Source organism: Eulemur rufifrons, chromosome 3 (genome assembly GCF_041146395.1).
Source record: "Eulemur rufifrons isolate Redbay chromosome 3, OSU_ERuf_1, whole genome shotgun sequence".
Taxonomy (NCBI): Eukaryota; Metazoa; Chordata; class Mammalia; order Primates; family Lemuridae; genus Eulemur; species Eulemur rufifrons.
The window spans coordinates 24,255,145-24,527,726 of record NC_090985.1 but is presented as its reverse complement, the minus strand read 5'-3'; the positions used below and the strand labels follow the sequence as shown (position 1 = coordinate 24,527,726).

The following is a 272,582-nucleotide window of genomic DNA, read 5'->3' as shown; positions in this document are numbered from 1 at the left end:
ATAAATCAATGTACGACAATCAATTTTTTTTAATTTAAAAAATTAAAAAAAAAATCAATGTGGAAACTGCCACTTCTAGCCACAATGGACTAACAGTGAACCAGGATTTATACTCACTCTCCCCACTGCAAACAACTAAAAAATCTTTATGAAACAAGACTTTTCAAAATTTGTATTTTTATTTGTTTATTTATTTTTCTTCAAAAATTGTAAAACAGCACAGGACTGTGACCCCCAAAGATGGGAGAGTTGTGATCACCCTGGATTTCTGCCTAGAGGCACATTTCAGGCCACAGGACCAAAAAGGGGTCCCAAGCAAAGCACTGACATCTCCTTGAGCTAAGGAGACAAAAAGGTCAGAGAAGCTGAAAAAACTGGACAGAGTTCTGGAAAGAATGGAACTATACATTAGAAAGAGCTATAGAAATCTGCATAGGGTCCCCCTTAAGTCTTTGCTGAATACTAAGCCATGCATGCAAAGGGGAAAACTCCTCAGCTAAATAATTCCCAGAACTCATGCAGGCCTAGGAGGCATTCATGTTTCAACCAGTCATGACCAGAAGGTCATGCCTTAGAGGTGGGGCTGAACTATCCTGAAAATAAAGATTACTCTAGAGGTGCCCCTACGAAGCTTAAAGACAAGACTCAAATGGGTCAAACTCAAATGCAAGTACTTTAAATGCCTGCCAGAACAAAGCTCAACACTCTTAACAAAATACAGACACTCAATAATGTAAAACTCATGTCAAGTATCCAATAAAAAATTACCAGATAAGCTAAGAAGTAGAAAATGTGTACTATAACAAGAAGTATCAGTCAATAGAAACAGACTGACCCCAAAATGACAAAGATGATGGAATTGGCAGATAAAGACATTAAACTAAGTCCAAGCGTTTAAAGGAAAGCATGGCCAAAATGAGAGAAAGATATAAAAATAGCCAAATGGGGCTTCTTGTAATGAAAAATATAGTATCTAAAATGAAAAATTCACTGGATGAGATTAACAGCAGATTAGATGTTCCAGAAGAAAAGATCAATGAACTTGAAGATATAACAATAGAAATTATCTAAAATGGAGCACCCAGAGACAAAAGCTGAAAAGAAAATGAACAGAGGCCGGGCGCGGTGGCTCACGCCTGTAATCCTAGCACTCTGGGAGGCCGAGGCGGGTGGATCGCTCGAGGTCAGGAGTTCGAGACCAGCCTGAGGAGGAGCGAGACCCCCGTCTCTACTGAAAATAGAAAGAAATTATCTGGCCAACTAAAAACTATATATAGGAAAAAAAATTAGCCGGGCATGGTGGCGCGTGCCTGTAGTCCTAGCTACTCGGGAGGCTGAGGCAGTAGGATCGCTTAAGCCCAGGAGTTTGAGGTTGCTGTGAGCTAAGCTGACGCCATGGCACTCACTCTAGCCCAGGCAACAGAGCGAGACTCTGTCTCAAAAAAAAAAAAAAAAAAAAGAAAAGAAAATGAACAGAGCACCAGTGGGATAATATTAAAGTGACCTATCATGTGTGTAGAGTCCCATAAGGAAATAGCAGGCAGGACATAAAAAAATATAATCGTGCATTGCTAAACAACAGGGATATGTTCTAAGAAATGTGTTGTTAGGCAATTTTGTCATGCGAACATCAGAGTGTACTTCACAAACCTAGATAGTATAGCTTACTACACACCTACACTGTTACTCATAGGCTACAAACCTATACAGCATGTTACTGTACTGAATACTGTAGGCAACTGTAACACAATGGTAAGTATTTGTGTATCTAAACATAGAAAAGGTACAGTGAAAATACGGTATAAAAGATAAAAATTGGCACACCTGTACAGGGCACTTACCATGAATGGCCCTTGTAGTCCGGCAAGTTGCTCTGGGTGAGTCAGTGAGTGAGTGGTGATTGAACATAGAGGCCTAGGACATTAGTGTACACTACTGCAGACTTTATAAACACTGTACACTTAGGCTATACTAAATTTATTAAAAAATAAAGTAATTGTACTCTGACATTATGATGGCTACAATATCACTAGGCAATAGAAATTTTTTCAGCTCCTTTATAATCTTATGGGGCTGTCATCATATGTGCAGTCCATCAATGACTGAAACATCATTATGTGGTGCATGACTGTACTTGCAAAAATAAAAATAAAAAATCCCTTTTGTGATCAAAACTGTAATTGCACAGATCAAGAAATTCAATGAACCCCAAACATGATAAACACAAAGAAAACCACATCAAGGTGTATTATAACCAAACTGCTGAAAACCAGTGATAAACAGAAAATCTTAAAAGCAGCTATACCATGAATAATACACAATTTTGTCAATTTTTAAAAAAGTAAAATTAATCACAAAAATCAATATTTGAGGTAAAACATATGTTAATTAGCTTGATTTAGCCATTCTACAATGTATATACATCAAATCCTCATTTTGTACACCATAAATATATACAATTTTTGTCAATTAAAAGCAGCCAGGGAGGAGGGAAACATATTACATACAGAGAAATAAAGGTAAGATTTACCATAGGTTTCGTTTCGTTTCGTTTCGTTTCTTTTCTTTCCTTTTCTTTTCTTTTCTTTTCTCTTTCTTTCTTTCTTTCTTCTTTCTTTCTTTCCTTTTCTTTCTTTCTTTCTTTCTTTCTTTCGACAGAGTCTCACTCTGTTGCCCTGAGTAGAGTGCCGTGGCATCAGCCTACCTCACAGCAACCTCAAACTCCTGGGCTCAAGCGACCCTCCTGCCTCAGCCTCCCAAGTAGCTGGGACTATAGGCACACACCACAACACCCAGCTAATTTTCCTATTTTTAGTAGAGACGAGGTCTCATTCTTGCTCAGGCTAGTCACCAGTGTAAAATCATCCAAAAGCTAAAGGTCAAAGGTCAGACACCATAATGGCTCAAGAGATAAAACAAAGTAACAAAGTTTTACTCAACAGGATCAACAGAAATCTACCCCACTTATCAATTCTTTCAATAAATGTGAATGGCGTGAACTGCCCACTGAAGAGACATAGACTGGCTGAATGGATAAATATACACAAGCCAAGTATCCTCCAGGAAACACATCTAACCCACAAGGACGCATCCAGACTCAAGGTGAAGGGATGGAAAAAAATATTCCACACAAATGAAAACCAAAAGAAAGTTGGTGTAGCAGTTCTCCTATCAGATAACTTAGTCCTTTTTTTTTTTTTTTTTTTTTGAGACAGAGTCTCACTCTGTTGCTCAGGCTAGAGTGAGTGCCGTGGCGTCAGCCTAGCTCACAGCAACCTCAAACTCCTAAGCTCAAGGGATCCTCCTGTCTCAGCCTCCCGAGTAGCTGGGACTACAGGCATGTACCACCATGCCCGGCTAATTTTTTCTATATATATTTTTAGCTGTCCATATAATTTCTTTCTATTTTTAGTAGAGATGGGGTCTCGCTCTTGCTCAGGCTGGTCTCGAACTCCTGAGCTCAAACGATCCGCCCACCTCGGCCTCCCAGAGTGCTAGGATTACAGGCGTGAGCCACCACGCCTGGCCAGATAACTTAGTCTTTAAATCAACAAAAGTAATGAAAGACAAAGATGGTCATTATATAATGGTAAAGGGAAAAATTCAATAAGAAGACATAACAATTCTAAATATTTATGCACCCAACACAGATGTGCCCAGATTCATAAAGCAAATCCTACTTGATCTAAACAAAATGATAAACAGCAGCACTGTAATAGCCAGGGACTTCAAAAGCCCTTTGATAGAACAGAACAGATCTTCCAAACAGAAAATAAACAAAGGAACAATGGACTTAAATAGAACTCTAGAACAAATGGGCCTAACAGACATTTACAGAACATTCTACCCAAAAACCACTGAATATACATTCTTCTCATCAGCTCATGGGACATTCTCTAAGACTGACCATTTCCTAGGCCACAAAACATGTCTCAACAAATTTTAAAAAATAGAAATTATACCATGCATCTTCTCAGATCACAGTGGAATAAAATTAGAAATCAACTCCAACAGAAACACTCGTCTCTACACAAAGTCATGGAAACTAAAGAACCTACTGCTGAATGATATTAAGGTCAAGGAAGAAATTAAGAAAGAAATCAAAACAGTCTTTGAACTAAATGATAAAAGGGATACAAGCTATCAAAATCTCTGGGACACAGCTAAAGCAGTCCTGTGAGGAAAATTCATAGCCATAAATGCCTACATCCAAAAGACAGAAAGGCCACAAACCAACAATCTAATGAATCAACACAAAGAACTGGAAAAGGAAAAGGAAACCAACCCCAAACCCAGCAGAAGAAAAGAAATAACCAAGATCAGAACAGAACTAAATGAAATCGATAACAAAAGAAATATACAGAAGATTAATGAAACAAAAAGTTGGTTCTTTGAAAAGATAAACAAAACTGACACATCTCTCACTAGATTAACCAGAAGCAGAAAATAAGGACTCTAATAAGCTCAATCAGAAATGAAAATGGAGAAATTACAACTGATAGCATGGAAATACAAAATATCATCTCTGAATACTATAAAAATTTCTATGCACATAAACTTGAAAACGTAGAGGAAATGGACAAATTCTTAGAAATACACAGCCTCCCTAGGCTAAATCAGGAAGAAACAGAATTCCTGAACAGACCAATATCAAGTACCAAAATTGAAAGAGAAATAAAAAACCTTCCTAAGAAAAGTCCCAGACCAGATGGTTTCACACCTGAATTTTACCAGACCTACAAAGAAGAACTGGTGCCTATCCTGCAGAAATTATTCCACAACATTGTAAAGGAAGGAATTCTCCCCAACATGTTTTATGAAGCCAACATCACCCTGATACCAAAGCCAGGAAAGGACTCAACAAAAAAAGAAATCTACTGAACAGTATTGCTTACGCATATAAATGCAAAAATTCTCAATAAAATCCTAGCAAATCGAATTCAGCTGCTCATCAAAAAAAATAATCCATCACAACCAAGTAGGCTTCGTCCCAGAGATGCAGGGATGGTTCAACATATGCAAATCTATAAATGTAATTCACCATATAAACAGAAGTAAAAACAAAGACCACATGATCCTCCCAATAGACGCAGAATAAGCATTCAACAAAATTCAGCACCCTCTTATGATAAGGATGCTTTTTTTCCCCTCTTTTAAAGAATTTATTTTACACCTGTTATACCGCACAGCATGTTTTAAACACTGACATACAACTCCCGAATAAGATAAAGCAAAGACAAAAAAAGTTTACCTTATTAGAAACAAGATACACCATCACTTATAGTCTTCAAACATTATTGCACTTTTAACTTCATAATTTGACAAAACATTCATGAAACAATCCGCAGACTAGTTTAAAAGACAAATAACACCTTTAAGCAGACATGACCATCCTAAATTGTTTATTAGGTATGAATTTTACAAACATTATATTAGCGGTAATGGTGGAGCTGGAGAGTATTGTGCCTTCTCCAAGCTGCAAGGCGAGAACCACCAATAGTATGGTGGAACTTATGGCCCTTTCCAAGGCCACGGCTCTTGCGGCTTGCAGATGTCAGCCCACGCATCTCCCTGTGCTTGTGGACTGGTTTGGTGATTCACTGGATGTCAGGATTTCTTCTGATAGCTTTATGGAATGGATCAATGAGGATAACCTCAAAAAATTTGTACGTGGAATCTTCACCAACCCAGTAAGAATTCAGGACTCTTAGAGCCCCACAGTGGCATCCAGCTCGCTCCTCTGCAACAGACTGAAGGCTTCGAGCAAACTTTAGCTGGTTAACACCATGATGGACAGGCTTGCCATAGGTTGCCCACTTAGGAACTGGGTGTTTGTGGCCACCACGGCGCACATGAATCCTATATATGACATAATCTTGCTTGGCCTTGTATCCCAGTCTGTGTGCTTTATCCGGTCGGGTGGGGCAGGGAGCCCTGTGGAGCGCAGAGAGCTGGCATATTGCCAGCAGTGGACCCTCAGAAGAAAGCGCATTACATCGGACTGCTTCTTCCTCCATACCTCCTGGATATACTTGTATGCACCCATCTTGGCTTACATGATGGCCGCCGCCAGAAAGAAAGGGCAAAAAGGATGCTTAACAAGATAGGCATAGACAGGACTTACTTCAAAATGATGAAAGCCATATACAACAAATCCTTAGCCAACATCATACTGAACGGGGAAAAATTGAAAGCATTCCCGCTTAGAACTGGAGCCAGAAAAGGTTGCCTTTTATCACCACTTCTATTCACCATAGTGCTGGAAGTCCTAGCCAGAGCAATCAGACAAGAGAAGGAAATCAAGGGCATCCAAATGGGAGCAGAAGAGGTCAAACTATGAGTCTTTGCTGTTGATATGATCTTATATGTAGAAAACCCCAAAGTTTCTGCCAATACACTACTGGAATTGATAAATAAGTTCAGCAAAGTCTCAGGTTACAAAATCAATGTACACAAATCAGTAACATTCATATACAACCAACAGCAGTCAATCTGAGAACCAAATCAAAGACTCAATACTTTTCACAATAGCAACAAAGAAAATAAAATACTTAGGAATATATTTAACTAAGGAAGTGAAAGACCTCTACAGGGAGAACTATGAAACACTGAGGAAGGAAATAGCAGAGGACATAAACAGATGGAAAACCATACCATACTCATGGATCAGCAGAATCACGTTGTTAAAATGTCTATACTACCCAAGATGATCTACAGAGTCAATGTAATTTCTATTAAAATACCAACATCATTTTTCACAGCTCTAGAAAAAATAATTCCACACTTCATATGGAACCAGAGAAGACCCCATTACAGCTCAAGCAAACTTAAGCAAAAAGAACAAATTGGGAGGCATCAATTTACCAGACTTCAAGCTATACTACAAGGCTATAGTAACCCAAACAGCATAGTATTGGCACAAGAACAGAGGTATAGACCTATGGAACAGGACTGAGAACCCAGATTTATAACCATCCTCATATAGCCATCTGATCTTTGACAAAGCAGACAGAAACATACACGGGGGAAAAGAATCCCTATTCAATAAATGGTTTTGGCAAAATTGGATAGCCTTGTGCAGAAGACTGAAACAGGATCTGCACCTCTCACCTCTCACAAAAATCAACTCACAATGGATAACAGATTTAAACCTAAGGCATGAAACTATAAGAATTCTAGATGAAAATTTTGGAAAACTCTTATAGACATTGGCCTAGGCAAAGAATTTATGAAAAAGGTCCCAAAAGCGGCCGGGCGCGGTGGCTCACGCCTGTAATCCTAGCACTCTGGAAGGCCGAGGTGGGCGGATCGTTTGAGCTCAGGAGTTCGAGACCAGCCTGAGCAAGAGCGAGACCCCATCTCTACTAAAAATAGAAAGAAATTATATAGACAGCTAAATATATATATAGAAAAAATTAGCCGGGCATGGTGGCACATGCCTTTAGTCCCAGCTACTCGGGAGGCTGAGGTAGGAGGATTGCTTGAGCCCAGGAGTTTGAGGTTGCTGTGAGCTAGGCTGACGCCATGGCACTCACTCTAGCCTGGGCAACAGAGTGAGACTCTGTCTCAAAAAAAAAAAAAAAAGTCCCAAAAGCAATCACAGCAACAACAAAAATAAATAAATGGACCAGATCAAATTAAAAAGCTTCTGCAAAGCCAAAGAAACTATCACTAGGGCAAATAGACAACCTACAGAATGGGAGAAAATATTTGCATGCTATACATCTGATAAAGGGCTGATAACTAGAATCTATATAGAACTCAGGAAAAGCAGCAAGAAAAAAAATCAAACAACCCTATTAAAAAGTGGGCAAAGGACACGAACAGAAACTTTTCAAAAGAAGATAGGCTAATGGCCAAGAAACATTTGAGAAAATGCTCAACATTACTAATCATTAGCGAAATGCAAATCAAAACCACAATGGGAAATCACTTAACTCCAGTGAGAATGGCTTTTATCAAAAAGTCCTAAAACAACACATGTTGGCATGGCTGCGGAGAGATAGGAACACTCATACGCTGCTGGTGGGACTGTAACCCAGTACAACTTCTGTGGAAAGTAGTATGGACATACCTCAAAGAACTAAAAGAGGAACTACCATTTAATCCAGCAATCCCACTACTGGGTATCTACCCAAAGGATAAAAGACATTCTACCAAAAAGACATCTTCACTTGAATGTTTATAGCAGCACAATTCACAATTGCAAAGATGTGGAAACAACCCAAGTGCCCATCAATCCACGAGTGGATTAACAAAATGTGGTATATGTATACCATGGAGTACTACTCAGCCATAAAAAAAAAATGATGAACTACCTATTGTATTATCCTGGATGGAGCTGGAGCCCATTCTTCTAAGTGAAGTATCACAAGAATGGAAAAACAAACACTACATGTACTCACCATTAAATTGGTACTAATTGATCAACACTAATGTGCACATATAAGAAGTAACATTTACAGGGTGTTAGGTAGGTGAGAGAGGGGATGGATAAATCTACACCTAACGGATGTGGTACATGCTGTCCGGGGGATGGGCACACTTGTCAGGTGGTGCAAAGGCAATTTATATAACCAAAGCACTTGTACCTGCGTAATACTCTGAAATAAAAAATTAAAATTAAAAACAAAATAAAACAAACAAAAAAGAAAACATGAAGTTGTTCCTTTTGCCACATTCATGCAATTCTATAAGAAAGATGATATTTGACCAGGCATGGTGGCTCATGCCTGTAATCCTAGCACTCGGGAGGTGGAGGCGGGACGATTGCTTGAAGTCAGGAGTTCGAGACCAGCCTTAGCAAGACCAAGACCCCATTTCTACTAAAAATAGAAAGAAACTAGCCCGGCGTGGTGATGCATGCCTGTAGTTCCAGCAACTGGGGAGGCTGAGGCAGGAGGATCACTTGGGCCTGGGAGTTTGAGGTTGCTGTGAGATAGGCTGATGCCACTGCACTCTAGCTGAGGCAACAGAGCGTGACTCTGTTGAAGGGGAGGGGAGGGGTGGGGAGGGAAGAGGAGGGAAGGAAGAAAGAAAGATGATATCATAGACATCAAGGGAATGGGTGCTGTTCAAAAAGGCATGCCCCACAAATGATAGCATGGCATAACTGGAGGAGTTTACAGAATTCCCCAGCATGCTGTTGGCATTGTTGCAAACAAACAAGTTAAGGGCAAGATTCTTGCCAAAAGAATTAATGTGTATATTGAGCATATTAAGCACTCTGAGAGCCAAGATAGCTTCCTGAAACATATGAAGAAAATGATCAGAAAAAGAAAGAAGCCAAGAGAAAGGTACGTGGGTTCAGCTGAAGCACCCCCTGCTCCACCCAGAGAAGCACACAGTGAGAACCAATGGAAAGGAGCCTGGGCTGCCAGAACCTGTTCCTGTGAATTCATGGCATAATTGGAATAAAAAATAAAAGACCTCTGGACTGTAAAAATGTTTCTCTTCATTGAGTGGAAGTGTGGTATCCCTTTCCTCGAAGAAATATTTAAAGCAAATTTTAATCTTGTCCTAAAGAAAGAAAAGAAAGGAAAGAAAAAAATCAATAAGCTGGTTCTCTGAAGTATCAATACAGTTGATAAACCTTTAGCTGGACCTATCAGTAAAAGAAGAGAGAAAACAAAGTTTACCAGTATCAGGAATGAAAGAGGATCCATCACTACAGATCTAGAGACATTAAAAGGATAATACGGGAATATTATGAACCTTATGCCAATAAATTGGACAACTTAGATAAAATCGATAAATTCTCTGAAAAACACAAGTTGTCAAAAATGACTCAAGAAGAAATAGTAAATTCTGAAGAACCTTATATTTATTAAACTTATAATTTAAAACTTTCCCATAAAGAAAGCTCCAGACCCAGATGTTTTCGCTGATAAATTCTAATATTTAAGGAAGAAATAATACCAATCCTACACACTTCTTTCAGAAAATAACAAGCTGATAGAACACTTCTCAACTTGTTTTATGAAGCCAGCATTACCTCAATACCAAAATGAGACAAAGACATTAAAAGAAATAATAGAGGCCAATATCCCTCATGAACATAGATGTAAAAATCCTATAAAATATTAGCATATTAAATAGCAATTTTTCAAAAAAGGATAATACGCTATAACTAAGTGGAGATTATCTCATTAATGCAAAGTTGGCTTACCATTTGTATTAGTCTTCTAGGGCTGTCATAACAAAATACCATATACTGGATGCCTTAAACAACAGAAATTTATTTTCTCACAACTTTGAAGGCTAGAAGTCCAAGATCAAGGTGCCATCAGAATTGGTTTCTGGTGTGGCCTCTCTTCCTAGCTTGTAGATGGCCACCTTCTTGCTGTGCCATCTACATTACATGGCCTCTTCTCTGTGTGCATATGAAGAGAGAGAGCTCTGGTCTCTTCCTCTTCTTATAAGGACACTAGTCCTGTTGGATTAGGGTCCCACTCTTGTGATCTCATTTAACCCTAATTATCTCCTTAAATGCCCTATCTCCAAATACAGGCACATTGGGGGTTAAGGCTTCAACATATCAATTTTAGGAGGACACAATTTAGTCCATAACACCATTCAAAAATAAATCAATATAATTCACCATATTAAAATAATAAAAACAGGAAAACCAATCTCAATAGATACAGAAAAGCATTTGAAAAATTCAATACCCACTCATGATTAAAAAAGAAAAACAAACCTCAGCAAACTAGGAACAGAAGGAAGTTCCCACCTGATAAAGGTATGTATGAAAAACCTATAGCTAACATCAGTTAATGGTGAGACATAGTGCTTTCCACCTAAGATCAATAATGAGGGTAGGGATCTCCATCCTCAGCAATACAATAGGGAAGGAAAAAAAGCAACATTTGGCTGGCCAAGGTGGCTCAAACCTGTAGCCCAAGCTACTTGGGAGGCTGAAGCAGGAGGATTGCTTGAGCCCAGGAATTTGAGGTTACAGTGAGCTATGATTGTGCCACTGCACTCCAGCCTGTGCAACAGAGCGAGACCCTGTCTTTTTTTTTTTTTTTTTTTTTTTTTGAGACAGAGTCTTGCTCTATTCCCGGGGCTAGAGTGCTGTGGCATCAGCCTAGCTCATAGCAACCTCAAACTCCTGGGCTCAAGTGATCTGCCTCAGCCTCCCGAGTAGCTGGGACTACAGGCATGCGCCACCATGCCCAGCTAATTTTTTGTATATATTTTAGTTGTCCAGCTAATTTCTTTCTATTTTTAGTACAGACGGGGTCTCGCTCTTGCTCAGGCTGGTCTTGAGCTCCTGAGCTCAAAAGATCCACCCACCTCAGCCTCCCAGAGTGCTAGGATTACAGGCAGGAGCCACGGCACCCAGCCGAGACCCTGTCTCTTAAGGGAAAAAAAGGCAACAACTACATGATCACATTCATAGAAAATCCTAAGAACTCTATTTTAAAAATCTACTAGAACTAACAAATGAGTTTGATGAGGTCATAGAATACAAGGTCAACAAAAAGAAAAAGTCGCATTACAATATACTAGCACCAAACACTTTTAAGTTCAAAATTTAAAACTATATTCTATATATACATAAAATGATGGGGGGTGGGGTGAGGGGATGGGTGTATACCTACATGATGAGTGCGATGCACACTGTCTGGGAAATGGACACGCTTGAAGCTCTGACTCGGGGGAGGGGCGGGACATGGGCAATATATATAACCTGAACTTTTGTACCCCCATCATAAGCTGAAATAAATAATATATATAAAAAAAAGTTTATGGATGTGGTTGAGGGTCCTTAAGACCACCCCCAAGCTTGACGATTCACTAGGAGGACTCACACAACTCAGCATATGGTCATGCTCACAGCTCTGATTTATTACAGAGAAAGGATATAAAGCAAAATTAGCAAAGGGAAGATTCATGGTACAAAGTTGAAGGAAACCAGATGCAGACTTCCAAAACCCTTTGTTAGGTAGGGCAGGTGGTTAGACATGCAGGTAACAGGGCAGGTGATAAGTGGATGTGGTCAAGGGCTGAGGGTTAGGACCAATGAAAACAGAGAAAAGAAACCACAACAGCAAGGACTTGAGGTTGGGGACTTTTCCCCACCAGGAGCACACGCAGAAGTTAGGAGCCTATGGCCAAAGGTAACCTTTCTCTCATTAACGTATATTAACATGGTAAAAAGCACACCCCCAGCACCATGACAATTCCGGAGCCAGCCATACAAGGACAGAAAGTGGGAGGGCACCATTCTAGGAATTCTCCACCCCTTTCTCAGAGAAATCATGAATATTCCACCCCCAGTTTAGCATAGAATTAGGGAACCAACATAAAAGGGGAAATCTTGTTAAACTCAGTCCTCTCCACTCACAGAGACAGACCCATTCCTCTTTCCAGAACGTATTCTTGCTTTACTTTCATTTTGTAAGCTTCCTGTTTCCTGCAGTGAAGCTGCTTGTGTGAGTTGCTTGTGTCTGTCATCACTCTGTCACACTGGCCTGGCTTGTGATTCTTCCAAGCCAGGAGCCAAAGAACTAGGACAGCTGTCCCAAAAACCAACCCTGACATTCTTCTCCCAGTAGAGTCACATAAGATGCACTTAATTTCTTGAGCAATGAGTTGTGACAACCTATGTGAAATGTTGTCTATCAAGGTAGCTTATTAGAGATCCAGTGTCCAGCGTTTTTATTGGAGGGCTGATCCTCTGCCCAGCATGTACCAAAATTCCCGACTTTCAGAAGGAAATCAGAAGCGTGGCATAAACTATGTTGTTTTAACAAAGTGTTTAGACACAATGAACCACTCTTTTCAATACTGGGAATGGTGAGAATTCTCCTGAAATTCCCAGATATTCTCAAGTTCCCAGATGACAGCCAAGGACCAAACTTGCAAGCAGACATTTCTAAGGATAGCAGTCTCGGGCCTGCTGTGTTAACTCTTTTATGCACAATGACAAATTTAACAACACATATGGAATGCCTACATACTGAAAACTATAAAACACTGCTAAGAGATATTTTAAAAGACCTAAATAGAGATACACCATGTTTATGGATCAGAAGATGCATTGATAAGAAGTCAAGTCTCTCCAGTTATCTAGATATTCTAAATAATCCCAGTCAAAATCCTAGCTGGCAAATTGACAAACACCCTAAAATTTATATGGAAATGCAAAAGTCTTAGAAAAGCCAAAACAATTTTGAAAAAGAGGATCAAATTTGGAGCACCTATACTAGCTGATTTCATGATTTACTATAAAACTACAATAATCAAGACAGTGCCATGCCTGTCACTTCTTCAAAATTAGCATAGTCATTAGAACCACTGCTAGATCTTATTATTTAATGTGTGAATAAAGAAGTACAGGCCGGGCGCAGTGGCTCACGCCTGTAATCCTAGCACTCTGGGAGGCCGAGCCGGGTGGATCATTTGAGCTCAGGAGTTCAAGACCAGCCTGAGCAAGAGTGAGACCCTGTCTGTACTAAAAATAGAAAGAAATTAGCTGGACAACTAAAATATATACAAAAAATTAGCTGGGCATTGTGGCGCATGCCTGTAGTCCCAGCTACTCGGGAGGCTGAGGCAGAAGGATTGCTTGAGCCTAGGAGTTTGAGGTTGCTGTGAGCTAGGCTGATGCCACGGCACTCTAGCCCAGGCAACAGAGCAAGACTCTGTCTCAAAAAAAAAAAAAAAAAAAAGAAGTACATTACTACTACAGCCAAAATATGTTTAATATTTTAATAAATGTTAAATATATTAATAAAAAAATAATCAAGACAGTGCATAAGGAGGGACATAGAGATCAGTGGAACAGAATAGAGAATCCAGAAATAGACCTATGCATATTTCTTTAAACAAATGGAGGTAGAAAAATTGGATATCCATATTTGTCTTAAAAAGAACCTCAGCTCTTATCTCACATTATATATAAAAATTAACTTGAAATGTAATGTAAATCTAATGTACTCTAAATGTAAAACTATGAATTATAAAAACTTCTACATGAAAACTTAGGAGAATATCTTCATGACCCTAGATTAGTCATATTTCTTAGGTAGGACACAAAAAGCATGGACCATTAAAAAAATCTTTGATAAACTGAACTTGATCAAAATTAAAAGCTTCTGCTCATCAAAAGACACTGTTAAGGAAATGAAAAGATAAACCATAACTGAGAGAAAATATTTGTAATACATATATTTAACAAAGGATTTGTGTCCAGACTGTATAAGTATTTTTACAACTTCATAATTAGATACTCAATCTAATTTTTTTAAATGGGCAAAAGTTTGAAAAGGAATTTCACAGAAGATATACAAATGGCCAATGGCACATACAAATATTTTCAATGTCACTAGTCATCAGAGAAATGCAAATTAAAACTGCTATGAGATGCCAGTAGATTCACTAGAGTAGCTAAAGACTTACAATACCAAATTATGACAAAGATGTAGAGCAGCTGGAACGCTCATTTACTGCTGGTGGAAATGTAAAATGGTACAACCACTTTGGAAACAATTTGGCAATTTCTTATAACATTAAACATATATTTAGCATATGATATAGCAATTCCACTCCTAGATCTTTATTCAAAGACTTATACATAAATGTTCTTAGCTGTTTTATTCATAATAGCCAAAAATGGAAATAACATATCAATCAACGGGTAAATAGGTAAACAAATTGAGGTATAGTCATATGATGGAATACTACTTAGTCATTAAAAGGACCTAATTAATAATACACATAACCACATGGATGAATTTCAAAAACACTATGCTGAAAAAAGAGCCAGACACAAAGGAAGATATACTGTATGACTAAAAAAACTCTAGAAAAGACTGATCTATTACTGCAGGGGTAGGGGGTGAGAATTGACTAGGAAAAGGCCCAAGGGAACTTTCTAGGGTAATAGAAGTATTCTTTTTTTTTTTCTTGAGACAGAGTCTCACTCTGTTGCCCAGGCTAGAGTGAGTGCCGTGGCGTCAGCCTAGCTCACAGCAATCTCAAACTCCTGGGCTCAAGCAATCCTCCTGTCTCAGCCTCCCAAGTAGCTGGGACTACAGGCATGCGCCACCATGCCCGGCTAATTTTTTCTATATATATTTTTAGCTGTCCATATAATTTCTTTCTATTTTTAGTAGAGGTGGGGTCTCGCTCTTGCTCAGGCTGGTCTCGAACTCCTGAGCTCAAACGATCCGCCCACCTCGGCCTCCCAGAGTGCTAGGATTACAGGCGTGAGCCACCGCGCCCGGCCAATAGAAGTATTCTGTACCTTGCTGTAATGGTGGTTACATGGTATATACATTTGTCAAAACTCATCAAATTGTTCCCTTAAAATAAGTGCATTTTTTGCACAACAATTACACCTCAATAAAGTTGATTTTTAAAAAATGGATGTGGGCAAAGGATAAACAAAATTCATTTCTCTTCTGCTTGAGAATCTGACTTTTGGTTAACTCTCTAGCTATGTTCCCCTGGTAACCAGATAAAGGTAGAATGTCAAGTATGTGACTAGGCAACACAGCTTATGGTAAAAATTTCCCCTATTGGTAAGTTGCATGTGGACAAGGAGGAACCATAGATGAACTGTGAATGCCTGACGGGAAGCCATAACTGTGGGCTTCCTGGAGGACAGTGACTCTTGAAATGGGGCATGTCTCTCATGAAAACCCTGAAAGCTACACCTCTGGAACTGTCGTAAAATACAATAGCTCCTGTGAAGCATAAGGTTTGGAAGCCAAGATGACTCCTGACCCACCTGATATGGATCTCATCTCCTTGCATGTGAGCTGTCACCTAGAGTTCCAAAGATGTAGCCTTCATGGCTACATAAACTACTGCATGGATTCCTGCAGAAAAAGAAGGTATAACTCTGCGGCTGGCCAACTATATTTCCTAGCCTACACTATTCTGAGCAGATGGGTGCCAAGGGTGGCCTGTGGTTGTCTTATGGGTGGGGCTGAATATTCAGTAGACTAAGAGGGTGAACACTGCAATGGGTATTTCACAGAAGAGTAAGCACAAATGGCCATGAAACATGTGACAGTATGTTCAACCTCATAAATCATCAAGGGGATGCAAGTCTAGTCCTAATGCAGTGCCTGGCACAGAGTTAGCACTCAATAAATATTTGTTGAATGACTGAATGAAATCAAAACCACAATGAGATACTACTTGATAGGCAAAAATTAAGAAGTCTGACAATATCTAGTATTAGAAAAGATACAGAGCTATAGAATCACTTTGCACGTCACTTGATAAGCAGGTAAATTAGCAAATAAATTTGGCATTACTGGCCAGGCTCAGTGGCTCATGCTTGTAATCCTAGCACTCTGGGAGGCCAAGGCAGGAGGATCACTCTGAGCTCAGGAGTTTGAGACCAGCCTGAGCAAGAACGAGACCCAGTCTCAAAACAAACAAACAAAAATTTTGGCATTATCTTGGAAAGTTGAAAATTCACATTCCTACAACCCTGCACTCTATTCCTAGGTATATCCAAGACAGGCTTGTATACCTGGAAACATATATAGGAATGTTCACAGTGTCACTGTTCATATTAGCAAAACCTATAAACAACCCAAATGTCCAAAGGCAAGATTATGGATGTATAAACTGTGGAACATGCACAGAGTGTCCAGCAATCAAAATGAAAGAATGATAGCTCTATGGAAGAATATTTTAATGATCTTGCTTTCTGACCACAAGGTAATAAAATCAGAAATTAATAATAACATAACAAGAGAATATGAATATATTTAGAAACTAAAATACTCTTTCTTGGCTAAGCATTGAAGATGTAGTGTTTCTCAACAGGGATGCTCCTGCATTTGGGCAGACCAAACGTTGTGCTGGACCATCCTGCACAGTACAAGGGGCTTAGCATTTTTGGCACTGACACCCCACAGTCTTTGCGACAGTCCAAAGAGCCCACACACATTTCCAAATGTACAGCCCCTAGGTAAGAACCACTGCCCCACCCTCATCACCCAAAATAAAATCCAAACTCTTACACAGCCTCAAACCCTGTGTGATATGCCTCTGCCGATGTCCCCAGCCTTGCCTCTCTCGTCCTCACACTGCACACTTCCGCCACACCAACCTCCCTTGATTCTGGATCTTCAAGTGTTTACCCACCCTGACCTCACCTGACATTCCTTTAACCTGGCCATCTCCCTCTTAAGACTTAGATCTTCAGAAGTTATTCCTCTGAGACACCCCCTTGACCTCCCAGCCAGGGTTAGGTGACCTTTGCCTCAGCTTCCCCAGAAGAGCCCTTGCTCACTGTTTGGTCACTGCCCATTCACTTATCTGTGTGTGCCACTTCATTAATTCTCTGTAATGTGCCCAACGCTACCTCAATGCCCAGTATGCTGTATGGTGCAAAATTGGTGCTCAGTAAATCCAATCTTTGTTGAATTGTCTCAAAGAGTCCCTGAGTCTAATGTGGAATTAAGGGTAGGAAGGACAGAGAACCCCCAAGAGGTAGGTGAAACCCCAAAAAAAAGAATTACCCCTCCCATAGGTGACTCACTTCCTGATACCAATCTTTCAGGATCTGACTTTTAACTTGTATGAAAGAAGGTGGTGGTTTTCTTTCTGCACCCTTTCCATTCCCAACACTACTATCCTAGTTGAGGGTCACATTGCTCTGGCCACTTTGATCTAGGAGACAGTAAGCTAAGAGCAGAATATCTTATTTTGTATCTACAGCCCCTGACACAAAATAAACAGTCACTGAACTGAGAACTAAGCCTGAGAGGAGACTCGGGAGCTTCGAGAGTACTCCAGCAGCCCATGGGCACACCCTCTCCCACCTGGCCATGTTGCCATGTGGGTGGGTGAGATACTGCCCTACCTGACAAAATCCCAGTCTGATTTTCTCCTGAATTGGCCATTTCTTCCAAGTGTCTATCTCCAAGTGTCTGTCATCTATCTGCTCCCCTCTGCCCTCCCATGTGCTCCTTGGAAGATCCCACTCACCCAGTCTCCCTTCTTTTTTTCTTCATTCTCCCAGACTTTCGTGCTGACTTCAGCAGGTTTATGGCCCTCACCTTTCCTCTCCAGCTCTTCTGACTCTCTGCCCTGACACAGGCACCGCCCCACAGGGATTTCAGCCTTTCTCCAGCCGGGTGAGCTCACCTCCTCATATCCAGGCTCCCAAAGCAAGGCTGAGCTGATGCACCCTTCAACCCACCTGCTCTGGGAATGGACTGGACCAGGCTTTCATGTGGGGGTCTCGTAGTCTGGGGCACTCTCTTTTGCACAACTGGGTCAAGGCTTGGCCAGGCTCTTCTCATCCCTGCTCCTCCAGCCCCCCAGGAGGCCAGGTTCCCCTCTGGCCTCCACAGAACTGTTGAGGGACCAGCTCCCTCCGCCCTCCCCCTCTCCCTTCCCTTCCACTTCCTAGACTTTCCCTCAGGCAGAGTCTGTCCTTCCCTCCCCAAGGTGGACAGTGCCTGCTCCATATCACATGTCCCATGGCCTTCACACATCTACCAGCCTTTTCCATTTTCTGCTGGGGCAGACCAAGGCAGGGAGGACAGTCACAGGGCAGGGTGTCCCGGTGTCTTTGACATGTCTCCACTGTCCCAAATTCACAGCACCCCCTCTCTTTACCCTTGCTTTCACACAGAGTCAATCATTAGCTGAAACTTACAGAGCAGTTCCTGTGTCTTACATACCTTGTGTCACTCAGACTTCCAACCCAGCCTGCTCTGCATGCATCCTGTGTACAGGCCCCATGTGCGCTGCCCAGCCTCCCCCACTGACTGCTCCTCCTGGCCTCTTTCCCAGCTCATGCTGTCCTGCCCAACCGTCATTCGGCAGTTCTTCAACACAGCATGCTGGTTCCTGTCTCAGAACCTTTGCTGTCCGGCCTCAGCCCCAGATCTCAGCCACAAGTCCCCCCAGGACCCTTGCCCTGCTGAGCTGGCCCCTCTGTCCCATCACACTGCTCTACTGTCTTCACAGCCCTTGCACTTGGAGTAGCTTCACTGTCTTGTCCATACTGCATGCCCAGGGGATAGGGATGTGAACACATCTATACACAGCAGGGACATGTCCAGTTGTGTGCTGTCAAACAGAGAAACTAACAGAGGAGGCGGGATTATGAGCACCATTTCAAAGATGAGGAGTCTGCAGTTCAGGGAGATTAAATAACTGCAGAGAGCCATAAGGCAGGTTGAGCCAGGGTCCAACAAGCACAATAAAAACCAAAAGACTTATGAGGAAAATGGGGCTACAGGCATAACACTCAAAAACTTCATTAGTGGCCAGGTGCGGTGGCTCACGCCTGTAATCCTAGCACTCTGGGAGGCCAAGGTGGGAGGATCGCTCAAGGTCAGGAGTTCGAGACCAGCCTAAGCAAGAGCGAGACCCCCGTCTCTACTAAAAAATAGAAAGAAATTATATGTACAGCTAAAAATATATAGAGAAAAATTAGCCGGGCATGGTAGCACATGCCTGTGGTCCCAGCTACTCAGGAGGCTGAGGCAGGAGGATTGCTTCAGCCCAGGCGTTTGAGGTTGCTGTGAGCTAGGCTGACACCATGGCACTCTAGCCTGGGCAACAGAGTGAGACTCTGTCTCAAAACAAAAACAAACAAAAAAAAACTTCATTAGTAACACATTTAAAAAGGGATAGTCAGCCAGATGCAGTGGCTCACGTCTGTAATCCCAGCACTTTGGGAGGCTGAAGAAGGAGGATCTCTTGAGGTCAGGAATTCGAGATCAGTGTGGGCAACATAGTGAGATCCCTGTCTCTACAAAATATTAACAATTAAAATAAATAAATAAATTAAAAGGGATAGTCAATAGCTTAAAAGTGAGCAACCCAAGTGTCTATCAACAGATGAATAGATAAGTAAAATGTGGTATACACATACAATGGAATGTTATTCAGCCTGAAAAAGGAGGGAAATTCTGATACATACTCCAACATGGATGAACCTGGAGGACACTATGGTGAGTGAGATAAGCCAGTCACAAAAGGACAACTATATAATTCCACTTACATGACAGTACATAAAGTGGTAAAATTCAGAGAGACAGAAAGTAGAATGGTGGTTTCCAGGACTGGGGGAGGAGGGAATGGGGAGTTTGTGTTTAATGGGGACAGAGTTTTAGTTTTAGAAGATGAAAAGAGTTGAAGTGGATGGTGATGTTTGCACAACATTAAGAATGTATTTAATACTAAACTGTATACTTAAAAATAGCTATGATGGTAAATTTTATGTGTATTTCACTACAATTTTTTACATAATAAAATGTTTTAAAGTGATAGGAACCTACCAAAAATGATAGCACAGTTTTGCATATGTTAAATAATTAAGAAATACATAAATATTACAGTAAACATAGCATCTGCCATGAAAAAGACCCGAAGTTTGCTTGTGGAAGGGGGTATGGGAAGGATTATGACTTGTGGATTATTGTGGAGGGGGTCATCTGAAATCCAGTGAAAAGATGTAATACCAGGTGTCAGCAGGTGTGACTCATAGGACACACAATGACATTCGACAAACTGAGGCAACTGGTAGACCTCTGAGGTGTGTGTATTTTGTGTACTTCTATGTGGCTGTGATCCATTCAGCTAAATGCTGTTTTTGCTTTCTATTTTCACATAATGTTTCTCGTGGATAAAATCACACACAAACAAACATGAAATGTGCTTTATGCTTAAACTATTCCCATTTATAACACAATAAACTAAAAGTCCCAACTATACCACATGAGGGTATTTCTACTCATCTATATCATAAAACTACAGGCCGGGGGTGGTGGCTCACACCTGTAATCCTAGCACTCTGGGAGGCAGAGGCGGGTGGATAGCTCGAGGTCAGGAGTTTGAGACCAGCCTGAGCAAGAGCAAGACCCCCCCCTCCCCCGTCTCTACTAAAAATAGAAAGAAATTATCTGGCCAACTAAAATATATATAGAAAAAATTAGCCAGGCATGGTGGTACATGCTTGTAGTCCCAGCTACTGGGGAAGCTGAGGCAGTAGGATCGCTTAAGCCCAGGAGTTTGAGGTTGCTGTGAGCTAGGCTGATGCCACGGCACTCACTCTAGCCCGGGCAAGAGAGTGAGACTCTGTCTCAAAAAAAAAAAAAAAAAAAAAAAAACTACAGCACAATGGGCCCAAGGACCCAGACAAGCTGAAGAGAGGTTTTGTGTTCAGAAGTCTTCTCTCTGAGGGACAATGGCCTGAAGGTTAGACTTTCCTAGACCCTGCAGGGGGAACTGCCTGGGAGGGAGGATCATCCACAGGGAGTGGAGGCAAAACTGGTCAGAGCAGGGTCTAAGCATTGATTGGCCTAAGCAGGTGTCCATCATCACCACCCAGCAAAGATCTAGAAAGGTCCTATACTTAGATCTAGGAAGATCCTGTGTCAGAAACCTGAGATCCTTGGGTTTGAGAAAGTCTTTACTTTTGATCTGGCCAAAGAAGGAAGAAAAGCAGAGACACATTCCTAGGACCAGGCAGAAAAGCCTGGCCAAAAATGTCAAGGGAAGAAGTGAAGCTTTCCCAGGGAATAAGCCTGCCACTGAGCTCTGTCTGGAACCCAGCAAGGTATGAACAAGTTAGAAAAGCCAACCCCAGGTCCAGAACCCAGACCCCAACTCAAGGGCTAACTAGTACAGGTATGGGAGCCTGGGCAGCCCCTGGGCCAAGGGCAAGGAGGCCTGACTGGCTTCAGAGAGGACTGGCAGATGCCCTACAGATGCTCTAATCCTGTGCCAATCCTGACATATGAGATTCAGCTTGGTGGTCTTATCAGAATAACCTAGCAAGGTCTGTCAGTCATTAGGCCATTCCACTCTTGCACACCATTGCAGTAGTCCCTCCTCCTGCAGCCCTGGGGCTCAGGCAGGTGAAGAATCTGAGTCTCAGAAGTCTGGAATCACTGGCCTCAGCACTTACCAGACGTCGTCTGCCCCTTAAGACAAACTGAGTGCAGGTGTTATCCCCACTCCACACAGGAGGCAGCCCAGTCTGCAATGACCTTACATTCCCACCCCACACAGCCAGTGGAAGGCTGGATTTAAGTGCCGCTCCCCAGACGAGGACCTAAAATCAGGCCCGTCTGTTGCCTGCCACTTCCCTCTGTGTTCATGGAGATTCCTGATGAAAACTTTTCCAGAATCTGTTCCGATTCAGTTGAGCTGAGGGCTGGGGAGAGGGCTGGCTCACTTGTCCACTCAGGAACAGGCTATATCTAAGAGACAGTACCTCCCAGGTCTGCCCTTGGCTGCAGGGGCCAGCAAGAGTGTGACACAGGCACCAGGTCAGGCCCAGTGTTCCAGAGCAGGGTCAAGACACAAACTGGGAGAAAGGCAGGCTTATGTGGTGCCTTTGTGAGCACAGCACCCAGCTCAAAAGAGACTGGGAGAGGAGTAAGTAGAGCGTCTGCGGCTGGACCAACATCTGTAAAGGCAGAAAGTCCGAGGCAAGCTGTTGGAGGTGGGGTGGAGATACAGGAGATGGAGGAGCCAGCAGAGAGGCCTAGCCTTCACCCTGAAGCCAAAGAGCAAGAGAAGTGGGCAGGGTCAGGCAGGGTGCACATGTTTGCTCCACAAGGACTTACCAGGAACCTTTGGAAGTGCTGACAGTGGACCTCAGGGACTTGACAGAAGCTACTATCCTGCATCCCCGGGGCTCACCAATCATATAATCATGTGAACTGGTCCTTTAAAACAGGGATAGTTCTTTCAATAAGACCAGTTCATTCCTCTACTGTAAACCCTCCTAGCCTTTCCATCTCACTGGGTGTGAAATCCAAAGCCCTTATCTCAGCTGCAGACCCCATCCTGGGCTTCTCTGATTCAGTCGTCCCCTCTCCCCACATGGCTCATTCCCCTCCATCTCATAGTCCTCCTTGATGGTCTCCAAAAACACACTAAGCCTGCTCACATGCCCCAGGGCCTTTGCACTGGCTGTCCCCTCTGTTGGGAAGGCTTTGCCTTTTCTTATTCTCTACTTTCTTTCAGGTCTTCTCCCAAGCAGCCTCTTGTCAGGGAGGCCTCCCAACCACTCGCACCAGGCAGCACTCTGCCCTCTTGCCCTCACCTCCCCTGGTTCACCCTCCTCACGAGGCAAGACGTACACCCCCACATCATCATCCCTTTATATTGTTGACTGCCCATTGTCTTCTAGAATGTCAGTCTCAGGGCAGCAGGGCCTTTGGTGTACTCCCTGCACTGGTAAGAGATGGTGCTCAATGCCTGCTGTGTAGCAAAGAACCGAATGCACAGTCCTCACAATGGCCATGAGATGGCATCACCACCCCATGCTCCAGAGAAGGAAACTGAGGCATGGACAGGATCACACAGTCCCTGGTCACCTGACCATAACTACCAGAGCGAGGACCTTCACTCAGGCCTGTCAGATCCTCTGTGCCCTCCTGTCTCTCCACCCAGACTTAGTGAACACCCTCTGGGCAGGGAATGGGGCTAGGGGAGCCTGGTGCTCCCCATCCCCCTGTCAGCTTCTAGCCTGGCTATGCTGGCAGCTCCTGGCAATATAAACAGAGCCAGAGAGAGAGCAGGGACTCCCACACGTCTGGCTGTTCCTTGCTGTTTCCTCCAGGACCCACAGCATGCCTGGTGCCTGGCAGGTTTTCAAGATCCATGGGTAGATGAGAAAATGCATTTAGCTATACTCTGCTAGGCAATGCTCTCACTGCTTTACATGCACTGCCTGGTCTGGTACTCATAGCAACAGCAGGAGAAGGAAGCATTACTGTCCCCACTTGACAGATGAAGAGACAGAGACACAGAAAGTAGAGTCAGGGCCTGCCCCAAGCCCACCGTGAGGAAGCTGGGAAGTGGGGCTTCTATCTTTGCTATGCTACTGCTGAAGGGAGAGCAACCAGTCTGATGAGGACTGATAGAGACTGCGGGACCCTGAGGGGTGGCATGTGAGCTGAGCCTTGAAGGAGGAGTAGGGGTTAACTGAAGGTCAGGGCTGAGGGCAGCACAGGTCTGAGGTTGTGGCTTCAGAGTCTGCAAGGAACTGAATATTTGTGTCCCCACCCCAAATTTGTATATTGAAATCTTAACTCCCAATATGATGGTATGAGGAGGTGATTAGGTCATGAGGGTGGAGCCCTTATAAAAAGAAGCCAGATAGCTCCCTTCCTCTCTGTCTTTTTACACTCCACCATGTAAGGACACAACAAGAACGCAGACAGGAAACGAATCCTCACCCAGACACCAGAACTGCCAGCACCTTGACCTTGGACTTCCCAGCCTCTGGAACTGTGAAAAATAAATGTTTGACGTTTAAGCTGCCCTATCTATGATAATTTGTTTAACAGCCTGAACTGCCCAAGACAGAGTCTGAGGGTCTGGAACCCCAACCACACGCCTCTGGTAGGCCCTTGTGTTAGCTTGCTCTTTTCTCTTAGAGCCTACCGCTCTACCCTTCATGGTTTTCAACTCCTAATCTAAGTTCTGGTCTCCCCAGCTCTCTCTTTCCTTGCTGCCTTCCAAACAATGCTTTGTAAAAAGTAGAAAAGAACCAACAACACGGAAGCCTGACAGAGCCCTCCTTGTCTCTGCCCCTGGCCTTTAGTCCCTGAGCCCTTCCTGAGGAGTAACTGGATGACCCTGGGGTTGGTGACTAAGGTCATACCTCCAGAACTCTCTGCTTCTAGCCAAGACATCAGGAGCCTTTGTCCTGAGGCCCCTCTTCCCATTTCCTATCTGTCAGGGCCCTGGGTAAAAAAGCAGATGTCCCTGCTCTTCTGGGGGTCATCTGCCTTCCCAAGGCCCTCCAGACTCATCCAGGGGACAATGGGCTCTCTCAGAAACTCAGGTGCATGTCCTCAGACACTCAGAAGACCAGTTAGCACCTTGCCTATTTCAACTGCTAGTCAGCACAACATTTTCTCTAGCTTCATGATAAGATTCTTTTAGAAAAGAAAAAAAAGTTAAATTAAAAGTGCATTCATACATTTACTGAGCACCTACTACGTGCCAGGGCCTGTGCTGGGCTCTATGATATGGAGGAGAATATGCTGTGGCCCTTGTCCTCTCCCAGGATATCACTCTGAGTCTTCCCTCTGGGCAGAGCCTACACCCGACAGGGTATCAGAAAGATACCCCCTTCCCCCTGGAAGCTCACAGAGAGAGACTACAATGAGAGGTGAGGCTAGAAGCAAGAAGAGCAGATCAGAGGCCAGGCTGCCTGCATCAAGCCCTGACCTTAGCAGCTGGAAAAATGCTGAAAGACCCAAGGCCCTGGGGGCGGCGGGGAGAGGGGAGCCTAGGCACATGACTTGACTGTGCCTCAGTGCCCTCACCTGTTGGATGGGGTACTATCCACCTCAGGGTGTTGTTAGGACTGTCACAACAGTGCCTGGTCTACAATAAGCACTCAGTAAGTGTCATCCATGGCCCTTTCATTGTCTGAAGTATAGGAGGTGGGTAGAGAAGAGTTGCCACAGACATCCAGGAAGGTACTGGCGGTCAAAGACCAACTAAATCTGTTGTAGCGATGACTGGACAAATCTGCCCAGGAACTCCCTGTCAGCAACACAACTAACCACATGCTGGCAGACCCAGCGGTCAAAAACAACCACAGCAGGCAGGATTGAAATGATCACATGGCCAGTACTGCCAGGATGTGCACTGGCCACGTGCAGTATGTGGCCCCTTGCCAGCAGGTGCCTCTCAGCACGTCCAGCACGGGGGCGATATGTTACAGCCTGTCCTTGTGGGTGAGAGTGGAGGTAAAAGGAGGGAGAGGAGTATAGACAGAAGGCTCCAGGCTAAAGGCCCCTGTTCTTCAGCAACTTTATGCCTTGAAAAGATGGCTTTAGAAGAAAGCTTGTTAAACCTGCAAAGAATCCAAAGCCAAGAGGGGAGCAAAGATTCCTGGAGGCCTTGCCAACCTGGAATGCTGAGCTGAATCTAATGAGGCAAATGTGAATGGAGACAAACTGCACAAAAGCCACTGACCCAAACCCAAGGAGGAGATCTGATGCAGCATAAGCAAGTGGAACAACACAGAGGGTTGTTTACAGCGAGTTCCTAACAAGCCCATGAAGAATGCAAAATCTGAGTGGATGCCAGAAGGTTCCCGTCAGTCCTGCGGGTCCGACCTCCCTGCAGTCAAGAGCTGTGGCCCGTGAAGTGATGCTGTTCAGGAGCTCAAACAAGCATGACTGAAGACAGGGTAGTGAGGCCCAGTATCTCTCACTTCCCAGACTCTCACCCCAAACACATGATCCAAATTGATGTGGAGAAATTTTTGGATGAATCTCATTCTCCAAACTTGTGCTACTCTATATCCCAAACTCAAACCCAGTAGATTTGGATACCAAAGGATATTCTGTATATACAAGATAAAAATAATGATAAGAAAATTGGAATGAAGTGGAAATAAGAGTAGAGAGAGCAGATGCAGCCTGGCAGAGGTAAGTACAAGGAAAGGAGCAGGAGGCTGCAGCTTAACGTTCTGGGGAAGCCTTTGGGTATTTTGAGGACCTCTACTGCACACTGCAACTCTAAGAGAGGCTGGAGGCAGCAGAGGTACAGTGGCTGGGCAGAGAGGACCACAGTCTTCCCTGGCACCAGGCTGCAAGAGGAGGAAGGGAATAGCGCAAGAAGAATCTGCTTGCAGCTCTGCCCATACTCCTCCTCCACATGGCCCAAGGGCTGTGTGTGCCCCATCTGCACTTTACTTTCCTGCTCACTTCTCAGGCTTGTGAATCTGGAATTGGCCAAATCACTCCACCCAAACAGCCCTTGATATGTCCCTAATGACTTCCAAGTCCCTAAAGCTGATGCACACTTTTCAGTCTTTGTCTCATATGACCTCTCAGCAGCATTAAACACCAGAGCTGCTTCTCATAGCCTTGAAGTATCCTCTGACTGTGGCTTCCCCAGCCCAGCCTTCCCAGGTCTTCCACCTGTCCCTGTGGGTGCTTCTGCTCTATGTCCTCTGCAGACCTGTTCTGGCCCTGCTAGGCACAATGGGCCTAAGGCCTATTCTCTCTTGTTCACTACTAATTCCTGGGTGACCTCATCCACTAGTATGACTTCAGTTGCCATCTAGAAGCTTATGACTGCAAAGTGTATCTTTCCAGTCCACACAGCAAGTTCTCCTCTGGGACCTGGGGTGGTAACTTCCTGCCTCTTTGACATATATCCTTGACATCCTAATCTCAGCAGCACATTCAAACCTGATGTGCTCAGGATCTTTGCTATAAACTGGGTCTTCCCTATTAGGTTGGTATAATCAACTGCTCCACCATCCACACCAGAAACAGCAAGGCCGTCCCTGCTCTCGCTCTTGCCTTCATCCCCACTTACAAGCCATCCCCAAGACCAGCCCACTCAGTATCATTAAACATTTCTTAGCTCTGTACACTCTTTCCATAGCAGTACCTGCAAACCGGCCACCCTCATCACTTGTTTGGTTGACTGCAGTTGCCTCCTCACTATGCACCACTCAGCAGCTCTTTCCCCTCCGATCTGTTCCCACACCCTCTTCCTTAAAGCCCTTCAAGGGCTTCCCAAGGCCTTAGGATGAAGATCAACATCAGTCTCATAGCCATAAGCTCTGTCCTGTCCTGGGCTCTCCGTCCTTCCCCAGCACATATGTCCACTCCCCTCATACTGTTCTACCACTCTTTCCCTTCCTTTAGGGAGCACAGTCCCTAATGACGACTTCCAAGCTCTTCCCACACCTGATACTCCTCCCTCACATCATTTCGATAAGCATTTCCTCAGGGAAAGCTGCCCTGACTGACTGGATACGCCCTCTCCCAGCACCAGTGCCTTCCCTAGGCAGTGCTCATCACAGGAGATCATTCAATGCATGACTGCTCCCCACTAGACCGTAAGGCTGATAAGGCAGGGACAATGCCTGTTATGACTAGCACTGAACCCCTGATTCCTGACACAATGCCTGCCACACAATTGGTGCTGAAAAAAAATTTTTTTGGAGGAAAGAACACTGGTACAAAGCGAAATAGAGATGGTGTATCAGTCAGAGCTCTTTTATATTAATAGGTTTACTTTAAGGAATTGGTTCATACAATTGTGGGGGCCGGCAAGTCTGAAATGTGTAGGGCAGGCTGGAAACTCGGGCAGGATTTTTATGTTACAGTCTTGAGGCAGAATTCCTTCTTCCCCAGAAAATCTGAGGTCTTTTTGCTCTTAAGTTCTTCAACTGAATGGATGAGGCCCACATGCAATTGAAGGTAACCTACTTAAAGTCAACATTTTGTAAATGTTAGTCACTTCTACAAAATCCCTTCACAGCAACATCTAGACTATATTTTGATCAAACACCTGGACATCATAATCTAGTGAAATTGACACATAAAATGTAACTATCACAGATAGCATCAACCCAAGGAGAGGCCAACAGTGGGACAAGACCATGATAAGCTTATTTTTACATGTTGCAGGAAAGCCCGGCAGAGACACTCTATAGAGAGGTGACTGAAGAAACCTCAGCCCTGGTCCCTGGGCGTGCTGGTCCATGTGGCCAGAGTGACTCAGCCGGAATTACAGTCTGGGGTGGGGGGTAGGGGGGCAGGCCCCCCATTGTGAGGTCCAGGTAGAATGCTCAACTCACACTGATCACAGCTGATCTTCTGCCCCTTCCTCATCCCCAGCCTCTACCAGGAGTCTGCCCTCTGTCCTGTACCTGGACTTCACCATCCTCTCCCTACCCTGTGAAGAGGTTTGAGACCAGATGCCCACAGAGCCAGTGGAGGTTATGAGGAAAAGCCCTCTCTCAATACCCAAGGTCAGGTCCATGGAGTTCTCTGTAGATAGCTCTAAGATAAGGGAGTACCATGAGGATTCAAAGTCCCAAGTTCTTGGAACCAGATGAGGAATGTGGTCTTGGGTTCCTGAAGGACTAAAGTCAGGAAAATTCAAGGAGCTGGGGAATAGAGATCCAGGTGCAGAAGAGGCACCACTGTGGGATTTGGAATCAGGAAACCTGAGTTTCCACCAGAAATGGAAACTCCAAGTTGCAGGGAGCCAGGTGCTTAGAGGAAGAAGCTCCCAGGACAGCAGTCAGAGAAAGACTCTGAGCACCTGGGGTCAGAAGAAATCATGGGCCAGTGCCCAGGCATCCAAGACAGAGCATCCCCAGATCCTGACAGGCTAAATCCGGGCATGTCTAAGATCGCAGGAAGGGGCACCCTGGCCAGGAAGGCAGGATGGTGAGTTTTCATTTAACAAATATTCACTGGTTACCTACTTAAGCCCTTTGCTGGATGCTGGGGAGTCCAGAAGAGTGGCACAATCTCTGCCCTCCCTGTAAAGTAAGTGGACAGTGTTAAGGAGCAAACTGCATGGAACTAGGAAAGTGCTAAGACACAGGACACATCTTCTGGGGAAGCCCAGCAGGCAGCAATTAGCTTGCAGTGGGCAAGAAGAGGCTTCACAGAGGAGGCACCTTGAGAGTGAAGTTGGCCAGACAGATAAGGGGTCAGGACATTTCAGGCTGAGGCAAGGCCTGTGCACAGACCAGGAGGCATGGAGAGCTGAGCCTGTTAGAGCAGAGAGGGCAAAGAGGAGGGCCCAGCCTCTGACCTCACAATACCCAGGGCCCACTGGGCCAGCCTTGCAGGCTCTGTGCCCTCCTTCAGCCCGGGCAAGGCCCGGAGCCCTGGGCAGCCTCCAGGTGCAGTGCCCTCCCGTGGGCCGCACACTTCCCGCTGCCCCGGGGCATGTCTCTACTCACCAATTATGAGGGGCTTCGGCATCAGATAGAGAGGCTGGTGCGGGAAAATGAGGAACTAAAGAAGCTGGTGCGGCTCATTCGGGAGAATCACGAGCTCAAGTCTGCAATCAAGAATCAGGCGGGTGGCCTCGGCATCAGCGGGTTCACCAGCGGGCTTGGCGAGGTGGCAGCAGGCCCTCCTTCACACCAGACTAACTGTAAGAAGCCTAGGTCCAAGGAGAACAGGGAGGGAAGGGTGAGGCTGCACCAGAGGGGAGAGACTCTGCATGCTGGGGTCTCAGGAAGTCATACAGGGAGTGCATAGATAGTAACAAACTTGGGGGACACTGGCCCCACCAGATGAGAGTAGTGTGAGAACACAGGACCATCAGGATGAAAGGGCAAAACTATGCCCTAATCCCATTCACCTGATGGTAGGAGCCCCTGCTCACACTCCTTCCCTCACCTGAATTTCCAAGCAGCTCCAAAGACAGAATTTCCCAGCTTTGGAATCCAAATGTGCTGCCCTACTTGGTCCAGTATGTCACTAACCCTCAGCCTCTCCACCCCTGACCCCCATCCCTTACCATTAGCACCCCATCTTTCTCCACCCTTACTCTCCAGTTAGAGATGGCCAGTAGACAATTGACAACCCAAGTCTAGAAGCTGAAGAGAGAAACCAGGACTGAAGTTTGAGGTTTGGAAATTTGTTAACATGTGTCAGAAGCCCTGGGGCTGGAGAAGATTTACAGAGTAGAGTGAGACAGAAGAATGGGCAAAGAAATTGCAGGTGTTTGCAGAAAAATAGTTGAAGTGATGATCCCTGGGTTAGGCCTGGAGTATAGGGACTGAGGCTAGGAGGGTACTCAGAGGCTGGGAGGCCAGAGGCCACACAGCTGAGTGTGGTGACAGGAACAAGGGAGGTTCTGGAAGAATGGAAAGCTATACGCAGAGAGTGGTCAGCATTGAAGATGTCAGAGGGAGAAATTCTGGTGGTAGAAAGGCTCCAGGGTGTGGCCACAGGAGTCTGTGGCTGAAATGGTGTATTGGTGAAAGTTACCAAGGACAAAAGCAGGTGACGAAATGCCAGTGGTTGCTACATCCACTTCCCTCCCTACAATGTCCTTTCTGTCCCGGAGAAAGCTATGTTCCCTCCTGTCCAAGGTGAACTTCTCCATGTGTGCTCAGAACCCCCCAACCTCTGCAGCAACCTGCCCCCCGTCACAGGCCTTGCACATTGTCCTCCCTTCCTGGCCCTCTCCTCTGTCCACCATCAGTCATGAAACTTTCCTCCTTCCCTAAGATGATGACTCTGTTCTTTCTGCTCTTTGCCTATTTAAGCCTCTACAGTTTGGCAATTGACCCCATGCTGCTGTTCTAGAAAGGTCGCAGGTGGCCTCCTAGGTGCTGCATCCTTCTCCACCTCTGTATGGCATCTCAGACTGATAACCCTCCTCCATGTCCCTCTTTCTGAGTTCCCAAGCTGGCTCACCCACCCCTCTGGCTCATCTTAATCACTGCTGCTCCCAGGCTCGGAGTTCAGGTTCTGCCCCTCAACCTTCAGCCAGCCCACCCACTATGTGGCTTCAAAACTGTACTAGAAGTGAAGATCCCCTCAGAAGATCCTGAAGGCCCAAGGAGTCATTGGAACTTAGCTCACTTCAAACTAGACACGTTTCTAAGAACTTGGGCCTTTCCTGCAGGATGCTAAAGCCCCTCAGGCCTGTGTGTGTGCTCACTCCCCTGCCGTTTTACTCCCCTGCTTCCTACCCACTGGGTTCCCTGATTCCTACCCACTGAGTTCCCTGTCATCCAACCTGAAAGTGGTGTGGGGCTGGCCTTGCATTCCCCCTTATTGATCATAAGCATGCAGGCCTCCCTGGTTTTAAATGTTATACCTCTAATGACACCGAGACAACAGACAGGGTGACAAAAATAATACACATTGGGGAGATAAGACATTTAAGAAATCACACACACATAGCCGGGCATGGTGGCGCATGCCTGTAGTCCCAGCTACTCGGGAGGCTGAGGCAGGACGACTGCTTGAGCCCAGGAGTTTGAGGTTGCTGTGAGCTAGGCTGATGCCACGGCACTCTAGCCCAGGCAATAGAGTGAGACTCTGTCTCAAAAAAAAAAAAAAAAAGAAAGAAAGAAATCACACAGTTTAAGATGCTAGACTCTGATTTCCTACTCCTAGACTAACCAAGCAAACCTTATCCTCTTAAGTTTGATTCTTAAGGGAATCATTGGACCACTTCAGATCTTCCAACTCCCAAAGAGTCAAGCTTTGGGGGTTAGGAAAGGCTTTCTGGAGGAGGTGAGCCCAGCCAGCTGGTTGTGATGGAGTAAGGAGCATGCCAGGAGAAGCAGCAACTTGTATGAAGCCCTAGGGACTACAGGAATGAGAAACAGATCAGTGAGGTTAAAGCCCAGATTCTGTGTGTATGTGTGGTATGGTGTGTGGGAGTATGTGGTGTATGTGGAGTATGGGGGTATGTATGTGTGAGCATGTGTATGAATGTGGTGTGAGAGTATGTGTGGTGCATAAGTGTGTAGTGTGACATGTGTATGTGGATTGTGTGGTGTGGGTGTGTGAGTGATTCGGGTGTGCAGTCTATGTGTATATGACTGTGTATAGATATGTGTGAGTGAGCTCTGTGTGGAGTATGTGCATGGAAAATGTGCATGAGTGTGTGAGAGAATATGTGCTATGTGTGCTTTGAGAGAGCATGTGGTCTGTGAATGAATGTGTGCATATGATTGTGTTTTTGTATGTGATAGTGTATGAATGTTTTTAAGTGTGTGTATGGTATGTATGAATGTGTATGTTGTGTGGGTGTTTGAGTGTTTATGATGTATGTCTGATATTCTGACTGTGAGTGTGTTATTTATGTGAGTTTACGTGGTATGTGTGTGGTGTGTTTGCATGTATTGAGGGCCAGTAAGAGGTGAACAATGCAGCTAGGGGGTCAGCAGGGGTCAGATCACCAAGGGCTGCAAATGACATGCTAAGGAGTTTGGACTTGTGGTTTCTAACAGGAAGTAATCATGTTTTCACTTCACAAACATCATTCCAGCCACTATAGGGGAAATGGAATGGAGGGAGACAAGACTGAGGCAGGGAGATGGGTTAGACTGAGGCTGTTGCAGTCATCCAGGTAGGAGATGGCATGAACTACAGGTGGAGAGAAATCCATTCAAGTTATTTGTTAAGAAAATAGAAACCCTAACTGCTTGGATGTGAGAGATGACAAAGACAGCATCCAGAATGTGTCTGTTGTCCCAGCTGAGGAGACTAGGAGATTGCAGAACTCACCATTCCCAGGCCCAGACAAGGCAGATCCATATAGTTGCCTCAGAGGATCTTTCTTTGGCCATTTCCTCATCCTGCCTGTTCCCCCTGCCCACCCAATCCTTGTGACTGCCCTTCTTCATAGAGTCAGGCTCTTACTCTAGATTTGGGTATTATTGAGAAGTACTTGGGAGGCAGGAGCAGAGCTTGGACTCGTGGGCTAAGAATGCTCACAAGTGTTTGCATCAGGCCCCTCACAGTACAGGACCAAACCCAGATGGCAAGAAAAGAGGTGCAGAAGGAGGAGTTGGGGCCAGGGGGCCAATTCTCCCCAAGCTACCACATCCTGGCACAGAACTCCAAGGAGCACAAGAATTCTAAATTCAAATCTGACCTTCCAGGTCGTTAAAAGGGTTTATTTGTCAGAGTAAGAAAACAGAATGTGGCTGGGTGCAGTGGCTCATGCCTATAATCCTAGCATGTGGGAGGATGGCTTGAGGCCAGGAGTTCAAGACCAGCCTGGGCAACACAATAAGACCTTGTCTCTACAAAAAATACAAAACTTAGCCAGTCCTCTTGGCATGCATCTGTAGTCCCAGCTACTCCAGAGGCTGAGGCAGGGGGATCACTTAAGTTCAGGAGCTTGAGGCTGCAGTGAGCTATGATGACTGCACTCCAGTATGGGTGACAGAGTGAGATCCTGTCTCCTCTCTAACAAAAGAAAAAGAAAAGAAAATGTAATGTAACAGTTAGCTTGAGTGGTAACTTTTAACTACTCTGATATATGGTATGTGGGCCTCCATTTGTGCTCTTGCTCACAGCCCTGCAAATGTTAGAGGTGAGTCTGGGAGAAGCAAATGCAGTTTTGGAGGAACAAAATGAGTTGTATTTTGGGCAAACTGATTTTAAGATATCCACATGGAATGTCCAAGAAGCAGTGGCACTATGAGCCTGAAGCTCAGATGACAGGTCAGGGTTAGAGAGAACAGATTCAAGAGTTTTGATAATTCAAGCCCCACTGGGGGGGTTGGAGAGGTGGAGGTGGAGGTGAGACCCTCTGGGAAGACAGTGTACAGTAAGAAGAGACTGAGGGAGAAGTCCTGACTGAGGATAAGTAGAGAAGTTGGCAAAGGAGCATCCAGGGAGGAAAGGGAAACCTCAAAAGTGTAACATCAAAAAAGCCAAGAGACAGCTTAAAGGGAACAGAGAGTCAACAAGGTAAAGGCTGCCATGAAGTTAAGCAAGAAAAGTACTAAAAATGTCCACAGCCTTTAGTGAATAATGGCTTAGCATTCATGATCTTGGTTAGAAAGATTTCAACTCCACTATAAGTGGGAAAGGCTAACCAGAGTGAAGTGAAGACTGAGTGAGAAAATGGAGAAAACAGATGATGGGGACACTTAATTCAAGAAGTTTGGCTTTGGGGAAAGGAGGGTGTGTGTGGGCAAGGAGAAGACAGTAGCTCAAGAGGGGCATGGAGTCCAGAGCTTCTTTTCAAGATAACAGAGACCCGAGTTTGTTTATATGTGAAAGGAAGGGGCCAGGAAAGACTCTGAAAAGATGCAGGAGAAAAAGGGTACTTTATGGGACAGTGCCCTTGACTGAAGGAAGAACACCTTTTCCACTGTCCTGAAAGGGAAGAAGAAAGGGAAGTGTGAGTGTGAATGCCAGGTGGTGGGAAGCTGAGGGAACTCCAAACTGATGGCCTCAATTTTCTCTGTAAAAATGTCCTTCTCTGAAAGCAAGGATGGAGTGGGGAATGTGGGGAAGGTCTGAAATAGAGTGAAAATGGGGGAGGATTTGAGAGGGGAACCTGGGAGCTTTGTCTGGCTGTGTAGTGGCCAAATGGCACTAGCCATCTATGGATTTATAAAAGCAGCAGCCACCAACCTCGTGCCTTCTCCAGCAGCATTTTTCAGGCTGGGGCAGGCATGGGGGAGGCAGGCAGGCAGAGCTCTGAGGAGGGCTCAGCCAGAGTTTAAGCTCATCAAAGACTGCACTGGCTGAGGGAAGGCAAAACCAAGAAGGCTGTCAGATGGGGAGAAAATAAAGAGGCCAGTGTACTAGAGATCTGGAGAGGCTGGAAGACCAGGTGGCCAGGAGCGATCTTCTGAGCAAGCCAGAAGTACAACTGTGTGGCCAGAATGGGTAATCTGAGTGGCAGGAAATCAGAAAATGTTGGCCCTTGGCCAAATTAACTTCACTGGGAAAAAACAGGCGCCCAGAGGTTCAGACTTGGCCCTGTGCACAGGGCAGTAGCGAGAAGGCGCCAGGACGGGGCTGGGACACTCACACGGTAGCGCCTCCTGCCCCTGAGAGCTTGCTCAGAGCCACACACTGGGAAGTCCCCCACAGAAGCGGTCGGGGAGGCAGGGCTGTGGGAGTAGGGAGGAGAGAGGACATGAAGGCCCAACTGAGTGCTCAAGACCCTAAAAACAGTAACTGCACCGAGAACTGGCTCCTCCACATAGAGGTCAGGCGACAGGAGGCACAGGCCGTCGGAGTGGGACGGCGGTCAGAACAGGATAGCCGCACTCGCCGCCTGGCGCTCCTCCCTGTCCGCGGCCCTCCCCTTCGCCCAGGGCCCGTGTTCTCCTCCACTCGCCCGCTGTCCTCTCCCTCCTCTCTCTTCCCTCCTCCCTCCTCCACTCACGCCCGGCTGTCCCCTCCCTCCTCCCAGGGCTGCAGGCTGGGAGTTTCATCCGGCAGAGGGCAGCCTTTCTCCTTTCTCCAGGAGAACACGGCGTCACCTGTCTGAGGCTGGCCCCACACCCAGGCGCGTCCACGCCTGAGGACCTCCAATCTCCTCCAGGGGCCTGTTTCCCAACCCCTCCCCGCCTCGTGACCTCCCCCTCAGACCTTGACCCCTCAGGACCGGCCCCTCCCCCTCAGACCCTCCCTCTCTCAGACCCCGCCCCTCAGACCCTCCCCCCTCAGGACCCGCCCCTCAGACCCTGCCTCCTCAGGACCCTCCCCCTTCAACTCAGGACCCATCGCCATCCTCCCCACCTTGGAGCGTTGGAACCCTCCCCTAGAGCGCTAGAGCCACCTCCACTCACCAGCTCCCCTCTCAGTCCTTTCTCTGGGTCGTCAGCTTCCCGCCAAAAAGCTCTGGCCTCGCCCATGAGGGCCCCGCCCTGGCGCTCCGCCCCCCGCCCCAGGGCTGGTCCTGCCCCTACGCACAGGCCACGCCCCCAGAACGCAAGCCTATTTGCCATGGCCCCGCCCCCTCTAGGGCCCTGCCCCAGGCACAATGGCTACGCCCCATCCCTTCTGAGGCCCTGTGGGCCACTTGGTGTTCTAGTCCCCCCGGCTCCTGCCACCGGCCTCTCTGGGGAGGAAGGTCCCTGGGTCCCTGGCCAGCAGCCCCGCCTCCCTCCCCGCCAGGGGGCCCAGCGGTGGGGGCAGCTGAGCGCCGAATTGGCAGTATTTCCTGACCTACGGGGACCGGAAGCAGCAGGTCTGGGGAGGAAATTGGGAGTTCTGTTACACAGTTTAAAACATTGTAAACGGCACTTGTAAGTCTAAGACATTTGCTTTTTTAAAAAAACCTTCAGTTGTCTAATGTAACAAACAATTGAATTTTTATGGCTAAATACTGTTCCATTTTGTTCATTCCTCAGCTGATGGACATTTGGGTTGTTTCGTCCTTGGGGCTGTTAGGAATAATGCTGCTATGAACGTTTGTGTACAAATTTTGTGTAGACATATTTTCATTTCTCTTGGCTATATATGTAGGAGTGGAATTACTGGGTTGGATGGTAACTCCGTGTTTAACTGTTTGAGGACCCGCCAGATTGTTTTCCAAGGCAGCTGCACCATTTTACATTCCCACCACCAGCATATGAGGTTCCAATTTCTCCAAATCCTTGCCAACACTTGTTATCATCTGATTTCTTTTTATTAGAGTGGGTATGAAGTGGTATTACCTTGTGGTTTTGATTGGCATTTCCCTGATGACTAATGATATTAAGCCTCTTTTTATGTACTTATTGGCATATCTTATTTGAGAAATGTCTATTCAGATGCTTTGTCCATGTTAAAACTGGGCTATCATTTATTGTTGAGTTGTAAGAGGTCTTCATATATATACTGAATACAGTCCCTTATCAAATATATGACTTGTAAATATTTTCTCCTATTATCTGGGTTGTCATTTCACTTTCTTGATAGTGCTTTTTGAAATATGGAAGCTTTTTATTTTTTATGAAGTCCAAGTTATTTATTGTTTGTCGTGTTGCTCATGCTTTTAGTGTCATATCTAAGAATCCATTGCCAAATTCAAGGTCATGCAGATTCACCTCCATGTTTTCTTCTAAGAATTTTATAGTTTTAACTCTTACATAAGGTTTTTGCTCCATTTTGATTCAACTTTTGTATATGGTGTGAGGGAGAGGTCCAAATTCATTCTTTTGGACATAGATATCCAGTTGTCCCAGCACCATTGGTTGAAAAAACTATTTTTTCTCCATTGAATTGTCATGGCACCATTACCAAAAATCAGTTGACCATGAACCTATGGGTTTATTTCTGGACTCCTAATCCTATTCTATTGATCTATATGTCTGTCCTTATGCCACTGCCACTCAGATTACTGTAGCTTTTTAGTAAATTTTGAAATCCAGAAGTAAGTCCTCCAACTTTCTTCTTTTTCAATAGTGCTTTGGCCATTCAGGGTCCCTTACAATTCCATATAAATTTTAGGATCAACTTGTCAATTTCTACAAAGAAGCCATCTGGTATTCTGATACAGATTGCATTGAATCTGTAGGTCAATTTGGGAAGTATTGCTGTCTTTACAATAGTCTTCCAGTCCATAAACATGAGTTGTTTTCCCATTTATTTATATCTTTAATTTCTTTCAACAATGTTTACAGAGTATAAGTTTTGTATTTCTTTTGTTACATTTATTCCTAAATGTCTCACTCTTTTTGATGCTATTATAAATTGTTTTCTCAATTTCATGTTTAGATCGTTTATTGAAACTATATAGAAATACAGTTGATTTTTGTAGACCCTGATGAACCTGGCACTCTTTGTGTTCTGAGGGCAACATGACTTTTCTGTTAATAACATGCTATCTGACTGAATTTTTAATATCTCATATGGCTGTCGGGGTGGTCACAGTTTATAAGGTCATTCTATGAACACTTCTGTGGTCAGATTAAGCTCTTAGTGTTTGGGGGCACAACTTGAGTCAAATAGACCTCAATTCCTACCCTGACCAATTTTTTTTAGCATCAAGTTTCATCTCTGCTCATATACATACTCATTTTATTTGTATTTATTGAACACTTTCTGTGGCCCAAACACTGTTCTAGGCACTGGGAAAACAAACTGACAAATCCCTTGCCTTCATGGAGCTTCCATTCTAACGGAGGGAGATAGGACAAACCAATAAGTTAAACTAGAGTATCTTAGAGATACTGGGGAGGAAGAAGTTCAAGAGAAAGGGAAGGAACCGCTGAGGTGGAGGAAGCTGGTGATTTTAGATGGGAAGACCTTACGGAGGAGGTCACAATCGAAGGGATAGGTGGAAGTGTGGGGGGCCAGCCGCACACACTGAAATAGTGTTCTGGGAAAGGGAACTGCCAACACAAGCCCAAAGCAAGAGTGTGCCTGGAGCATTTGAGGACCATCAAGGAAACCCAAGGGGCAGAAGCAGAGGGAGTGAGGAGGAGACAAGAGGGAGGGGGCATAAGGTCAGAGAAGCTATGAGCCAGATCATGGGCGGCCTGAAATGACCTGGAACTCAGAACGAGATAGTGGACTGGTGGGGATCTTGACCAAGGACTCTGGCTGATGTTTGAGGGACAAGGCCAGCGTCAGGAGACCAGGCAGGGTGGCAGCAGTGTGGACCAGTGGGGCAGTGTTAGGCCACGTGCCTGAATTCCGGATCTGTTGGAAGGTGCTGTAGACAGATTGCATGGGAGGTGTGAGTGATGAAGAAGCATTGAGGCTAACTGCACCATTCTGGGCATGAGCTACTGAAAGGGCAGAGGTGCCTGCTGACAGGGATGGGGAGTATGCCAGGGCTACAGAGGGGTGGGAGAGCACTAAGCTACAACCTCCTCAGGATCTGGGGAAGAAGTGGGTCAGGCGATTGGGGTGTGGGTCTGGGGTCTAGGAGAGAGGTCCACTCTGGGTAGTCAGCAAGGGTGCCGGCAGCATGTGGCCCAAACCCAGTGCCTAGGCTGCATCAGCTTGCCAAGGAAAAGCAGAATCAAGGGGGAGCCTAGGACACCTCCAGGAAGGCAGATGAAGTGGCACCAGCAGGACCTGGAAATGACCAGGGACCTGGATGTCAAACCAAGAGAGGATTTCAACAAGGAGGAGCAATCCAGTGTGAATGCTACCACCAGCACGTTCAACGGATCTGAGAACTGAGTGCTGAATTAGCAGCACAGGGTCACTAGTGACCCTGCAAGAGCATCTCACTGGAAGGTGAGGGTAAAACTCTGAGTAAGTGTCTGTGCCCTGTCCCTCCCTCTGTGCATGAAGAGGACTCTTGGTTAGCCTTTGTTCAGTTAGTTTTATCAATTATGCTGATTTTTGTTAAAGTACCAAGTTTTGGTATTACTGATTTTCTCAATTTTTTTCTATCCCGTATTTTAGTTATCTCCATTCTAATCTTATTTCCTTCCTTCTGCTTACTTTGAGTTTAATTTCTTCTTCCTTTTCTAATTCCTTAAGGTGTACAGTTATGTTGTTATTTATTTATTTATTTATTTATTTTTGAGACAGAGTCTCACTCTGTTGCCCAGGCTGGAGTGTTGGAGCCACACCTGACCTTGACTGGAGATTTTAATCCATTAAAAGAGGCCAGATGAGGTGATTCACACCTGTAATCCCAGCACTATGGGAGCCTGAGGCGAGAGTGGTGCTTGAGGCCGGGAGTTCAAGATCAGCCTGAGCACAAGCAAGACCCTATCTCTACAAAAAAATATGATAAATTGCCAGGCATGGTGGTGTGCAGATATAGTCCTGGCTTCTCAGGAGGCTGAGGTGGGGAAATTGCTTGAGCCCAAGAGTTCAAGGTTGCAGTGAGCTGTGATGACACCACTGCACTCTAGCCCAGATGACAGGGAAAAACCTTGTCTCAAAAAAAAAAAGTAGAAAGAAAAGAAGTTCCTGTTAAGGAAGGACTTATTTCCGCCACTTTGCTGTTTGTCTTCTGCATGTCTTATAGTTTTGTTGTTGTTGCTTTTCCTCAATTTTTCCTTTACTGTCTTCTGTGTTTCATTAATTTTTTTTTAGTGTACAATTTTGATTCCTTCTCATGTCTTCTTCTGTATATATTTTTAGTTATTTTCTTGGTTACTTTACAACAGCCTAGTTGAGCTAAAAGCAACTTAACTTTAATAGTATGTAAAATATACACACAGCATACAAATAATATGTAGCGCCCCTTGGTGGTATTATTTTTTTTTAAGACAGGGTCTTGCTGTTATCCAGGCTAGAGTACAGTGGTGTCATCGTAGCTTACTGCAACCTCAAACTCCTGGGCTCAGGGGATCCTCCTGCCTCAGCCTCCTAAGTAGCTGAGACTACAGGTGCGCACCATGACACCCAGATAATTTTTGTACTTTTTGTAGAGATGGGGTCTCACTATGTTGCTCATCAGGCTGGTTTCGAACTCCTGGACTCAAACAATCCTCCTGCCTTGGCTTCCCAAAGTGCTGGGACTACAGGTGTGAACCACAGCCCAGCCCTTTTGGGTTCTTATTGTCCCAAGTTACATCTTTATACATTATGTGTCTACTAGCATAGATTTATAATCATTTTATATATTTGTCTTCTAAATCATATAGGAAAAATGAGAGTTACAAACCAGAAATACAATAATACTGGTTTTTACATTTGTGTATGTAGTTACTTTTACTAGTGTTCTAATTTCTTCACATGGCTTCTGGTTACTGTCTAGTTTCCTTTCATTTCAGCCTGAAGGACTCCCTTTAGCATTTTTTGTGGGAAGGTCTACTGGCAATAAATTCCCTCAGCTTTTGTTTATCTGAAAATGTCTTAATTTCTTCTTCATCTTTGAAGGATAGTTGTGTGGGATATTTAATTCTTGTTTGATAGTTTTTTTCCTTCAGCACGTCAAATATATCAAGCCACTGCCTTCTGGCCTTCATAGTTTCTGATAAAAAAAAAAAAAAACAACTTGCTGTTAATCTTATAGAGCAGTGGTCCCCAACCTTTTTGCCACCAGGGACCAGTTTCATGGAAGACAATTTTTCCACAGATGGGGGTGGGAGGTGGAGCTTAGGGCAGGAGGCAGAACTGAGGGGTAGGCAGAGGTCTGCTGCCCGGTTCCCAACAGACTACTGTACCAGTCCATGGCCTGGGGTTTGGGGACCACAGTTACAGAGGATCTCTTGTGCATCATAAGTCACTTCTCTCTTACTGCTTTCAAGATACTCTCTGTCTTTCAACAGTTTGATTACAATGTGTCTCAGTGCAGATCTGTTTGAGTTTATTCTACTTGTAGTTCATTGACTTTCTTTGTACATATGTACAATCATGTCTTTCATCAAATTTGGAAAGTTTTCAGACATTATTTCTTCAAATTTTTTTCCTGCTCTTTTCTTTCTCCTGTCCTTCTAGGATTCCTATTATGTGTACGTTGGTGTGCTTGATGGTGTCCCACAGGTCCCTTAGGATCTGTTCATAATCCTTTCTATTCTTGAGACTGGTTAATCTAAATGGCCTTAGTTTCAGGTTTGCTGATTCTTTCTTCTGTGTGCTCAAATCTCCTTTTGAATCCCTACAGTAAATTTTTTCATTTTAGTTGTATTTTTTAGCACCAGAATTTCTTTTTGGTTTCTTTTAATAATTTCTATCTCTTAATTGATATTCTCTATTTGGTGAGATATTGTTCTCCTAGTTTCCTTTAGGTCTTTGTCCATGGTTTCCTTTAGCTCTCTGAGCATATTTAAGACAGTTGTAAAGTCTTTGTCTGATAAGTCCAATATATGTGCTCCTCAGGAAGAGTATCAATTAATTTGTTTCTGTAAATGGGCCATTCTTTCTTTTTTCTTTGAATGCTTTCTAATTTTTTGAAAACTGGACACTTTAAATATTATAATGTAGTGACTCTAGAAATAAGATTCTCCCCAAGGTTTGTTGCTGCTCATTGTGGGTTGTACTTATTTGGTAGTTTAATGACTTTTCTAAACTGTTTTTTTGTTAAGATTTTATTTATTTATTTATTTATTTTTTGTCGATATTGCTCCCTCTGGCACCAGCAAGCCACACCAGGAATGCAGACCAGTGTCCCTATGGCCAACACTGATTTGAAGAGTGGGAGATAGTAAGTGTCTATGAAGATGGTGACTTCCATGTATCAGGTGTGTGGATAGGGACTTCCAGGAACACATACAACAAAGAATACAGCCTTCACAAAAGTTCAGAAAAGTCACTAAACAAAAAAGCAGCAGCAACAAACCTTTGGGAGGAGGGAGAATCTGATTTGCAGAGTTACCAAACTATAATATTTTAAATGAAGAGTTTTCAACAAAGAGCAAAAAATTATAAGGCATACAATGAAACAAGAAAAGTTAAAATACCACAGTGGTTTCTTACCAAAATTTAGCAGCGTCTTTCTTCATTAAGCATTCCCCTAGTTACTGTAAGTTTTTCATTAGATTCTAGAGATCCAAAAAAGCTTATTCTGACTGTTTTTGCCAGCTTAATCATGGCTTTGGTAGAGGGGTGGTATTTTGGAGCTTCCTATTCCTCCATTTTCAGTTATATCCTATCTGGTTAGTCTTGAGTCCAAAGAGAAAGACAGTTTCACTGCACATGGCCTCACTCCATGGGCAGTGAAAGTGGGTGTGGCTGGCCCTGCAGGCTGGTGTAGGAGATGTACACTGTCCTTGGTGACTCTAGGGTCTCTGGTGCCCCTGTCTGGGGTCTGGTTTCATGCTAATGTTGGCTTTTCTCAGTCCATAGTAAAGTAGGTTGGAAATTACCACCAGCAGAAGCACAGGGACTTGGGAGAGGTAACCACATCACTGATCAGCATTGGCAGGCTGGTCCCATTTGGAAAGGAAGGAAGGAAAAGAGGAGGAGTCCTGATGGGGAGGTGGTCCTGGGGGAGCTCTGCTCCACCTTAAAGAGCTGAGGTTGAGTTTGTGTAGACATGATGCAGTCAAGCCACTTGGACTTGAAAACCCCTTACTTTCCAGGGTCTGTTCTTTACTTCTCTTGATCTGAACATCCCCCCAACTTCCCCTGCAGCTAGACTTCTGTTTATAGGGCTCTTCCCAGTTGGCCACAAGGGCCCAGAGTCAGCCTTGGGGAGGCAGCCAGGGGAGACAGGTGGGTACCTGGGAAAGGGCATGTCGTCCAGGGCATGGTAGAGGATGGGCAGCCCAAGTGTCATAAAGAGGGCTGGGGCATGCCATGGGCCTCCCATGACATGCAACTGAAGGAGGCTCAGTTCCCTCCACATGGGTTTGGTTGTGTCTGGGGCATCCCTTCAGGTCTGAGTGCCACCGCTGACCAGTCCTGCCCTCAGGAACCTGGCTTTGTTTGCTGGGTGTGAACAGAGCTATGAGGCCCCTGCTGGTCTCAGGATGAAACCAGGTAGAAATGCATTCTCTTTTTTTTGGGAAAATACATTTTTCTTTATAAAGTTTGTTTTGGCAGGGCACGGTGGCTCACGCCTGTAATCCTAGCACTCTGGGAGGCCGAGGCGGGTGGATCGCTCGAGGTCAGGAGTTCAAGACCAGCCTGAACAAGAGTGAGACCCCGTCTCTACTAAAAATAGAAAGAAATTATATGGACAACTAAAATATATATATATACAAAAAATTAGCCGGGCATGGTGGCGCATGCCTGTAGTCCTAGCTACTCGGGAGGCTGAGGCAGTAGGATCGCTTAAGCCCAGGAGTTTGAGGTTGCTGTGAGCTAGACTGACGCCACGGCACTCACTCTAGCCCGGGCAACAGAGTGAGACTCTGTCTCAAAAAAAAAAAAAAAAAAAGTTTGTTTTTTAAAATACATACTCTATGAGGTACAGTGGCTCACACCTGTTATCCCAGCATTTTGGGAGGCTGAGGCATGCAGATCACTTTAGGCCAGGTGTTTGAGACCAGCCTGAACAACATAGCAAGACCCCAACTCTATAAAAAATAAGAAAAATTAGCTGGGCATGGTGGCACCTGCCTGTAGTCCTAGCTACTCAGGAGGCTGAGACAGGAGGATCACTTGAACTCAGGAAATCAAGGCTGCAGTGAGCTATGATCACACCACTGCACTCAAGATAACAGAGGAAAAGTGACTCCCAATGCTAGGAGCCATCTGAAATCCAAGTTGGTCCTTGGCTTCATGCAAGAAAGAATTCAGGAGCCAACAGTACAAAGTGAAAGCAAGATTTATTCAGAAACTATAGAAAGTCCACTCCACAGACAGAGAAGAGGCAGGTTCCCCCTGCAGAAGAGAACCAGCCCCCTAGTTCCTGTTTTCTTTCTATTTGAGCAACGGGCTAAACAAGGGGAGGATATTCGTATAAGGGGCAGGTGGTGTTCCTCCACCATCTTGGTTCTAACTGGTTGGAACTTGCCTTGCCTCCGTCCTGTTTTTATCAGGGCAATTTTAAACTTTGTCTTAAGACTTCCTGACTCAGGTACTGCTGCAGCAGTGACCAAAGCAATGCCCAGGGCATCCCCTGCAGCAATGCTGCACCCAAAGCAGTACCTGCCAGTTCCCTGTCTCACAGCCTGGACAATAGAGGAAGACCCTGTCTCGAAAAAAAAAAAAAATGCATACTCATATTGTGAAAATTTTGGAAAGTATATGGAAATAATAAAGAAGAAAAAAAATCAACTCTATATTCACATACAACCCTCCCCCGGAGAGGACATCACCAGACACATCAGGAGTAGTTATTCACCTATTTTCCAAACAGAATGGAGACTGTAAATCTCAGTTTTAAATTCATATTTCTGTTTAATATTATAACATTAATACTTACTATAAACATTTTCATTGTGTTTTTATATTTTCTTTGCAAACAGCACTTTAAGTGATTTCACATTAAGGTACATTTGAACATTTCATGGTTTGCTGGATGATTTTTTTGGTGGTGGGTTGTACCAGTTCTTACCATTAACAGACAAACAGGATGGATCTTTCTGAAGACTGGCATCTTCCCCCTGCCCTCCACAAGCTCTAGGGGTCTGGACACCCTCTCCTGCCCCAGGCCCACCTGTCCTCCCCCCATCAATTCTGTCTTGCTATTCCTGTCTATGATCTGAACTTGGCCTTCCCTGGAGCCCATGATCCCACTACTGGCGCCCCTCAGCCCTCACCCAAATACAGTCATTGCTGCCCACTTTCTTCTCAGGCTGCCCTCATTTCGCCAGGAACAGCATCCAGCTCACTGCAGCCCAGCCACCTGCTCCGTGTGCACAGTCAAGTTAGACATTAGCCTGACTCCGTAGTTACATCACCATATCCCTGCGCCCTGTTCCTTCTACGCTGGATCTGGGTACAGCTTCTACTCCAGCACCTCCTGGGAGTCCCTGTGTGTTTTGCTTTATATATTTTGCTTTATGTACTTCCTGTGAATTGCAACTTTTGTGGTCATAAAGTTATCTTCTTTGTCCTGTTTGATGGTTTTGCCTGGAATACAACTTGGTCAAAGCGCAAACTGAACCATGTTCTTCTGGAGAGATGGCCGAGGTTGCCCAGCACTCCTCTGCCTCACAGCCCTGATGGGCCAGTCACTCCACCACAGTTATCTTCCCAGAGCAGGCACCAAGGTGAAACCTCTGTTCTGTCTTCTTGCTTTGCCTGCTACTCCAACCAATAGGGCCACAGGTGTTCCCTGGGCTGCCCTGGCCATTCAGAGACAATGAGCAGTGACTGTCCTCTCCTGCCATCCTAAAAATGCCACCCAAGTGGTCCTTTCCACATCACCCAGACCCTAGGCTCTCCCAGAGGAAACAGAGGCCAAGAGGACAGACATCCACATGCCAATCTCCATCCTGCTCTGCAACACTCCTGTCCATCCCTCTGTCCTCCCACCAGGCTTCAGCTTCTCTCTCCACAGGCTGCCTCCCTGTGGCCCACAAGCTCTATCATCTCTTGGATACCAAAACAAAGCAAGAAATAAAAGAAAGAAGCATTGATTAGCTTATGCAATCTAATGGTTTATTTGTTTGGAAAACAAAACTTAGAACTTAAAAGGCAATTAAAGCAGCAAAACATCTTGCCACACATTGTGCAGTGTTAGCATTGGCAGAGATTGAAGTGACAAGCCCAGGGGAGTGTCAGGACACTCCTGAAGGATCCTAAAGAAGGGAGATTTGGCAGTATGCATCAAGAACCTCTAAAATGTCCATTTCCAGGAAAAAATCAATAATAAAGATTTACACAATAGGGTTGTTTGTCACTGGGAACATTGGAATCTATTTAAATGCTCAACAATTGGAATAGCTCAGTAAACAATGGTATATCCATGGACAGAAATCTCTGCAGCCGCAACAAACACTGTTTTCAAAGAATGAGGATGCTGGGTGAGGCCGTGCGTGAGTCCAATAAGAAGAGGCAAAGTACCAAAAAGACAGATCTATGTGGCCACCACCAGTTTGTGCACAGCCTGTGAATAAGGAATGAATTTTACATTTTTAAATGGTGGAAAGAAAATCAAAAGAAGAATACTGTGTTGTGACACATGAGAAGTACATGAAATTCAAAAACTCGTGTCCAGAAATAAAGTTTTATTGACACCACGTCCTCCACTCCACTCACCTCCACCTCCATTATCAGTGTCTGCCATCTTGCTACAATGCAGACTTGAGTGGCTGCGACAGAGACCACATATGGCCGGCAAAGCTGACAATATCTACCACCTGACCCTTCACAGAAGACACCTGCCAACTCCTGGTCTATATAAATATGTAGAGGAAGTCTCTAAGGCAACGGGCTTTTCAAGAGTGACTAGGCATGGGACGACTGTAGTTTTTCATCCTTTTTTACTTTTCTGTATTTCCATTCTTTCCCTATAATGAGGAGGTACTGCTTTTACAACAACGGCAACAAAAGTGGAAATTTTCAATTAAATTGCATATTCACAAAAACTGTCCCTGCACTCCCCCTTCCACCAGCAGCTGTTCCTCCAAGGGGCTTCTCCACCGAACGTGGTCACTGAAGGGAACACTCCTCCAGGACGCAGAGAACAGGCCGCCATGGCCCCAGGCAGGGCTCCAGGAGTATAAAGCATAAGTTTGGGCCTCTCCGCGTGCGTGGCTTGGTCTGACCTGCCCTCTTGCACCGGCACTTCCCCCTCTGGTGGCCACATGGAGCACTGCAGGGCAAGGACCACGCACGGGTGCTGGGTGGAGAGGGGCTCTGACTGCTGTGGCCCTGACCCCTTGAGGGGCCCCCAGCCTGGAGAGGCTTATCTGTCCCGCAAGGATGGTGGTCAGGAGGCTGGGGCCTCCTCCTTCCCACCAGAGAATAGACAGGCCAACTTGGCAACCTGGGGATCCAGCGGCTGTGAGACCCTATTCTCTTGGGTGGGGGTGAGCTGCTCGGTGCAGGGGGCACAACTGAGGGGAGAGTCGAGGAATGTCCCTGTGTGGCTCAGGGGCAGGTGGTCAGAGAGGGAAGACTGAGAGGACTGACCAGAGAGTCAGGGCCAGAGATGAGGCCTTTGGTGGGGGGCTGGGGGGAGGGTAGGAAGGCAGGCCCACATCCAGGGTCCTCTGAGCCCAGCAAATAGTGTCCTCTCCTCACCCCACAGACTGCCCTGGAGGCAGAGAGGTCACCACCCCAGCCCACCTAGGAAGTGAGAATCAGAGGTCAGGTGAGACCAGTTGCTCATCAGAGGCAGACGGACACCTTGGCCAGGCTCTGCCACCACGGGACAGCCCATGACTGTGCCCCATGGTCCTGGAGGGGCTCATCTGGGGTCTCAGTGCTTTCTCTGTGTCCCCCAGGTGTCTTCCTGCCCCCGTCCCCAGCAGCAGCAAACGAACCAGTCCTGGAAGAAGTGGGGATTGTGGCCTTGGCACCTCTGGCCGAAATGCTGAGCAACCCGCAGCCCGGCCCCACGGCAGGCTCCCTCGTGACCCCCCTGGTGGGCCCACTCAACACCCTGCTCTCCGGCCCCGTGCCCATGCCACAGAGCAGCCCCCTCACTAGCCTCCTGGCCAGCCCCCTGGCTGTGCCCACCGGGGGCACCCTGGCCAGCTCCCTGGGCCTGCCCTCAACTGGGCCCCTGAGCAGCCCCCTGACCGGCCCCCTGGCCAACTCCCTGGGCCTGCCCTCGACTGGGCCCCTGACTCCCAGCAGTGCCCTGGGAGGCCCCGTGGCCGTCTCTAAGAGCAGCCCCCTGATGGCCTCCGTGGCAGGCCCAGTGGCCGTCTCTCTGAGCAGCCCCCTGCTCAGCTCCACAGCTGCCCCTCTAGGCGTCTCACAGAACCTTATGGCCAACCCCATGAACAACCTGGTGCTGTCGGAGGCCCCGAGGGTGCGGCTGGCAGAGACACTCCGCGGGTGCCCCTCGGGGCCCCATGTAGCCTGCATGGTGCCTGCTGCCACCTCCAAAGGTAACAGGTGTGGGGAGGCGGGCACAGAGTGCCAGGGTGGTCCCCTCCCCCTTCGCTCTAATCCCCCTGGTCTCATTTCTGCCCCTCCCAATTACCAGCCCCACTCTCCACTGAGAACCCCCGGCCAGCCCAGGACCCAGAGCCCCTCAGCATGACGTTTGTGGGCACACCCCTGCAGACTTCCACCCCCGTGGGCACCATGGGCGCACCTGGCCCCCCAACGGCCTTCTCCTACAGCACTGCGGATGCCCGGGTCCATTCCAGCTACCCCCAGGGACAAATGGTCCCTGCCTCTGTCCCCACCACTACCACCTCCCCCACTGTCACCGTGCTTGCCTCAGCCCCCAACCTCCCCTCCCAAGTTGCCACCAGCTGCACCCCCTTGAGCACACCCCACATGGCCCGGACGCAGCACTCCCCCACCCAGACCCCGCCCACCCACCACTCTCCTCCACGCAACCCCGGCTCCCCGCCTCGCACCTCATCCTCCCCGGCTTCGGCTTCGGTCAACAATGCCCGGAGTCCACGCACCACAGAACCCTCTCGGAAAAGCGTCATGGAGTTGGATCGGAAGCTGACCCACCGCAAGATCAGCAAGTTCCCCGAAAGTGCCCGAGGTTAGTGACCCGCAGAGGCTCAGCAGGAGCCTGGGGACCACCCAGGCCATCTCCCCTGCCACCCCCTCCACTGGCAGCTCAGCTGAAAGACCCTTTGCTGTCCCCAGAGTCAAAGCAGCTGGCCTGGGAGAGGCTGGTAGGGGAGATCGCCTTCCAGCTGGACCGCAGGATCCTGTCCAGCATCTTCCCAGAGCGTGTGCGCCTCTACGGCTTCACCGTCTCCAACATTCCAGAGAAGATCATCCAGGTATGTGGCTGTGTGTCTCCCACACAGCGCCAGAGGGGCCTGCAGGGATGGGGGCATGCTGGCTCATGAGGGACCCTTTAGGGGCGATGGACTCCAGGCAGGCCCAACGTGCCAGAATCCAAGGGGTCAGAGGAAGCACAGTGCTCAGCGCACACAGCCAGCAAGAGCTTCAGGGAGACAGCCTCCTCAGAGCACAGCCAGGCAGCTCTCCCTCTGGGCCACCAGGGTGGCCTCCAACAATGGCTCCCAGGGGTGCTCTACCCTGTGCTGTCCGTGTTCTCCAGGGTCCCTGGGGGAGCCTCTGAGCAGTGGTATGCCTGGTTACTGGGGACCCCAAACCCCAGGCTCATTCCCACGCATTCCCAGGATGTCATCCACTCAGCCTCCTCCATGGACGGGTGTGGAGGACGACACCTCTATGAATATGTTGAAATGCGTGTCTCTGTGCCACTGTGTGTGGCAGGCTGTAGAAGACACTGAGGAGGGATCCAGGCTGGGCATTTGGGTGGTCTGCAGTGAGTGCCAGGCCCTCTCCTTCCTGGCCACCACAGGGTGGGACCACCGTATCCCTACATATTCATCACTTGGGCTTCTCTCCTTTTTTTGTTATAAATACACGTTTGGTGGGCAGGGGCAACAAAGGCAGAGAGACAGTGCTGTACACAGCTGGTATAGGTTTGGAGGCTGAATGCTGCACAGAGAGAGAGACAAACACAGACGGTCCACCCAGCAGGGCAAGCCAGGCAGCATTCTGGGGCCTATAATGCTTGTTTGGTGGGTAAGAGCCAGCAGGTCTGGTCCAGGGCTGGAGGGGCCCAGGCACCTTAGAGGCTCCCTGGTCCCAGGTTCTGGATGGTGTCGGTGGTGGCACCTGGGCTCAGCTCACATCACTGAGGGCCTTGCAGGCAAACTCGGGCAGTACAAAGGCTCCCTACATCTGTTCCACCTGCTTCCGTGTCAGCTGTTGCACAGGCTCCTGGAAGTTGATGTTCAGGTTTTTGTTGCACAGCACGAAACTGCTGGGGTAGGTGGGGATGGTGCAGGAGGAGTAGCCCACCATGGAAAAGAGCCACTTGCAGAACTGCCGCATCTCCTTAATGAGGTCGAGGAGAGCCACTGGCATGCACCCTGCCACCCTCCTTGAGGGCCGTCTTCATGAGCTGGTGATAGGATTCCTTGAAGAGGCTTTCAGTGGGGCCCATGGGGCTTGAGGAGTCAGTGCTGATAACATTGAAGGCATCCTGGTTCTGTTTCACGAACCCATGTGTAGGGGGTCAGCTTTGAGCTAGAGTAGCCACTGGGCATGCCCAGCAGGAACTTCTTAGAGGCTTGAATGACATCCTCCTCAGTTTCCCACTGGACCATGGACTCCATGGCAGGTGCTTCACCTCTCGCATAATGCCCTGTCACTGCCTGCAATAATCAGCACCTTTGTGGGCTGAGGTGGCTGCAGAAAGGCAGGTTGGCATCACCTCTGGTAGGAGAACTTGTCCTCCTCCATGCACTGGGTGACACCATCCAGCACTGGGATGTCGTAGTAGGTCTTACTACCGAAGACGGGGATATTCTAGCACCGTGAGCACTAGTGGGGGAGCAGCTGCTCTGCCTACAGCGACAAGGCCTGGCTGGGCCACAGGCTGCCAGTCTCCTCTCATCTCATTGAACTAGCCCTCTGAGGTGGGCAGGCAGGTGCAGGGCACAGATCCCCACTCCAGCTTCTCTTGGGAAAACAGCCCTACTGACTTCCCGGCTGCTTTTTCTCTCAGGCTGTCTTTGTGGATTAGAGACAGACCTTCTGTGTGGAGTCTGGGCAGGAACAACTTTGGGTTAAATGGGTTGATTTGGGGTCCAGGTTTCAGCTTGCCTTTTCCTTTGGTTAGGTTTTAATGTGGTCAAAACTATCAACCTTTTTCCTTATTGTTTGTACTTTTCATGTCTTATTTAAGAAATCTTTCCCTCTCAGAAAGTCCAGAAAGTATTCTATATTTTCCGTATTCTAAGTTATTCTATATTTTCTTCTAAGGGTTTAAAGTTTCTTTTTCACGTTTTTCTTTGACTCATGTAAATGACCACTGTGGATGGTGTAAGATGGCCTTCTCCCGAGCATGGACAGCCCCTTGCCTAGCGCCAGAGGCCCCAGAACACAGAGGGTCTGCAGGATTAGGGTGACCTTGTGGAGTTTGTTGTGATAAGTCCCCTTACAGGCCTATGTACGTGAGGGCTTCTTCACAGCCTCCCCCGACTCCATGTTTTTAGAGTTTGCCATAAGTGACTCCATTTTCATACCAGCAACTTTCACACATTTCCCCCTTTTGATCAAGATCTTTCTCTGAAAGCATTGCTGATATATTTGTTTTTCCCAGAGATAGGGTCTTTCTCTATTATTCAGGGGGTGCAGTGGCACGATCATAGCTCATTGTGTAACCTCCAACTCCTGGGCTCAAGCAATCCTCCCACCTCAGCCTCCTTCTGAGTATCTGAGACTCAGGCCTGTACCACCACGCCCAGCTAATCTTTTTATGTTTTGTAGAGACGGGGTCTCACTATGTTGCCCAGGCTGGTCTTGAACTCCTGGCCTCCCAAAGTGCTGGGATTACAGATGTGAGCCACTGTACTCAGGCTAAACAATGATTTTAAAGTCAGATTTGGTTGTCCCTCAGTGCCAAGATGGATCTGTTCTGGTTGGTCTGGTCCCATGTAGGGAGGAAATGGCTAACAATTATAGTCAATGGCAAAACCTTTTTAGCCATATTTGAGCAACAGGGGGGCCAAAGAAGCTCTCAGGCTTAGTCTGCCTAGATTTCATTGTTAAGATTAATTTTTTCTGTTTCATTGGTGTTGGCCATCATCTCACAATGCTAGGCCAGCATTACTTTGTACTTTTGCAGAAATTTGACAGGCAATGAGGACAAAGTTTTAATAGCATAACACTGAGTAAAACTAACAGTAATATGACAACCCCAGTTTGCACAATAGTTTTGAGCCATGACGGAAGGCCCAAAGGTAACCAACTAAACAAATCAAATGACCATGGGGAGCTGGGTAAGCACTGTTGTAGCCATGTGGCCTATTTTCTTATTTCATGTAAATGGTTCTCAACTTCCCTAGACAAATTCATTCAGGAACAGCATCTGGCATCAGCAATAGCACAGATACCACTTTGTTCAGCAAACAGCTAATCAGGGGCAATGGTGTTATCTAAGACTACCCTGGCAAGAGAAGTTAATGAGTGCTATTGTGTAGCAATGTCCTTTGCAGTAGAGTCTCTGAGAATTCCTAGAGTAAAGGAATTGGTGCTTAGTTTTGGGTTGAGAAAATTGTAAGACACCTTGTATCAGTCCGCATCTAAGTGTCATCCACTTTCTGAAATTACATTATTCAAAATATTTTACTTGGGGTTTTACCAGTTGTAACATTCTGAACATAAAGTTCAGAAACTATATGACCTTGGTAGCTAAAAGTTTTAATACGTGTACACTATCTTCCTGATATGCTGCCTACCAGGGAGAATGGCGGAGAAGGTCACCACACTGCAGTAGAGATGATTGCTGAGGGAAGTAAACATCCTGTACGTTGGCCTTTAGAGTTTGTGAAAAGTAAGAGGAGCTTTCAGTGAATCTTGAGCGGGACCGTCCAGGTATATTGTTGGCCTTCCCAAGAGAAGGAAAAAAGGTATGGGCTGGCTTGGTTGACCAGGATACTGAAGAACGCACTGCACAGAGCAGTAACCGGAGCACGTGCTCCTGGCTGGAATCAGGGTGAGCAAGGATGGGGCTGGGATGCCCAGTGGGGGTGCAGCAACATTGTCTGCCGTTTGAGGGCCTTAAACAAATCTCCACTCATAGGCATCAGGTTCTTCACAGGCAAGATTGGGTTGTTACAAAGGCTGGTACATGAGATAATGAGCCTTTGCCTTCTACTCTTCAATGATGGCTTTAATGCCCAATAGAGCTTGTTCTCTTAAAGAGTACTGGTTAATCCTGGGCAGAAGTTTCGATGGGTCAAACTGAATCTTAATAGGGGCTGCACTATAAATCCTACCTACATATATTGATAATTTTGTCCATTAAGATATACATATTTAGTAAGATAGAAGGAATAAGAGCTAGTGTTCAGTGGCAGGGTGACTATGGTTAACAATAATTTATTCTGCATTTTGAAATAACTAAAAGAATGGAATTGGAATGTTCCCCCACAAAGAAATGGTAAATGTTTGAGGTGATGGATATCCCAATTACCCTGATTTGACCATTATACATACTTGTATCAAAATACCATATGTACCCCATAAATATGTACAACTATTATGTATCCATAAAAATTAAAAAGAAAAATAATAAAAGAAAAATAAAGAGATAGTATTTGACCCAGTAGAAGGAAGTGAGTTAGGCATTTTTTATCTGAATGAGGAACACTATAGTAAACAAGGGGATTAGGAGAGACAGGGGCTCTGGAGTCAGCCAGTTTGACCTGATTTACCAAAGTCCAAAATATTTCTCCCTTTCAGGAGAAAGAAATTCCTACGTGATATGTTTCCAAAAAATCTTGGCCAAGAAGGTGGGTTGGGGCAGAGTTACTAAGTAAAGAGTAGTGGGTGTCCTGTAAAGGACCAAGGTGGAAAAGGATACGTAGGGACAGAAAGACATTTGGGGGCCGTGTGAGACCCCACTATTGAACTTCAGTATCACTCCAAGGCAGCTTAGGGGTTGGTGGGGTTGGCTCCAGCGTCAACGAGGACCTTATTCCCAGTCAGAAGGGTGGTTTCCCTTCCCAAGATGACTTGAGGGAAGGGTGGGGAAGTGGCCCTGTAATTCCACAGAGCCCCATCTCTGGCAAATGTGTACCTAGAGGTTCCTGAGGGAGAGGTTGGGCCTTCTTTCACTTATCACAATCTCTCTTCCATTGTCCAGGCTTTTTGCAGTAATGGCAGAGACCAGAAGGATTTTGTTTGGGGGCCTCTGTCTGTTGGAGCTAGAGATTGAGGATTTGGGTAGTTTTCTATGTATCAGTATCCTCCAGAGTACAGGCTAGCTGAGTAGCCAAATTTACTAAATCCAGAGTGGACATAGTTTCCCATTCCATGCAGCTTCTTTTAACAAGTTGGGAAAGTTCTCAAGAGAGGCCATTCACAAACATAAAATTGAAGGCTACTCAAGTAGAGTGGGCATCCACTGGAAGTCCAGGATTTTCCTGAAAGACAACCTAGAGTTGGCCGTAATAATTATGACCTGGCTCATTAGGTTCTTGGGTGCGACCTTGGATCTTGTTCCAATCTAGCCTCAGGAAAGGCTGTGGCAATGGCCTTATGAAGGAGTCTAGCTAAATTACAAGATTCTTTCCAATACTGGGGTATTTGTTTTTCTAAGTGTTGGTCAGGGTGAGTCCATTCAGTTTTGGCCATCCAGTTGGACCTGGGCTTCACTGACAATCATGTGACCCCACTAGTTTAGATCAGAGAAGTAAGGCTGATAAGACTGGATTACTATGTTGAATTCATCAGCCAATCAGGGAAGGTATTCAAGTTGCTTTTGGAAATTTCTTGGCAATGACTCAGTTCAGCCTTAGTCCAAGGAACACCAGAGACTCAGGGTTTATCTGTGTCATCAGAGGATTTTATTTAAACAGGAAGGTTTTAAGGAGTTCCAGCTGAGGAGTAGCTACCAAGGAGTCTGGGGAGAGAGGGAGCTCAGCCCGAGAAGAGTGAGAAGAAGATGGGGTGGTAGGAGGGGAGGGGAAGGCTCCAGAGGGGGAGAAGACCTTTACATCCTCTTTAAATTGTGTATGTGTTGCAGCTGCCTTTGCGATGGTATTTGCGGTGAAACAATTGTTGAGTCCTGGATGTGTTTTAAACCTCAAGTTTCCAACTGAAATATGTATCCCTTTCAGCCTGTTTAACCCTATAGCCACGCTCTTCTAGTTTAGTCCTAAGAAAACAATCTTGGAGAGTTTGATCCCCATCACGGCCACTTAACTCACCAAAATCTTTAATTGGATATGCACGTCAGCCAAAAATGAAACCAGAAAGAAACTCACCAGAAGGACTATGTCCTTCTCTAAAGGTCTTATAAAAGGAGATCCCAAATAAAGTTAGAGAACTCAACCAAAGGGAGGGAGTTCAGACCTAAGAGGTGATTTACCATCCAGGGATGATGACTTGTGGAGGTTGAGAGCATGTGGGCTCCCGTGGGTACCATCGCATGGTTCCAGGGGTTGCCAATCTGGAAAATGCTTATCTTCTTTGGGTCCTAGTTCTAACACCAGATGATGTCAATCTACAAAGAAACTCAGAAAGACAAGCTCTCCATAACACATGAGTTTATTTGGGAATAGCAGAGGATTGCAATCAGAGTATGCAGGCTACAATGGATTACAGGCATATCCAGGGGGATCGGGGCAGAGGGGAAACTTTTAAAGACAGAAAGAAGCCTATGAAAAGCTGTTTTGAAACAAAGTCACAGAGCACAGAAGCTCACTGCAGTGTGCCTAGTTTGTTGGCGGAGACAGCCATCGTTAGACGAGTGTCCTTGAGCAAGCTGTATACCTGGAACACTGCAACCTTCAGGAAGTTCTCGCGCTAAGTCCTGTTTCAGGCCTGTGTGCGTGAGGGCTTCTTCACGGCCTCCCAACTCCCTCTTACTGGTTTGACATAAGTTGACTCCTTTTTTGTAGTGGCAACTTTCACAGGGGCTTTTGGCTGTCTTTTTATTGATTTCTAACCCACTTGCCCTGTGTTCAGAGAACACTGATCTTGTGACATGTGCTGCCATTCCCTTACAGAGTGTGTGGCTGGCGTTGTAGGTGCTCCAGGGTGGAAAGTGGGATGGTGAGCACATGCGCTTGTCTTGGAAGAATGCACATGTGTGGTTACACCTTCTCTCCTCCACATCCCGTCCAACGCTAGGTCCTCCTGAGCCCCGCTAAATGTTCTTCCCATCCACTCACTTCTCTCATCCTCCACTCCTGCCTGTGGTTCACATGCCGTCCCCGCTTCCCTAGGGAAGAGCCAAGTGCACACCAGACAGGCACAGCCCCTGCCCTCGGGCAGCGCCTCCTCTGCTGGGGAGGCCTGCAATAAACCCTAGATAGAGGGGTCAGGAGGTGCTGTGTGCTGTAGGGGCAAGAGCATTTGAGGGAGAGGTGCTGAGAGACGGTGGCACAGCCTTGCAGCCTCCCCCCAGCCAGATCCTGGCTTCAAACTTCAACATCCTGGACGCCCCTGCCTTCTCTATTTCTTTAGTGGCAGCCAGAGTGATATTTCTGAAACACAATTCTGCTGCAGTATGAGGGGCCACTGACATTTCCCATGGTGGGGGTTCAGAGCCCATGTCCCCAGTGACCCAACAGGCACTGTGCTCAGTGTTCACTGGGGTCATTTCCTTTAATCCTCAAAACAACCATCAGATAGTGCTGTGATTTCCTCCACGTCACAGCAGGAAAACTGAGGCTCAGACCTCACATGGTAACACAAGCAGCCATCGAACCTGGTTGCTAGGGTGCCGCTGGCATCTCCCTGCTCAACCCTTGTGCTGGTTCTCTGCCTGGAAGACTTGGGGACACTGGCTGTCCCAGGTGCTGCCCAGCAACAAAGGCTCTGGGAGCACCTGCCAGAGGTCAGGGGTTACTCAGGCTGAGCCCAGTCCTGAGTCCAGCCTGTGCCTGGTGCTCTCTGCTCATACAAGCAGCCTGGGAGGTGTGGCCAAGGGAGTCTCCCAAGGAGGTGATGCCTGAACAGCCTGTCTGGGCCGAGTGGAGAAGAGTATTCCCAGCAGGCTGAGACTCAGCATGTCGGCACCAGAGCCAGATCGGGCTAACCCTAACCCTGCAGGTCGGCCCTGGCGCCAAGAGTGGGAGCAATGGGAAGTGCAGGAGGGGCTCAGGAGGGGAGAGCCCACCCGCCCCGACTTCAGACCATGGCCCTGTGGGTCTGTGCAGAGGGGGCACAGGGGCACCTGTAGCAGACAGGCTACAACATATTGGCAGGGCCCAGTGCAAAATGAAAACACAGGGAGCCTGTTCAAACGTATTAAGAACTTTGGGATGGGGACAGCAGAACATCAAGCTGAGCACAGGGCTTCATGTGACTGCCCAGGTGATGCGCCCAGGAGACAATAGCAGGGGGTGGTGAGGAGGGTCTGCCATCATGCGATGATCCAGGGTGCAGCCACTGCCTGGCTGGTGAGACAAGAGCAATGAGGAAGTGACTATATGCTGCTGATCCCCAGGTCCAGGCACGAGGAGGAAGAAAAGGCAGCTGCACAGGGCGTGCAGGCCAGGAGGTGCTGAGGATGGGAGGGGTCTCCAGAGGAGGTGGAGAGAGAACAGGGCAGGGAGCCAGGAGGAGGCCCAGGAAAGCCTGTGACTCCTGGCTGTAGCAGCCCTGGGGGTATTAGGAGTCCCCCAGCTGCCTCCGTCCTTCCTTCACTTCCAGACTCCCAGCCAGGCTCCCTGGCCTCAGCCCCTGGTGGCCTCAGCCCAGTCCCAAATCCCTGGTGGTGGATGGAGCAGGCGATGAGGATGGGGTGTGGTCTTCATCCCCTGTGGCTGAGGCCCCACTGGGGAGCTCTGGGGGCCACTGGCCCTGCCTGAGTCAGGCCTGGGGGACCTACCTCTCTGTCAGCTCTGCCCACTGGGCTCTCCTACCCTTGACCCTCAGGCCCCTCACAGGACCCCCTCCATGTCTACCCCTCTGAGCGTGATCCTCCCAACAACCTACCTCAGCATCATTTGTCCCTGTGCATGGGGTGTGGAGTGGAAGGGACCTGATGGCTGGTCTCCCCACAGGCCTCCCTGAACCCTAGTGACCACAAGCTGGATGAGGAGCTATGCCAGACACTCACACAGCGCTATGTGAGCATCATGAACAGGTTGCAGAGCCTGGGCTACAATGGCCGGGTGCACCCCGCACTGACCGAGCAGTTGGTGAATGCCTATGGCATCCTACGAGAGCGGCCTGAGCTGGCGGCGTCTGAGGGTGGCTCCTACACTGTGGATTTCCTGCAGCGTGTGCTGGTGGAGACTGTGCACCCCAGCATGCTCACTGATGCGCTGCTGCTGCTCTCCTGCCTCAACCAGCTGGCACACGACGACGGCAAGCCTATGTTCATCTGGTGACGCTGGCGCCCAGCGGCCCAGGCTCATTCTGCCCCGCACCCCTGTGCAGGGCCATTAAAACTTTCCATAGACGCTGGCCGCTGGGCCCGCGCCAGCACTCCTGGGTGGTACTGCCTCCCCTGGGGTGGCGCGCCAGACCCCTGCACTGGGCCCCTGCAGTCCTGCCTGCCTTGGATGTCCACACCCATCCCTGGGGCTCAGCACTGTCTGGCTGAAGGGGTTGGTCTGAAGGCCCTAGGCTCCCCTCACTTAGCAGGGAGCAGCAGGAGCTTCTGAAACTTGGAGCAGGAAGAGCAGGAATTGGGAAGGAGTGGAGAGGGCAGGGAAGGGCTGTGGCTCTGGTCAGCTGCACTTGTGAGGGACACTGAGCAGGGACCTCAGTGCAGAGCACAAGGCAGAAGTAGGAGGAAGCAAATATGTGGGTGTGGGAGTCCCTCCCTCCCTACTAGGCAGGGGCTGGGGCTGGGGCTGGGGGGTATCTTCTGGACCTTGAAGACAGAAGGGCATTAGAGGGAGTGCAGCTGCAGCTCACCCAAACCTGGGTGTGGGGCAGCTCAGGCACATGGCAGTCCTTTCCCAAGACACCCAAGGTTCAGGAAGAGATACCCACTCCACAGGGTCCTGGAGACCTGGGGTGGGGGCCTCAGAGCTGGCAAGGACAGAGCCCACCTGTCACGGGGGCTAAAGGCACAGGCAGGACGGGGGAGCAGATGAAACGGGGCAGGGAGGGATCCTGGGAGGGAACCTGTGGATGGAGATGGAAGGGCCTGTGGACAGTGCAGGAAACTGAGGGGTTCTGGCCAGGGCAGGCTGTCCCTGGGGAGGGAGTGCCTGAGGGGGAGAGACAGGCAATGTGGGACAGTCCAGAGTGGTCTCTGGCCCACAGGTAGAAATGGAGAGCCTGCCTGAGAGAAGGCAAGAAAGCACTGGCTGCAATGGGAGGACAGGGGATAAGGATCCCCCTTAGAGAGGGTCCCAGAGCACCAGTGCTTGCTAGCCAGAGAGGATGGCAGGAGGGACCAGAGGAGCCACAGGGTTTGGGTTCAAACGGGAATCTCATCAGCCAGCAGCAAGGAGTCCAAAAAGCTGGGAGCTTTGTTCCAGGGTGCCCTTCAGAATGTCCAGGCCCAGGGCTGGCTGCCTCTTTGGCCTCCCTAGGCCTCAGGGGATCCAGCCCAATAGCTCTTGGGAAGGGCAGGGAAGGACTCTTGACCCGGAGGGCGACTCTAGGGCCAGCCTGGCCATGTGGGGCCCAGAAGCCCCTCCACCTCCCTGCCAGCCAGGGGGAAGGGCAGCCCTGACCCAATCCTCCAGGACTATGTAAAAGACACTTGTACTCAGCTGAGCAACAAGGGTCAGAGCCGGTAAGGCGCTGTTTCCAGCGAGCCTGGGGGGTCAGGCAGAGGCAGAAAGGGGTGTTTCTAAAGCAAGGGTGCTTCAGAAACGTGGGAGGTAAGCAGCGCCTGGGAGCTCCAGGCACCACTGTCCTGGGAACCAACGGAACAAGTGCCAGAAGGCTCCGCGAATGGGGGAGCTGGCTTCCAGGCTGCTCGCGCGCCGGCGCAGCGGCCGCGCAGGACAGGACCAACGGTCCCTTCCCCCCGGATTTGAAGCTCTCTGGGGTAGGGTCACAGGGCCGCCGCCAATGCGGCAGCCCTTTGGAGGACTTTGCTGGGCGCTGGGCCGGAGGCTGGTTAGGCGGCTCCTAGTCCGTCCTCTTTGAACGCAGCCGCCGGGAACTGCGGAGAGACTGGGCGGGGTAGACCCTGCAGTCTGGGCAGCCGAGTGCCCGGCCCATTCCATGCTGACTTGCGGGGGGGCGGGGGGAAGGTGGAGTGGGGGTAGTGGGGAGCCGGATGCAGAGCACACTGCTCTCCCCTCGCCAGCGCTGCGCTCGTTGGTACTCTAGAAGGGTCGCCTCCACCTATGGCTGGCTGCACCCGGGATCTCTGAGGTACCCCTGCGGCCTTCAGTGGTGGATGGGGCGGGGCAAAGAGAATCTGGGTGGGGCTATGAGGTCAGGGTCCCTTTTGCTTTTTCTTTTGTTCTTCCCAAGGGCCGCCGAAATCTCGAGTGAGGAGAGGGCAACTTACCTGAAGCACCCCAATCTGCCTACGCCTGAACCCCCAGGCTGGCTGGGAACAGCGCCTTACTGGAGCTGGCCCCTGTCGCTCCCCAGCTCGCGCTGACGCGCCTGGGCGCCCGCCTCTGAGAAACCCCGTGCGCCATGCAATCCCCGCCGGACTGGCCCCCGAAGCCCGACGCCCTGCGGCCCTCGCCCTTCCCGCACCCCCTGCTACACGCCCTCCACAGCCTGGGCCGCGTGCTGCTCTTCCCTGCCTACTGGGCCCTGGACCAGCTGCTGGGCTGCTGTGCACCAGCGACACGTGCAGCCCGCCTGGGGTGGCTGAGAGCGGCGGCGGGCGGCTGGGCGGCGCTGCTGCTGCTGCTGCTGGTCGGCCTGCCCCTAGCGCTGCCGGGCCTGCTGCTCTGGCTGCCGCTGCAGGCTTGGCGCCGCCCCTTCTGCTACCGGCCGGCTCCGCCCTGTTGGGTGCCGCCTGTGCCTTGGCGCCCGCCCGCCGAGCAGGTGCGCTGCTTCGTCTTCCTCTCCGCCAATCTGTGCCTGCTCCCTGACGGGCTGGCGCGCTTCAACAACCTGTCGCACAGCCAGCGGCGGGCCGAAGCCATTGGCGCCGCTCTGCTAGCGGGCCTGCGGTCCTCGCTCCACAGAGCTACGGACTGCAGTCAGCCGTGGCCCCGGGCGCAGCGCGGGGTGGTGGTGGCCGCAGTGCCCGCGGATCTGGACTTTGTGTGCCTGCAGGAGGTGTTCGATCTGCGCGCCGCTCGTCGCTTGGTGGGCCACCTGGCGTCAAATATGGGCCCGGTGCTGTACGACGTGGGTACGCTCGGCCTGCAGCCCGGGCCGCACCTCAAGCTGCTGGGCAGCGGGCTGCTGCTGGCCTCACGCTACCCGCTGCTGCGTGCCACCTTCCATTGCTTCCCCAACGCGCGTGGCGAGGACGCGCTGGCCTCCAAGGGACTACTGTCGGCACAGGTACTAGCTCACCGGCGAAGGCACGCCCTAGTTGGGGAGGGGCCAGGGTCCTGGGTGGAACGGGTAAGGGGAGCCGGGGCTGTCTGGTGTTGCAGGCGCAGCTGGGCCACCTGGACGGGCGCCGAATAGTGGGATTCCTGCACTGCACGCACTTGCATGCACCGCCTGGTAAGCCCTGTGGGTGGTGTCCTCGGAACTTAGCCAGGCGGCCCCGCCCCTCTCTCCATGGCAGCTTTGGGTCCCTATTCTACCCGCACCTCTACTCCTCACCTCCCACTGTCTGTTCACTGGCCCAGGCACCGGAATTTCTGAGAAGTGACTGGATAGGCTCACAGATCAGGAGCGGTAGGGTGGAGGGTGTCCAGGGTGCGGATCCCCACCCTGGGCTGATTTAGACTTCACACCCCTCCCCTCCGCAGAGGACGGGCCCTTGCGCTGTAAACAGCTGACGCTGCTGCTGGACTGGGCCGAGCAGTTTGAGGCCGAGAGCGGCCAGAGTGATGAAGTCGTGGCCTTCAGCGTGCTCTTGGGCGATCTAAACTTCGACAACTCGAAATGTGAGGAGAGGCTGGGCGAACGGGGCCAGGAGGTCTGGCCCCGCCCACCGAGCATGAGCTTCTCTCTCCGCAGACCATGAACAGGAGCGGCGGCACAAGCTCTTCAGCTGCTTCCAGGACCCCTGCCGGCAGGGGACCGGCCGGGAGCAGCCCTGGGCCCTGGGTACCACGCCTGGGGGTTGGGGGGTGGTGGGGAGGGGAGAGTGGACATGCAGAAGGCCTGTGAGCCGAATCTCTAGCTGACACGGCTCTCCCCTGGCCTCCCACAGGGACGATGCTGAGCACCCGCAAGCTCCACCACTCGGTGGCCAGCTCCCCCGAGATGCTGCGCAGGTGAGAGGCGACCTGGAGGCCAGGCACCGTACGCCCTCGGCCCAAGGGGTGCCCTGCCTTGGTGACACCGCCCCTCTCCCAGGGCCCTGGAGCAGGAGAAAGGGCGCCACCTATACCTAGCAAGCCCTCCCTTCGGAAGGAGCTGGACCAAATCCTGGCGGGGCCGACGTGTGGACTACATCACGTACCGGGGAGTGCCCGGGGGCCCGCTGAATCCAGTAAGTGCCACAGTTCAGGGCTGGGCCTGCAGGCGCTGGGATGACCCCCACCGAACCTGACTCCCGCCCCCAGGAAATGGAACAGGTGACATTCAGTACGGCCCTGGCGGGGCTCACGGACCACCTGGCCGTGAGCTTGCAGCTCCGAGTTTCGGTGGCCTCCTAATGCAGGCACACGGAAGACAGGCGCAGGCCGACACAAACAGCACAACGCAGAGCTGGAACTTGGCCCGGTAGCCGCGCCCTGAGAACCAGGCGACTGAACAGATCTTTATTGTGGAGGACCTCACACAGCCTCCTGGGCCCGGCGGTAATCATAGACGCTGCCACGCTCCGGGAAGGCCAGGGGTTGCGGGGGCGACCCCGGCGGTGGGGCGGGGTCCTCTGGGTCCCCGTAACCCCCGCCACCAGGCGTGTGGAGGCAGAATACATCCTGAAGAGCGGAGGAGCAGGTTCAGCGCAGGCGTGCCCCCCCCCCCCCCCCCCCCCCCCCCCCCCCCCCCCCCCCCGTCTCTGGCTGCAGCCCTCTCCCCGTACCCCGGCCCAGAATGCGCCCCTCCCTTCCGGAGTCAAATTAACTCTGTCTCTGGTTATTTTTACAACTCTGTTTACCCTCTGTGGAATGGGGCTGACGAGGGGAGGTGGGAACAGGACAGGCTGCAACCTTACCCCGGGGTACACGGGCACCGACGTCTTCCCACCCAGATTCATCGCCCGGCCATCCTTACGGATCAGCAGGTTTAGGCCACGGGCACCAGGCTCACCCCCTGTGGGGAGAGGCCACGTGCCAGGTGTCCAGGGAGGCCAGGAAGAGAGACCCGGCTGGGAAGATAGGACATAAGGGGAGGCCTAGCAGGGCGGGGAAGGGGGCACATCAGGCCTAAAGGGGCTTAGGAGGCCACCCACCGTGGAGGCCATAGGGCCGGAAGGCGCGGCGCTCGGTCAGCACCGACAGCAGAGCCTCCTCGCGGAAAAGCAGCTCACGGATCACACCGTCACCACCCCGAAAGCGGCCTCGGCCCCCAGAGCCCGGCCTCAGCTCGAAGCGGCGCAGGATAACCGGGTACCTGGGCAGGCATGGGGTCAGCGCAGCCCCAGGCCCAGGCTCCAACTCCAGCCCGCTCCCCAGCCCCCAGCCGGCCTGCGCTGCTCACCGGCTCTCCAGGACTTCGGGGTCGGTGATGCGTGTGTTGGTCATGTGGCTGTGCACACCGCTGCGCCCGTGCCAGCCAGGGCCCGCGCCTGTGCCGCCCGCTACTGTCTCATAGTAGCCCATGTGGGCGTTGCCCAGGGTCACGTTGTTCATGCAGCCCTGTCCAGGACAAGTGGCTGCTGTGCTCCCCTCCCGCCTCCCCTCCCCGCCCAGCAGGCCCCAGAACTGCACCCACCATGCCCCGCCACACCTGGGAAGCTGCGCAGGCTCCAAAAGCCTTCAGGATAACGTCTACCACGCGCTGCGACGTGAGCACGTTGCCACCCACCACCGCCGCCTCGGCGGAGGGGTCCAGGATGGAGCCTCTGGGAATCACGACCCGAACCGGTGCCAGGCAGCCCTGTGCATGGGTGGGGGCAACTGGGGGTGGGCCTCTCAGGCTCCAGGAGAAACACACCCCCCAGCACCCCTGGGATCAGTCTGGAGTTGGGCTGACCAACTCTCAGGCACACTCAGGGTTACCTCGCACTCGGTGGGGCACCCCCTCACGCACACACCCCCACAGACCTGGTTGAGTGGGATGTCCCGGCCTACTAGGCAGCGTAGGCAGTAGATGAGGGCAGACAGCGTTATGGCCCGAGGTGCATTGAGGTTGCCAAATACTTCGGGCCCAGTGCTGCTGAAGTCAAACACGGCGCTGCCCTGCTCATCCAAGAGGAAGGAAGAGGACGTCAGCAGGTGGGCGGCCATGCCCCTCACTCCCAAGTGGATGCACTCCCCAGGCAGCCTGACCTGACTCGGGTTGATTTGCACGCGGAGGCGGATGGGAGAACCATCGTCCATGTGGTCCTCTGCAGACACCTCCAGGGGCAGGCCCCGGGCCTGCCGGGAACTTCCAAAGGTCCTCAGCATGTCACGAACTGCCAATTCAGCGTTTGCCTAGCAGGAAGGAGGTTCAGCAGCAGTCATGTCACCTTCAGGGTGGCCCAGCTGCCTAGGGGCAGGCACAGTGCTTCCCCCCAACTCATGCACCCAGGCCCACCTGAATATGGCCCATGTAAGCCTGCACCACATCCAGGCCATACTGCCCGATGAGCTCCCCCACCAACTGGATGCCCTTCTGGTTGGCTGCCACCTGGGCACGAAGATCTGACAGGTTGTCATGCAGATTCCTGGTTCCACTACAGCTAGGGATCTTGCCTGGCGCCCGCAGAGCCTCAGTAACCGCTGGATGGACAGGGTCACCACTGAGCCCCTCTCCAAGCTTGGAGGTTGCCTGGTGCCCTATTCCACACCCCCTGCACTCCCACTGGGCACTGGGGGCCCCCACGTTGGCCCTTCACTGGCTCTCTACCGCCCTTGCTGACTCCTGTAGTACCCTAAAGACCCCAGCCTCCACCCTTCTCCCACCACAGCCCAGCACCCCAGGGCACCCTAGGTTTGGGCAAGCAGCTTTGCTAATGACCTCACTGGAGCTGGAGGTGCCTGGAGTGGGGGGCAGTTTCATCCCTCAGCAAACTCTGCTCCCTCCTTCATCCCTTCCACCTTCTCTGCCCACTCCCCTTGACCCTCCCCCACTTGCCTGCCCTCAGCCCTGCCAGCTGCCCCAGCCAAGTGCCTTCAAAGAACATCAAGGTGCACCTGTCAGTGCCATCTGCACCCCTCCCCCAGGTTTCCCAGGTCTGGACAAGGTCTCCAGCCCCTGGCAAGCAGCGAGGCCTGGACCCAGAACCACTCCCCACCTTGGGAAAGCCCCTCCACCCTGGAGTCTGGGTGAGGGTCCTTTCTGAGGCACCCTAGCCCCGGCCTCTGCCATGTGTCTGCACATGTCCCTCCATGACCCTTGCCCCTGCCCCAGTTCACAATGACCAAGGGACCAGCCAGGCCTGGACATCCTACTTGTGTCCCCAGCGCCCAGAGCAGCCTGTGGCTCTGTTACCCTCACCCTGGCCACGGCTCCTCCCTTCACTCCAGATGCTTCCCTGGGCTCCCTGTCCCACCTGCCCTGTGCCAGAGCTCCACCCTCCAACTGTCCGACTCAACCTCTCCCACCTCCCCTATATTCCATCAAACACTTGCCCCCACCTCCACAACAGCCCTGCCTTCTGCCTAGCTCAAGGCTCAGCATCACTTGGGGCAATGCAGCTGCTCCTACCCCACTGACCCCGCCCCACCACGGGGCCACTCAGGACCCCCGCCCCCCGTCCTCTCTGCACCTGGGTATATAGGCAGACCAGCGTGGGCCCAGCTGAAAGCCCTTCACAGCCGCCCCAGTGACTCACACCCAGGCTCAAAAAACTCTCCAGGAGCCTGCAGCCCCTGACCCTGGCCCCGCTGTTTCTCCAAGGCCCCCACCCAGCATAGACAGCACACACCAGGAGCCACTGCCTACCTTCAAACAGTTCCTCCCCCTTCAGCAGCCTGACCCTGGGTGTCCTGGCCAACTCTCCACGCTCAAAACCACCTCCCAGGAGGCCTTCCTGGGCCCAGGCAGAATTTTTCTCAGCTCCTGCGATCATCTCAGAGAGGTGATCTGCATCCACCCCCTGGGGTCACCACCTATCTCCATCCCCTGGTCCAGCCCCTCCTGGTTGCCAGCAGTAGCCACATGTCCCAGCATGCTGAATGCCACCCCAGCCCCACTCCTACTCCCACTCACCCTCCTCCTGGAAGACACCCCCCTGGACAAGTTTGAAAGACAGGAAGACAGCCCCCTCCTGCTGCAGTGAGGTGGAGTGGGGGGGCATGGAGCCCGGGGTAATGCCCCCAATGTCTGCGTGGTGCCCTCGGCTGGCCACGTAGAACACAGGCCGTGTCTGACCTGGCCAAAACACCTGTGGGGTGGAGAACAATGATCAGCTGTACTGGCCGCCCCTGCCCCACCAAAGGTTGCCAGGCAGTACCCCTCACCGGGGTGATGACAGTCAGATCTGGAAGATGGCTGCCCCCTGCGCTGGGGTGGTTACTCAGCAATACATCACCAGGGTGGAGGTCAGCCCCCAAGTGCTGGATCTGAAACAAGGGGACAGGTGCAGAGCAGGGAAGGGGGAGTGGGGCATGGGTAGGTGGAGAGCAGGGGAGGGGCTCACCACACCTGGAACTGCACAGTCTCCTGCATGGCACCAAGGTGCACAGGGATGTGGGGAGCATTGGAGACCAGGCCCCCATCAGGCCCAAAGAGGGCACAGGAGAAGTCAAGGCGCTCCTTGATGTTGGTGGAGATGGCTGTGCGCTGCAGGATACGGCCCATCTGCTCTGGGGACACAGAGTGACCAGGCACATGCTGGCACCATCCACCCACAGCATGGTCCAAGGAAAGGGAGGAACAGGACCCACCAGGGTCAAGGCCTCCCTAGCTCAAACCCAGGACTCAGTAACTTTTCCTGTGCCCTGGGAAGACCAAGGTGGTGGTCTGCCCACCAGGGCACAGTGAGGCTATAGCCAGACCATGTCCTGGCCTGTGTGAAGGGCACCACCTTCTTCCCAGCCCTGCTTGGAGTTACCAGCAAGAACCTGGTACCTCCCCTAGACCCTGTGCTTTTTGCCGTGGGCATGCTTTCCTTCTGTACACCCCTACCAGCCACCACACATGAGAAGGCCAGTGCTGTCGGCCATGCTGCCTGTCAGCCATGCCGTCTGTGCCTACCTCTGTACCATTTGCAGAACTCCTGTACCCTACCCCACAGGGAGCCAGGGCTGTGGGGAGGATGGCAGCAGCCACTCACCAGCAATGCTCATGAAACGGTGCGAGAAGATGGACAGCTGGATGGGGTCAACCTGAGTGCCTACTGCACTGGAGGCTTCGGCCCCCACAGAGATGCGGATGTCACCTGTCTCAGTCACCTCTGCCTGACAACCTGGCTCCACCAGGATAGTGCTGGGGGCAGGGAGAACAGAGAGGCTGCAAAGTACCAGGCAGAGCCCCCCAACCAGGGGCCCCACAGCCCCAAGCCAGTGATGGGACACACAGAGTCCCTCAGACCCCTACAGCCAGAAAATCCCCTACTAGGGGCCCCAGTCCCGCCTCCATTGTAGCTAGCCTTGGCCCACCTGTTGCTGTCGATGATGAGGCAGGGCCCCTGGAGCTTGTGCCCATAGCCAAGCTCTCCCAACAGGTACACAGGGGTTTCCTGGTAGCCCCCCTCAAAGTAGCACTGGGTCATCTGTGGAGAGTGTAGGGTGAGTACAGCCTCTCAGTCCAGCACTCTCCCAAGGCTTCTCAACAGGGCACGGTCACCCCACCAATACCTATTCCCACATCCCATGGCTGTGGGAGGGCTGGCATGGCAGGACCACCAACCTTGTCTACCCGGGGAGGCCCGGTCTGGACTTTAGGGGTGTCCTCAAGGCGAAGCCTGCTGTGACCGGTGCCCCTCACCCTCACATCGTCCACCACCACCGGCCGCTCAGGGATGACAAAGCCAAACTCCCTCATGTACCTGCCACCCCCGGCACAAGGGAACCATCAGGGCAAGGTGGCCAGACTGGCTGGCCACCCACCAGGGCCCCCAGGATAAAAAGCTCATATACCTCTCCACGAAGGCTGCCCCGAAGTCGCCAGCCCGGGGTGAGCGGGCTGTGGCTGGGTGCTGGTGGGCAGATACCATCAGGGCACAATCCGTGCCCTGGTATCGCAGGTGCAGGAAGCTCTCAGTGCTGATCTGGGACCTGGGGTAGGTGGGTGGATGCGGCACTCACACAGAGCCTGCTGGCCTGTCCCCCACCCAGCCAGCACCCCACAAGGACACCTGTCCTGCCTTCTCCAGCACTTGGAGTCCAGGAGCCCCTTCTGACCATTGCCCTGAGAGCCCTGGGAGCCCACCTGGAGAAGCCCTGGGCCCGTAGGGCATCCACGCACTGCTCCTCCAGGCGGTTCAACCTCTGGTCCAGCTGCACGAAGGTCTCAGGTGTATAGGACAGGGCACAGGGCTCCTGTGCCTCGTGTACCACGTCTGCCAGGGCCAGCCCCAGCGCCGACAGCAGCCCACTATGCCTGCAGGGACAGGGGCGTGGTAATAGGGGCACTTCCCAAATCTGGCTCCCCAGCCCAGAGCACACACACACCAATGCAACACACCCAGACCTACCTGTGGATATGCACTGTGTCCATTCCCAGGGCCCGAGCAATGGCACAAGCATGCTGCCCACCAGCTCCCCCAAAGCAGGCCAGCACATGGGCTGAGGGGTCATGGCCTCGTGCCTGGGGAGCCAGAAGGGGTCAGTGGTCTCTCCTACCCTGCCCTCCTACCCTGTACCTTTCCTCGGGGCAGGAAGCAGGGCTGGAAGATGAGCAGAAGTGGACGTACCTGCGTGAGTGCACGGATGGGCCGGCACATGGCCTCGTTGGCCACACGCACAAACCCCATGGCCACCTCCTCCAGGCTCAGCGGGGAGGCCGGGCAGGGTCCGTTGGTCAGGAAGCTGTTGACCTCAGTGGCCACAGCCTCCAGGGCCTTGCGGGAGGCCTTTGGGGATAGTGGCTGGTCCTCTCCCGGCCCAAAAATGCAGGGGAAAGAGGCAGGCAGCAGGCGACCCAGGACCAGATTAGCATCCGTCACTGTCGCAGGGCCCCCTGGGAGGTGGGCATGGAGTGGGGTTTGGAGCTGGAGGCTGGGGACCAGGAGTGGGCAGCCAGGATGAGGCTGAAGGGAAGGGCTGGGGGCAGCAGGAGGAGAGAGAGGCCTGGCCGGGCAGATACTGGCTCTTACCTTTGCGATAGCAAGCAGGGCCTGGGTGAGCTCCTGCTGACTCAGGCCCAACCACAAAGAGGCCAGACCTTGAGAAAGGGAAGACTGGAATTGGAGGTGGGGAGGGAGGCAGGGCTGGGGGTCCCCACCCAAGAGGTGGTGGGGGTGGCTGACCTGAAGAAGAGACGGGACCCTCCCCCAGCTGCCACTGTGTTGATGTCCAGCTGAGGGGCCTGGAGGGTGACACCAGCTGTGCTGGCCTCAAAGACATGTTCAAATTCCCCAGCATAGCGGCTCACATCTGTGGATGTGCCTGGAGGGATGGTGCTGGGAGTCACTTGAAGATCTAGAAGCCCAGCTTTGCTCAGCCTGGCAGCTGAGCCTCCCCCAGACTGCCCCTGAACCCTCATACCTCCCATGTCAAAGCCGATGACAGGTTGGCCGCCCTCCAGCTGGTAGGTGGTGGCTGAGTAGCCAACAACACCACCAGCGGGGCCTGAGAGCACAGCACGGGAGCCACTGAAGGTGTCCATGGGCACCAGGCCGCCATCAGAGCGCATGAACAGCACCTGCACATCCTGTGAACCAGCGGCAGGTGGCAGTGAAGGGCCGGGCAGGCACAGGGCAGGGGCCAGGTATGGGCAGCCAAGGGGCCTCACCTTGAGCTGGCCCTGGAAGCCTCGGCGGAAGCCCTGCACATAGCGCTGGATGGTGGGCGTAAGGTAGGCGTCGGCACAGGCCGTATGCCCCCGAGGAACGATGCGCACCATGGGCATGGCCTCCGAGGACAGGGACACATGAGTGAAGCCCAGTTCCCGGGCCAGTGCACCCACCTGCTGCTCGTGCTGGGTCCACCTATGACGAGAACCTGTGGTGCTGCAGTGCCCACTGAGGCCCACCCCCCCCACCTGCCACCAGAGGTTCTCACTCACGTGTACGAGTGCATGAGCACCACAGCCAGGCTGCGGATGCCTCGAGATAGGAGCCCCTCCAGCTTCCCACGCAGGGCCCCCAGGTCCACTGGCCTCTGCACTTCCAGCAGGTCCCCTGTGCGGCCTGCCAGAAATCTCATCACAGCACAGTCAAAGGCCACCAGGGTCTGCCAGCCCCCACATCCTATACCTGCCACCCACACCCGCACCTTTGACGGGCGTCCCGGCGCCTGGCTCCCCTCGGTACAGCACCACGCGCTCATCTACCTCCAGCACTTCCTCATACAGCAGCTCAGGCATGGGCACGGCCTGGGGGTGGGCAGAGGCTCAAAGGAGGCCCAGGCCTGAGGGTCCTTGGTAGGATCCTGTGTGGGTGGGCAGGGCAGGCGAGGGGATGTGTCCCAGCAGGCCAGTCCACAGGCCCAGGAGACACAGTCAGACTGGGCGGTCCTGGCAAGGCCCAGCCAGCCATAGGCTCTCTGCCCCCAGGCAACTGAGTACAGCCAACTGGCCCGCCCCAACAGGGGCAGCTTCTTCCCAGAATCCAGCAGTGGGGGCAGGGCTCCTGCCTTTCCCTCAGCCTGAATAGGGCTGGCTTGGGCTGCCCCACACCAGAGTCCAGGATAGGGTATGTTGACAGGTAGGAACAGGGTATGTGTGCCCAAAGGGCTGGGAGGACTCTGCTTGTTAGTGGGTGCCCTGGGGCCACCACTAACGCTTCCAACTGCCTACCCCATGGGGTCACGGCTCCCCTGGAGATGTGTGAGCCATACAACCTGGCCCCCTGCTGGCATGGAGGAGCTCACCAGGTCAAAGAGGTCTTCACGGGCCTGGGTGCCAATATGCAGCAGGTCTCGGAAGCCGCGTGTCACCAGCAGTGCCACCCGTTCCCCCCGCCGCTCCAGCAGTGCATTGGTGGCCACTGTAGTCCCCATGCGGATGCTAGCAATGCGGCTGGTGTCCAGTGGCCGGTCCCGGGGCAGCGGCATGCCCCCCTCCTGGGGACCGCATGGTCAGTGTCAGGCTTCTGGCCATGGGTCCCTCCCCACTCCACCCACTCTGCCCCAGCCCACCTGCTCCAGGATGCGGCGGATGCCCTCAGTAGGTGCATCTGCATAGTTAGCAGGGTCCTCTGAGAGCAGTTTCAGGACCCGCACGTGCCCACCGGGGCACTGAGCAAAGACGTCTGTGAAGGTGCCTCCACGGTCGATGGCAAAGTGGAAGCGCCCCTCTGGGCTGCCCATGATGGTGGGGCCGGTGCCCAGTAGTGGCTCTTCAGCTGGTAGCCCTGGGAGAACTGGACAGAGGTGGGGGTCAGCCTGGAGGCACTGGCAGTGGGGCTGATCCCTGAACAGGGTGAGATCAGGGAAGGGGGCTTCCCAGTCCAGGAGGGGTCCTGGAGGAGAGACCCACGGGCACGACTCTGGGCAGAGCCAGAGCTGCAGGACTGATTGAGAGGGTGGCCTGAGTCAGAGCCAGAGCTAGAGAGGCCGTTCAGCCCGCCGGTCCCCCCAACCCCTTACCCACTTCTCAGTGTTCTTGGGCTGCGGAAGAAACCTGGGAGCAGGCGCTTCGGAGGCGGAGGCGCCGCTGGACTCTAGAGCCGGCTGGCGGTCCCGGCTCCTCGAGCACGAAGAGGAGCACGAAGAGGGTCGGGGTTGGCAGGCAAGGGAGCCGCACTTCCCGCTTGGCTAGACCTTGGGACGGCCCCCGTTGGCCAAAGGATGAGGCGGAGCCTGTGCCACAACGGGACGGGGCGTGTGGCCGGGGCGGAGAGGGGGCGGTGGCGCAGGGAGGGAAAGGCAGGGGAGGGGAAGGCGGCGCAGGCAAGGGAGGGGCGGACACCCGGCGAGGCGCCCACCTGACCCGCGGGCTGGGCTCCAGGCAGCTCCCGGGCTCTTGCAGCTCCCGGCCCTTCCTACCTGCGCCGGCGCGCCTTGGGGAGGGGCCTGTAGGCCCGCCCGGCACAACCCGGCCCTGCCCTCGCGGTTGCGTCAGTCCTGGGCCGCCCCGAACGGTGCAAGCCCGGCGGCCCGCGGCCCGGCTCAAGGGCACCTTGGCGCTGCTGGCCGCGGCCCGAGCTGGCCGAGCATGGGCGTCCTCAAAGGCTGCCCTGGCTGGTGTCCTCCGTGCGACGGGGGAGTAAGGGCGGAAGGGAGACGAAAGGAGACGTCGTTAGAAGGAACTGGCCCACAGCACACGGACACAGGAGATCTGGTTGATTCAGGGCAATCCAGGCTCCGAGGCATCCGCCTTATGCCCTCTGATCTTCTCCCCGGCCCCTCCACCAGCCCAGGCTCTCGGCCTCCTCCGTGGGCTGCCCCTGTGTGGCCCCTCCCTGGGCCTCTGTTCCTCCAGCCTTTCTAGGGCCAAGGGCAGGGACTCCAGCTCCCCAGTAGACAGGATCTGGCCCAGGATCAGGCACATGGGACCCACTGCCCCAGGAATAGGCTGCTGCCATGTCTGTGTGACTAGCCGCTGAATGGCAGGTGCCCTCCATTGTGCTGCCCCCAGACGCCTGATCCGTGGATCTCCCTTCTACCTCTATGCCTACACCCGGCCAGGGCCTAGACCATCACACCACTGCCCGACTGCAGGAGCCCCACCCCAACTGCTCTGCTCACAACCCCATTCAATTCAGGACACACACACACCCCCACAGGCCTCTGCAGCCTCCCAATGGGGCCAGCCCACTCACACCCCCAAGCTCCTGGGTGCTGCCCCTCTCTATTCCAATCCCAATATCTTCTCTGGCCTGGCTTTTAGCCCAGGGTGCACCAGAGAGGATTTCACAACCTTCTGCACAACAGCCACCACCACCTGCTGCCCACCTCTCCTATGCCAGGGCCGCAAACCCTCTCACTGCCCATGAGCATCACCTTAGCCACCCCACTTTCCCAGCCCCCCTGCCCCTGCCAGCTCCTTGTCTTCATCTGTCCCTGAATGTCAGCGCCCCAGCTGTTCCAGTATGTCTGCCCTGGGGTAATGTCTGTCTCTGGCAGGGACCAGGCCTGTGAGAATCGCCCACCTCCTGTCTCTCCCTGCATCCAGACACTTCCCCAAGCAAGGGGCCCATTGCATCAAGATCCAGGTCACCTCCCAGCATGCCTGTTCCAGGGGCAGCTCCCCCTCCAGCACTCAGGTCAAACCCTTTGAGCTGCCCTCAAGACCCTCTCTCTCACACCCCATGCCCAATCTGCCACAAGTCCTGTTACTTTCACCTTCAAAATATATATCCATCTCTGCATGTCAAGGTGTCATTTTAGAAAAAAGACGAAATATATATCCAGAGCCCGATATTTTTCATACTTCCACCCTGACCAGGCTTCTGTCCCTTCTCTCCAGGAGTGGGACTGTCCCCATTCCTCCCCACCACCCCTATATCAGTCCAGGGAGCCCAGAGAGCACAGGGCCAGGGGACAGAGTCTGCCCTCGGGCTCCCTCTAACTGTGAGGCCCTCCTGGTCCTTTTCTGCCCTTTATTGCAGCAGCAGCGCTGGCCTCATCACTGTGCTTCAGGCACACCCAACCTGCCGCCACCTCAGGGTCTTTGCACAGACTATTTCCTTGGCCTGCAAAGCCGCATTTCAGCCTCATGGCTCCCTCACTTGGCTCCAGCTCTGTTTAGATGTCACCTTCTCCCTGCTGTGCTTCCTAAAAGAGCCCCACCATGCCCCCTTGCCCTTTCCTTTGCTCTGAGATCCTCGAGATCGCCACAGCACTAGTCAGCACCTGGCCCGGCACAGCTCCATGGGGGCAGGGCTTCTGCCTGGCTTCTCACTGTCTTGGCACAAGCTGAATGAGTGTACCCTTATGGGCCTCTGAGAAGAGCTCCTACCACTGCTCACCTCTGTCAGCATCCTTGAATTTGATTGTTCTTCGCCTGGGCAGCCGGGGACTGGCAGTGACCTCAGCCAGGAACCCGGAGCCGCAGAAGCCCAGGCTACTGCCCCGGTTCCTGAGCACCAGCTTCAGCTCTTGGTTCTCCTGGATGAGCTGCACAAGCCGCCGCAGTTCCTCATTCTCCTGTGCCAGCCGCTGGATTTCCTGCCGCAGGCCCTCATAGCTGCTGAGGAGGGACATGCCCAGCAGCCAGGGGCAGCAGCTGGCCAGCGGCCAGCGGGCTGGCCGGGGACAGCAGATCCTGCCATTATGAGGTCAGTGGCTGCCCCTGCCCCCATGTCTTGGCCACATTCCAGGACTTCAGGATCAGTGCCCAGCTGTTCTGACCACCTATGGTGGGGCTCACCTAACCTCTGATCTCTGGCCCCTGAAGGCCAAATGACCACTAGATGCCCAGACCTGCCCCAGGCCTCTGGGTCCCTCCAGAAATCCCCTCCTGGAAGATGGAAGCTTCTTTGTCCCAGGCCCGCTCAGGTGTGTTATGAGGGGAGAGGGAGGGGATCCAGACATCCCCACCTGCCCACCTCGCTGCCACTGGCCACCAGCTGTAGCTTCCCAGTCTGCCTGTGCCAGGACATGAGTCTGGGCACCTGGGCATGATATCTGGGCAGTCACAGTTGACATGGCATCTAAGGGGTCAGGGAGGACGGGTGCATAAGCTGCCCTGCAGGAAGGGAGCATTTCTGGCCCAGCAACAGCAGGAGCTGGACAGAGGTGACCAGGGCAGGTCAGCACTGCATGGGTGTGGGTGTGCCAATGAGCACATTAGGACAGCATGGGATGGGGCTGCAGGCAAAAAGATGGACCAGGCAGTCCATCTCAAGTGCCACCTCAAGGCAGGCTGGGCTTGTTGCAGGGGTGGCAGGGCCACAGCATTGTCACTTGGAGGGTGCAGCAGGCTTGCAGGTGCCCTGGAGGAGGAACCATATAGGGGCCACAGCCTGGTGGCTAATCACCTGGGCCTAAGGATGGGATTCCCCAGGGACAGGCGAGCTACCCCCAAGGGTGACAGTGGGCTGCGTTTTAGATCATATAAAGGACTTTTTTCTTTTATCTAATTTGTGTTTTAAAGGACACTTCTCTGCAGTCAGTTTGATTTTGTGGCCTTTTTTTACAAGGCCTTTTTTTGTGAGAGAAGTTCTTACTCTGTTGCCCAGGCCAATGGACAGTGACGTCATCATGTTAATAGCTCATTGCAGCCTCAAACTCCTGAGCTCAAGTGATCCTTCTGCCTCAGCCTCCTGAGTGGCTGGGACTACAGTTGGGCACCACCACACTTGGCTCATTTTTCGATTTTTGTAGAGATGGGGTCTCGTTCTTGCTCAGGCTGGTCTCAAACCCCTGGCCTCAAGCAATATTCCTGCCTCAGCCTCCCAAAGTGCTAGGATTATAGGCGTGAGCCACTGTGCCCACCCAAAATGTCCAGTTTTCAACAAAAAATGATGAGACATACAAGGAAACAGGATAATATACCTCTTTAAAAAATTCTTTATTGATAATAATATGTATACATATTTATGAGGTACATAGGTAGGACATTTTGTTACATGGGTAGAATCTGTAATGATCAGGTCAGGGTATTTGGGGTATCCATCCCGAGCATTTATCATCCACCTTGAGCATTTATCATTTCTATGTGTTGGGAACATTTCAAGTCCTCTCTTTCAGCTATTTTAAAATATACAATACATTGTTGCTAACTATAGTCACCCTATTCCCCTATTGATATTAGAATTTATTCCTTCTGTCTACCCGTGTGTTTGTACCCATTAACCAACCTCTCTTCATCCCCACCCTTTCCAGCTCTGGTAACAATCATTCCACTCTCTATCTCCATGAGATCAACTCTTTTAGCTCCCACACATGAGTAAGAACATGCACTATTTGTCTTCCTGTGCCTGGCTTATATAACTCAACATAATGATCTCCAGTTTCATCCCTGTGGCCGCAAATGATAGGATTTCATTCTTTTTTGTGGTGGACTAGTATTCCATTGTGTAAATATACCACATTTCTTTATCCATTCATCTGTTGATGGACACTTGGGTTGATTCCATATCTTTGCTATCGTGCATAGTGCTGCAGTGAAAATGGAGGTGCAGGTGTCCCTCCGTATTGATTTCAGGAGAGTGAGCAGGCAGTGGTAACTGCCTAGAAGGGGCCAGATTCTGGACTTTGCAGGCAACGATGGCACAACTTTGCTTATACAAAGGCCTATGAACAGAGTGGCCATGGTCGCTGGGATGGTGGCTTTGTGTGGTCCACCTGCTGCTGCCAAATGCCCAATATGTAGCAGCAATGACCAGCATCCTCAGGTCCCTCTTCCCTGGAGTGGGCAGTCATTTGTTCTTCTCAGAACCGGCACCTACTCTGGACACAACTATGCCCTTCCTGCCTGTAGTTCCTCTGCCAGTACCTACCTCCCAGCCATCCCAAATGCCCTCGTTCCCACTGGGTGGCATTGCACACCAAGGACCCATCCCAGACCCTAGGACCTCTGGTAATGAGCTCACAACATTGGGACTTCCTGGTCTTCCGAAATTCCCCGTCAGCCTGAGGACAGGGTGGTGCTGTCTGTTGAAGGCCCAGCCACGCTGCCAGCTGGATGTCATCCCCTTCTGGGTGGGACACTGCTGGAATGCATCTGTGTTACCCTAAGGAGTCGGGGCTCTAGGGACAGATTCACCATGAAGCCATGAGGGTCTCCTCCAGTCCCTCACCCCAGCAATATTATTTGTGTATTTATTAAGGAAAGTTTGCAAACATAAAATATTTTAACCACAGTGAGTTAAGACTGTCTCGTCCCACTACGACCTGCTCTGCTTCGTGGAGCTGGAGAAGACATGTGGGACCCAGCTCTGAGTAGGTTGAGTTGAGGGGACATTTAGTTTGGGTTTAATTAGAATAGTCACTTCCTGATATATCTATGCTATTGCAAGTGATTCTGGGGTAGAAATGGCTTCCAGAAACACACCCACCTCCTCCGCCACATGTGATGACAGCACAAGCTAGCGAAATTGGCTAACAAGGGTCATCAGCTCAATGAGTGTCTAAGATTAGTCACAAGCAAGAAAACCCAAAAGCCCTGAAATCTTATGGCTCATATGTGGAAGAAATTTGATAGAGGTTTCCTAAAATTTAACAACAATCCTAAAAATGTACATGATATTACCCAAAGGAGCTGTTACCTGATAGCAACTTATCTAACCTATAAATAATAAAAGTAAATTTTGATAAAACATGTCAGAGGAGAGACTGAATTATTTTCTCTCTATATATAGAAGGTGGCATCATAAAGGATTGTCACCTTAAAAGGCCATTGGAATATGCATCCAAAAAATGCAGGATAAACATGTTATAGTTAATTACATGCCAGGCAGTTAATTAACATTATATTAATATTACATTGGTTTTCTGTATTTTGTGATGTTTGTATTTGTCAACCTTAAAATTTTTGTTACATGAGGTTTCTTTTCTCACTCTATTCACCTAATGTGTGACATATAATTTTGTCTTCTATTTCTTTTTTTTTTTTTTCTTTTTTTCTTTTTGAGACAGAGTCTCACTCTGTTGCCCGGGCTAGAGTGCCATGGCGTCAGCCTAGCTCACAGCAACCTCAAACTCCTGAGCTCAAGCGATCCTACTGCCTCAGCCTCCCGAGTAGCTGGGACTACAGGCATGCGCCACCATGCCTGGCTAATTTTTTCTCTATATATATTTTTTTAGCTGTACAAATCATTTCTTTCTATTTCTTTTTTTTTTTTTTAGTAGAGACAGGGTCTCGCTCTCAAACTGGTCAGGGCTGGTCTCAAACTCCTGACCTCGAGCAATCCTCCCGCCTCAGCCTCCCAGAGTGCTAGGATTACAGGTGTGAGCCACTGCACTGCGCCTGGCCTCTTCTATTTCTTTTCTTTTCTTTCTTTTTTTTTTTTTTTTTTTTTTGAGACAGAGTCTTGCTTTGTTGCCCGGGCTAGAGTGAGTGCCATGGCATCAGCCTAGCTCACAGCAACCTCAAACTCCTGGGCTTAAGTCTTCTATTTCTTAAAGAGGACCCTGGGCAGAGTAGAGTTAACACATCAGGCCTGAGACTGCTCTTCTTCAAAATGCAAACATTCTCCCTGGACTATTCATCAGAAACGAATATAAAAAATAAAAATTAAAAAAAAAAAAACGCAAGCTTGCAGAGTTGGCTGGTATCTGGGAACGCGGGTTTCAGAACAATTCCCACCATTCCCTGATAAGAGTGGCTCTCTTGGCCTAACTGTTTGTATAAACAAATATGGCTTATGCTGAACACCTGCTTTCCTCCTGGGAGTCTGGAATTTGGGTACATTCCTGGCAGAGGGTGCTTTTGTGACCAGCCCTCCCAAAAGTCCCCGGGGTTCTGAGTCTCGAAGGCAGCCTTTCATACACGTTGTCCTAATTTGTTGCTGGGGAATTAAGTGCCTGTGTGAGTCCACTGGGAGAAGACTCTGGAAGCACCTGGTTTTCTTTCGACTTTGTGCCTTTCCCTTTGCTGACTTTGATTTATGTATGTCTTCTGTGTAAAGTCCATACGCAGTGGGGCGGAGAAAGAATTCTCAGACAAAAGTTTAGGATTGACAGAAGCACAAAGTTTACTTACTCTCTCTCAAGGGCACAGTGCCAGAAAATAAAGAAAGGCGCCAGCACTGGGGCCAAATGACTCTGACTCTTTTTTTTTTTTTTCTTCTTTTTTTGAATTCTTTTTTTTTTTTTTTTAAATTCTTATTTCAGCATATTGTGGGGGCACAAAAGTTTAGGTTACGTATATTGCCCTTGCCTCCCCCACCCCCCAAGTCAGAACTTCAAACGTGTCCATCCCCTAGACAGTGCACATCGCACTCTTTATGTGTGTATACACCCATCCCCTCCCCTACCCACATCTGCCCAACACCCAATCAATGTTATTCCTAAATGTGCTCTTAGTTGATGATCAGTGAAACCAATCTGATGGTGAGTACATGTGGTGGTTATTTTTCCATTCTTGGGATACTTCACTTAGTAGAATGGGTTCCAACTCTCTCCAGGAAAATACAAGAGGTGCCATATCACCATTGTTTCTTATAGCTGAGTAGTACTCCATGGTATACATATACCACATTTTATTAATCCACTCATGTATTGATGGGCACTTGGGTTGTTTCCACATCTTCACAATTGTGAATTGTGCTGCTATAAACATTCGGGTGCAGATATCTTTGTTATAGAATGTCTTCTGTTCTTTTGGGTAGATGCCCAATAATGGGATTGCTGGATCACATGGTAGGTCTACTTGTATCTGTTTAAGGTATCTCCATATTGCTTTCCACAGAGGTTGCACTAGTTTGCAGGACTCTGACTCTTTATACAGGCAGGCTGGAAGGGAAGGGGGTTATGACTGTAGCCCAGTTAGCAGAAGACAGCTGAGAAACTGCTGTGTTGCCTTTTTCTGTTTCTCAGGTAGCAGATAACAGAAATTAGTTTCTTCTTTCCTCTTGATAGTGGGAGGCATTGGGTACTGTCTCTTCTTGAGGAAGCCGGGGAAGTTTGCACGCCTACTGTCAGCTCAGGAACTTCCTCAAGACTGTTTAAACAATACTCAAAAAACCTTTTCAAAGGCAGTGAATTTTTGATGCCAGTCCATCAGATAGTCTACCCTTTCTTTCACTCTCCTGGAGACACTTTCTCTTTTTTTCTCTTTTGGAATGTGAATCCACCAGCTCTGGTGAATGTTAATGAGGATTTAGACCTTTTGTCTTGCTCAGCTTCTTTTAATTCCTAGGCAAACATCTCTGTAGGAGAAATATTCAGGTTATACCCTTCGAGGCAGGGTTTGTGCTACTCTAAGTGGCTGCCAGTTAGGAATTTATGTTCTTGTTAGCAAGACCATTCTTTCACTCCACAAGAAATCTTAGCCAGGAGTACAACTATATACTCTTGAGTTCTCTGAGTCTCCCTAGCAAATCATTGATTCTGGGGCTGATCTTGGGGACCTTCAACACCACAGACCCCAAATTTATATAAGCATTAGACCTCTAAAACTTGGACCCACCCATGTGTGTGCCCTACAGCTAGAATACCAGGGTCAGAGAACCAAGGATAATGAAGTAGAAGTGGCCCCATATCCTAAACCTGAGATGCTGCCAGGTTAGAGGCCCCAGTTTCTGAAGGTGGGGACACTTCGGTGGGGGAGAGGCAGGCAGCTTAGGACTTCCACGTCAGTGAGAACTGTCAATAGACAACTACAACGACCCCAGCCCAATAAGAACAGGAACAGCAAGAGCTCAGACGACTGAGGGATCAAGGTCTGGGTCCCCCCACCAGTAAACAGCTCAGGCCAGTGAGGGTGGGGGAATCAAGGGTTGCCAGTGGCAGAGGATGGTGACCCATCATGGCGTTGGACCACCTGCAGCAGCAGGGCTGTGGCCTGCTCTCTAACTCTCGTGCCGTCTTTCAGATCACAACCACTTTGGAGGGAATACCGTGACTGCTGAACATGGGCCGCTGTAGCAGACTGTATCTTCCCAGCACACACAGCATTTCCAGCCCACCTGCTCTTCTTGCAGTGTAACATTGACACTCCCCCCACAGAGGAGTTGGGTCCCTGTCCCCTCCCCTTAAGCCTGGGCAGACTTTTATGACTGCCTTGACCCACAGAGTTTGGCAGGAGTCATCATGGTCATTCTGGGGCTAGGTCATGAAAGTGCCATGCACATGTTGTCCCTCTTGTTGTCTCGGGAGGCTGCCCTTGGAACCCAGCCACCATATGGTGAGGAAGCCCTGGCTGTGAGGAGAAGCCATGTGTAGGTGTGCTGCTTGACAATCCTGAGGTCCCACCAAGAGTCAGCATCAGCCACCAAAGACGTGAAGGAGAAGCCTTCAAGGTGGTGGTGGCGCCGGCCACCATCTGGCAACGACTGCAGGAAAAATCCTACGTGCAAACTGTCTGGCTGAGCCTAGGCAACCTCTAGAATTGCCAAGAGATAACAAAATAGAATAATTTTTGTTATTTGAGCCACTGAGGTTACATGGCAAGAGATAAACAGACACACAGTCTCTTTCTGGAAAGGATGAAGGAATCTGCATTCTCAGAGGCAAAAAAGAGGCCCAGTTGATTGCAGTGTAGGACTCAATGTAATGGGAGGGTACGAGAGGAACTGAGATATGCCAGGTGTGGGCCATGCTGGGACATGGGCCTGGTCCCCGCCCTAGGAGTCCTCAGTGCCTCTTCTTCTCTTGGTCAGTGTTGCAACCCACTGGAGTCATCCTTCCACTTTCAAACTTGGAGCGGGGGAATGTCACTTCCTAAAAGCTCAGAACGGGCTCAGTTATGGAACCTGGTAGCAGGGAAATGAACTCCCTGCTGGTGACCACTGGGAAACAGGTCCACGGAGCCAGAAAGTGCCTGGGGAGGAAAGTCTCCCTCACTTTTCCACTAGACTGTATAGACATAACAGGCTGGAATACACCAGGGCCAGAAAATATAAGAGGAACAACACAATGTCAGTAGCAGTGCAGGCTGGCAGTTTATTTTTAAAACCATAAGTTATTCTTGGTGAGGAAGGAAAAAGAAACTCATGTTCTTATACTTATAGCTTTCACCCAGAAACTGTATTCCTGGGGTTCCACCCCCAAATATAAGCTCATGGACACACACCAACTGTCCACTGTGGGGCAGCGGTGGAAACACATCCTGATACATCCACCCCATGGCTATTAAGCAGCCAGCAAAAAATGAGAGCTCCACAGGATTATGTGGAGGGATTTCATAAGGTATTTTTAAAGTAAAAAAACACAAATAAGTATGTATGAAACGATACCATTAAAAAAAATCAATCAGGCCAGTCATTGTGGCTCATGCCTGTAAATCCCAGCACTTTGGGAGGTCAAGGCAGGAGGACTGCTTGAAGTCAGGAGTTGGAGACCAGCCTGAGCAAGAGCAAGACCTGTCTCTACTAAAAATAGAAAAATTTGCTGGGTGTGATGGCTTGCACCTGTAGTCCCAAGTACTCGGGAGGCTGAGGCAGGAGGATCACTTGAGCCTAGGACTTCGAGGCTGCAGTGAGCTATGATGACACCACTGTACTCTAGCCTGGGCGACAGAATGAGGCCCTGTCTCAAACAGAACAAAACAAGACTCTCAGAATTCCAAAAGCCTCTGGATAGCTGTACGTGTACAATTGCATGTATTTGCGTATGATTTGTATGTAATAAGATGAATATGGAAAAAAATATTTATTAGTTTAAGGTTGACGGGGAGAGAGGTGTGGACAGAACCAAGAGAATGAGGAAAGTTAAAACTGTCCTACAAAGAATATGATCATATTCGGAAGAATCAACATTGTTAAAATGTCTATACTACCCAAAGTGATCTACAGATTCAATGCAATCCCTATTAAATTACCAACATCATTTTTCACAGATATAGAAAAAATAATTTTATGCTTTGTACGGAACCAGAGAAGACCCCATTTAGCAAAAGCAATTTTAGGCAATAAGAACCAAATGGGAGGTATTAATTTACCAGAGTTCAAACTATACTATAAGGCTGTGGTTATTAAATCAGATTGGTATTGGCACAAGAACAGAGACACAGACCAGTGGAACAGAACTGAGAATCCAGATATAAAACCATCCTCATATAGCCATCTCATCTTTGACAAAGCAGACAAAAACATACACTGGGCAAAAGATTCCTCATTCAATAAATGGTGCTGGGAAAACTGAATAGCCACATGTAGAAGACTGAAACAAGACCTGCACCTTTCACCTCTCACAAAAATCAAATCACGGTGGATAACAGACTTAAACCTAAGGTATGAAACTATTAGAATTCTAGAAGAAAATGTAGGAAAAACTCTTATAGACATTGGCGTAGTCAAAGAATTTATGAAGAAGACCGCTTCTGCACAGCCAAAGAAACTGTCATGAGAGGAAACAGACAACCTAAAGAATGGGAAAAAATTTTCGCATGCTATACATCCGATAAAGGGCTGATAACTAAAATCTATTTAGAATTCAGGAAAACCAGCAAGAAAAACTCAAACAACCCTATCAAAAAGTGGGCAAAGGACATGATTAGAAATTTTTCAAAAGAAGACAGAAATATGGCCAACAAACATATGAAAAAATGCTCAACATCTCTAATCATCAGAGAAATGCAAATCAAAACCACAATGAGATATCACTTATCTCCAATGAGAATGGCCTTTATCAAAAAGTCCCAAAACAATAAATGTTGGTGTGGATGTGGAGACATAGGAACACTCATACACTGCTGGTGAGACTGCAAACTAGTGCAACCTCTGTGGAAAGCAATATGGAGATATCCAAACAGACACAAGTAGACCTACCATTTGATCCAGCAATCCCATTATTGGGCATCTACCCAAAAGAACAGAAGACATTCTATAAAAAAGACAACTGCACTCAAATGTTTATAGCAACACAATTCATAATCGCAAAGATATGGAAACAACCCAAGTGCCCATCAATACATGAGTGGATTAATAAAATGTGGTATATGTATACCATGGAGTACTACTCAGCTATAAGAAACAATGATGCTATAGCACCTCTTGTATTTTCCTGGATAGAGCTGGAACCCATTCTACTAAGTATCCCAAGAATGGAAAAATAAGGACCACGTGTACTCACCATCAGATTGGTTTCACTGATCATCACCTAAGAGCACATTCAGGAATAACATTAATCGGGTGTTGGGCAGATGTGGGGGGAGGGGATGGGTGTATCCATACATAATGAGTAGGATGCACACCATTTAGGGGATGGGCACGCTTAAAGCTCTGATGGGGGTGGGGCAAGGGCAATATACGTAACCTAAACTTTTGTACCCCCATAATATGCTGAAATAAAAAAAAAAAAATTGCTAGATTTTTGTTCAGGTCAAAAAAAAAAAAAAAAAAAGAATATGATCATATGTATGTGTAATATAAACCCTGTCTGTGTTTTTTAGTTTTTAAAGTGTTTTAATAAATTTATTTCTATCAGATTTTCTTTTTTCTTTTTTTTTTTTTCCCTGTTCTTATTTCAGACAAGATTATTTTTTGAAAAGACAACTGTAAAAACTAAGCGGTAACAAAACAAGAAAACAGAGAACGCGTCCCAGCTGGGAGAACGAATGCATTTATGGCCGCGAAAGGACGCAGACAGAGACCTGCGCTTCCCTTCAGCAGGCGCTGCCTCGCGGCGACCCTTGGAGTAGACTCCAGGAGGCTCAAAGGGAAACAAAGGCGAGCAGACTTTCAAGGCCAGGAATGAGGCCTTTGCCTGGCCGCCCCTCCTCAGGAACGGAAGTGCGGACTGACCGCCGGAAGTGGCATCTCGCCGGGACCGGAAGTGGGCGCGAACAGACGGAAGTTGCGATCCCCGGGCCTCCTATAGCTGTAGTTCTCTGTCAGGGCAGCGAGAGGGGCTGGCCCTCGGGCGGCATGGCGGGGCTGGAGCTGTTGTCGGACCAGGGATACCGGGTAGACGGGCGGCGTGCTGGGGAGCTGCGCAAGATACAGGCGCGCATGGGCGTGTTCGCGCAGGCTGACGGCTCGGCCTACATCGAGCAGGGCAACACCAAGGCGCTGGCGGTGGTCTACGGGCCGCACGAGGCGAGTGGCCGTGCGCGAGCCGGGCAACTTGCGGGGCCGGGAGGAAGAATCGCGCTGCGGCGGGAACTGCGGCCGCCACGGGGCTGCCGGGCTGCCTGAGGCTCGGAGGCGTGGGAGGCGACGATCGGTGTGTCTCTGTTCACGCAGCAGTTGTTCAGTGCCGCATCTCACTCGGAGTCAACGCCGTAGTCCTTACAGTGTACCGCGCGGTGGTCCCCTTTTTATCGGTCCCTGTCCCTGCGCCTACCTTACTCTTTGCGGCTCCTCGCCATGCCAGGCACTCTCCCACTCGCTTCCTCTCCTCTCAGCTCTCCACTCCGACGTTAAGCTCCGTATGACGCCTCCCCAGTCCACCTTATCCACGTGGCAGATCCCCTCTCTACAATAAACATTTCCTTGCTTTTCTGCACCTACCACCTCAAACGTCAATTTTGCTTAATCCCCCCCCCCTTTGTTTCCCCCCACTGGAACATAAACGTCCCTGAGGACTGGGACTAACTGTCTGGTTTTACTGCTGTGTTTCTAGCGCGGTAACAGTGCCTGACTGGCAAAGACATTGAAAAAAATGTTTGCTTAGCGCATAAGCGTGGGAACTTTGCTTTCTAAGCTGAAAGATCCAGGAAGTGAATGCCACAGGGGTGAAAACAAGCATGGCACTGGTAGCGAGTGGGGGTAGAATTCCAAATAGGGTTGAGGGTTTCCAGGGAGGTGAGGATTCAGTGCATTGTAGATCAGGGGAAGGATTTGTGATTTTATTTCACACGTAATGGGAAGCCTTTGGAAAGTAAGTAAGATTTGTGTATAGGTGAGACAGAATCAGACATGACATTTGCAAACATAGGTTGGGAGGGAATGGGGCAAGGATGAGCACAAGGAAGCCAGTTAAAAGACTGCATGCCAGAGGTGGTTGGCAAGTGGCCCTCCCTTGGTTCTGTTTTGGAGGGTTGCTGAGACATTAGAAGTGGAGGGAGAGGAGAAAGGCTGAGCCGCAGAGAACTGGGGACTATGAGCTGGGAGCAGTGTGCCTGGCTTACATGTCCTTCCTCCTCCAGATCCGGGGCTCCCGCGCTCGAGCCCTGCCTGACCGGGCCCTGGTGAACTGTCAGTATAGTTCAGCAACTTTCAGCACAGGTGAGCGCAAGCGACGGCCACACGGGGACCGTAAATCCTGTGAGATGGGCCTGCAACTACGCCAGACGTTCGAGGCAGCCATCCTTACACAGCTGCACCCACGCTCCCAGATTGACATCTATGTGCAGGTGAGCCGGCTGTAGCCCTCAAGCCTGGTAGGGAAGGGTGTGATAGAAGAAGGTGGGGGTGGCAGTCTGATGGACTGATGCCCCTGGGCGGGTTCCTGCAGGTGCTGCAGGCAGATGGTGGAACCTACGCAGCTTGTGTGAATGCAGCCACATTGGCAGTGCTGGATGCTGGGATACCCATGAGAGACTTTGTGTGTGCGTGCTCAGCTGGCTTTGTGGATGGCACAGCCCTGGCGGACCTCAGCCATGTGGAGGAAGCAGCTGGTGGCCCTCAGCTGGCCCTGGCCTTGTTGCCAGCTGCAGGCCAGATTGCATTGCTTGAGATGGATGCCCGGCTGCATGAGGACCACCTAGAGCGGGTGCTAGAGGCCGCTGCCCAGGCTGCCCGAGATGTGCACACCTTGTTGGACCGTGTGGTCCGGCAGCATGTGCGTGAAGCCTCTATCTTGCTGGGAGACTGAGTACCCAGCCACTCATCTCCAGAATAAAGCCCTGTTCTAATGCTCATACACCCCTCACTGTGCTTTGATCTCCCTCCAGCATTTCCAGAACAGTGCAGAACCCTGCAGAGCCTGGCCTGGTGCTGGCTCCTGAGCGTGACCAGGAGCTGCCCCCCCCCTCCAGCCACATGAACTACATGCATACTCTTTGTAGCCTCAGGATTCAAACCCTGAAGAGGAAGGTGGAGTAGGGGTTTGGAGTGAGGGAGTCCCTGGGTGGAAAGAGCAGCATGTGTCAGGAAGGGCTCAAGGCCAATGAGCAGCGAGGTGGGGTCTGGCAAATTGAACCAGACTTTCAGACTGAGGAGTCTGTTATGTTCACCCCAGCGCATCCAGGGTCCTGAGCACAAGGGCTGAGGATGAACAAAGCTGGCTATGGGTACCCCCCAAAGAGATGTGGGGGGCCATGTCTCACATCCTATGCACTGTGTCTTGGAGCCCCTTGGGCCTTTCTGCCACTTACCTTGGGCTCTAAAGACGTAACAGACACTTGTTCTCACCTGGAGTTTTTCGTCACCTCAGACCCTGCCCGCGCCCCCCCCCCCACCCGCCCTACCACTGCACCGTCTTCCTTCATCCACCTCCTGCTCTCAGACCTGCTGGAGCCCTGACTTCCACCTCCTGCAGCCCAAACCCAGGGGCTACTTCTCCCCTAATGTGCCAGGGACCTCCCCTCCTCAGGGGCAGTATGCTCCCCACTTTCTACTGCACACACCCCAGCTCCACTGATGACTATTTTGGCCAGTAGTACTATCAGCATTTTCTTCCCTGCAGTCATCTTCTGATCTTGATAACCTCCAGTGGTGGGCTCACGCTGTGACTCCACTGGGACACCCATTGTCATTTTTGGTGCCTGACATCTGTAGGAATGGTTCTAAGCCTCTCAGTTCAAAGAAAGTCCCTTACTTCGCACCCGCTCCAATCATTCAGGCTTGCTTGGCATCCACGCTCTGACCACCACCCACTGTCCTGCTCATCACCTCTGACTCTTCTGCCAGCCTTGCACCTGGCGCTTTCTGGCTGCCCCAGAGCAGGCTGGCCCGGGATAGGGCATCTTCACTGCTCTCCTCTGGCTGTGAGGCCACCTCCCTGCCCCTTTCCGGCGCCGTGCGTGACGAGTCCGACCCTCCCGGAGGTGCTCCCAGCGGACTCCGAAACCCGGTCCCCAGTCTCTGGCCAGCCGGCGCACGAGCACCGTCCCCGTACGCTGCTCACGCCCGCAGCTTTCGGGCTGACCGCTGCTCTGGGCATGCGCGCTGGTGGGACAGAGGTGGGGCGCGACCTCTGTCCTGGGCATGCGCGTCGGCGCGGGGGTTCCCTGGGACCGGAAGTGTGGGTGGGCACGGGTTCCCGGGTCCGGCGGGAGCGTTGCGCGGGCTCGGCTGCCCTAGCTGGTGGTGGGAGAGAGCGCCCAGGGCCCTTCGCCCTGCCATGGGCCTCCTGTCGGACCCCGTGCGCCGGCGCGCGCTCGCCCGCCTCGTGCTGCGCCTCAACGCGCCGCTCTGGTGAGGCGGGACCCTGAGGGTCTCGGGCTCGAGCTGCCGCTGGTCGCGCGCGGGCCCCACTCACAGGGCCGGGGCCTCTCTGGCTGCCCGCGCCCGCCCCCTCCTACCGCCGGCATCACTCAGGGTGCTAGGCCTGGAGCTCAGCTCCTCCGTCCGGCATCCCGATGCTCGGACTCTGGGACTAAGTCCCTCAGACCCGCCCGTTAGACCCCTGGTGCAGAGGTTGAGGCCACGGGCCGGCGTCCCTCGTCTCTCTAATACTCCGGTGGCCCTCTCCGTTCTCTCTCTGACAGCGTGCTGAGCTATGTGGCGGGCATCGCCTGGTTCTTGGCGCTGGCTTTCCCGCCGCTGACCCAGCGCACTTACATGTCAGAGAACGCCATGGGCTCCACTATGGTGGAGGAGCAGTTTGTGGGCGGAGACCGCGCCCGGAGCTTTGCTCGGGACTTCGCTGCCTACCGCAGGAAGTCGGGGTGAGCGGCAAAGCAATGGGTATGGGGGAAGTAGTGGTGGCCAAAGCCAGGGAGCTCTGCTCAGAAGCTCTCTTTGTCTCCAGGGCTCTGCCAGTGGCCTGGCTGGAGCGGACGATGCGGTCAGTAGGGCTGGAGGTCTACACGCAGAGTTTCTCCCGGAAACTGCCCTTCCCGGATGAAACGCATGAACGCTATGTATTGGAAAGGGGGGCGGTTGTGCTTGGGGCCAAAAAGCACCTTGGAGGGGTGGTCTGGGCTTGGAATCATGTTGGAAGATGTTTTGGGGCCAGGAAGCTCGATGGGAGGGATGATCTGGGGCGAGGGAAATCCCTGGTGGGTGATGTAGGACCAGAAAAACGGGGGTGGGGATTGGGGGGCTTCAGCCCTGTGTTGTAGGGTTATGCTGAGGCTCACTCCCACCAATACTACATCCAGATGGTGTCAGGCACCAACGTGTACGGCATACTGCGGGCCCCCCGTGCTGCTAGTACTGAGTCCCTCGTGTTCACTGTGCCCTGTGGCTCCGACTCTACCAACAGCCAGGCTGTGGGGCTGCTGCTGGCACTGGCTGCCCACTTCCGGGGTGAGGCTCAGGGGCTGCTGACCAAGGAGGGTTTGGCCAGTGCCCCAGGCCCCGCTCACCCTGCTTCTGGTCTCCAGGGCAGATTTACTGGGCCAAAGATATCATCTTCCTGGTGACAGAACACGACCTTCTCGGCACTGAGGCTTGGCTTGAAGCCTACCATGATGTCAATGTCACTGGTACGTGCTCTTGTCCTGCCCTGGTTCCTCTTTCAGGGTCACTGACCTCATTAGCCCACCCATTGATGTTCATCTACTTGCCCCTACAGGCATGCAGTCATCTCCCTTGCAGGGCCGGGCTGGGGCCATCCAGGCTGCCGTGGCCCTGGAGCTGAGCAGTGATGTGGTCACCAGCCTCGACGTGGCTGTGGAGGGCCTCAACGGGCAGTTGCCCAACCTTGACCTGCTCAACCTCTTCCAGACCTTCTGCCAGAAAGGGGGGTTGCTGTGCACATTGCAGGGCAAGGTGGGACTGCCTGTCTGGGGGGCACCAGGCCTGTATGGGGGGCATTATCTGATCCTGTCCCCACCTTTAAAGCTGCAGCCCCAAGACTGGACATCACTGGATGGGCCACTGCAGGGCCTGCAGACACTGCTGCTCATGGTTCTGCAGCAGGCCTCTGGCCGTCCCCATGGTCCCCACGGCCTCTTCCTGCGCTACCGCGTGGAGGCCCTAACTCTGCGTGGCATCAATAGCTTCCGCCAGTACAAGTATGATCTCGTGGCTGTGGGCAAGTAAGTAGCCTCTGGTCTTCTCTTTCCATGCTCAGCAGTGTCCATTGTTAGTGGGGTAGAAATGACCTGGGGGGATCTGGTTGACTGTGACTCCACCCCACACCCAACAGGGCTTTGGAGGGCATGTTCCGGAAGCTCAACCACCTCCTAGAGCGCCTGCACCAGTCCTTTTTTCTCTACCTACTCCCTGCTCTATCCCGCTTCGTCTCCATCGGCCTCTACATGCCCGCCGCCGGCTTCTTGCTCCTGGTCCTTGGTTTGAAGATATCCTCCCTGGCTATCTGCTTGTGACTAGTCTTGGGTCCCTTCTAGGTTGGGAAGAGTTCTCCATCCTGCTTTGAGGGTGGGGGAGTGCGGGTAAGCCTTGGGTCCCCTACCCTGCAGACCCCATCACACCTCTTGTGGGGTCCTTGACTGGGCCACGCTTTGGAACTGTGGATGCAACTACACGAGGCCGGAGTGGGCCTTGAGGCTGGGGGAGGGCCTGGACCCAGTGCCCCCCTCCCCCCAGCACAGGTGATGGCAGCCCCTTCTGTGGTTGGGGTGGGATTCTGGGGTCCTGAATGGTGCTTAGCTTCAGCTACTGGGTGGTGGTAAGGGTCCTTGGGGGTCCCCTGGCCCCATCTCCAGGAGCCCATGTACCCTGCAGGGTGTGGGGCTGGCCTCGCTTGTGGCACCCCTGCTGGTCTCTCAGGCCATGGGACTGGCCCTCTACATCCTGCCAGTGCTGGGCCAACACGTGGCCACCCAGCACTTCCCAGTGGGCGAGGCTGAGGCTGTGGTGCTGACACTGCTGGCAATTTACGTGGCCGGCCTGGCCCTTCCCCACAATACCCACCGGTGAGAGTCTGGGCTGGGCAGGTGGGGGTGGGGGCCTGGGCATACAAGCAGTTGCCTGTGAACCCCTTGCTTTGTAGGGTGGTAAGCACACAGGCCCCAGACAGGGGCTGGATGGCACTGAAGCTGGTGGCCCTGATCTACCTAGCACTACAGCTGGGCTGCATTGCCCTTACCAACTTCTCACTGGGCTTCCTGTTGGCCGCCACTATGGTACCTGCTGCTGCACTCACCGAGCCTCATGGGCCCCGGTATGTGCGGGTCAGCCCCTATCTCCCCCACACCTGTGCCCCTTAACTCAGAGACCACCCTCATTCAGTACCCCTTCTACCCTACTTGGTGCCCATAACCCCACCGCAGAGCCTGCCCTAATGTTGCTCTCTTACCCAGGCCCCTCTATGCTGCTCTGCTGGTACTGACAGGCCCAGCAGCCACACTCTTGGGCAGCCTGTTCCTGTGGCGGGAGCTACAGGAGGCACCGCTGTCGATAGCCGAGGGCTGGCAGCTCTTCCTGGCGGCACTGGCCCAGGGTGTCCTGGAGCACTACACCTACGGTGCCCTGCTCTTCCCACTGCTGGCCCTGGGCCTCTACCCCTGCTGGCTGCTCTTCTGGAATGTGCTCTTCTGGAAGTGAGGTCTGCCTGCCTCAAGCACTCTATTCTGCCTTCTTCTGGGAAATAAACAAGTATCTGTTTCAGCTGTTGTTTGGGCTCCTGGCCCACTGTCTGTGTGGGGCCTCAGGGTGCAGGGTGAGAAGCCTCTGCCTGCAGGGCTTGGCATCCCTCATGCCTTTTCCGTGGAAGGGGCTGCTCTGGTCTAATTACTGGATAGCATCTCTCCCAGCCAGGGCACTGCTGGTATGGAGTGGGAGACCAGTTGCATCAGTGCTGAGAGAAGAGCCTTGTGTGGACACTGGGCCCAACTGGCCCCGGGCCTTGGACTCTGGGAAGAGGCAAGTGCAGACCCTGTCCTGGCTCTGAGTACATACTCTTAGCCCTGGAGAGTACCGCTTAGGCCCAGAAATTAGCCAAACAACTAAAAATAGAAAAAATTAGCCAGGCATGGTGGCGCGTGCCTGTAGTCCCAGCTACCTGGGAGGCTGAGGCAGGAGGATCTCTTGAGTCCAGGAGTTTGAGGTTGCTGTGAGCTAGGCTGATGCCACGGCATTCTAGCCCAGGCAAGAGAGTGAGACTCTGTCTCAAAAAAAAAAAAAAAAATTTATATATGCTATTTACTTTCTATACATCACACTTGCGTTGCAATTCCTTCATTATCATCTTCTTTTGTGTTAGATATTTTCTAGTGTACCATTTTAATTCCTTTGTTATTTCTTTTACTATATTTTAGAAGTTAATTTCTTAGTGATTGATTTGGGGGTTACAGTTGACTTTTTTAAAAATTTAAAACAATGGGCCAGCCATGGTGGCTCACACCTGTAGTCCTAGCTACTTAAGAGGCTGAGCCAGGAGCATTGCTTGAGCCCAGGAGTTTGAGGTTGTGGTGAGCTATGATGATGCTACTGCACTCCAGCCTGGGTGACAGAACCAGATGCTGTCTGGAAAAAAAAAAAAAAAAGACCACACCAAAACAAACAAAAAAAATCAATGGACCTTGATATAGTTAACATCTTAGTTTATAACAATCTGATTCTGATTAATACTAAATTAATTTCAGTAGTATTAAAAGATGTTACTCCTGTATAGGTATGTCTATATAACATTTCCTCCTTATTGCTGTTACTGTCACAAATTACATCTTTACATTAATACATTTTGTGCCCATGCACATAGATTTATAATTAATTGCTTTATGCAGGTGTTTTAAAATCAGGAGAAAAAAGGAGTTGCAAACAAAAATGCATTTATGTTTGTATTTATCTATGTAGTTACCTTTTCTGGTGCTTTTATTTCTTCATGTGAATTTGAGTTACTGTCTAGCATCCTTTCAGGCTAAGAACGCCCTTCTGTCTTATCTTGGAGGGCAGGCAGGGTGCTCATGACAAACCGTCTCAGTTTATCTAGGAATGTCTTTTTTTTTTTTTTTTTTTGAGATGGAGTCTTGCTCCGTCACCTGGGCTAGAGTGCCGTGGCGTCAGCCTAGCTCAAAGCAGCCTCAAACTCCTGGGCTCAAGTGATCCTCTTGCCTCAGCCTCCCCAGTAGCTGAGACTACAGGTGTGCACCACTATGCCCAGCTAATTTTTTGTACTTTTAGTCGCCCAGCTAATTTTCTACTTTTAGTGGAGATGGGCGGGGTGGGGGTGGGTGTCTCACTCTTGCTGAGGCTGGTCTCAGACTCCTGACTTCAAGTGATCCTCCGGCCTCGGCCTCCCAGAGTGCTGGGATGACAGATGTGAGCCACCATGCCCGGCCTAGGAATGTCTTAATTTCTCTTTATTTTTTATTTACTTATTTTTTTGAGACAGGGTCTGGCTCTGTCACCCTGGGCTCTGTAGAGTGCAGTGGTGTCATCGTAACTCCCTGCATCCTCAAACTCCTGGGCTCCAGAGATCCTCCCGCTCAGCCTCTCGTTGAGTAGCTGGGACTACAGGGGTGTGCTACGAGGCCCAGCTAATTTTTTTCTATTTTTAGTAGAGACAGAGTCTCGCTCTTGCTCAGGCTGGTCTTGAACTCCTGGCCTCAAGCAATGCTCCCGCCTCAGCCTCCCAGAGTGCTGGGATTAGAGGCGTGAGCCACCCTGCCCAGCCTGCTTTAGCCTTTACTTTCCTCTGCACAGAGCCTCAAGGTCAGTCAGAGGTAAGAGCTTAGGGTTTTTTCAGGCCTCTCCTGAGTATACCCACATCCCTACTTATGTATGTGACCTATATTCCCAGAAATATATCCGGTGTCAAAGTCCCTGTGGACATGTCATTCCCTTGCTGTTCCTTTTAAGCTTTTTGTTTAGTCTATTGTTTGCCAGGACTGTTATACCATCACCTCAGGCAGCTGTGAAGTTATGACACTTGCCTGTAATTGCCTTTCACAAACAGCCTCAGGAAAAGGATGTTGGCACTAGGCAAGCTCTGAGTGGGTCTTGTACTCGAGGTCTTCCAGGCAGACATCATACAAGTTAAAAAAACGACAGTTTTTTGTGAATGAGGACATTCTGTGCTACCTTCAGTACCAGGAACGTAGGCTGTTATTTTCAAGATTACCACTGACCTGGGGAGCAGGGTTGGACCAGGGAAAGTTAAAACACCACAAATTTCGCTGTTCTTACTGATATTCATGTTTTCTTAGATACTCCCTGGGATGCTGAGAGCCTTTGATTAATTTCTGTAGTTCGGGGAGAGTTGATTCTGACAATTTTGGTTGGTTATTTCTTGCTTTTATTGGGCAGAGGGGTGGACAAATTTTCAGAGGTCCTTTTTGGCTGATGACCGGCAGTAGTTTCTTGAGGGACTTTGGCTGTCCTGCTCATGGCTCCTGCACCTGTTTCTGGGCATAATTTGTGCCTAATAAATCCTTGTCGAATGAATGACGGAGAGCACAGGGCCAGGCCCAGCGGAGCGGGCAGGACAAGTGGGCGCTGCAACCCCGCCTGCCCGCCCTTGCCCGGAGCCGGCCCTGCCTGTGGCCGGCGCAATAGCCCCGGGAGAGCCGCCCTTCGCGGCCCAGGGCCTGTCCACGGCCATAGACACAGCCAAACTGGCATGCCCGGAGGGAAACCCGTTGTCACGGCAACAGCGACGCGACGGGGCCCGGCCAACTGTCAGTTTCCATGATAACCAAAAGAGCGCAGCGAGGCGGTGCCGGGAGCCTGACGGACGGGTCCCGGCAGGCCCGGTCTACTCCGCGCTCTCCGGCTCTCGCGAGTTTTGGGTTCGAGTGGAGCCCCAGGGGCTGACGGGAGAGGCGGCTCGCAAAAGAGGGGCAAGATGGCGGCGGCAGCGGCTTCGCTTCGCTGGGCGGTGCTGGGCCCCCGGGGCTCGGGACTCCCGGGCGCACGTGCCCCGGGTCTACTGTGCGGCGCGAGGCCCGGGCAGCTCCCGCTGCGGACTCCTCAGGTGAGCGCTGTCCCGAGCCCCGGCCTCCGCGCGGCCCCGCAGCCCTGTGAAGGTCATGGCGGGGAGGCTTTGGGCGCGGGCCGGGGCAGCCGGGACGCGGTCTCAGCCACCTGGTGCCCCGGGTCTCCTCTGCCTGCCGACCTTTGGCGCCCAGGAGCAGGGCCAAGCGTACATTCCTCCGAACCGTAGGGCGCTTTGTCCCTAGCATGAGGGGCGGCGGAGCGGGTTCGCTGCTGGGTCCGGGCTGGGGGCTTTCCCCGGAGAGTGCCCCCAGGACGGCTCTTGCCGCCGGCTGTCCAGACTGGCTCGCGTCCTGAAGTGACCCCAGCCTGACCTCGGCCAGCTGCTTGTGACCTTGACCTTCCCCCGCATCCCTTGACTACTTCGTCCTGACGCTGGCTCAGAATCCAAGACCACTTCTCACACCCCCTCCTCAGAGCCGAGTCACGGTCTAGGGGTCAGCAGCGGAAAGGACTGGGGTGGGCAGTGGGGCAGGGTGTGCTTCTGGCAGTCTGCCGAAGGTGGCCAGTGCTGGGTGGAGAGGTGGGCGTTGAGAGGCAGATCCCCAGGTAGGGTTGGGTGGTGTCCTGGCAGGCGCTGAACGGAGATCTTGCAGGCAGTATCCTTGTCGTCGAAGTCTGGCCTTTCCCGCGGCCGGAAGGTGATGCTGTCAGCGCTGGGCATGCTGGCGGCAGGGGGTGCAGGGTTGGCCATGGCTCTGCATTCTGCTGTGAGTGCCAGTGACCTGGAGCTGCACCCCCCCAGCTTTCCGTGGTCTCACCGTGGCCTCCTTTCTTCCTTGGACCACACCAGGTGTGCGGTTGGTTGGGTGGGGAAGTTTCTGAGTGGAGTGGGTGGGGTGGGATCTTGGGTGCCCCTAATTCTTTCTCTCTCTTTAGCATCCGGAGGGGTTTCCAGGTATATAAGCAGGTGTGCTCCTCCTGCCACAGCATGGACTACGTTGCGTACCGCCACCTGGTGGGCGTGTGCTACACGGAGGACGAAGCTAAGGCGCTGGCTGAAGAGGTGTGTGTGGGGCATGTGCTGTGGAGGACTTAGGGCTGGGGGCTCCCACCGAGGTGGGATGGCAGGGTTGTGAGGAGGCTCTTGGTGGCAGGTGGAGGTTCAAGATGGCCCCAATGAGGATGGGGAGATGTTCATGCGTCCAGGGAAGCTGTCCGACTACTTCCCCAAACCATACCCCAACCCTGAGGCTGCTCGAGCTGCTAACAATGGAGCATTGCCCCCTGATCTCAGCTACATCGTGCGAGCTAGGTATACGGGCTGCCCACAGGGTGGTGCTGGAGAGAGGGAGGAAGGTCTCACTTGTGCTAGGGGCTGAGGTGCCATGGATCTGGTCCTAGGCACGGTGGTGAGGACTACGTCTTCTCCCTGCTCACTGGCTACTGTGAGCCACCCACTGGGGTGTCGCTGCGAGAAGGCCTCTACTTCAACCCCTACTTCCCTGGCCAGGCCATCGGAATGGCCCCTCCCATCTACACTGATGTCTTGGAGTTTGATGATGGTGAGAGGCCCCCCCCCGCCCCGAGATTAGACCAGCTGAAGTCTTTTCCCATCCTGCCCGATGCTTTCCTTACATTCCTGGTCCCAAGAGGTCCCGCTCCCTTCTTGGCTGGGGTGTTGTCTGTGCATGTCTGAGGAGGCTTTTGGGCTCCTTCACAGTCCTTTGTGTGTCCTGGGGGTGGGTCCTAGCCCTTTGAAGCCTTGGGTAGGGGTCAGTTTCTGTTCCTAAAAGGGGGTATGCTGAGGGTATATGAGCCCCTAGCCCTTACCACTCCTCTTTGGCCCAGGCACCCCAGCTACCATGTCCCAGGTAGCCAAGGACGTGTGCACCTTCCTTCGCTGGGCATCTGAGCCAGAACACGACCATCGCAAACGCATGGGGCTTAAGGTGAAAGGGTTGGGCAAGGGCCAAAGTGGGTTTCAGGTGCTGGGAGGGTCCCTCCTACCTCCCTTCTCTGAGCCTGCCTTGTCCCCAGATGTTGATGATGATGGGCTTGCTGCTACCCCTGGTCTACGCCATGAAGCGGCATAAATGGTCAGTCCTGAAGAGTCGGAAGCTGGCATATCGGCCACCCAAGTGACCCTGTCCAATGTCTGCCTGTCATCCTGCCTGAACAGGCCCTCCAGCCCAGGAGCCATCCCGGGCCTGTTTAGGCCTCAGCTGGCCACTCAGCTAAGCTCCTCTTCATCTGGACAAGAGGGAAGGGGGTGGGAGGCCAGGCTCTAGCTCTGGATCCTCCTTCAGTCCCCACCATGGGAATAAAGTTTCTCAACATACACATTTGAGCTATTATGTGAAAGCAGTGCAGGTTTGCAGGGGACTCTGGTACCAAGACCCTTATCCTTGGAGCTCTCAGGATGCCCATGCAATATGGCCAGCACTGTCCTGCACTAACTGGTAGCTCGGACAGAGAGAGCAGAAGGTTAGAAGAAGTGGCAGCACTCATCAGGGTGCAGTGTGTACTGGCATAGGTGAAAAGGGCCTGGCCAAGCTGGACATGCTTCAGGGGCCCAGGGACCTGTGGAACAAGTAGCCAGTATTGATATTGAAACATTTGGTCTCCATCCTAATGGCAGCCAGGAGTCTCAGCAGCATTTCAACAAGGGAAAGGCCTGGTCTAGAGCAGAAGCTGTTTCTGGGCTGGGCCCAGAGGAGAGGGATGGCTCCCAGCCATGTTAAGGGATCAGGCAGGCAGAGGAGGGCACCTGGAATGTCCCACTCGTGTCCTAGCTGGATAGCTGCAGGTGCCATCCACTAAAGAGGGGCACATGGTGGGGAAGGCGTCCAGTAGGGTATCTGTCATGGAATGGCACTTCCTAGCAGTTCATGGGGCAGCTGGGTGGTGGGTCCAAGCCAAACACCTGGTACACTAGGTACATAGCAACAGCTATCTGAGGGGAGGGTAGCAGTAGTACAGGGCCCTGGTGCAGGACTCCCAGTTCCTGAGCATCCCTTGTCCCTAAGAAGGGAAGGAAAATACCATTTCCATTGTCATCTTGGCTGGAGGAATGGAGAGAATTAGGGGCCAGCCCCTACCACCGGCAAAAACTGAGTGGGAGAAAGGTGGTGCCGACAGGGCTGAAGGGAGAGGAGGAGGGGTGCAGGCCTCGGGGACCAGAGTGGACAGACAGCAGGAGACTAGTTCAGTACTGGAGGGCAGGGCTCACAGTGGCCTGGGCTCAGTATGCGGAACAACCCAGCAGCCTTACAGGCCAGCAGTCAGCAGGCAGTGGGATCCTTATAGGCCTCTGGGGTCTGCGAAGAAGAGATCCTTGTGCCATGTTCCCATGACCACTGGGACTTGGGGTCCCACTCCACTCTTCAGCCCCATCCATCTCTGCACAGAGACACCATGAAGGGGACACTCACTGGTTCATAAGTGTCTTTAATGACTCCAGCTTGTGGCCATTCCCCCCAAACCTGGTGGATCTGCCTCTGGTGAGCAGTCAGAGTGGTCCCCTGAGCAGCTCAGGAGTGAGCTGAGACCTCGGGCCTGTGAAGGAAGAGCCCTGCTTGACCTGTAATCTGCAAGGGGGAGACAGTCATTCCTGCTTGTTCTGCCTTGTCCACCCACTCACCCTTACTCCCCACCCCCGGTACCTTTGAGGGCTGCTAGGTGGAAGCTGCTGGAAGGGAGTCTCAAGTGCAGGGCCTTTGGGTGCTACACATCTCACAGCCAGGGCGGCTTGGGGTGTTGATGAAGGTGCAGGAAGGACAGGGCCAGCCAGGCTGAAGAGGTGGGGAGATAGTTGCTGCTTCCCTGTTGTCTCATGCCCATGGACACCCAGGCCCTGCCCACCCCTGCCCTACCTGGTCCCTTGCCCACCTGAGGGGGGCTGGGGAAGTTGGAGGTGATTGGCTGGGGGGCTCGAGGCAGTCCCATTGATGGGGGTAACAAGTGTTCTAGTTCCCCATCCATCTTCTCGGGGTGCTGAGGGCTGCATCCTATGGCAAGGGGTGAAGCTCAGGGCTGTCTCAGGCTGTATCCCACCTCCCTCACCCTACCCCCATCAAGGACTGACCTGGCGCTTCTCGAGGGGCTGAAAGCAAGTAGAGGAAAGCAGGGTCCCCGTCCTGCCATACCCCATAGGAGGCAAGGCTGCGCTCAGGCACACACAGGCACTGCCCGATGATCCAGCGCTGCACAGCTGGTGGGAAACCGAACTCAGAGAACACCTGGGGCCAGGGCATCAGAGCAGGCAGTGTCACCCAGGGTCCCCTGCCCTCAGCAGGGCTCCCTAGACCCTGTGCTCACCTGCTCCTGGAGGGCTGCAATGGTACAGTGGGGGTAGACTTGTAGCACAACGTGGGCAGAGGATGCGGAGGATGTAGCAGATGCAGCATCTTCAAGTGTGACCTGCAGCCTAGGGTAGAATGTGGGTAAGAGAATGGAAGGGGAACCTGGGAGGGATGGGAGGGCAGGGTGAGGAAGAAGTCCCAGGCCTTACCTGATGGGACCAGGTGGGAAGCAGGCCTCCTGGAGCTGGACACTGAGGGCCACGTGATGTTGGGCCATGATGGCTGCAGCTTGGGCTGCCCCTTTCTTGTCCCCACTTGCAATGGCCTGGGCCAGGTGCCTTGCCAGGTCATCTACAGGAAAAGGGAAGGACAGCTGTCATAGCTCGGCACTGGCTGCCTCCCCTAACCCCCCAACCTATCTGCCCTTACCTTTCTCCATCAAGTCCCCAGGGCTCTGGGGAAGGTCTGCCTCAGGTTGGGGGGCCTTGAGTGTCGGGATTTCAGGGGGACTGGGCAGAGATACGGGGCATGTTTCTGGGCCCAGGGCTGGGGTTGAGCTGCCACTGCCTAGGAGGGAAGATGTGAGATGGTCTGTAGCCTCCATTCAGGCCTCTCTGCCCTCAGGTTTCCCCCAGGACCTTTGCCTTCTGCCTCATCTGGGTCCATGCCAGGTCCCTGCTCAGGCAATACTTCAAGTCACACCTTTCCCTCCCAGCTTTGGCCCTTGCAAACCCCTCAGAGGGCCCTGCCAGACTCCTGTTGGTGTTAGACCTGCACTTGGCTTATCCTTGAGACTGGAGTCCTGAACCCTTCTGCTACTTGGTCCCATTTGTCTCTCTCCACAGAAGCCAGGCCACCTCTTCTGGCCCTTTCTGGCAGCCAGGGATGCATGCCCCCTCAGGGTGGCCTCTCCTTGGTTATACTCAGGGACCTTTCCTCTCCTAGCTCCACCATCACCTCAGAACACATGTGGGCTGCCTGCCCTGGCCATGTTTACAGAACTGGGCATGTTGCTGTCTCCATTCTTATTTTCCACTTGAGGCCTGGCCCAGTGTAATGTGGGGTCCCCACCTAATGCTGACACAGCTCCTATCATGGCCACAGGCCCTTGGTATTCTGAACTGTCTCTCCACTAAAATAAACAGGGCCCTCCAAGCATCCAGCACTGTGCCTAGCCCTGGCCCCACTGAGCCTCAAAAGTCCCTGTACCTGCACACACTTGCCTCAGGGCTTTTGTATTTGCTACTCCCTTGGCCACATGGTTCATGCCACGACCTTCAAATTTCACTCACAGGTTCCCTTCTCCATGAGGCCTTCCCTGCCACCCTATTTTAAATAGCACCCTTCCCTTCTTGCTCCTATACCATTTAACAGAAATTCAATGTACTTATATGTTGCCTTCCTTCTAGAAATACAAGCTCAAAGAGGACGGGGAAGGATTTGAGGTTTTGTTCATAAGTGCCTAGTATAAAGCAGGTGCAGAACACACAGATTCAGTGAACAATGAAAAGAGGCCCTTTATCTTTCTAAACTCTGAGGTGCCCAGGCCTTTCCTACACCCCACGGTCTGTCTTCCTACCGCTCTGGCAGCTCTTCCTCCATCTCATTTGTGAGCTGTCCTTCCTCTCCCTGGCTGGACCCTCTCTCTTCTCTTTCTCCTGGTGACCCTTGTTGACCTCTCCTCCCAATCTTCACCTCTCCAGAAACCCGGCTCCAGCTCAGATGTGTGAGAACCCAGCCACCTCCATGTCCTCCCACACAGGCCCTGTACTAGCAAGCCCCGCACTACCTGGTCCCTCCATCTTTCTCAGGCTCAACTGCTACCTTTTCCATTTAAACAGCCATGAAGCCCAGCTAACTTCATTTTCTAAGCCTCTCTGGAAACATCCTTCTCTCTAGCCCTATGGACACCAACCCACCTGACTGCAGAAGTCTCAGTTTTCAGCAGCAAATATCTGAGCCTGTCATTCTTCCACTGCTCTGGAGATAATCCACCTCCTCACTGGAGCCTCAGGCCTTGCTTGCTCTGCCTTTCCACATTTGTCTGGTATTCCAGGCTCCAGCCTCCCAACCCCTTCTCCTTTTCTCCACTTTCTCATTCATGGGAGCCTTTCCAGACCCCCAGAGTGGGAAGGTGGGCCCAGCTTTGCCACCCAGGACTGAGGGGCCAGGGCTACTCCAAATGAGTCGCCACTCCAAAGCACTGACCATTCTGTCCCTCCACGGTGGTACCTCGGACCAGGGCTGCCCAGCGCTGGGCGTCCTGAGAGTTGAGGAAGTGCAGGCTGAGGGTTCCAGGCCCTCCTGGTGGAGGCTGCAGCTCATGCTGGATGGGGCCGCGGATGGTGTAGGACACGGACTCCAAGGGCCACTCCAAACTGACCTGAGGATGGGGGGAGCCACCACACACACATGATGAGCAAAGAAATATAAGGTCACGTTTATAGGCCACGTACAAAGTCCTGAGCTCTTTACGCTTATCAAATCCTCACAATAGTCCCGTAAAGTAGGTAACGGCATTACATCCATTTTACGTACAAGAAACCAGAAGCAAAGAAAATAACTGCTGAAGAGCATCCAGCTGACAAGCAGAGGGGCCTGGCCCTCGGGCTCCGCGCCCCCCATGGGGAGATCCGACTGAGTGCGTGCCCCCTGCGCCCCAACTCACCGCCCCGGGGCCCGCGCCCAGCAACTCCAGCCGGAAGCGCCCCGGCCGCTCGGGGTCTGCGCTCAGCTGCAGCCTCCTCAGCTGCGCCTCCGCGTCCGGCCCGGAGCCCAGCGGCCTCACTGCGGCGTGCACAGCCAGGAGCACTGCGGCCGAGCTTGGGTCCGAGCCGGCCGCCGCCCCGCCCGCAGGCGGCGCCATCTCCGGTCCGGCCTGGTTCCGGCCCTCCGAGCCAGCTTCCGTGGGATCCGGCCGCTGAGCGCCTCTGCCGGCCAGAAACCGGAGTTTCGAGCTTGGGGTTCCGGGCGCAGCCAGAGCGTCGGCGCCCAGTACAGGACTCAGTGCCGCGCACCCGCCGAGCCTGACTCGTCTGCTTTGCCCAGGAATGGGCACGGCCCGCGGCGGTTGGCCGAGGCGGTCACATTTGAGTTGGTGCTCGGAGGCAAAGAATCAGGGACCGAAGCACCGGCCACAACTGGAGAATGGCCGCGACCTCTTCGCCCGAGAGGCTCGGGCAGGCGGAGGCTGCAGCCCAGCGGGTAACCACAACGCGGTACTGGAGCCACACGCCGCGCCTGCGGCAGCAGCCCCCGGCAGCCCCCGCCTCCCTGGGAAGGGGGCCAGCCCCCCCCCAGGGGGCGGGGCCAACGAGGCTGCGACCAGTGAGCGCTGGGGGGGAGGCGGGCTTGTACGGCGAGGAGAGTGACAGACAGCCTCCTGAGCCAGTGGGAGTAGAAGGCAGGACTGAGCGGCGGGTACCATCCCCAATGGCTACTCGGGTTCCCGATCCCAGAGGCTGGAGCCAGCCATTCAGAAGCGTGGGGCTGGGCCTGGCGGACGCTTGTTGTTGTCCGGCCGGGGAGGCGGAGGTCGCTCGTTCGCTCGGTCGCTCGCTGACTCGCCGGGGCGCTCTGTGGCGGTCAGCGGCAGGTCGGTCGCGAGGGCGGGCGCTGTGCAGGGGGGCGAGGCTATGTTGCGGCGGCAGCCCGGACGGGCCGGCAGGGCCGGGAGTAACGGGACGTCGCCGCGGAGCTTCTTCCCCCGGATGCAGTGCGGCCCAAGAGGAGGCCGCGGCGCCGCCCTCCGGTCCTGAGGAGCCCGCGTTACGCCGAGCCTGCCCCGCCTGCGCACCGGTATCGACGCCGAGCGATCCGGCCCGGCCCAGCCCGGCGTAGCCCGGTCAGCCTAGCCCAGGCAGGTGGGTGTCTGCCCGCTGCCCCGCGCCGTCTCGGGCGGCCGGAACTGCGGCCCCCAGCAGGCCTCGCGCGGCGCGCTGCCTCCTGGGACTTGTAGTTCCGCCACTGTTCGGCGGGCGCCCCTAACCCCGGCGCGCGGGCGCGGCCTGGCGGACTTCGCGGGGCCTCCCTTCGCTCCATAGCGTCCGGAGAAACTAAGTGCTTTTGCAGAGTAGAGCGGAGGAGCCTATGGGCTTCCACTCCCCCTTGCCAGAAAGCAGCCAGAACAGGGAAAGAGCTTGTCCAGGTGACCGCAGGTCTCAGAGCCCCAGGTGTCCTGGTTCTCAACTGGGATGCGGGTTCTTACCTAGGCTGAGGAGCCCAGTTCGGCCTGAGGGGGACTGTAGCGGGAGTCATGTCCCTCGCGGGCTCAAAATGACCCCCACGGTGGGTGGGGCTCTTTCCTCATGGGAATGGGGAACGTTGAGGAAGAGACTAAGCCCCAGGGTGAGAGGATCCAAGGGAGGCCTCTCAACCTGGTCCCAGAACTTAGCGGCTTGCAGGGGGCGTGGCTGAGCTTGAGCCTGCACTTGCCACTCTCAGGTAAGGGGATCTCATCAGTTAGCAGACCAGGAGAGGGAGAGGACCTGTGTGGAACCAGACTCGGTTTGTTTACAGCACCTCTGCTTCGGGGGTAGGAGGGCTGAAGGCAGAGCCCATGGGGCCAGATATCCATAGCCTGGCCTCCCACATCCTTAGGCAGCACTAGCCCCTCTGGAGCACAGAACCCCTTCCCCAAGGACATGAAGCTGTTGGAGAACTCGAGCTTTGAGGCCATCAATTCGCAGCTGACTGTGGAGACCGGAGATGCCCACATCATCGGCAGGTGAGGCCGGAGGTTCTGGAAGCTGGCATTTCAGAGGTCACTCTGCCCTGGCCTCTCAATCAAATCTGGGAGGCAGTGTTCCATGGTCCTGCCTGCATCCCATAGGATTGAGAGCTACTCATGTAAGATGGCAGGAGACGACAAACACATGTTCAAGCAGTTCTGCCAGGAGGGCCAGCCCCATGTGCTGGAGGCACTTTCCCCACCCCAGACTTCGGGCCTTAGCCCCAGCAGGTAAGCCAAGGTGGAGTCTGCCCCTGGGGGATTGTAGGGTGGTGGGCTGGGCTGATGCTTGTCTCTGCAGACTGAGCAAGAGCCAAGGTGGTGAGGATGAGGGCCCCCTTAGTGACAAGTGCAGCCGCAAGACCCTCTTCTACCTGATTGCCACACTCAACGAGTCCTTCAGGCCTGACTATGACTTCAGCACAGCCCGCAGCCATGAGTTCAGCCGGGAGCCCAGCCTCAGTTGGGTGAGGGTCAGGTGAAGGGAAGGGAGCCACAACCCCACAGCCATCCCACTGCCCTCCCCCATTTTTGGTCATCCCTGGGTTCCACCCAGTCCAGCTTGCTGTCCAGGGCCCTTGTCAGCCTGACTGTGACCTGCCCTAGGTGGTGAATGCAGTCAACTGCAGTCTGTTCTCAGCTGTGCGAGAGGACTTCAAGGCCCTGAAGCCGCAGCTGTGGAATGCAGTGGATGAGGAGATCTGCTTGGCAGAATGTGACATCTATAGGTGGGCTGGCATCCCTGCAGGTGGGCCCCCCAGGTGTGTGTGGCACTTGGGGCCTCATGCTACTTCTCACACCACACTTCCCAGCTATAACCCAGACTTAGACTCAGACCCCTTTGGGGAGGATGGCAGCCTTTGGTCCTTCAACTACTTCTTCTACAACAAGCGCCTCAAGCGAATTGTCTTCTTCAGCTGCCGCTCCATCAGGTGGGCACCATCTGTCTCCCTTCCCCACCCCAACTCCCTGTTAGGCCCACACAATTTCCCCAGCTGTGCCCACCTGCTCTTACTTTGTCCTCCCTGGACATCCTCTCTGGAGCAAGGCAGGCCTAGGGTAGGCGGTCCTAAGACAGGTTTCCCCTTCGCCCCCAGTGGCTCCACCTACACACCCTCAGAGGCAGGCAATGAGCTGGACATGGAACTGGGGGAGGAAGTGGAGGAAGAAGGTGGAGGCAGTGAGAGCAGGGCCGAGGACACCAGCACCAAGGAGGACAGGTATGTGACGGCGGCTGTGACCCGGGTCCTTGGAACCTGTAGTGGGTGTGACAGGGTGGCGGCCCTCTATCTGGTCTCAGTGGTAGCTCCTCAAGGCCTGCTGTATGCCAACCCTTGCCCAGGGTCCCAGTGATGTGTATGTGATGCGGAGCAGAGGCCTCAGCTTCATCCAGCTTCAGCCAATGCCTGGACCTGCCCACCTGAGAGGCCCCAGGGCCTCCCCAGCTGCTGGCCAGACCCTGGCGCTGCCACAGTCCCAGCGCTGCCCAAGGCCACACCTGCCTGGCCCTTTGGCTCCAGCCTATGGATGTCCACTCACCCCTACAGGCTGCTGCTGCCCATGCTGTGGCTGGACAAGATGGCACGGGGCCTGGGGGGAAGAGCGACTGCCTGCCTGCCCAAACGAACTGCCACAGGCAGGGACAGCTGGACCACAGAGTTTATTTTTGTATTTTGTACTGGGCCTGCACACTCCAGGCCAAAGGGCCTATGGCCTGAGGCCCCGTAAGCAGGCCCCAGCGGTCACCGGCTCTGGTCTTGGGCTGGCCCCTGGCGCCCACCTGTACCCCCCCCACCTCGCCCGTTTGACCGCGTGCACTGAGTGTCACTTTGCTGCAGCTCATTCGTTTCCAATAAAAGTTTGTGTGATTTAGTGTGGCCCTGGATGTGGCTTGGGGGTGGGGCCTGCGTCGTGGGTGTGGCCGACGTTGTCTGGTATCCTAGCAACAGCCACTGCTTCCGCTGGGACCAGGGAGCTGTTGAGTGCCAGGACCTACAGTTGCTGAAATGGAGGCAAAAGTGTTGGGTGCAAGCAGCCCCTTTTCAGAAGGCGACAACCCAATTGTGGACCCGGATCTGTATGACGCAGACACCTTTGACTTCCCAGATCCTGGGCTGCTCACGGAAAAGAATGGTGAGGGGCTTGGCCTCCTACCCCAGGTGCCGCTAGGGAGCAGGTTGCGGGCTCAGGTTCCATTCTGGGGGATGAAAATCCCTTAGGCAGTCCCCGACCAGAAAGGGCCCTCGGAAGTGGGCTTCCAGCTGCCCCAATTTGCAGGGTTGGGGGCCCCAGGCCATGGGTGACCGTTTCCAACTCCTGCTCGCAGAGTTGTCTTTCATGGAGCCATCACAGTTCCTTCCGCTGTTTACCAGCAGCCAGTGGTGGCAAACCAGGACCCCGAGCGCCCGTGCCCGCCAGCTATGGCTGCTTCTGCGCGCAGGCCTCCACGACATCGTGGAAAAGGTGCGGCTCGCCCTGGGCATCTGCCTCGAGGGCTCTTTCCAGATCTAGCCCTTCTCCCAGGGGTTCCCAGCACCGACTCCGCCCTGATAACCCCGGTCCCAACCCTTACTTGCGGGTGTGCCCATCCCGACGCAGGAGAAGAGAGCCGAGCTGCGTGTCGCGCGCTTGACGCACGGGTTGGAGCCGCTGCGCCGCCTGGAGGTGGCAGCCGGGCTGCGCTCCGTGGCGCAGGACCCGGTGGGCAGACGCTTCGTGGTGCTGGACGGCGCGGGCCTCCTGCACCTGCACAGAGAAGACGGTTGGGCACAAGAGAAGCTGCCGGCGCCTGTGGCACTTACGGGGCTGGTGGCGGTGCTGGGCCCGCTGGGCACTGTGGGCCGCTTTGTAGGCTGGGGCCCCGCGGGGCTGGCCATCCTAGGGCCCAACTTCAACTTGCTGTGGCTAAGCGAGCCGGGGGTGGGCTTGGCGCTAGGATGCGAACCCACCTGCTGCCTGCCGGTGCCCGACCAAGGGCTGCTGCTCGTGGCTCAGATGGGCGGCAGTCTGGTGCTCTGGAAATTCCGCTCAGGTGGTCGCCGCCTGGTGCTGCGTGGGTCACCCCTGCAGCCGCCGCCAAGCCCAGAGGGCGAGCTCAAGCGTCTGGCTCTGGGACCAGCACCTCCCAATGAAGCTCCGCGCTGCTTTGCCGCCTACGGCTCGGCCGTGCTCACCTTCGATCTGCAGGCCTGGGCTCTCGTAGATGTGCGCAGGGATCTGCACAAAACGTGAGGGGGGTCCACTGGCGAGAGCCGGTCACGGCAGGGGCACAGGCCGCGCATGTACAAGGCTGTGCTAAGTCTGCCGCACCCCCTCCCCCGCCCCCCATTCCCTACCCGCAGCACCATCTCCGATCTGGCTTACTGCAAGGCGGTAGAGGCCATGGTGACGGCTTCCCGGGACAGCACAGTGAAAGTGTGGGAGGCTGACTGGCAGATCCGGATGGTGTTCGTGGGCCACACAGGTGTGCTGCGCCAGGGCGGGCCTTAAAGCGCATTCTCTATCCACCCCAAGCTTGATCCTCTGCCTTAAACAGCTCTGGGCCATCCAGTATCTCCACTGGCTCTGGCCAGGCCTCTGCGCTGGCTGCAACCCGGGCTGACAGCTCTCATTCCCTCTCTCTCCTGCACTGGAGTGACTCGCGCCCCTCCCACAGGCCCGGTGACGGCACTGGCCGTGCTCCCGAACACCACCCTGGTGTTGTCGGCCTCGCACGATGGGACGCTACGCACATGGGACTTGCGGGCAGCGGCGCAAGTTGGGGAAGTGGCACTGTGCTCCTGGGGCCAGGACGCGTTGTCTGGGCGTGTGAGACACCTGCTGGCGCCCATGGGCCCGGGTTGGCCGGTGCTCTCACTGTGCACGAGCAGCGTGGAGCTGTGGCGCGTGCGCGAGCTCTATTCCCCGCTGGCGCAGCTGCCCGCACCAGTGCTCCATCTGCAGGTGGCGCCCCCGTTGCCGGCGCTCGTGTACCCGCCGCTGCCCACGCGCCTCGTGTGCGCCTGCGATGACGGTTCGGTCTACCTACTGTCCGCTGCGACTGGGCGCACTGTGAGCGCCCTGCTGCTGGAACCCGATGACTGCGCAGCTGCCGTGGCTTACTGCCTGCCGCGCGAGGCGCTGTGGCTGCTGACGCGTGCCGGGCACCTGGTGCGTGCCAACGCAGCGCACCGTCCCATGCTTGTGCTGCACCGCGTGTGCCCACTGCCGCCCCCAGCACCAAAGCCCTGCTGCCTGCACCTGTACAGCCACCTCGCAGACCCCAGCAGCGCATTCACCTCCTGGGAGATCGTGCGCCAGCACAGGGGCGAACTGCACCGCAGCACCATGGCCTGGGCCTGGAAGGACAAGAATCGGTGGGTGCTGGAGCTGGTGAGGACAGGCCAGGTGGACGTGGTGACAGGGCCTGCACCAACAGGCTCCATCACTACGCACAGGTTCCTTCCCGTGGTGGGGCACACAGACGGCGCGTTGTCGGTGCTTGAGTGGGTCTCATCAAAGACCGTCTTCCATACGGTGGCTCACAGTCCGGGCCCGGTCACCGCTATCGCATCCACCTGGAACAGCATCGTGTCTTCAGGTCGGTACCTCCCCTATCCACCTGGCTGACCTGGGAGACCCTTCCCACCCCCAAGGCCCAGCCCTGGCTCCTGCTGCCTGCAGGTGGAGACCTGACTGTGAAGATGTGGCGTGTCTTCCCATATGCGGAGGAGAGCCTGAGCTTGCTGCGCACCTTCTCTTGCTGCCACCCAGTTGTGACACTCTGTGTGCTTGGCAAACGTGTCACCGTAGGCTTTGAGGACCCAGACAGTGCCACCTACGGCCTGGTGCAATTTGGCCTGGGTGACAGCCAGCGATTTGACCACCGGCCCCAGGACGACCCCATGGACCACATCACTGGTGAGAGGCAGAGCAAAGGTGGAGTCTCGGCTAGCAGGCCAGCGAGCTGTTCTGTTCCCTGACCCTGAGCCCCGTCCCCAGGCCTGTGTTGCTGCCCCTCACTCAGGCTGTATGCCTGCTCCAGCCTGGACTGCACCATCCGCATCTGGACTGCTGAGAACCGCCTGCTGCGGTGGGCTGGGGCCCAAGGGAGGGCTGGGCTGGGGGGAAGCTGGCTGGGCTCTTCTATCTGTGCCCCCAACCAGCCCCAGTGGCTGGAGGGGGGAGAGGGCCTTGCCCCTGCCTGTTTCCCTCTGTGGAACAGGGGCTGGACTCTGGCTCTGGGCGCCCCTCCAGGCTCCTGCAGCTGAATGGTGCACCTCAGGCCTTGGCCTTCTGCAGCAACAGTGGGGACCTGGTGCTGGCACTGGGCTCTTGCCTCTGCCTGGTATCCCATAGGCTCTACCTGCCCACATCCTACCTGGTTAAGGTGCGCATTGAGGACAGGGTGGATGAGGTGGGGTTGCTGCAGGTAGACTTGGCTCCCTAGGCCAGGGATCCAGGCTCTTTTCCCCTGCCCAGAAGCTGTGCTGGAAGGCTCCTGACATGGTAGACGACCCTCCACTGCCGCTGACCAGCCAGGAGTCACTGACCTCTGCCCAGCTGCAGAGGCTTGCCAACCTACGTGGGGCAGCCAGCCTCAGGTCTAATGGCAGGCCCACTCAGCCATCGGGAGGCCCCCACCCAGCCCTGCTAGGCCAGCACCTGGCTGCATGCCCCCACCATGAGGCCCCATCCCAGCCCCAGCATCCTCATTCCTGGCTAGTCCTCAGCCCAGCCTCTGCCCTGACCCACTGATATGCCACTCAGTGTCCCACCTGTGCCTGTCCCCATCTGCAGTGCTGCCTTGTCCTTCATCCATGAGACAGCACCAACTCAGCAGCCAGTGGTGAAGGAGGTGGGTAGGTCCTCCTTGGCCCTATCCCCTGCCCAGGCTCAGGCCTGGGAGCCTCGTGGTTGCCTGGGCAGCATGTCACAAGGCTCAGAAGAATGGGTTAACCTCTGACCCCCACCTCAGGACCTGGAAGCCTTAGTAGCCCGGGATCGAGACCTTGAGCAGCTAAGGCTGGGGCTAGTGGTTCCAGCAGACCGGCCCCCACTCTCCTGGCAGCAGCGCCAGGAAGCCTTCAACAAATATCTGCACCTGATCTATGGTTCTGGCCTGCTGGTGGGTGTGGGGCCTCCCCCAGCCCCAGCCCTGACCCTGGCCCCTTCCCCCTACCCTCTAGGCCTCTGACACAGTATCTGGTCCTACCCCTCCTAGAGTGTGCAGTCTGGAAGGGAGACCTGGCAGTGGAACACCGGGACCCTCACAGTGGAGAGAGAGATCTGGGACACGTGTGCCCTGCCCAGAGCTGGCCCCTGTCTCTGGCAGGCTGGGGTCAGCACTGAAGCCCAGGCAACACCAACAGCCCTGCCTCCTCAGGACCTGGGGGTCCTGGGCCAGCGCTTTGCCCGCCCTCCCCGAATCACCTTGCCCATCCCACCCATCTATCGGAAGGTGCATAGCAGGGCATCCCAGGTGAGCCTCCTGCCCCTCCCCCTCCTCATCCCACCTCAGGCCCCTCCCCACCCATGCCCTGACCTCAGGCCCCACCCCTGCCCCTACCCTGACCTCAAGCCCAGCCCCACCCTGACCTCAGGTCCTGCCCTGCCCTGACCCTCCCTCCAGCCCCCAACCCCATAACTCCTCCCACACCTTAGCTTCTGGCCCGCTCCTCCCTGAGCGATGACCTGGGTCTCAGCCTGGATCTGCAGCTGCAGTGGGAGCAGCTCCAAGAGAGGACAACCATGGCCCTGGACCCACCGTCCTCCCACCTGCAGCACAGGGTGAGGGACCCAGGCAGGTGGGGTGCTGCCTACCCGAGGGCAGAACTGGGGGGTGCTGGGGTCTGTGCTCTGCTTTGAGCCCCTGTCCTGTCCCCAGATCCCTCTGCTGCAGAAGAGACGGCCCAAGGAGCCTCCCTCTAACCTCAGGGGATTCTTTCCTGCCACCACACAGCCCTATAAGGTGAGACCCCTCCCCCCACTGCCCCAGAGGAACCCAACTTCAGGGGTCACAATTATTGTGTACCCCATCTCCCCTTTGCTTTCAAGCCTCTGTGTCAGTTTCTGACCCAGGGGCCATATCCATCTGTAGCCCACAAGGCCAGGCTGTAGCCCTCCCCTACCCACTCTTCACCCCTGCCAGGCCCAGTTCAGGTAGACACGGGCTCCCTACTGCTCTGGGAGCTGAATGCCTCCCAGGCCTGAGCCTGGCCTAAGCCAGGGCTCCAGGTCTCCCAGAGCAGACACCAGGCAAAGCCAAAGCCCCTGCCGGCTGCTTGTGCCTGCACAGCCCTCTCCCTAGTGGACGTGCTGGGTGGGGTAGGGAGAGCCCCTTTGAGCTTCTTCTGGAAGACCAGAGTCCCTGTCCTTTAGGGGACCAAAGTACAGGGGAACTGACTATCTTCCTGCCCTTGCCCACACCAGATGTCCAGGCAGGCCTCAGCCCCTGCCCCAGCACATGCCTGGCACTGTCACCCACCAAGGTGGGCCCTGGACCCTTATGGCTTGGGAAGCACCATCAAGCCCCCCTTTGCCAAGCTCCTTCCTTCTTACCCTATCCCCTCCCATGCTTCTTATAGATGTCCCTGCTTCAGGGCTAGGGCCTGAGTCCTGTGGGGAACACATGGGCGTGCCAGGCTCCCTGGGACAGCTGATCCTCACTGACCACCCTGCCCCCTGGTGTCTCAAGGCTCTCCCTGCCCATCTGTGTGTGCCAAGCAGAGTCTGCCCGCCCAGTCTAGCTCTTGGAGGCCTGGTGGGCACAGCCGGCTGGTTATGGAGATGACGGCAGTGCCTAGGCTGGGAGAATTCAGGCTCTCAGCCCCTGCTGTGCTCCGCCTCCAGCTCTGCCCACGTCCCATCAGCTTCCCTGGCTGCGTGCCCAACTCTGTGGTGCTACAGCGGATGTGGCTGCCTGCAGAGATTGGCCACACGAGGTCCCTGGCCCAGCTCACCTCCCAGAGGAGACGAAAGGCAAGGGGGCTGGCCTGGGTGGCAGGGCAGGGCTCGGGAGGGCTCCGCTGTCCCCAGCCCACCAGATGCCACATCTTGCACTCTCCCTTCTACAGACAGGTGTGAGCCAGTATGACCTGTGGCTGCAGCGGCACAGCAAGCGGTTCCACACCCAGTGGCAAAGGAATTTCACCCAGTGGTTAGGGGAGGAAGAAGAGGAGGAGGACGAGGAGTGGGAGGAGGAGCTGGACCTGGAGGCTGACTGGGTCTCGGCTTCCCTGAGCTCTGAGACGTCACAGGCTATTCAGCAGCTGGATTCCTGCAAACAGGGTGGTGTAGAGGTGCAGGTCCACCCCCAGGCCACTTTGAGGGTGGGCTCGGCTCTGACACCCAGAGAGGCAGGGACTACAGTGGCCCCCACTCCCCCTAGACCTCTGTGGACCTGGAGCACCCCTATGAGGCCACCAGGACAAAGACTTCCCTTCATCCCGAGTACCAGCAAAGGCGATTGCCCTGGGAAGAGTGTTTTAGGCATCTGCCCAAGTTCCTGCATTTTTTCGTCTGCCAGCACTGGTTCAAAAAGCTGTTCCCCGTCTTCACCCTGGAGGTTCGGGGGTGTCTGGGAAGCACAGGCTAGGGTTGGGGCAGGGGCACACCTGGTGTGGAGTGGAGGCCAGTGCCTCAGCATGCCCACCCCGCAGGCATACCCGGAGATGGGCACAGTGGAGGGCCTGGCCTCACTGCTCATGGGCCTGCTGAAGGAGGCCACGTGGGTGGATCGCGTCCATATCCTGCGTGCACTGTTGAGGCTGCTTCCTGACGTGAGCAGCACCTTCCGAGGCCGTCTGCAAAGCACACTTGTGCAGTTGCTCAACCTGGACCAGCCCCCCAGCCTTCAGGTGCGCCCCTTGACCCGCCCCTGGCCCTCCTCCCACCACACCTACCAAGCACACTTTCCTCATTTGTGCTCAGGACTGGATTCAGAGGCAATTTGTGATGCTGGCGCTGCGGCTGCTCCTGGCCTGCTCCCTGGATTCCCAAGACGTGGTGCTGGAACTCATGTCCTACTTCCTCTACTCCCCAGCCTCCTGCCAGTGAGTGTCGCTCCCACTGGGTCCTCCTCACCAGCTGGGAGGCCTCTGGGTAAGCCACATGTGTGTGTCCCAGGCCAGAGCTCAGAAAGATGCTGGACGGGCTGGGCCTTCAGGACCCGGAGGGCTTCCTGTTCAAGGAGATGGTGACCTGGGTACCGGGCTGTGACTTCAACTCCAAAGCTGCACTGCGTAGACGCTGCTGCCAGAAGCTGGAGGACCTGATCCAGCAGCTGCAGGTCTGGCCGGCAGGGCTGGGTGGGCCACCTGCAGGAAACTCTTGCCTTCTCCGAGGCTTTCGTTGAAGTCCTGGGGGAGAGCCAGGTGAGGCCAGCAGGCTCCTTGCCTCGCCCACCTCTGGGCTTGGAGTCCTCCTGCCTGATACATTTCTGGCCTCCTTGTCAGAGGAGGGGCAGCCTCTCCCCTGGGCTGGGGCTCAGGCAGAGGGCAGTTTCAGTGTCCGTGCAGGGGCTCCAGGAGCAAGGTCACTTCCTCCCTGCAGGTGGAGACCTTGCAGCCGCCATCTGTAGCCCAATTGTCTGCAGTACTCCCCAAGGTCTCAGATGGTACCTTGAAGCTTTCCTCTCCCAAGAAGACCACATCACAGGCTTCGATGGCCTCGGTGACACCCTCGGGCACCTCCTGGCCGACCTCAAACAGGTCCAAGAGGCTCTTGCAGACCTTGGAGATGCCCTTGCTGGTGATCTCACCTACGCAGCCAGACCCGGCTGCCCTACAGCTCCAGACCGAGCGGGTGCTGGCGCAGATGCACATCCAGCACACCCAACGTGTCCTCTCGGACACGCTGCAGAGCTTCCCCTCAGTGCCTGACACCGACCTGTACTCAGTGCCCACAATGCCTGTGGGGCCACCGCCACTCGAGAAGGCAGACTGGTCAAAGTTGCAAATACTGGACCTAGGCCTCATTGACACGCTGAACTTATTCTGCAAGCAGCAGCGGGCACGGCAGCATACCTTGATCCCAGAAGCCGAACTCCCACCCCTGACAGTGCCCAACACAGTGGTGGCACCAGCCCGGGATCATTGGTGAGCTGGGCGAGGGCAGGGGCACGGACACGGGTGGCCAAGGGCCAAGTGGCCAGGCCTGGCTGAACCTGCCTCCTTACCCCCAGGCACCACTCCATCCTCCGGCTTCAGGAGGCCAACGTTCAGAAGTCTGGAATGAGATTGAGGGGTGAGTGGAGATGGGGGCAGAGACTGACCTGGCCCCACCCCCACCCACCACCTCATTGCATCGCCCACCCCAGGCCGGATGCTGTCCCGCGCTGGCCGCACCCTGGATGGCTCGATCCGGATGTTGAAGCTGCCACTGCCACGAGTGGAGGTGCAGCCTTTCCCCCCGGGCTGGCCCAGGCCTGCCCACTCACAGCCCCCGCTGCTCCTACAGCCTGCCCTACAGCGCTACTTTGTGCTAGATGACACGGACCCTGACAGCTACAGCTGAGCTTGCTGGTGGCCATGCTCTCCACCCCCACACCCTCCACCCCACTTTCCCTTCACCCCACTTTCCCTTCACCCCAAGTTGGCGAGTGGCAGCCTGCTCAGGCCTTCCATTGGCCTTTGGCCAAGGCCTGGTCTGGAATAAAGTCCAAAGACTTCAGCGAGCTCGAGGCCATTTTCTTCCCTGGAGGGCCCTGGGATGGACAGAGAGGTCTGGTGATGGCCTGAAGCTGCAGGTAGCCAGTCGCATGTGGAAGGTGGGAGCTGGGGCATGGTCAAATCCATGGTGGGTTGGCATCTGGGACTTGGTCAGCGTGTACGGAGCAGCGTTGGTGCTGGGAGGGCCTATCTAGGTACAGAGGAGACCCATAGAGTGGGCAGCACGTCCTCTCATGCACTCAGCCAAAGCTTATTGGTCAATCTCTGGGTGCTGAGATCAGAGACTGACCTTAGCAATGGTTTGCTGGCCAGCCGATGGCCAGGAGTGGAGGGGAGTAGGGAAGGGTGTGAGTGACCACAGGTATGTGTGGAGCAGGCGCCTTTGGTGTCCATCACGTGAGTACAAGCATGACCCACCACGCCTGGGTCTTACTTTCATTCTGGAGAGGAGAAGAATTGATGAAGGAACCACATGCTTTCATCTGAGAAGCAATAACGAGGCAGCATCCATTGGGCCCTTCAACCTAAATATCATGAGAGATGGACCTTATGAGTTGTGAGTCACGGAAGCCCTCGCTGTCGTGGCCTGCAGGGCACTAAGAAGACTGCCCGTCGGGTCCTTGTGCACAGTAGCTCTTTAGACTGCTTTTGGGAAGTTTCCTCAGCTTTTTAAATCCCCCTATTGGCTTGTCTAAGCAGTGATTTCTTTCCTGTAAGTATTTTCAGCTTCTTTTTTTTTCTTTCTTTTTTTTGGAGACAGAGTCTCGCTTTGTTGCCCAGGCTTGAGTGCCATGGCATCAGCCTAGCTCACAGCAACCTCAAACTCCTGGGCTTAAGCAATCCTCCTGCCTCAGCCTCCCGAGTAGCTGGGACTACAGGCATGTGCCACCATGCCCGGCTAACTTTTTATATATATATTTTTAGTTGTCCATATAATTTCTTTCTAATTTTTAGTAGAGACGGGGTCTCGCTCTTGCTCAGGCTGGTCTTGAACTCCTGACCTTGAGCGATCCTCCCACTTTGGTCTCCCAGAGTGCTAGGATTACAGGCATGAGCCACTGTGCCCAGCACATTTCATGTTTTAAATGACAAAAACAAGAAATGCTTTTTATAAGGCTGGGCAGGGTGGCTCATGCCTGTGATCCCAGTGCTTTGGGAGGCCAAGGCAGGAGGACCACTTGAGGCCAGGAGTTTGAGATCAGCCTGGGCAACATAGAGAGATACCATCTCTACAAAAAATTTTAAAAATCAGCCAGGCATGGTGGTGCACCCCTATAGTCCCAGCTACTTGGGAGGCTGAGGCAGGAGGATTGAGGCTGCTGTGAGCTATGAGTGTGCCATTGCACTCTAGCCTGGGCAACAGAGCAGGATCCTGTCTCTAAAAAGAAAGAAAGAAATAAAAATAAAAACTTGAGAAAGTACACAAAATTTAAACAGATCACAAAAAACGCTATCATAAAGGAAAATGATATATTTATTAATATGTATTAATATATATTTTAAAATTAAGATGTGTATTCATATAAATATACCATTACGAGAGTAAAAAAGTCAGGCCACAGAGTGGGAGGAGACAACTGCTATATGTGTAACTGTCAACCTAAATGACAGAAAATATTTATTTAAAAGTAAATATTATTTATCCAGAAATTGGATATTGCAAAGGGAATACACATGCATGCCATAGTAAATTATGCACATATTCAGAGGACATGGGGGACTCCATGTCTTGAAAAGAAAAAAAAAAAGGAAGATGAATATTTCTAAAGGGAAAATGAGGAGGATTACATAACTGTTTTCAGATCATTACCCTTGGCCACAAGGAACGATCGCAAGGGTAATGCCAGGCTAATCCTGGACTGGCAATTGCGGTACAGAAGTGTAAGGTTGTGCTGGTCTTTGTGCAAGGCTGCAGTTTTTGTAGAGTCTTTCATTTCATAATAGTTCTTGTTATCAGGCATTTATGCACCATAACCCTTCTCTTCGGGGCCTTCCCTGTCTATATTTGTCAGGGTTTTTTTTTTTTTTTTTTTTTTTTTGAGACAAGGTCTCATTCAATCTCAAATTCTCAAACTGCTGGGCTCAAGAAATCCTCCCGCTATGGTCCTTACATCATGGGCCAGAGTCAAGGAGTCTACCTCTGCTAGTTGCCAAGTATACCTACACCAGTCATGTATACAGGAACTAGAAAAATAACACCAGTATGGACCCATGGACCTACTGGGCCCACTGTGAGTCAGACCAGCTAAAACTCCATTTGTCAGGTAGTCACCGGTGGGCCATAGTGACAGTTTAGATTCTCAAGAATAAATGTCCCTTCAGTGCCCTCTATTGACGAAGCCTAGCATTGCACCAGCTGCCAGAAGAGTAACGTTTACAGGGCCCAGCTGCATTATCACAGAGTAGGCAATCAAGAGTGGACTGGCACTCTAGCCTGAGCAACAGAGCAAGACTGTCTCAAAAAAAAAAAAAAAAAAAAAAAAGTCGACTGAGAGCTGAAAGGCAATAAATTGATAACTGGAGCAGGCACGGTTAGCATGTAATTACCATAAGACCCAGTCACTCCCTTTCTAGGTATTTGCCCAAGGGAAACAAAAGCATATATTCACACAAAGACTTGCCCAGAATGTTCATAGCAGCTTTATTTTTAATAGTGAGAACTACAAACAACCCAAATGTCCATCAATAGCTGAATAAATAAATTGTGTTATATTCCCACGATAGAAAACTATTCAGCAGTTAAAAGAACTATTGATATATGCAACAATATGGATAAATGTCAAAGTCATTATTCTGCGTGAAAGAAGCCAGAATCAAAAGAGTACATCATTGTGTGATTCCACATATTTATAAAGAGTTTCAAAAATTCAAAATAATCTGTAGTGACAGAAAGCAGATTAGTGTTTTTTTTTTTTTTTTAGACAGAGTCTTGCTCTGTTGCCCGGGCTAGGGTGCCATGGCGTCAGCCTAGCTCACAGCAACCTCTAACTCATGGGCTCAACTGATCCTCCTGCCTCAGCCTCCCGAGTAGCTGGGACTACAGGCATGTGCCACCATGCCCGGCTAATTTTTTCTATTTTTAGTTGTCTGGCTAATTTCTTTCTATTTTTAGTAGAGACGGGGTCTCGCTCTTGCTCAGGCTGGTCTCGAACTCCTGACCTTGAGCGATCCACCCGCCTCGGCCTCCCAGAGTGCTAGGATTACAGGCGTGAGCCACCGCGCCCCGCCTAACCTGTCTTTTTGATTACAGCCATCCTAGTGGTTTTGGCACCAATAATGTCTGCTACATCCCACTTATGCAAATTCTGCAAAACCATTATGAACATGGGGACACTGTTTGCTCTTAAGGCAGCTTTGGAAAGAACCCATGCAAGAAAGGAACGCTGAAGCTTAAATTCTATTACCCTCCTCTGAGCACTGTTACCTCGAAGGAAGTGGATAGAAACTGAGCAGCCCTGCGGAGTGGAGGAGCTGAGTATCTCCTTCACCTAGTTGCCCAGAAATGACAGCTCTGACAGTTAAGTTCCCAGCCTTGTGCACAGCTGGGGAAAGAGCATTCCAGGCGGAGGAGACAGTAAGTGCAAAGACCCTAAGGCCAGAAAGACCTTGGCCTTCTGTGTCCTGAGCAACCAGCCTGGCAGATGGCAAGTGCCCCAAAAATGTTCGAGTGCCTTCATCTGCCCTCCCTTCCTTCCAAGTCCGTGTGTTCCTAGAAGGTTGCTGCTTCTTCCACAGTGATTAGGCCAGTGGAGGACACATGAAGAACTGAATGGCCGTCCTTCCCTGGGACAAACTCCGACACCAGAAGAAACTGTCTTCTGCGAGGACCATGGACCTGGGAGAGCCAGTGCCCTTCTCTGCCAGCTGCCTGCAGCAGGTGAAAACGATACGGAACCACAGAAAAGCGGGTGACGGGGGTGGAGGAGTAGGGGTTCTCAGGGTAGACAGCACAGGGCTCCAGAAGCTAGTCTCCGGACAAACTTCCAAGTTATGTGGACCCATTAACCAATTTTCTTTTCGTGCAAGTCAGTGAGATGGGTTTTTGTCACTTGCGCCTGAATAAGTCCTGACAAATGCCCCAGATCTACCCGCTGTGAGATGCCCAGAGGCCTGTCCAAGGCTGCCCCCCAGGTCTCACCCTGGGGCCCTCAGCGCCGAGCTCCTGGGTGGCTACCTTCCAGAAGGACCCTGGACCACACCTTCACACAGCTAGTCACTGACCGGGGCCTGCGGAGACCGCACGACACGCGAGGGCAGCCGGGAAGCCTAGCGAGACAGGCCTGCGCCTCGGGACTCGGCCCACACCCCCGCCCACAGTTCCCCGCGCCGGCCTGGCCCCGCCTCCGCGCATCGGTCCCTCCCCCTGTGTCGAGTCCGCAGCCCCGGATTGGCCGCCGCGGCTCTTTGTCTCTCTGGTGGGCGCGGCCGCAGCCGGATCAGCGCCGCTAGGAGCCCAGCGGAAGGCGGTGGCTTGGGGGAGACTCGCTGAGGCATGCGGGAGGCCGGGGCTGGTGGCGGCGTCGGGGAGGCCGAGGCGGGCTCGCCGGGAGGCCCGGGACCAGGCCCGGAGGTGGCGGCCGCGAAGCTGCTGCCCTTCCTGGCGCCGGGGGCGCGGGCGGACCTGCAGGCGGCGGCGGCGCGGCACGTGCTGGCGCTGACCGGTTCCGGGCCGGGCCGCGCGCTGTTGGCGGGGCAAGCGGCGCTGCTGCGGGCACTGGCCGAGCTGGCCTCGGGCCGCGACGCCGCCCTCGCGCTTGTGAACTTGGCCGCCGACTCCGGCCTTCACGAGCAGCTGCTGGCGGCCGACCCGGGGCTGCCTGCCCGCCTGCTGGGCCGCGCGTTGGACCCGCAGTGGCCGTGGGCCGAGGAGGCGGCCGCCGCACTGGCCAACCTCAGCCGCGAACCAGCGCCATGTGCCGCGCTAATGGCGGTGCTGGCGGCCGCGGAGCCGGGGAGCCCGGGCTTGGAGCAGCTGGTGCACGCGCTATGCACGCCCGGCTACAACACTCACGCATCTCTGCACTACCTGGGGCCGCTGCTGTCCAACCTCAGCCAGCGGCCTGCAGCGCGTGCCTTCCTGATGGACCCCGACAGGTGAAGCCCAGAGCACCGCGTGGGCGGGAGGTGGGGCATGGAGGTGAGCAGGCGCGGCACTGAGTGACTCCTTGCAACAGGTGCGTGGTCCAGCGGCTGCTGCCCCTTACCCAGTATCCAGGCTCCTCGGTGCGCAGGGGCGGGGTGGTGGGGACGCTGCGGAATTGCTGCTTCGAGCACCGTGAGTGGTGGTGGGGTTGGGGTGTTGCTGGGATGGGGACCAGACTGGCTCCTCTTGGCCATCACCCGGGCCACCCCCCATTCTTTTCTCCCCTGCTTCCCGCCCCCCAGGACACCACCAGTGGTTGCTCGGGCCCGAGGTAGACATTCTCCCTTTCTTGCTGCTGCCCCTGGCTGGGCCTGAGGATTTCTCCGAGGAAGAGATGGAACGTGAGTGGCACCTCAGAGTTGGCTGGACAGGAGGGAGGCTATTGGGAGGAGGAGGAGGAGGAGGTTTCCAGGTCCCAGGCCCTTTCTGAAAGCTTCCAGCAGGGAGTTTCTGAGCACAGATGGGGCTTACACAGGCAGAGCCTGGCCCAGCTGTTCAGCCCAGGGACCCAGTGGTCCTCAAACTTGCCTCTAGGTCTGCCTGTTGATCTGCAGTACCTGCCACCAGACAAGCAGCGAGAGCCTGATGCTGACATCCGCAAGATGCTCATTGAAGCCATCATGCTGGTGAGCAGGAGTTCTGCAACATTAATGCCACCCCCTGACACACACATACACAAGCTCACTGACATCTGGGTGATGATCTCTTCCATCTTCCCAGCTGACAGCCACAGCACCAGGTCGGCAGCAGATACGAGACCAGGGAGCCTACCTGATCCTTAGAGAGCTGCACAGGTGGGAGCCACAGCCTGATGTGCGAGCAACTTGTGAGAAGCTCATCCAGGTGGGTGAAGGGTAGAGAGGCTGGGAAAGGGGTGCCTGTTGCCTGTCAGCTGCTCACTGCCTCCCCTGCCAGCAGGTGCTTATTGGGGATGAGCCCGAGCGTGGCATGGAAAACCTGCTGGAGGTGCAGGTACCTGAGGATGTGGAGCAGCAACTGCAGCAGCTGGACCGCCAGGAGCAGGAGCAGCTGGAGCGAGAGCAGCAGGAGCTGGCCCCCGAGCTGTGGGCCAAGAGGGCTGCACCCACTTGAGGCCCCTGCAGCCTGATACCAGCTCCAGGCCCACCTATGCCAGGCTTCTCAGGCCAGGTCTTCCTATAGGGCCCTCTGGCTGTGCCATGTGAAGAAGCAGAGCTATACTCGGACTCCTGTCCACCTAAGAGTTCTAGGGCAAATGCTGGATGAACCTGGGAGGATTAACAGCACTCCTGCCCTATGCCATGTTGGTATTAGCAAGAATTCAGGTTGTGACTCACCTGCCCCCACATGAGGAGGAGATGGTAGGTGATGGCCAGTGGAGCCCTACTCCTGAGGGCACTGCAGGGTCTGGGTGTAGGTGAGTGCCTTTGTGTAGGCAGTGCCCCTGCTGTCAGGCCCCAACCCCTGGGCCTTCAGCTCACCCTGCCTCAGAGGGCTGACCCAGCCACACCTGGGTTCTGGGGTCTACATAGGACCGTGCCTCCTATTTCTCCATCTTGGCTTGCATTGGTTTTTCCCCAGCCCCTCTGGCTAGGCCACTTCCCTGGGCAGCTTCCTTGAGCCTTGGCTGTTCTTCCCTAGCTTTGCCTATCTCTGCAGAGAGCCTCCCAGATGTGCCTGCGGCCTAGCCCCCTGCCCCAGTGGAGCCCACTATGGGCCCTGGAGCCTATCTGCTTTTCCCCTGGGTCTGTGTGTGTGCTTCCCCCATTCTGTGGCTGGCAAGCCCCACCATGTTCCCTTCCTGAGCCTTCTGTCAGACTTCACTGCCACCTTTTGCATTGGGCTCCTTAGTGCTGGCCCCCTCTTGCCAACAGGCCCTCCCAGGCCCCTTGGACCCCAGTGAAGGAGCTCAGCTTATCTTCCTGAGACTTCACAATGCCCCATCCCATGCCCCTGCAAATTGGAGGCCCACTCCACCTGTGTTCTGTCATGGCTGGGTGCTTCACTGGGTGCCAGGCATCTCCCCTCCACTAATCTGCCCCCATTAAAGCTCTGGTCCTCTGGGTAGGCGTGATATATGGACTGGTGTTTTTCCTTGACTGAGAGTCCCATAAGGTAGTGGCAGAACCGCAGCCTGTTAAGGCCCCTGGAGGCCATCTGCCCTCTCCTGGCACTAAGACATTGCAACCTGGGCACTATAGGGTAGATGAATTATTTGGCCTTGCCCCACCCATCCTTAGTTGACCAGGGAGTGCCCAGGCATATTCCTGATGGTAGACCTGGGGCACAACGACAGTAGCTGTCTGGGTGTGCTCTGGAGCCCCAGCTCAGCAGAACCCACACCTTTTTCTGGGGTGGGCCTCCAGGGGCTTGAGCCTAGGGCCAAGGGCGTTCCTAGGGACACCTTCTGGCTGGGGGCACCGCAGCTGTAGGATGAGCCTGGGGAACTCCAAGCCTGTGCCAGGTTCTACATCCTCTGGGGATGCTGGGAGCTTGGACTCCACCCAGTTCTTTGCAGGGGATTGCAGTGGGGTCAGAGTGCAGAGGAACCACCCGTCACCCAATTGCTCACCCCATGGGCCACACCACACCCGGGAAGGCACTGAGTACTGTGTAGAAGAGTGTGTGCACTGTAGGGAGCATCTAGTGGTGCACAGCCACTTGCTGCAGGCCCAGGCGTGTGCCTGGGCGTGGCTGGAGCAGCCGCCAGATCAGGTCCTGGCACTGTGTGGGCAAGGGCTCATGACTGCAGCCCACCTTCCAGCGCCCCTGGACATTGCTGCCAACAATGCTGGCAGCTTAGAGGGTGGCTCCATTCAGGCTTCAGGACAGTCACAAATGGAGACTGAGGCACTGAAAGGCCTGGTGGCTTGCCCTGGGCTAGGCTAGCGCAGAACTCAGGTTTGGGTTGGGTGGAGCCACTGCTTTTCTTGAGCCCTTCTGAATCAAGTCTTGCCCCTGCCCCTGACTTCCTCATCACCTGTCACCATCATTGAGGTGCATGCACCAAATGTTTCCCAGCCTGGGTGGGGGAGGATACTGGGTCAGTCTCTCCACCATGCTGGATGACCTTTATTGGAGCCCAGGTCTCTCAATGCCCACTCTCCAGGCCTCTGCTGGCACTTGGGAGGGACACAGGGACAGACCTGGCTAGAAGGTGGGGCCATGGTGCATCACGTGCAGCATGCGGTGGGGCTGGCACCCCAGTCACCATGGCAGAGAGGATGATGCACTGGGGCATAGGCTCCTTAGGCTGAGGCCCCTCTCTACCCTCCCGTGTCCCCTAGGACAGCACTCACAGGCTCCACAGGTTGGCCTGCTCCCACTATACCTCTTGCTCACGAGGACCTCTGGGCCACGTAGGCCACAGAACTGCAGAAGGTGCTCAGCAGGGAGTTCTTGAGTCCTGTGCAGTTGAGGAAGCCAAAGTCTGCACAAGACATGCAGAGAGGCAGCAGTGAGTAAGAGCAGGGATCTCAGGGAAGGGGCTCAGGAGGGTGTGGGTCTGCAGGGGTGGCCGTGAGGCATTGGGGCGCTGTGTGTGGGGCTGTGGGCTCACCAGTCAGCTTTGAAAGCCTCACTCATCCAGCAGGATGTGCTCACCATTTGGGTCCCTGCGTGGGGAATGGGAGGTTGGGCTGGCCAGGGCTGGAGTGGGCCTCTTCATGCATGTGGGTGGGCCAGGTGGCACCCTCACTGGTGCACAAAGCCAGAGCTGTGGCAGTGGGCCACGACGCTGACCAGCTGCCAGAACAGCCTGCCGGTCTTCTCCAGCCCTGGGCAGCAGTGGTGGTCTCACACAGTGTTGATGTGCTCCAGTAGGTTGCCCCTGGCCACCAGTTCCAGCACAAGGTAGGAGTGCTGGCTGCTATGATAGGTCTTGGACAGCTGCACCTGCTGACCCACCCACCTACCATCACCTTGAGGAGGGTCCAAGGGTGTGCTGGGACTGCTGGGGTCTTGGCGTGGGCTTGGGCCCCAGCCTAAGGGCGAAAGAGAGGTCCCAGGTGGGAGAAGGCTAGCCTTGGGGGATAGGGAGGGGTGAGGACAGGCTGTGTTGAGGCTGCACCCTACCACATTCGGGTGCTTGCAGGTATGTTGAGTGAAGAGATCTCATGGGCAGGGACTTGCGGGAGAACTCCATGGGGGCCTTGGCTGTGGAGATGATCTTGATAGCCACCTGTGTAGGTGGAAGGTGCTAGTGTGTGCAGGCACAGCTGCCTGTCCTTTGTATTCATTGCTGAGCTCTTGGAGGGCATCCCTGATCTCCCCCACTCTCCTGTCCTGACCAATTAAGGGGTTTGGGAACTGGAAGTGGGACCAAAGAAGAAGCCTATGGTGGAGGTAGCGGGAACAGCTAGAAGGCACCTGAGTGGGTTTAGGACAAGGAGTGCCCTGTGGGGCCGGGCTGGAGGCACTGGAACCCACTAAGAGGGGGAAGGAGGCAGCTGCCTCACCATGGTGTGGCGCTTGCCCTGCAAGTCCCAGGACAGTTTGGGGTTGTGCTGCATGCACTTGTGTATGGCATAGGCCAGGTAGACCTTGGAGAAGGCCCTGGAGCTGATCTTGGAGGAGAGCAGGTAACTGTTGTCCTTGTACTCACATTCCATGAAGGTTCTCTGGTCCAACTTTGGCCTGCTGCTGCCCTTCATGGAGGGCAGGGCACCATGGAAGGGGGCTTGGTGGTCCAGCTCCAACAGTCTTGGATTGGGGGGGCATGGTTGAGGCCTGACTTGTACCAGAGGGCAGGAGCTGGGGCAGCAGGGGGCCAGGTGGGACCTGTACCCTCCTTGAGGCAGCAGCCAAGTTTCTGAAGACTGGAGTAGAGGCAGGGGAGTGACTGGATCTGAGAGCTCAGAGTGGGGGACTGACACAATTCAGGATGGGAAGCTAACACAGCTTGGGGTGGGGGCTGACACAGCCTGGACTGGGTGTTCGGGGGCAGGCACTGGGGAAAAAGAGGCAAATTCTAAAATGGAGATTCTAGAGTGGTACCTGCTTTGTGCCCTCGAAGGGGGTGTCCTCTTGTGCCCCAGGACCTGCCCACTCTGATGTCTGAGGACATCTTTCAGAACCAGCCTGTCCTGCATGGGGCCCACTCTCCATGGGATGAGAACCCCCTGCAAGGGCTGAAGCCAGGGTGAGGCCTCTGAGGACCACTCAGGATGTGGCTGGAACACAAAAGACCTTGAAAGAAACCGGGGAGGGAGCAGGGGGCAAAGGCAGGAGGCCAGCTTGCTACGCCATTAGGAAGGGGAAAAGGGATATAGTACTTGTCAGCCACCATTGCAACGGTACCCCTCATCCTCGGATAGAGTGCCCAAGCCTCTACTAGAGGCTGAGCCAGAAGGGCAGGCAGGGAGCCTCCCGCACTAGAGCCTGAAGCTTCTCCTACCCAGGTCGGGCCTGTTGCAGGGAGCCTTCCACCTAGAGTTGTCTACAGACTCCATCACACACCACAGGGCAAGCAAGGGCCCCAGGCCTGGGCCCACCTCAGATCCTACAGCTCCAAGAGACAGAAGCCAACAGTACCCCTCCCTTCTCTGGCCCTTAGAGTCCTCTGAGAACACTGTTGCTGCCAGGAGTAGGGGCTAACAGCCACTAAGCACTGGCTGTGTGCCAGGTGCCATTCTAAGCAGTCACATTAGCTACAACTCCCCCCTGTAGCAGTCCTGCCCCTGTTCATTGAATGCACTAAGGTGCCCATCCCCTATGGGGCAGTTACATCTAGGGTTTCAAGTCTGAACATGAATGAGCAATACTGTTTTACAGATGATGAAATTGAGGCCTAGTGGTGGCAGAGCCCAGGCCCAAATGTGTGGTCCCTGCTGTGAGCTGGACAGCACAGTAGCTGTGGGCCTGGAGGGTGGGACTGTCTAATGGGCAGGTGTCCTGGGAGTGTCTACAAGGGCCTGGAGCTTGGTAAAGGCCCAATGAGTGTCAGGGGACTTGGATTCTCCTCCGCTGAGATGCAGGAGCAGATGTGATGTGCTCATTATAGTGAAGGCCTCAGAATAGGATGGCTTCAACTGGCAAGACCATTTTCTCATCCCTCTTGGACTGTGGGCTTCTTGGGAGCAAGGCTTTGTTTGATATTCCCTTCTCACCCACAGCCCTTGTCTGGAAAATTGCCTGAAATATAGAAAATAAGAACAAACTGGTTTGTGGCTGACCTGGGAGTTAGGAAAAGAGAAACTGCTCCAGGTAATTCAAGCAGATGGGCGTTAACTTGGGATTAGTTCCGCAAGCATTAGAAGGGCTGGAGAAGCACAAGGCATGAGGGGAAGCCTGTTGAAGGTGGGTGGCTGCAAGGAGCTGTGTCTCTAGAGCTGGAGCCAGGTGATCTTGGCCACGGGGGCTGTGTCACTGAGGCACTGCTACCAAACCTGGGAGCCCATACCCCCAGCTGTACCCTTCTCTCCCTCCCAGCACCCACCAGGGTGAGAACCCAGCTGGAAACCAGATAGTGTTAGACTGAGTGATGACAGGTGGGGTCCAAGTGGTCATTGACTCTGTCCACCCTCCCTCTGCAGAGTCTTGATTATTCTCTTCTTTGTGGCCCCTAATTCATCCAAGGAGCTGCACTGGGCAACCACCTTGTGCCACATTTTGTGCTGAGCTCTTGGGAGCAAAACAGACCTAGGCCTTTCTCTCAGAGTTTACTGCTTTGGCAGAGAGATTGGCATTATTAATGTAATAAACGAAAAATGAAATTGTGATGTTTGTTGGGCAACTTGCATGTCTGGGGAGTGAAGAGATGGCTGCTGTGGCTAGAAGTCCAGCTGAGGCTGGGAGGACAAGGCATTGGCCCAGCGGAGCCACCGCATGAGTTGTCCAGGTGTGAGCTGGGAAGAGGCCTCTCCTGCTTCCCTGGCAACTTGCCCTGTTAGTAGCTCCTGTCTGCTGGGGCTGGGGCAACTTCCTGGCAGTGTTTCTGGGCCAGGCCCCCATCTGCAGAAAGTCCCACTCTGTGTCCTGCCCCTCTTGGGCTCCATCCCTGCCAACAGAGACAGGCTCAAGTCCCTCTCTATGGAAAATGAGCATCCTCCCCTGCACCACCCTGCTGCCCGCCCCGCTTTACCTCTATCTTCCCAGGACCCCCTGCAGCTGGATTTCCACATCTAACTGATCGACACTGCCCTGGAGGCAGCGCTGCAGACCACTTGGTTTCTGCCTCCCAGCTGGGTCCTTCCCAGCACCTCCCATGAGCTTTAATTTGTCTTAGTAGCCATTTACTTTTTACCTGCCTCGCTCCAGATTTTAAGGTCTCGGGTGCGGGGCCTGGTGGCCTGGGTGCCCGTGGTCTGTCAGTAGACTGGACGTGCACCTGCCGCACGCGTGCGTATGCCTGTGCCAAGGGGTCCGCGCCCCAGCTCTCTGGGGTGTCTGTTGGGTGTTCAGTGTGTGTGCGTGAGAGATAGGACACGACGATACGCCGGTGTGTGCCCAGGTTAGGCGCACCTGACGTGTGCCCCTGGGCAGGTATGTGTTGGCTAGTGCACCCGCTTGCTCCGTGCGCTTCGGGGCGCGACGACGCAGGAGTCAGAGTCCCCTGGGAATGGGGGCGGAGTCTGGGTGCTGGTATCGCAGGGGCGCGTGAGTCTGAAGCGGAAGCGGAGCTAGGGCACGCGCCTGCGCAGTGGCCCGCCGCGTTCGGCCCCAACAGCCCGGTGCGGTGGCCGAGTGGCGGCCGAGGGCGGGGCCAATCGTGAGACGGAGTCTGCGCACTCCTCGTGTGGGAACGGTGGGCGGGGTGGGGAGAGAGAGAGAGAGAGAGAGAGAGAGAGAGAGAGAGAGAGCGAGCGAGCGAGCGAGCGAGCGAGAGGAGCACGCCTACGACCAATGAGCGCAGAGATCGCGTGGGGGCGTGGCCTGACTGCCGCGCGAGGGGTCGCGGTAGGCCTGAGGGCAGCGGGGGCGGGCTCAGCGCACGCGGCTCCGCCCACTCCGGGCCGCGGGCGGCTGTGGCGGCTGCAGCTGTGGCTCTTCAGGTAAACGGCGGGCGGGGACGCGTTTAGGAGCGCCCTTCGGAGAAGCCTGGGCGGGAGCGCCTAGGGGCCGTCCCCTTAGCCAGGCCGCGCGGAAAGCCGAGTTAGGGGGCGCCTCCCAAGGTCGCTGGGCGAGCGCCGGGAGGGTCCTGGGTGTCGCGGGGGCCGAGGCCCGCCCCCTTCCCAGCTGAAGCTCCCTGGAGCCAGCTGCGCTGCGTCACGACCCGGAAGGGAGACCCGGAGCTTCGCGACTCTCATTCCTCCTCGGCACCAGTGCGTGTTCCCCAGGCCCGTGCGTGTCTCCTCCTTTACGGGGAGCGCGGTGGTCCCGGTCCGGTGCCTGCCTCCTCCTCCCTAGGGGGCACGGTGGTCCCGAACCCGTGACTGTCCCCTCCCCGTCAGGGGAGCGCAGCGGTCCCGGGCAGTGCCTGTCCATCCCAATCAGAGAGTGCGGTGGTCCCGGCCTGTGCCTGACCTCCCGGAGAGCGCGGTGGTTTCCCCCCCGCCCCCACCACCACCACCGGGCATCCTCTCTGGGAAGCTAAGCGTAAACCCTGAGAGTTCCAACCCGGTGTGCACCAGGGCCACTGTGTTTCTGTATTCTCTTTGACGTTTAAAGGAGGCTGTTGAGAGCAGGGAGGTGATTTGTCCAGAGTCACGCGGATTATTGATCAGAGCGTGTCATAAAGCTGGAAGGGCCTGGCAGTCCAGCCACCAGTCAAGGTGAGACTTAGGTGGCGCTCAATAGGGGCAGCCCGCTGATGTGGGTTCCAGTTTTCCTGCGGTGTTAGTGCAGCTGCAGTGCAGTGTTGGAGTCAGAGGAGGCTGCTCTGGGGACATAGGGGGTTCCTTCTACACGCTTTATAGAGGTTCCCTTTGCCGGCTCAAGTGGGGAGGGGACAGACCCATAAACTAAAGTGCAGTGAGGTAAGCACAGGGGTATGCAAGGGGGCAGGGGACCCGTGTGGGGAGCAGGAGCAGTGGCTGGGCCTGGGGAGGGGCAGCTGGTGGCTGGGTGAGGGCTGGCATTGAGGGGACAGTCCTGGAGGCAGGCACCACTGTGGAGGGGATGGTTGTAAATGAGTGGGCTGTAGCGTGTGGGAGGGAGATGCTAATTGCTGACTCAGATAGCCAAGTGCAGGTGAGGTTTGGGCTGGTGGCAGGTCAGGGGTGAAGATGGTGAGTTGAGTTTTAGGGCTGTTGGGTTAGAGTGGCAATGACTGTCTGAATGGAGATGCTGGGGAGGCCAGGGCTGGAGACACCTGTGAATCATTGTTGCGGGATATTTTATCTGTGGCATATGTTTGTGACATGGTTGCATGTACTATCCAGGCACCCTGTGGGCTTGGCGATGCTGTGTCATCAGGATCTTATTCTTAGGCCTCAGGCTGTCATGGCCCATGTAAGTAGGTGTCTCCAAGTCTCTCTGTGGTGTCAGAGTGGAATGACTCAGGGTTAAGCTGTCTTTGTTACCTTGAAACTGATGTCCAGCTGCTGTGGCTTGTTCACACCTGCATCTTGGTATTTCTCATTCCCCTAGAGCTGATTGCTGCCTGCTGAGGGACATCAGTGGGTTAGAGGTGGAACCTGTGGGGCATGTGCTTGCTCCAGTTTGTGATTGTCCCAGGTGTCAGAAAACAGATGTCTGTGCTTAGTTTTCTTTCCCAGGGTCCACAGAGGCCCCTGTGAGAAGCAAGGTTGTGCTGTCTGTGATCAGCGCCCTGCTTGAAACCCCATTTCACTGAGCTGAGTTACTCTGTGCCAGCTCACACAGCTTGATCAGATGGGAGCACCAGGAAAGGCTCTTGTGGCTTCGGCGAGCTCCTGGCCAGTGCTCAGAGAATACTGACTGCTGGACGTCACGGAAAACGTGCTTTCTTCACTGAGCTGGAGGGGCCACCTGGCTTTGGAGGTTTGCATGTGCACCCAGTGACACAGCTTGGTGAGGCTCATGTTGGGAAATCATGTTCTCAATGGACCATGAGCTGTGAGCTGTGAGCTGCAGAGCTGCCTGTCCCTGGGTCACCAGCGCAGGTTCTTGTTGGTGGCTCAGGAAGTTGATTTTGTGACTCCTGTGCTAGGAGGCAAAGTCCCTTGGACCCCGTGCATGGGTGGGGCATTCCATGACCTTCCAGTCTCCCTGCAGGCTGGCTCATCACTTCTGGGTGCCGCACGTGTGGCCAGCACGATTCCCACCGCCCATCTAACCCCCTTCAGACTCAGTGCAGGTGGCCCAGCACCTGTGTCATGCCCTAATGTGTGGCAGCTGTAATACTTGTGTGCATCTTTTTGTGGCTGGAGAGAGCCTCCAAGCCAGGGAGGGACTCTATGGGCCTAAGGCAGTGGCCAGCAGGTATTTACTAAATGTGGTTGAATGAAGAGGAAGCAGTGTTCGTTCACACAAAAACGTGTACTATGTAGGGAGAGAAAACCCCATCAGCCCTATCTGCCACCTTCTTCCGTTAGGTTTTTGTTGTTAATTTAACCAGACCCCTAACTGGCATTTGTGTTTTTTCTAACATCCACATACATAAATGTCTGTGCATTAGTGTGAGGGTGTCAGTAGACAGATATGGAAAAATGGGTGTTTGACCATTCAGGCTCGTAGTGGCCTCTCCTCAGGCTCTGCCAGCACCCACACCTGCGGCAGTCCCTGTCTTTACCTGTCTGTGCCGAGTTGGGCTGCATGTCCAGCCTTGCTCAAATGTTTCACTTGTGTTGCTTTTGTCCGATAGAGGTGCTGGTCATTGGTGATCATGACCATGTATAGATGGTGGAATGGGGCGCAGGGAGTTTCCACACCTGCTCATGGCTGCACAGTAAGCATGCACAAGGAGAAGCTGGGTGTGTGGCTCTAGCACCAGATGCTATACTGCTTTCAGCCCTGGAAGGGCAGCAGGAACCCATCCACTAATCCTAGGGTGGTCGGCATAGTCCCTACATATCTGTTACCTGTCTCTTCTGAGACGTCATCCTTTGATCTTTTTCTTATTTATCTTAGCGATGTACACAAGCCCCTTTGTATACAGTAGCCCTCCCTTATCCTTGGGGGATACTTTCCAAGATCCCTAGTGGATGCCTGAAACCACAGATGGTGCTGAACCCTATGTATACTATGTTTTTCCTTTATATACGTACCTATCATAAAGTGTAATTTATAAGTTAGGCACAGTAAGAGAGTAACAACTAATTAAAAAAGAATAACAATCATGACAATACTCAGGATGGTGTACAATTTAAAACTTCTGGATTGTTCGTTTCTAGAATTCTGCATTTAATATTTTGGACTGCAGTTGACTGAGAGTAACCAAAGCCATGGAGAGTGAAACAGAGGATGAGAGGGACCAACATATTCATATTAGGCAAATTTACTCTTATGTACTATGAATGACTTGTCCTGCCTTTCATTTTCTAAAATTATTTATTTATTAATTTTTTAATTTTTGGAGGAGACAGAGTCTCACTCTGTTGCCTGGGATAGAGTGCTGTGGGGTTAGCATAGCTCACAGCAACCTCAAACTCCTGGGCTCAAGTGATCCTCCTGTCTCAGCCTCCCAAGTAACTGGGACTACAGGCATACGCCACCATGCCCGGCTAACTTTATATATACATATATATTTTTTAGTTGTCCATATAATTTCTTTCTATTTTTAGTAGAGATGGGGTCTTGCTCTTGCTCAGGCTGGTCTCAAACTCCTCACCTCAAGCAGTCCTCCCGCCTCTGCCTCCCAGAGTGCTGGGATTACAGGCATGAGCCACTGCGCCTGGCCCCCAGCACCATTTATTGAAGAGACTCTCCTTTCCCAACGGTATGTTCTTGGCACCTTTGTCAAAAATAAGTTCACTGTAGATGTGTGGATTTATTTCTGGATTCTCTATTCTGTTCCATTGGTCCATGAGTGTGTTTTTATGCCAATACCATGCTGTTTTGTTTACTACAGTTCTGTAGTATAATTTGAAGTCAGGTAGTGTGATTCCTCCAGTTTTGTACTTTTTTTTTTTTTTGAAACAGAGTCTCACTCTGTTGCCCGGGCTAGAATGCTGTGGCATCAGCCTAGCTCACAGCAACCTCAAACTCCTGGGCTCAAGCAATCCTGCTGCCTCAGCCTCCCGATTAGCTGGGACTACAGGCATGCGCCACCATGCCCGGCTAATTTTTTCTACATATTTTTAGTTGTCCACCTATTTTCTTTCTATTTTTTTAGTAGAGACAGGATCTCGCTCTTGCTCAGGCTGGTTTCGAACTCTTGAGCTCAAACAATCCGGCCGCTGCCCCTGCTCTTGCTCAGGCTGGTTTCGAACTCTTGAGCTCAAACAATCCGCCCGCCTCGGCCTCCCAGAGTGCTAGGATTACAGGCATGAGCCACCACACCCGGCCAGTTTTGTACTTTTTGCTCAGGATGGCTTTGGCTATTCTGGGTCTTTTGCAGTTCCATATAAATTTTAGGATTATTTTTTTCTATTTCTGTGAAGAATGTCATTGTGGATTCCTTTATCTTTAAATGACAGGCAACTGCATTTGAGACAGCAGCAGACCTCAGTCTATGGTACGTTATCAAGCAATTCAACTGTTCCTTGTGATGTCACAACTTTTCTCTGCTTTTTGGGAGCATTTCCAGCATTATTGGTGGCACTTCGTATGGGTCCCATGGTGTTACTCAAAGTTTACAGTATTGCACTAAATGTGATGAGAAATACCAGACAGCCACGAATGATTGGTATTTACTGCCATACACAATTTACTGGAAAGATGAACTGCTCACTTAGAGATGATTAGCATCACATGGTGTTATAAGCAGATACTTGAAACGCCTGAGCTCACTGCAGTAGTAACTAGCTGTGCCTATGAAATTATTTTATTACAGTGTGTACTATGGTTAATTTTGTGCAATAGTGCAGTGTGTACTAGGGTTAATTTTGTACAGTTACGATTTAATACATCTGTATGTTTACATTTCTCTTGACTGCAAATGGTGTCATTTTTGATCTATAAATGTGTGCATAAATTTTTATACATTTTAACTTTTTGTAGTAGATTTGTGTATATTTTATGGCAGTAAATGCTAAAATAGACCAGTATCTACATATATTTTATACATTCATGACATACCTAACATTTTCTTAATATTTTTGATATTTGTAGGCTGCCAGTTTGCAAGTTTTTTCAAATTGTCACAGATCTCCAAAAACTTTTCCAATGTATTTATTGAAAAAACCTTTATAAGTAAACCTAGACAGTGCAGACCTCTGCTCAGGGGTCAGCAGCACAATGCTGATTGTAGATTTTCTTAGATGCTCTTTCTCGTGTCCAGGAGGTTCCCTGCTATTCCTGCTTTGCTGAGATTTTTTTTTTTTTTTTTTGAGACAGGGTCTCACTCTGTTGCCCAGGCTAGAGTGCTATGGCATCAGCCTAGCTCACAGCAACCCAAACTCCTGGGCTCAAGCAATTCTCCTGCCTCAGCCTCCCAAGTAGCAAGGACCACCTTGCCTGGCTAATTTTTTCTGTATATATTTTTAGTTGTCCATATAATTTCTTTCTATTTTTAGTAGAAACGGGGTCTTGCTCTTGCTCAGGCTGGTCTTGAACTCCTGAGCTCAAACAATCCACCCGCCTTGGCCTCCCAGAGTGCTAGGATTATAGGCCTGAGCCATCGCGCCCAGCCTGCTGAGATTTTTTTTTATCAGAAATAGATGGTGGATTGTGACAAATACTTTTTCTGCATTTACTGAGATGATCATATGGTTCTTTTTTAGTTAATTAATTTTCTTTCTTTTTCTTGTCAGTACTACGGCTGGAGTGCAAAGGTGTGATCATAGCTCACTGTAGCCTTGAACTCCTGGGCTCAGGGATCCTCCTGCTTTAGCCTCCCACAAAGCTGGGATGGCTAATTTTTTTTTGTTATTTTTTGTAGAGACAGGATCTTGCTACGTTGCCCAGGCTGGTCTCAAACTCCTGGCCTCAAGTGATCCTCCTGCCTTGCCCTCCCAGAGTGCTGCTATTACAAGCATGAGCCACTGTGCGTGGCCATTTTTAGTTTATTAATGTCATGAATTACATTGGCTGAATTTTAAGATATAAAGCCAACCTTGTGTTCATGGAATAAACTTTATTTGGTCGTGATATATTATCCTTTTTACATGTCAGTGAATATTTGATAAAATATTAAGAATTTTCATATCTGGGTCCATGAGGGATATTGGTCTGTGATTTTCTTGTAATGTCTTTGGTTTTGTTATGAGAGTAATGCTCATAGAATCAGTTGAGAAGTAGTCCCTTCTTTTCAATATTTCTGGAAGAATTTGTGTAGAGTTGATATTATTTCTTTCTTAAATGTTAGGTAGCATTCCCCAGGGAAGCCATGTAGGCTTTGTTGGAAGGCTTTTAACTATAAGTTCAATTTCTTTTTAGATATAAGACTACTTAGATTTTTTTGTTTCTTCTTGAATGAGCTTTGGTATCTCATGTCTTTTAAGGAATTTGTCTATTTCTTTTAAGTTATTGAACTTATTAGCATATAGTTCAGAATATATTCTTTTAGTATCTATAGAATCTGTAGTGATATCATTTCTCTCATTCCTGATATTGGTAATTTGTGTCATCTTTTTTCCCCTGATTGTCAGGTTAAACGTTATCAAATTTATTAATCTTCTGAAATAACTAGGCTTTGGTAGCATTTTTTTTTTTTTTTTTTTTTTTTTTTAAGAGACAGGGTCTCACTCTGTCACCCAGGCCTGAGTGCAGTGGTGTGATTATAGCTCACTGCAACCTCAAACTCCTGGGCTCAAGCAATCCTCCTGCCTCAGCCCCTGGAGTACCTGGTATAATACTGCAGGCACGTACCACCACACCCAGCTAATTTCTTTTTCTTTATTTTTTTTTAGAGACAGGGGTCTCACTATGTCACAAGTTATTATTTTTTTCTGTTCTCTGTTTTTTATTTCTTTGATTTATACACTACTTGTTTCCTTTCTTTTGCTTCATTTAGGTATCTAGTTTCTTAAGGTAGAAGTTGAAGTCATTTTTCTTTTCTAATATAGGCATTTAATGCCATAAATTATCACAAATTATTTTTTCTCTAACCACTAGACCACCACGGTCCCACAAATTTTGATATGTATTTTGTCTTTTCATTTTTATTCACTTCAACATGATTTGTAATTTTTCTTTTTTTAAAAAAATTTATTTTTTTTAGAGATAGGATCTTGCTCTGTTGCCCAGGCTGCTGGAGTGCAGTGGTGTGACCATAGCTCACTACAACTGTGAACTCCTGGGCTCAGGTGATCCCCCTGCCTCAGCCTCTTGGATCTACAGGCAAACACCACCATGTCTGGCTAATTTTTCTTATTTTTTGTAGAGATGGGATCTCGATATGTTGCCTAGGCTGATCTTGAACTCCTGGCCTCATTCAGTTCTCCCACCTTGGCTTCCCAAAGTGCTAGGATTATAGGTGTGAGCCACTGCACCTGGCTGTAATTTCACTTTTGATTCCTTTTTTGAGTCATGCATTATTTCAAAGAATATTAATTAGTTTCAAAATACTTGGAGCTTTCTCAGGTCTCTTATTTATATATTTGATTCTGTTTTTGTCAGAAAACATACTTTGTATGCCTTGAATTCTTTTATGTTTATTGAGACTTATTTTATTGCCCAAAATATGGTTAGTCTTGATAAATGTTCTCTGTGCTTTTGGAAGAATAAATATCCTGCTGTTATAGAATGGAGTATTCTGTAAATAATACTTAGGTCAAGTTGCTGACAATGTTGTTCATGTCTTCTATATTCTTAACGATTTTCTGTCAACACTTGTTTTATCAATTGTAGAGAGGGAAATGTTGAAATCTTTAATTTGGATTTGTCTGTTTTTCCTTGCATTTTTATTAGTTTTGGCTTTGTGTATTTTGAAGCTTTGTTATTAGGTATATGAATGTTTAGGATTTTTTTTTTTTTTTTTTTTTTTTGAGACAGAGTCTCACTCTGTTGCCCAGGCTATAGTGAGTGCCGTGGCGTCAGCCTAGCTCACAGCAACCTCAAACTCCTGAGCTCAAGGGATCCTCCTGTCTCAGCCTCCCGAGTAGCTGGGACTACAGGCATGTGCCACCATGCCCGGCTAATTTTTTCTATATATATTTTTAGCTGTCCATATAATTTCTTTCTATTTTTAGTAGAGATGGGGTCTCGCTCTTGCTCAGGCTGGGTTTAGGATTGTTAATGTTTCTGAAATCTACTTTGTCTAGTATAATTACTCCGGCTTTCTCATAACTTATGCTGCTGTGACAAATTACTGCAAACTTAATGACTTAACACAAATTTATTATCTTCAAGTTCTTAAAGTCAGCAGTCTGATGTGGGTCTCTCTGGCAAAAATCCAGGTGTCAGTAGTGCTGCAGTCCTTGCTGGTGGCTCTTGGCAGGATCTGTTTTCTGCTCTTTCAGGTTGTTGGCAGCATTAGGCTCTTTGCATCTGTAGAACCAAAGTCCCTGTGTTCTTGCCAGCTACAAGCTGAGGCCGTTACCAGCGTCTGGCCACCCACATTCCTTGTCTCAGAGGCTCCTTCCTCCATCGTCAGAGCTAGATGATGAGTTGGATCCTTCTCATGCTTCAGATTTCTCCTCCTCCCTCTTCTGTCTGTTCTCTCTGTCCCAGCTGGGAAGAGTTCTCTGCTTTTAAGGATTCGTGTGATTAGGTTAGTCTCACCCACATAATACAGGATAATCTCCCCATCTCAAGGTCTGTACCCTTAATCTCATCTGCTAAGTCCCTGTTGCCATGTAAGGGAACATATTGTAGATTCTGGGGATTAGGGTGTGGGCATCTTTGGGGCTATTATCCTGGTGCCCTAATGCTGGTGAGTAAAGCTGAGTGCCCCAGGCCCTCTGTAGCTCTCCAGGGTCTCTCTGGGCACCTCTCTCTCTGGCACTGGAGCCTGCAAACTCCAGCCGCCTTGGTGTCCCTCAGCACTCCCAGTTCTGTCTCTTCAACGTAGATGTATTGCTGGGCCCACGCCTGGACGTTCTCTCCAGGCCGTGAGCTGGGGCCTCATTTCCTACCATTCAAGGCTCACTGTCCTTGCCCTCGCTGTTTTTCCCTGGACGATGGAGCCAGTGGGCAGTGGTGGCCTTGCACAGGGTGGAGCTTCTGTTACCCAGAGATAGATTGTTCAGCCCCTTCTCCTCCACCTTGTAAACTCAACACAGGTCTGGGAACTCGGGGTTTTGATATTCTACCTCAGGTGTGCCCTCGCCTTGGAGGGGTGTTGTGTGGGCTCTTTCTGAAATCTGCCACCAGCGCATCCCCTGCCCCACCTGACAGCCGCTGCCCTTTTCACTCTGAACCCTTCCATGGCTTGGAGTGTTTGGCCTTCTCCTTACTTTGCCACAAATGGAATGTGTGGTTTTTTTTTCTTGTTTTTCCTCATTTTAGGTGCTTTCCAGGAAGAAAGGGGAAATGCTATGCTGACACCACCGTCTTTACACCAGAGCTCTCCATCGGCTTTCTGTCTTCCCAGGATTCCTAAAAATTTCTGGTCTGTTAATGTTATCTTTTCTTGTTTTCTAGTACTTTTATGGTTTTTGTTTTTTAAAAATCATGCATCTTTTCTGTCATTCTCTGGGGTTTTTGTGGGATGGGCGAGTGCTCTTTGCTCATGTTCAATCCCACCACCTCCCACGCTTACAGATTTCCCACTTTGGCCCCTCCCTGTGAGATGTCCTGCCTGCTTGAGGGGATCGTGGCGTCCCTCCTTTATTTTTCCCTGGAATATGTGAGGAAGGAGTGATGGGTGGGAGGTGATATAGGGAGTGAAGGGGCAGGTGGAGCCCTCATAGAGCCCGAGGACGTGAGCACTGGGAAGAAGCCAGCTGCCCCACTGAGGGCAGGCCTGGGGCCTCTCTGATCCTGCTTGGAGAGTGTGACATAGGAGTTGAGCCTGTGACCACATAGTGTGGAGGCAAAAGGAACTTGCATATTTGATGGACAAGATTCTTTGTGACCGTCTGTTGCACGTGGTGCTCCAAGAAGTGAACATTTGACAGCTGTGGCGTCCATCCTCTGCTCCTCACAGGGTGAAGAAGGAAGATGCTTTAGTGGCTACACTTGCCCTGGACTGATAGTGTGAAGTGTGGGCTGCCAGGTGTGCTCAGAGAGGGGAGCTGGAGACTGTTGAGGACAGCAGTGCCTTTTGCCCTCCCCGCATGGCTCAAAGAAAATGTGGCAGAGATGTTTCCCCAGAACAAACTCATTTAAATTGTGTGTTCTCCACAAAAATGGTAACTGCCCATAAACTTAGGTATTGTGGAGGCTTATGAATTAAATCTTGTGGTTTTTGTTATTCCAGGTTAGAGAAGCTGTCCATGTTCACATTGGTGCAGAGGAAGCCAAGACCACAGAAATGACTGAGTCCTGTGTGAAGAGTGAGTGCACGCGTGCTCGGGGTTGGGGGGCCCAGAAGCCTCTGGCCTGGGGACAGGGGCAGGCCAAGGCTGTTACAGCTCCAGTGATGCATGGAGTGGCTCTGGGCAAGGTGGGTGTAGTCTGTTAGGTGTAGACCCCATACCTGCTAGCTTTGAGTCTGGGACTCAGACAAGTATGTGGTATTCAGTAAATGTGGTTTGAAGGAATGACTGTTGAGTGAACATGCTCTCTCCAGGTTTTCATTAAAAAAAAAAAGTTCAAGCTGCTGTAACAAAATACCTTAGACTGGGTAATTCATAAATAATAGAAATTTATTTCTCATAGTTCTAGAGACTGAGAATTCTAGGATCAAGGTGCTGGCAGATTCGGTGTCTGGTGAGGGCTGCTCTCTGCTCCATAGATGGCACCTCTTGCTTTGTTCTCACACATCAGAAGGGGCAGAAGGGACTAGGGCTCTCCCTTAAGCTTTTTTATAAGGCACTAATCCCATCTGTGAGGGCAGAGCCCAAAGGCCCTACCTCTTAATACCACCACCTTGGGGGCTGAGTCTCAACATGTGAATTTTGGAGGGACACCAACATTCAGGCCAGCGCAGTAGCGACTCAGAATGGCGGGGAAGCCCTGTCCCAGGTGTCTCTGCCCTCTGGAGCTCTGTCCAAAGGGTGAGCCACACCTTGGGGCTCTGTAAGTGCCAGTCTCAGGTGCTGTGCCCTGATCTTAAGGGACACAGAGAGGCCTGGAATGGCACAGGGGGTGTCGGTGGGTGGAGATGGGGTGATGGACAAGAGTCTGTGGGTACAGGTGGGGCCTGGGGTGCCGCCCAGCAAGGGCAGGGCAAAGGAATGAAGGAGGGACAAGGGAGGAAGGAGTACAGCGTTGTCCACAGATGGCAGCTTCCACCTCTGTGAAGGCCAGTTGGGAAAGCAGACGTAGCCCTGCTTTAGAACGGGCCAAGTTGGGTTACTGGGTTGAACTTGGCCTTAGATACGATCAGATCTCATTAATTTGGATCGGCTTGATTATTTAACTATTGAACCTTGGAAATAGAGGGCTGTTAAAATTCCAGCTTCCTACTCAGGAAGGAATCCCACCTCTCAGCGGGAACTGAGGCCCGCGCTGATGCTTGTCTGCTCCTTCACCCCTAGGTGCCTCCTGGGCGTCCTTTTGGGTGGCATAGCCATGATGCTGGTGCTGATGCTGGGGAGTGGGACATCTGTGGCCCAGGCCAGAGGGTCTTGTGTGGGTGGGGCAGCCAGTACCCTGGGGTGCCTGGCCTGCCCTGTACCGAGTGAAGGGGCCAGCAGTCATGGGCCAGGTGATATCTGGCCTTGCCTAGAGAGTGCTACATTTATTCATCACTTCCTTGATTCACACTTGGTCTTGTGAGACTGAGTGCCATAGGATGGGGCAGTAGCTTTATTTCTTCACTTATTTCTCACTACTGGTGTCCCTGGTCCTCTGCTGGGTTCCTGCCTGTCCAGGCATTACATGTAGGAGATAGGGTCGTGGAGAATCCCAGCCTGTCCTTGGCATGAGCGGTGCTGCCCTGGACATGGACCCTGAGGGAACCCTCTCTAGAATCCTGGCTCGTGGGTAAGCTGATATCCTTGAGGAAGCACAAGCTAAGAGGTCATGGCCATGGGTACCTGTATGGCATGTAGGCTGTGCCCTCTGCATCTCTCAGCCCCAAGGCAGGCAGCTTCTCAATAATGGCCAGAATCTGAGGCCCCATAGCCCTGTGCCTAACCGCTCAATGCACCTGACTTCTGTGACAGCACAGGCAGGGAGGTCAGGGTGGGGTGTGGCTAGACCAGATGGAGGGAGGGGCACACCAAGAGAGGGCATCTGCAGATCAGTGTGGCCTTGAGAACAGCAGCGTGGCCATGGGGATAGCAGGCATGGCTGAGGGGATGGGAGGCGTGGCTGTTGTGCAAGGTGGACAGGCCCACTGGGCCCTGAGGCATCAGGCTGGTGGTGGTGCCAGAACATGCTATCTCCTTCCACTCTGAGTCTGTGACCCTCAGAGGCTGACAGGTGTGTGCTGCAGGCGTGGTAGTTGAGTTGTGATAGAGGAGGGTGCTCAGGCCTAAGCATGCTAACCTGGGCTTTGTCACTGCAGAGCTGTCCTGCACTCTGCTGGATGCCATTACCGACAAGGACCCCATGGTGCAGGAGCAGGTCTGCAGTGCTCTGTGCTCCCTTGGGGAGGTGCAGCCAGAGGAGATGCTCTGTGCCTGTGAGGAGTACCTGCGGCAGCATGACAAGGTATTTCTGCCCCTTAGTGACGGTGATATCGTCAGGGCCACCCTCAGTCTGAGCTGACCTGGTTTGGGAAAGATAGCCCCACCAGGAGCAGCTGGTCGGGCACTGTGCAGGGCTGGCTGCATGTCTCAGCTCTCTCAAGGCTGGGTCCTTAGAACAGATGACCTGCCTTGTCTTGTCACATGTGGGGTGTGGCTGCATCCCCTAGTGAACTCGGGGTCCTGTTGTGAGGGGACTGGGCTGTGGCCACCGCAGCATTCACCCTCGCGAAGGAGGCCGTTTGCCACACCTTAGATTCTGCACCGAGTAGAGACTGAGCAGCTCTGTGCCAGGCTCAGTGCCCAAGGGACAGACCGTGGTCCCTGCCTGAGGGAGAAAAGGTTGTTTCCAATGGTCACTTGGAGAGAGAGTCCTGAGGGGCCCTCCACTGCTGGTCGGTCACTGACCCGAGCCCGGGGCAGAAGTGGCTCAGAGCTGGTCTCACCTCATGGCATTTCTGCCCTCTCCTGGCAGTGGCTCAGCAGTTCTCTGTAACGCTGACAGTACTAGGTCTCTGTTGTCTGAAATTGTTATGCACATTTTCTTTTTTCTCAATGTGTGGTTTAGGCCGTTCTTGGAAGGGGAAGAGACTTTTGCAATCTCAAAAGACCGTTATTCTTTGAGTTTGATTTAATGTTTTGATATGTAAGAGTATTTCTCTCTCATCTTTCATGGAACCGGGGACTAGCCCGGTTCCATGAAAACATCCACTGACTGTGCTGTGGCCTTGTAACACGTCCCAGGGGATGGTCTCTCCTTTCAGCCCCCTCAGCTGTCTTAGCTATTTTATTTTTAGAAATCTGTTTTTATTTATTTATTTTTTTAGAGACAGGGTCTCACTCTGTTGCTCAGGCTGGAGTACAGTGATGTCATCATAGCTCACTGCAGCCTCAAACTCTTGGGCTGAAGTGATTGGTCCCCTGCCTCAGCCTCCCTAGTAACTGGAACCACCACGCCTGGCTAATTTTCTATTTTTCATAGAGACCGGCTCTCACTATGTTGCTCAGGCTGGTCTCGAACTCTTATGCTCAAGTGATCCTCCCGGTTTGGCCTACTAAAGTGTGCCCCTGCTCCTGCGTTTGAGGCAGAGAGGCCTGATTGGTGCGGGTTCGTCCCTGTAGAGGAGATGACGGGCGTGCAGAGTGCCTGGGTGCTGGGCTCACCTCCCGGCTTCTCTCCTCAGCTGGCACATCCATACCGGGCGATGGTACTGAGGACTATGGAGATGGTCCTGCGCAACCACACCAGCGAGCTGGACAAGGACACGGCTAACATCATCATCCTTCTGGCCTCTAGTGAGATGACCAGGACGAAGGTACGTGGGCAGGTCTTATGGCCGTGGAAACTCAGTCCTAGCTTAGGTAGGAAGCTTCTTTTTCTTGGCTTTTCTTCCCAAGAGCATTAAGAGTGTGGGTTAGTGTCTGGCCGCCTTGGGCTGACAGAGGCCCCATGGTCCTGTGGACTACCCTGCTAGGCCAGGGACGGTCACCCCACAATCTTCAGAGGCAGAAACCAAAGCAGAGAGCAAAGCATCCAAACTCTTATAGCAGATATAGGGGCGCTGGCACCTGTGCGGCCTGGGCCAGGGCTGTGGCTCTGTGCTGGGCGTGGCCCTCTTGGGGTGCTGGCCCCTCAAAACTCCTGGCCCTTCTCCCCAGTGTTATTGCTTCCCCCAGGTGTGAGGGCTTCTGGCACAGCCCTCAGAAGGGAGATTGTGCCCCGCAGCCTTCTGCAACCCTCATGTTCTGGGGACACTTAGCACAGGGCAGCCAAGGTGGGGCGTCTTGGTTTTGCCTGTTGGAGATTTCAGGAGAGGTCCTACTTCTGGCTTCCTGGGGTCTAGGAGCTGGTCTGTGGCTGGCAGCAGGCGGCGAGCAGCGTCCTTGTGGCCGTGGGGCAGCGCTTCATCAACAGAGTGATGGAGGAGATGCTGAGCAGGTTCCAGCCCAGGACTCTGCCGCACTGTTCTGTCGTGCGGACATTTGCCAGCCTCGCAGTTTCCAACGGTAGGTGATGGCTTGGCCCCCACCCTGTATTCTTGAGTGAGTCAGAGGGACTTTGAGGACCATGCTGGGTTCTGGGTTCCTCCCGTCCCACTGTAGGGCTGGGCCCAGGGTTGGCCTGGCACGGCCCCTGTGACAGCCCTCTCTCTTGCAGTGTTTGGCGTGGTCCCTTTCCTGCCATCCATCCTGAGCACCATGCTGCCCATGCTGGGCATGGCCAAACAGGACGAGCTGAGAGTGGCCTTCTGCTCCGGTAAGGTGGCGGTTCTAAGGGCAGTGGGTGCCCGCCCAGTCCCTTATCTTGTTTCCCTTTGTGCGGGGCCAAGGCTGGGCACTTGGAGGGGCCGCTGGCTGAGCCTCTCCCTCTTGCAGCTTCTTTCTGCTCCTGGGGAGCCCCCAGCACCTCCTACGTGTCGGTGGAGGCCTGAACACGCCTGGGGTGGGAATAGACTTCCTCAAAGCCTTGACCTTCCATTTCTGCCCCCACTTCTCTCCTCACTCTGAGCTGGAGTAGAGGCTACTCCCTGGGCATTTCGGCACCAGGGGGCCCGGGGGATATTCTCCCACCTCCTACCTCCTCCTGAGAGTGGTTCCTGGTGGCCAGTGTCTGTATCAGGCAGGGAACCATGGGCCTGTTGCCAGTGTGGGCCTTGGTGGCTTCAGCTGCAACTGGTGCCCCATGGGGAGGATGGCCATTGGAAATGGAGGGTGTCCTGCTAGAAAGGGGACAGAGGGTTAGCGAACCAGAAGTTGGAGATGCTGTGACACTGGAGGGTCGGGTACCCCTTGCAGCAACCTCGTAGCCAGGGCCTTTGGCTTCCTCAGTCCCCAGCACCTGTGTCAGGAAGGATCAGGCTCTGGTAGCTGGTGCGGAGAACAGGACCTTGCATCCGTGGTTCTTGGCCCCTCCCTAAGCCCCAACCCTGGCATGGGGTGGGAGGGGTGTGGTGATGGGGCAGGTGCCTGGCATGGGGCTGGGACCAGCGGCAGCCTGGTATGGAGCTTTGGGCCCCAGCTGCTCTGCTTATGCTGGCTCTGGGTCTGGATTCCATGGCTCCTGGGGGTCCTGCCTCCTCGGGGCTCCTACGCCTACCATCTGCTCCTCATAGCCACTGTGCTCCCATCTCCCCTCACCCTGCCTCTTTTATGCTTTCTCCTGGTGGGAGGGGGGTCTTCCCTGCACACTCTTTGCCACATGTGGGTGAGAGCAGGCCCCTTGGGTTGAAGTGATTGAAACCCTGTTTGACTCAGTTTTGGCTGAAAATGGGACTGGTGACAGGATCCGGGCACTGCATGCTGAGCTGGGTATGGAGGAGCAGGCCCAGGGTGTGGGCCTCACCGTGTGTACATGTACAGACAGGCGGGGCACAGGGCGGCCTCGTCCAGGCTCACACGACCAGGACCAAGTGACGGGGCGCCCCATGGTGTCCCTGGCGGTGACTTCCTTGACACTCTAGGAAAATATGTGGCGTGAATGCCTCCAGCTGCTGAGGCTCTGAGCAGAAACTGACTTGTAGTTCTGAAAGTCTCTTGGTCACCTTTTCCTTGATAGGCCTAATGTTCCTCCAGGTTTTACCCTGTCGATGTTTTCTTTCATGCATGGACCTAGTGGGTTTAGCCAATGATACTCTCCGAAGGATTCCTTTGTGTGAGGTGCCCCTCACCGCAGATGGAACATCCTGTTTGCATTTGGAGGAGGTTGTGGTCCTGCCTGCTGCAGCAGCCTCTGTCAGGCCAGGGAAGTCTGAACCCACTGTGTGTGAGGCCCGTCGGCAGGTGTGGGCAGTTAGGGCTTGAGGCAGCCTCTGGTTCTGGGCAGACCTATGTCCACCATGGGGAGGGAGTGGGTCCAGCCAAGGGCAGTGGCGCTGTGCCAAGAGCAGGAGCAGGTGTGTGCCCAGAGCTTTGTTCCCATCCAGCTGTCAGAACACTCCTGCTGGGCAGGAGAGGAGCCCCGGGGAGGCCCAGATAGCCAGGTGTCTGGTCGGCCTGGCTGAGCTGTTCTGCAGGACAGGCAGCCAGCGATTCCTGCTGTCAGAGGAAAGTCTCTGATAGGAAAGGTGGCAGCAAAGGAAACAGAAGCTGTGACTTGGGGACTCAGACGGTTCAGGGAGAAGAATACAGCCAAGAAAGAGAACCTGTGATGATATCCTCAGGGAGATAAGAGAAGATAATGCGTGCATGGAACTAGAACTTGTCACCATGAGGAAGGCACATTCAGATCAGATTGAGCTTTTGAGAGCTAAAGGCATGATAACAGAAATGGAAAACATAATAGAAAATTGGAAGAGAAAGTTGAGAGCATCTTGCAGAAAATAGAGCCAAAGTGCAGGAATATGGAAAGTAGAAGAGAGAAGAAAGAATTAGGCCAGACCATGAAGCCAGCATTCTAATAACAGGCTCCCCAGGGAGAATGAACAGAGAAGTGGGGGGGCCATGAAGTGATTAAAAACCACTTCCCACTCTGAAGATATTCCAGACAGGGAGGTCATCTGAGGGCCACATGAAATGCCTTTGGGGCGAGTGACTGGTCCAGGAGGAGGAGGAGGAAACAGGGTGGCCTTGGGCTTCTTGCCCGTGCTGGCAAGGTCAGGGGACAGCCCCACAAGGCCCTGATGGGAGGCTCAACCTGGAATTTGAGCCCAGCGTGAAAGCCATTTCAATGTGAAGATGAAATAAAGACTAGTTTAGAGAATCAGGGCTCAAAAGCACACCTCCCATGTGACTTCAGCAGTGACTAGAGGTGGACCCCACTAAGGTGTAGCTTGAGCCAAGAAGGAAGAGGCCCAGGGGCTGCAGGAGGGGGTGTGTGGCTGTGTGCTGCCCTGGCACCTGCTGAGAGGCGGGGGCTGCGTTGGTGCTGCACACCTGGAGAGCTGAGCAGACACAAGCCCCCAGGGTCACTGACTCAGCTGTAGGGAAGGGTGAGCTCTCAGCAGTGCCATGGCTAGGACACAGGCAGAGACTCCCAGGCCAATAAAAGTTGCCTCGAGGTTAGGTGCAGAAAGGGGCAGCTTGAGAAACATTGCAGGTTCATTACTTAGAGAACGGTTGCTTCCAGAGAGAGGGAAATCAGGTATGTGAGAATTGCTCTTTTAACCTATGTGTGTGTAAAACATTGATTAAAAATCAAAACCTAATAACAAATTGGGGGATGGAATTCTGGTTCTGGCAATATAGTGGCCTGTTATTCTGGAAAACCTTCTCAATACAAAATACTTAGAAATGCTGATCAGTTTGACCAAGGTCCTCCTGATTGGGAGGAGAAACCCTGAGGCCGACAGGAAGGCTGCGTGAGGAGGTGAGGGGTCAGAGGGCAGCCTGGATTTCAGCAGCCTCAGGGTGGGTAGGAGACAAGGCCTTTCTGCACATCAGGTGGGGTCCGGAGCCCATCTGAACCAGACCTTCCAAGGTCCTTCCTCAGCCAAAGGGTGATGGTGGCCCATGAGAAACCTTCTGCTGTGTGCCCTGGGAGGTGGTTCTTTTTTTTAAAATTTCTTTTAAATTCTCTCTCCTGAGAATTTGTAACTGTGGTTTGTCCTCATGTAGATGCAAGGTTCAAGTTTATTCTTTCTGCTGAACTGGGAAGCCCTTAGGCTGAGACATTAGCCTTAGAAGGGGCTGGGCCAGAAGGGCCCTGGGTGGGGAGCAGCATCCCACTGAAAGTCTCAGTCCGAGTCTGGCCGGGCGGTCGGCCACGCTGGCCTGTGGCCTGGCTGAGGGAAGTACCATTTCTGCGGAGCAGGAGGTCTCAGTGCCACTTTGGGCCGGGACGGCAGTGTCAGTTACAGTCACGGAGCACGTGGTGTCAGCACAGACACAAGGTGTATGATTAGACAGCACATTACGGAATTGTCAGATATAGGATGTAAAATAACAGGATGAAGAGATAAAAGAAGGAACAAATCATGAGAAAAGAGCAAGGTTCTATGGGGACGAAGCCAGTTTGAAAAAAGGACCAAATCAAGTTTTTAGAAATGAGACTATAACCCTTTCCATTGAAGAGCAAGTAGATGGGTTAGATGGGGCCTGAAGACAGCTGGGAGGCAGCACAGAGAGGAAAGATGTGTTCCGGCAGGTGTCGGGCGTACGCACTCCCCGAGGGACAGGTGCGTGAGGAGTTCACATTTAGCTGCATCCCATCAAAATGAGACTCTGTGAAGTGGCCACCCAGACTGCTATACCGGGAGCCACAACCCCCCAGCCACTGACCCTCTGCCCGAGCCCATCACCCACCACCCAGGGCAGCAGGAAGCCCATCCCCCAAGGGATTGGACAGGACGCGGAGGCTCCTGGGTGTTTCCAAGTGCGCGTGAGGAGTGCACAGGATACCCCAGTGCCAGCAGGAAGGCCCCGGCATGCCCACTGTGGAGGTGGGGGGGAGGAAGCAGTTAGAGCTCTGTGCCCTTTGTGCTGTCGTGGAGGGGTAGTAGTGCCAAGTAGCCTCAGAGGTGGCCACTACGGGGTTGGAGGTGCACTGTCCGTGGCCCGACTGTGAGTCCTGGGGTTTCTGCTGCAGCGTGTTCCTCCTGCTGAACCAGCGGCCTCTGCAGACAGCCCCTCCTGGGCTGCCGGGCCTGAGTCTGCCGGGCCTTACAGCGGCCATGTGGCCTGGGGCTGCTCATCACCGTCTCTGGCCTCAAGGCCTCATGGGTCTGCAGGAGCCCGGAGTAAGCCTGGTCCCACATATTCTGCCACCGTGACCTTTGTCACTGCTGTGTATGGTCCTTGTCCCACCTGCTCAGACCTGAGCAAGGCAGAAAATACAGAAGAAATCAATACTTTAGAAAGTTAAAAATTGGCAAAATCATTATGTTTTGTATCCAGTTCTTTGAGAACAGTGGGTGAAATAGTTAAGTTGCTACCTAATCAAGAGAAAAGGAAGAAAACTCCAAAGTGAAATGGGAAATGATGGAGGGACAGTGGCACCATCTCGGAGACCCAGAGCAGGAAAGTTAACTTCCCTGAAGGGGAGCTCTGAGCTGCTGGTGCCACCCCGGCATGGAGCCCAGGCTGCTTCCACGGGGGTCCTTCCAAGAGCAAAAAAGCGAAAAGGACAGTTTCCAAATTCCTGTCATGATCTGAGCATTACCGCAAGAGAGACATGTGGGCCCGGCTCCCCGAGAGCCTACCTTCATCTGCGCTCCTGCCGCAGAATCTGTAGTCAAAGGTGGTTTCAGAGGAAACAATGACCTTTGATGTGTTCTCAGTTCCAAAACTTGGGAACCGAGTAGATATTAATAACTGTCATGTGGCGTCCCCTACAATAGCTGAACCTAAAACTCGTCTCAAGCAGCAAGGACTGGCTGTGTCCTGACCAGGTGGAGTCACCCCGGGGATGCATGGGCAGTTCCATATTAGTAGGTTGGACTCATCATACTAATTGGTATAAGAAAAAAAATCATACAGCCACCTCTCCAGTTGTTATTAAAAACCTAGTAAATATGGGGCCGGGCATGGTGGCTCACGCCTGTAATCCTAGCACTCTGGGAGGCTGAGGTGGGCGGATCGTTTGAGCTCAGGAGTTCGAGACCAGCCTGAGCAAGAGCGAGACCCCATCTCTACTAAAAATAGAAAGAAATTATATGGACAGCTAAAAATATATATAGAAAAAATTAGCCGGGCATGGTGGTGCATGCCTGTAGTCCCAGCTACTCGGGAGGCTGAGACAGGAGGATCCCTTGAGCTCAGGAGTTTGAGGTTGCTGTGAGCTAGGCTGACGCCACGGCACTCACTCTAGCCTGGGCAACAAAGTGAGACTCTGTCTCAAAAAAAAAAAAAAAAACCCTAGTAAATATGAATAGATGAATACTTCTTTCACGTGGTAAAAAAAATATATTTATCTCTGCCCCAAAGATAACATCTTGCTTAATGGGAAGCACTAGAAGCATTTCTACTAGTGTCAAAAGCAAGACATAGATGCTCACTCTTACACTTTTTTTTTTTCTTCCATTTTACTCAGGAAGGTGGAAGCCCCCACAGCTGCGGTATGCTGGGTGGGGCTATGGTGTTCACCACCCAGAGGCCCTCTCTGGCGTTGGGGTGGGCAAGAAGGGCTGGTGTTACCATCTGTGTAATGTCATCTAACATTCTGGGGAATTTAACCAGCACCACAAGACCCCACAGTAAACCAGCCAGACAAATGAAGAATGGAAGAAACCAAATTTTATGGTCTTTAGTTAATAAAATTGTCTGTGTAAAAATCCCAACACATTCCCACAAATTATTAGAGGTGACCAGAGTTTAGCAGGATGCTGCTATAAGGTCAGCATCTAAGGAGCATTTACATTCCTACATGCCAGTGTCAGAGGTGGCACACAGCTCTCTGTTCATCTGCCAGTCACCACCGGTTCATGAATTGACTGTTGGGTTAGCCCCTTGTGGCTGGTGATCCTGAGGGCAGTGCTGGAGAGTGGGCTGATGGCCCAAGAGTCGGGGAGGAGACGCTTCTTGGTTCTGCTCTAGCAGGGGTAGGGCTGGGCTCTGCTGCAGGGACTGTGCCAGAGAGGTTTCCTAGTGACCACGGGCAACACGGGAGCCAGGGTGCAGGGAGGTGTGGGCTCAGCCGGGCTCGGGGTCCTCTTCAGTGAGGTGGTCAGCCTGTTGTGAGGAGGGGGTTTGTTGAAAGAGGAGGGTGTGAGATGGTTGACTGAGCATGGACAAGCCAGGGGCTGGCAAGCCTGGTAGGGCTGTCAGGGACACCTGCACCTGTTGGCTTAAGTGCTGGATTTAAAGTGGTTTCTTAAGATGCAAAAAGTACAAATCACAAAGGAGAGGATTCATACATGTGATGCTAAAAATTAAAGAACTTTGTGCATCACGAGATACTATAAAAATAAAAAGTTTATCTCCGCTCTGTAAAAAGTGGAAAGGCGTAGCCCTGGCCCTGGGAGCAGGGGTAGACAGAGCACGGGCAGCAGGAGCTGGCACACACATCTGACCAGCGCTCAGCACCATACCTGTGTCAGCCCAGGTGGGCCTCAAGCAGCCCTGGGCGTCAGTGCCACCATTGCCCCATTTTATAGGTGAGGAAACCCAGACACAGACACAGTAACTTGCCTCAGATCACACACCTGAGGAGTGGCAGAGCCAGCCTTGTGACTGGGCAGTCTGGCCCACGCCGATGAGCTGACTTTCAAAGCAGATACAGGAAGAACACCTGTGAAATAAGAAAGGGAGACCTCAGCTTAGAAAAAAACGGGGGACGAAAAGGCCAAAGCCAGCCAATATAGACCAGGAAAGACGCCCACTGGTAATTAGGAGAATCCAGATGAAGCTGCAGTGAGATGTTGTTTCACATCAGTTTGGAGAAAATTAAAATTAATCGTCTGCAAAGGTCCAGTTCAGATTGTGACTTGGAGCAGCACTCATGGCTGTCAGGAGCGGTGGCTGGGAGGCCACTTTGTGGGGCACATGGCCACATCGATGGAGCTGAAGATGCCAACAGCTTCTGAGTGGGCCTCAGGTCTGGGAGGATCCTCCCCGAGTGGTGGGCACTTCTTCCCAGGGCTCTGGACTTGCCCTTAGAGCTTCTGAGCGAGGCCTTGGGGGGCTGGCTGAGAGATGCTGTCTTCTTGGTGGTGTCCCTCCTTGGGTTCCCACCTCTGCCCATTCCTTGGCAGTGTGGTTGGTACTTTTACACTGGTTTCCTAGTACTTAAGTAATAATGTACCAAGCAAAAATTGGGTAGCTTAAAATGACAGAAACTTATTCTTTTGCGGTTTAGAAGGTCAGAAGTCCGAGATCAAGATGTTAGCGGTATTGGTTCCTTGTGGGGACCAGAGGAAGAGCACATGGCAGACTTACCCTGGCTTCTGGTGGTGGCCGTGGGTCCCGGGCGTCCTTGGCTGTGGCTGCGTCACTCCCCCACTCCCCACTCTCCTTCCGTCATCACGTGGCCATCTCCTCCCTGTCTCGGTCTCTTCTCCTTTTCTGATAAGGACCTCAAGTCATGTTGGATTTTGGGCCCACCCTGCTCTACTGTGATCATGTTTTAATTACATCTGCAAAGACCCTGTTTCCAAATGAGGTCATGGTCTGAGGTTCTGGGAAGAACATGAACTTGAGAAGCTCTGTTCACCCCATTGTAGTCCTGGAGTCCTGCACCTGGCCATTGTGCCAGGGAGGCATCTTGCAGGCTGTAGTGGGACTTACAGAAGGGGCACAATGCAGACTAGGGGTGTTGGGAAGCCACTCACCACTAGGGTTTGTTGCAGCCCTGCAGCACTTCAGTGAGAGCACCCTGGAGTATCTGGCCAATCTGGACCAAGCCCCAGACCCCACGGTCAGGAAGGACACCTTTGCCACCGATATCTTCAGCGCCTATGACATTCTCTTCCACCACTGGCTGCAGAGTCGAGAACCCAGGGTATGTCCCTGTAGCCCTGCCCATCTGGGCCTGGCATGGCTTCCCTCTTCCACTCCAGGCCTGGCTGCCACTATGAGAGCCTCTGCTCTGCTACTGTGTGGGCTTTGACTGGGGGTTGCCATAGGGTGGGCAGGGGGCCGAGGCATCTGTCTACACCTGCTGCCAGGGTGCTCCGGCCCTGAGTTCCCTGCCCACAGTTGGTGCTCCGGAGGTGGGTGGGTTGCATGGGGAGCAGAGATGCCCTGGGCAGAGCCTCACCTGTGGGTCCCACACCTGTAACTGACGCCAGCCTGCTCTGGACCTTGTCCTGTTCTCCTTGGGCACATGTGCCTCCGAGGCCTCATCATTGTGGATGTCACCCGGCTCCTACTCTCTGCCTGCCCTGAGGCCCCTGCTGCCTGGGGTGACACTGAGTGTGTCCTACACGCTGCTTCTGCCTGGCTGCCATCCAGTTGTCCGTGGTTACTCCACTGCTGCACTCTGACCTATGGCTGCTGGGCCCACTTCTGAGCCCTTTAGGACCCACTGGTAACCTGGGGTTCCTTCACGCCCCCCCCCCCCCCGGCACTTAGTGAAGGGCTCTGTGTGGCTGATGCCCTGCCCCATCTCTCCGCAGCTCCGGCTCGCCGTGGTGGAGGCTCTGGGGCCCATGAGCCTCCTGCTGCCCAGTGAGAGGCTGGAGGAGCAGCTCCCCAAGCTCCTCCCTGGGGTCCTCGCCCTCTATAAGAAGCATGCTGAGACCTTCTACGTGTCCAAGGTGTCTGTAGGCGGGGCAGGTCTACCACCCAACCCCTAAGGACCCCTTAAATCAGACCCTGGGGCAGGTAGCACTGAGTGGTCTGTTAAGATTCAGTGGTGGGTTTGGGGCCTTCTGCATGCAGGAAGTCCTCCATGGGGACCAGCTCAGCATTTTCCCGCCACTCTACCCTGGATGGGTATCCAGGGAGCCTGGACCTCTTGGCCAGCTGCACCTGTAACCTAGGAAGCCCCTTTCCTGAGCCTCTTCCTAGGAAGCTCCAGATTCTGAAGGGTGGAGGTCAGGCTTCCTCGTTTGAGCCCCGAGGGTAGGGTCTGTGCCCTCCTGGCTTCTTCCTGCAGCCTGGACTGGGAGGCTCTGGTTGGCCCCACAGTCAGTCTGGGGGCTGGAGGCGGGACTGATGGCCCTCTTCTCCCTGCCCCGAGCAGAGCCTGGGCCAGATCCTTGAGGCGGCTGTGAGCGTGGGCAGCCGCACACTGGAGGTCCAGCTCGACGCTCTCCTGGCTGCTCTGCATGCTCAGGTAGGCCGTGGGGACACTGGGGGACAGGCAAAGGGTGCTGGGGCAGAGGTGGGTCCTGGTACTACGGGCTGGACTCCTCAGTGTGAAGTTGCCTGAGGAAGGGTGTGGGAAGTAGGAGTTGGGGCATCAGCCATCTGGGGCTGAAAGGGGCGTTCCGGAAGTACTCTGTGGATACGGTTCCATGACCCTGTTCTTGCCCTGCCCCAGCAGTGGCACATGCAGGTGACATAGGAGTCCCCAGGATGGAGGTGGCAGGATTGGGCAGCCAGCAGGGCAGAGCATGGCCCCAAGGCCTACCCTGGGTTGTCTTGGAGAAAGCTCAGTGCAGCCTGGCGGCAGTCAGGGGACCTGGTGAGGGCAGTGGGTCTTGGAGACTGCTGGAGGACGATCAGCTGGGCATCCCCGGTGTCAGATGGAGGAGGCCTGAGAACAGCTGGTGGAGCAGTGTGGGGCACCGTGACTTGGCGGTGGGGACGTGTGTCCCAGAGACTGGGTGGAGAGCAGAGGGCAGGAAACTGGAGAGAGCAACCAGTGGCCTCCAGGGAGGCTTTGTGGAGGAGGAGTGGAGTGGGGGCTGGGGTCTGCCGCTCCGCTCCGTCCGGCCGAGAGCCCCTCCCATACCCGCAGGCCCCACCACCCGCCAGCTCGGACAGTCCTGGCTCAAGAACACATCTTGGTCCCAGAAAGGGGAAGGGCGGAGGGCAATAACAGAGGTATTAAAAACAATATAAATATTGTGAACAACAATATGGTAACAAACTTTTAAAACTGTATGAAATGGTTAGATTCCTAGAAAAATTTTAAATGTCAAAATTGGTAGAAATGGAGAATTTGAATAAGAATAAACCAATAAAGAACTGGAAATAATATTCCAAAACCTACCTTCCTTAAAACAAACCCAGGACCAAAATGGTGGGGGGTTTTTTTATTTGTTTTGTTTTGGTTTTTCTTTTTCTTTTTTTTGAGACAGGGTATCGCTCTGTCACCCAGGCTGGAGTGCAGTGGTGTCATCATAGCTTACTGCAACCTCACACTCCTGGGCTCAAGTAATCCTCCTCCTCAACCTCCCAGAGTGCTGGGATTACAGGCATGAGCCACCTTGCCCAGCCAACCCAGATGGTTTTAAGATTGAGTTCTACTAAGCATTGGAGGAGTAATTAATTCCTGTCCTATAGAAGTTGATTTGGAAATGGGAAAAAGGTCCTGAGCTGCTGTTTCGGGAGAATCCCCAGACATCATAGAAAAACCGTCCCCAAACTGAGAGGGAACCGAGAGACCAAAGAATGATCCAACAAGTCCAGCTTGATGAGTTAGATGAGTTTATTAGAGGTTACTTACCAGGGTGCTTGCTCCTGGGCAGCACAGGAATTTCTTTCACAGGAGCTTCTTGCATGCAAAGTCTGCACCTGCCCACCCTGTGGTGTTGCCTTAAGTCCCTTCCCAGAGAGTGATGCAAAGTTTTTACATTGTATCTTCACTTGTTCACAGTGACACAAATCACGCAAGTGCAGTACTCTCATCATAGGCTGTCATGCAACCCATGTTTTTTGTTTTTTTTGTTTTTTTGAGACAGAGTCTCACTCTGTTGCCCAGGCTAGAGTGCCGTGGTGTCAGCCTCGCTCACAGCAACCTCAAACTCCTGGGCTCAAGCGATCCTTCTGCCTCAGCCTCCCGAGTAGCTGGGACCACAGGCATGCGCCACCATGCCCCGCTAATTTTTTCTGTATATATTTTTAGTTGTCCATATAATTTCTTTCTATTTTTTAGTAGAGACGGGGTCTTGCTCTTGCTCAGGCTGATCTCGAACTCCTGAGCTCAAACAATCCACCTGCCTCAGCCTCCCATGTTTTTGTTTTGTTTTGAGTCAGGGTCTTGCTCTGTCACCCAGGCTAGAGTGCAGTGGCGTCATCATAGGTCACTGCAGCCTCAAACTCCTGGCCTCAAGCAATCCTCCTGCCTCAGCCTCCCAGAGTGCTAGGACTACAGGCATGACTGCATCTGGCAACCCCATGTTATGTTTTTTTTTTTGTTTTTTGAGACAGAGTCTCACTTTGTTTCCTAGGTTACAGTGAGTGCCGTGGCATCAGCCTAGCTCACAGCAACCTCAAACTCCTGGGCTCAAGTGATCCTCCTGCCTCAGCCTCCCGACTAGCTGGGACTACAGGCATGCACCACGATGCCCAGCTAATATTTTCTATATATTTTTAGTTGTCCAGCTAATTTCTTTCTATTTTTAGTAGCAATGGGGTTTCGCTCTTGCTCGGGCTGGTCTCGAACTCCTGATCTCAAGTGATCCTCCCGCCTCAGCCTCCTAGAGTGCTAGGATTACAGACGTGAGCCACCGTGCCCAGCCCCCATGTTATGTTAATGACACTACAATTCTCCACTAGGGTGGGACTTGAGCATTACGGTTAGCAGAAGGGCACTCATTGTAGCATAGCCAAAGCAGCAGTAAAGCAGTCAAGGCTGGTCTGAGCCAGCCACTTCAGGGCAAGAGAAGTGCTGGGCACCTTTCCTGGGTCCAGTAGTTATTTTGGTACGTGTCTGGTCTACTTCATAACAGTTTTGCTGAACACTGCAGGCTAGCACAGTGTTTCTGTTATGTGGTAGGGAACCTGCATTTTTCCCTTAGCTGCCTAATCCATTCTGTGAAGCTAGCCTTGATTACAAATCCAAATCAGAACCGTATAAGAAAAATGTAGATATATAATTATGAGTATAGAAATGAGGATTTTATAAGGTCACAGCTAACTAAATCCAACACTGTACTTTTCAAAACACTTTATAAAGTAGGGCTTAGCCCAGAATGCTAGGCTTGCAGTAATAGACTAAAGGAAAATACTGAGTTCAGTCGATGCAGACAAAACTTTTGACATTTTTTTCTGTGTAAAACTCTTAGCAAGTAGGATTGAAATGGAACTCCCTTAACTTAATAAAGTTTATATACCTGAACTCTTAGCCTGTGTCACAACTGATGGGAAATGTTAGGCACATTCCCTGTGAGATCAAGATAGCAAGGGTCTCTGCCCTTACTGTGGGTGGGGTCCTGTGCTCCATCTATTGACAAAGGAAATGAGAAGTTCGAGGCTTGGCAGAGCAGATCCATCGTTCATTGTCACCTAGCCGCCACTCTTCCCAGACAAACTATCAGAAATAGTAAGAAGCCTGTGATCCCAGCTACTTGGGAGGCTGAGGCAGGAGGATCACTTGAGCCCAGGAGTGTGGAGGCTGCAGTGAGCTGTGATGACGCCACTGCACTCTAGCCTGGGTGACAGGGCCAGACCTTGTCTAAAAACACACACACAAACAAACTAAAAAACCTGTAAGGTCAGCAAGAGAGCCAGTTACAAAACCAACCTGTAAAAATCAACAGCATTTTTCTACACCAGTAGTGACCAACTAGAAACTATAAAAGTATGTGGTGTACAATGGCAACAGAAACTTACAATGAAGAGTCTGGGAATTAAGCTGAGAATGCCCAAGACCTCTATGGAGAAAAAGTTCACAATTCTGAAAACAACAGGGAGGGGAAAATGAGAGATGTAGCCCAGTGTCACCTGCTTAATGTAAAGATGCACAGAACAGCACATGCACAAACTGCAAGACAAACCATCCAGGGGAGGGGCTGGGAGTGGGGAAAGGGTTTAAAAGGGAAATGTAAATATACAAAAGCTGAGAAGGTAGAAAAAACCTGTTATTTGAGCTGTGCGTTCATGCCTTTTGTGTTTCTGTTGCGTTTTAGGTTTTTCATCTTGATTTGTGGCAGTTCTTTACAGCCTTGTGTTATATACTTATAGATACTTATTCCCACCTTTTCCTTTATGTCTTGGCTGGTTTTTTGCCATGCAAAATTGTTTAATTTTTACATTATCATTTATCTTTTAGGTTATAATTCCGGTTTTGTTATACATAGAAAAGCCAGTCAAATTCGGTGATTATTTTTCAAATGCTCCTCATTTCCCCTATACTTTTATTATTTAATCCATCTGGAATTTATTTTAGGGAAGGAATGAGTGAGAATCCAACTTACCTTTCTTCCAGATGAATACCCATTTGCATTAGTTAGCTATTGCTGTGTAACCAGTTATCACAAAACTTACCACCTTAGGCAACAATCTATTATCTCACAGTCCCAGCGGGTCCAGAATCTGGGAGCAGCTCAGCTGGGCGGCTCTGGCTCAGGATCCTGTGAATCTGCAGTCATGGTGTCCACTGGGGCCGTGTCATCTTCAGGCTCGACTGGGGCTGGAGGATCCACTTTCTAGGTGGCTCATTCATGTGGCAGGTGGCCTCAATTCCTGCCACATGGACTCTCCACAGGCTGCTTGAGTGTCCTCATGACATGGCAGCTGGCTTCCTGTAGAGCGAGTGATCTGAGGGAATAGGCAGGAAGCTGCAGCATCTTTTATAATCAGATTTGGTCTTTATAGTTGAAATGACAAGGAGCTACCTGGGAACCTAGAAAGAGCCCTGGGCCAGCACCTCCACCACACGCTGCTTCCCGACAGTTCTCTGAGAACTGGCAGAGTCCAGGTTAGGGTGGAGCCCTGCTGTTCTGGGGCCTTTGCTTGGTGCTGTGGTTACTTCTGGCTCATGAGATGGTCTCTACTAAAGAGTTGCTTTGGAGCCCTTTGTGCAAAGGCCCTGCTAGTGTCTTTTGCTGTGACACCGAGGTGAGTGGGTACCTGGGATGTCACACCTGGAACTCACCTGCAAGGTACCACGGAGCCCAGAGACACATCTGCCAACAGCCTTAGTTTTTACTTTACATTTTACCAATACAACTTAAAAAAAGATGTTGAGTGAATGAACTCTAGATGTTTTGGTTTTCAGTGCTTTATATGTTTATTAGTGGTTTCCGGCCTGTGACCTGGGCACGGGTGTCCAGGGGCGTGGGAGATGGTCTCCCTCCTAGTACAGAAGTGTTTCTGGATGCTGCTAGGAAGGATGGAGCTGGGCTTCTGCCGTGAAACTTGAGGGCAAGCTGTGTGTGTCTGTCTGTTGCTGTCTCTCTCCTCCAACTCCAAGGGGATGGGGCTGGTCGCTGAAGCACCTCTGATTATGCGGGGTGAGCACGTCCTGTGGCCTGGGCCTGGCCATCCCCACTCCTGGGTTAGAACGGGCCGGAGAGCGCCCTGCACCTAAGCTGTGGATGTGGAGGCACCGCCTGGAGCTCTCTGCCCAGCTGCTCAGGCCTAGCATCTTTAGAGGGCACACGTCCTTCCTTCCAGCCCAGCTGGGTCCCAGGGTGACAGCACTGTCCCCGTAACATCTGTCCTCTGTTCCCTTGAGCAGATTTGTGTGCCTGTGGAGTCCTCGAGCCCCCTGGTGATAAGCAACCAGAAGGAGGTGCTGCGCTGCTTCACCGTGCTGGGTGAGTGGCAGCGTCCTCCCACACCCTCAGCCGGCTGCGGTGTGTAGGAGGTGGTGGTGGCTGGGCTGAGGAGCCTCTTTTTCCACCTCTGCCTGGGCCTGCCTATGGCCCAGGAAGCTTCACAGCCAGGGCCTGACTGGTGGCCGTGGTCCAGAATCTGTTTTCCAGGCAGGGGCACGTCTGCCCAGCCTACACCCTTGCAACAGCCTGCTCTTCCGCACCCCTTGGCCTGGCCCAGGCCTGCTGTCTGCCCCCATCGGCATGTGCCTATGGGCCCTGATCACCAGTCTGGCGTTGTGCGACCCTGCCTGGAGGGGCCATGTGCCCTGTCACTGCCCTGCTAGTGTGCCGTGGTGCCTGGACCATCGGGGCCTGGTTTGCCAACTCTGTCCCTACACCATGCACGGGCCATGCTTGGTAGTCCCCAAAGGCAGAAGGATGGAGTGAGGGACCCTGCCTGCATCCAGGGCTGTCACACTGCTCAGGGCCAGCAGCATCAGCATCAGCATCTACCCAGAGCTGGTCAGAAGTGCAGAACCTCGGGCCCTCCCTAGACCAGCATCAGCATTGGCCTTTACAGGAGACCCTCAGGAGTGGAGGCCCCGGTTCCCAGGAGTCGCTTGGAAGGAGGAGAGGCAGGAGACTGGCCTCAGCTGGGCCGGGGGAGGGGTGTGGCGGGCAGGAGGACAGCAAGTCTGACATCCAGGCAGAGCAGGTACCCAAGGCCCACCTGCACTGTTGATGATGATGGTTCAGGGGATAAAGAACCTGCTGAGGTCATTGGCAGAAGGTTCCCATTGCAGCACTCAGAAGTGAAGGCTGGGTGAACAGCCCCTTGGGGGACCCTGGAGGTTGGGCTGGGGGTCCAAGTGCTCGATGGCGTGAGCATCTCCCCAACTTTAGACTGTTCTGGAGACAGGAGGGGCAGGAGGGCACAGGGTCCTTGTGAATGTGAGAAGCTGGGGTGAGCGGCCCAGATCCAGATTGGCCGAGCGTCTGCATCTCCACTCGCTCCAGGTGATGCTGATCCTCCTGGGCACCTGCATTAAACTCCCCCCGACGCCCCACACCCTGCCCAGAAGCCACCAGGGCCCATCTGAGCAATCAGGCAGCCCCAGCTTCTCACCAGTCACTCGGCGACTCCTCACTTGCTCCTGCTCTGTGCTGGGAGGTGTATAGACGCTGGGTGCAGGGACAAGCAAAGCAGGCACACTGCCCTGGGGCTGCAGGTGCAGGCCTGGAAAGAGGAGAGGCGGCTCTGGAGGGAGCTTGATGGGCATGTGTCATTCTGCAGCCTGCTGCACACCTGGCCGCCTGCTGGCCTTCCTGCTGCCTAGGCTGGACACCAGCAACGAGAGGCTCCGAGTGGGCACCCTGCAGGTCCTGAGACACGTCATCAACTCTGCTGGTGAGTGCCCCCCACGCCTGCCATGCCGGAGCAGGGCCTGGGAAAGGCAGACATTGTCTATCTTTCAGGTGAAAAGTAGTATCCTGCTTTGAATTCTTTTAAATATTTTCCCAACTTTCTATTTCACAAAAATTCCAAACATTTTTTAGAATTATTCAAAAATGAGTGTGTATTTCCTGGGGTACAAGTGCAATTCTGCTGCACTGATAAGTCACCCTGTGGTGAAGTCAGGGCCTCAGCGCCCCGGTCACTGAAGCAACACACATCGTTCCCGCCCAGCACCTCCCACCCCGCCGGTCGCCATTGTCCGTTGTTCCACCCTCAGCTTCTGTGTGTGCACGTTACAAACTGTCAGAGAAGCTGGAAGAATAGTGCCCATCTAGTGTCGCAAGAAGTTGATGGCTGATACCCGCCTTGGACGGTTGACATCAAACAGGCCATGTGCTCATGTGTACTCTCCAGGCTGGCACTCCCCAGGTGACCACTCCGCGAGGGTGCTCAGAGCTGCATAGCCCATCGTCACAGGGCATCTGACAGGTTGTCCCCTCATGTGGGCCCTCATCAGGGGCTTGCTATGATTTAGGTTAGTTGTCTGCTAGACTCCCTTGACCGAGAAGAGTCCTTTTTTTTTTTAGGGGTTGAGGCCAGTTGTTTTGTAGAATTTCCCTCGATTTTCATATGCATGATGATTTCCTCCCAAGTAGATTAAAGGATTCCGTTTTCCTGGTTTTAAGTTTAATTAATTAGTAATAAGCTTGAAAAAAAATAACATCTTTCCCATGTGAGTTCGTGGTTATCAGTGTGGCTCCCTTGTGTCCTGTGACAGAGTTGGTTCCCAATGGCCGTGGGCATATGAGGCCTGTAGCCTGTGTGCTGAGGAGGTGGCTGCCTTTTCAGTGGCTTGTAAAGCAAACAAAGAATATGTGACAGAGACCACATGTAGCCCACAATGCCTACTGTGCATATATATTTTTTAAATTTATGAGCAATCATCACAAATATGCCTAAAATATTTTGTAACTGGCCCTTTATGGAACAAATGTGCTGACCCCTGTCTTGTGAGCTTCACTGTCCATCAGGTGCTGGGCATCCCCAGTGCTCTCCTGGGTGTGGCTGGTGTTTGCTCCCCTGCCTTGCTGGGACCTGCTCCGGGCTTGGCTGCCTGTGCCCCACCGGTTCCCCATCCTGGAATGACTTGGCAGTTCGCTGTCACCAACAGGCTGCTCAGGGTGTGTGTCCAGCTCCTCAGGTGCAGGCGATCCTCACCTGGAAGGGACTTGTGGGGCCTCAGGCGTGTGTATCCTCAGCTTTCTTATTCACCTGAGAGAGACTTGTGGGCCTCGGGCATATCCTCGGCTTTCTTAGATGATGCTGGGCTGTGTCCCAAAGTCCTGTGCAGCTGTTCCACGCGCTGGCGCTCACATGGCTTTGCACCAGACTTCTCTGTCTGTGCCCACCAGGCAGCTGTCCTGCGTCTTCCTGACTGGAGTGGAGTCTAGTGGCATCGCACAGTATGGGTGGTTGGGATGGGTTTGCATCTCTCACTCGTCTCTCCGTTGGTCTGTTTCTTACTGACCTATTGGAATTCCTGAGCCCTTTGCTGTGTTTACCTGTGGCCATTTTTTCAGTTCTCTGTGCTGTTGTGATTAACAGAAGTTCTGGGCTTCAGGGTAGGCCTCAGGCATCTTTTCCTCCCATCTTTCTTTGTGTCCTCTATACTTCCCAATTCTTTTTTTTTTTTTTTTTTTTTTGAGACAGTCTCACTCTGTTGCCCAGGCTAGAGTGCCATGGCATCAGCCTAGCTCACAGCAGGCTCAAACTCCTGGGCTCAAGTGATCCTCCTGCCTCAGCCTCCCTAGTAGCTGGGACTACAGGCATGCGCCGCCATGCCCAGCTAATTTCTTTTTCTTTATATATTTTTAGTTGTCCAGCTAATTTCTTTCTATTTTTAGTAGAGATAGGGTCTCACTCTTGCTCAGGCTGGTCTTGAACTCCTGAGCTCAAACAATCCTCTTGCCTCCGCCTCCCGGAGTGCTAGGATTACAGGCGTGAGCTACTGTGCCTGGCCCATACTTCCCAATTCTGAGGTCATGAAGGGCCTTCTACAGTGGTGGTCCCCAACCTTTTTGGCACCTAGGACCTGGGACGGATCCAGCCACGTGCAGCGTGCCTCAGAGGGCACTTCACCATGCTTAGTGTCCTTTGTTTCTATTTTAGTTTAAGACAAGGTCTTGCTCTTTTGCCCTGGCTGGAGTCCAGTGGCGTCATAATTGCTCACTGTAGCCTCAAACTCCTGGGTTCAAGTGATCCTCCTGCCTCAGCCTCCCATGTTGGTTTTATTTTTATTAATCTCACAACCACTTCTTGAGAGCCACTTTTTATCCCCATTTAAGTGTCAGGAGACGAAGGTTATCTTGCTGGTTCTCAAAAGAGACCACCGGGAACGTGTGAGAAGTGCACGCCTGAGCCCCCAGGGGACCTGCTGAGTCAGAACCTGTGGCAGAGAGCAAGGGAGGACGAGCCTTCTGGTGGCTCTGTTGCCTTTGTGTTTGAGAGCCACTGAAGGAACCTCCCCAGCATTATGAACCTAGGTCTGTCTGACTCAGACTCATTCATTTACCTACTTCCCTAAACTGTTGACCTGTTAGCTTTTTTTCTTTTCTTTTTTCCCTCCCCTCCCCCATGCCCTGTTAGCTTTTTAATAAGGTAAAATAGTGTTATTTTGGGGAAAAAGATTTTTTGTCCTGGAGGGAAGTAGGCGTGCTTTTGCTCACGCCCTCCCCTGCTCCCAGGCAGGGCCACAGAAAGGCTGGGCCCTGGCACATGGCCTTGCGCTCCTGGTGGGGGATGGGACGCTGGGCCTGGTCTTGGTGGGGAGGCTGAGTTCTTTTGTTCATTTCTTGCAGCTGCTCAAATGGAAGTTCAGAAGCCTTTTATTCTCTCTTCCATGAGGCTTCCTCTTCTGGACCCCAGCAGCAAGGTGAGCCGACAGGTCAGCCCACGCTCTGGCATGAGCAGCTTCAGGGAATGGGGCCAGGCCCCGGAGCAGACACCCACATGTCCTTCAGTGTGTGCTGCTGGCACTCTCCCATGGCTGCTCTTGGTCTACTGGCGTGGCATGAAGTAGGGGAACAGTCCCCAAGACCACCCTCACTTCTGGCACCAGTCACAAGTCCAGGGGGTTCCCTAAAACCATGGTCAGGTTCAAAAATTCACTAGAAGGGCTCCCAGGACCCGCCTTGAGCTTTACACTCATGGCTACGGCTGATTACAGGGGAAAGATGCCACATAGAATCAGCCCAGGTCAGGGGTGCGTGGGGCAGAGTCCAGGAGGGTCCAAACGCCAAGCTTCCAGGTGTCCTCCCTCCGCAGGGTTACTTCCCCTGACCAGGCTGTGTGCCGAAACGCACAGCGCCTGCGTCTTCCCTGGATTCTGTCCTGTGGACCTGGCTGGCTGCCCACATGGCTGAGCTGTCTCCAGCCCCTCTGGAGGTGGAGCTGATGCCAAAGCCCCCACTGAGACCATATGGTTAGACCACCTGGTGTGGCCTGAGGCCCCCAGATAGACAAGGATGTTCTTAACAGGCAGGACATTCCAGGGCATAGTGATGACCTCCCAGGCTCGATGGCAGAGCCAGGCCTATCTGTGGGTAAGGTAGATCCTTAACTGCGCCAGGTTAGCCAGGGACTGCAGTCTTGGACAGGACCTGGTTTCTACAGGGGCAGCAGGGACCTCCTGGCCCTCTCTGGGGACCATGCCAACCTTTGTGCTGGTCCTGGGACTCCTCTTTGGGACCTTCTGTGAGAGTTTTATTGTGTTTCCTCAGAAGCTACTGAAATGGACCCCAAGTCACATCTGTTGCAGGGTCCCCTCTACACAGCCCACAAACCCCTGTTCTTATTCAGGGCTGTTCTCCCAGACACACTCTGACAGAGTCTTTGGGCTCCTCACAGGGGCCCAAGCTGTGTGACACCTGCCACGTCAGATAGCCAGATGCACTCTGCCTGGGCAGACAGCTGCCAGCCTGCTTGCTCCTCCAGACCTACCTGTTCCCCCAATAGCCACTCGAGACACACGTGTGTTGTCGGGAAGGACACGAGGAGGGAGAGGTTTGAGGAGTGATATTTGACCTGAGGTCTGAAGAGGCAGAGGCATTATTGCAATGTAGGGGAGAAGGTTCCCGAGGGAGAGGCAGCACACGAGAAGGCCTGGAGCCTGGGGCAGGGGCCGGCGTCTGTGCAGGGGAAGGAGTAGCTGTTTTCAGTCACATTGGACTGGCCATGCCTTTGAGTCTCCAGGCAGAGTTAGCAGGCAAGTCAGGACCCGTGGGCACAGAACTCCAGGGGTGCTGGGGCAACAGGTGCAGACTCAGGGTCCATCACCTGAAGGGTGAGACAGCTGGGGTGGCAGCACTTCCCAGGAAGTGTGTGGGTATTGCACAGGAGGAGCTGGCTGGGAGGGTGCCAGCCCCTGCTGCCCAAAGCCAGGTTGACTGGAGTCTGGGAGGGGTGGCAGCTGGTGTCAGAGAGGCTGGGCACAGGGGGCTTTTCAGCGGGGCCTTCAGCAGAGCTGCCCTGTGGAGTTGGGGGTGAAGCTTGATGGAAATGGATGGAGGGAGGAAACTAGTGAGATGAAGAGACTTCTGGGGGCTGGGCAGTGGGGGTGGGGGAGGCACGATGGGCAGGAGGAAAAGAGGCCCCTGCAGACCTGAGCACGTCCACAAGGGCTGCTGTCAGAGAAGCTAGAGAAGCCCCCACGAATCTGAGGGACTGAGAAGGTAGGCACAGGCACAGGTACAGGTGCAGCACAGGTGTGGGTGCAGCACAGGTGTGGGTGGGGTAGGAGTCAGGTTCCTGTCTGCTGGCTGGACTGGTGTGGTGGTCTCTGTCTGCAGCCCCTTCTTGACCTCTCATTGGTTTTGGCAGGTGAAGCAGGCTGTGGTGCAGGTGATCAGTGCCATGGCCCACCACGGCTACCTGGAGCAGCCTGGAGGCGAGGTGATGATCGAGTACCTGGTGCAGCAGTGCGCGCTGCCTCCCGAGCCACAGGTAAGGGGCCACTGCTTCGCCCAGCTCTGGGCCACGTTGCCAGGGCCTCCATCAGGCATGGGTCATGAGGAGCTGCCGGCCTGGCACAAGGTAGATGTGTGGGCCTGGGTCTGTACACTGACCCTCTGAGTCAGGGTCCCTGCACAGCAGCCATCCACTGGGCAGCTCCCAGGACTCAGAACACAGGCAGAAGATAGAGACTTTGCTCTCTTTGGGGTTTTTTTTATTTAACAAGCTACTGAACAAATGCCAATTGCTTCTTGAAGGAGAGCAAGGTAGAAAATAGCAAGAATAAACCACAAGGAGCAAGTACAGGTATAGGTGCAGGTACAGGTGCCTGCTTGGTGAGTGCATTGGCCCATGGGCCCCTCTAGCCCCAGGCCTGGTTTCTTCAAGTCAGTGGAGCCAGCCTATCCACGGAGGTCCACTCTGAGTAGAGATGCGGTCTCCTTCTTGTACTCCTATGATGTCAATGTGGTGCCCACTGTGCCTGCCAAGTGGCACATCTGTGTTAGTTTTGCAATAGTGGAGTTCAGGGACAGTGGGTGTGGGTGTGCTGTGACTTTGCACCTGCCAGGCCCCCAGTGAGGAGGTGCTCACTGCCCCCACTGTGGCCTCGGGAGGTCCACTTACCAGTCTGACTCCTCACGGCAGCGTCGTGGGTCATTAGGCACGAACTGGAGAGAGCCAGGACCCCTGTTTTAGTCTATTAGTCCCAAACCTTTTGGGATTTGAAGATCTCTTTTAATATTAAAATTGAAAGCAGGGTCTCAGGTATTTGTATACCCTTGTTCATAACAACATTATTCACAATAGCCAAAAGGTGGAAGCAACTCACATGTCCATGGAGCGGGTGAATGGATAAACAAAATGTGGTGAATGTTATTTAGCCTTAAAAAGGAAGGAAATTGACACACGCTGCACATGGATGGACCTGGAGGATGTTGTGCCGAGTTAAACAGGCAAGTCACAGAAAGACAGATACAGTGTGATCCCACTTAGGTGAAGCACTTGAAGTGGTGAGATTCAGGGAGACAGAAAACAGCATGGTGGTTTCCAGGGCTGGAGGAGGAGGGATGGGGAGTTTGTGTTTAATGGGGACAGAGTTTCTGTTTGGGAACATGGAAAAGTTCTGGAGATGGACGGTGGTGGTGGTTGCACAACACTATGAACACCCTAAGTGCCACTAGACTGTACATTTAAAAATGGTTAAAATGGTAAGTTATATGTTATTTTTATTTTGTCACAATTAAAAAATCAAAAAAGCCAAGTTCCTTTTAAAAACCAAGACTATACTGTAACTTTCCCCTGCACATCATCTTGTCCTTCCATGTGAGGGCCAGTGCCACCTGTCCTGATCACTTGTAGCTTTGTGGTAAACTTTGAAATTGGGAAGCGTGAGTCCTCCAACTTTGTTCTTTTCAAGATTGTTTTGGCCGTTCTGAGTCCGTTGAACTCCCATCTGAATTTATTTTAGGATCAGTTTGTCATTTTCTGCGAAGGAGTAAACTGGAATTGTAATAGGGATTACATTAAATCTGTGTATCTATTTGAGGAGTGTTTTCCATCTTAACAGCATTAAGTCTTTGGATCTATGAACGTGAGATGTATTTCTGTTTATTCAGGTCTTTAATTTCTTTTAACACTCTTTTGTAGTTTTCAGAATATAAGTTTTGTACTTCTTTTGTTAAATTTATTCTTAACTATTTTAATCTTTTTGATGCTATTGTAAGTGGAATTATTTTCTTAATTTCATTTTTAGTATGTTCACTGCTACTGTGTAGAAATACAATTGTTCTTTCATATTGATCTTGTAGACTGCAACCTTGTTGAACTTGCTTATTAGTTATAATAGTTTTTTAGTAGATTCCTTAAGACTTTCTATAAAGATCAAGTCATCTGCAAACAGTTTTATTTTTTTCCAAGCTGGATGCCCTTTATTTAGTTTTCTTGGCTACTTGCCCTGGCAAGAACCTCTAGTACAGTGTTGAATGAAAGTGGTGAGAGCAGACACCCTCACCTGGTCCTTTCTGGGTGTGACAGCGGCCAGTCTTTACTATTAAGTAGGATGCTTGCTGCAGGCCCTTCATTAGGTTGAGGACATTCCCTTCTGTCCCCACTTTGTTAAATATTTTTGTCATGAAGGGGTACTAAATTTTTATCACATGCTTTTTTCTGTCTGTTAAGATGAACACATGGTTTTTGTTCTTTATTCTAGCAATAATGGTGCATTTCGTGAGATGATTTTCAGATGTTAAACCAACCTTGCATTCCTGGGATAAATCCCACTTGGCCATGGTGTATAATTATTTTTATATATCGTTGAATTCAGTTTGCTAGTATTTTGTTGAGGATTTTCACATCTACATTTACAAGAGATATTAGTCTGTAATTCTCTTTTTTGTGTGTGTAGTTTTCTTGTTATGTCTTTGTTGTTTACATGTTTTGTATACACACATGTGCAAGCATGTACATTTTTTAACTCATCTGAGAAAATATTAGAGACTTTATGTCCCTTTATCCCTAAATACTAAATACCTTGGTGTTTATTTCCTAACAATAAGGACATTGTTCTGCCTGACCATAGTACAGTTGCCAAAATCAGGAAATTTAACATTGAGGCCATAATATTACCTGATACATAATCCGTATTGACATTTTGTTATTTGTCCCAATTCTGTCTCTTACAGCTATTCTCAGGCACAGTTTCCAACACAGAGTCAGGCATTATGTGTAGTTGTTATGTCTTGTTAGCCTCCTCTCTTTGTGTTTGTTGACTAGACATTATCTAAGAGTTCAGACCAATTATTTTGCTAGATGTTTCTCAGGTGGGCCTTGTGTTTCCTCACAATTTGATTCAGGTGATGCAGTTTTGACAGGAATCTCCTGGAAGCATGTGTGTCCTCTTTAGTGTGTTACATCACAGAGTAGATTGTCACAACATGGGTCTTGTTAGCTCTGATCACTTGTTTCGGTGAGGTTTCTGAGCTTACAGTTGCTGTCCCTCTTAAAATTAATAGTTTGTAGGGAGATTGGGACTAAGTAAATATCTGCCTCCTGATTAAACTTAATCAGCACCAATTGGTTTTAGTATCAGTTGATGGCTTTCTAACTCCATTAATATTTCTACACTTAGTTTTTTAGTCTCCTGTTGTGACAAAGAGCTTTTCCTAGTCTTACATTCACGGAGACTTGTGGCAGCTGGTTGATGGGATGATCTAGACAACATCTCTGTTGGTTCTGGTGCTAAGGCTGCCCCGGGCTTGGCCAGTGGCGCTGCCACAAGCTGGCTCCTATATTCCTGGGATGTGGCCCTTTGTTCTCAGAGCCTGTCCCCACTTCCTGGCACATGAAGATGTTCCTGGCTCACCGTGCACTGTCCTTGCCTCAAGCTCTGTGGACTCTGCTTGAGTGTGTTCTTTTTACCTTTTAGTTCTGGAAAAGTTCTCTTCTTTATTTAACTATTTCTTGCTATCAGTTTTTCTCTCTCTCTAATTCTGGTCTGTCTGTTATCTAAATGCTAGCACTGTTGCCTTTCCTATCTTTGAGCTTTTCCTTCTTTCATTCTTTTTATTTTTTTATTTATTTATTTATTTATTTTTGTTGTTGAGACAGAGTCTCACTTTGTTGCCCAGGCTAGAGTGAGTGCCGTGGCGTCAGCTTAGCTCACAGCAACCTCAGACTCCTCGGCTTAAGCAATCCTACTGCCTCAGCCTCCCGAGTAGCTGGGACTACAGGCATGCCCACCATGCCCGGCTAATTTTTTCTATATAGATTTTTAGTTGTCCATATAATGTCTTTCTATTTTTAGTAGAGACGGGGTCTCGCTCAGGCTGGTCTCGAACTCCTGACCTCGAGCGATCCACCCGCCTCGGCCTCCCAGAGTGCTAGGATTACAGGCGTGAGCCACCGCGCCCGGCCCTTTCATTCTTTTTAAATTTCATCTTCCTTGAAGTCTTCTTCAGTCTGTTCTTCCAAGTTAGTAATTTCTTCCTTGGTGGTATCTATTACATTATTATAATAACTTCCTGATTTCAATTCTTTATTTCAACTGTTACAAGTTTTCAGGATTTTTTTCCTTATACTTGGTTCATATTGTTAATATTTTCCCTTTTCTAGGATATTTTAGGCTATGTCTTTGGCCTGTGTGCCCTAATATTTGTGTGTCTGGTGATTTTGGGTGTGTTCTCAATGTTCATTATCAGCTAGTTTGCAGTTTCTGTTTGGTTTGTTAACCCAAATGATTCTTTTATGATATTTGCAAATCTCCCAATGGACAGATTTTCATGCCTATTATGGATTTGTAATTTTATTGCCTTGTTACATTGAATCTGGCCAGGTTGATTTCTGCTTTTAACGGTTTGTTAAGATATTCTTTTTGGCTTAACAGTCAGGCTTTCAAAGTTGTTCGTGTGTGTTTGGTATAAAGTTCTATCTATATTTTTAGAGCATGCCTTAAAAATTGTTGTTCAAGGCCTAAATATCACTATTTTTTTCTACTTGACCTTTGGTTACTATTAAAAGTCTTCTGCAATGGTTGCAGTTTTGCCAGTTTCTCCTTGTCGTTCAGTGTTTGCTTTGTTTCAAAGCCTGAGTGCAGGGCTCGCAAAGTATATAGGAGGCAGAAGTTCTCCCCTTGCACAGCAGCCTCCCAGGGAGCCAGGCTTTGGAGCCGCCTCACCAGAGAGGACAGCAGGTATCTCACCTGCTCGGGTTGCTGAGATTGTGGTCAAGGCTTGGTGTAGAAAACAAGATTTCTCCCAAGATTATCATTTCCACAAAGGCTGTCCCAATTCTCCTGTGGCAGTATTGCAAAGCAGGGACAAAGTTGTTTTTTCTTTCTTTCTTTTTTGAGACAAGAGTCTTGCTCTGTCACCTAGGCTACAGTGCAGTGGCATCATTGTAGCTCCCTGCAACCTCAAACTCCTGGGCTAAAGAGATCCTCTTGCCTTAGCCTCCTGAGTAGCTGGGACTATAGGCGTGAGCCACCACACCTGGCTAATTTTTCTATTTTTAGTAGAGGCAGGGTCTGGCTCTTGCTTAAGCTGGTCTCAAACTCCTGACCTCAAATGATTCTCCTGCTTTGGGCTCCCAGAGTGCTGGGATTACAGGTGCTATTGTGCCCGACCTAATTGTTATGGAATCAGTAGCTTACAGGAAATGCTCAAGGTTTTGTTTATTTTGCAGATGAGACTGTTTCTTGGGTGATTTAGGTCAGAGTGCATTTCCTGTCTGTGGCAGGTGACGCTCCCCCAGGTTGAGGCTGGAGGGATCTGTCCTGCTCCCACACAGCTGTGTCTTCACAGGCCCGAGCCACAGCTGCCTAACCTTGGTGCATGGACATGATGCCCCACCCATGCCCTGCCTTCTGCCCCTTCCCCCTCCAGCCTGAGAATCCAGGCCCCGACAGCAAGAACCTCTCAGCTGATGGTGTGCGGGCCATGAGCATCCGCACGCTTTACCTGGTCAGCACTGCCGTGGACAGGATGAGCGACGTGAGTGCAGGGCGGCTCTGGCCTCCCCTCCGGCCGCACCCCTGTGTTCCCATTTGGAGGTTTTCCTGCCCCTGTTTTGTGACTAACTTTGCCTGTCCCAACCCCGGGTCCTGGGTGATGGCTGAACCGTGCAGGGTAGCGGCCAGGCAGTGTTCAGAGACCGCCTCAGCTGCAGCAGGGCAAGCAAAGGGTCTGGCCCGACTCTCTGAGCTCAGGCAAGGCCTGCGGCCCTCATAGCTGTTGTGCAGAGCCTGATGTGTCCGGGCCCTGCCAGCACTGAGCCGCCTCTGCCCCCAGGTCCTCTGGCCGTACCTGCTGGAGTTCCTCACCCCTGTGCGCTTCACCGGGGCCCTGACTCCACTCTGCAGGAGCCTCGTGCATCTGGCACAGAAGAGGCAGGAGGTGGGGGCCGACACATTCCTCATCCAGTATGATGCCCATGGTGCGTGCCAGCCCCGACCCCGTCCCTGCTTGCGACCACAGCCTCAGCTTTGGCCCCCTGTCCCCCTGAGAGCTGCAGGCTGGGCTCGGGCAGCCAGGCTGGCTTCCGAGCAACTGTTCCTCGTCTCTTGTCTCCAGTGAACCTTCCGTCTCCCTATGCTGTAACCACAAGACTCCTGGTGAGCACCGTACTATGCAGCTCCCCCAAGCGGGAAACACCTCCTTAGAGGGCGGCTAGACCCTGGGGTCTTTCAGAGGATGTTAGGAATGGGCGTTTCTTTCTGAGACCCCGTTCCCGTGCATGTGGCAGCCCACTGCCCAGAGCCTTGTGCTGTCACAGACTCCCAGGAAGGGTGCTGCCTTTTCAGCGAGGAGCCACCAGGCAGATGCTAACGGCAGGGCTGCCCTCCATCACCGTAGCCTGAGCTTCGGGAAGAGCCAAGTGCAGGGTGTGGTCCTCGGCCAGGAGCCACCTGCCAGACCTCACTCCCACCTCTGCCTCCCTTCAGGTTGTGTCTTCCAACCCCTACCTGGGGGATGGGCGTGGGGCAGCCTCGCTGCGTCTCCTGAACATTCTGCATCGTAGCATTCACCCTTTGCTGGGTCGGCGGTGGGAGACAACCATCCCCCTGCTGCTGGGGTACCTAGACGGTGAGGCCCTATGGGGTTTGCTTGAGGAGGGCAGCGCTCGGTGCAGGGGAGGAGCTGGCCAGTGGGGACCAGGGTTTTGTAAGTTGGAAGGAACAGTCACCACTGTCGTCCAGGACAGCCTGGGGCTTGAAAGGCCTCCCTTCTGTCCCTGAGAGCAGGTGGGAAGTGGGCGCAGCCAGGTTGGGTTGGCTGCTGCTGTGCCTTCCCTCCAAGCTCCAGAAGATGGGTGGGGCCTGGGCCGGGGATGGGGGGACGGGGGGCATGTTGGGCTCTGAAGCCCCTACTCACATGCGATGGGGTGGGCCTGCCTGGCAGGATGAAACCCACTGGGTGACTGTCATTTCAGAATATACTGAGGAAACCTTGCCACAGAAGGAGTGGGAGGAAAAGCTATTGATGGTGAGAGCAGGGAGGAGGCTGAGGGTGTGGCCTGTCCCGGGCATGGAAACAGCTTCTGGGCTGGTGGGGAGGGCTGGGGTGGCAGGAGCTGGGGCTATGCCCGCCCACTGAGAATTATACTACCTGCCTTGACCTCGACCTCGACCTCGACCTCGACCTCCACCTCGTGGTGTGGCTGGAGGAACAACAGAGGTGCGGGCGGCTGTCTCTGGGGCAAGGACCTCTGCCGGCTGCAGACTGCTGGGACAAGACACCCACCCTCTAACAGCCAAGGCCAAATCCCAGGGGCTTCAAACTGCCCGCGCTATGGGCCTTTTCTTGCATCCCTTGCCTGGCCCCGAGCTGTTCACGTCCCAGGCTTCCTGCTTAGGTGACCATGCAGGGCTTGCCCTGCTGCCACTGCCCTTGCTGGGAGGTCACCTGCAGACCACCTGGAACCACAGCAGGGGCCACCCTGAGATCCTCAGGTGGTGACACGCCAGACCTCAGGCCCATCCCCAGCCAGCCCCTGCAGGACCTCTCCTTGCCCGCAGTTCCTGCAGGACACCCTGGCAACTGTCTCTGACAACACGTGGACCTGCCAGCTGAGCCTGGAGATGTGCAAGCAGCTGCCCTGCTACAACGGGACGCCCCAGGAGAAGGTGCGCAGCTGCTCAGCCTGGCCCTGAGGCTCCAGGTCCCTGTGCCTTCAGTCTGTGTCACTTGCTGTCTGGGCCTGTCTCCTGGTGGCCCTGGCAGAGCCAGGAAAAGGCCTGTGGCCTCCTCTTGGTGGCTGAGGGCTGGAAGGTGCAGGAGCCCACTGTTCCTGCCTCTTGCCCCCAGATGCTGCCTGGGCTCTGCCAGTCTGTCCTCACAGCGCCAGCGCTATGGCTCCCAACGGCCCCTCCCACGTCTGGGCGGCAGGGTGGGCACTCCAGGAGCGGCACCATGGCAGTGCTGGGCACCCCTCTACTTAGGAGTCAGGCACAACCTTGTTCTCTGGCTTCATTTCAGCACTTCCTGTACAAATGCATAGGAACCACCCTGGGTGCTGCTTCAAGTAAGGAAGTGGTGAGGAAACATCTTCAAGAGCTGCTGGAAACAGCCAGATACCAGGAGGAGGCAGACCGTGAGGTGGCCGTCACTTTCCCTGCGGAAGCCCCTGGATGCCCAAGGGCTGACGGACAGCCCCCTGTTCTCTCAGGCAGCCAGCCAGCACGTGCGCGAGTGTGTGCGTGTGGGTTGTGCATATATGCACATATGTGGTGTGTGCATGTGTAAATGTGTGCATACCACCTGCACTGTGTACAGTGTGCACGCATGTGTGTGTGGTGCATTGTCTTCACCTGCAGTGTGCACATGTGTACATGGTGCACTGTCTGCATCTGCACACGTGTACAGCATGTGTGTGCATGGTGCAGCGCCTGCATATGTGTATGTGCATATGTACACAAGCGTGTGTGCCGTGCGTGTGTGCACGTGCGCTCTTCTCTTTACATGACTCTAAGGCAGGGGGCAGGGTCCTCCCTGTGCAGGTGTGAGTACACCTGTGTGTCTCCCCAGGGCCTGGCCTGTTGCTTTGGGATCTGTGCCAGCTCCCACCTCGAGGACACCCTGGCCCAGCTGGAGGACTTTGTAAGGTCGGATGTGTTTAGAAAATCCATTGGCATTTTCAGCATTTTTAAGGTATGGAGGTCAGGCTGATGGCCAGGGTGGAGGTCTGGGGTAGGAGGACTGTCTCTGTGGTTTTGTTTCTCAGCCATTGCCCTATATTTTAAGGTCCTGGGGAGTGGCGAGGGTGGTGGGGACAGGATAGGGCTCTTGCCCCTTTGAGGGCAGCTTTGTCTCTTCACAATTTGGGCTCACGGGTTGCCTTTCATGCTTGGGGTGGGGCAGGAAGCTGACATTAAGCTGTTTTTGCTTCCTACATTCCCTTGCATGGGCAGGGCCTGCGTGTGTGTGTGTGTGTGTGTGTGTGTCCGTCCATCCCACTCATCCCCTCCTCTGGTAGAGGGGGCATAAGGCCTCCCAGAAGTGAATGCAGCTGGTGACAAGGGGCATGCATCTCTCTGCCAGTCGTGAGGGAGGAGAGGGTGGCCAGGGTGAGAGTCTGGAAGTGCCTCCCTATGGGGAGCTGGGCTGTCTTCATAGACCTCTGCCCTCTGGTGGCCAATGGAGGCTGCACTTCTGCTGAAGCCACTGGTTGAGCTGCCAGAGCCAAGGCCTGACCTAAGGAAGGGGTGGACCCCTGCTGTGGCCCCGCCTAATTATAGACTCTCAGGGCTGGACCTGGCTTGTGGGGCCTCCCAGCCCTTTCTCCATGCACAGGTGGGACAGGCCCCAGGGACAGAGGAGCTGCCCTGTAGCTCAGGCGAGGACAGGGCCTCTACTCTGGGGCTCCCTCGCCCTCCCTTCTCACCCCACCATGTAGTCCTTTTCCCTCTGCCACTCCCCAGTGGGCCCATGCCTGGCCCCCTGGCCCCTCCTGCTGTCCCTGACAAAGGAGCTCTTCCGCTCAGGTGTTGCTGTCTGCCAGCTGGGTCATGCCTCTGATGACCAGCTCTGGCCCTTCTTCAAGGAGGAGGACTTCAGCGAGTTTGAGTCCAAGGCTTCCTGTCAGGGGTGCAGTCTGTTGTATAATCGGTGATTCCTCTGGCCCCTCAGGACAGAAGTGAGAACGAGGTAGAAAAAGTGAAGAGTGCGCTGATCCTGTGTTATGGGCACGTGGCAGCACAGGCCCCCCGCGAGCTGATGCTGGCCAGGGTGGAGTCGGACATCCTCCGGAACATGTTCCAGTACTTCAGCACCAAGGTGGGTGCTGTGCAGGCCTGTCTGCATAGTGGGGCCTGGCAGGGAGGGGTCCTGCCGACACCAGACTCTCACGACTTAATTCATTTCACTTTTTATTGTTCAGGTTCTGGGAGTAAAGGTAGAAAGCAAGGTACGGTGTTTGGGAGTTAAGTGTGAGCTCTGCCTTTCCTCTCTCAGCTCTCTGGGCTGGCTCGAGCTTCAGGGGCAAAGCCAGAGGGGAGCTCGCTCGGGCTTCCTGCTCCCAGCCCGTGGCAGAGCATTTAGAGTATCATATCCTCGCCTACCTCCACTTCTCTTTGAAGCAGCCCCTCCTCTAGAGGCTGGAACAGGGACCCAGGGCTCCTGCCCCAGCCTGGGCCCTGAGAGGTGGGTGGGCAAAAAGGGAGGCTTCTGCCGCCTCTGAGGAGCCAGGGTCTGGGCTACAGCCTCCTGACCCCAGGACAGACGACTCTCCTCTGGCTCTGCTCCTTGATTCTCAGGGGTCACAGCTTTCCAGATCTCCCACCTAGGAGGGGGGCCAACCAGAACCAGTGGCAATGGCAGGGAGGCTCACTGCCCCCCGAAGCCCCCCACCTCTCTAACTTGTTTCCCTTCTGTCATCTCTGGCGCTAACCTGACAAGACCCTTGCTGGGGACAGTCGGCACCCTGTGAAGGGCAGAGTGTAGACTTCTTCTCAGAGTTTCTTCTCTCCTCAGCCGTTAGCGTGGCAGAGGCCAGCCTCATGTGTCCTCAGGACACCTCCCCTCACCCTTCTCTGAGCCCACACGGAGGGACGGCCCGCTCAGCTGAGGGCTCCTCTGCTCTCCTCCGTGACCCTGGGCACCCTCCTCTTGTCCCACATGGACTTTGACATGTGGGAGGACTGGCTGGAGAGCTCCTCTGAGAACAGAGCAGCAGTCTGGCTGTGGCAGAAGGAGGGGGGCGTGTGCTGGGCTCGGTCCCGGGCGGGTGTTGATGGCCTCCTGCAGCTGGGTGTCCCTCCAGGACCCAGCCCTGAAGCTGTGCCTCGTCCAGAGCACGTGCATGGTCAGCCGCGCCATCTGCAGCAGTGCGCAGGCCAGCTCCTTCCACTTCTCCAGGAAAGCAGAGCTGGTGGCACAGATGATGGTGAGCACTGACCGCGTGGCTGGTCCCAGGCAGATTCCTGGGAGACAGATGGTGGCATCGCAGGTGCTGATGGCAGTGGAGGTGGGGTCTGGGGTGAGAACTCGGTGAGGGGCCAGGTGAGGGCAGACGGAGCTTGGGAGGCTGACGGGGAGGAAAGCTGGCGCCTCCTCCCAGGCTGAGCCACTGGCTGCCTCCCCCAGGAGTTCATCAGGGCAGAGCCCCCAGACTCCTTAAGGACACCTGTTCGGAAGAAAGCCATGCTCACCTGCACTTACCTGGTGTATCCTTCCAGCCTCGGTGTCTGTGTGTGGGCCTGTGTATGCACACATGTGCTGTGAGGGGTTGCAGCCTTGGGCCCAGAGCGAGCCAAACATGCTGGCGGCTGTGCTGTCCACACAGGACACACAGGCTGAACCTGCCACAGGATTGATGTCTGGGCCCTTAACTTGCTGCTCAGCTCCCTGGAGCCAGCACTGGGGGAGCAGGCCCGGGCAGACATGATCCAAGGCTGCCTGCACAGCGTCATGGCCCTGCCTCCTGAGTCCCAGGGTGAGGACGGCAGCTGCCAGGAGGTATTGCTACGTGTCCCTCAGTGTGTGCCTGCATCCGTGGGGGGCAGCGGGAAGGCCACTGTGGGCGGTGGGGTCACTGGTGGGGCCCGGTGGCCTGGCTCTCCTTCCAGGCCCTGTATCTGGATACGGTACACGCCCTTGAGGATTTGCTGACGAGCCTCCTGCAGCGGGACATGACCCCCCCGGGCCTGCAGGTCATGGTCGAGGTGTGCAGGGTGGGGGCTGGATGAGGGTTGCTCTACTTAGTTCTCTGGGTCCTCTCTCCCCACAGGGGCACCCCCAATGGCTCGGTGCTCTCTGCAGTTGGGGGGGAGTTTGTGAGTGGGTGGCAGCACCCCCTCCTGCCTGGGCAGGATGCAGATGGGAGAGGCCCAGACCGAGATTCGCCTCTGGAGCCCGTGTGGTCCCAAGATTGGGGCATCCCACAGGTCCCCTGTGAGCTCCTGGCTGTCTGGGGGCTGTCATGGTGGCAGGACGGTAAGGCCGCGGCTGCGCTGCAGCTTCTCCACACTAACCACTGCTGTGGCTGGGGCAGCACTGACCCCTCATTCCAGGGACGTGCCCTTCTGGGTCGGGGCAGGCTCCTCCCTATGCCCACCACCGCGCCGGCTCTGGGTCTGCTTGGTGGGCTGTGTCTGTGAGCCATGTGGGGAGGACAGGGTGGCAGGGCCAGGGCTGCAGTGGGCCCTGAGGTGGGAGCCACGTGGGCCCGGCCTGGCCCCTGCAGCCCAGGAGGGGTGGCTTGGCACATAAGCCTTGCTCTCCTGGGTTGCCCTTGAGTACACACCTGTGTGAAGTCCCCTCTTCCCCAGCACCTGAGCCCATGGATCAAGTCCCCGAGGGGCCACGAGCGGGTGCGGGCCCTGGGCCTGAGCAGCTGTCTGCTGCGGTACTTCCTAGAGCACCTGCACGTCAGTGTGAGTGCCCAGGCTGCCAGCCTGCCCGGCTGCCAGCCTGCCCTGCTCCCAGCCCAGCCCTGTTTCTGGGTCCCTTGGCCTGTGGCCCTCAAGTCCCAGAGCACCCTACAGGCTTCCTGGCCTTCCTCTGGCTGCGCATGCCCCCTCCTCCACAGTTGTCCCTGCTTTCTGCACACACCTGCTCGCCCAGTATCTGCCCAGGTGGACCAGGTGGGGCAGAGCTGAGCTGGGCAGAGCCCACACTGGGTCAGGGAAGGGGCTCAGCAGGGGGCTGTGCTGGCCATGGGGAGGGCCCGGGGCTGCATGGACGCAGGCTGCCCTCCTGGCCACACTCCAGCACCACACAGCCCCTCTGGCCATCCCCCTCAGGCCCTGGTGCCCTTCCACAACCTGGGCCTCCTTGTCGGCCTCTTCTCCCCACGGTGCGCGGACCTGTGGCCTGCCGCCCGCCAGGAGGCCGTGGGCTGCGTCTACTCCCTGCTCTACCTCCAGCTGGGCTATGAGGGTGAGCCCCTGCTGAGGGTGTGGGTGGGGTTGGGCCGAGGTGGCAAAGGTGCAGAGGGATGAGGCTCGGAGCCCTGCTGTGGGATCGCCCAGGAAAGCCTCAGCCAGAGTCTCCTCTCCTCTCAGGCTTCTCCCGAGACTACCGTGATGACACAGCCGAGCGGCTCCTCACCCTCAAGGATGGCCTCATGCGCCCGGACCCGGCCGTCCTCTTCCACACCTGCCACAGCATAGCCCAGGTACATGCAGAACACCTGTGGCAGGAAGGCGGGGCCCACTCCGTGGGGGGCCGAGAGGCTTCAAGGCAGCACCTGGCCTCTCCTGGGCTCTGTAGGTGCCACCCAGAGTTGGTGGGTGTGGGGCACAGGGCAGGTTTCATTCAGAGAGTTAGTTGTCTGATGCCACCTCTGACCAGTGCTGCCCCCACCACCCACGGAGGGAATGGGGTGCCACCAGGCCCAGCTGCCTGTGCCCCAAGCCTGTTTGCCACAGATGCAGGTTTCTGGGGCTTTCCTTTTGCTTGTGCTGAGGGCTGCCCTGAGCTCACACCTACTCAAGAGCCACCTGGGGCTGGAGAATGGTCCGTAGGGCACGGTGGGCTCTAGCCATCTTGCCAAGGAGCTGGGGTGGGCCCTGCCTTTGGCTGGTTGAGGTGCCTTGTCCACTGCATTCTGGAGAAAGGCACTGTGTCCTCTCCTGCCAGACTCCTTGGGCCTGTGTCCAGCGTGCCTGCCAGCCCTGTGGTGCTGGTGTCCATGCTGAGAGGCCCAGCAGGGCTCCAGGGGGTCGAGAGAGCTGCCCCTTCCTCAGTGTGGAGCTGGGGCTTGGCTGCTCTTTGATGTGGTGCCTAGAAATGGCCTTCCAGGAGCCAGAGCCTTTGTCTCCTGCAGAGGAGAGGGGAGGGCAGGGTCCCATGGCCCTTTCTGGGCTAGGGACTCTGGGCTAGGAAGCAAAGACCCTGCCCTGGGCCAATTAAGGTGGAGCAGAGGCTTCCTGGTCTCGTGTCAGAATTCTTGGATGTTCAGCCATTTTTTATGCTTTCATGTCTTCTTGGTACATTGTTTTGTGTTTTTCATTATCCTTCACGCTGCTTTATTGGCTGTAACTTGTGGCCAGTCTCTTCGTGCTTAAGGGAGGAGAGAGCTTCTGTCCACTGCTCCTTGGAGGCTGCAGTGTCTAGGCCTGCTGAGATGGGCCAGGCTGCTTCGCTGCCCTGGAGAGCTCCAGGGTGACCACACTGCTGGGGAGAGCCCCTAGGAGGGAGCTGTGATCCCAGGGACCCCTACAGGAGCCCACCCAGGCTCCTGTCTGCCCTGGCAGGCTCCAGTGAATGACTCCTCCACCCCCACAGGGCCCATGACTGTACTGTGAGCTCATGGAAGGCGCAGGGTGCAGGGTGGGGAGGGCTGGGGCCAGCTGTGAGAAGGGCTGGAGCCCCTGTGATTTGATGCCTGGAAATAGTGGCATTTGGGGGTACTGGCCCCACCCTCTTTGATTTTATGGCACCACCATTCGCCTAGGTTATTGCCAAGCGCCTCCCGGCAGACCAGCTCATCAGCCTCTTGCTGACCATGTTTGAGGGCCTGGGGGACCCCGACAAGAACTGCTCCCAGGCTGCCTCGGTCATGGTCAACTGCCTGCTGCAGGAGCGGGGCAGCGCACTGCTGGAGAAGGTGAGGGCAGGCGGGATCTGTAGACATGTTCTCCACTCTATAGGCTGCCTTTTCACTCTTGTTGATTTGTTTTTTGATGCACAAAAGTTTTTAAGTTTGACATAGTCGCATTTGTCTATATTCTCCTTCCTTCCTTCTTTCGTTCTTTTTTTTTTTTTTTTTCCTGAGGCAGGGTCTCACTCTGTTGCCCAGGCTAGAGTGCAGTGGTGCGATCATAGCTCACTGCAGCCTTGAACTCCTGGGCTCAAGTGATCCTCCTACCTCAGCCTCCCAAGTAGCTGGGACCACAGGCAACACCACTGCACCTGACCTATTTTTCTTCGTTACCTATGCTTTTGGTGTCATATCCAAGAAATCACTGCCAGATCCACTGTCACGAAGCTTTTGCCCCATGTTTTCTTCTAGAAGTTTTATGGTTTATAGTCCCCCATTCTGATGAAGCTGGGGCCCATCTGTGGGCCTGGCACACTGAGTTGGGTACTGGGTTCTGAGGGTGCTGCTGTCTGCACAGCGGAGCTGCCGAGCTGTTTCCTTCCCAGCTCAGGTTCCCAAACACAACACTCCACAGCCAGGCCAGGGAGTGGGGCTGTGGATGCCCAGGCTGAGCCGGCAGCAAGCCTACGACACAGCACACCTGTAACTTGGTGCACCAGTGTCATGTACCCACTGGAGCTGTGGTGAGCCCCCATTTTCTTCCCTGCCGGGGGACCTCTTTAAAACAGCCTGATGCTGTTGGACTTTGAGTTTCTCTAACATCGAATCAGAAAATGTGGCCCTGGCAGGCAGCATGTGACCTCCCCCAACACAAGATGATCGTGCATCACAGCACAGAGGGCAAGACGGGAACAACAGTGGGTCCCTGACGTCAGGTGTGTCAGCTGGGGGAGAAAGACCCTCCGTAGGTTGAAGAGGATGTGCAGGGGAGGCCCAGGAAACAACAGGGGAGAAGGGGCTCCATTTGAAACCAGCAGGCAGAAGCAGAAAATGGGGCCACCACTGTGAAGATAGTCTGGAAGCTCCTCAGAAAGTTCAGTTCCACGTGACCCAGTGCTTCCACTCCGGGCATATACCTAACAGAACTGAAAACGTGTTCACACACAACCTGGTACACAAACATTCATGGCATAATTTGTATTATCCAGAAAGGAAGAACAGCCCAAATGTCGTCAGTTTGTGAATGAATAAAGAAAACACGGTCCATCTGTACAGTGGGGTATGGCCGTGGAAAGGAGCACTGACCCCGGCTACAACGCACATGAGCCTTGAGAACATCAGGCCCAGTGACAGAAGCCAGACACAGAAAGCTAGCACAGTGTGATTCCATTTATGTGAAACATCCAGAATAGGTAAATCCACAGAGACAGAAAGAAGGGTAGAGGTTACCAGGAGCTGGGGTTGGCGGTGGGGGGAGGTGTGCAGTGACCGCTGGTGGAGACAGAGTTTCTTTTGGGGGATATGGAAATGTGCTAAAATTGACTGATGGTTGCACAGGAACCATGTGCACTTACAGCGGGGGAACTGTGTGACGTCTGAATTCCGTCTCAGCCAAGCCACGGTGAGCACACGGCCCAGACCCAGCGTGACAAAGGGAAAGGCCCCCACAGGGGTCACTGTGCTTGGCACCGCAGGCAGCTGGACTGCAGCCTCTCCTCCTGGGACCAGCGCATGGGCCTGCTGCGAACTGGGCTATGCGAGCCGAGAAGTTAGTGTGGACCAGCCCCACCCCCAGGGCCCTCCAAACCCAGGCACCCAGATGCTGTTTGAAACTTTGTGAAAAGTGTAGATTCGAGTGCTCATGTGCACCGGTAGGTTCTAGTTGTTGAAAAAGTAAATATGCAGAAGAAAACATTAGAGAAGATAAATAAACCCACTGAAATAAATGGAAAGATAAACCTCTGATAAGACAAGTCATGGGAAAAGAGCCAACATCCATAAAAGCAAAATACAAAGGAAAAGAGGAAAAATAACATGCACACAGAAGATGTGAAAAATAATGAAGCATATCCATGAGCAGCTGTGTTTCAAAACACTTGAAAATCTGTGAAGTCGACAAGTTTCTGTAAAAAATAAAATGCCAACATTGATGCAAGGGAGATGGGAGAGTCCAGTGGAGCCATAACTGCCAAGGTGGTTGAAGTGGTTGCTCCTGCATCACCGAGTCATTGCCCCCAGCTGAGCCCTGGGGCCCACACATTGTGCAGGATGGAGAGGCTACGTCAGCAGGGAACGGGTGGGACAGGCCAGCAGGGGCTCAAGAATGTCACAGCACCACCAGCACTGGCCACCTGCCTTGAAGCCTTTCTGCACAAGTGACCGCCCTGAGGGGCTGAGGAACACCACCTGTGCAGAAGTCTTTGCTTGACCTCCTTGAGGTCAAAACTTCCTGGAAGTCAGGGATGCAGAGGACCATTTCATGTGCAGCAGGCAGCTTCCCCAAATCTGGACGGCCATCTTGTCAGGGACATGGCCAGGCTGGGGTGAGGAGGGCAGGTGGGGCGTGCAGATAAAGGCCAAGGCACACAGGCCATCCAATCTCTGGATCTCTTATGCGTGTGACCTCAGCGAGCTGGGGTGGCTCCCTGCACACAGGGCCTCCCGAGGAAATCAACCTCTGTGTTGGCAGCTCCTCACGGTTGGCAGAGGCGAGGAGGGAGGTGTCGTGCAACCTCCACCAGGTGGCCTCCCACACACCTTTCCAGCTGTGACCCCGTGGCCCCCAGCTGCTTCTTTCGTCTATTTTCACCCCAGACCCTGGTGGCTTCAGTTGTGAGGAGACTCCCAGGCCAGCCACCCCTCTGGTGGGGCCCCCATGACTAGGCCCTGCCCTGAGGGCCTCACGTACCGCACTAGACCAGCTGGAGGCTGGTCAGGGGCTGTAGAGCCCGCAGCTGGGCTTGGGGTGGGCCTGGGGGTCCCAGGGCCAGGGTCCTCCTGCCCACCTTCCTCTACGTTCCAGTCACCTGTTTTCCAGAGCAGTGGGATACTCGCAAACTCACACCACCCACCTGGAGGTCCCATCCTCCCTCTATGAGGCCAACCTCGGCCTCTGTTCTAGGCCCCCAGCCTGACCCTCATGGAGTCCCTGCCTCCAGTGGGCAGAGGTGGGGTCTCCTGGGCTGGACCGAGCAGGTGTGCTGTGGGGGCACAAGTGACCATTGGTTCTGTGGGCCCCAACTCAGCCCAGCAGTCCCTGCCTCTGCTGCTCTGCACCAGCCGCCCCCCACCCCCAGTGGCACTCATCACTTCCTGTGAAGTCTAGGGCTCGCTCTGACTCCTGGGTCTCTGGGCTGCTCCGCCCCTGGGAGCCGGCCCTGCCTTTCCCCCCAGGCCGGCAGCTGGAGCTCTGGGTACCTTCCACATAGCCCACCTCTGTGGCTCGGGCAGTTGTGCGCCCATGCCCGGCCCCAGTTGTGGCCTAACCGCCGTGTCCTGTCTATCCGCAGGTGCCTGAGATCGTGAGCGTGCTGCGCTCCAAGCTGCAGGAGACCCAGGAGCACGTCCTGCCAGCCACCCAGCACAGTGTGTATCTCCTGGCATCCCAGCACTGTGCAGCCGTGGTGTCTAGCCTCCTGGGCAGCCCCCTGCCCTTTGACAGGTACCCAGCCCAGACCCTGGGGTCCCTCCTGCCTAGATTAGTGCTCCCTCCCCGGCCCACACCTGCCTCTGCACCCAGCTTTCTGCTGAGGCCCATGGAGACAGGTCCCAGCCTCATAGGCACTTCAGGGTCCTTGCTGAGACCCTCCCTGTGCCCCCAGCCGGGCTTGGCTCTCCACAGCCCTCCACCGGGGTGGAGGGGGGGTTCACTGTCTCTGTCCTCCTCTGTGGCCCTGAAGCTGCCTGGCTGATTTCTCATCAGCCCCAGGTTTCCATGGGCACTGGAGGCTCTTCCTTGATGTGTCTGTTCTGGTTTTCCCGAGGCTTGTCCCCTACAGGGCGTCCACCGTGACCTGTGAGCAGATCCCTAGGGCTATGCCCACTCTGAGCCCTGTCTGGGTGCCCAGGGACCCCCATCTTCACCTATACCAGCACGTCCCCCCCCTCATCCTCACGTACATCGGCGCGTCTTTCCAGCTCCCAATAAATGGCAGTGTTGTCCCTGTCCTGCCTGTGCCCCACCTACCACCCCACTGGGGTCACCTTGCCCCTCGCTGAGGTCTGGAGCGTAGGCCTGCTCGTCTGGCCTTTCTTGCTTTCCCAGGCGTGCGGGGCTGCCTGGGACCTCCTGCAGGCCCCCATGCTGCGAGGCAGTGGGACCCTCTCCACTGGGCAGGTGCTGTGGCTGCTTGGAAGATGCAGTTTTTGTTGTGTCTGGTCCTTCACTCCTGTCAGCTTTCGTTTTATTCATGGATGGCTGTGCCATCAGGTGCATATAAGTTAAAACACCTGTTTCCTCCTGGGGATGCCCGTGGTCATCTGGGGCGCCGCTTTGCCTTGCCGGCCGCTGCACTTCAGCATTTGCTGCTGTGCTGTCCCCGACCTCTCTTTGTATTTTGGACGTGTTCCTTTTAAACAGTAAATTGCTGCGTTTTGTTACCAATATTGTGGGTTTAAATCCACTCTTATTTTTTGCCTTTTCTTGTCTCACCTACTCTGTGTTTTAAAATCTTCTTATCTTTTTTTTAGATTGACAGTCTCTCTCACCGTTTCATTTTTCCACTTGATTAGTTTGGAAGTGCTGTGTTTCTTTTCTCTGAGCATTTTCCGTAACAAGGACCCTTGGTTTATGTGGAGCTGCATCTGATGCTGGAGCCATCAATATTCCTCTGTCAGGCAGACAGTATTTAGGTAAATCTTGACCACTTTGCTCTTTGTTCAGTCTTTGTTTCATTTCCATGGTGGTGTGTCTGCGTGCACTCTCCACACGAGGCAGGGACGGGTCCTGCCCCCAGCAGACCCTGTGTGCCCCTCATCTGAAACCCCAGGAACGGTCTCCACTGCCACCTGCCCTCCGCGGAGATAGGTTCCACATGAGCGTAAGTGTTGTGCATGTGGGTCGAGTCGAGTCTTGGGGCTTCCTGGCTCAGCCCGTTCTTTCAAGCGCTGTGTGGAGCTGCGTGGGTCCTGCACGGTTCACTTATCCAGTTCCAGGTGATAGGGGTTTGGATGGTTTAGGGCTGTTTGGGACAATGCTGCTTTGATGGTTCCCATGTGTGTCATTTGCAGGGTAGAGTGTTCATCTCTTTTGTGTTATGTGCAGAATTGCTTAGGTCAAGGGTTGACAGACCACAGCCATGTGCTATGCCTGGCCTGCCCCTGTTTGTGTACACCCTAGGGGCTGACAGCAGGTTCTGCATTTATAAATGGTTGGAAAAAGACCAAAGAACATTTCATGACATGTGAAAATGATAGGAAATTCAAATTTCAGTGTCCTTAAGTGAAACCTTATTGAAACGGCCACACCCATTCCCTTCTGCGGCTGCTCACACTGTAGCTGCAGACTGTACTGGTTGCAGCAGAGGCCTCGTGCTCCACAAAGCCCCAACTGTTTACCAGTTGGCCCTTTCAGAATCTGTGGCTCTGCCCTGGGTTCAGGCAGGTTTGGCTGTCACATGTGACTGAACCGCCATCCAGGGTGGCCAAGCCTGTGGGGCCTCAGTGTCTTGGCACTGCCCCCACGTCTTCGCCAGCATGCGGTGTTTGCATCCCCACTGGTGTGCGCATTTGTCCACATTTACTGCCGAGTCCTTCGCTCCTCATCCTGGCATTTCAGCCTCCATCACTTTGCTTCTACCTAAAACACATTGTCCAGAATTTCCTTGGTGAGCGTGTTAGTGACAAACTCTCCACTTCTGTTTACTGGAAATGTCCATCTGGCCATCCTTCTTGAATATCATTCCTCAGAGTTTCTACCTCTAGTTTCACAGGCATTTTCTTCAATGCGTGTGAAATGACACATCACATGTTCTGGTTTCCACCGTAGCTCTTGAGAAGCTGGCACAAGTCTAACTGGTACTGTCTTCATGAACTTCTTCAGTGTTGGTTTGTGCTAACTGGAGGTGGGGGTTCCCTTTTATTTATTCTGCTAGGGAGCTACTAGCCCGCTTCAAGTCTGTAGGTTAGTATCTTTCATCAGTTCTGAAAAATTCTCAGCCTTTTCCTTTTCAAATATTATCTCTCTTGCTGGTGCTTCTGGGACACCCCTTGAATGAACAGTTAGACTTTTCATTCTGTCCGGCACATCTCTTACACTGCCTTGTGAATTTCCACTTTGTTCCTCTGTGCTGGGTTCTGAGTTAACTTCTTTGATTTATCCTCCAATTCACTGTTTCTCTCTTCTGCTGTATCCAGGCTGGCACCAAATATGTCCACTAGGTGCATTACTGTCTCATTTCTAAAAGGGCTATATTGATTCTCTTTTAACTTTGCTCTATCCTTAGAAGTTTCAGTTCCCAGGAGATATTCTAAAGCTCGTCATTTACTTCTGTAAACCCATGAGCATAGCTGCCTCCCAGTGTCCCCCGTTGGTGATGCGTGAGTGGTCTCACTTGTGCTGCCTGATTTCCTTGTGCACCGGGTTCTCTTCTCCTGTGTGTTGCTTCCTCTAGAGAAGCTTAGCGTTTGCTCTGGCAGCTCCCTGGGGACCCCCCACCTCTGCCTCAGGCCCCCGTGTTCGGGACCAGATTCTGTTCCCAGCTTCGTACACAGACCCCTGAGGTCAGGGAGGGTGAGTTCAGACCCAAGGTCAGGAGGCCGTTCCCCACCTGGATGCTCCGAGTCTGGTGGGCTTGTCCGAGCGTTGTGGGGCCAGGTCCACACTCCGAGGTGGGTGGGTGGGGATGCCCGGCCCAGGTGCTTGTGATGCCGTGGCCAGTGGTGGCCTTGTGGTGACCTTCCTCCTGCCCCGCTGCAGCCACACCTGCATGCTCTGGCGGGCCCTGGCCGTGGAGCCCAGCCTTGCCACCCAGGTCCTGGGGCTGCTTCTGGAGAAGATGGGCAGAGATGTCCCGTTCAAGGAGAGCCGGGCCTTCCTGCTAGGCAGCACCCCCAACCGTGTGGCCACGCTGCTGCCCCTTTCAGTGAGTGGGGGCCCCAGGGGACACCCTGACACATCATCCCTGCCCCCACCTGCCTGAGTGCCAGGGTGAGCCCCCCACAAAATGGCCTGGGTGCCACCCCATGGGCACCTGGCTGCTGCGCAGGGGCACGGGTGCTGGAGCACTGAGCCCTGGCTCATAAAGGCCACACAGGTGTTGGCCCCCAAGGGAGATCACTTCACGTTTTATCCTGTGGAAAAAAAATAAACCCAGCTTGGCAGTGTTTCAAGCAGTAAACCAGCTGTGAGAATTCCCCCCTCCTCCCTTCTGAACTGAGAACAGATGGTCTGAGACCTGTCCCATGAAGGCTGAACTGCCCCTCTGTCCCTGCCTGCTGCCCCAGGGGCCCAGGACCCCCAATGCACATAGGGTGCACATGAGAGGGGCTCAGGCTTGTTTGGCCCTGAGGTACAGGGCCTGGGGGAGGCACAGCCCCATGGTGGCTTCTCCCCAGGCCACCTGTGCGCTGCACGAGATTGTGTCCGCCCCGGCGTCAGGGCCTGCGGTGCTCGAGCTCTACCCACAGCTGTTTGTGGCGCTTCTGCTGCGTGTCAGCTGCACTGTGGGTGTCCAGCTGCCCCGGAACCTGCAGGCCAAGGAGAGGAAGGGCGCCAGCCTGGCCCAGGCCGCCAGGAACCTCGAGCCCTGCAGGTAACAGGGTCCACACCTCCACCCCAGTGCTGGTTTGTAAGTGTGCTGATGTGGCGTGCAGGGAGGTAGGGTGCCAGTCTACCAGCCCTGAGGGAGAGGACTTGAAGGGCCTGTGGCAGCTGCTGGGGGAGCCCAGGAGAGTTTGCTTGCAGGGGCTGGCACCTTGCCCGGTGCAGGGCTGGGCAGTCAGTGGCAACTGTCAAGGACATGCTGGGAGTGAAGGTCTGTGTCTTCTTGCCCTTGCCTGGCAGGCTGGTGAGGGACTGCTGTGGCTCTGTGTGGCGGTGCTGGTCACGGGTAGTGTCTCCTCTCAGGAGGAGGAGCTGTGGGCTCCTGAAGTGTGGGTTGGGTCAGCTGAGGAAGGACCAGCTTTGCCCCTGAAACTGTCCTGGCAGAGTGGCCTTGGTGTGTGCTTGTGGCCCAATGCAATAGTTGTTGCTGAGATGTTCCTGGTTTCCCTAGCCCTTCCCCTGCCACTCTCACTGAGGTTTGGGGTTTGCAGTCTTGTGGCCTCTGGGCTCTAGGGCAGGAGTCCCAGGGTGGGCAAGGTAGAGCTGCTTGCTGAGGGGTAAGGGTAGGAGCCGGGTCAGGTCTGCTGCCCTGAGCTTCAGTGGCACAGGTGCCTGGTCCCTGCCTGCCAAGCCTGGTTTCTGTGGCCATTCTGAGCTGGTGTAGGGGCCCCCAGCGTTCCACACAGCACCTGGGCCAGGTTGCTGGCAGAGGAAGCTGACACCCCAGACAAGACTGGCGGTGCCCCCAGCCCCATGAACCTCAATGACAGGAGCCCCAGGGACCACCATGTCCCACCCACACGGGTATCTAGGTTTGGGTCTGCACCTTGGCTGGGGACACACAGTAGGGTGGCCTCGTTTCACCGCACCACTGCCATCACCACAGGGTTGCTCAGACCAGCTCAGACTCTCCAGGCCCAGGGCCTGTGCAATCCTTGGAGACCAGGTGGACAGCGTGAACAGAGACAGAGTGGCCACCAGCTCCAGGCCTGGCCTGCTGGGGACCAGCTCTGTCTGGGACACCCCGGGGCTGGGGTGTTTGCAGAGCCTGGCTGACAGAGGTTACCAGCCAGCGAGGCAGACCCTGCTGATGCCATGCTCTTCAGCATTCTGGGCAGACGAGCAGGGGAGGCACCCTCATCTCAGTCATTACCGTGTTCCTGAGCCAAACACGCACTTCCCCTTAGACTTGTAGCCAGTGCACCATTTGCAGCCTGGAGCACAGCCTCTGGTCCAGATGGCGCCTTACAGGCTGTGAGGCCTAGAGCAGGGTGTGGTGCTAGCCGGCAGCTACACTCACCGGGCCCACCAGCACCCTCACCCCTCGCTCAGCCCAAGGCTGGCCCGGCTCTGCATGTGTCCAAGGCGTCCTCCCATGGGCTGCACTGTGGGTGCCTGCCCAGTGACTGCAGTGGCTGGTGTGGCCCTTCTGCCCCATCTCCAGGCCAGAAGCCCCTCAGCACCCAGGCCACCCGGCTCAAAGACCAGGTCCTCTGCTAGAACCACAGAACTCCTGGGACCTCAGAGCTGCCTTCTAGTGTTTTCTTCCTGGGGAGTGAGGGAGCTGCAGATGCTTTTTGGGGCTGCATCTGGTCCAGCCACTGACACCTGCCTCCCCAGCTGCTGGCACCCCTGGGCTCCTTAGCCCTGCCTGAGCCCTTCTCCCGAGGAGTTGGCCCCACCTGAAGTCTCACAGCCTCAGTCACTAGATCCCAAACAAGCTAGTGCCCAGCACAACTTCCTCTCCACATCCTGTCCCCACACAGTGTGCAGACCAGCAAGGCCTGTCCCAGCCTCAGTGGGGGCCCCTTGCTCTCTCCTGGGCCTTGGGCTTAGCATGTGCTCAGCCAGCCACCGCCCACACAGCCAGGCAGCACAGTTAAGGCTTCTCATGGGCCAAAGAGTCTGTGGGGGCCTGATGCCTGTCAGGAGGTGACCAGTGGGTGGGGTAGACACAGTCACCATGGCCACAGTTGCCACCTTACAGCAGGCTGGCACACAGTTCTATGGGTGTCCACTTTGGGCCAGAAGCACCTGGGGTCAGGGCCTGCCATGTGCAGCAGCTAGTGGGCAGGGAGGGTGGGGGTGGGGGTGTGGGGGTGGGGCTGAGGGACTGAGAACTGTGACAGATGGAGCTGCAAGGGGAGGGCCCTGCCTTGGTGTGAGGGTCTCCCCAGGGTGCCATGGCCTAGCACCCATGCAGGAATGGATGATGCTCTCCTTCCCCCTGGACTTTGCCTGCTGAGTCCTGCAGCCCCAGCACCCCTGCCTGGGCCGGGAAGGGCTTCTCTGAACAGCAGGTGGACACCAAATCCAGCTGGGCCCTGGGGAGGCTGCAGCATGAAACACTTCCTGCTAGCCCCTGGGCCTCCAGCCTCTGGCCTGCCTCCTGCAAGGGAGACCGCGGGAGTGAGGTGCTTGCTTGGCAGGGCTCTGGAGAGGCGGGAGGCAGCCGAGGTGTGGGTACTACGGCTCTCAGCAATGACATTCTTCACTCACCTGTCCACTGGCTTCATTCACCACCTGGGAGTGGGCCAGGGGTGTGGCCTGCCTACCTTCCTCAGGGCTCTGGGGCCTCCTGGGTGAAGGTTCAGGCCCATGGAGGGGGCAGGCAGGTTGGCTCCAGGCCTGCACATAGGCCAGGTGCTCAGGTGAGGCCGGCACACGTACTTGCCTTGGGTGTCCAGAAAGGAAGCCTGGTGCAGCCAGGAGGCTCCACCTGTGCCCATCTCTGAGGCTGGTGGTGGAGTGGCCACAGACAAGCCCTCACTGCCTCCAGGCCAACAGTTGGCCTTTTGCTTTGGGCCCCTGCAGGATGGCTCCGTGGGGACGGGCTCAACACCCCAGGGTCTTCCCCACGTGTGCACGTGCACATGGGAGTGCAGACCCAGGCCCCACCCCCAGCTAGCACATGATCCCACAGCTCTGCAGTGGACGCCCTGCGGGCCATGCTGCTCCGAGGTGGCAGTGAGGACGTGCTGCAGGACGTGGAGTTGGAGGGTGGCTGGGAGCTGCTCAGGACCTCGGCTGGGCATGAGGAGGGGACCACCCAGTTGGCCAGGTGAGCAAGCCCTGCCCGCAGTAGTGCTAGTGTTGTCTGGGCTCCCACTGCAGCTGGGTCCTGTTCAGAGGACCTCTGGGGTCACAGGATGCGATGGGGTCAGGCAGGGAACCCGTGGTGTATGGGAGGAGGCGGAGCTGCCTGAGCCTCTGGGACAGAGAGAAGCAGCCCAGGTGAGCTGTCTGGGCTCTGACCGTGCATGGTGGGCATCCAAGTGCCCCTAGGGTCCAGCGCCTGGGGGAGCAGCTCCAGCCCCCACAGCCTTGGTGCCCTCTTTCCCCAGAGCCATGGCCAAGTATGCAGGCCCCCGGCTGCCCCTGGTGACAAAGGCGCTCATTGGCACACAGAACAGCGCATATGAGATCCAGAGGGTCACCTCCACAGCCTTCCTGGCTGAGGTAGGGCTTTGGGAGGCTGGGTGTGAGGATGAACCCCCTGCCCTGGCTGGCAGCTGCCTCTGTGCCACCACTGCAGGGGCGGGCAGGGCAGGTGGTAGAGCATCTTCCCCAATAGGTGTGTACCAGCCTCCCCTGCCTGTGCTCAGTCCCTGCCTGGTGACTCCCTGTTCTCAGAGAGGGGAGGACCTGGGCTGTCTGCAGCCTGCACGGGGCCCTCAGTGGGGGTAGGCTCCTCAGCATCTGCTGCGTTGGCCCTCAAGACTAGCGATGCTGAGAGCTTGCATGGGGTCATGCAGCAGAGGGCTGGGGTGGGGCTGGGTGCAGAGCTGGCCCCAGCAGACAAGGGGATGTTGTTGAAGCTCCAGGGGGGAGGGGCTGGGTCCTGAACCCCAAGGCAAGGGAAGCCTTGTGCTGTTCTGGGCCTGAGCTGGGTGGGTGGGGTGAGCCTCTGAGGTTAGTGGGAGCCCTTGGTCATGTGCCTCTGCCTTCAGCTGCTCAGCAGCAACGTGGTCAACGACCTGATGCTTCTGGAGTCGCTACTGGACGGCCTGGCAGCGCGGCAGAAGGACTCGTGTGCCAGTGTGAGGCGGCTGATGCTCCGAGGCCTGGCCAATCTTGCCTCAGGCTCCCCTGACAAGGTGGGTCTGGCCACCAGCCCTTCTGGGACCCAGGCGGACGTGGTTGTGGGCTGTGGATGCCTGGGGAGGGGGTGAGTGAGCCTGTGGGGTGGGGGCTGGTGCCTTGGGAGCCCGGGCTGAATGTGGCCTCCCCAGGTGCGGGCCCATGGCCCCCAGCTCCTGACAGCCATGATCAGTGGGCTGGACGACGGGGATGACCCACACGGCCTCGTGGCCCTAGAAGCCATGGTGGGCCTCTCACAGCTGCTGCCCCTGGTGGAACCTTGGGACCTGCACTCGGTGCTGCTGCACGTTGCCATCCGTGTCCGGCCCTTCTTTGACAGTGTAGGCTGGGCTGGGGTCAGGGACACAAAAGCCCCAACACTCTGCACCCCTGGTGAGGGACTCCGGCCAGACCCCGTGCCAGCCTCAGGGCTGTCACAGCCCCCAGGCCGCCCCTGGCCAATTCCCTACTGCTGCCAGGCCCTCTCAGAGCAGACCCGAGTGCCAATGCCTGACAACCCCCACCCTGAGGAGTTTGTCTTGCCAGCCTTTCTGTCACCACTGCCAGGTCCCTGGCCCCTCCTGGCCCGAGTGTCACCATCTATGACATGAGGCAGGTGGAGTGGGTTACAGTCTGTAAGGTGATACCTGCCCCCTAGGAGAAAATGGAGGTCCGGACGGCGTCCATTCGCCTTTTTGGGCACCTGAACGAGGCCTGCCACGGAGACTGTGAAGACGTCTTCCTGGAGCAGGTCGTCAGCGGGCTGGCACCCCTGCTGCTGCACCTGCAGGACCCTCAGGCCCCTGTGGCCAGTGTGAGTAGCTGGTGGGGATGGGGGTGGGCAGCCTCCATGGGCTGGGCCTCAGCTCTGTGCCCTGCAGGCCTGCAGGTTTGCCCTGCGCATGTGTGGCCCCAACCTGGAGTGTGAGGAGCTGTCAGCCACCTTCCAGAAGCACCTGCAGGAAGGGCGGGGCCTGCACTTTGGCGAGTTCCTCAATACCACCTGCAAGCACCTGGTGAGGGCAGGGTGGGGGGGGCAGGGGACAGGGGGCAGGGGACCAGCAAGGGCTGGGCTGACCTAAGCTGCCCATAGATGCGGCACTTCCCAGACCTGCTGGGTCGCCTGGTCAGCACCAACCTGTTCTACTTCAAGAGCAGCTGGGAGGACATCCGTGCTGCCGCCCCCATGTTCACGGGTAAGCACTGTTCCCAACCCCAACCCCCCCATCCCACCCTCCTAACCCTCACCCTACCCCCATCCCACAGGGTTCCTGGTGCTGCACTCGGAGCTCAGACATCAGCCCCAGGTGGACCTGGAGCAGCTCCTTATGGGTGAGCCCCCTGTCCCCCCCCCCGCCAAGGGCCCCCAACTCGCTGGGGCCCTGCTGACCCTGTGGGCACCCGCAGGGACTAAGTGATTTTCCTGGATTTCTTTCCCTGTCACTGGTGACCTCATCGTCTCTAGTAATTCACGGAAACTTCTTAACTGTTCCAAAAGAGCTTAAAAAACACTAAAAAAGGAAAAACTATCTTTCCGTCGGCTCCTGAGCCCTCTCAGCAGAGGCCTGTCTGTTAGGAGAGGGTGGCCCACAAGCAGCTGGGGGTGTGCCGAGGTCATGGCCCCCCAGGCACAGTGTTGGGGGGCGGGCTCGGGAGCTCCCAGCGCCCCCCTGGCAGTCACACCCTCTGCCCCCAGCTCTCCAGCTGCTGCTGAAAGACCCAGCCCCTGTGGTGCGAGCAAAGGCTGCCGAGGCCCTGGGCCGCCTGGTGAAGTTCGCGTGAAGCTCTAGCCAGCGCGCCCCCCACAAGCAATCCCCCCCGGGTGGGCCTGCACCACCTGAACCTGCTCAGATGGGGCCTCCCGGGGACCCCCTGCCTAGAAGCAGGGTGGGACAGGCCTGGCACTGCCAGGGATCAAACCTGAGCCCTCAGTGAGAGAAGCGCTGCAGGCCAGGCACCCATGTGACCCCACCTATTTCCCAATAAAGCCACCCGCACCTCAGCGAGTGATGGGTACAATGATGTGGCGTTTCCTTTGGGGACTGGCCAGGAGGGTGCCCTTGCCTGGGTGTGTTCCCTCCCACCTCAACTTTGGAAAATTGAGCGAGGTGAAGGCCAAGCAGGAACCCCAATTCAAGGAGGCAGGAGCACCAGGCCACAGGCAGCAAAGCCTCTATTGAAGATCCTAAGTACACCCAGCCCCCCAGACCCACATGCCTCAGCTGCGGCCACCAAGAGGCAGGGCAGGCCACTAGCTGAAGAGACGGATGGTCCCGTCAGCCCCTGAGGAGAAGATCCATGGCTGAGAGGGGTGGAAGGCAACATCCAGCACGCCCAGGTCTCGGGTCAGTGCGTGCCCCTTCAGCACCTTGACAGGCACCAGCAGCGGGTTCTGCAGCAGGTCGCTGTGGGGAAGAGGAGGGCTCAGGACACAGGCGGACACAGCTGTCCTAGGGAGGGGTTAGGCAGGTCAGCACTCACTTGTACACCATGCCGTGGCAGACAATGACACTGCCGTCGTCTGAGCCAGATGCAAAGAGTGGGTACTGGGGGTGGAAGGCCACAGCCCGCAAGGCCTTCTTGTGGTGTCTGCAGGGAGGCCGGATTGGAGGCAGGGTCGGGCTGGAGGGAGGGACCCAACTGGCCACATCCACAGCCCACCTCACCTTACCTCAGCACCTTATACGGCTTGGTAGAGAGATCCAGATCGAACCATACCAGCTTGCTGTCATAGCTCCCACAGATGATGTTGTCACCTAGGTGGCCAGAGGCAGTGAGCAGGGTGTCCCCACACGCTCACCCGCAGGGTGTATGTCCCACACAGGCTCACCTGCAGGATGCACGGCCAGGCTGGACACCCACTTGCAGTTGGGCATCAGCTTCTTGGTGAGCTCCTGGCGCAGCAGGTGGTAAAGGCGGACACTGCGCTGGGAGGCCACAAGCAGGAAGGGCCGGGAAGGGTGAAAAGCTACACGCTGCACCTGTCCGTGGCTGCGGCGGAACGGGGTCTGGCTGCGGCGCCGGCTCAGCTGGTGGATCAGCACCTGGGTGTGGCCTGGGGTGGCCAGCACTGCAGCGAAGTAGTCCCCACGCCCGTGCCAGGTCACCTGCATTACTGGCTGCAGGAGAACACGGCTGGCTGGTTGGCTGATCCAGGCCAGCCCCTACACATCCCCCAGCCCCCTCACGCACCTTGCCATGGCAGATGCGCAGCCGCAGGCCGCCCTGGCGCTCCTCCTCTGAGGCCTCCAGCCAGCGGGTGGGCTGCAGGGTGGGCTCCTGGGGCAGCTCGAAGGCACTCAGCAGCTGGTCCGTGCTGCCCACCACCAGCCGGTCCCCCAGGGCAGGATTCAGCAGCAGCACTGCATCCTCCCTGCGGGCCAGGGCCAGACGCAGCCCTCAGCACATGCACCACCCCACATCCCCCACACCCGAGGCCCCTAGCCCCACACTTACACAGCTGCGGCCACCAGGCAGACGGTGGGGTTGGGGTTCCAGGCGACACTCCTCACCACGCCCCCCACAGGCATAATCCTCACACAGCGGGCAGTGACCACCTCCCATAGCCGCAAGGAGCCGTCATCTGAGCCTGGACACAGCAGAGAAGGCTCTGGGGACCTGCTCCCCCTACTGGCCCCCAACCCAGGGCTACCCACCTCAGGCCCACCTGAAGCCAACCACTGGCCCCCTGGGGAGACGCTCAGGCAGCGGACGAGGTCACTGTGGCCCCTGTAGACCTGCAGAGGCGGCGGCAGTGAGGAGACGGATGTCCAAGGATATGTGCCCCCCACGCCCCACTTACCAGGGCTTGGCACGTGGGGAAGGGCTGCAGGTCCCGCGGCCGCGGCAGTCTGGGGATGAGATCTTCGGGGTCCACGTTCACCTAAGGCAGGAGAGCACCTGTTCACCCCTGCCCTTCCCCCATCCCACCCACCCCACCCCCCCCTCCCCCCCTCCCCCCCTCCCCCCCTCCCCTGGCGAGCCACCCCCACACACCCTCATCTTGCGCTGTCGTGGGCACAGGTACAGATCAAGGCAACGCTCAAAGCGCTCCTGGATGAAGCGGCTATATGCAGGCACGGCCCGCAGGCTCGGGAACCGTTGTGGCAGGAAGCTGGGCTTCCTCTCACCTGGCTCCTCCTGCTCCCACGCCGAGCGCTATGGAAAGAGGGGTGAGCCAGGAGCACCGGGCCAGGGGCCAGACCCCCGCCCGGTGCAAGCCCACCTCCTTCTCGCTGAGCAGGAATTCGGGAGGTGGATTGTAGGACTCGGCATGGCCAGGCAGGGCCAGCTTAGGGGCAGGTACGTGCATCTTGTGGCGCCCCAGCACAGCGTGGGGGTCCTCCTGGGCCCACAGGTCATAGAAGCTGGGGGTAGGGTCTCGGGGCCGGCGGGGCTGAATCCAGCCCATCTTGATGGCATGCACCATGCGAGAGACCTGCACAGATGGCCTGAGTCAGGGTTGGCAGCACAGGGCCCGTACCCTGGGGGGCAGGGATGCTCCCACCTTCTCCTTCTCCACTAGGGATGGGATGAAGCTGCGCTTGTCGGCTGGGCGGTTGGTCACCGGGTGAATCATGATGTCCCCACTGAAGAAGTCCACAGCTGGCTGGGAGGGCAGACACAGGAATGTGGGCCAGGACCCTACTTGGATCTCAAGACCCCCAGAGCCAAGATTGCTGCCTACCTCATATGGATCAAAGCTCTCGTCCCCAAACTGGCCCCTCTGCAGCCTCCGCACCAGGGCCACCTGCTGGTCAGTCAGCCTCAGGTCACGCCCAGTCATCCGGTCCTGCACAGTACGCCTGGGGGCCAGTAAGTCAGTCAGAGCCTGGCTCCAGCCCCACAGCCCCACCCACTGCAGGCCCTGCCCGCAGCCCCTCACCAGTAGTCAGGGTCATCCATCTTGTCCAGAAATTGGTCCAGCTCATCCCGGGTCCGCAGGGGCTTGTAGATGCGCCTGCCGTCCAGGTCGTAGCCCACGTGGGGGAAGTCCTCATACCACTCCAGGGGCACATTGCCCACCGTGTTCCGGATGTCCTACAGCCACGGCCACCACATCAGCACTCAGCCCCACCATGCACATCCCTCCAGGCCACCCAGGAGGTGCAGATGAGGGGACAGGCGGAGTGTAGGCACTAGCCTCGATCACCCCGAGGCCAAGCGACCCCCACACATGCCCTTTCCCTGGCCCTGGGGTCTGACGTGGCACGGCGGCCGGCACTGCCCCCCCCCACCCTTGGAGGCGCCCGAGCTGCACCTTCACATTTTCCACTGAAGCGGTGCCAACCCCAGCCCCCCCCCCCCATTGGATTCCTTGGCCAGGGCTCTGGGCAGCCACAGACAGCGATGACCTCATCGCCCACCGGGCTCCCTCCCCTGGCAGGGGCCTAAGGCAGAGGTGGGCAGGGGTGAGGGGAAGACCCCATCTGACCCACCCCATGGGAGGCAGAAGTCACTGCACTCTGCCCTGTGGCTGGCCAAGGACCCCCTTCCCCTGCCCCTCCCTAGGGCAGGCAGAGCGGCCACATTCCTGGACACACATTCCTGGTTGCAGCCCCTGCCAGCCACCACCCTCACTCCTTCCAGCCTGGGGACTGCTGCCCAGGCGCCGCTTCCTGCAACAGTAGCCACGGGGGGAGGGCAGACAGGATGAGCACAGATGGGAGCTCCCCACTGCCAGTGGGACAGGACCCCTTAGGCTCTGCCCCTCTGTACCTGCTCACTCATGCCCCTCCCAGCAGGTCCACCCTCAGGCTCCCCCAGTGCCCTGCCCACTGCTGAGAATGTCCTTTTCCTCTCCATGGGGAAGCGGGGCCTCCAGCACCCCAAGACAACATGGGCACCCCCAAATTGGATGGACAGGAGTGTGTGTCTGTTTCCTGAGGGACCTGGGCACTCTGGGAGGGGGGAGGAACTAGGTCTTATCCAAGCATGCCTGGTCCCCAGGCATGGTCGAGGAGGCCCACAGGATGCACACAGCAGGCAATGGGGCTATGGGGGCAGTTTCTCTGAAGCCACAGAACAAGAGTGAGCTGAGAAGAGTGATGGAGGATCTAGCAGAAAGCACAGCTTGTGCCAGGCCTGGAGGGGCAGGTGCAGGACAGACGGGCGGGGCTGGCTCACACTAGCACTGGGGCCGGGGCACACAGCCTGGCAGACAGACCCAAGTGCACACCGGAGGGCGAGACAGACAGGGCGCGGTCAGGCTCCCGGGCCAGAGCAGCTGGGTTAATGTGCTTATGTATGCCAGAGAAAAAAGCAGGGCTGTGGGTCCTGCTGGAGCCCCTTCCCACTTGCTGAGAACCAGTGGCAGCCACTGTAGTCTTGGGGGCTTGACTTGCCGTACAGAAGGGAGCTCCCACTTCCTCTGCATCCCCCAAGATGAAGAGATGCTCCAAGGACCTGCTCCTGAGCATGGCTGGGGAAGGCAGAGGGGGTGGAAGGGACAGAGGGATAGGGGGAGTGCAGAGTGGGGAGACAGAGGGCCCAGGAAGACAGACCGAGGAGGCAGGGACCAGGGGGAGGCACAGGTACTCAGAGAAGGGAGAAGGGTAGGGGGAGAGGGAGCAGGCAGGGGCCCAGGGAGGCAGAAGCCCGGGAAGGCTGAGGCCCCGGGGCTCCACGGAGCCTCCGGCGGGAGGGGGCGGGGCGGCGCAGGGGCGGGGCCGGGCTGCTCTATAAAGGCGCAGCCCGGGGCCCCGCTCCAGCCCGGACGCACATGTGCGCGCGGCGCCCGGCAGCCGCCACCGCGGGGCGCAACCTAGACCCCGCGCCTCGCCCCGGCCCCGGGCGGCCCGCGAGGCCCGCGGCGGCCGCAGGAGGCGGCATGAGTGGCGCGCGGCGGAGCTGACACCGCGCCCCCGCCGGTCCATGTCCTTCGCCATGCTGCGCTCGGCGCCGCCGGGCCGCTACCTGTACCCCGAGGTGAGCCCGCTGTCGGAGGATGAGGACCGCGGCAGCGAGAGCTCTGGCTCCGACGAGAAACCCTGCCGCGTGCACGCCGCGCGCTGCGGCCTCCAGGGCGCCCGGCGGAGGGCTGGGGGCCGGCGGGCCGGGGGCGGCGGGCCAGGGTTGGGGGGCCGGCCGGGCCGTGAGCCCCGGCAGCGGCACACGGCAAACGCGCGTGAGCGGGACCGCACCAACAGCGTGAACACGGCCTTCACGGCGTTGCGCACACTCATCCCCACCGAGCCGGCTGACCGCAAGCTCTCCAAGATCGAGACGCTGCGCCTGGCCTCCAGCTACATCTCGCACCTGGGCAACGTGCTGCTGGTGGGCGAGGCTTGCGGCGACGGGCAGCCGTGCCACTCAGGGCCCGCCTTCTTCCATGGGGCACGCACAGGCAGCCCCCCGCCGCCGCCACCGCCCCCGGCCCCAGCCCCGGCACGCGACGGCGAGAACGCCCAGCCCAAACAGATCTGCACCTTCTGCCTCAGCAACCAGAGAAAGTTGGTGAGCACGGCCGCGGGCAGGATCTGCCAGGGCAACCAGGGACACCTGCAACCCAAGCCTGGCCGAGGCAGGGAGGAGTGCATACAGGCTGTGGCCAGGAGGGCTAGGCCTCCTCCAGGGCCCTCCCTCCAGGGTCCAGAGGCACCCCCAAATGCGGGGCAAGGGGTAGGGGCTAAAAGGGGGTCTAGGGGAAGGCAGGGCAGACGCTAACCTGGGAGAAGCTGGAGAATTGGACCAGGGTTGCTTCAGGCTTCGCTTTTCAGCAGGTTGAGTGTGAAGTGAAACGAGTTCAGGAAGTGGGATATTGGTTGAACCCCACCTCCCCCCTACCATGGGAAGGGGACTGGGGGGCAGCAAGGCAGGAAAGGAGGCACCTCTGGGGTCCGTGTTACCCTTACAGCCCCTGCAGCCCACCACTCGCCTAAGGCTGGCTGGGCACCTGCTCTGCCCCAGGGCCTGTGGGGCTGCCTGAGGCGTGGGCACGAAGGCACAGGCTGGGGGGCAAAGGCCACACCGCAGGAGATGCTGGCCAGCTGTGATTTACAGCCCCTGCTGTGCTTGGTGGCACCGGAAAAGCAGGGTGAGCAGGGAGAAAATACGGCAGGGCTTTTCCCAATCCCCATTTCCTCTCCAGACAGCACGCGCGAGCTCCTGGGGCCTGAACATCTGGGAAATTTAATTTTACAATTTCTGCTGTGCAGCAGTGTGCTCCCCTCCCCAAAATGTACAGGGGAAGCTGGGGCGAGTTGGGAAGGGGGTGCCTCTGTACCGGCCACTAGGGACAGCACCCGGTGGGGAATGCAAAGGCCCAAGCAGCTGGGGGTGGCACCAGGTCTCTGGGTCTCGGCCCTCACACTACTCCCTCCCCTCTGCAGAGCAAGGACCGCGACAGAAAGACGGCGATTCGAAGTTAGGAGTGGGCCCACAGCTACCAGGAGGCACATGCTGCTGGGGGAGGTGGATGCCCCTGGGTGAGCCACAGAGAGCCCCCACCTCGGACCTGACTCAGGCAAGGCCTTCCATGAGCGTGCCCGCCAGGCCAGCCCTGCCAGGCTGTGAGCAGGGCCCATGGACGGACAGGCGGCAGCAGGACTCTGAGGTGGCCCCAGCACCTGCCCGGACCCACTGGAACTTTCCATGCTGGCTTCCTGCCTGGGTTTTCTTCCGGTCGCTATGTGTTGGCATCTTGTGTCTTTTATATGATAATATAAAGTCTGGAAATTTTGTATAATTAAAAACAAAACATTATCTTCCAAATATGGAGGCAGATTGACCTCTTGGAAGGTTGGGAATTCACCCTACCCTGAGCCTACACTCCCACCCCAGTGGCCAGGGTGCCCCAGTTCTCTGGGAAGACCCCCCACCCGCCAGGACTTGGGGCCGTCCCTTGTGGAGGGAGGCAGTGTGAGGAGACAGGCTGGGCTTGCCCACCCAGAGCTCCTGTGGGGGCTTTGGGGTGAGGCTGGGGGAGGGCAGGGAAGGACAAACCCCCCCCCACCCCGACAGCAGGGGATGGGTGGGCAGCAGCAGAGCCACCTTACCCCGCCTACAGGCCTGCCAGGCAGCCAGGGGCAAGAAGGGAACAGCTGGCCTAGGCCATTCGGCTGTGGGCAGGCGACACCATAGCCTTTGTCCACAGAGCCCCAGGAAGTAGACATCTAAGTGCACCCGAAGTACCCACCCAGGCCCCCAGTAAGGGCTGTGGGCCCACTGCATACCAGGGTCATCCCACTCCCCTGCCTCTACACACTAACTGGACAGAGGCACCTCTCCCTTGCCCCCCAGCTCTGCACGGCCCATGGAAGCAATGCCCATGCTAGAAGGAGGACGCCAGCAGTCCTTCCACCACCACACCCCACCCAACTCCCCAAGACCCCACCCACTGTGAGGAGGCTGACGTAGGCCCCCACCATGCTCCCCTCACAGCTGGCTGGCCATTAAATCCTGCAGGTGACAATTATGGTTTAGTGGTGTGAGCTAGGTGGGCATAGCAGAGAAGAAAGGCAGGCGGCTCTGTGCGGCCACCCCCCAAACAAACCCCAGCAGCAGCCTGACTTCCGGCTGGGCAGGGAATAGCCGAGGGCGCCAGGTGCGGGCAGCAGGGTGGCTGGCCGGTCCCAGGCCCCTCCTCAGACCCCAGCTCCAAGCACTTGCAGCCCTCAGCACAGGCACTGAGCCCCCGGGCCCCTGTGGGGGACCAGGTGCTGAGGCCCACGTGGGCATCTGCACAGGGCAGGGCCAGAGCTGCCCCCACCCCTGCACGGATGGGCTCCAGGGAACAGCGGGGCAGGAAGTGGTGGTGTAATTCTGGAGGAAATTCTCAAAGCCATAGCCATTAGGGGCTAGAGGGGGCTGTGTCCAATCTGATAGAAATATAACAGGATAAAAAGTCACAACGGCAGGTTTCGTTCAGAGGGAAACCCAACCCCAAATTTCCTCTCCTTAATCCTGCAGGAGCCTACAGCTGGCCAGAAGGAGGGGAGGCGAGGACAAACTTGGTCACTACAGAAGTCCCCGCCCACCTAAGACACCAGACCCTGGGGGGATGTAGGGGTGCAGCTAGGAGCTGAGGCAGCCCCTTCCCCTCTTGGGCTTCTCTCCTCGCATCACCTGCCCAGCCGCCCTCTCAGTCAAAGAGGCCACTGTAAGAAGTCAGGTGGGCCCAGGGGCACGACCCGGCAGGGGCACCCTGCCCTGGACAATCACAGCCCCCAGAGTCCCCAAGCTGGCTGCCCTCAGCCCACTGGACACCGGGTGTGGTTCTGCAGGGAGGGTCTGTGGCCTCACCCACAGGCATCACAAGAGGATGGGTGGCTGGGTGAGCACCCACCTCAGTGGTCAGAATGGCCCAGCCAGCACTGGGGACAAACCAAGGGATGTGCCCTTTGAAATCAGACACTGGAAGTTCCCACAAAGCAAACCAAAGAGTGCAGGGGAGAGGCGCCCTTCGCTCTTTGGTGGGGGCTGCTGGCCTGAGCAGGCAGGTGTCAGGGACTCAGTGAGGCACCAACGGGTACCGCGTGGCTTGGGGACCCAGCGTGGAGAGGAGGCAAAGACTGGAGCAGGTGGCAGGCATGAGCCTAGGCACGAGGGTCTGGGTAGGGCACAGGGACACAGCAAGAGGAAGGTCGGAGCCCACTAGATAAGGGCCCAAGTCTGGGGTGTCGAATGCAACCAGATGAAAGGGGCCGGGGAACAGAACAGAGACCTTGGAGCCAAGAGGATCCCCAGGGCCCAGCGGGTTGGGGTGCGGCACGCGCTGGCCAAACCCTCCATGCGGGGCCTGACTCCGACTGCGGCTGCAGCTTGGCCAGCCTCAGGCCTGGGCAGCCGGCCCAGCCGCTCCCTGCGCTGCACCGGTAGCAGCAGCCCAGGGCCTGGCCCGCCAACCAGCAGGAGGGGAGGGGCAGGGGAACGCTCCGTCACCCTCCACTGCTCCAGAAATCTAAACCAGACCGGGGGTGGCGTGGGCTGAACCACAGCCCTGTGCCCCACTCGAGTCCACACAGCTACTCACAGCCAATGGGTGGCAGGTGCTCCCTGCCCACCACAGCCCCTGGCTTCCATCCCAGAGTGCTGGCCTCACCCTCCACTGTGCCAGGAGCTGCGGGACAGACTCAGGGCTCCTATCACGTGCCCCACAGAGGCAGCTGGGAAAGAAGGGGGGCCCACCCACACCCGCACCCGCACCCGCACCCTGGGCCAGCAGCCGCCCCTGCGAGCTGAGCTGGGCTGGAAATGCTCCGCTCACCCTCAGCTGTCAGCTCCCTGTCCCCAGCCCGGGAACAGGGCACCACATGATTCATCACCAGGCCGCCTGCGCCCACAGGCCAGCCGTCCCGCCCTGCTCAGCACCTGCGGGCTGCCAGGAAACACATGTGACCCTCTAGGTCAGGCACTCTGAGAGCCCAGGCTGCCTGGCCAAGGGCACACGCAGACCCAGGGTCAGTGCTTTCCTGGGGGCCCCCATGCCCAGACCGCACCGGACACAGGCAGCAGCCAGCAGCCGGCTGATGTGACGGCTGGGGTTTTTCCGCCCTCGATGAGCCCCCTCCCCTCCCCCTCCCCAAAGTGGCTGCAGCTGTCAGGACCACAGATTGGAACTGCAGGTACGCGGCTGGCCCGCTGCCCGCCGCCCTCCCGTGTCTGTCTGCAAGAGAGGAAGCCAGCCCACCTCTGGAATCCTTCACTCTCTCCTCGTTCCGCCTCTCCCACCTGTCCCCCGGGAGCGTGGGGTCAGCCGCCCTCGCTCAGTCTCTCTCTTCCCCCGGCCCCTCTCCGATTACAATGCGGGTAGTGTTCAGCACTCACTACACTCCCCCGCACGCGATGGCCGCCTGTCTCAGAGTGACATGGCCTTCCTGTGCCGACAACTCCTCCTCCTCCTCCTCCTCCTCCCTCCCGGAGTTTTATCTCTAAGTGCTGAGGGCAGCCAGGGTGGGGTGGGGGTTTGGGAGCAGCTGCTTATACCAGGCTCACCTGCTGCATCGGACCCCACAGAAAGTTCCAGCAGGGTGCTGAGCCCTGGAGCTGGAGCCAGAATCCTTGGCAGACCAGAGGGAAAAAGCCAGGTCCTGCTTGGGCTTCACCTTCTTGCCCCGAAGTCCAAACCAGCTGCGGGGACCCCAACAGGGGCAGAGCCAGGCGGAGGAGCCCCTAGCCCAGCCCTCACCTCCCTCTCTGCGCCCACCATCTGTGTGTCTGTCCCTCAAGAAGCTGGCCAGGCCCACAGCCCGGCCTCCTGCCAGCCCCAGGCTGCGGGGTGGAGAGAGAGCACCCCTTGCCTGGAGGCTGCCCCAGACCCCAGCCTGCCTGGTCCAGGGTCCAACAGAGCGGCAGCTCCCAGAACGCCTGTCGGAATGCTGGGGTTGGGGGCTTGGGCTCAGACATGAGTTCCACATTCACTGTTCACCCCGAGTCAACCCAATTTCACCTGAGTGGCAAAGGCCTGTTCTGAGCCATGCTACACAGAGACAGAGCTGCAGCTTCAAGGTGGGGGGTGCCAAGGTGCCACCTACTTAACCCCAAACACAGCCCATATGCATCTGGGACTCCTGCCCCCATCAGCACAGCCTGACCTTGGAACACAAGCCCACCCCAGCCCCTGCAGCCAGCTTCCTGCTATGCCCCTACCCCAGCCAGCACCCTCTGCCCACTATGCCCCACAGAACCTGACCTCCAGACACTGCCCCTGGTCAGCCCCTTGGCAAACCTCCCTCAATAACCCCTGTCCCAGCACCCTCCCACCACTCACCCAGGGTTCCCACTGCCAAGGAAACTGGCCCTGAGTGGGCGCCAAAGCAGGCCCAAAGCCCACCCCACCCCCGCATGCCCCAACAAGAGGCAGGAAGGGGCTCTGGAGGGCTGACCCCCCCCACCCCTTCCCAGCCACTACTGCCAGATTCCCAGGCCCCGAGAGACCCCTCATAGGGACCAGCTGACTTCCACCACCTACCCCTTCTGCCTGACCCCCCCCCTTCCCAAGGGGAATCTTCTCTCCCAATCCTATGCAAAGGGTGGCTCTTGGGCCAGGGGGTGGGGTTTCTCTGGTCAAGGGGCACCCAGCAGGGACCACAGCACATGCCCACCATGTCCTATGACCACTGGAGAGGGGGTGGGGTCAGCAGAGCACGTTGGCGGGGGCGCCCCTCCCTGGAGGGCTGGCCCAGGCACACAGGGGAAGGACAAGAACTGGGAGGGCCAGTCTGAGCACATTCGGAGGCAGGCATGGGCTCGGCAGGGCAGATGGCCGCCAGGGAGGCCAGGGCAGTCTGCAGGCCTGGGGCGCCCTCCACAAACCAAGCGGGGAGGGCCAGCTGCTCACTCGCTGCTGGGAAACCTGAGCCGAGAGGCGCTGGCTGCCAGGACGCAAGGACGCAAGACTGAGTGCGCAGGGCCAAGACGCGGGCGGGCGGGTGGGGGCGGCCCCGGAGGAGCAGGAGGCCGCCAGCACTGTAGGCAGCTGCCGGTTCAGTAGCTGGGAGAAGCCATTAATGGCGTTTGGCGAGAGAGCAGAGGAGATGGCGGGCTCTGGATGCAGATGGACCCATCCCAAGGGAGCAGTCAGGGCTGCAGCCCCCACGCCTACCTCTGCCCCGACCCAACAGCGGTCCATAGGGGATGGGCCCAGGCCCAGCGCCCCAGGGACAGGGTAGAGACAAGCGAGGAGGACAGCTCCTCCTGGCTTCTCCCTGTAAGCAGAGTTCTCAGTGCCCTGAACCCTTCACCCTGGCCACAGGCCTGCTGGGCAGGCGAGGGGAAGGGCAGGCAGACAGGCAGTTCCGCCGCTGGGCCATGCCCAGCCTCAGTTTCTCCCAGCTGCTTGACACCAAGAGGGGGGCTGCCTTTGCAAAGGCCGCAGGGCCCCCTCGCCCCGCCCCTCCACCCCGCCCCCCTCCCTGGGGGTCCCGGCGGCTGGATGAGATCACGTCTGTGAAGCTCCAGGCTCAGGCGCGGTGGGAGAGGGGTGAGGTGGCCGTGCGGGGGCGGGGCGGCCGCAGCTTAGCTGGCTCCTGGGGGCTCCCCCCACTCCATGGCGGCCAGGACCCCTGCCAGGCGCAGCAGCTCAATCAGGGGCTCCACCCCCACCTCCCTCAGCCTCACTCCCGGGAGGGTAGGAGGAGACCACGTGAATGGTGAATGGAAGCAGCTCTCCCGCCAAGGGTGGGCCAGGGTTAGGGAACTGTCCAGGGGAGGGGAACCCCCAAAGTGGGGCCCCAGTGGAGGCCAGCAGTCCGAGGGCACAGAAGCTCCACAGTCCCCAGACCAGGCCCTGGACCCAGACCTGGGGGTGGGCAGGGAAGAGGCCCAGGAAGGGAGGCAGGTGGGGGCTGGTGGCACTTGCCTCCAGCAGGGCCCTCCTGCCTGCTGCCAGGGCCCTGGCCCAGAGCCCTCAAGGACCTGACATCGAGGCTCGAGGGCCTGACAGTGGCTCGGCCACCCAGCCAGCTCTGTTGAGTGCCTCTGATGGGCCAAAGAGGAGCACCAGGGTCCCAGCACCACCGGCCAACTCCAAGGACACTGCTGGGAGAAGGAGCCAACCAATGGAGGTCCAGGCAGGGGCTGCCCTGACAGCAGGTTGCGGCCCCTCATAGGCACCAGCCAAACAGGCCACAGCCACAGAGAGGGCCTCTGCCTGGGAGGGGCTGCCCTGTGTGCACACCCCCCAGAGAGATGTGCCGCTGTCAGGAACGGGGACAGGAAGCTCAAAGAGGACCCAGCCCTCCTCTCCCAACCTAGACCCTTGGCTCAGCACTTGCTGGGAGGCTGCCCAAGCCTCCTCCCTGACCACCTGTGGGCCCAAACCACTCCCCTCAGCCAACCTCACTCTGCCCCAAGGGTGCAGAGGCCCAGACGGACACAACCTCTGGGCGCCCCCCACGCACACAGACTTCTCTGGAAGGGACACATCTGTCCAGGCCTGGCTGGGCTCCTGAAAGCTGAGCTCTGCCGCCCCCTCGAGCCGCTGGCCGGCTATGCTGGCAGGAGTAAGGCCAGGCGGCATCTCAGCTCCTGGGCTGTCACTCAGACCACATCTGGGATAGTCATCACAGAGGAAGCAGCCCCCGTGGCCCAGCCGCTTCCTCCCGGCACAGTAGGGGGCTGCCCACCCTGAGGCCAGCAGTGGCACAGCAGTGGCAAGGGACAGGCCCGGCGGAGTTCTGTGGGCAGGTCAGGCTAGCCCTGCCGTCAGCCACGTTCATCCAGGGCCCCTTCCCCCGGCCTCTGCACTCCACTTACAATCATCATCGATTTCTCAAAATACCAAATATAAAAAAGTAGCCGACAGGATGTGGCTGCCGACAGCCAGAGCCCCTGGGAGGGGGAGGGGAGACAGGCAGGGGCCGCGCTGCGTGGCCCCCCTTCGCTGAGTGAGCCGCTGCTACGGCCAGGAAACCAATTTATTTTGTTTTGTCTCTGTTCTCCGAACGCGCAGCAGAGACCGGATCGGGCGGGCAGCCAAGCAGCCACTGCCAAGAGAGCATGAGGGGGGGAACCTGAGCAGGGAGGGAGCGCGTGTCTCCCCCAGGCCCTGGGGACAGCCCCTGACAGGCAGGCAGGAAGAGCTCCTTCGGGAAGCAAGGGCCCCATCCCTGCAGGCCTCACACCAAAGCCTTCCCACCCCCTGCAGTCCCCCAAGGCCCAGAGGAGGCTCTCGCTCCCACCAGGGGTGCACGGCACAGGGGCCACACCAGGGAAGGGACAGGCGGGTGACCCCACTGCCTCTGGGCTGAGACCTTCCAGCCACTTCCAAATTGAGGGCAGCCCCCAGAGCCCAACTGTGACACCTGGACACAGTCTACCTCGGCCTCTAGGCACCGTGGCTCCCAGAGAAACCAGCGACACCCTGGCCCAGCGCCACACTTTTCCCCTTCAGACTGTAAGCTCCTTGAGAGAAACCACCAAATTTTGCTGTCCATCCTGAGTAAGTGCTCCTGGAATTCAGAGGCCTGAAGGCGGTGGCCTATCCCACATCAGCCACTGCTTGGGGACACCAGGGGAAAGAGCCAACCAAGACACCAGGAGAGGCCCATCCCCTGCCGGAGGCTAGAGGCCCACCCACAGATGGGAGCCTTAGTCTGCTCATGACACCCCCAAGGAGCACACAGTGACCCAGAGCACGCCACCTACAGACACATCAGGATCTGTGGAGACCAGTCCATAGGGCCAGGGCCCAGACAAAGGCACAGGGGCCATGGAGCCACACCCAGCCTCCCTTCCCTGGCACGCGCAATGACCCACACATACTGCTTCAGTCATGTGTCCCAGACCCCGAAATCACTCTTCCAGACGTGGAACAGGGCCCCAAGCCAGGACGCCCACTCAGGCCTCACCATGGCCCCGACCCCTCTCTGCCCCCAAGCAGCACAGCCCACCTTTGGGAAGGCCCAACACCTCAGCTAGGGGGCTCCTGGCCACCACCCCACCCTGGCAGAGGGCCTCCCACCCCGCACGGAGAGTGCCTGAGCCCGGCTCACCTCCTCGTCAGAGCTGTCCTCAGCATACTCATCCCCACTCTGTGCTCTCACCACCTCTGTCCTCGGGTAAGGGGGGCCAGCCTGCAGAGAGAGGGAAGAATGGTTACGTCAGGGGGCATGGGATGCCCTTTGACCTTGGGTATGTCCCAGGCCCAGGGACCGCAGCTTCATCTCTGGTGAAGCACTTCAGAAGAACTGCTCTCCCCAAGGCTGAGGCCCCCACAGCCCCCCCGGGACACCCCAGCTCCACGTGTGCCTCAGGGCCTGTGTAGCTGGCGATCACCACTGCAGGCCCTGCCCAGACACTGCCCCTCTGCAAGCGCCAGGCTCACCAGCCTCCCCATGGGCCCCCTGGCAGCCCAGGGAGGTACTGACATTTGGTGCCGCGCTGGAAAAGGTGAAGGCACCTAGAGCAGCAGGATCCCCCAACCCCCCCAGCCACTTCCCTTAACTCCTGTCACCATCAAAGCTGCTGCAGGGCTCCTGGTCTGACAGACCCACGGCAGGCCCAGAGCCAGCAGCGTCACCCGGATAGTGGTATGGGCAGGGCAGGTGGTACACACCCAGGCCATGCCTCAGGGTAAGACCCCAAGGCGGCCTCACCAGCGCCGGGGTGGAGGAAAGGCCTGTCTGGCTCAGCCCAGCCAGCCAAGGGCCCAGAGTGGTGCCCTGAACCTTCAGAATGCCTGTGGCCCCCGCAGGCCCCCAGTCCCCTCCCACCTAGCACATCCACGGCCCCAGGCCGACCCCAGCCCCCCAGGTCAGGGAGTGGGCCACTGAGAATTCACAACACAACCTGGAAAACAGATTCTTACCGCCCCGCCCCCCCCCCCCCCCCCCCCCCCCCCGCCCCACAACTGAGGAGGCATGGATGGCTCCAACCAGATCGGGTTTACTGGTGGAACCAGGACTGATGGGGAAAACAGGCCCACCTCTCACCCCGGGGGGAGCAGGAACCCCAGAGCGCAACCCCCGCCCAGAGCCCCACGCCCTCCTGCCCGGGCAGGAGCCAAAGGCTTGCAGAGCCTGCTCCTCCTCCCGCCTGTTTTTTCCCTCAATATAAAGAGAAATGGGAGACTAAGTTTTTCTCCAGGCCAGGAACAAGGAAAGATTCAGTTTCCACATCCTCCGCCCCCATCTCCCCTACTGCTCGCTGGAAGCAGGTCACACTGCCTGGTAGCACGGGGCAGTGGCTGAGGTGACCAGGGCTGGGAGCAGGGGGGTCAGCCTTAGGCCCTGCCTCTGCCTAGGTGCACCGACCCCCACACCTGCCCCCAGGCCCTGAGCCAGGCAGCTCCGGGGCCAGCACCAAGGTGACACCAAGCTGCTATTTGTTCCATACACACAGCATGCTCTGCAGCATGTGCCTCAGGGGTCCCAGCCAGGGCACTGCACCGGTCACTGCATCCCATGACCCTCAACTTCCGAGCCAAGGCCACAGGCACGAGGTCCTGGCAGGTGATGCCTACTTGCCATCCACACTGTGTGCCCCCTGCTGCCCTGTGGGTGCAGACAGGCCACCCACACAGCTGTGTAGGGGCAGGAGGAGCCAGACACAGACAGGCACCCAGGGCTCCAGGTGTGTCTGCGAGAGGACGTGATGGCTACGAGGCAGACAGCGTCCACCAGAGGGCAGCAGTGCCGGAGCCCACCCTGTGCTCCCTAAGAGCAGGAGGGCCAAGCAGCTCAGCTCTGGGAACTGGGTGACCTGAGAAAGCCCCATCACTTCAAATTTTGGAGGCAGATGCTTTGGGGCATTGAAAATACATTTTTAATTTAAAAATTAGGAAAAAATACCCCCCAAAATAGCCAAATGGAATGTAAGCCCATGAACACTCCCAGCGCCCTCGCCCAGCAGTGGTGCAGATGCGGGGGGAGGGGGGGGTCTGCCCAGATCCACACAGCCCCCAGGCCCCCAGCACCACGAGGACAGGCTCAACCCTGTCCAGCGCTGCCCTGAAAGAGCCCCAGGTGAGGAGACCCAGACCTCAGGGCAGGAAAGGCAGCCCCCACGGACGCAGGCAGCAACACAGCCTCTTGCCACAACCGACAGAAGCCAATTGGCTAGAGTCGGGGTATAGGTAAAGGAAAAGCCCAGCGACACCACAGGAACAGCAAAGACCAGCAACCCAGGGACAGCAACCCAGACGGAGGCAGAGCAGGACTGAAGGACCCATCAGCAGACAGGGAGCTGCCCCATGCACCCAGGTGGGGCTTGTATGGGAGGCGGTGCTGACCAGCTGGGAGAGGGACTGCACTGGGGGCTGGCAACAGGCCGGGAGGAAGGACCACTCCCATCCATGAACCTGGGGGGCCTCTGGACCTCGGGGAACAGGCACATCTCTGCCCAGCCCCAGGGCGGAATGTATGTGAGCCCAAAACACTGAGCGAGCTCCTCCCTGCCCAGCATCTGGCCCAACCTGGCCATGTCCTAATGCCACCACCAACTGGGCATGTGACAGCGAGGGCACCTGTCTCTTCCTGTGAGCAGACAGGTATGGCCACTGTGTCAGCCGGGCCAGAACACTGCTCCCAGCACTACCTTCCCTGTGGTTTTTGGGTCAGGGCTGCCCACAAGAGGATTCCACTAGAGACTTGGAAGGCAGAAGGGAAGCAGCCACAGCCATGCACGTGCGTGTCCCTGACACCTCAGGGCAAAGATCAGAGTGTGGCTGGTGACACAAAGACCTTACACACAAAGGAGGCTAGAGAATGCAGTGCTGCACCACAGACCCTCCACGCTGGACAAGGGGGCTGTTACGCCCCCCAGGGCACAGCCCACACCAGCTGCAGGAAGCCCCGCACAGGAGGGCCCCATGCATGTGGCTCATCTAACAGGAGAGACTTATAAACTGATGCATGGGAAACCCACACACTTTTAACAGAAAATACACCAGCGGGGACTGTAAAGGCCAGAGACAACACAAAGTAAAAAATATCCCTTGTTTCTCAAGAAGAGGAAGGTGACTCAGGGCCCAGCATGTTCACAGTAGGACCCCCTAGCTTTGGTGGTAGCCCGCCTGCAGCCATGGGCTTTTGTTGTGGCTTTGGGTTTATGTAGGGCCCAGACCCTTGGGGTAGGGAAGAGGGAGACCCAGCAGCTGGCCCCTCCTTTGCCAGCTCTTATTCCCACCTACTCATCGGCCCCAGAACACATCGTGCTCTTCTGCAGCTCTGAGATCCTCCTGCCAACAGCCAGGTGAGGGAGTTTGGAAGGGAAGCCCCTCCCCTGCTACCACCCTGAGCATACCTTGCAAGACACCAGGGCTCCCAATCCCCAGAAACAGTGAGAGTGAGTGCCTGTTGTTGGAAGGCACTGGGTTTGGGGTAATTTGCTGCACAGTGACACATAACTGACACAAACAGAGAAAACAGCCAAGGGCTCCTGGTCCAGGGGCCTCAGACCAAAACGAAGCTAGTTTTCCTGGCCCCACATGCAGATCCATGTGAGGACACGAGATGCTAAGTAGACAGGCGGTCAATCTGATCAAGGGAAAAAGACAGAGTGTTTCTGGGATTGGAGCAGTAAACTGAGACTTAGGGAAAAAAGGGTTAAAAGGAAGTTCTAAGAAAAGAGATTGAAAAGAGAACTGATGAGACATCTCCTCCCTCCCCATGAGGACTAGAAGGGCCCATGATAGGGGCAGCTGCACCCAGGGGAGGACCACCAAGGCACTTCCTGGGCGTCTACCTCAGCCATGAGCTCAAGGGCAGGGACACAGGTGGGAAGTGCAGGCCAGGCTGGGCAGGGGCCCATGGCAGGAGGGCAGGTCACAGGACCCAGGCACACCCATGACCCACGGGAAGGGAACATAAACAGTGATGAAAAGGGCATTTCAAATGCATAGGGATTTAGCTGAAACAGTTCTCATAGAAACAAAGGAAAAGATGCCTCATTCTTAATGAAGAAAAGATGAAGTTTCACCATGTAGGACCTCAGCTTGGGAGAAGGCTCCATCTCAGGTGTGGCTGCCCAGAATGGCATGACCTCCAGGGGACACTCAGGATGCCTTTCACAATTAAAAATGCATTTACCCTTTGGCTTGCAAATTCTTCCCAGAAGTTATCTTATCCCAAGAATTGCTCACATATGTGAGAAGCAGCATAAACAATGTTATTACCGTAGCACCATTTATAATAGCAAATGACTGCAAGTATCCACCACTGGAACTGGGGAGGGGGACCACAGCCCACCTGCAATGAGCGGCTGTGTGCTCAGAGAGCAACAGACTCAAAAGCAGGGAAAACATCCTGAGACCTGAGGTGTGCTCCCCTTTCCGCTAAGAAACCACAATTCGAAAACTGTATATGCACACACGCTTGGATGTGCAAAGAATGTCTTAGAGACTTTAGAACTGGAAACAGAAGTTGTCTGGACAGAGGAACAGGAAAGTCCTCTAGCATCCCCACGACACCATGTGCACATTTACCTGCTCAAACCAACATCACGTGATTCTACACACCCCTTAAAAAGAAAGCGGTGCACACGGAGAAATACAAAAGGCCCAAGGGAAGCGGGAAGTGAGAGGGAAGTGCCTGGCTGGCATTGGAGGCAAGTGCATTCTCGCCTGGTGGGGGCACGTTTGCCCAGAGTGGCCCTAAGCACCTGGGCCAGCGCCTGCCCGACAGGCCTAGAAGAAATGCACACACAGGAGCCCAAAATTCATCCTCTCCCTGTGGGTTTTTTGCCTCCAGGCACACACCCACGGCAGCCTCCAGAGAGCTTGCTGGGCCCTCTGTGCCAGTCCTCACCTGTGCGATGCTTTCGGCAGGATGCCCTAGTCAGTCTGAGGTGGCTTGAGGCAAACGCCTGGAACCCAGACTTATGGGACAAGGCTCCATGAAATGACCCACCAGCACGGGACTGCCAGAACAGCAGCAGGGACAGGCTTTCTGCAAATGCCACAGCGCCTACCTCACTGCATCGTCTGGGCCAGGTGTAATGCTGCAGGCAACAAGGTCTGGGGAGCACACAGCCTGATGCCACATGCGATGCCGCCACTGCTCCAGTCTGATCTGACAGTCACCAGACTGTTCTTCAGACACACGAGACCCAGAGGCCCAGAAGAGAGGTGGCTGCCCCTCATCCTTGGCAAGAAGCAGTGGAAGCCTTAAGACAGCTAACAGGGGACGCGACTTGCCAACGGAATGTGGAGAAAATTGGGGTGATGGTCAAGTAGACAAATAGGAGCACATGGCTGAAGAGAAATTAGCAGAAAACCCACTGCTTGGCGGTCACCAGCACCCCACGTAGGAGACACACCCAAGAAGAGAGGGCAGTGGGCGTGGGGAAGTAACAATCAGGCTGTTCTCTCATCACAGAAAAGTCATCTTATTCTCCAGTGGGTTCCCAGGCAGACGGTACCATCACTCACAAAGCAGCTCACTATGGCCCCTGACTATGTGCAAGACCACACAGGTGCTCATGCCGTGTCAGGGCCACAGAATCCCAGGCTTCCAAGGAAAGAGCTGGGACACCTCACAGAGATAGGGCCAGAGGCTGGTAAGTCACTGTTGGCATGAGTTCCTACCACTAAGGGGGGGCTACTTCTAGAAGCTGCTCAGTGGAGGGGCTCTTGGATTGAGGACCCATACCCAGTAGCAGGAACATCTGGGGCAGAGACCTCCAGATGATGTGACACATGACAACCCCTGACTAGGGGTGAGGACGGCTGGCGGGGCCCGAGAGGTTGGAGGATGCCAGGGTTATGGGCATAATGAGCCCTGGGCTGGCTTTGGGATGACAAAGAAATGGGCCTAACCTGGAGCTACCAACCCCGAGTGTGGCAGGGCTGTCAGAGGGGCATCCTGGATGCCTTGTGTAGCCATGCTCAGGGAAGCCACGAGAATATTCGAGAAGCAGGGACTGTCCTGCAGGCTGAGTTTCCACCAACAAGGCCACATGATGGCAAAGGACTTGCATGATCCCACAAGGGGTGCAGATGGGAGGGAAGTGCCCAGCTCAGTCAGCCCAAGGTGTCTGATGGCTTCTGAGGAACAGGTGGGAAAAGGGGGCAGGAAAGACTTCCTAAGGAGTCAACGGCACCCTCACCTCTTCAATTCACTCCCCTGGCCTGCAAGAATTTAAATCCAGTAATGAGGACCACACTTCAGAACTGAAAATAATCCAGCAGGGGCCAAATGTGCTAAAGCACAGAACAGACACGAAGATGTGAGCGCCAAAGCTGAGCGGGCAGCTGGGCAGCAGGAGTGGTGCAGGGAACCAGAGGACCACCTCCCAGTGCCATGCAGTCAGAGGCTGGCAACTCCCAGAGCCCACCCTGTGGGGCAGGTGGTTATTCACCATCTCTCACTGAGGCTGCAGCCTCAGGCCTTGCTGCACAGCGGAGCAAACAGACCAGAGAGGTGCTACAGGAACATCCTGTGCTGGGCAGCCAGCTATGTCCAGTTACAGAAACCCCCGCAGAGAACGAGCTGGAGCTGCACATGCTCAACAGCTCAGAAGGCCTGGAGCTCAGGGTCTCTAAAGACAAGCCCAGAGAAGACAGTGCCTTCCACCAGGACACATCCTGCTGTACCTCTGAGATACCTGTACATTTATCTATTTCAAAGAATTTAATAAAAGGAAAACTTCAAGTACTTAAATGTGTAAATCCTTAACTTTCCTCTTTTTTTTGAGACAGTCTCGCTCTGCTGCTTGGGCTAGATTACAGTGGCATCATCACAGCTCACTGCAACCTCAAACTGCTGGAGTTTAGCGATCCTCCTGCCTCAGCCTCCCAAGTAGCTGGGATTACAGGCATGTGCCACCATATCTGGCTCTAAGTTTTTTTCAAGGAAGTTGTATTTTATAATTTTAAAACCTTAAGAAGAAGGGGAAAATAGTTGCAAACCACAGTCAACAGACTTAGCACATCATTTTCTCTCTGTGCATGCCAGAATTATAATTAAAGCCTGAATAAGCAGAAAGTTTAAATCTGATTTTAAGTTTTTTCTTCCTAGCTGGGCTCAGTGGTACACACCTATAACTTCCAGCTATTCGAAAGGCTGAGAAGGGAAGATCACTTGAACCCAGGTGTTCAAGATCAGCCTGGGTGACATGGAGAGAGATAATGTCTCTTAAAAAAATTCTTTTTTTCCTAGTAAACAAAGCCATCCAGGCTGGGCGCGGTGGCTCACGCCTGTAATCCTAGCACTCTGGGAGGCCAAGGTGGGTGGATCGTTTGAGCTCAGGAGTTCGAGACCAGCCTGAGCAAGAGCGAGACCCCATCTCTACTAAAAATAGAAAGAAATTATATGGACAGCTAAAAATATATATAGAAAAAATTAGCCGGGCATGGTGGTGCATGCCTGTAGTCCCAGCTACTTGGGAGGCTGAGACAGGAGGATCGCTTGAGCTCAGGAGTTTGAGGTTGCTGTGAGCTAGGCTGACGCCACGGCACTCACTCTAGCCTGGGCAACAGAGTGAGACTCTGTCTCAAAAAAAAAAAAAAAAACAAAGCCATCCAACGCAACCAGCACAAACTGAACAAGCCATGGCTTTTGGTTTCCATCATGGGAGCAGGCTTCTGTACTAGTCAAGGTCATAATTTTCAGAATGCCAAAGCCACTGGAAGTGTAAATCATTAAAAACTATTTCCAGAACATTCGAATAACAAATGCTGTATTTTAGTTAAATGAGACTTTTCTTCCACTGACCACCCTTAAGAGCAGGGTGCACTCCACCATCACTGCAACGGTACAATGCACAATACTCCACCTGTGGGCACTTGGGCTCCTGAGGCCCTGTTAGGTCAGTGGGGCTTGACTCCAGAGGTACCATATGCAGCTTGCTTGGGTCCTTAGCCCAGCACCCACAGGGAGTCCAGTCCCCATCTTGGACCCTGCTGGAGGAAACCCAGCCCGCAGCAAGGCTGGAAGGGTGGCTCGGTGTCCCACAGATAAGCAATACAAGAATCACTTGAGGAGAAAAGGCTTACACATGGGGATTTTCAGTTCCCTTGAAAGGTACACACAACTGCGGATGAAAACCAGAGCTCCAGAGCCCAGTGTGCCCCAGGTGCAGTGAACAAGGGACATGGGCCTTGGAGTTCCCGAGGGAACTATGGAGAATGCAGCTTACTGCAGCCCCTCATGGAGCCCAGAGGGGCAAGCCCACTAGGGAGGCTCCTTGCTCACCCACCTGCGCCTGGTCCCCAGTGGTCTTCTCTGACCCGCCGTGGCCCTCGATGTCTTCATGGTCATCGTCCTCGTTACTGTCACTGCCAGAATCTTCCAGGCCTGAGAATACACTCTCTTCACTGTCAGAAAGGCCAGAATCCGTGCTGTCTCCAGGGCTGGGAGCAGAGCTGCAGAGAGAGGGCTGCAAGGAAACACTGGGTTGGTGTCTGCCGCCCTCGCAGGCTTGCCTACAGAGACACCACGAGCTGACTGCTGCAAGAAGCAGGCCCCACCATCCACTCCAGGCACTGACCAGTAGCTCTGTACAGCCAGCCTCCAAGGCCCCACCCTCCAGCCCCAAGTCTCCACCTCTAGCGAACCATCCACCCAGCCTGAGCCTTCTGCACCTACTTCCACAGGCAGCATGGCTGCCTGCCTCTAGCATGTACATTTTAATTCCTAGCATCTCACAAAAAAGGGACTTTTCAAGGACAACATCCCCCTTTTAGAGCTCAATTTCCACTGCATTAAAAACTTGCTTTCCACTGCCAACTAAACTTCTCCACAGCCTACTCTGGCATCCAGTGCCCCCAAGAACTGTGAGGGCACTAACTGGAGGAGGAGCTGGTGGCCAGAAGAGGACCACAAGCCCTGCAGGGCTTTTACCACCTGAAGAAGCAGCCTCCTTATCTAATGAGATTGGAACCAACAGTTAATCAGCAAATTGAAAAGGCTGGTTGAAAAGTAATAAAAACAATGCATGTTTCACTTATACACAAGTACAATCCTAATCACTCCTGCCTTGGAGCAGGACACAGCTTTCTCTGAGCAGAGCCCTGATGACTGGAGACCACTCCATGCCTAGCTACATGACACAACATACAGCAGATAGGTCCCATCACCGGTTTTTAAAAAGTGGAACTAGAAAGCTGGGCGTGGTAGCTCATGCCTGTAGTCCCATTCACTCAGGAGGCCAAAGTGGAAGCATTGCTTGAGGCCAGGAGTTTGAGGTGACAATGAGCAATGACCATGCCACTGCACACCAGCCTGGGTGTCATAGAAAGACCCTGTCTCAAAAAAAAGAAAAAAAGTAGAATAGGAGTGAGTGTGAAGTCTAGCCTTTACTGTCTTCTAATAGTTTGTAAGACTCACCCAAGAAGACAGACTGTATTTACCAGCTATGCCATAGCATTCAACTGAGTTTTCACAGAAGTGATTCTCACGTATACCCCCCTGGTGATGGAGCGCCAACATTCAGTTGGCCACACAATTCTAATAGCAAGTAGAAACGGCATAAATGGTTTGGGCACAAAAACAACTGACTCCTGATGAGTATTTAGCCAAAGGGTGGAAGTAGCAGAACCTGGCGCCCAGAGCTGCCTGCTGGCAGAGGGCAGTGGGCGAGCAACAGGAGTGCATTTCACAAAACAAAGGGACTGCTTCAACAACCCACTTGACTGTGCATGCCTTCTGCCCAGATTTGATGACGCCCCCACAACCACCAACGGCTAAGCTGGGCATTACGAGTAGAGCAGCAATGAGTTCTGATATAACAAACGCAGCAGTCACTGAGTTCTATTCAGGTTTTCTTATTCTCATATCCAACCATGAGCATAATAATGCAAATAGGGCGTGCACGAAGAGGTTAAGTATTAAGTGAAGGTGCAAACCCCGATCCTCCCGATGGCAAGATGCACAACGCAAGGGGCTCGAGAGGCTGCGGTGAGGGCTGCCCCCGCCCCACGCCCGCTCCCTCCGACATCCCTAGACCAGCTCCCGCGCCGCGGCTCCCCGGTACAGGAGGTCCTCTCAGCCTAGGGCCCCACAGCTACGCCAGCACTGCGGACGCGCCCCCGCCCTCCCCGCCTCCCCTCTCGCCCCGCGCTACCGCCCGCCACGTGCACGTCGGGGCCTCGGCCGGACGCGCCCCCGCCGCCCCGCGGTCACCTCCTCCAGCTGTGGCTCCGGCTCCTGCTCAGGCTCCGGCCGCCGCTTCATGCCGCGGCCCGCCGTCGCCTCCAAGGACCCAAAGCCCCGCACACCCGCCATGCCAGCCGCACGCCGGCTCGAACCCCGACAGCCGCTTCCGGCAGCGCCGCTGCGCGTGCGCCGGCGAGCCCCGCCCAGCCTGGCATCGATTGGTGGGGTTCAGGGGCGGGGCCAGCAAGCGCAGGCGCACGGTGTGGCCGGGCTGGGGGCGGGGCCTGCGGGCGCGCACCAGTGGAGACGCGGGCGGGCGGCGGCACAGACGGGAGCGCGCCCGTCGCAAGATGGCGGCGGCCATGCTAGGCCTTGGGGCCGTGTGTGCGCAGGGGGCGCCGGCGCGGCCCGGGTGGCAGGCGCGGCGACGGCGTTAGCCCGGCTCTTGGCCCTTCTTTGCGGCCACTACGTCCGCTCTCCCTTCCTCGCCCGAGATGGATTTGCCCGTGGGCCCCGGCGCGGCGGGGCCCAGCAACGTCCCGGCCTTCCTGACCAAGCTGTGGACTCTCGTGAGCGACCCGGACACCGACGCACTCATCTGCTGGAGCCCGGTGAGCGGCTATGCGCGGGTGCGCGGGTGCGCGGGAGCCCGGCCTGCGTGGGAGCCCCGAGGGTGTCGGGCCGGGACGGCGGGCAGCGGGCCCCGCCCTGCTGCCCGCGGGGGAGGGGACCTACCGGGAGGGAGCCCTGGATGGGGCTACTCCCACCTCGAATCCTCCGCGCCGGGAACCAGAGGCAGTTCTTCGGCATGATCCTGCCCTGTCTCCCGCCCCTAAATGCACTGCAGGTCCCAAGTCTGCCCCAGAGCTGGGACCCTAATTTGGAAAAGCAGTTCGGAGACCCACTCCTGGTTCATCCTTGCCCAAGTGAAGTTTCCCTGGGATGAGGAAGATAGAGCTTCTCATTCCTTGGTCTTTTGCTAACTGTTGGACAGTTGCGGAAGTATATCTGTCCTTAGAATGAGCACCCAGTTTCGCCAGAAAACGGTGTGCCCAAGTGTCCATCTGTATTCTCTCAAATGGCCAGTACCAGGGTGGTGGGTCGGCAGCTATTGGGAGAGAAATCAGGACTTGGCACATGATTCGGAGGGCGTTGCTTTGGTGGAAAAGGAGTAAAAACAGAAAGTAAAACGTCTCAAAGTTCAAGTCGATCTCAAACCTGTTCCCAGATACTGACTGGAGCCGGGTTTCCCAAGAGCAGTTTTGTTTTTCATTCCGTGTGGGGCATCTTTATTCGTGTGCCTGTCTTCTGTTGCCTGGCAGCAGGCTTGTTTACATGGTCTGACCCTGCAAGACCGGACAGCTCTGGTTTGCAGAAGTATGTCAGTGATTGTGTCTGGAGTTGGAGATCAGAGTCTGCTGTTCACATCCTGGCTGTGACGTCGTGTCCGGTGAAGGCCAGAGCCATAGCCAAGGCTGGCAAATGATGGCCTGAAGAAAGGCCACACTGATCATTGGGAGCTCTTGGAGGGACTGGAACAAACTGGGTGCCACCAAACATGCTTGACCTCCTCCTGCAAGCCACTACACCAGCGTTTCTCAGACTCTGCTGAGTATCTCCCTTTTGTACACCAGTCTCTTAAGCCACTAGGAATGAAAAAAAAGTCTGTACTGAAACTAGTCCCAACCTGGAAGCCAGGTTCTCTGCTTCTCGGAGTTTGTTTACTGAAGCTCTGCTTTGCTTAAAGAGTATTTGAGAATGAGGAGAAGACTAGAAATCTTCATTCTTCTTAGAAACACTTGGTACTTGTCCTGCTCACACCTCCTCTGTATGGGCTTTCGCTGTTCCCAAGTCCCTAAAAGGGGCAGCGTGCATTCCTGCAGGCTGTCTTCATTCCACCATCTCTTCATTCTAGGCTTTGAACTTTCCTGACCAAAAGAAAAGACCCCACGTTTTTGTCTTCTTTTGTCTTTCCTCCTCTTTCTTGTTCCCCTTAACTCTCAGGAAGCACTCTTGCCCAGTTGGGGGAGGGCCATCAGGGATTCTCTGGGATGTTTTGAGCTTAACCCTACCCTATGATCTGCTTGCTGTTTCTGCTTAAAGAGTGAGAGGCATGTCGGTGAAGTGTCGATGTCCTCTCTCCCAGGACTCACAGTGTGTTCTGGGTAGGGCTTTGGAGTGGGAAAGGTGGGTCTGATCAGGCACGGGACCAGCCTCCATCCACAGTGGCTGTACCATTTGTAAGCCCTGTTGTTTTGTCCTCCCTGGGGAGGAACAGGGAGCCAACTGGAACAAGGGTGTCTGGTTCCACCTGGTTGGTATAAAGCCTCCACAGTTGGTGCAGGACACAGCTGTGGGGGCTGACATGGTAGAGAGACAGAAACCAAGCACTGGCTCACAAATGGGAGGAAGCCCTTTTCCAGGCTGGGCAGGGGGCTGCAGAGCTTCCTTGGGTTGCCTGGCCTGGAGAAAGGAGATGATGCTCCCACCCCACAGCCTCAAGGACACTCACACAAGCCCTGAGGCCTCTGTGTCAGCAAAGTCCCAACACTAGATCCTCTTGCAGATTGGGAAGGCTCTGGCGTTTCTGCCTCAGGAACCTCCTCCTTTGTGCTGGAAGTCTTCTCACCATTCAGCCAAGAAAAACCCTCCTCATTTCACAGAAGGAGATGAGGAAGAATATGAGGCACAGCAACTAACTCAGGGCTGAACAACTGGGGGAAGACTGTCCAGCCCCAGAAGCTCTGGCCGGTGCCTTCACTGAGCCTGGCCTGGTGTGTGCTGGGGATGGACAACCACTACACATTCCTCCCTGGCCTGAGGTCTGGATTCCCACCCCATGACTGGGGGTCAGAACAACAGGTCCCTACCCCAGAGTCTGTGTGGTAGGGATTGTGGCAGGTGCTCCATCCTTGTGGTGATGTTCATTTTCCCCTAAACCCTCATTCGGTTAAAGATGGACTAGGTGTATACCTCACCCAAACAGCCAAGGGCCTTTAGAGATCCACATGCTCCCAGACAAGTCCTGGAGGACAGTGCAGCTCCATCTGCCCTGAAGAGGAAATTTGGTAACCACAACGTTAGGATCCAAGTAGGATCCACTCAAGAGCATGGGCATGGATGTGGGTTGTCCTCCCTTGGCAGGCTTCTCGACACCTTGTCCCAAAGTTGCAGCAGGATCCGATACCCAGAGACAAAGAGGGAGACTGAACACCTGGATAAACAGGTAGCTCCATAAATAAAGCATGAGACCTGGGCCCTCCCCTGCCACACCCCACACCACCTCTCAGCCTTAGCTTCCTCCTCTTTGTGCAGTGGCAACTCTGTCCACCAGCCAAGGCTCTTGCCGGTCCAGGCCCGTAAGCCAACTCTGGAGAGCGGCAGCCTCTCCAGAGAACTTCGCAACACGGAGAGATGCCCAAGATAAGTGGGAATGAAGGCTGAGAACACTGTGATCCCAATTTTCTATGAAATAGAATCTTGTTCAGTATTTTTTTTAACAATATTGAAAGGAAGTATGAAAAGTAATCCTGGCTGTCCTTGGATGTTGCGATTACAGATAATTTTTATATTTTTCTCTAATTTTTAAAAAGTGAACATATATTTCCTAAACAAGAGTAGCAAGAGATGTTTTTGAACTTGATAGATCTTCTCCAAAGAGGCTGTCCCAGCCCCACTTACCCCTTGCCCCACAGGGCCAACTGTGCCTGCCATGGGCAGCTTGGCTGTGGGCTTTGGGCTACAGGACTGGCTGTGCTGTCCCAGCCCCGGGAGCCACCCAGCTGGCTGGGGAGCCTGAGAACAGTCATAGGGCCACGTGACTGGTGCCAGACAAATGCTGAAACAAGTGTTGGGTGTGCAAGTGACAAGGAACCAGGGTAGACCGAGGCCTAAGGATCAGGGCCGGGCTAGAGTGAGGCCAGAGAGGCACCTAGGTGCAAAGTTTAAGAAGGCACTCCATTTTAAGGCCTACCCTGCAGTTGGGCGAGAATGAGGGCCTCCTTAAATTTCAGCTCTTTTGGGCACCTCTCTGGCCTCACCCTGGTCCCAGCCTGATGGTGCAGTTCTCTTCTCTTTAGCAGCAGGAATGACTCTAGAAGGTTGTGTTGTGGCCTTTGGGGAATCCCTGAGACTGAGGAAACCAGAGGTTGCCAAGCCCTTGGGCCCGTCCCAGGGGGGCCTGTTGAGTGCCTGAGGTCAGATGGCCACTCTGGAGAGGCTGGGTCTGCAGGTGGGAGGCAGAGCAGTGCCTGCAGTAAGGTGGGGGCAGGGCGCACTCAGGTGTTCCTCATGAGATCACATGAGGACTTACAGAAGCAGAGCCCCCAGTCATACCTGGGCACTGAGAGCTCTGGCCACAGCTCCGTGACAGGCAGGGCACTCCTGCTCCCCTGGCTCTGAGAGCTGGGCAGGCTTGTTCTCAGACAGCCTGCAGGACCCAGCAGGCCCACTGGGCCTGCCCTTGAAGATCTGGCAATCATCCTGAATCTCAGGAGGCTGCCGCAGTGGTGGGCTGGGAGCTGTGCTGCAGAGGCTAGAGGCCCCGGTACCGCCCCAAGCCCCAGGTGTTCAGGAATAACTGACAAATGGTGCCCAGCTGTCCTCACTCAGCATCTCTGTGCACAGCACGAGGTTAAAACGCCTTCTCGTTTGTTCTGTTCTGTCCACAACAGTTGAAGTAGATGGCATAATTTCCATTTTATAGATGAGAAAACTGATGCTCAAAAATACTGGGAAGCTTTACAAAGTAAGAGCTAGAAAATGGTAAAACCAAATCTGAAGTCCATGTTCTTTTCCCAGCCAGAGATGTCCTGCTATTGCTGCCGCCTGCCTTTCCCACGCACTATGGCAGGAGACTCCTGCCCTGTGCCCATGGGGCTGCATCTCAGCCCTACTACCTGCCTTCCTAGTGAGCCCCAGGCTGCCCTTGGAGTAGCCAGTACTGCTGGTTCATAGTCAGATTATATTTTGTATTTTTACAATGCCTCTCATCAGAAGTGAGGGTCCTGCAGGCCTGCCTTTCTGCTGCCTTTGCTCCAGCCCCGTGTCCCGGGGTTTGGTTGGGACTTTGCAGCCACACTTGGACTGACCCTGCAGGTTGTTCATAGTCAGAATTATATTTTGGATTTTTACACAAGAGCCCCCTTTCCCCTTCCATAGAGATATACAGATATATACACAGAGGTGGACAGAGACGGACAAGACAGGCAGAAATCTATAAACAGACCGGCTCTACACTGTGGCCTCCTGTGTGTTTGCCCTGTCCAGGGGGATGAGGGGGTGTGCAGTGAGCAGGACAGGGCATGGAGGTCACAGAAGGTCTGGGCTGAGGTGGCCTCCTTGGAGCAGGGCAGATGCCCACAGCACCTTGTGTCCACCCAACTCCCCAGGGCCAGAGTGTGCCCCACAGCTCTTTATTGAAGGGCTGGGAGGGGACATCCTGAGCCTGGGAGTCCCTGGTTTCTGGAGATGTCGGCCTGGTATAGGGTGAACCAGAGAGGAGTCGGCAGGCCCACAGCACCCACCCTGGAGGGGCAGTCAGCCCCTATCAGGTATCACAAAAACTGGGCTGGAACCCTCACACTCAGGAGGTGCCAGAGCCTGCTCCATTGGCTGCAAGGTTTCTTCAAGGTCTGGCAGTAGGAGGAGACCAGCCTTGCAGGCTGTGAAAGGAGGGCAGGTCGACTTCAAGGGTCTCCCAGTGCCTGGCAGCACTGGCCTCCTCCCTCTGACCCTGTGGACCCGTGGTAAGCAGAGTGTTGACCGCCTGTGTGTGTTCGGTGGGCCAGGAGGTTGGGGTGCAGGGTGGCCAGCGAACAGAGATGAAGAAGAATGCTCTGGTCATGGTGCTTTTGTTGCGGGAATGCAATAAAGCTAGTTTGAGTAGAAACAAAAAAAGTATGAGAAAGGTACAAATAATCTCTCTCCAAGACAGGGACAAAGCTAGGGCCAGGGGAGGACTAAAAAGTGAGCCACCTTTTTGGCACCTGCTCAGGGCTTCCTGTCAGCTTCACTCTCAGATGGGATTTCTCTGCTGCCCTGTTCTCTCCTGGCTACCCCTGTGGCCCCCAGGTCTCCATATGCCAGTTACAGCCACACACTCTTGCTGCTCCCTAAAGCCCAGTTCCTGGGATCCAGAGAGTGGTCAGGCAGCCACATCCAGGAGCCCAGAGCATATCACACAGACTCACCTCAGGTGGGCAGGAGCTGGAGCAGATGTGTCCTGGGCAGATACTCAAAAGCTGCAGGGGAGCCCCTTAGGGATACAGTGTTGTTAAGATGTAGACTGTCTCCCTATAAAAATGTACTTACATGCAGAATTTTGTATGCATTTCAGGTTGTTCACAGTGCTGTAGAAACTAAGACCATAGGCTCTGAATATACGACAGGACTTGACATTTACTAACATTGTTTAGTAAATGCATTTCAGGGCGCCAGGGCATTGCTCACCAGCCAGTAGCTGTCCTTCCCTATTTCCAATTACAGGTTTTCATTATGTCCAGGCATAAGCTATGACCTCCTCCAAGAATTGCCTGTGGCCAGCAGGGGAGGGGCCTTGACCCACTGAGGCAGGGAGCTGAGACACTGGGTTCTCTGACAGATTCACCAGCAGACCCTCCCAAACTCATGGTGACCCTTAAGGTAGGGCTTGTCTGACATGTTCAACTTGGACTTAACCCTAATGGCTTAAGAAACCATTAAACAATGTTTAGACATTAGAAAATCAGAAGGACTGAGGTGAACCACAAAATTGCCTAGGCTTTCTATGGGAAGGAAATTTCCTGACTCAAAGTGCAGAAAGGGAGAATTTGGCAGAGCCCAGACTTTGGGGAAGCAGAGGCAGCTAGAATTTGCAGGGCATGGTACCAGAAAGGAAGGAGTTATGTCGAGAAAGAGCTCCAGCAGTCTGCCTGTGAGCCCGCTTGAGTCTTGGGCTGAATGCTGAGTTGCTCGTGCAGACAGTGAAACCCTATAAAGCTGGGCTAAGAACAACTTCAAGAGAAAGAATAACGCTGAGGAGCTGTGAGGTGAGCGGTGAGCAGAGCACACAGGGCTGTGGATTACTGAGTTCTCACTGGCCAGAGTGGAGAAGCCACTTGGAATACAGAGCATTCAGCAGAGACCTTGAAAGAACTACAGCATGGACGTGGTACTGCATAAGTCCCAGAGTAAAAGCTACTCTAAATGTGATGGAAACAAACTTAAAAACAAGCCTTGAAATGATCTAGCTGACACACCAGAAACTTAACTGCCCACCAGCACAGAGTACAGCACTTTTGAAAGGAAGTCAGCAAAATCCAGACACACAACATAAAATTCCTGTGTCCGGGATACAATCAAACACTAACAGACAAGCCAATCGGCAGGAAAATCTGACTTGTCACAGGAGGGGGATAGTCCATAGTAATAGACCCAGGTTTGATGGGATTAGCAAAAAAAGAGCATTAAAACAATCAAAAAATTCTGTGCAGTCAAGGAAGTAAAACAAAAACATAAAGACTGAGAAATGGAAGATATAAAAGAAACTAAATAGGACAAAATGTCACTGGAACTAACCACCCACGTGGAAGAATTCCAAGATGTTTACTTAGATACTTTCCCTTCAAGGTGGTGACACAGAACTCCCCACCCCGTGCATGTGGGCTACACGTAGTGACCTTCCAAAGAGCACAGTATAGACTGGGGAGGGGTGACTTTACAGGGGAGACATCTGACAACACAACCTCACCCAGGCAACCACGACCAACATCAGCAGCAATGAGTCCTACTGTCAGTGTGTACTCTTGCTATGATGAGATGAGAACAGCACTTTACCTCTTTGATTTTCTTCCCCCAAACATATATAACTCCAGCTAATCATGACAAAAATGTCAGACAGGTGTAAATTGAGGGCATTCTACAAAAATACCTGATCAGTACTCCTCAAAACTGTGAAGGTTGTCAAAAAGTAGGAAAGTCTGAAAGACTGTTAGAGCCAAGTGGAAGTTAAGGAAGCATGATACCTAAATGAAGTATGGCATCTTGGGTGATGTCCGAGAACAGAAGAAGGACATTAGGTAAAAACTAAGAAAATCTGAATGAAAATGGACTTTAGTTAATAATGTATCTCATGTATTTGTGACAAGTACACCATAGTAAGGCAAGATGTTAATACTAGGGGAAACTTGATGTGGAGTTTATGGAAACTCAAGTCACTGGAGTGGATTAACAGCAGATTAGAAACTTCAGAAGATTACTGAAACCAAAGGAATGGAAATGTCCACAGAGACAAAAAAGATTGCAAAAAATTAGCAGAGTCTCAGTGGGATAACACCATGGGGTCTGATACAACTGAAGTTCCAGGAAAAGGCGGACCAGGGAGAATGTTTGTAGAAATATTGACCGAAATTTTTCCTTAATTTTTGAAAAGCTGTAAACCCACAGATCCAAGAATATCAATCTCAAGCAGGCTAAGAACAAAGAAAACCGCATTAAGACACATCACAATCAAATTGCTCAAAAAGACTGATGAAGAGAAAATCTTAAAAGCAACCAGAAAAAGAAAGGAAATTGCATACAGAAGAACAAAAGATAAGAACAACTGCAAACCATCCATTTCATGATAAAAACTCAACAAACTAGGAATAAAAGGGGAATTCCTCAATCTGATGAAGACTGTCTACAAAAAACTTACAGCTAACATTATACTTAACTGTGAAAAACTGAATGCTGTCCCCCAAGATTGGAAAAGAGGGCAAGGATGCCTGCGTTAACCACTCTGTCTGACAATGTATCAAATGGAAAATAAATAAAGACATGTAGACTGGAGAGGAAGAAATAAAAACTATTACCTTTCATAGACAGCATGATCACTTACTTAGAAAATCCCAAAGAATCTACAAAACAGGTATGAGAATAAATGGGTTTAGTGAAGTCACAAGATAACAGGGTCAATATAAAAAGGTAAGCTGTATTTCTACATCCTAGCCACAAACTATTGAAAACTGAAATATTTACAATAGTATCAAAAAAGCCCATGAAAGATTTAGTGGTTGTATTATTCCTTGCTATACAAATGTAAGCAATTACCTCCAAACTTAACTGCCTAAAATAAACATTTATTATCTCAGTTTCTGAGACTCGTGGATTAATTCTGGCTCAAGGTCTCTTGTGAGGTTGTCGTCATCGTCATCGTGGTCATCATCATCATCATCATCATCGTCATCGTCGCAAGACTCAGCTGGAGGTAAAAGACTGCTTCCAACTTCACTCAGTGGTTGTTGACGGGCCTGGTTTCTCACTGGCTGTTGGCCAGAGATTTTAGTTCCTTACCATGTGGGCCTCTTCTTGTAGCTCTTCATCACATGGCAGCTTGCTTCTCCCAGAACAAATGATCTGAGCGGGAGTGGGAGCAGGAGCCAAAGGTGGCTTTTTGTAACATATTCTCAGACAGCATCCTTTCCACTGGATGTGGTGGGTCACACAGCACAACCTGGCATGTCATTGCAGGAGATAGCCGCAAGGGGGTGAGCACCAGAGGTAGGGAGCAGTGGGCCATCCCTAGCCTGCATAGCAGGGATAAATCTTGCAAAATAAACACAAAATTTATGCACTGAAAACTACAAAATGTTGCTGAGAAAGATTGAAGACCTCAGTAAATGGAAAGAAATATTGTGATCATAAAACAGAAGACTCAGTAATTTAAGAAGGAGAACAAAGTTGGAAGATTCACACTATCTGATACCAACACTTACTATAAAGCTATAATAATCAAGACTGAGTGAAATTGGCATAAAAATGTGAATAAATGGAACAGAGTACAGAGATAGACTCACCTATATAAGGTCAATTGATTTTAGATAGAGGTGCCACTGTAATTCAGTGGCGAAAGAAGAGTCTATACAGCAGACAGTGCTGGAATAATTGGATATCCATAAGCAAAAGCATGAGCCTTGGCCTTTACCTCACACCATATACAAAAATTAACTCAAAATGAATCATAGACTAAAATATGAGCTAAAACTTCTAGAAGAAAAAACTTTTGACCTTGAGTTAGGACACAAAAAGCACAAAATAGGAAAAAATTGATAAAGTAGACTCCATTACACACACAACACACATAAACACACACTGCAAAAAGACTCAATAAGACCACCCATTAAAAATAAGGCAAAAGATCTGAACAGATACTCAGCCAAAAGGAGATGTACTGGTCAGGCAAGGTGGCTCACGTCTGTAGTCCCAGCAGTTTGGGAGGCCAAAGCAGGAGGATCACTTGAGCCCAGGAGTCCGAGGCTACAGTGAGCTGTGATTGCACCACTGCACTTGAGCGTGAGTGACAGAGACCCTGTCTCCAAAAAATATTTTAAAAAAGAAGAAGATAAACAAACAGCAAATAAGCACTTGAAAAGATGCTCATCATCACTAGTAATCAGGAAAATGCAAATTAAAACCACAGTGAGGTACCACTAGACACTTGATATACAGGCTAAACTTAAGAGACTGACAACGCCAGATGCAGAGGGGGACGTGGAGCCACTGAAACTCACATGTTGCTGAGAATGCAAAATGATCCATCCACCTTGGAATACAGTTTGGTGGTGTCTTATAAAGTTCAGCATACGTTTACCACATGGCACAGTGGTCCTACTTGTAGGTTTTCCCAAGATAAATGAAAACATATATCCATACAAAAACCATACATAAATGTTCATAGCAATTTTATTCATAATAGTCAAAACCTAGACTCAACCCAAATGTCCATCAAAGGGTGAGCAGATAAATAAACTGGGACATCCACACTCAGCATTTGATAGGAACAAACTGCTTACCCATGTAACGACATGGCTGCATCTCAAATCTGTCATGCAAAGTGAAAGATACCAAATACAAAAAGCCATACACAGCTGGGCATGGTGGCTTATGCCTGTAATCCTAGCACTCTGGGAGGCCGAGGTGGGAGGATTGCTTCTGGTCAGTTTTAGACCAGCCTGAGCAAGAGCGAGACCTCATCTCTACTAAAAAATAGAAAAAATTAGCCAGGAGTTGTGCACACCTGTAGTCCCAGCTACTTGGGAGGGTGAGGCAGGAGGATTGCTTGAGCCCAGGAGTTTGAGGTTATAGTGAGCTGTGATGATGCCACTACAGTCCAGCCTGGGCAACAACAGAGTGAGACCCTGTCTCAAAAAAAAAAAGGCGATATGCTATATGATTCCATTTATATGACGCTCTGGAAAAAGCGAAACTGTAGGAACAAAATTGAGATCAGTGGTTCACTGGGGATGAAGGGAGGGGATTGACTGCAATGGGATATAGGGTACTTTTTGAGATGATAGAAATGTGTTTTGTTCCTTGCTTGTAATGGGGGTTAATCAACTGTATGTGGAGAGTTGATCAAGCTATGTACTTAAAATGATAGATTTTACTGTCTATGAATTATATCTTTCTTTTTAGAAATGTGGGGGGGGTCAGCCGTGCAGAGACACAGGAAGCAGGTGTAGCTAGCACTCAGCAGAGAGTCCAGCCTGGGGGTGGAGGCAGCATGAGGTTTAAGTCATTGGTGGGTGATGGACGCCCCCTGGGAAGCACCCCATGTAAGGCATCGGGAGAGGGTAGAGTCCCAGAGGGCTGGTCCTTTCTTCCCCCATTTCTCCAGCTCCTATGCTAGGCACATTCCCCAGCAGCCCACCAAGCACCTGTCTTGTCACTTAAACCTTCCTGCGTGCCTGCCCCTGCCTCAGTGTGAACTGCCACCACCTGCTGCTGCTTCCCCACACAGCCACGCTCTGGAAGAGTGATCTGGTGACTCCTTTTGCTCCTTGACAAGTCCTTACGCCTTTCCTGATTAACCTCTAATCCCCCTCATGGTTTCTTTTTAGTCTCCTCTGGTTCCTCTTCCCACCCCTAAAATGTGGGTCTGTCTCGAGTTTTGGGTAGAGCGGAAAGGACGTGGTCTCTCTCCACAGGCTGCCCACGAGCTTGGGTCCTGGCTGTGCAGCTGAATGTGGGACCTGAGCAAGCCTCTTCCCATCTCCTCAGAGCCTTACTCTTCTCTGAAGTCAGTTGCTTGTGAGGATTAAATGAGGTAACATTTATGGAGTACCTAGGATTTCTGGTTAAAGCTTACTGAATTAGAATATAGAGTTTAAATTTTAAAAGTGGGGAGCATAGGCCAGGCACGGTGGCTCTTGCCTGTAATCTCAGTGTTTTGGGAGGCCAAGGCAGGAGGATCTCTTGGGGCCAGGAGTTTGAGACCAGCCCGGGCAACATAGCAAGACCCCATCTCTATGAAAAAATTTTTTAAAAATTAGCCAGGCATGGTGGTGAGTGCCTGTAGTCTCAGCTACTTAGGAGGCTAAAGCAGGAAGATGGCTTGAGCCCAGGAATTCAAGGTTGCAGTGAACTATGATCATGTCATTGCACTCCAGCCTGCGTGACAGAGCAAGAGCCTGTCTCAAAAAAAAAAAAAAGCGGGGAGCCTAGTATCACAAAGACTGGGAGGACAGGGATAGAAACGGCGGAAGCTATTCTGGAAGATAAAACCACTTAGCAGACCAGAGAAAGAAGCAAGCTAAGCAAGCAGGCAGCCTGGGACACACCTCAAATCAGATGATTCATTCACAGAGCCCCTAAATACTTGGGATTAGAGGTGCCAGCTACTTTTCAAGACACAGACATGGGTTTTGCAAACCTGAACCTCCTCTACCCTAGCAGGATAATGGAAGCTTTGGCCTGCTGGACGCTGGACTTGGGCACACCCAGGCCAGGCAAGGGCCAGGGTACAGGACAGAAGGTGAAGGGACTTGGTAACTGTTTTCATGATGAAGGAAGCCCTTCTCCCAACCCTCTTCCCACACTTGGCACTGAACAACTGCTGACAACTAGGATTATGCTCTTCAGGCAGGAGGTTATAGAATTCATCTTGGAGGAAAGAAAGTTACTAGCCCAGGCAATAAGACCTTCAGATACCTATAGCTGTGAACCAGCCAAGCAGATCACCCTCCAATAAAGCAAGTGCCCAGCCTCTTACTCTATAATATGAATGAACAAGCAAGTGTTAATGGAAGAAGGCCCAAACTCTGTAAAATAATTTAAAGAGGTTTATTCTAAGCCAAATGTGTGTGACCAACCCAGAGCAGATGGTCTCAAGAGGTCCTGAGAAAATGGTCTGATACATTCATGAAGACCCTAAGTAAGTATGTGGAGGGCTTACATTGGTTTGGCCTGAAAAGGCGGGACATCTCAGGAGGGGTGGGGGCTTACAGGTTGTAGGTGAGTTTAAAGATTCTTTGATTTATAATTGGTTAAAGAAATGAAGCTTTGTCTACAAGTGTGGTTTAAGCTGTCTTGTATAGCCTTAGGCCTGTTAATGATTTAGCATCTCACTGTTACAAAGGATATCTCCAAAAAGAGAGGGGGCATTAAGAGGCATGTCTGACCTCGCCTATTATGGCCAGCAACTCAGCTTTAGGGTTTTCTGGGGTCCCATTGACCAAGAGGGGGTCCATTCAGTTGGTGGTTGGGGCTTAGTGTTTCATTTCACACAAGGTGTCACACTTATGGGAAAGCTTCTAACAAAAGTGAGGCAAAAACAGAAAAAAATTGTCAGATAGAAGAAAACATTAAATCAGTGAAACAAGACCAGTCAGAAAACAAAATTCTTAATTAAAAATACGGTGGCAAAAATGGAAAATTTATTAAAATGGTTAAAATAAGGTTGGGAAAATAATCCAGATATTAGAACAAAAAAAATATGGAAAACGAGCAAATATTTAAGATAATTAGAAGATTGGTTCAAAAGCTATTATATCTACCTAATAGAAGTCCTAGAAAGAAAAAAAAAAGTGTAACAGAACTATTACAAAAGGAGAAAATCAGGAATATTCCCTAGAACTGAGCAGTCTGAGTTAAGAGCCTCCTAGCTCTCTAGACCAATAAATACAAAAGAAGATCCATCACAAAGCTCATCATTGTGAAATGTGAAATCTTAGAATCCTGGGGACAAAGAGAAGGTCATTATTGTCCCAACATTTTTCAGGGGTTGAGGGAGGAACAGTTCTCATACAAAGAATTAGGAATCAAATAGCTTTGGGCTTCTCAAAGCAACACAAGTTCAACAACTTATGATTGAAGGCAGGTGTCAACTTACGTCCGCCTATGACCCAAATCTAGCCACTGCCCATTTTGTAAATAAAGTTTTGTGCTATATATAACAGCAGAGTTCAGTACAGAGAAACAGATACCACATGGCCTACAAAGACAGAAATATTTACTAGCTGATGTTTTACCAAAAAAAACGTTTGCTAACTCTTCATTCAGAGGAGGGAAAGGATGTGCTTATTGCAGGTAAGATGGAGTAAGCACGCTACATCCTGTCTCTCTCACTGGATGCAACTATAACACTTTGACAGGATACAGAAACAATTTGAGGATTCCAAAAAGTAAATAGTAGCATGTAGTTTGGCAAGGAATACCAGAATTTGAAGAGCCACCAAACTGATGGTGAGATTGCTATTTTTGTTCCTTTCAATACCCTGGCCTGCATTTAATATACCCTAAGCCCCAAAGTCGGTATCGGCACGGACAGAGAAAGCTCTAGGAAATACCCTCTAGCCATAGCTAGAGAAGTAGAAAAGGGTCTCCACATGCTCAGAGAATGAAGTAATTCCTCCCCTTTTTCTCTGTATTTTCTCCCCTCCATTATCTCACACCCCAGCTACAGAAAATGGTAGCGACAGTGGTGACAGTGCAGGCCCACCAGCGCCTAAAACTCTTGAGAGAGGGGTTCCTTCCTCTCTGAACAGAGGAGCTGTGTTCTCAAGAGGCTGAGGTGGACACCCATTGATTTCTCCCTTTGTCATCTCCCCGCTCCATGAGACCCAGACCGAAAAGCATTCTCAAGAGGTGTACAGCAGAGTGGACAAAATTAAACCCTAGATCTTTGACCAGCGAACTAAAAAATGGAGCCCCAGGGAACTTGAAAGTACTGTGGAAATTGCAGAGGAGTAGCTCAGGAAGGTGATCCCATAGGGCTGTGTATGAGAACTCCTGGGCTCACCCGGGGCTGTACATGTGTGTATGTTAGCTGATCCCAAACATTCCTGGTACTTTGAACTCCAGGACACAACACTGCCCAGATGCCAGACTGGCCACTAGGTGGTGCACACGGGGCCGATCTTGATAGTGTCACAGAGGCTTTGAAAACAGAACTGACTCGGCCCGCAAAATATGTGACTTGTGCCCAACCAGGTTGATTGCCCACTAAAACAGAAATATCAACATTCTCTGTAATGGCTCACGCCTGTAATCCTAGCACTCTGGGAGGCCGAGGTGGGTGGATCGTTTGAGCTCAGGAGTTCGAGACCAGCCTGAGCAAGAGCGAGACCCCATCTCTACTAAAAATTGAAAGAAATTATATGGACAGCTAAAATATATATAGAAAAAATTAGCCGGGCATGGTGGTGCATGCCTGTAGTCCCAGCTACTCGGGAGGCTGAGACAGGAGGATCGCTTGAGCCTAGGAGTTTGAGGTTGCTGTGAGCTAGGCTGACGCCACGGCACTCACTCTAGCCTGGGCAACAGAGTGAGACTCTGTCTCAAAAAAAAAAAAAAAAAAAAAAAAAAAACATTCTCTGTAGGAGTTAAACAAGACCCCAACTGCCGACAAAACATTCACAATGTCCAGGTATTAGTTTCATAATGCGTGCCATAACAAAGAACCACAAACTGAGTTTCTGAAAACAACAGAAATTTTTGTCTCACAGTCTTAGATACCAGAAGTCTGATATCCATGGCATGCTCCCTCTGAAACCTGTATTAGGGGACCCTTCCTTGCCTGTCCCAGCTTGTGCTGGTTTCTGTCAGTCTTTGGCCTATAGCCACACAGCCCAATCTCTGCCTTTGTTGTCAGTTGGCAGTCTTCCTGTGTATCTCACATGGCTGTCTTCTTAGAGGACCTCAGCCGTGTTAAATTAGGGGCCCACTCTTCTCCAGTGTGACCTTATGTTAACTGTTTACATCCGCAGCACCCCTGTTTCCAAATGCAGTTACTTTCCAAGGTACTGTGGGTTCAGACTTGAACATATCTTTTGTGCATATGGTAGAGGGTACATAATTCAACACTTAACACCAAGATATAACCTATTATTCAGCATACATACACACCAGGAAAATCTCAATTCACATGGGAAAAGAGACAAAAAGATGCCAATGGCTAAGATGGCACAGATAGTGGAATTGTCTGACAACAACTTCAAAGCAGCTATTATAAAAATGTCACACAAAGTAAGGGTAGATGCTCTTGACATGAATATAAAGAAGGGCTTAGCAAGGAAATACAACTTACAAGTAAGAACCATATCGAGGCCAGGTGCAGTGGCTCACGCCTGTAATCCTAGCACTCTGGGAGGCCGGGGCGGGAGGATCGCATAGGTCAAGAGTTCAAGACCAGCCTGAGCAAGAATGAGACCCCATCTCTACTAAAAATAGAAAGAAATTAGCCAGGCAACTAAAAATAGAAAAAATTAGCTGCGAGTGGTGGTACATACCTGTAGTCCCAACTACTTGGGAGCCTTAGGCAGAAGAATTGCTTAAGCCCAGGAGTTTGAGGTTGCTGTGAGCTCGGCTGACGCCACGGCACTCTAGCCCAGGCAACAGAGTGAGACTCTGTCTCAAAAAAAAAAAAAAAGAACCATATTGAAACTTTAGAACTAAAAATTACAATAACCAAAATAAGGAATACTAGATGGGGTGAATAACAAAATGGAAATGACAGAGGAAAGTCAATGAACTTGACAATAGAGCAGTAGAAAATAATCTAAACAGCAGAAAGAAAAAAATTTGGTAGAAAAAGTGAACAGAATTTCAGAGACCACTGGGACAGTACCTAAAGGTCTGACGTTTGTGTCATCAGAGTCCCAAAAGGAGAGTAGAAATGCAGAAGAAAAAAACATTTGAAGAAATAATGGCTGAAAACTTACATATTATGCAAATGATATAAACTGATAAATTCAAGAAGTTCAGCAAACCTCAAAAAGGATAAGCCCAAAGAAATTCACACCAAGATGCATTGCATCATAATCAAACTTCTGAAAATTAAAGACAAAATTCTGAAAACATCCACAGAAAAACAATACATTATTGACAAAGCAGCAATGACTCACAAGACTGTTTCTCATCAGAAACCATGGAAGCCAGAAGGAAACAGAGTGAGTGAAAAGAACTGTCAATTCAGAATTCTGTATTCCAGGGAAAATATCTTTCAGTGTTACAAAGGTGAGGTTAAGGCATCCTTGAATAAGAGAAAACTATAAAAATATGTTGCTAGAAAACCTATTCTAAAAGAATTACTAAAGGAAATTCTTCAAACAGAAGGCTGATGACACCAGATGGAAATTTGGAACATCAGAAATGAAGGAAAATCAACGGGAATAGTGACTCTATTTATATAGAATTAACTATATATAAATTGCAACTAGTCTTCTTTACTTCTTTAAAACGTGTGTGATAGTTAAAACCAGTGTATAGTGGCATCGTCTGATGGAATTTTCAATGTATGTAGATGTAATACATAACACAGCCACAACATAAGGAGTCAGGAAACCCATGGATTGACTGTTTTTTGTAAGTAAAGTTTTATTGAAACAGCCACATCCATTTATTAAGATTTTTCTATGGCTACTTTTGTGCTACAACAACAGAGTTGAGTAGTTGCAACAGAGACCGTACGGCCCAAGACTAAAATATTTACTATCTTTTTTTTTTTTAAGAAAAAGTTTGTCTACCCCTCATTTAAACACACCAACTAAAAGACAATATGGATTTTTATTTAATGACTCAACTAAAAAGAAACTCACATCAAATGTAACAATACAATTAGGTTAAAAGTAAAAGGATGAAAGAAAGATACACAGCCATGTGCTGCATAACATCTCACTCAGTGACGAACCACATATACAACAATAGGCCCTTAAGATTATAATGGCACTGGAAAATGTTTATCTCCTGATGTCATAGCACCATGCATTACCCATGTGTTTGTAGTGACGCTGGTGTAAACAAGCCTATTGTGCTTCTCATTGTGTAAAAGTATACCATATACATGTACCTAATACATGATAAATGAAATTATACCAATAAGTGACTATTGGTGTAATAGACAAAAAGAATGGCTTTCTAAGCCTCTACCTTAATAAAGTGGGGCTGGGAGGAGAGCAAAGTAAACCCAAAACAAGCAGAAGGAAGGAAGTAAAAGGCAGCAGAAGAAATAAGTGAAATAGGCCGGGCGCGGTGGCTCACGCCTGTAATCCTAGCACTCTGGGAGGCCGAGGTGGGCGGATCGTTTGAGCTCAGGAGTTTGAGACCAGCCTGAGCAAGAGCAAGACCCCATCTCTACTAAAAATAGAAAGAAATTATATGGACAGCTAAAAATATATATAGAAAAAATTAGCCGGGCATGGTGATGCATGCCTGTAGTCCCAGCTACTCGGGAGGCTGAGACAGGAGGATCCCTTGAGCTCAGGAGTTTGAGGTTGCTGTGAGCTAGGCTGACGCCACGGCACTCACTCTAGCCTGGGCAACAGAGTGAGACTCTGTCTCAAAAAAAAAAAAAAAAAAAGAAATAAGTGAAATAGAAAACAGTAAAACAATATGATAAATGAACCCAAAACCTGATACTTTGAAAAGATTTTCAAAAATTGATGAGCTTGTAGCATGAATAACAAAAGAAAAAAGAGGAAAAGATGTAAATTATCAAAATCAGGAAGGAAAGAAGACACATCGCAACTGACCCGCAGACAAGGAAATACTATAAACAACTCTATGAATGTAAATTTGGCAACTTAGATGAAATGGACCAATTCCTTGAAAACTACCAACTACCAAAAACTCACACTAGATGAGAGATAAACATTAACAGTCCTAAAACTATTAAAGAAATTGAATTCCTAGTTGTAAACCTTCAAAAAAAGAAATCTCTAAGCCCGAATTATTTCACTGGCAAATTCAAACACTTGAAGAAGAGATAACACCAATTTTATACAGTCTTTTCCAGAAGTTAGCAGAGGAGGAAACACTTTACAATTCATTTTATGAGGCCAGTATTAAGCAAAAAATTAGTCCAAGAAAACCACAAACCAGTCTCTTTTATAACATCTTCTATAAAATTTTAGCAAATCAATTCAGCATTATATAGAATAATAGTAATGTATTTCTAAATATAGTCTTTTTTATATAAAAATTAATGTCACAACAATTGGGATTTTTCCCAAGAATGCAAGGCTGCTCAGCATTTAAAAATCAGGGAGGAGGGGATGGGTATATTCACACCTAATGGGTGCGGTGCACACCATCTGAGGGATGGACACGCTTGAAGCTCTGACTTGGGTGGGGCAAAGGCAGTGTACGTAACCTAAACATTTGTACCCCCATAACATGCTGAAATTTTTTAAAAAGTGAAAAACAAATAAAAATCAATATCCACTATATCAGCAGTCTACAGAAGAAAAACTATGATCATATTATTTATCAAAAAAATTTTACAAAGTTTAACATTCATGACATTTAAGAAATAAAAGCCCTCAGAAAACTAGGAATAACGGGGAACTTCCTTTACCTGATACAAAAGTGTCTAAAGAATCTATACCTAACTGTGTAATGATAAAAGACTGAATGCTTTCTCCCTAAAATCAGGAATAAGCCATGAAGCCTATTTTTAGCAGTTCTATTCAGCATTGTAATACAAATCCTATCCAGTACAATAAGAAAAAGAAATAAAAGGAATACATATTGGAGAGGAAGAAATAAAACTATCCTTATTCACAAATAACATGATTGTCCACATAGAAAATCCCAAGAAATCTACAGAAATACTCCTGGAACTAATGAATGAGTTGCAAGGTTACTAGATAGAAGGTCACTGCACAAATCTATCTTACTTCTGCATATCAGCAATGAACAGTAGGAAATGGATTTTTTTAAATCCCATTTACAATTGCTCAAAAAAAAATCACTTGACACACCTGTAGTCTAGCACTTTGGGAGGCCAAGATGGAAGGATTGCTTGAAGCCAAGAGTTCGAGACCAGACTGAGCAAGAGCAAGACCCTGTCATTACAAAAAAAGAATAGAAAAATAAACTGGGTATGATGGCAAGTGACAGTTATTCCAGGTACTCCAGAGGCTGAGGCAGGAGGATCACTTGAGCCCAGGAGTTTGAGGTTGCTGTGAGCTATGATGGTGCCACTGCACTCCAGCCTGAGCAACAGAGTGAGACCCTCACTCAAGTATAAACCTAATAAAACATGCACATATCTGTATGCAAAAACCATAAAATTATAAAACAATGAAAGAAATCAGAGTTGACTGGAGTAAATAGAGACATACCATATTCATGGATTTTTTTAGTAAATTTTGGGAGTTTTCAGGCCTTATTTCTTTGAATACTTTTTCTGGTTCTCCTTTCCTTATGGTACTCCTATTACATGTATGCTGGTGAAATTAAAGGTGTCCCACTTTTTTTTTTTTTTTTTTTGAGTCAGAATCTTGCTCTGTCCCCACAGCTAGAGTGCAGTGGTGTCATCACAGCTCACTGCAACCTCAAACTCATGGGCTCAAGCAATGCTCCTGCCTCAGCCTCCTGAGTAGCTGAGACTACAGGTGTGCACCACAACACTGGGCTAATTTTTCTATTTTTAGTAGAGACAGGGTCTCAATCTTGCTAAGATTGGTTTCAAACTCCTGACCTCAAGTGGTCCTCCTGCTTTGGCCTCCCAGAGTGTTAGATTACAGGCGTCAGGCACCGCACCCGGCCTTACCTTCCTGTACTTCTTTAAGCATAATTTCCTTGAGTTATTTGAATATATTTATAATGACTTTTTTGAAGTCTTTATTAAATCTGACATCTTGTCCTTCTCACAATTTTTATTGCTTGCTTTTACTCCCGTGTGGATTCACACTTTCCTTTTTCTTTATATATCTTGTATTTTGTTGTTCAAACACTATATGTTTTAGTTAATATATTTTAATACCTCTGAATGATTGTTTTTCCCCCTCTCTGGTGCTGCTTTTGTTGTTATTATTTGTGACTTAGGCTATTTTTGCGAAGTCTATTTCTCCTTGATCTCTCTACTGCCTCATATAGTATTACATCCAACCTTTAAGTTCCATTAATTATTGCCTAATTACTCTATTGTTTTTGACAGTGGTCTGGGGCACAAATTTTTCAGCAATCTGATCCAATTAAATTTGGGTAGTGGTGGGATTTTATTGTTTGTTTTGGGATTTTTCGGAGTGGTATTGTGGGATTGTGGTGTGTGTGTGGGGGGGTTCTGTGGGGTTTTTTGAGCCGTGGTAGTTTTTGAGGCTGTAGTCTAACTTGTTACTCTTAATTTAGAGGAGTTACTGTTTTTAAGAGCACTTTTGGGCTTGCAATTTGAAATAAAGTGAGTTTCCTTGGGGAAACCTTCAGAGCTCTTTCCTTATGGACTTCCTCTTTCTGGGCAAATTTCTCTGAGCCACTACTCTGGGCACAGGGCAGGGCAGTGGCCACTGGCCTTCTCAGCTTGACTCTCTCAACATTCAACTCTCCCCTGCATGCAAACTGGGGGGAGGGTGATCAGAGTCCCAGTATTCTCAGCTTGCTGTGTCTGGGACAGAGTCTGCATTCTGTGGGTAGGGGCAAGGTGGAGGAAGAGAACCTCTGACTACTTGGTCACACTCAGTAGGAGTTTAGTCTCTTCAACTTGCAGTTGGAGAGGATGAGAAATTCTGGTTGTCTGCCCATCCAAGTGAGATACAGAAAGCTTGAACTGGGAATTGAGGGATCCCCATCTTGGCCCCACCCTCCCAGAGTGTAGTGTCCACCATGGTGAGCTGGGAGAGAGTGGGTTGTAGCTCAGATACCACAAAGGCTCACTGTTCTTACCAAGTTTCAACAGATTTTATTGAGTAAATGTTTTTGTTATTTGTCATATGCTTTTAGGACAATTTCCAGAGACTTACATAAGTTTTGCTTGTTTCACTGGGAATTGCTTCCACAAAGCTCCTGACACTGCCATCCCAGAAGTGGAAATCTCACCTTCATTTTCAAAGGATAGTTTTGTTGGATATAGAATTCTTGACTGACGGGGTTTTTTCTTTAACACTTTTAATATGTCATCTCACTGCCTCTGGCTTTCATGGTTTCTGATGAGAAATTGGCTGTTAATCTTATTAAGGATTCCTTATTTACAATGAGTCTATTCTCTCTTGCTTCTTCCAAGAGTCTTTTTTTTTTTTTTGAGACAGCGTCTCGCTTTGTTGCCCAGACTAGAGTGAGTGCCATGGCATTAGCCTAGCTCACAGCAACCTCAAACTCCTGGGCTTAAGCGATCCTACTGTCTCAGCCTCCTGAGTAGCTGGGACTACAGGCATGCGCCACCATACCCAGCTAATTTTTTCTATATATATTTTTAGTTGGCCAGATAATTTCTTTCTATTTTTAGTAGAGATGGGGTATCGCTCTTGCTCAGGCTGGTCTCGAACTCCTGACCGCGAGCGATCCACTCGCCTCGGCCTCCTGGAGGGCTAGGATTACGGGCGTGAGCCACCGCACCCGGCCTTTCCAAGAGTCTTCCTTTGCCTTTTGCTTTTGCCATTTTGATTATGAAGTGTCTAGGTGGGAATCTCTTTGAGTTTATCCTACTTGGAGTTTAGCTTCCTAGATGTTTTTCATCAAATTTGTGGAGATTTTGGGCATTTTTTCTTCATATATTTTTCTGTCCCTTTCATTTTTCTGAGACTACCATTATGCATATGTTGTACATTTGATGATGTCTTGCAGGTCTCTGAAGCTCTGTTCATTTTTATTCATTCTTTTTTCTTTCTTTTCCCCAGACTGGATGATCTCAATTGGCCTATCTTCATGTTTGCTGATTCCTTCTTCTCCCTGCTCACATCTGCACTTGAGCCCCTCTGGAGAATTTTTAATCTGAATTATTGTACTTTTCAACTCCAGAATTTCAATGTAGTGCTTTTTTATAATTTTTGTCTCTTTATTGATATTCTCTATTTGGTGAGGTATCATTCTCAGACTTCAGTTCTTTAGATGTGGTTTACTTTAGTTCTTTGAACATATTTAAAATAGTTGACCTAAAATCTTTGTCTAGTAAGTCTGGGCTGCTTCCAGGACAGTTTCTCTTGACTGATTTTTTTTTTTTTCCCTGTGTATGGGCCATACCTTCTTTCTTTGCAGATCTCATAATTTTTGTTGAAAACTAGATTTCTAATTAATATAATGTGGCAACTATGGAGCTCAGATTCTCCCATTTCCCAGGATTCATTGCTGTTGTAGTTTGCTGCAGTTGTACTTTGGTAGCTTTTCTGGACTGTTGCTATAAAGTCTGTGTTCTCTGTTGTTCATGGCCACTTCAGTCTCTTGTTTGGTTAGATAGTGATGGGGCAGAAATTTCCTTAAGAGCCTGGAGGCAATGAGTCTCCCAGTCTTTTCTGGGGGACTCTGTATGTTGGGGCACACCTTCAGTACTCAGCCAGATGGTTGACAGACCTTTTATCCTTCCCTTGATGCTTACACAGAGCCTCAAGGTCAGCCAGAGGTGACAGCTTAGGGCTTCCTCAGGTCTTTCCTCAACGAGGGCACAACTCTGCTCATGCACATGGCTTCTGGGTTCCTGGGGATTTTTCAGAGCCTTTAGTGATACTTCATTCTCCAGCTTTTTCTTTTAAAGTGTGCTAGTCTCTTGTCCTGAACTGTTACGCACTGCCTGAGGCAGCCAGAGTAATTAAAAATTATCTCCAGCTGTTTCAACAAGCACTCCTAGGAAAAGGCTTTTCTACATTGGGAGAGCTTCAAGTCAAATCCAAGACAGCCTGAGAAGTGGGAGCTCCCAGGTAGCTGCCACGAGGGGCCTGAAGAAGCTCCGGGTCCTCCTCCCCCAGGGGCTGCCAGGTCACTGGTTCCACAGTGATTGCAGCTGAGATAGAGCAGGAACAGGGCAGGGTAAAATGCCACAGTGCTCACTTTTCTTATTGAGATCCAACTGCTTTTCTTGAATAAACACTCCCTGTACTGCTGCAGTTCTCCCATTAATGTTCAGCATTCTGGAAAAGTTGACTAACATTTTTACCAGCTTTCCTCTTGCTGCTTTGGACCCCCTTCCTCTGCTGTTCCCACTCACCTCACATGTTTGTGCCCATGTTTATTCTCCTGTCTTTCTATACTGAAGAGCAGTATTCCAGTTCCAGTCCAACACCACAGGGGCCTTTTGGCTTTCCCCTGTCCGCAGCTGTAACTCCCTTCTCCAGCAGGGCCTGCTCTGTCTTTAACTGGTTCATTCACTGGGTCAGTCGCCCCCACTCCTGTGCAGATGCCCTGCACACTCTTCTCTGGCTCTGCTCTGGGCCTCTCCGTCTTTCCATCTTGGCGCCTTCTCTGAGCCACCATGACTGAGGCCAGCAAAGACTCCTGCCTGGTCAGCTCCTCCTGACGGCATATGCAATTTCTGACAGTCGCTATTTCTTGTCTCACATGGCAATAGAGGAATGAAGTTTGCATTTCTGAACATAACTGTGTTTTCCTTCAATGTAACAGAAATTAGATTCCCGTTTCTTTGGCTGCCTCAATTTGGGGTTTTAGCTGTTCTTAAGGAAAACTTGCCGATTAAAACTAAATACTGATCCCCTAGAGAATGGGCTCCAAGTGCTGTGGGTGTCTCATGAATGTAAACTGAGCATCTGGCCACCACCCAGGCCTGCACCTCAATGCAGATGCAGGCCGAGGGACCCCCCACCAGCCCCGTAGGGTTAGGAATGTGCCCTACCCAACTCATGGGGAGGGGTCCCCTCAGGCCACAGATACCTCCGTGCCTTGCCACCACACATGACCCATCCATGTGTCTCCTGGCAGAGCGGGAACAGCTTTCACGTGTTCGACCAGGGCCAGTTCGCCAAGGAGGTGCTGCCCAAGTACTTCAAGCACAACAACATGGCCAGCTTCGTGCGGCAGCTCAACATGTGTGAGTGTGCCTGCCCCGCCCCGGGCTTGTGGGGGATGAGGGTCCCCTGCTCAGAGGGACTGGGCAGCCAGCCTGGGGTGTGTGGGGAAGCTGACCTACCCTGAGGGTGAAGGACAGAACCCTCTGCAGTGGCCAAGGGCATGGCATGGAGCCCTGAAAACTGGGGGCCTGGGGTGGGTGCTTATTCCTTGAGGGAAAGGTTTTTGTGGGTGTGAACCTAGGGTCCCCAGGGAAGAGCTGTGAAGCCCTAGCCACACTCCCACATGCATTGGGGAAGGGAGACGTGGGGACATGGGGTCTCCCTGAGACTAAGACCACCCAGGCACAAGCTCTGAGTGGGCAGCATGGAGTCTAACCAGGGCCACGCCAGTGTAGCCCTTCAGGAACTGCTCGTTGCTTGCCGTGGGGTTAGTGGCCAGGCTGTCGCAGGGGGGTCTGGTCCCTAGGTCTTAGGCAGAGCTGCATCCACCCATTATGTACAGACGGCTTCCGGAAAGTGGTCCACATTGAGCAGGGCGGCCTGGTCAAGCCTGAGAGGGACGACACTGAGTTCCAGCACCCTTGTTTCCTGCGTGGCCAGGAGCAGCTCCTGGAGAATATTAAGAGGAAAGTGACCAGTGTGAGTTGCCAGCCTCTGTCCAGCCTCCTCCCCCAGACCTCCCTGCAGCTGTCCTGGCCACACCCTTCATGACTTTTCCGGCTGTGTCCCAGGCCCTGCCCCCTCCCTGGGCCGGGCTGCAGCCAGAGAGCCTGCCAGGCTCTGGGCCACTTCAGTGATTCTTTCCCCCCTCGGGATCCAGGTGTCTACCCTGAAGAGCGAGGACATGAAGATCCGCCAGGACAGCGTTGCCAAGCTGCTGACGGATGTGCAGCTGATGAAGGGCAGGCAGGAGTGCATGGACTCCAAGCTCCTGGCCATGAAGCAGTAGGTCCTGGGCCAGGGAGGGTGGGCAGTGCCCTGTCTGGGAACCCACCATGAGGCTGTGCATGCTATGGGGGGAGGCAGCCCTATCCTGAGGCTCAGGGTTTGCAGCCCCCACCTTCACCGCCTCTGTGCAGAGCCTGCTTTCTGTGGCTTCTAGGACAGCCCTTGGGCTTACCGTTCTCTAAATACAGAATCAGACTGGGAAGGGCCCCTGCTTGGCACCCACCCTGTGCCCCTCTTGGCAGTCCTCTGTTCCCAGGAGGGTTGGCCTCTGCTCGGCTCCCACAGCCTTAGGCAGCTGGGCTCTAAGCTCAGCAGGACCAGCCAGCCTGCTTTTGAGCGCACAGGTGCTGCCCTGCAGGCCCCATGCCCAGAGGCCAGGAGTGGCAGGGACTGGCCACAGCAGACCTTGTGACCAAGCCTCCCTGCTGCCCTCCCCACCCTCCCGATGACTCCTGCTGCCCCTGGCGTCATGCTGTGCAGGGTGTCCCTATTCCCACCTACCTACACCTCAGGCCTGGGGGTGGGAAGCACTTCAGGTTTCTGGAGCATTCTTTCTGCAACCTCTGCCCCTGGCACGTGTCTGGGCACACATAACCCACCCTACAGCCCCCTCTTCAGCCAGGACCCTGGGGAAGCTCTTAGCAGGGGCCTAGCACATGGGTGGCACTTGGGAAACTGAGGCAAGGCCACCCAGGAAGTCAGGCTTCCATCTCCTTCCACCCACTTCGGGGCCCTGGGGGCTCAGGAATCCCAACCCCAGGGCAGCTGTCCTCGGCCCAGAACACTTGTGCCTCTTGGGGTGAGGCCAAGAAGGATGATTCTGTGTCAGGAAGACACGTGGGGGCATGGCTGGGCCATCAGCAGAGCGGTGGGAGTGCACTCGTGGCCTGCTTACCCGGTCGGGGAGACGGTGCTGGGGCTGCTCTTCCCTACTCCACGGGGCCACCTGTGAGCCACATCTGAGCCTGGTGGAGGCCCCAAGCATCCTGCAAGGCACAGGACACCCACATGTATTGCTCTGCAGCCTGTAGAGCTGGGCTGCCAGTGTCCTCCCTGAACCCAGCTCCTTGGGCCTCCATGGGGCAGAGATGCTGGGGTGGAAGGCAGAGCTCAAGGGTCTGCCACCTGCCTGGGGTCCTGCCTCTGCCGCAGCCACCCCACTGGGTACCTTTGTGTGACTCTGAAGTACAGCCACACTAGGAAGGGCAGTGGTGCCAGCAAGCCTTGGCCTCCCCAGCCCCTTCACATGGCAATCCTCATCCCGGGGAGGGCCAGGCCAGCCCTGCCCAGTACTCCTGGTTGCAGCCCCATTGACCCATCCTGGTCTGTTTCAGTGAGAACGAGGCCCTGTGGCGGGAGGTGGCCAGCCTGCGGCAGAAGCACGCCCAACAGCAGAAAGTCGTCAACAAGGTAGAGGCAGGGCCGGCAGGCCGACAGGGACCCCCCACGGGCCTGGATGACTATATCCTCTCTACCCACAGCTCATTCAGTTCCTGATCTCACTGGTGCAGTCGAACCGGATCCTGGGAGTGAAGAGAAAGATGTGAGGCTCTGGGGATGCCTGCATCCTCTGCACAGGACCCAGGGGGTCCCTGTCCTCTGTCAGGTACTGCTGAGGCCAGGAGAGGCAGCTAACCCCACCCTTCCCTGCAGCCCCCTGATGTTGAACGACAGCAGCTCGGCACATTCTGTGCCCAAGTATGGTCGCCAGTACTCCCTGGAGCATGTCCACGGCTCAGGCCCATACACGGTGAGCACCAGGCGCCATGGGACAGTGGCCAGCTGGGTGATGTGGCCACAGCATAAGCTGCATTTGGCCTCCTGCCTTTAATTGCAGGCTCCATCCTCGGCCTACAGTGGCTCCAGCCTCTACCCCCCAGAAGCTGTTGCCAGCTCCGGACCCATAATCTCCGACATCACTGAGCTGGCCCCCGCCAGCCCTGTGGCCTCCCCAGGCGGGAGTGTAGACGAGAGGTGGGGGCCACGTCACCCCCAGCCCTCTCGTCCCCCCACTAGGCGAGCCCCTGTGGGCCCAGGGTGGAGTTGGGAGTGGGGTGGGGCCAGTCGGGGCTCCTGCTGACATGCCCCCACCCCGCCCCTGTCCAGGCCCCTGTCCGGCAGCCCCCTGGTGCGTGTCAAGGAGGAGCCCCCCAGCCCGCCTCGGAGCCCCCAGGTGGAGGAGGCGAGTCCCGGACACCCGTCCTCTGTGGACACCCCCTTGTCCCCGACTGCCCTCATTGACTCCATCTTGCGGGAGAGCGAGCCCACCCCCACCTCGGCCACAGCCCTCACAGATGCCGACACTGGGGGCCACACAGACGCCAGGGGCCATTCCCCCTCACCCCCGCCCACCTCCACCCCTGAGAAGTGCCTCAGCGTAGCCTGCCTGGACAAGTGAGTGCTGCCCACCCCAGCCCTGGAGCACATCCCTGGGCTCTAGCTCAGACCATCCTGGGGGGCTGCATACAAGGTGGCCAGCAAGGCAGGACCCCCACCCTGAACCCCGGGCCTTCGGGCTCAGGGGTTGCTGGGGCGAGGAGGGGCAGACCTGGCCCCCAACCTTGACCTCAGAGCTTGGGGCTCGGGAGGGAGATGGCTACCATCCAGGTCACCCCACATCCCCAAATGCCACAGGGACCAAGGTGCGTGGCAGGGCAGGCTGGTGGTACCTGCCCAGGTGTCCTAGGAACACCTGCTCTCTCAGCTGCCCTTGCTGCTGCTATCACCCTTTCTTGTGACAGGGTCCTTACAACTGTCATGCCACCCACATGGGTGCAGGAGATGGTGAGCAGGCCCAACCCCTCAGGCCTTGCCTAGAGGCTGAGCGAGCGAGGACGGGCACAGAGCCTGCCCAGCCCCCGCCTGCAATGGGGGGGGCTTTTGTCTTTGTATCTTGCAGTTTGGCTCGCACTCCACAGATGTCAGGGGTCGCCCGCCTCTTCCCCTGCCCCTCCTCCTCCTCTCTGCATGGCCGAGTCCAGCCAGGGTTAGCGCTGACCCCACTGGGGAGGGAGGAGGGCTCTGCCAGAGCTCGGGCCCCTCCCACAGCCACGGACCAGACCCCAGCCTGGACATGAGCCCTGGGCCCTGCCTGATGAACAGCATCCCAGGCCCCTCTGCGTCTGGGGAGGGCCACCAGGTGCCATGCCCTCACTGACAACCTGGGCACAGGCCATTGGCCCAGGTCATTGTGACAAGGACAGGCCCCAGTCTTGGCCACTACAGCAGACAGGATCTGGGCTGCTGTGCTGACTGACCTTCCTCTCAGTGAGTGGTGGGCCTGCAGCATCTCCAGGAGCCTCCTGGCTTCCTGTCCCACAGCCCAGGTGCACCTGGTGGCCCAGGACCTTCCTGGTCACGGCCACCAGACCCTGGGTCTCACCCCCACAGTAGCACCAGGGGAGGGGCTGACCGACCCACACACAGCACAGCTCCCTGCCCGCCTCCTCACTTGGTCTTCTAATGCAACAGCAAACCTCATCAGGCCTGAAGAACTGTACCTGACATCCTATTTCTAGAGCTGAATCGCCTCACAGACCCACACCTGCTTGCCATGGTTGGAGAGCACAGAGCTCACCACTGCCTTCTGGGCCATCCACACATACACTGTCCCCCTCTAGCCCACGTTAGCATCCAGAGGGACCCCACCCCCCGGGGAGAGATTGCAGCCATGGGGAGCCCTTTTCCAGCGGGAGGGTTTCTGGGTGGGGGGGCCTTGGGCACTGGTTCACCTGCCCACTCATCCTGGGCCAGGAACGAGCTCAGCGAACACTTGGATGCCATGGACTCCAACCTGGACAACCTACAGACCATGCTGACCAGCCACGGCTTCAGCGTGGACACCAGCGCCCTGCTGGATGTGAGTCTGCCCCTGCCCCCACCCCTCCCTGCTCACAGGCATGACACTGACTGCCCTCCCTCCTTCCACAGCTGTTCAGCCCCTCAGTGACTGTGCCCGACATGAGCTTGCCTGACCTTGACAGCAGCCTGGCCAGCGTGCGTAGGCAGGCGGGGGCAGGGGATGTGGGGGGATGACCTGTGGGAGCCCTTACTCCACAGTATATACCCCCTCCACCCTGTAGATCCAGGAGCTCCTGTCTCCCCAGGAACCCCCCAGGCCTCTCCAAGCCGAGAACAGCAGCTCTGACTCAGGTGAGCCACACCCCACACCCCGCTCCCCGCCCATACCCCCACCTCCTCCCCAGCCCACCACCCTGACCCCACCACACCCTGCAGGGAAGCAGCTGGTGCACTACACGGCGCAGCCCCTGTTCCTGTTGGACCCCGGCTCTGTGGACACTGGGAGTGGAGACCTGCCGGTGCTCTTTGAGCTTGGAGAAGGCTCCTACTTCTCCGAGGGGGACGACTATGCAGACGACCCCACCATCTCCCTGCTGATGGGGTCTGAGCCTCCCAAAGCCAAGGACCCCACTGTGTCCTAGAGGCCCCAGGAGGGGGCCAGCCGGCTGTGGCTTGCCCAACCCCCACCTCCCAGTGCAGGGCTGGTCCTGGGGAGGCAGGGCAGGCTTGCAGCCCTGGGGCACCACAGTTCAGCACCATAGCCCCAGTGTGGGCAGAATGAGGGGCTTGGGGCTGGGCAGTGCCTGTGGTTAGGAGTGAGGGTCCCACGGGCCTGCCCATCTGCCTTCTTCACAGCCACACTTGGACTGACCCTGCAGGTTGTTCATAGTCAGAATTGTATTTTGGATTTTTACACAAGAGTCCCCTTTCCCCTTCCATAGAGATATACAGATATATACACACAGGTGGACAGATGGACGGACAAGACAGGCAGAGATCTATAAACAGACAGGCTCTACACTGTGGCCTCCTGTGTGTTTCTCCTGTCCAAGGGACAAGGGGGTGTGCGGTGAGCAGGGCAAGGCACAGGTCACAGGTCTGGGCTGAGGTGGCTGCCTTAGAGGGGGGCAGATGCCCACAGCACCCTGTGTTCACCTGACTCCCCAGGGCAAGAGTGTGCCCACAGCCCTTTATTGAGGGGCCAAGGAGAGGGCAGCCTGGGTCTGGGAGTTGAGCCACTAGTTGTCAGTTGAGCCACCAGGACCCCCTTCCCAAAGTATTTTCACTCAGGGACAAGGGGCTGCATCTTCCCACAGAGCCAACACCCTGAGTGCATCAGTGCAGGAGGCACCTACTATTGCTTCAGGGGTTCCACAGGGCCTAGTGGAAGAAGGGGAAGGTGCCCAGATGGTCTGATGTGGCTGGTGGAGCAAACCCTGTCTCTGGGTCAGCCTTGGCCACTGTTCTCATTTTAGCAGCTTACTCTGGCAGCGACAGCTTGTTCTGGATTGCCACTGGCAGAGGGTGGGAGGGGCCAGGGAGGTGCTGCCTTCACAGGAGTAGTGGGAAGGCAGGCCCACCCCTCCCAGAGTACCAGTGGCCTGCCTTCCCATGGCAGCACCGTGGCAAGTCTGTGGTCCGGCAGACTGGTGGTGGGCAGGACAGTGCAGCCTAGACCTGCACTGCGGACTCCTCGGACACCTGCCATATTGGGCCACAGTTGCAGGTCTGGGGACGCACTTTGCCTGGTACAGCCCAGGGGATCCCAATCAAACAGACAGCCCACCAAGATAAGCTGGGAACGGGGACCTGGGACTGCCCCCACCTCTGCTACCAAGATGACTTCCTCTGTCCAGTTCAGTGGGTTGCAGGGCCTGGGAATGAAGTGTCCTTTTAATGGCCACAGTCAGGGCTGTGTCTGGACTGCCAAGCTCAGTGCCAGAAGAGGTGGGGGGAGAAGAGCCCCAAGGCCAAAGGCAGGCCCAGCCTTGGGGGAGGACAGCCTGGAGCCACTGGGCCCAGGGCCCCCTACTCTCTAGGCCCTCCGTGCCAGGTGAAGGGGCAGCCTGGCCTCAGAAGGCACAGTCAGTGCACAGGGTGGGGTCCTGAGGGAGGAAGTCCCTATCTCAGTCCCTATCTGAGCCCAAGGGGCTCAGGGTCCCCTAACCCTGGGGATGTGATCCCAGGGCCCTGCCCCAAGCCCATTCCCAGATGAGCTGCCCATGGACACAGCCATCGTGACCTCTGCAGCCTCCTGGCCCCCCAGACCCAAGTCAGAAGGGCCCTGGAGGCTGCCCCAAGGCCCACTTCTAGCAAACCCTGAGCATTCCCTGCCCAAGCTGAGGATGAGCACAATTTGGCCAAGCAGGCTCATGCCCCACTGGGAGCCACAGGACACTGGGCACCCCACCGCCCCAGCAGGCACAACGCTAGCACCAAAGTCTGCCCTGAGCTGAGCTTTTCTGAGCAGTGGGCTTATGTGGGGCACTGGGACCTACCTGGCCATGTCCCTAGCCATGCAATGCCCCGTTGGCTGTGCCCTGCCCCACCACAGCAGAGCAGCCTCTCCCACCCATCCCAGCAGGTACTAGGCAGCTCAGCTTATAGGCACACAGCGTAGCACCCAGCTGGGCCAGGGTGGTATGGAGAGGCCAATGTACCCAAATCCTCCTCCAAGAGCACCAGGGCCAGGCAGCCTGGGGAACAAAAGGGCCTTCCAGAACCTCCTGGAGCAGCTGTCCCCACAGCTCTGACACTGACCCCCCCCCCCCCATGGGTGTGACCATTCCTCCCACGAGCCCTCCGAACCCCTGGCAGACTAAGGGAGGTCACTGGACAGCACTTTATTGATACCCTCAGCCCCTGGGGCAGGGTCAGCACAGACTCCCAGCCAGCATCTGCCTGGTCTGCTGCCACCATCCCTAAGGGGTACAGGAAGGAGCCCCACAGGGGCAGAGAGGCCTCCCAGGGCAGGAGGATGATGCCACACAGCCAGGCCCCTAGCTGTAGCACTGGAGGCCCAGGGGAAGGTGGGCTGACTCTGGCCATGGGCAGCGAGGAGTGGGTCAGGCCACTGCTGTTGGGGCCTCGTAGTTGAGCACGTAGTAGTCGTGGACATACATGAGCACAGCCACTGGCTGCCCGATGATAAGCGTCAGCCACACGGCCGCGTTGCCATAGTTGCCCCGGAAGAAGCGGCCTACAATCCAGGCCAATGGGATCTGGGGACATATGGGACCAAGGTCAGTTGGCCACGGTGACCACAGGGAGGGCTGCTCTTGGGCCCCAGGGCTCAGGCAGTGGGAAGCAGGCGGGTTGGCGGCCACGTGCGGGTTGCTCACCTGAGCCATCATGCCCGTGAAGGCCCAGAGGCGGAACATTCGCAGGGGGATGCTCACCAGGTACTGGGGCAGGAGGGAGAGGGGGTGTCAGCTGTGTCCCACGTGGGCCACAGCCTTGCCCAGAGATGAGGCAGGATACCCCGCAGAGCACTGACCTCGTGGAAGAAGGCCGAGGCCAGGAACACCCCTGTCCTAGCCATCCATTTGCTGCTGCCCCGTCGGAGCATGGGCTTATAGAAGTGTCTGCAGAGGAAGGGGGCTGTGGGAAGGGGCCCAGGCCCACAGCTCCACCCCACCTCCCACACACACGCACATACACCACTCACCTGAGGCACCACTTGTGCACGGGGATGTTCCAGTTCTGCCAGAAGTAGGTGACAGACTCGGAGTTCCTGGGAAGCAGAGAGACGACAGGGTGATCAGAGCACACCATGGCCCACCCCAGCTCCCAGGGGCACCCTCAAGGCTACGCACCACCAGTCTCGGTAGAACTCCCGGTCTCCAAACTGCATGAGCTCAGCCACGACGTTCAGGCAGGAGTGGAAGAGCCAGTAGAAGAAGATGAGCCAGATGAGATGGTTGGGGACCTGTGGGGAAGGGACTCCAGGTTCCAGAACACCCTGCCACTGCTCCCCCATCCCCCTCCCCCTGCCCAGCACACTTACTGCCAGCTTCAGGAGGCGCTCAATGATGCGTGAATAGTCCATGTCCTATGGAGACAGGCTCCCTCAGCTGGCCACAGCCTCTGCCCGCCCACCCCAGCCACAGGAAGGCTTGGGCCACTCACCTTGAAGGGTTTCATGGAGTTCTGGATGGTAGGGACCATCCACTGCAAAGGAGGGTGCAGCGTCAGCTTCCACTTGTACCACGCCACCCTGCCCTACCCCGTGCCACCTGCCCCATCCCCCTTACCTGCTGGATGAGCCCCACCTGGAGCTGGGTGAAGAACAGCTAGGGGAGGAACCAGAGCAGGCGGCTGAGTCCCCAGATGACCCCGAAGGCCCCTCAGTCCCCAGTGGCCCTCCCAGCCCCCAGCCTCACCATCTCAAGGAGTCGTCGCAACAGAAAGCGCTTCCGAATGCGGGGGGAGCGGGGAAAGTTGAGCTCATAACACAAAGTAGGGGCGAAGAGGAAGTAGTAGAGATCTGGAATGGGAGGGAGGGGCTGGCACCAACACAGGCCTGGCCCTGCCCCCAGCCCCACCCACCACAGGGTCCTCACCACGGTAGGTCAGGTTGTCCGGGTAGCTCACGATGCGCTGGGCAGCAGGCCCGCCAGCCTTCTTTCCTGAGGGGGCTAGGGGCAGAGCAGAAAGGAGGGAAGGGATAGAATGGTGCTGCTGCCCAGCCTGGTGTCACAAGCAGCCCTAGCCCCTGGGCAGCCAGCCCCTCACCAGCCTTGGCCTTGGCACTGCGGCACCACAGGTTGACGTCACGGTAGGAATAGAGCTTGAGGAAGAGAATGGTGTGCACCATCAGCGCCAGCACGGAACCCACTGCAGGAGAGGAGGGCTCAGGTCTCCACAGGGTCCACGGCTAGACGCCGCACCTGTGGCTGGCCCAGGGCAGATGGGATGGGGTGAGATAGGGGCACACCTGGAGTGATGGATTCAACCAGCAAGGCCACGGCCGCCGGGAAGCTGAGAACAGTGGCCAGGTTGGCTGTGTGCAGCAGCAGCCCCGCCTGCTCCGTCAGGGCACCCTGTGGGAGTGGGGGCAGGGAGCCAGAGCACTCAACCAGGGCCCCCACTCCCTGGGTGAGGGCCACCTGGGAAGCAGCTCCTCCTAGGAAGGCATCAGCAGTGAGGAGAGCTGACTGGCGGGTCCCCAGGGGCTGTAGCAGGATGATGCTTACCACCGCCAGGCGCTTCTCAACCTGGAACGCAGCCACAGCAAAGACGTTGGCCACTGAGGACAGAAGCACCAGAGGGCAGGTTCAAGGCCAAGCGAGTCTGGTCCCCACCCAAGGCCCTCCTCAGAGCCCAGCTCACCAATAACTAGGCACAGGGCAGGCCAACTATAGGGGTCCTTCAGGAAGAGAGACACCACCTGGATGGGGTCCACCAGGATGCCATACCTAGGAGCGGAGGCATGAAGGCCTGAGTTGGGCGAGGCCTGGGGACAAGACCTGAGCAGGCAGTGACTGGGGTGGGGCCAGGACATGGAGAAGGTACTCACTTGATGAGGTTCTCCAAAAATAACCGTGCATTGCTCAAGATCTACACAAGACAGGAGAGCACAGCCCCATTAGTCCTGACTACAAGGCACCCCACCCCAGCACCGCTGGGGACAGGAGCCCCCAACCCACACCCAGCTCTGTCTGGTCTTCATGCCAAGCTCCCAGACTCATCCCACACCTCACCCCACACCAGTGCAGGGGCAAGGGGAAGGTCCTCCTTGGCCCCATCACACCCCTAGAAGGGCCTGCATGGAGGGAACCAACCTTACTACCAGGCACCTCCAACGCCTGCATCTCCAACAGCAAAAATAGACCTGCTGTGCAGCAGTGCTTGTCCTTCTCACTATGCAAGTCAGTGAGGAACCTAAGGCTCACCCTACAGCCAGCCACCACCATGGTAACAGCTCCAAAGCCCAAGCCAGCCCAGGGAGGACTGTCCACAGCCAAGCCCTAGGGAACCAGGCCCTCTAGGTGGCCCAGACTGAAGGGGAGTTGCCCACCCTTGCCCAGTGCACCACCCTGCCAGCCAGGCCAGTCTTTGCAGTGCTCAGCTGTGTGGCAAGAGGTTACAGCACAAAAGTGCAGGCAAAGCTGTGGGGTAGGGGGTGGTTGGGCCTGGAGCACTCCCTGGGCACATGCCCTGCCCAGCATTGGCTGCCTCCTGCAGCCCCCAAACTCCAGGCTTGCTCCACGGCAGCTCTCCATGGACTGATCCCCCATCAAGACAGGGTCCTGGCTCCAGCCCGGGGCTGGGACCTCAGCCTTCTGCCAGGACAAGGAGTTCCTCACCTATTTCACAAGCATCACCAACACCTCCATGAACATGGTGGTGACAAGTGCCAGGGAAAAGCAATGCCACCAAGGGAACACTGGTTCTTGCCTAGGTGGTCAGGGAAGGCTTCATGGAGGAGGAGACTACTTCAGAGACATAGGGGCCACTGCCCCACCTCTCCCAGCTGCAAGGCTAACCAGTGGGCCTCCTGCCCAGACACATGTGGACCCACATCATCCACTGCACAGTGTGGCCTCTCCTGAGAGCCCACAGCAGGCAGGAGCCAGAGCTGCTGATGGGCAGTGGCCCCTCCAGGCCTAGGCCATAGAGGAAACGTAGCAAGGAGCCTAGAGCCCAGAGCCAGAAGGAGGGAAAGGCTTCACAGCTGTGCCAAAAGGCCAAGCAGCCCCAAGAGGTTCTAAGAGAACGGACAGTGCTGCCTGGCTTGCCAAGACCCAGCCTGGGCCAGGAACAGAACACATCTCCTGAGGGATAGGCCCAGACCCACTGTCCTCTTGCCCAGCCAGCTTCTCACCCACCAGGTCTCATGTCCCCCCACAGCTGGCCAAAGCCCAAGGCCTTCTCCAGGCCAAGGATGCTAGGAGCCCCAGACACCCCCTGGGAACCTCCCAGGACCACAGGCTGGGGTCATGGGTATACATGGAGCCGGTACCACACAGGCACCACACCCAACAGAGGAGAACACGTCTGGGTGAGGGTCAAAGGCCTCAGGCCATAGGCTGGGCCCAGACAGGCCCTTGCCCCCAACCCCCCCACAGGCTGCCCCTTTGAGCCCTAGACTCCAACTGCTTCTGGGGTGGGGCTCCCAGCCCCATCTCCACAAAGTGCCAGTGGGAACCAGGCCCCAGAGGCAGCAGGCCTTGGACATGGCAAAGGACTCGATCCAGCTGCCTTCCTGGAGGGCTCCTAGGACCCACGGCTGAAGGAGAGGGGCCAGCAGACCTGCAGAGCAGTGGCCAGGCCTGCCAGAGCTCTACATCCACTAGGGCCATATGGAATAGCACAAGAAAACTCTTCTTACATGCCCTGGCAGGGAAGCCTTGTACCCACAGAGTGTTCCCTCCACAGCCCCACCACCCAGGGCGAGCCTCCCCTCCTCCTCCCTGCCCTCCCATGGGGCCTGCGCCCCCCAGCACAGCTCACAGCACACAGGCCTCAGGCCTCCCCACACTACCATCTGCAGGGCTCTCCTGGGATCCAGCAGGGAGCATCAAGTGTGTGACCACTGCAGGGAGCGCCACCACATCTCCTCCCAGCAGCCCAGTGCAAGGCCACATGGAGACGCAGCCTTCTTGAGGCAGCTGCAGCATGCTCCATGTCCCCCAGCCCATGTGGACTCCAGCCCCAGCACCCTGGGGGACAGAGCCTGTTCCCAAGTGAAGGCCAACTTGAGGTAGAGCCCCACCTAGCCACAGGTAGACCTGCTCCCAGACACCATCCTACTCACCAGCATCACCACACACCAATTCAGGATGCCACGGTAGTTACTGAAGCCACTGTCGGAGCTGAACAAAGAATCCTGCAGGCGATGGCACCTGGCAGTGCAGGACACAAGCACCCTGGTGAGCAGATGCCCCAGCCCCTCACTCTGGGCCAGAGCTGTGATCCACGCTCCCACCCCAACCTTCTCTTCTGCCCACACACCCCATGCCCCATTTACAAGCAGGAGGAGGAGCTAGGCAGGGCCACACCAGAGGCTGACAAAGCTCTCAGGAGTCCCCAGAGTCTGCCCCTCCAGGCAGCAGGAAAGGGCATGTCACAGGCAGGAGCCTGGTTAGGCCTGCCCTGCCTGGCAATGGCCTACATGGACTTGCATACCCCAGGCCAGGAGCCCAACCTGGCCCAGGGATCTGTGGGCCCACCTGGCCCTACCAAGCACAGCTGGGACAGAAAGGTGAGGGGCGAGTCCCCCAGCTTGATTGCCATCCCGCCACCCAGAGAGCCAGAGGGTCCCCAACACAGCCCAAAGAGCCTCCTCCCCACATTTGACCACACAGGCCCAAGTGGGCAAAGAAACCCAGGCCAAAGGCCAGCCAAGCATCCAGCCTGACGGGCACCTTCCTGGGTACAGGGACTCGGCCTTCATGTGCTTGTGTGGCCTCCGCTTGTTTTTTTTTTTTTTTTTTTGAGACAGAGTCTCACTCTGTTGCCCAGGCTAGAGTGAGTGCCGTGGCGTTAGCCTAGCTCACAGCAACCTCAAACTCCTGAGCTCAAGGGATCCTCCTGTCTCAGCCTCCCGAGTAGCTGGAATTACAGGCATGCACCACCATGCTCGGCTAATTTTTTTTTTTTCTATATATATTTTTAGCTGTCCATATAATTTCTTTCTATTTTTAGTAGAGATGGGGTCTCGCTCTTGCTCAGGCTGGTCTCGAACTCCTGAGCTCAAACGATCCGCCCACCTCGGCCTCCCAGAGTGCTAGGATTACAGGCGTGAGCCACCACGCCCGGCCACCTCCGCTTGTTTTTAAAAAGTGATAGGCCGGGCGCGGTGGCTCACGCCGTAATCCTAGCACTCTGGGAGGCCAAGGCGGGAGGATCGCTCCAGGTCAGGAGTTTGAGACCAGCCTGAGCAAGAGCGAGACCCCGTCTCTAGTAAAAATAGAAAGAAATAATCTGGACAGCTAAAAATATATAGAGAAAAAAAAATTAGCCAGACATGGTGGCACATGCCTGTAGTCCCAGCTACTTGGGAGGCTGAGGCAGAAGGATTGCTGAAGCCCAGGAGTTTGAGGTTGCTGTGAGCTTGATGCTACGGCACTCTAGCCCGGGCAACAGAGCGAGACTCTGTCTCAAAAAAAAAAAAAAAAAAAAAGTGATAGCCTGTCCCAGTTCAACCACAGGTAGGTAAGTGCTGCCTGGGCTGAGGGGGCTGAGAGGAGCCCACTGGGGCCTCCAGCAGAGACAGGCACCCTCTGTGATCTCCCACCCAGTGTGGGGCAGTGGGGAGGAGAGCAGACTGTGCCTATCCTCAGGGAAAGGCAGAGGTAGAAAAGGGCACCTGGGCCAGTGGAGGGGCTGCAAGGACAAGGACAGCAAGAGCAAAACCAGACCACATAGCCCAGGAACCAGCACTGGCTCACTCAAACCAACTGGAGCCCCACCTCACCCCCAGCTGCTGTGCCACCAGGAAGCCACACGTAGCATTGAGCAAGGCCTTAGTTTTGTAAGAGGAAAGACCCAGGGCTCCCCTTCCCTCCCATGCACGTACATCTCTGCCTCAGAGCCGTGGGCAGAGGGAATGAGCCTAGGAGCAATGGCAGGAGCCCTGTGACACAGACGCCCTCTCAGGATTGTCCCTGCTTCAGTTCCCAGACGCAAGCTGGCTAAGGTTGGAGTCAGCAGTCAGATGGCCCCGCCTAGGAAGCAAGGGGCCAAGGAGACTGAAGAGCAATGCCAACAGGCCTGACCTTTGTCCTCCAGACCAAGGTCTGCACAGCACTTGTCCCGTCTATACCTACACAGCTCCTGGACTCGGCCACACTAGCCCCCAGCACCACCAAGCTGGTAGAAGGATGGTCGCACCTGTCCTACCCATCTAGGTTGGAGCATCAGGACAGGGCAGCTCTACCCCAACCCCAGCCCCTGCCATTGTCCACTTGCCTCTCCCAGCTGCAGGCCTGAGCTTTCTGCATTTACCCACCAGGTCCAGCCTGGACCACAAGGCTGTGGTCTCCATCTAAGCCCTCCCCTCCCTGAGTCTATACCCGTCTTTCTGACTGACCACTGCCCTTGGTGCATCTTCCCAGACTACACCTGCCCCACTTCCCCAGGAGGCTGGGTATACGTGCCCCTCAGAGCCCCAGTACCCTGAGGCAAGCAAGGGTATGAGGCATAGCTTCCCAGGGAGAACAGACCAGGCCTCCCCACTGCCCTCCCCCAAGTTCAAGCCCATTCGCTTTCACCAGAACTATCTCAAAGCCTCCTGGTTGACCTCTCTGTACTATGACCTATCAACTGTCTTCACATCACCATGCTGTTCCACAATAGTGGCACCTCCGACCCTTTCAGGCCACTAAGGAGACCACGCTGGCTTTCTTAGTGCCCATCTTCAAGATGGAAACAAGAGTAGGGAAACAGTGCTGCTTTCCAAAGCTAAAAGCTTTTCTAGGTCCCTTCTGATGGATTCCCAAGGCCTTCCTCAACCCACCCACGTCCAGCCTCGGGTCCTCCACAGGCCTCCTGACCTGCCCTGACCCCAGGCAGCACCACCACTGCACAGCCTCAGCCCATGCTGCCCCTCCCCCAACAGGTCAGAGACCCCTGACCCAGGGGAGGAGATCCCATCTGCCAATGCCCAAAGAGCTCCAGGCTTGCCAGCAAGGCTAGCAGCAAGTGAGCTAGAGGGCAGGCCAGCAACTGACCCACACAGGGAGACAGGATCTGGCCAGCCATGCCTAGAATGCTTTTGTCACCCTCTCATCTACTAGAGGACCTGCTCGTGCCTCTGTGCCTTCCAGCTGTCCTAGGCCCCCTCCCCAGGCTGAGAGGACATAGAGCAGCCCACCCTCCCTCCCTCCCTCATGCAGCCCCCAGGTCCACCCAGCTAGTAGGATCCTCTCACTCAATCTCACATCAGCACTAGGAGGTAGGCACATGCCTATCCCCATGCTCCTATGCCAAGGTTCAAAGGCATAGCCCCCAAGTGTGGGCCACACCTGGGGACCACACAGTCCAGCACCAGGGCCAACCAGAGAGAGGAGGAGGACAGAGTGCCAGCTCCCTTCCCAGCTGCCAACTCCTCCCCACTTCCTCTGTGTTGATCTCTGGGCTGAGTCCTAGGGTGTAAGATGGTTGGGGCGGGCTCCCCACACCTCTCAGACCCTGCTGGAGAGACAGACAGAAAGAGGACACCCTAGGGACAAACACGTTGGGAAAAGCTGGAAACCAGAAGGGAGGGCCTGTGAATTGAGAGTCAGCAAAAGTGTGCAAACAGCTTGGAACAGATGGGCCAGGCAGAACAGGAAGAGGAGCCCTCTGCTTCCTGCCTCACAGCCTCACCTTGCCATGGAACCAGAAGAAATGAGCTCACACCCAGAGCCCAGGCTAAGGTGAGCAGGAAGAGTCAGGGAGGGGAAGAGGCCTGGAGCTCAAGGAGTAACGAGGAAGGGGGAGAGGAAAGGCTGGGCTAGGCCAAGAGCAGCAACAAGCAGTTGCAAGAAGGGAGGCAGGAGGGTGACAAGGGAGTGAGCTAGAGCCTGCATGACCCAGGAGCAGATAGATCAGCTGGCTCACCCTCCAGTCCCAGGAAGGCCCTACCTTGGCTATCTCAGACCCCAACAGCAGGGACAGGGACTCACCCAGCCTCTCCCACAAGCCTTGTACCCAGCCCCACACCCCCAGAAGCACAGAAAAGGCTTGCTGGTCAGTGAAAAGGAAGAAAGTGACTGCTCTCTCCTGCCTCTCCCAGAGTGGCAGCTTCACCCAGAGGTGGAAACCCCCATCTCACAAAAAAGGACCTTGATCCCACCCTCCTGAAGCCATGCTAGCCATCCCCTACCTCCTAGAGAGAGGACAACTCCTTTTCAAGCAGGAGGTGCCTGGACCAACCTCGCTCAGCACCACCCCAGGCCCACAGCAAGCAAGCAACCTCTCAGGAGGGCCACCCTCCTCCCCAGTGGCACCTTCATAGCCTCCTTGCCCGACCTTTGTCCATACTGTTCCATGCCTGCATCATGCTGAGGTTATCTTATCTCCCAGGTGAACTGTGAGCACCCTGAGAGCCGTGAAAGTGCCTGTACCCCAGCTGCCCTCCCCTAATCCCTCCCCACAGTGCCCAATGAAGAAAGCCTCTGTTCTTGTTTCCTGAGAGAGCAAATCCACACCAACCAAATGACCAATTGCCTACTTCTTGCTTGATAACCTCTGGCCCTTCAGCTGCTCCCTCAGCCAAAGGCCCTGAGAGCCCCTGGACCAGGGTGAAAGCCAGAAAGGAGGGCTGGAGGGTGGCAAATGGATTGCTCTGGGCCAGCTTGGAGGAAGGGCCAATGTCCAGGCAGGCCAAGCCCTCCCCATCAGCATGGTTCATTCCCCCCACCCATTCCTGTCAGTCATTCAGCTAAACAGGGCACCCACCTGCAGGTGGGTCCATCTCAAACTCCTCCTCCCGTATACCCCAGACAGGGGATAAATGTCCCAATACAAGACCCAACTTTCCGTCCCTACAGCAAGCACTTGTTCTGGCAACACAAGCAGGCCAGCCTAACGACTCAATGGGGGATGAATGAGCCATGTAGCCACCCTTGGAAGGGCCTGCAAGCAAAAAAGCCTCTTACAATGCCCCTTCCCCTGTCCTCAAAAAGACCTGGGCTACTGTCCTCTGGGAGCTGTCCCTACCCTCAAGGCACCCCTCATAGCCCTCAGAAGAGACCTTTCATCACAAACTGCCCGGATCCCATCTAACTCCTTCCAAAGAAGAGGACACTGTCCAGGGCCAGGACCGGACCCGGACTGGCCCTCTGAGTGCCCAAGCTTCCAGCTCACCCCTCAGAAAGGACCTCAGGACCCACCTGAGGGAGGATGCAGAGGCCCAAATGCGTCTGGAAGCAGGGCAGCTGCCAGCTCCCCTCTCTCTGCCTGGCCAGCTTCACACCTCCACCTCGGTGACCTTGGCAGGTGATCCTCCCCTCCAAGCCTCAGTTTCCCCGCAGTGCCCAAAGGACACACAGGTAGGTCCCCACTTAGTACGGACCCCAGGTTCTCGGACTCAGAGCTCGCGCTGCTGCGGCCACTCCCGGGGAACCAGGAAAGAGTCGCGGGGTTCAGGGTCACAGGGTCAGAGGTTAGGGGTCAGGTGCTCCGCTACCTCAGCTCCAATTGGCTGCTGCCCACATTGGTGACTCCGTCCTTGTCCAGGGCGGGGGCGTCCCCCCCAGCGCCAACGTCAGGACCCGCCGCCGCGTCCCACGCCTCCTCTTCCACCGCCGCAGGCCCGCCGCTGCCGTGGCTCGAGGGCCGCGACTCCGTCCTCCGGCGCCGGGAGCCGCCTGCGCCGCTGCGGTCGCCCATGGCCTCGGCCCGCACCCTGCCGCGGCCAAGTCGTGGCCCGCCGGGCTTGCAGCGCTAGAGGCCCGCGACCCCGCTTCCCAACCCTCAGCAACGGCTGCCGCCGCCCCACGCCGGCCGCCGTAGCCCACGCGCCCGCTCGTCCGGCCCTCCAAGCCCGCCCGCGTTACGCCCGCACGCCTGAGGAACCAAGGACGCTTCGAACCGGAGTCGCTAACTGGCGGGCGACAGCCGTGTGTGTCCATTTGTAGTCCACAGGCTGACCTGAGGCGGGGCCTGGGGCGGGGGAAGGGATGCGCGGCGCATCCTGGGAGCCGTAGTCGCCGCGGGCGTGTCGCCGCAGAGCACCCTGGGAGCCGTAGTCGCCGCGGGGGTGCCGGCGCAGAGCACCTTGGGAGTCGTAGTCGTTCGCGTGGGCCGGGGCTGCGGGCAGCAAGTACGCGGCCGGATAGTGGATCTGCTCCCTGCGTCGTCCTAGGGTCTTTGCGAAACACGTCCAAAGTTTTGCCTGGCTCCACGGAGCCGGGCGGATAGCCTGAGGGCATGCGCCGGTCCCAGACTTCCTGGCAGCTGCGCGCTTCACCTGACCTCTAGCCTGCCCCTTGTCCCACTTTTGTAAACACAGGGTTTAGTTGTTCCTCAGCCCAGGTGAGTCGGGGCCGCTGTCCGCGGCAGCTCGCGTCACCGCCACCCAGCGCGATGGTTTCCGCGCGTGCACCTTGCAGTAACTGCCGCCCCCGGAGTGGTGGTGCTCTGTGAACCCTCTAGCTACCAGGGCAGGAATCTGCTTTTCTTCGACTTAGGGGGACTTCAGACAAGGGCCAAGTCAGAAATTCAAGTGGGAAAAGTGCCCCAGGCCCGGCGTCACTGAGACACTCGCCCTGCGTGCCGCCTCCAGGCTCTCCACCTCTCTGCCTACAGGGCTTGTCGTGCATAGGACGAGGATGCCGGCCCCTCCACAGGGAGCAGTCCGCCAACTTGCAGGGCCTCCAAGCTTCCAACTCGAGCCAGCCTCGCCAAGATGTCTGGAGCCTGGGGTGCCAGATCTCCCGGGACGCAAAGGCTTCTGTGAAATTGCACGGCCTGTACAATCGCCCTGTTGTTCAATGAAGCAACTAATCAACCGTAACAGCAACAATGTTGCAAGTCTGCCTCCCACCTTTGCCTGGCATACGTCTTAACAGGGCATGGAGGCCGGGCGTGGTGGCTCACGCCTGTAATCCTAGCACTCTGGGAGGCCGAGGTGGGCGGATCGTTTGAGCTCAGGAGTTCGAGACCAGCCTGAGCAAGAGCGAGACCCCATCTCTACTAAAAATAGAAAGAAATTATATGGACAGCTAAAAATATATATAGAAAAAATTAGCCGGGCATGGTGGCACATGCCTGTAGTCCCAGCTACTCGGGAGGCTGAGGCAGGAGGATTGCTTGAGCCCAGGAGTTTGAGGTTGCTGTGAGCTAGGCTGACGCCACGGCACTCACTCTAGCCTGGGCAACAGAGTGAGACTCTGTCTCAAAAAAAAAAAAAAAAAAAAAAACAGGGCATGGAGTGCGGACATTCTGGGCCTCAGATGCTGGGGTTCACTGGGGACTAAGACCTGGTTTACCCAGGAAATACCTCGATTCCTCTGGGGTGAGCAGGGCCAAGAGGTGCCTCTCTGGAAGCAAACTGAGGGACTCAGCCTGAGGTCTGCAGCCTCTCCTGTGGACCTGTCACAGCCTTCCCGCTGAGCTCAGCCTCTTTTCACCACCTTCACCAACAGGTGACACATTCCTTCTGACATAACCATCTTGGGTTGATGCCAGCCAGGCCATCAGGCAAGCTGGGGCTACCAGAAAGGTGTCTTCGTGTAGCCTGCTAAGGGGGGCCGTTCTGAGTGGGCCGGAGAGCCCCTGGCCTCACACATGGGCCGGGGTGGATCAGGACCAGTCCAGTCTTCTACCCAGTCTCCCAGAACGTTTGTCTGTGCATTGCAGTCGCTGGCAGAACGTGCTCTGCGGCCGGGCCTGGGATAGGCTGGGCTATGCCTTTCTGAGAATGTACTGACCCCAAAGGAGATCAGGCAGAAGAGTGTCCCTTTGGAAGCCTAGAGCATAGGGGTGAGCCATAAGTGCTCTGCCATCCCCTCTTCCACACCTCCCAGGCAGCGAGTGCGAGCCTCTCCCCGACGCGCGCCCACGTGTCCCCTTGCGCGCTTTGGCCATACCACCCTCCAGTACAGAACCTAGAACCAGAGGACCATCGCAGGCTGCCACACCGATGGGCAGAGGAAAAGATTTGACGGTTCAGCCTGCCAGTAAGCCCAGAGGGACCGAGCCCACAGGCCAATGAGGAGTGAAGGGTCGCGTTGGAGACGGCTGCCTGCGACCCCGTCCCGCTTCAAACCGGTCAGCCGGCAAGTGGCCGGGGGAGTGAGGCTGCCAGAGAGTGGACCCGGGCCACCAGGGAGGATGGGTCGGGCCGAGCGGGAAGAGCAGGGCCGCGAGCCAATGGGAAGGCACCGGCTCTGATCACACCAATGAGCGAGAGCGTCGGTACTGACGTCAACGACGGGGGCGGGACCTGCACCCGAGAGGCGGGGCCGAGGCGGCAGCCTAAGAGGAGAGTGACGCCTGGCACAGCCCCAGTACCCTGGGATCCAGGGTGAGGTGCAGCCTAGGAATCCACGGGAGAGGCGAAAGGTCGGGGTAGATGAGATTGGTTGGGAACGAAGGTGTGCGTGGTGGGGTGGGTTAGGAAAGCACAGTGAAGATCTCCCGGCTGAGGGCTGCAACAAATGAGCGGGCAGAGGCTGGGGCGAGGAGACTTGCAGTCCTGGTGGGATAAAGGGCCGGGAGGGGGTTGGGGTTTAGAAGGGATCTTGGGCTTAACCTTAGGGCAGAGGGGCCGTGGGTGGGCCAAGGAGGCCTGTGAGGGACACGGCCAGCAGGGAGAGTTCATGGGCAGTGATGGTCAGCAGCCTGTGCCACCCATTCTCTAGGACGGAAAGTTGCGTCCACGGATGAGAGGAATGAGGGGTTGAGCTCATCCCAGGTCTCAGGGAGGCCGCGTCCACCCTTCCAACCCCAACACCCATCAAAATTCTGGAGAAGCAGAAAAAAACAGTTGCTGTGGAGTCCTTCAGAAAGGAGTGAGCGGTTAGGAGCCTTCCTCCCTGCCACTGCCGCCTGCCAAGGTGGGTAGAATTTGGGGGCAGAGCTTATGTCAAAGGCAGCCCTGGGATCCTTTAGCCTTAGACAAGCTGTTTATTTCCCAGAGGCTCAGATTCCTCATCTCCAAGCAGGGCTATGATGCCTACCTAGCCCACAGACAGTGAAAGTGAAGAGTGCCTCTGCAGGAGGCTTTGGCCACCGACCCCTACCGGTACCAGGCATGCCTTCACACCTGCCATTGTTATCGCTGGCAGTGCTCTCCAGAAGGGGGCATTCACCCCATCAGAGCCCCCTCCAAACAGCAGGCCCACAGGCTATAACCTGCTGCAGAACTGGCTCCCCTGCTCTCCACCCCAATGGAGTCTGGGCAGACCTGTCCGCAGGGTGTGAGCAGCTGTGCTGGCCCTGGGCTTAAAGCTGAACTGGTTTGACCATATGTGCCCCAAAACTTTGGGCCTCTCAATTCACCCTGGTTACCAGGGGCCATTGCTGGTCCCTGCCCCTCTGCTCTCTCAGCACAGCCCCACCTCTCATCTCAACTCTATTCATCCTGTCTGGAGCCCTCGGGCTATGGGTGACTACAGAAGCCTATGTGCCCTCGGGACACCTCCTCCCTGGAACTGGTCCAGCCCAGCTGTTCATGCAGGCCCCCTCAGACAGTGGGGGCCCATAACCTGGAAGCCTGGGGGTCAGAATGTGGGTATCAGACCACAGGGAGGAGCCAGAGCTCTAACCCTCTGCCGTCCCCATTTCTTAGAACAGCATCTCAGAGAGCTCACTTGTGGCTGTCAGGCCTGCCAGGGCAGCAAAAGCCCCTACATGGAGGGTGGTGTAGAGTGGAGGCACCCCAGGCCAGGGGGCTGCAGCCCCTGCTATACCTACTCTGGCCATTCTAGATCAGCCTTGAGCTGAGCCTGACTTTGGACTGGAGACTGGAGACCCTTAGTGCCCAATTCTTGGCACAGAGCAGATTCACCTGCTCCTGGGGAAATGCCAACTGCTTTGCTCCCCAGTGGAAGAAGAGAGCCTTCTTTGGAAAAGCTGCCGCATTGACGCCTGCAAGCCGCCAGCCTCTATACTGTAGCAGGACTGGGAAGATGCCCACAGGCCCCCCAGCAGTGCAGCCCAGCCCAGGACACATCAGCCCAACAATCCAAATTCTATCAAGAGTGGCATTTATTCTCCTCGTGGAGGTGCGGCGCTCCGGGGAGCTGGTGCTATTGTGCTTAGGAAGGAGGTCTGTCCGTCCGTCCGTCTGTCTGACCGGCCCGGCCCCAAACGGGGGCGGAACAGGGGCGCGGCCCGAGTAAAAATCCCGGCCAGTTCCGGGTGGGAATATGTACAAGGCGGCGGGGCGCAGGCGGGGGTGGGGGCGGGGCAGGCCGGCGGCCACAGCCCCCACCCGAGGGCCCCCGCACCTCGGGCCCTACTTGTAGAATCAGTACAAAATAGGTGCTACCTAAACGTTCCTTCTACCTGAATTCGCTAAGTCGGTTATTGTGCTGCTTAGTTATGGGGGCGGGAAAGGGCCCATGGCTTTCCACGGCGGCGAGATGTGAGGGGAAGTGGGAGACCCTGGTGGGCCCATGGCCCTCAGGCCTTCTCCTTAGGTAGGTAGACAGGAGAGTGGAGTGGGGTGGGGTGGGGGCGCCTGTGTGTGTGTGTGTGTGCATGCAGCACAGGTGGGCAGGGCCCAACTTGGGAGCTGTGTGGGCACCACGCCTGGTTGTGTAGGGGTTTGGATGTGAGCCCACAGTGTCCCCCTGTCGGGGCAGCCAAGCTGGGTGCTGGGGATGAGGCTGGCCACATCTCATATTCAAGCTTGCACCTTTTTCTCTTGCCAGGGCCCTGCCCCTGGCCGGACACAGCAGAGCCGCGTTTCCAAGGGATCAGAAGACTGGACCCCTGTATGGGCAGCTCTGGTGGCTGGAGCTGGGCCCTGGGGCCCTGGTTCTGTCACCTCAGCTAAGCCCAAAAGGCCCAAGTCAAAGGTAGAGCCCAACTGCGCCCAGCAAGGACCGGGCTGAGGTGGAGAGGAGTAGGAGGGACCGTCTGAGCCTAGGGACCTGGTCTGTCTGCATGGGCATCCTTCCCTGGCCCACCCAAACCTGTTGCCACCTGTCTTGCACACGCACCTCCCCGAAGGTCACCGCATCCCTGGCGGACTCAGCAATGGGCCTGGCACATAGTAGGTGCCTAATGAACGGTCGGAGAGTAATGGATGACTGAAGGAGGGATCGTGGGTCCAGCCACCCCACCCCCGCCCCCAGAACCAGTACACCCGCCGGGCTCTGCCGTGGGGGGGCAGGAAAGGGGGAGGAAGAAAGTCTGCGCGGCCGGCCCCGCGCAGCGTCCCTGATCTAGGGGCCTATGGGGTGGATGGGGCGAGGGGATACCTGATTCTCAGTAACTCTAGAGGCGGCGGCAGCTTCGCATGCAGTGCGCATTATTGCTCTATAGTCGGCATCGGACTACCTAAAAGGGAGGGGGAGCGGGCAGCCCCGGGTAGGGTCGGGAGGAGGGGTGGGGCTGCATGCAGTGACGTCACAAAGGCGGCGGCCAATGGGGCGGGCCCTTGGGGCGGGGGTCGCCGCCGAGGCTTTGGCATAGACGGGCGAAAGTTGGCAACCGAGTGGGGGCGGGGCCTGGGTCTCAGGGGAGGGGCCGGCCTCTGAGAGGCGGGGCCTGAGGCTCCCTAGAGGTGCCCAGCTAGGAGCGGGCCTCAGGGGCGGGGAAAGTAATCCTGGACATCCCAAGGCCCGGGCGTCGGCGGGAAGGATGGGGGGGTTCAGCGCCCCCTCCCTGACCCGAGTGCAATCCGTTCATAAATTAAACGTACAAATACAGAAAGAAACCCGACGCGTCCGCAACCCCCCCAGGGGGCTTTACCCGCAAAGCGAATACAGAAAGATGTGCAGAGGGCAGCACCCAGGCCTGCCTGCTGGGCCCCGGGAATCCGTCCTCCAACACCGAATGCCCGGGGTACGAGGGAGGGAGCCCCGGGGCAGGGCGGGAGCGGGGTCTGAGGAGGTCGGATAAGTCCATGCGATTCGATATGTGTCATTATTATTCGTTATGGAGGACAGCGCCCGGGAAGCTGGGCTGGAAGAATTCAGATTTGGCAGAGGATGCGAGGCGAGGGTCGGGGGGGCGGCTCGGACTGAGGCCCCAGAAGCAACCCGAAGGAGAGGGGTGCCGCCGTCCGCTCCCCTCCCCGATCCCAACGCGTCTAACGCTCCCGGGAGTTCTGCGAAGACTGCGCGGGGGTGGGGGGCAGGAAGGCCTCTGCAGGCCCGCCCCTCTCCTGCTCCTCCCCTGGCCTGCTGCCGGGGAGGGACCGGCTCCCTGGACGTCTGGGCCGCAGGCCGGGCCCTTGAAGGCTTGGGAAGGGTAGGGAAGACCTGAGTCTCTGCGACGCGATCCAGGGGCGCAGAGGAGGGAGAAAGAGGGCGCTCCCTACCTCACCCCACCCCGTCTTCAGAGACCCAACTCGGAGATGAGGTTCGGTTCTGGGTCTCCTCGACCCTATTGCTGGGAAAAAGCCTGGGGCACCCTGGAGGGGAGGGGAAGGGGCTTGGAGTGGGTCTCCCCTCAGGACCCTATTGCTTGAAGAGGCCGGCAAGGCCCCTGGCGGGCGGGGCGGGGTAGGAACGGGCCCCACCTCCCCCTATTGCTGTGAGGAGGGGCCCGCCCTCCGGCCCCTCCTCCTGGACGCCGGCGGAGACTTCCCTGGGGGCCCGTATTGCTGAGAGCCGACCTGGCTGGCGGAGGCCCCGCCGCCCTAGGCCTGCACAGGGCTGAGCTGTGGCGGCGCGGGGGCCGCGGGGCCGCCGCTGCCAGCGCCGCCCTTGAAGCAGGCCGACTCGTAGTGCTTGTTGAGATAAGACTTGAGCGCGAAGCTCTTCTTGCAGCGCTTGCACTGGAAGTGCTTGAAGGCCGAGTGCGTCTGCATGTGTGCGCGCAGGTTGGAGCGGTCGGCGAAGGCCTTGCCGCAGTGCGCGCAGCCGAAGGGTTTCTCGCCGGTGTGCGAGCGCATGTGGCCCTGCAGTAGCCAGGGTCGAGAGAAGGCTTTGCCGCACACGCCACACTTGTGGCGCAGGTCGTGCGTGAGCAGGTGCATGGCCATGGCCGGCATGGACACGTACACCTTGCCACACGTCGGGCACCGCCGCGCCAGCTGGCTGTCCAGGCTGCGGTGCGTCTGCTTGTGCCGGCTCAGGTTCGACGACGTGGCGTATGTTTTGCCGCACTCGCCGCACGCGTGCCGGCCACCAGTGCCTGCCACCCCTGGCCCCGCGCGCGCCTCGGTGCCTGCCCCCGCACGCGTGCCGCCCCGGCCCCCGGGCCCGGATCCCGAGCTGCGCGCGCCCGCCCCGCCCCCGACTCCGGCGTCCCCATCTGGGGCCGCCGCTGAGGCCGTAGAGGGAGCGGCAGCAGCATTGGCATTGGCAGCCTTACGGCGCGAGCGCCCGTCGGTGATGAAGAAGGCGTCGGCCGCGTAGCCCTCGCTGACTGCAGCGTCGCCGTTGATGTAGCCGCCCGCAGCTGTGGCCAGCTCCGGGCGCGGGGTGGGCGGCGGCGCCGAGCCAGCGGCCGCAGGACCCAGCTCTCCCCGCACGGCTGCAGCGTACATGGGCTCCGGGGACGGCCCTTTGAGCAACGCCGCCTCGGCGTCGCCATCGTAGACGGACGAGGGCCCCACGTAGTCGCTGAGGTATCCTGCGGGCCGAGGTGGACAGACAGAGAGCAGGAAGGGAATGGGGCAGCGGGCACATGGCGAGGGGTCGGCGGGAGACAGAACGGACACAGGCCGGGAGACGCCAAGTACCGGGAAAGAGGCAAATATCGAGAAGGACAAAGGAGAAAGGGGCGAGGGACCGCGGGGCAGGGAGGATGGAGACGACAAGGAGGGGAAGACAGGAGAGAAGAGGATGAGACAGGGCTGGGCCAGGCTCCGCCTCCGCCGCCCGAGCGCCCCACCCTCGTGGGGGGAGGAGAGAGGCGCATCTTCGGGCGCGGCTGCCCCCCTTCCCCCGAGCCTCAAGGTCAGGGGGGAGGGGTGGCGCTTCCCTCTCCCTCCTCCCCTTACTCTTCCTCCCCCTCCCCCTCGGGTTCTCCCCACTTCAGCAGTTTTCCCTGATTATGCAACACACTGCAGACCCGCCGCGCACAAAGCCAGGGCCACTGGCCCAGGGACCCCGTGAGTCCTGCCTTTCCAGGGTCCTCACTGGCTCTTGCCTGGGCCCCCAGATCCGTGCTCCATTTTGATGTTGCTCCTCTCTGGTCCGAGGCCCCCCTAACCAGCCCTAGAGATTTATACCTCCCCCAGTTCCAGCCCTCACCAGCACCTCCCTCTCATCTCCCTTCTCCCACCACTCACTGAACTTAGCCCCTACCCTTGTGGCTCAAGCCTCACTCCCCTCTCTCGAAGTCCATTCTGGTTCTCCCTCACTCTCTCCAGTTATCCTGAACTCTTGGATCCTACCCTGTTCAACATTGCCCTCTTCTGCCCACACTCCCCTTTTGGGGTCCTTTCCAAGCTCCTCAACAGGCAACTAGGGAGAGCTGTGGTGAGGAGAGTGCCAGGGTGTCCACCAGGGGACACCTTCACAGGGACAAGCTGCAGGAGAGCAGCATCATTTATGCTGGTAACTGCGGCTGTTCCCAAGGCACAAGATGGATCTCACAACCTCAAAGTCACAAATGCACACCCCTCATGATGCAGGCTCTGGCTCTTTCAGCGATACACCGAACCTCCCTGCCACCGTCAGCCCTAGAGTCTCCTCATAGAGTAGGCTGTACGCTGACCTCCCAAACTCACCACCTACTCATGCAGGGTCACACATGCTGCCACCCTGGACACACTCTCAGTCACATGGTGCACAGCAGACTCAGAGTCACATGGTCCCATGTAGTGGCACACAGGCAAGCACACACTCACACAGGGTCACACAAGCGCACACGGTCACATGGCCACATGTAGTCACATGGACCCATACAGGCTCTCGCTCCTGCAGGTCACACTTGCTCTGCCACCCCACGCTGCCTGGCACTCCCGTCCCCCTCTCCTGCATGCTAACAGTTGTCCTTGAACTTGGGCACCCTTACACAAAGAGCCTCCCCCTGCCTCCAGCATCTTGGGCCTCCCTTGCCCACAGCCCACCTCCCCACATCCTGCTCCCTGACCCTGGTTCCAGGGAAGCTGCTCCCTTTGCCCTGACAGGTGGGCGGCCCCGCTGGACCCCGTGCCTACTCCCTGACACTCCCAGCATTCCCCAGCTAGCTCCAGCAGACGTTCTGGTGGTGTAACCAATGAAGAAAAGAGGGTAGTGAGGTGGGCCCAGGTTTCTGGGTGTGGGTCTGCATGTGCCCACATGGCTGGGTCCTGTCATTTGACAGGCGTCCATGCGGCTGTTTGTCCCCGCATGGGTCAAGATGCGGGTCAGTGTGTGCCTTCAGGTGCCACCTCTTCTTGGCCCTTCTTCCCCAATGTCTCTCCAGCCTTGCCCAGGTTTGGCCTGCCTCTGCGTTCCCCTTTCCCCAACCTCTGCAGTCCCACTCCAGCCACAGCCTCTTGCCCATTCTGTGTACCCCAGTCTATTTCCCGGGTTCTTCCTCCCCCACCCTCACACTCTGGCTCTCAACGTCTTCCAGCAAGGCCCTGGGCCCCTGGACCCCGCTTCAGCCCAGCTCTCACCTTTATCGTGCAGTCGCACGCCGAGGTCGCTGCGGGCGCGCCCGTAGGAGCTCTCCAGGTCTGCCGAAGAAAATGTGTCAAGTTTGACCTTCTTGACCAAGAAGGACCTGGGCATGATTCCTGCGGGACTCCGGCGCTGCGGGCCTGTGGAGCCGGGGCTCAGGGGGACTGCGGCCGCGGCGGGGCCCCGTCACCATCCGAGGAGCAGCGGAGGCAGCGCAGGTCCCCACTCTGGCCTTTGGATGCTGCCACGAGAGTGCCGTCCTCTCTCCTCCTCCTGGCTGCCCTGCGTCTGCTCCTCTGTCCCTCCGGGTCCCTCTTCGTCGTCTTCTTCCTCTCCTCTGCTCTCCTCTCCTCTCCTCTCTTCTTCCTTCCTTCCTTCCTTCCCTCCTCTGGTCCCGGCTTCCCAGCCCGCAGTGCCGCCCCTGGACAGGCGGGGGAGGAGGCTGGGGGGCGGAGAGGGGGGAGCGGCTCCGTCCCGGGCCCGGAGGCTGCGAGTGGGTGCAGGGCTGGCCCGGCTCCGCGGCCCCCTTCCCCTCCCCCCCGCCGCCGCGGCGGAGCCTCAGTCAGCGGCCCCCCATGCCACCGGGGACGGCGGCGCGGGGCCTGGAGAACGCGGCGGCAGCAGCGGCAGCGCCCGCAGCTTCAGCACCGCGGCCAGCGCCGGACTGGGCAGCACCGCGGCCAGCGCCTGGGCGCGCTCAGCCGGCAAGGGCGGAGAGGGGCGGTCCGCGGGGGCTCAACCGCCGGGCGGGGGTCCTCGGCGGGGGTCTCTGGGAGGCTTGCTTTATTGTTCTGCAGCCGGAGCGAGCAGTGGCGGCGGCGGCGGCGGCGGCGGCGGCGGCGGGCGGGGGGCGGGGGTCCTGGGGGGGAGGGGTGCGCAGGGAGGGCGGGCCGAGGGAGGGAGGGAGGGAGGGACAGGGGCTCCGGGGGCGGGGCTCGGCGCTCGGACAGCTCCTGGGCCGGGCTCCTGAGCCCGCAGCCGCCTCTGCCTGCGCCTAGGCTCAGCCTCCGGCTTTTAAAGACCAGGAGCTGGGGGAGGGGGAGGAAGGGGAGGCGGGAGAGGCCGGCGGAAATGGCTGTGCTGGGCTGAACCCAGGCCAGGGTCTCCTGGGAGGGGTCCTGGGGATGCCTCGGCCTCCATGTGTGGGGAATTCCCCTGCGCGGCTCAGAGAACTGCGGCCCAGCAGTCGGTGGCATTGTCAGGCGTGTGGGAAGAGATGGAAACAGGCCTGGGACCCATGCGCCCCGGACTTTGGGTCCTGTGGGAAGGAACGCAGGGCGGATTCCAGCCGAGTCCGGCCCGCCCCGCTCGAGGCCTGAAGGCGCGGGATCTGCAGGGGCTGGTGGGGGAGGCGGAAGACGAGGGAGCGAATGCTGAGGCAGCGAAAGCGCAGTGTGGCAGCGCTGCGTGCGCCCTGTGCCGCAATGTCTTCTGCCACTCGGTCACCCGGGCTGACCCCGTGCCCGCTGGAAGGGCCTCCCCGCCCCACGCCTCTCTCCCACGGGCGAATGTAGAACGCAGAGGCGTTGCAGCGAGCGGGCTGTGGAGGAGGAGAGGGGCTACCATGACCCTGCTCCTGAAATTCGGCGTCATTGGTGGTTTTCCGCCCTTCCGCGCGGCTGCAGCTCCCCCCCAGCAGCCCCGCAACCAGGCGGATAACCATTCCTGCGGCCGCCCGCCCGGAGTTTGCAGCCCCCATGACGTCAGGCTCAGCTGCCAATGGCTGGACGCCGGGGCGCTGGGGTTCCGGGGCTCCGGGCCGCACAATGGCCGCGCGCGGGTACATATGTCCCCAATTAGGGCCCGGCGACGCCATTGTCCCTCAACTCGCCCCCGCGCGGTTGTTCAGGTCTCCACGCTCCAAGCGCGCCCCCGTGCGGCCTGCTGTCGTTAGGCACCAAGGTTGCGGGGGTGGCTCTGGGGAGCGCCGTGGCGCCGCTGAGCTGGGAGCGCGCACGAGGTGGGGGCGCGCGCGCTCATTGCTCCGCGGTGACCTTGTGCGGAGGCACAGCGGGCCCGCGGACAGTGGCCGGGAGCGCGCGGCGGGCGGGCCCTGCAGGGGACAGGCGCGCGGGGCGCGCGCACGGGGGCGCGCCTGAAGTGCTGAGCTCAGCGCCCCTCCCCCGTCCGCCCGCCGACCGGCTGCCTCGGTCGTCCCCGGCCCCGCGCCCAGCCAGAGTGGGTGTGACCGAACTGGCCGGGCGCGGGGCGCGGCGGAAACCGCGGACCAGCTTTGTGCTAGCGGCCCCGGCAGCGGCGGGACATTTATCTTGCGTGGCAGGCGCTCCCGAGGGGCGGGGGCGGGGCTCGGCCTCCCCCTTATCGCCGAGCAGCAGCCGGCGCTGCTCGTGGTGGGGGCGGGGCAGGGATCCCCCTCGGCCGCTCCGGCAGTCCAGGCTTCCTCCCAGGGGGCCCGGCCGAGGCACAGCCGGAGGCGCAGGCCAATTAACATTTTGATTGCGGGACTGGGGGCCCATCTGGACCGAGGCCTAATTACCGGGTGGACCCTCAGGGCGCCACGGGACGTGCCAGGCGCGATCCCCTCACTCGGTGCTCACTGCCTCCTCCCGGCCGCTCTCTCCCTGCTCCCAACTGTGTCCCTCCGATTCCTTCCCTGTCCTGTTCCACTCGTCCCAGGGAATCCTGTCGCTCTGTCCCCATACTTTGATCTCTCGGGCTCCCAGCTCTCCGTCCGCTTCCCTCGTCCTTTCATTCCTCCACCCCATCGCCCATCTCCGTCCTCTGCTCACTTCAACTTCATTTCTCTTCCGCGTCCTGTTTCTCTGTCGCCCTCATTCAATCCTCCTTTCTCCCCCCGCACCACCACCCCTGCCTCCCTGTCCACATACCTGCCTCTCTCTGTCAATCTCCCCGCCCCCTTGGCCCCCAGTCCCCTTGACGGACGACGCGACAGAGCGGGACACATGTGTCCGGCGGCCAGGCGCTCCCGAGGGGACAATTGGGCAGCTCTTGTACCCCTCGGTGGAGCCCGCAGCCCCTGGGGCGCCCGGCGGGGAGGGGCAGCTGGGTCCAGGCCTTGGCCATCACTGCGCCCCGCCCCGGGTGCTGAGCACACATGTGGCCCATGCACA

At 54.2% G+C, this 272,582-nt stretch overlaps 16 protein-coding genes and 1 pseudogene across 35 annotated transcripts; 11 read left to right on the top strand and 6 right to left on the bottom strand.

The window, feature by feature from the left end:
* Positions 1 to 5,432: 5,432 nt before the first annotated feature.
* Positions 5,433 to 6,046, bottom strand: LOC138381564 (large ribosomal subunit protein eL15-like; annotated as a pseudogene).
* Positions 6,047 to 29,681: 23,635 nt separating this feature from the next.
* On the top strand, positions 29,682 to 58,507 carry SPATC1 (spermatogenesis and centriole associated 1). The gene is made up of 6 exons (XM_069465875.1): positions 29,682 to 29,892; positions 47,921 to 48,149; positions 48,210 to 48,532; positions 48,631 to 49,149; positions 49,257 to 49,396; positions 58,178 to 58,507. The coding sequence occupies exons 1-6, from the start codon at positions 29,682 to 29,684 to the stop codon at positions 58,505 to 58,507; spliced, it is 1,752 nt and encodes a 583-aa protein (XP_069321976.1).
* Positions 58,508 to 60,734: 2,227 nt separating this feature from the next.
* Positions 60,735 to 62,836, top strand: LOC138381357 (sphingomyelin phosphodiesterase 5-like). The gene is made up of 7 exons (XM_069465588.1): positions 60,735 to 61,562; positions 61,658 to 61,730; positions 61,982 to 62,119; positions 62,178 to 62,282; positions 62,389 to 62,452; positions 62,535 to 62,670; positions 62,744 to 62,836. Exons 1-7 carry the CDS (start codon positions 60,735 to 60,737, stop codon positions 62,834 to 62,836), a joined length of 1,437 nt encoding a protein of 478 aa, XP_069321689.1.
* Positions 62,837 to 62,892: 56 nt separating this feature from the next.
* On the bottom strand, positions 62,893 to 72,160 carry OPLAH (5-oxoprolinase, ATP-hydrolysing). Its single transcript, XM_069466777.1, has 27 exons — positions 71,966 to 72,160; positions 71,516 to 71,739; positions 71,249 to 71,440; positions 70,652 to 70,751; positions 70,443 to 70,566; positions 70,170 to 70,365; positions 69,923 to 70,088; positions 69,685 to 69,823; positions 69,532 to 69,599; positions 69,130 to 69,395; positions 68,911 to 69,023; positions 68,646 to 68,816; positions 68,354 to 68,491; positions 68,124 to 68,262; positions 67,874 to 67,986; positions 67,549 to 67,700; positions 66,918 to 67,078; positions 66,734 to 66,835; positions 66,483 to 66,657; positions 64,866 to 65,050; positions 64,616 to 64,762; positions 64,391 to 64,525; positions 64,074 to 64,223; positions 63,825 to 63,982; positions 63,577 to 63,737; positions 63,340 to 63,437; positions 62,893 to 63,103 (listed from the first exon to the last, which is right to left on the bottom strand). The coding sequence occupies exons 2-27, from the start codon at positions 71,684 to 71,686 to the stop codon at positions 62,957 to 62,959; spliced, it is 3,867 nt and encodes a 1,288-aa protein (XP_069322878.1). The 5' UTR covers positions 71,687 to 71,739; positions 71,966 to 72,160; the 3' UTR covers positions 62,893 to 62,956.
* A 12,549-nt stretch (positions 72,161 to 84,709) lies between these two features.
* EXOSC4 (exosome component 4) lies at positions 84,710 to 86,730 on the top strand. Its single transcript, XM_069466776.1, has 3 exons — positions 84,710 to 84,966; positions 86,019 to 86,225; positions 86,327 to 86,730. Exons 1-3 carry the CDS (start codon positions 84,796 to 84,798, stop codon positions 86,684 to 86,686), a joined length of 738 nt encoding a protein of 245 aa, XP_069322877.1. The 5' UTR covers positions 84,710 to 84,795; the 3' UTR covers positions 86,687 to 86,730.
* Positions 86,731 to 87,433: 703 nt separating this feature from the next.
* Positions 87,434 to 91,559, top strand: GPAA1 (glycosylphosphatidylinositol anchor attachment 1). 4 transcript variants are annotated; one of them, XM_069466771.1, is made up of 12 exons: positions 87,434 to 88,230; positions 88,524 to 88,703; positions 88,787 to 88,898; positions 89,139 to 89,286; positions 89,364 to 89,465; positions 89,555 to 89,751; positions 89,824 to 90,020; positions 90,131 to 90,284; positions 90,444 to 90,536; positions 90,670 to 90,860; positions 91,006 to 91,108; positions 91,248 to 91,559. In XM_069466771.1, exons 1-12 carry the CDS (start codon positions 88,157 to 88,159, stop codon positions 91,536 to 91,538), a joined length of 1,842 nt encoding a protein of 613 aa, XP_069322872.1. In that variant the 5' UTR covers positions 87,434 to 88,156; the 3' UTR covers positions 91,539 to 91,559. The 4 variants fall into 4 exon arrangements, with proteins under 4 accessions (XP_069322872.1, XP_069322873.1, XP_069322871.1 ...); XM_069466770.1 differs by having other exon boundaries at positions 87,436 to 88,230; positions 90,938 to 91,108; XM_069466772.1 differs by lacking the exon at positions 90,670 to 90,860 and having other exon boundaries at positions 90,938 to 91,108.
* A 3,067-nt stretch (positions 91,560 to 94,626) lies between these two features.
* Positions 94,627 to 97,166, top strand: CYC1 (cytochrome c1). The gene is made up of 7 exons (XM_069465874.1): positions 94,627 to 94,861; positions 95,478 to 95,674; positions 95,761 to 95,887; positions 95,979 to 96,136; positions 96,226 to 96,386; positions 96,673 to 96,773; positions 96,862 to 97,166. Exons 1-7 carry the CDS (start codon positions 94,733 to 94,735, stop codon positions 96,964 to 96,966), a joined length of 978 nt encoding a protein of 325 aa, XP_069321975.1. The 5' UTR covers positions 94,627 to 94,732; the 3' UTR covers positions 96,967 to 97,166.
* Positions 97,167 to 98,260: 1,094 nt separating this feature from the next.
* On the bottom strand, positions 98,261 to 102,368 carry SHARPIN (SHANK associated RH domain interactor). 4 transcript variants are annotated; one of them, XM_069466765.1, is made up of 9 exons: positions 101,794 to 102,367; positions 101,334 to 101,508; positions 99,555 to 99,692; positions 99,335 to 99,476; positions 99,142 to 99,250; positions 98,909 to 99,062; positions 98,713 to 98,831; positions 98,487 to 98,615; positions 98,261 to 98,411 (listed from the first exon to the last, which is right to left on the bottom strand). In XM_069466765.1, exons 1-8 carry the CDS (start codon positions 101,989 to 101,991, stop codon positions 98,526 to 98,528), a joined length of 1,125 nt encoding a protein of 374 aa, XP_069322866.1. In that variant the 5' UTR covers positions 101,992 to 102,367; the 3' UTR covers positions 98,261 to 98,411; positions 98,487 to 98,525. The 4 variants fall into 4 exon arrangements, with proteins under 4 accessions (XP_069322866.1, XP_069322867.1, XP_069322868.1 ...); XM_069466766.1 differs by having other exon boundaries at positions 98,261 to 98,379; XM_069466767.1 differs by lacking the exon at positions 98,261 to 98,411 and having other exon boundaries at positions 98,493 to 98,615; positions 98,697 to 98,831; positions 101,794 to 102,368.
* Positions 102,369 to 102,597: 229 nt separating this feature from the next.
* Positions 102,598 to 105,726, top strand: MAF1 (MAF1 homolog, negative regulator of RNA polymerase III). Its single transcript, XM_069466769.1, has 8 exons — positions 102,598 to 102,988; positions 103,725 to 103,851; positions 103,957 to 104,085; positions 104,156 to 104,321; positions 104,461 to 104,582; positions 104,667 to 104,786; positions 104,952 to 105,074; positions 105,197 to 105,726. The coding sequence occupies exons 2-8, from the start codon at positions 103,769 to 103,771 to the stop codon at positions 105,216 to 105,218; spliced, it is 765 nt and encodes a 254-aa protein (XP_069322870.1). The 5' UTR covers positions 102,598 to 102,988; positions 103,725 to 103,768; the 3' UTR covers positions 105,219 to 105,726.
* Positions 105,727 to 105,845: 119 nt separating this feature from the next.
* Positions 105,846 to 114,481, top strand: WDR97 (WD repeat domain 97). Its single transcript, XM_069465587.1, has 24 exons — positions 105,846 to 105,987; positions 106,181 to 106,317; positions 106,453 to 107,081; positions 107,196 to 107,317; positions 107,510 to 108,209; positions 108,291 to 108,433; positions 108,517 to 108,753; positions 108,835 to 108,925; positions 109,090 to 109,222; positions 109,315 to 109,436; positions 109,633 to 109,690; positions 109,811 to 109,960; positions 110,057 to 110,314; positions 110,497 to 110,622; positions 110,720 to 110,803; positions 111,685 to 111,813; positions 111,909 to 112,163; positions 112,223 to 112,399; positions 112,494 to 112,691; positions 112,765 to 112,886; positions 112,960 to 113,122; positions 113,476 to 113,930; positions 114,017 to 114,078; positions 114,152 to 114,481. Exons 1-24 carry the CDS (start codon positions 105,861 to 105,863, stop codon positions 114,346 to 114,348), a joined length of 4,875 nt encoding a protein of 1,624 aa, XP_069321688.1. The 5' UTR covers positions 105,846 to 105,860; the 3' UTR covers positions 114,349 to 114,481.
* A 4,885-nt stretch (positions 114,482 to 119,366) lies between these two features.
* Positions 119,367 to 121,678, top strand: HGH1 (HGH1 homolog). The gene is made up of 6 exons (XM_069465873.1): positions 119,367 to 119,597; positions 119,678 to 119,778; positions 119,889 to 119,987; positions 120,181 to 120,272; positions 120,367 to 120,489; positions 120,565 to 121,678. Exons 1-6 carry the CDS (start codon positions 119,428 to 119,430, stop codon positions 120,736 to 120,738), a joined length of 759 nt encoding a protein of 252 aa, XP_069321974.1. The 5' UTR covers positions 119,367 to 119,427; the 3' UTR covers positions 120,739 to 121,678.
* A 5,913-nt stretch (positions 121,679 to 127,591) lies between these two features.
* On the top strand, positions 127,592 to 192,124 carry MROH1 (maestro heat like repeat family member 1). 12 transcript variants are annotated; one of them, XM_069466761.1, is made up of 43 exons: positions 127,592 to 127,616; positions 137,035 to 137,137; positions 137,948 to 138,023; positions 140,144 to 140,289; positions 141,509 to 141,640; positions 142,169 to 142,331; positions 142,483 to 142,581; positions 150,545 to 150,696; positions 151,313 to 151,453; positions 151,882 to 151,974; positions 157,270 to 157,348; positions 158,643 to 158,756; positions 161,663 to 161,736; positions 163,683 to 163,805; positions 169,193 to 169,300; positions 169,598 to 169,742; positions 169,880 to 169,920; positions 170,251 to 170,392; positions 170,739 to 170,791; positions 171,325 to 171,432; positions 171,785 to 171,904; positions 172,334 to 172,456; positions 173,435 to 173,581; positions 174,567 to 174,689; positions 174,890 to 174,969; positions 175,147 to 175,261; positions 175,372 to 175,467; positions 176,074 to 176,178; positions 176,548 to 176,683; positions 176,809 to 176,921; positions 178,203 to 178,355; positions 181,799 to 181,950; positions 185,206 to 185,371; positions 185,844 to 186,040; positions 188,975 to 189,112; positions 189,396 to 189,510; positions 190,002 to 190,148; positions 190,284 to 190,472; positions 190,790 to 190,945; positions 191,013 to 191,147; positions 191,225 to 191,327; positions 191,398 to 191,463; positions 191,828 to 192,124. In XM_069466761.1, exons 3-43 carry the CDS (start codon positions 138,002 to 138,004, stop codon positions 191,911 to 191,913), a joined length of 4,896 nt encoding a protein of 1,631 aa, XP_069322862.1. In that variant the 5' UTR covers positions 127,592 to 127,616; positions 137,035 to 137,137; positions 137,948 to 138,001; the 3' UTR covers positions 191,914 to 192,124. The 12 variants fall into 12 exon arrangements, with proteins under 12 accessions (XP_069322862.1, XP_069322854.1, XP_069322861.1 ...); XM_069466753.1 differs by adding an exon at positions 173,685 to 173,711 and having other exon boundaries at positions 191,225 to 191,463; XM_069466757.1 differs by lacking the exon at positions 127,592 to 127,616 and adding exons at positions 127,653 to 127,886; positions 173,685 to 173,711 and having other exon boundaries at positions 191,225 to 191,463.
* A 169-nt stretch (positions 192,125 to 192,293) lies between these two features.
* Positions 192,294 to 216,755, bottom strand: BOP1 (BOP1 ribosomal biogenesis factor). The gene is made up of 16 exons (XM_069466778.1): positions 216,633 to 216,755; positions 214,708 to 214,887; positions 206,565 to 206,645; positions 195,017 to 195,171; positions 194,819 to 194,936; positions 194,639 to 194,740; positions 194,357 to 194,569; positions 194,128 to 194,289; positions 193,934 to 194,014; positions 193,799 to 193,868; positions 193,588 to 193,720; positions 193,324 to 193,504; positions 192,962 to 193,250; positions 192,803 to 192,887; positions 192,613 to 192,720; positions 192,294 to 192,536 (listed from the first exon to the last, which is right to left on the bottom strand). Exons 1-16 carry the CDS (start codon positions 216,732 to 216,734, stop codon positions 192,383 to 192,385), a joined length of 2,214 nt encoding a protein of 737 aa, XP_069322879.1. The 5' UTR covers positions 216,735 to 216,755; the 3' UTR covers positions 192,294 to 192,382.
* On the top strand, positions 196,842 to 198,843 carry SCX (scleraxis bHLH transcription factor). Its single transcript, XM_069465872.1, has 2 exons — positions 196,842 to 197,586; positions 198,462 to 198,843. Exons 1-2 carry the CDS (start codon positions 197,005 to 197,007, stop codon positions 198,498 to 198,500), a joined length of 621 nt encoding a protein of 206 aa, XP_069321973.1. The 5' UTR covers positions 196,842 to 197,004; the 3' UTR covers positions 198,501 to 198,843.
* Positions 216,756 to 216,946: 191 nt separating the features above from the next.
* HSF1 (heat shock transcription factor 1) lies at positions 216,947 to 247,326 on the top strand. 2 transcript variants are annotated; one of them, XM_069466751.1, is made up of 14 exons: positions 216,947 to 217,216; positions 241,485 to 241,593; positions 242,076 to 242,212; positions 242,394 to 242,518; positions 243,856 to 243,931; positions 244,003 to 244,064; positions 244,175 to 244,271; positions 244,359 to 244,495; positions 244,628 to 244,915; positions 245,421 to 245,507; positions 246,275 to 246,380; positions 246,452 to 246,517; positions 246,604 to 246,673; positions 246,758 to 247,326. In XM_069466751.1, the coding sequence occupies exons 1-14, from the start codon at positions 217,100 to 217,102 to the stop codon at positions 246,961 to 246,963; spliced, it is 1,683 nt and encodes a 560-aa protein (XP_069322852.1). In that variant the 5' UTR covers positions 216,947 to 217,099; the 3' UTR covers positions 246,964 to 247,326. The 2 variants fall into 2 exon arrangements, with proteins under 2 accessions (XP_069322852.1, XP_069322853.1); XM_069466752.1 differs by lacking the exon at positions 245,421 to 245,507.
* Positions 247,327 to 249,155: 1,829 nt separating this feature from the next.
* On the bottom strand, positions 249,156 to 259,863 carry DGAT1 (diacylglycerol O-acyltransferase 1). 2 transcript variants are annotated; one of them, XM_069465870.1, is made up of 17 exons: positions 259,440 to 259,863; positions 254,082 to 254,169; positions 251,841 to 251,881; positions 251,654 to 251,739; positions 251,518 to 251,570; positions 251,259 to 251,364; positions 251,057 to 251,158; positions 250,885 to 250,959; positions 250,705 to 250,808; positions 250,576 to 250,614; positions 250,451 to 250,492; positions 250,329 to 250,373; positions 250,138 to 250,250; positions 249,990 to 250,055; positions 249,819 to 249,906; positions 249,664 to 249,726; positions 249,156 to 249,543 (listed from the first exon to the last, which is right to left on the bottom strand). In XM_069465870.1, the coding sequence occupies exons 1-17, from the start codon at positions 259,640 to 259,642 to the stop codon at positions 249,388 to 249,390; spliced, it is 1,470 nt and encodes a 489-aa protein (XP_069321971.1). In that variant the 5' UTR covers positions 259,643 to 259,863; the 3' UTR covers positions 249,156 to 249,387. The 2 variants fall into 2 exon arrangements, with proteins under 2 accessions (XP_069321971.1, XP_069321972.1); XM_069465871.1 differs by lacking the exon at positions 259,440 to 259,863 and adding an exon at positions 255,846 to 256,017.
* Positions 259,864 to 266,570: 6,707 nt separating this feature from the next.
* Positions 266,571 to 269,601, bottom strand: SCRT1 (scratch family transcriptional repressor 1). Its single transcript, XM_069465868.1, has 2 exons — positions 269,487 to 269,601; positions 266,571 to 267,508 (listed from the first exon to the last, which is right to left on the bottom strand). The coding sequence occupies exons 1-2, from the start codon at positions 269,599 to 269,601 to the stop codon at positions 266,571 to 266,573; spliced, it is 1,053 nt and encodes a 350-aa protein (XP_069321969.1).
* Between the last annotated feature and the right edge of the window lie 2,981 nt (positions 269,602 to 272,582).

Excerpts from the sequence above, each read along its gene's own strand:
- SPATC1 (XM_069465875.1), top strand. The coding sequence starts at position 29,682 with ATGTCTCTACTCACCAATTATGAGGGGCTTCGGCATCAGATAGAGAGG. Across the intron at positions 48,533-48,630 it reads GCCTGCTGCCACCTCCAAAG|CCCCACTCTCCACTGAGAAC; the intron begins GTAACAGGTGTG and ends CCCAATTACCAG. Across the intron at positions 49,150-49,256 it reads GTTCCCCGAAAGTGCCCGAG|AGTCAAAGCAGCTGGCCTGG; the intron begins GTTAGTGACCCG and ends TGCTGTCCCCAG.
- LOC138381357 (XM_069465588.1), top strand. The coding sequence starts at position 60,735 with ATGCAATCCCCGCCGGACTGGCCCCCGAAGCCCGACGCCCTGCGGCCC. Across the intron at positions 61,563-61,657 it reads AGGGACTACTGTCGGCACAG|GCGCAGCTGGGCCACCTGGA; the intron begins GTACTAGCTCAC and ends CTGGTGTTGCAG. Across the intron at positions 62,283-62,388 it reads GGAGCAGCCCTGGGCCCTGG|GGACGATGCTGAGCACCCGC; the intron begins GTACCACGCCTG and ends GGCCTCCCACAG.
- OPLAH (XM_069466777.1), bottom strand. The coding sequence starts at position 71,686 with ATGGGCAGCCCAGAGGGGCGCTTCCACTTTGCCATCGACCGTGGAGGC. Across the intron at positions 69,024-69,129 it reads CCATCCGTGCACTCACGCAG|GCACGAGGCCATGACCCCTC; the intron begins GTACGTCCACTT and ends CTGGCTCCCCAG. Across the intron at positions 64,763-64,865 it reads CTTACATGGGCCATATTCAG|GCAAACGCTGAATTGGCAGT; the intron begins GTGGGCCTGGGT and ends CCTTCCTGCTAG.
- EXOSC4 (XM_069466776.1), top strand. The coding sequence starts at position 84,796 with ATGGCGGGGCTGGAGCTGTTGTCGGACCAGGGATACCGGGTAGACGGG. Across the intron at positions 84,967-86,018 it reads TGGTCTACGGGCCGCACGAG|ATCCGGGGCTCCCGCGCTCG; the intron begins GCGAGTGGCCGT and ends TTCCTCCTCCAG. Across the intron at positions 86,226-86,326 it reads AGATTGACATCTATGTGCAG|GTGCTGCAGGCAGATGGTGG; the intron begins GTGAGCCGGCTG and ends GGGTTCCTGCAG.
- GPAA1 (XM_069466770.1), top strand. The coding sequence starts at position 88,157 with ATGGGCCTCCTGTCGGACCCCGTGCGCCGGCGCGCGCTCGCCCGCCTC. Across the intron at positions 90,021-90,130 it reads GATCTCGTGGCTGTGGGCAA|GGCTTTGGAGGGCATGTTCC; the intron begins GTAAGTAGCCTC and ends CACACCCAACAG. Across the intron at positions 90,537-90,669 it reads CCCCCCTCCCCCCAGCACAG|GGTGTGGGGCTGGCCTCGCT; the intron begins GTGATGGCAGCC and ends TGTACCCTGCAG.
- CYC1 (XM_069465874.1), top strand. The coding sequence starts at position 94,733 with ATGGCGGCGGCAGCGGCTTCGCTTCGCTGGGCGGTGCTGGGCCCCCGG. Across the intron at positions 95,675-95,760 it reads TCTTCCTTGGACCACACCAG|CATCCGGAGGGGTTTCCAGG; the intron begins GTGTGCGGTTGG and ends CTCTCTCTTTAG. Across the intron at positions 95,888-95,978 it reads CTAAGGCGCTGGCTGAAGAG|GTGGAGGTTCAAGATGGCCC; the intron begins GTGTGTGTGGGG and ends TCTTGGTGGCAG.
- SHARPIN (XM_069466765.1), bottom strand. The coding sequence starts at position 101,991 with ATGGCGCCGCCTGCGGGCGGGGCGGCGGCCGGCTCGGACCCAAGCTCG. Across the intron at positions 99,477-99,554 it reads TGGGGACTTGATGGAGAAAG|ATGACCTGGCAAGGCACCTG; the intron begins GTAAGGGCAGAT and ends CTTTTCCTGTAG. Across the intron at positions 98,616-98,712 it reads ACTTCCCCAGCCCCCCTCAG|CCTGGCTGGCCCTGTCCTTC; the intron begins GTGGGCAAGGGA and ends CCACCTCTTCAG.
- MAF1 (XM_069466769.1), top strand. The coding sequence starts at position 103,769 with ATGAAGCTGTTGGAGAACTCGAGCTTTGAGGCCATCAATTCGCAGCTG. Across the intron at positions 103,852-103,956 it reads GATGCCCACATCATCGGCAG|GATTGAGAGCTACTCATGTA; the intron begins GTGAGGCCGGAG and ends TGCATCCCATAG. Across the intron at positions 104,322-104,460 it reads GGGAGCCCAGCCTCAGTTGG|GTGGTGAATGCAGTCAACTG; the intron begins GTGAGGGTCAGG and ends GACCTGCCCTAG.
- WDR97 (XM_069465587.1), top strand. The coding sequence starts at position 105,861 with ATGGAGGCAAAAGTGTTGGGTGCAAGCAGCCCCTTTTCAGAAGGCGAC. Across the intron at positions 106,318-106,452 it reads TCCACGACATCGTGGAAAAG|GAGAAGAGAGCCGAGCTGCG; the intron begins GTGCGGCTCGCC and ends ATCCCGACGCAG. Across the intron at positions 109,437-109,632 it reads CGTGGGGCAGCCAGCCTCAG|TGCTGCCTTGTCCTTCATCC; the intron begins GTCTAATGGCAG and ends CCCCATCTGCAG.
- HGH1 (XM_069465873.1), top strand. The coding sequence starts at position 119,428 with ATGGCGGTGCTGGCGGCCGCGGAGCCGGGGAGCCCGGGCTTGGAGCAG. Across the intron at positions 119,988-120,180 it reads CTCCGAGGAAGAGATGGAAC|GTCTGCCTGTTGATCTGCAG; the intron begins GTGAGTGGCACC and ends ACTTGCCTCTAG. Across the intron at positions 120,490-120,564 it reads CTTGTGAGAAGCTCATCCAG|GTGCTTATTGGGGATGAGCC; the intron begins GTGGGTGAAGGG and ends CCCTGCCAGCAG.
- MROH1 (XM_069466753.1), top strand. The coding sequence starts at position 138,002 with ATGACTGAGTCCTGTGTGAAGA. Across the intron at positions 158,757-161,662 it reads ACACGTCATCAACTCTGCTG|CTGCTCAAATGGAAGTTCAG; the intron begins GTGAGTGCCCCC and ends CATTTCTTGCAG. Across the intron at positions 189,113-189,395 it reads GGGACCACCCAGTTGGCCAG|AGCCATGGCCAAGTATGCAG; the intron begins GTGAGCAAGCCC and ends CTCTTTCCCCAG.
- SCX (XM_069465872.1), top strand. The coding sequence starts at position 197,005 with ATGTCCTTCGCCATGCTGCGCTCGGCGCCGCCGGGCCGCTACCTGTAC. Across the intron at positions 197,587-198,461 it reads TCAGCAACCAGAGAAAGTTG|AGCAAGGACCGCGACAGAAA; the intron begins GTGAGCACGGCC and ends TCCCCTCTGCAG.
- BOP1 (XM_069466778.1), bottom strand. The coding sequence starts at position 216,734 with ATGGCGGGTGTGCGGGGCTTTGGGTCCTTGGAGGCGACGGCGGGCCGC. Across the intron at positions 194,741-194,818 it reads AGAGCTTTGATCCATATGAG|CCAGCTGTGGACTTCTTCAG; the intron begins GTAGGCAGCAAT and ends CTGCCCTCCCAG. Across the intron at positions 193,251-193,323 it reads TGCGCATCTGCCATGGCAAG|CCAGTAATGCAGGTGACCTG; the intron begins GTGCGTGAGGGG and ends GTTCTCCTGCAG.
- HSF1 (XM_069466751.1), top strand. The coding sequence starts at position 217,100 with ATGGATTTGCCCGTGGGCCCCGGCGCGGCGGGGCCCAGCAACGTCCCG. Across the intron at positions 242,213-242,393 it reads TTAAGAGGAAAGTGACCAGT|GTGTCTACCCTGAAGAGCGA; the intron begins GTGAGTTGCCAG and ends CTCGGGATCCAG. Across the intron at positions 246,674-246,757 it reads GAACAGCAGCTCTGACTCAG|GGAAGCAGCTGGTGCACTAC; the intron begins GTGAGCCACACC and ends CACACCCTGCAG.
- DGAT1 (XM_069465870.1), bottom strand. The coding sequence starts at position 259,642 with ATGGGCGACCGCAGCGGCGCAGGCGGCTCCCGGCGCCGGAGGACGGAG. Across the intron at positions 251,882-254,081 it reads ATTGGTGTGTGGTGATGCTG|ATCTTGAGCAATGCACGGTT; the intron begins GTGAGTAGGATG and ends TGTCTTGTGTAG. Across the intron at positions 249,727-249,818 it reads CCTCGGCCTTCTTCCACGAG|TACCTGGTGAGCATCCCCCT; the intron begins GTCAGTGCTCTG and ends CTCCTGCCCCAG.
- SCRT1 (XM_069465868.1), bottom strand. The coding sequence starts at position 269,601 with ATGCCCAGGTCCTTCTTGGTCAAGAAGGTCAAACTTGACACATTTTCT. Across the intron at positions 267,509-269,486 it reads CGTGCGACTGCACGATAAAG|GATACCTCAGCGACTACGTG; the intron begins GTGAGAGCTGGG and ends CTCGGCCCGCAG.